Source organism: Thermobia domestica, chromosome 15, assembly GCF_964235325.1.
Source record: "Thermobia domestica chromosome 15, izTheDome1.hap1.1, whole genome shotgun sequence".
Classification (NCBI taxonomy): Eukaryota; Metazoa; Arthropoda; class Insecta; order Zygentoma; family Lepismatidae; genus Thermobia; species Thermobia domestica.
In genome coordinates, this window is record NC_137468.1 from 61,570,968 (window position 1) to 61,848,741 (window position 277,774).

At 35.8% G+C, this 277,774-nt stretch overlaps 5 protein-coding genes across 7 annotated transcripts; 4 read left to right on the plus strand and 1 right to left on the minus strand.

Annotated features, from left to right (window-relative positions):
* Nucleotides 1–18,981: 18,981 nt before the first annotated feature.
* On the minus strand, nucleotides 18,982–87,133 carry LOC145671046 (selenocysteine lyase-like). Of its 2 annotated transcripts, none has more exons than XM_081739728.1 (8): nucleotides 87,028–87,133; nucleotides 71,703–71,936; nucleotides 63,664–63,823; nucleotides 58,642–58,786; nucleotides 52,840–52,984; nucleotides 34,680–34,907; nucleotides 29,349–29,526; nucleotides 18,982–24,598 (listed from the first exon to the last, which is right to left on the minus strand). In XM_081739728.1, the coding sequence occupies exons 2-8, from the start codon at nucleotides 71,931–71,933 to the stop codon at nucleotides 24,444–24,446; spliced, it is 1,242 nt and encodes a 413-aa protein (XP_081595854.1). In that variant the 5' UTR covers nucleotides 71,934–71,936; nucleotides 87,028–87,133; the 3' UTR covers nucleotides 18,982–24,443. The 2 variants fall into 2 exon arrangements, with proteins under 2 accessions (XP_081595854.1, XP_081595853.1); XM_081739727.1 differs by having other exon boundaries at nucleotides 86,940–87,082.
* Nucleotides 87,134–87,215: 82 nt separating this feature from the next.
* Nucleotides 87,216–149,185, plus strand: Dd (CTD nuclear envelope phosphatase 1-like protein dullard). The gene is made up of 6 exons (XM_081739729.1): nucleotides 87,216–87,454; nucleotides 130,301–130,367; nucleotides 134,094–134,284; nucleotides 138,005–138,233; nucleotides 140,251–140,409; nucleotides 146,660–149,185. The coding sequence occupies exons 1-5, from the start codon at nucleotides 87,356–87,358 to the stop codon at nucleotides 140,394–140,396; spliced, it is 732 nt and encodes a 243-aa protein (XP_081595855.1). The 5' UTR covers nucleotides 87,216–87,355; the 3' UTR covers nucleotides 140,397–140,409; nucleotides 146,660–149,185.
* A 14,742-nt stretch (nucleotides 149,186–163,927) lies between these two features.
* Nucleotides 163,928–166,684, plus strand: LOC145671506 (uncharacterized). The gene has a single exon (XM_081740694.1). The coding sequence runs from the start codon at nucleotides 163,928–163,930 to the stop codon at nucleotides 166,682–166,684; it is 2,757 nt and encodes a 918-aa protein (XP_081596820.1).
* Nucleotides 166,685–167,074: 390 nt separating this feature from the next.
* On the plus strand, nucleotides 167,075–169,057 carry LOC145671507 (uncharacterized). Its single transcript, XM_081740695.1, has one exon. It carries the CDS (start codon nucleotides 167,075–167,077, stop codon nucleotides 169,055–169,057), a length of 1,983 nt encoding a protein of 660 aa, XP_081596821.1.
* A 10,293-nt stretch (nucleotides 169,058–179,350) lies between these two features.
* Pex14 (peroxisomal biogenesis factor 14) lies at nucleotides 179,351–221,942 on the plus strand. 2 transcript variants are annotated; one of them, XM_081739730.1, is made up of 6 exons: nucleotides 179,351–179,515; nucleotides 184,614–184,712; nucleotides 196,549–196,704; nucleotides 204,937–205,098; nucleotides 206,277–206,530; nucleotides 221,159–221,942. In XM_081739730.1, exons 2-6 carry the CDS (start codon nucleotides 184,656–184,658, stop codon nucleotides 221,427–221,429), a joined length of 900 nt encoding a protein of 299 aa, XP_081595856.1. In that variant the 5' UTR covers nucleotides 179,351–179,515; nucleotides 184,614–184,655; the 3' UTR covers nucleotides 221,430–221,942. The 2 variants fall into 2 exon arrangements, with proteins under 2 accessions (XP_081595856.1, XP_081595857.1); XM_081739731.1 differs by lacking the exon at nucleotides 179,351–179,515 and adding an exon at nucleotides 179,602–179,717.
* Nucleotides 221,943–277,774: the final 55,832 nt, after the last annotated feature.

Consider the following 277,774-nt stretch of genomic DNA (forward strand, 5'->3'; position numbering starts at 1 on the left):
GTACGAACAAAATTGCTTGACTCATTTTTGAGAAAACCGTGGAGGAAAAACACCCCAAAGAGTAAACTACCCCTCGCATATTTTTTCAGGACAAACGAGTTTTGCCATATTGTTCGGTTATTAACGAAATATTTATTTTTGAAATATGAATAAACTCTTTTGAGTCGTTTTTGAGAAAATCGCCCAGACAACACTCCACCAAGAATAAACTACCCCTCGCATTTTTTTTAGGACAAACGAGTTATGCCATATTGATAAGTTATTAATGAAATCTTTATTTATGAAATATGAACGAAAACATTTGAGTCCATTTTGAGAAAATCACTGAGAAAAAAAACACCCCCTTAGTATAAACTACCCCTTGTAGATTTTTCTCAGATAAATGCCTTATACCACAAAATAGGGTTGCTAATTAAATATTGATTTATAAAAAAAGAAAGAAAACAAGATCGTTAGAGCCAGTTATGAGAAAATATCTTTTTTTTTATTTTCATCGTACAGGAAACTACCCTTGTTTTGGGAGTAGGAGGGAAATAAAAAAACTATAGGAAATACTATGAAAATCTTAAACTAAAATTTGGTGCAGATAAGTTGAACATACCGTAAATTTTGCAACTAATTTACGGTATGTCCAAGTATGGCTTCTAGGCGAGGTATGGCTTCAGGTATGGCTTCTAGGCGAGTGCACAGAAAAGTGTAGCGAACGGACGGACGAACTGATGGACATGTATCGAAAAATAACTTTTTCGGTGTTAGGGGCTATAATACGTGTAAATTCGTTGAAATCTCAAATTTGATTTTTTTTTCGAACACCATACTTTCTTCTCTCATTTGTCACTTCAAAGTAAAAGGAACTCAGAACTACAGATAAAAGACACCTACTTTTACACATAGACATTTATTGATTTAAAACTGTTTTAGTTTGTGTCATTTCACTTCCAATTGAAAGGTTTTACAATGATTAACGGCATACCAAAGACGAGACGGAAGTTTTCAGGAAGTAAATGCATTCAGAAGTCTAGACTGCATTACAGCCTGTTTTTATTTCTGCAATTGTTAACAGCTGTAATTTCGTCCAAACGCTATATGAAATAATTTTTGGTTGACGTCATTGTATTACTATTTTAGTATTGTTCTCTTCAGACTTGGTTGAAGTTTTGTCTTAACGGCTATACATTTTTTCTTTCTTATTTCATCGTTACACATAAGAACAAAATGTTATGGTGAGTGGATAGATTCGAACCTACGAACATTGAGTTTATATTCTTCCAACACTTTACCAATGGACCAAGCTTTGTCTTCACGTTAACGCCCGGTTACAGGGTTTACTACGATTTAAATAAAATGGCTGGCTGTTAGAATTCCCTGCTCACATATTTCGATAAATAATTTTCATTGCTTCGAAGATACGTAGAGCAATGTTTAGATACACATTTTAGGAGAGTGAATTTTGGTGTATATAATAATTTCATGCCAGGTAAAAGCTAGATAAGTTTTGATAAAATGTTTCATATGTAGTTCTCAATAATAAGCTTGCTGTTCGGAGTGAAGTTCCAAGGTTCAGCATTGCCTAGCAGTTTTTGCTATTAATATCCCTTCTAACAATATTGGCAGTGGACAAAAGTTAGCCCGTGTTGAAGCTTTTTGCTCCTAATTTAGTTATTTTACTTATTTAAGGAATATATTAAAAATTGTCAGCAGGCACGTATGCAGTAATTTATTTCGGGAGAAGTCCGACTTCAATATTAGGATAAATTATAATAAAATTTAAAAGATAATCCTTAAATTTAGGCTAAATTTACAGAGAAATTGGGATTTCAGAGGGGAGTCCGGACCACCTGGACCCACCCCTAAATGCGTCCTTGTTTGTCAGTAACGTTTCCTCATTTTGAAACCCTCAAAAACTTCGGATATATAAAGGAAAACGAGTTATTTTCGATAAAATATCACTTCAGAAGACGCGATAGTTTTATTGCACATGGTGGTATCCCAAGTTCACAAGGGCAAGAATTCATTAATTTTGATTCTCTGTCATTGTGCTCTATCGAAAGGTTAGGTTTGTAACATATTACTCCTACGAACAAGCATGACTGGCAGATAGGAATACTGAACACAACTCCAGAGAAATGCATGCTGAATTTACGTTTATAGCTACGCTTTGGTGATTTGCCCTCAAGGTCAATCGAGTGGTAATTCAGTTCCGTCTCTGTTCTTAAGCCATGTTCGTATTACTTCGAACAGTTTTGCTTCGCGTAAGAAATCGAAACTCAGTTGGTCAGAGCAACTAGTCTGTAAGAATTAGGTTGTTAGTTAGTTAAAAGCCCAGTACGAGTAAGGGTTTTTATTACTATTGTTTTTATCTTTTTTATGTGAGGAAAAATCAAATTGTGACATCGCGATATCAAATGTATTTGATTAGGTAGCTTTGTCTTAGCTAAACTTTATAAACATCAGTAACCGTCGAAATTATTTCACCAACTGATCATTTACTGAAGATTTCAAACACGTCAAACCAGTGGCATAACATGAAGGTTAACCTCTCCTCCGCAATCCTTAGTTATGCGTCCGTACTTTCAAGGGCGGACTAAGGGCCGGGCGACTGCCCGGGGCGCCAGAGAAAGAGGGGCACCAAAACGAGCCTCAAAAAGTAAATTTTATAATGTGCTTTCTACTGACGTTTTTGGTTTATATTCTTGTAAAGTAGTGGCAATTATATGATCTTTTTCCATTTCACTATGGAAGAAGAGAGTTTCATAGTACTAAGGGGGCTGTATCGAAAAATTGAGAGATGGCATGTAGAATAAAGAGTGCCGGGAATTAAGTATTGTTTGTTTGTTTGCTTGAGTTTAGCGTTCCACGGTTATGCCTTAATGGGCAAGGGAGATGTGGATACTAATTATAGTGGAATCCGAACCACTTTTATCGTTCAACAGTAATCCACCGGGAATTGGACCCGGTACCACAGAAGGCAGGCGTGCTAGCCACTAGACCAGGGGGGGTGGAGTTGGTATTGTTTATAGCGGGCCATATTCTTTGTGAAGTTTTCCTAGGTAATGGATTTCTTTTTGAAAATGGGTTTAAAACAGGGGCGTCATTTAGGGAGGGCAGGGAGGGGCATTTGCCCCCCGTGAGTTTGAGATGTATATAGATTTTATCATTAGAATAGTAGTAAATCAGTGAAAAACGCGAAATTTTACTTATATCAAGAGGTCTTGCCCCCCCCCCCAAAGCAAAATCTGATATGACGCTCCTGGTTTAAACTATTAAAAACACTATGATAAAATGTAAAATATAGGCTACTACTAGGGGAAGGGCGCCAAAAAGTCACTTTGCCCGTGTGAAAATTTGGCCTGCTCCGCCCCTGCGTACTTTCTGTATATTTTTTGGCCTTGCAGCTTGTGCGGTCCCCACGCCACATTGTTGCGGGGGCGCTATTTACGCCTACCCTTCGAACGTAATTCAATAACTGTTTAAGAAATTCTACCATCAGCGTGAAAACGGGAATATATTTTTCTAATAGTCTCATAGAACTTTCACTCAGAATGCCAGATGCAATTTTTCAGAGTGGGCTCTGGCTAAGTAGAAGGAAGATCTGTTTCCTAAGTAAGTTCCTTTCAGAAAGTTTGCTATTTCTTTAACAGTGATGTAAATAAATATACTTATCGTTATTAGCTCGACACCAAACCATCCTGGACAAATCCCTCTAGAACAATGATCGGCAAAAGTTATTCTGCATAATTTTATAAGCGACTCAAGGGTGAAACACTTGTTAACGAAAGCAATGTTGTGTATATACTGCCTTGTTTCTGACAAAATATAAAGTCTTTTGTAATCTTTAGACACTTTTCCTATTCTTTTTGTCACCCTTGGTTGTGTAAGGAAGCCTCGAACAAATAAAGAAGAGGTAATATTACAGATAAGGGGCGCTATAAATATATTAGGTATTTCTTTTGTTATCTAACCATAACGGCCTAGGTCGTCTTCAGTAGAATAAAAAATGCTACGTGATATTACATTCACGAAGGAGGAAAGGATGCTCTAAATATATTTCTTATTCATTTTGTCTGCCCTGCTTCTCAGAAATTATATACCTTCTGTTGGAGGGTGCTGAAAAGAGAGGAGCGGAAATAAAACGTCGTGCCCCCTCATACATTTTAAATTTTGTGACGTGGTTGCTCAAATTATTACTAAAGAAAGCACTTTAAACTAAGATGTGTAAAGACAACATTATGTAAGGGTGGCATATTCATTAATAATAATAATAATAATAATAATAATAATAATAATAATAATAATAATAATAATAATAATAATAATAATAATAATAATAATAATAATAAATATGAATGTCTTTGGAGAGCCGAAATTATGTGAGACGAACAATGATATGTAGAGGTTTAAGATGGGTGGTCATAGAGGAGGAAAAACCAGGATTTTTCTCTCTCTGACTCTCTAACGTTAAGATTATGTGCTGAAGGTAAGAAGCATCATCATTCTACAATAGGTTGCTTTTACGTAGAATATCTATTACTTGAGCTCCCCTCCTTCGGGCAACTTTGCTTATGTAGTAAATTCAAAACAATTTCAATTTAAGACAAATATTTATAGAGAAAATTAAACATTTAATAGGGAAATCTGTTATCAAAATATCCAAACACGTAGATAGAAGACTATGTAGTGAGAAACATTGTGAAACTATAAAATTCTCCAAATTAGAATTAACATTTACTGGAAAACATTCGTTATGCATCAGTGAGCACAGGGGAAATAATTACGAATCTGTTTGCAAACAAAAATTAGAGACACTAATGCAAATGCGACGATATTTTCTCTCTCTCTTTTTTTTTTTTTTTTTTTTTTTTTTGGTATCGTCATGAGTTTTACACATATGTTACAATTTGATTCTTTCCCAAATAAAAAATAAATAAAATAACCTTAGTGATAAAATACTTCCACGGGATTCGAACCATCTACCTTCGGTATATAAACTCGTTGCTTTACCTAACTGAGCTATTTGCTCTCTTACGTAAGCTGAACCTGTTCTACAGTAAAGAGGATTTTTCATTACGATTGGGCTAACATTTCGTCTTTTTCCATAGGTAATTTCCACTATTTGCACTATCTATACGTTAATACTTAGCATAGATTCATATATTTGGAGTTCGCTGATAATGCATATAATAAGACATACTAGAAATATTTCGTTAAAATTTTCGTTTGTAGATCTAATCCACGCTTCTCTCAATGACATAGATGTCGCTGCTTCGTGTTGAACTGCAGAATTCCCTCGCGTTCTTGAAAATTTTCCACTTCAGCAGAGTTGGTAATTCTCGAGATTTCTGTCGATTTAATGTTTTTTGCTTCTAATTTCTTTATTTTAAGCTAATATCTAACACAAATATTAAAAACGGGTTTGTTATTAACCTGTCCTGCTGGGGAAACCTTCCGAAATTTCGAACATATAAAGAAAACGGAGATATTTTCAAAAAACTTCAAAATAAAGAGACGCGTCATTTATTTTGCTCATGGTAGTACATTGAAATTTCATTGCCAGAGGTGATTAGGTCAATCTTTAACTAGAGCTCCTTCGTGGCTAAGCGGTTAGTGTACGCGCTTTCACGTGAGAGACCCGGCGGGAACTCATGTGGTTTGGATTTCACGTTAAGCTGTAGGTCCACTTCTCATATAGCCTCGCTGCTGAAACGGACGCTAAATTGAAACTACTGTACTGTGAATCTTCAACAGGAAAAACTTGATATTACCGGCTTGCTTAACAGTTCTCGAATAACAAATTAACAATAGTTATTCAAAGTGGAAATATTCTTCCTTCCTTGCTAGGGGCCACGGTGGCTCAGTGGTAGAGCGTTCACCTCTGGTGCTTGGGGTCCCGGGTTCGATCCCAGCCCCCGCAAAGTGAACTTTGTGGTGGACAAACACCGTGTGCGTTGGTTTTCTCGGGGTTCTCCCGTTTCCTCCCACTTTCTTCATTCCACCATTTCATTCATTACTCATCATCACCGTCTCCTTTAGCCTAACCGGCATAACCGTGGGACGTAAAACTCAAAGATTTCATTTCATTTTTCTTCTTTCCTTGCTAATAACACATTAAAATATGTATTTGTAATTAAAATATTACGGAATTAAACATCGAGCAACCTACCAGAATTTGACACAAAATCACTTATTTTGATCATAGTTTTGCATTGTTATGAGCTATTTTAGGGAATAATTTTGTCAGATCTGGCTCGGAATGTGCATAAATTTCCCATGAATTAGAATAACAATAGAAGCACCTATTATGCATAAACAGTACAACAAAAACACTGAAACTGGAACTGGAAGATTAATAAAAATACAGAATAGAAAAAATAACATAAAATAAAGTAAAAGATTAGTAAAAATACAGTTCTGTACAATAAAAGGACTTTGCATCTATGGAAGAACGAAACACAAACAAAAAGGTAAAAATGAAATATGTCTGTATTTCTTTTAACATAACGATCTTTTCTTTAATATAGGATATTTTAAAGCACATTGCAAATTAAAATTTACTTTTGAAAAATACCTTTTAAGTAACTGTACAAAATAGGTAAGGATTGGCATGCAATTCAACCAATAGGAAATACAACTACAGCAACTAAAATCTTGTTATTCTCTGATCTCAAATATCTTAAAAGTATAGCTCTTTATCTAAAATATAGCATAGGCTTGGAAGCGGCTCCGGAACTCGTGGTTTTCGGGGAATAACCACGAGTAGAAAATCATTATGAACAAAACCCACGACAGGCAAAAGCCACACAGCGTTCTTGTACCTCGGCAGTTCAAAATGTCGCGCCCATTATCTATATCTATCTGTGTATTTACTCTCTCTCTCTCTCTTTCTTTTTATATTGTTAACCATCAAAATGAGAATGATTATTCTTATCTTCGATTTTAGTAAATGTAGCATGTGTGTGAATGAGATCATAGAGACTGATATTGCAACATTATGTAACAAAATTATTTCGTACATGTATGTATCATGTGGATAGTTCATACCTTTTCACAGAGTAGATTCTGTAACAAAACTCTGACATTAGATTATTGCACGAGATTAATTTCGTCTACTAACTGTTTCAAGATCTTAAAAGCTCAGTCAGTATTCAATTTCATATAAAATTTGGTGTGCTATTTTCAAAGTCAGAGAAAAAAATAGGGAAGTCAAAGCAATAAACATAGAAGAAGAATCGAAGGCTGTAAGTTCGATTCGAATCCTGATTTAGGTCGGATACAGTCAACAGTTAGCTGTCTTCAATCAAAAGGAAAGTGAAGTCCACTGTAAAACTCTTGAGGTCTATTATCTTTGAGATTGTTAATTCGAATCCATAAGCTAACATTTGACCGATATGGATTCCATTCAATTTACAAGTTTCAGTAGTATAATCATTCAACTACAAAGAAGTTAATGCTTTAATTTAGGACAAGAAGAAACTGATATGTAAAACCGGTTTTTGTAAAAACTGGAAACCGATTTCTAGAAAAACCGAAATCCGAAAACACCGACATTTCGGTTTTCTCCAAAAGCCGGTTCGGTTTTTCACCGAAACTGGTTTCGGTTTTCTCCAAAAACCGGTTCGGGTTTTTACCGAAACTGGTTTCGGTTTTCTCGAAAACCGGTTCCGTTTTCACCGAAACTGGTTTCGGTGAAAACTGTTTTGGAAAACACACAAAACACACAAAACACGTGGAAACTTAATCTGTGGCGAACAACGAAGCACTATTCTGTTCAGAAATAGAACCAGTTTCTGAAAAACTGAAACCAGTTTTGGAGAAAACCGGAATCAGTTTAGAAGAAAACCGAACCGGGTCCGGTGAAAAACTGAACCGCTTTTGGAGAAAACCGAAACCGATTTCGGTTTTCCTAAAAACCGGAAAACCGGTTTTTGTGCCCACCAGTACTCCTACCTACATATTCAGCCACGGCTAATCAAGTTCCATGATAACTTATACATGCACATGTCGAAAATTTAATTTAATACTAAATCCATGTTAAAACAGATTGAATAGAAGCTCATTTTTCCCAATCTAGCGGTTCCCATTTGTAATAGCAAACTTCAGTGATGCTATGTATTTTCATATTTCGTTTTTCCTATTCCTGTACAAGATATCTACGTAACTAACAACTTATAAATACAAGCTGATGACAATATGGATTTGAGAACTATTGAAGATTTGAGAATTGAATGGTGCATCTGAAATCGCAAAGAAGGTTTGATAAAAAGCACGTAGACATGAAAACAAGCGGAACGCACTTTCATTTACGCTCAAATTCACCCATATTTCGAGTTAAACTCAATTCACACTTACATTTTTTTAAAAGGAATTAGTTCATGATAAAACTCAAGAATAACAAGCGCGATCAAGTGAGTTACCTGATATATGCGCGCTCATTCGTAACTGGATAATGTTGTAAAGTAGGTTATTAATACCAATAAAGTACCTATTACATGAGCCAATACCAGGCCTGTAGGCAGCCCAAAAATGTAGGGGGGAGGCAAAAGTTAGGGGGGGCCGATCCAACCATATCATAGTTCATCACCGTATTATAGTTCATTTGCCAGCCTACCGTGAAAATGTTAGGGGCCAGCCAAAATTTACGGGGGCCCGGCTCCCCTAGACACGGGCCTGGCCAATACTTATTCCCAGGTTCTTTCTAATAGTACAGAAATTCATCTATCGTAATAAACTTCACATATAAAAAATCATTTAATCGTATTTCGTAAATATCTTAAGGCTTACTTTCTAAATTTGTTATGCTTCACTTTATTTAAATTACTGACTGAAATTCAAAAAATGTATGTGGGCTAGTGAAATGCTTTAATGAAAAAACAACAATTGCACAATCATGAGTAATTAACTAGTATGACAATTGAAATTTGCTTATCTTTCTGTTAGAATGATAACACTGTCATTAAAGTGATAACTAACAATTCAGAATAATCTTCGCACTGATTAAACAGAAAATATAATAATTAAAAAAAAAAGTGAAAATGAAATGGTTAAGGTAAAAGATATACATCATTTTTGTTTTTAAATATAAGTAACAACAGAATGTTAAATTGGTATTGAACGATCCTGGTGTTATAAGTATATGTCATACTAAAAATACGATACAATAATTTCTTAATGGTGTAATTTCTTGGTTTCTTTCTTTACTTTGTTTTACATGCTCTTTTACATTTCATGTTAATGTGTTATCGTATTTCACAGAACTACAACAAGCACGAAGCTCAATTACAATTAATTAGAGCAAAATATTTTTTCTACGAAACATACATGAATAGTAAATCAATTTTACATGTTAACGGTTTTTTCCAACTAGAAAATATTAATATATGAATTTTCTTAATTCATTATAGTTAACATTTATATGGGCTGGCTTTAAAGTAATGAGCCCAATTCAGGAAACACATAGGTCAGCAAGCCAAACATTATTTATAACGAACAATCTTCCCTTTTTAACAATACGAGTGAGGATTTCCGTTATTTATTTTATTTTAACACATCATGTGGAATAAATAAATATATATATATTTCTTTGATTTATATATACAATATTACCGAAGTAAATGGACTTTGGAAAGTCCATTAAGCTCCGCCCACTGAAAAGAGGTCCGCGCCACATTTCTGTGGAAATGATGTAATTAGTGGCCAAGAGTCTATCGGAAGTCTAACAAGTAAAGGGTCCAAATGGATTAATCGAGTTGTGGGATGAGACATAGTGTGCCTGATAGAGAATGTGAAAATATGTGCATGTGCAAAGTTATAGCAGCTGAGCGCCATAAGAAGCGGAGGCGAGGGGTCAAAGTTGGTGGGAGAAGGGCTATGCTGTGTTACAGAAAGACATCAAATAAACTGTTAAATCGTAAAAATAGTGAAAGATTGACAATGTAAACGGTGGTAGTTTCACACATTGGCAAAGAAAGAATGGGCAGAGTAAATCATGAACCCCCGCCGCCATCTTGAAATTCGTCATTTTGAAATCAGTGATACTTTTTGAAATGGAAATGTAGTCATGTGACATAGCAATTAGGGCCAACATTTCTCAAAAAGTCAAATATGAACTTTAATGATCGTTATCTGTACTTATTTGAAAGATTTAGGATCAACTTTATAGTTATTTACGAAAATCTAGGAGATTGATACTCGTATATTGAAAGTTTGGATTATACGAAAACAAATATAAGTTAAACATATCTACAAGCTAAGAAAACTAACAGTGAAATTTGATACCCAAGTTGTATATTAGTACATTATTATTTATGATATTTCTTCCAGTTTGCTTCATATAGTGCCAAAGAGAACTGTTCCGGTCTGGAAGAACCGCTTCCGCGGTTTTTCCCCGCTTTGGTCGAAAACAATGTGGAGTTTATATAGCCACCTTTTGTTAAATAACATACTTACTAATTTAGACCATAACACAATAAAATCTGATAGATTCAATTATTACGTACGGTACGTAGATCACTTTTTTTTCCACCACTTGCTATATTTTTCACTAGACTTTCTTTGTCCATCTTCGTAAGCAATAGCAACTTGGGAAGAGCGTATCATGTAATATCTGGATGAGAAGTGGACTACTGCAGTCGAGTGTGTTTTCGTGATAATCCAAGCTTTCAACATAGAGTATCAGTCTCCTAGATTTTCGTAAATAACTATAAAGTTGATCCTAAATCTTCCAAATAAGTACAGACAACGATTACTAAAGTTCATAATTGGCTCTTTGAGAACATGCTGACCCTAATTGATATATCACATGACTACCTTTCAATTTCCAAAAGTATCACTGATTTCAAAATGGCGGTGGAGGTTCGTGATCTACTCTACCCATTCTTTTGCCAATATGTGAAACTACCACCGTTTACATTGTCCATCTTTCACTATTTTTACGATTCAGTTTACTTGATGTATTTCTATAACATGGCATAGCCCTTCTCCCACCAACTTTGACCCCCCTGCCACGTGAACTTTGTGATGGACAAACACCGTGTGCGTGGGTTTCCTCGGGGTTCTTCCATTTCCTTCCACTTTCTTCATTCCTCATCATCACCGTCTTCTTTAGCCTAGCCGGCATAATAGTGGGACGTAAAACTCAAAAATTTCATTTCATTTCATTTTACCAACTTTGATCCCCTTCTCCTTCGTTTCTTATGGCGCTCAGCCGCTATAACTTTCCACATACACATATTTTCACATCCTCTATCAGGTGCACTATGTCTCATCTTTCAACTCGATGCATCCATTTGAACCCTTTACTTGTAAAGGGTTATTTGGATATAAAGTAAATAGAAGGAGTTGATTTATTATTTTTAATTTGAAAACATATTGTACTGTGCCACCAAGCGCTGACTCCCTTTCGCTGAAGTCGTTTGTGTCGCTATGTTTATATCATACAGGGCCGGCGCTAGCAGTTTTGCCGCCCTGGGCGGTACTTTCACATACACCCCTTTAATCCGCAAACCTTATTTTGACAGAAGACGTTCAAGTGTACGAAAAAGTAAGATACCCCATTTAAAAACATGTATGAAATGGAAAAATAAACAAAAAATTGAACTATCTCTCTCTAAATGGATGTTTTAAACGACTCCATACATGACAATATTCAGTAGGCTCGATTTCGCTGTATATCTGTGATATACAGCAGCACACAGAAAATAAAATGTAAAAAATATGCTTCAGTCACGACTAAGAATTTTAATTTTTAAACTTATTTTATATCAAAAGGTGTTTCCAATAGAGTATGGAGCATAATATAATGAATCAGATATTATGACAAAACTAAGTTATTAACCTAAACCTTATAATGTACTAAATCGCTATAGAGATACATAAATTTAACATAGCTTAATTAAAATAAACTTTTCTTGCTTTGATATAAGCAAAGCTTAATTAAAATAGACTTCTCTTGCTTTGATATAAGCAAATTCCTTTATCACATTCGCGTAGTCCAATGTTTCAGCCAATTCGTTTTTTTATTGATATCATCGCTAGACCATTCAAGCATGTTTCAGACATGGAAGAACGTAGCTAGTTTTTAATAATCTTAAGTTTCGAAAAACTTCTTTCTCCACTTTCCACTGTTACAGGTAAGGTTAATAAAATCCTAAGTGCAACACTGATATTGGGAGCAAAGTCATGTTCCTTAATTAATTTTCAAGTCTCTTTTGGTGAACTTTTAGGCTTAATTATAGCGGATAATACTTTCAGTTCGTCTTTCAAATCACTGGGGTTAATAGCTTTCGATTCTAAGTGTGTTAAAATGCTGGCAATTTAGTACATTTTTCAGAGAGAAGTTCAGATGGCACATCTTTGTGATTACTTATATCGTAAAGAAAATCTAAATACTCGCTGTGATGTTTAAGTTGCTCAAACCTTTCTCTTAAAGCTAACACAATCACGTCTAGAACTTTGTAATAAAAATTGATCTTGTATCTTGTTTGTGGATCTTCAATAGCTTCATCCTCTGCCTCGTACTGAAACTGTCTCTTCTTCTTTCAACTTGGAGCTTGCACTGTGTTACCTATCCGTGGATCATCCATATACAATGCTGATGTAAACTCCATCCTACCAACTAAGTAAGATTGAAACTTTGCATCATTTCTCCTCCTCTCAAAGTACTCAAATATATTTTCAAGAAACCCGACTGTATCCAACACATGAGAATCAATGCTTTGAAGACTTTGGCTTACTATGTTTGTGTGGAGTAGTAAGTCATACCAGATAACGAGTTAGCAAAGGAAAGTAAAGTCACGCAGCTGGTTTGCTATGCACAGAGCATAGTGGGCGACCATTCTATCTGTTCTATTGTCGTTACTTATTTGAAGTAAGGTATCGTAAACTTCCCCTATGTGATATCTAAGTGGAGTCAGAGCATCAATTTGGCGTTCCCACTTTGTTGTGCTTAATGGTTTTAAAGTGAGACTGCTAATATGTTCCTCTAGTATGGCCCTACGTGTAACTGATGCAGAAAAAAGTCAAACTTTTTTAACTATATAAAAAAAGAAAAAAAAGAAAAGAAAAAAAGAAAAAAGAAAGAAAGAAAGAAACGACGTACTGAGATGCTGTGGGTGCATCGTTAACGACAAGGTTTAGTGAATGACTTCCGCAAGGAACATAGAAAGCCCCAAAATTTATTCCTAAAATTCGCTTTTGAGTACCTGAATAGTTTGCATTTTATATTGGAACCATTGTCACATCCTTAACCCCCATGTCTTCAGAATCGTTTAGTGTCGGCGTAAGGGATTGCCCTACAGGAAGAGGAATTTCCGAGTATTCCGTTAGAAAATGTGGATTCGATTCATGACGTATGGAACAACGTCCCAGCAAGTAACAACATTTGTTGACAACATCGATATGTTGAGCTAAACCAAGATAGCAAAGGATTTTTGGTGTGTTGTGCGTGCTTGCATGACTAGAGCAGCAAATGGGTGTACTGGATAAAATGAAATTAAATAAAATATTCGGTTTAATGACCCATGATCATGCCTTGTGGCCTAAAGGAGACGTGTGGTTAATGATTTTGGAAGAATTGGTGTATTGAGGATGTGGGATGAAGTGGGAGTACCCTTCTCTTACGCGTAGTGAGCAAAAAATTGTCACGTTATCTTGTATAATAAAGTAGTAGTTGTCTTGAAAGTCAGCTAAGATTAAGGTTTCTTCCTCTTGTGCAAGCGACTGTTGTTAGTTTAAATTAAGCTTAATGCACACGACGAAATTAAGATAATTGGGAATTTTGGCTAACAGAACCGTTCTAGAATGTTGAAGTACTGAGATTAAACTTTGGTTGCTTTATGGAAAATCAACAATAACAAAGAGAAAAAAGACATTTACGGTAGATGGGCAAAAAGAAGAAAAGTAATGTAATAATCTTTAGATAGAATATAACTCAGGGCAAAAGAAACTTAGTATAGTATATTTGTGTTGCGCTGGTCTCTCCTTCCAGTAGCGTAAACTGACAACTGCTCTGGATGGCTCTGGCCCAATACACAGCCAAGGCTTCCCACATATGCTCACTGCACTCGTCACTCTCAGGACCAATCTAAAACGTAGAAATCCTCATAAACTTAACAGTACAATGCTTGGAAACTTTCTTTATCAATTCACAGATTAAAAGTAAATTTATCGTCGTCCTTATGTTCTTGTACTTGTCATAAATGAAATGTCTTGAGGAGCCATTCTGTCAGATATTCCTCTCTAGTCTTTTTGTATGAACGTCTATATCAACTGCAGCACGAAAGCACTCAGCTTTACAGCTTTACAGCTTTACAATTTCAATAAACCCAGAAGACCAGAATCGGATAGTGGAAATGACTGTACTAAGAGATAAAAGAACTTAATGCGATCTTAGGAATGTACAAGTGGAAGTAGATGTCTGTTGACTTTATTTTGAAAGAATAAGAAGTTAAATAAATGAAAAGTAAATCAAATATATATTCCTTCTCTGGAGCGTTGATCATCATCGGATGTTTCAAAATTAATTGTCAGTAATAGAGTTGACTGTCTGTTTCAGATATTTATATCATATTGATTTTTATAACTAACTAACTCTATGGCCTATGGAACACGAAGGTTCAATGCCGCGTTCACAAAAGCTCTCCATTGACTTCTATCCTTAGCCAACTGGATCCAGTTTCTACTTTGTATTCCTATTTCTGCGAGACCCATCTTAATATTGTCCCATCTGCGCCTAGGTCTTCCTAATGGTCATTTTCTGATTGGTCTTCCAGTCAAGACTTTGAAAGCGTTCCTACCTTCTTCTATTCTGGCTACGTGACCTGCCCACCTGAGCCTCCTAGATTTGATGACCCTAACAATGTTTGGTAAACCGTATAAATTATGTAGTTCCTCGTTATGAAGTTTCCACCATTCCCCATTCTCGTTCCTCTTGGGACCGAATATTCGTCTCAGGATCTTGTTCTCAAATACTTTCTGTTTACGTTCTTCCCTCAGAGTAAGTGACCATGTTTCGCAACCATACAGAACAACAGGCATGATTATCGTTTTATATATTTTAAGCTTCAAATTCCTTGACAGAATTCGCGACGGCAAGAGATTTTGAACTGAATAATAACACGAATTTCCTGCTGTTAGTCGACATTTAATTTCTTCGTGAGTATGGTTTTGGTCTGTTAATATGGATCCTAGATATTTGAAAGTAATATAATAAACATTGATTTTATATCAAATTGTAAATGTACTAACATGGAATCCTTATATACATAAACATAACATCCCTTCACACATCATATCTTTCTTTACACTCTGATTTCTTTGACTTCCAGTAAAAATGTATGTTATTGCTTTTGGCCATTAAGTTCAGTATAAGAATTTTAGGAATACTTTAAAAGAAATTGTATTTTTTTTTAACAGCTAAAGCACTATCAATAACTAAATTCGTTTCCAGGAGTGCTGCTGCTACTGATAGGAAATTATTTCTGTGGTTCCTGTAATGAGCTAGTTAAATCTTCCAACATGTCAGCCGGTCGTGAGCTTGGAATGAATTTGAATTTGTCTCAATGAATGTGTATTTATCAGGAACAGCTTGACCGATTTAGACCATAATTGGTATGAAAATATGGTTTCTGAAATTTGAGATTGGTTAAGTCCAAAACCGAAATATCTCAAAAGTAGTATTCTGATATGATCTTAGAAAGAACCTATGACGTGGACAAATACAATTGCATTTTTCTCACAGAGAATTATATCGGTATTTCTTTCCTTGATACTACACCTGCAAATATTAAAAAATGTTTTAAGGAACATTTTATATCAACATTTTACATTTATTTTCGGATTTAAATATGAAATCCATATTTTAGTGAAACTCCATAACAATGTTCATATTTCTAAGCCTTTTTCATTTTGGCAGGTCATTGAGGTCACCCAAATGTTGAAAATGGATGAATTGGCTGCTTAAGACGATTACCTGATATCGTGCCTCTGAATCGAGCTCTTCCACGACAAGTAGCAGTGTATCCCTTGCAAGTGATGCGTGCTGCCATTGACGACTGACCAACGCGTTTACGCGCCTGTGATTACCCACGGTTCTTTCTAAGATCATATCAGAATACTACTTTTGAGATATTTCGGTTTTGGACTTAACCAATCTCAAATTTCAGAAACCATATTTTCATACCAATTATGGTCTAAATCGGTCAAGCTGTTCCTGATAAATACAAATTCATTGAGACAAATACAAATTCATTCCAAGCTCACGACCGGATGACATGTTGGAAGATTTAACTAGCTCATTACATGAACCACAGAAATAATTTCCTATCAGTAGCAGCAGCACTCCTGGAAACGAATTTAGTTATTGATAGTGCTTTAGCTGTTAAAAAAAAAATACAATTTCTTTTAAAGTATTCCTAAAATTCTTATACTGAACTTAATGGCCAAAAGCAATAACATACATTTTTACTGGAAGTCAAAGAAATCAGAGTGTAAAGAAAGATATGATGTGTGAAGGGATGTTATGTTTATGTATATAAGGATTCCATGTTAGTACATTTACAATTTGATATAAAATCAATATTTATTATATTACTTTCAAATATCTAGGATCCATATTAACAGACCAAAACCATACTCACGAAGAAATTAAATGTCGACTAACAGCAGGGAATTCGTGTTATTATTCAGTTCAAAATCTCTTGCCGTCGCGAATTCTGTCGAGGAATTTGAAGCTTAAAATATATAAAACGATAATCATGCCTGTTGTTCTGTATGGTTGCGAAACATGGTCACTTACTCTGAGGGAAGAACGTAAACAGAAAGTATTTGAGAACAAGATCCTGAGACGAATATTCGGTCCCAAGAGGAACGAGAATGGGGAATGGTGGAAACTTCATAACGAGGATCTACATAATTTATACGGTTTACCAAACATTGTTAGGGTCATCAAATCTAGGAGGCTCAGGTGGGCAGGTCACGTAGCCAGAATAGAAGAAGGTAGGAACGCTTTCAAAGTCTTGACTGGAAGACCAATCAGAAAATGACCATTAGGAAGACCTAGGCGCAGATGGGACAATATTAAGATGGGTCTCGCAGAAATAGGAATACAAAGTAGAAACTGGATCCAGTTGGCTAAGGATAGAAGTCAATGGAGAGCTTTTGTGAACGCGGCATTGAACCTTCGTGTTCCATAGGCCATAGAGTTAGTTAGTTATAAAAATCAATATGATATAAATATCTGAAACAGACAGTCAACTCTATTACTGACAATTAATTTTGAAACATCCGATGATGATCAACGCTCCAGAGAAGGAATATATATTTGATTTACTTTTCATTTATTTAACTTCGTATTCTTTCAAAATAAAGTCAACAGACATCTACTTCCACTTGTACATTCCTAAGATCGCATTAAGTTCTTTTATCTCTTAGTACAGTCATTTCCACTATCCGATTCTGGTCTTCTGGGTTTATTGAAATTGTAAAGCTGAGTGCTTTCGTGCTGCAGTTGATATAGACGTTCATACAAAAAGACTAGAGAGGAATATCTGACAGAATGGCTCCTCAAGACATTTCATTTATGACAAGTACAAGAACGTAAGGACGACGATAAATTTACTTTTAATCTGTGAATTGATAAAGAAAGTTTCCAAGCATTGTACTGTTAAGTTTATGAGGATTTCTACGTTTTAGATTGGTCCTGAGAGTGACGAGTGCAGTGAGCATATGTGGGAAGCCTTGGCTGTGTATTGGGCCAAAGCCATCCAGAGCAGTTGTCAGTTTACGCTACTGGAAGGAGAGACCAGCGCAACACAAATATACTATACTAAGTTTCTTTTGCCCTGAGTTATATCCTATCTAAAGATTATTACATTACTTTTCTTCTTTTTGCCCATCTACCGTAAATGTCTTTTTTCTCTTTGTTATTGTTGATTTTCCATAAAGCAACCAAAGTTTAATCTCAGTACTTCAACATTCTAGAACGGTTCTGTTAGCCAAAATTCCCAATTATCTTAATTTCGTCGTGTGCATTAAGCTTAATTTAAACTAACAACAGTCGCTTGCACAAGAGGAAGAAACCTTAATCTTAGCTGACTTTCAAGACAACTACTACTTTATTATACAAGATAACGTGACAATTTTTTGCTCACTACGCGTAAGAGAAGGGTACTCCCACTTCATCCCACATCCTCAATACACCAATTCTTCCAAAATCATTAACCACACGTCTCCTTTAGGCTACAAGGCATGATCATGGGTCATTAAACCGAATATTTTATTTAATTTCATTTTATCCAGTACACCCATTTGCTGCTCTAGTCATGCAAGCACGCATAACACACCAAAAATCCTTTGCTATCTTGGTTTAGCTCAACATATCGATGTTGTCAACAAATGTTGTTACTTGCTGGGACGTTGTTCCATACATCATGAATTGAATCCACATTTTCTAATGGAATACTCAGAAGTTCTCTTCCTGTAGGGTAATCCCTTGCGCCGACACTAAACAATTCTGAATTACGCGGACAGATCAGATTACAAGTCTAAAATCACAATATGCCGCCTCAATTCAGTGGCTACTAGTTTTGGAGATCCATATGTAAAATTCCCCTTTCCATGCTTTCGGCTTTTCCACCAACTAAGCGATTTCTAAATGTTTACTGGAATTTTTTTCCTTGTTTCTATGAGTAGATTCATTTCCGAAGCGAGGTAAAGCACCTTATCTTAAATAACAATACAATACAACATAAATATAAAGACAGCAACATAAAACAATACAGATACAGATAGAACGTAAATACATATACATTCAAACTACGATAGACATATAAAATAGAAACAAATTGTAACGGTTCCATTTTGGGCCATTACAGGAATGAGGACATCCGATATGGGATCTCCACAAAAATCAACTAAAACCAATAAAAGCACACTTAAAAAGACTATCCTCCGATATCCTTGTCCTCGTAGATATATTATAGCTTGAGAAGAATAATATACGCACTCATTTTGTTCCAGTTCACTTTATTTTATCGTTACTACATTTTCATTTAATTATTTATTACTGTATTTCAACAACAGTTTATAGTAATGTTGAAAAATGTTGCTGTACAATATTTACGTATTGACGAAGTCATTATACACAAAATATTAAAAAATCAATTAGTCAATCATTCACATCGTCCCATAATCTTTGTCCATGGAGTTTGTGACCTCTTAATTTAAGTATTTACCTATCAAGATACTGGATCAACACCGGTAATTCAATGCCGAACTGAGGAACTGAACTATGAGTCGTGCTCATAAAAGGCACACGAGATGACTATTTGGATATACGAAAACATACTAATTTACCTACTACAACAGAATCTTAAGGAAACCAACTAGATTATCTTAACAATAATAATAATAAATAAAAGCAAGGTAGACCGTTAGATTTCATATTTGTCAAGTTATCATTCCACTCACATATTTTTCATAAAATTTAAAATTAGAAGTTGCAAACTAAACATTAAATGTTTCAGAATTATACTGTGGATTAAACGCCATAGTATGTTATGACTTAAAACAGAAATGAAATGAAAATGAAATGAAATCTTTAAGTTTTACGTCCCACGGTTATGCCGGTTAGGCTAAAGGAGACGGTGATGATGAGAGATGAGTGAAATGGTGGAATGAAGAAAGTGGGAGGAAACGGGAGAACCCCGAGAAAACCCACGAGCACGGTGTTTGTCCACCACAAAGTTCACTTGGCGGGGGCTGGGATCGAACCCGGGACCCCAAGCACCAGAGGTGAACGCTCTACCACTGAGCCACCGCGCCCCCGACTTAAAACAGAGAAAGAGTGGATACATTAATGGTTGGTTGAGGTTTAATGGGGGCGCCAGTATCAGGAGTGGATACATTTAGTATGAATTAAAAGAATGGATTTAACATAGGCCTAAACGCTTTTCAGTATATATATATATATATATATATATATATATATATATATATATATATATATATATATATATATATATATATATATATATATTCATGAATATATCCCGTGGAAATGCATCCTTACGGGTCAGGATAGAACAAAGAGTGCGTGAAGAGGTCGATCATTTCAAATATCTGGAAAGTATTTTGACGAAAGATGCGTACTGTACCAAAGAGACCAGGTCGAGAATTGTCATAGCCAAAGAAGCATTGAACAAGAAAAGGTCACTTTTAAACTAGCAGCCTTAATATTGGACTAAGGAAGAAACTGGTCAAGTGCTATAAATTCCATATGGAGTATTGGACTTTATGGTTCAGATTTGGACATTACGGAAGTTAGAGAAGAAATATTTAGAGAGCTTCGAAATGCGATGTTGGAGGAAGATGGAGAAGATAAAATGGACATAAAGAGAAAACGAAGATGTTCTAAAACGGATAGGAGAGAAGAGGACGCTTCTAATCGCCATCCTTCGTAGAAAAGCCAATTGGATTGGACTCAACTTGAGAAGAAATTGTTTTCTTCATACCGCCATAGAAGGAATCATGGAAGGAAAGCGAGGAATAGGAAAAAGAAGAACATAAGTGATCTATGATTTGAAAAATAGAAGAAAATATCGGGAGTTAAAAGTGGAGGCTGAAAATCGAGAAACATGGAAGAAACATTTCCATGCCCAAACAGAAAATTAAGAAGAAGAAAAAACCTCATTAGTCCCAGGATCCGCCAAAAGACAGAATACTTAATAATATATAAATAGGCATAATAATTCCATGTAAATGACAGACAAGTTAATGCAGCTAGCTGTACTGATAGAACCTTCATGAGCACATGAAAGTTGTAATTTACCATTGTAACGTCCTGCTTTCAGCATCGTTACAAACATTATCTGTTGTTAAATCAAGGCTTCATATGTTCATTTTGTGTTATATCTGTGTTCTTTCTATGTGTTCGAAACTAATTGCTGTTCCAGTATGGCGCAACATAGCTTTCTCAAACATGTTGTAACTTACCTTTTCTGTTAAATCCTTCTTAAATTTTCTTTTTCTTGCCCTCGTGTGACATAATTTGCTTACTAAAACGTTAAATGGAAGTAAACCTTACAAATTCAGTTATAATTGCTGTTTCAGATAAAAAGACTGTTTCAAATAATAATATTTGTGATTTTCGAAACGTTTACTTCTTACTATTAACTTATATCATAATCTTGTTTTGTAGTCGAAATATGATACATAACATGAATCTCACCTTCCGTTTTACGCGGTATCAACAAGATATACAATTAACCAACTAAATATGTAGATTCTAATAACCTCAACTAATATACCATAATATATATTAGCGTTCGGTAAAACAGTCAATTTTCAAATATTGGCCACTACCATCATTAATGCTAACCTCAATGTTGTTATTTCTAATTTCACTTTTGGAGAACGTTTAATTGAGGTCATGTTACTACATAAGGGTAGAAACATAGTCGCTTTCCCCAAAACAAGCAAGTAATGAAAAGAAATAAGCAAGATTTTTCTTAAATACTAGAACTAGCATTACCGTATCTCTTAGGTGCTGGGACTGATAACTATGCTTTCGTAGGTGTTTTGTTTAAGAGTTGCTTACTGAGTGAAGTTGTGCCGAGTAGTACAGGTCTTGAGATAGGAACAACGTAATTTTGTGCTAGAAGTTTGGTGGAAACACAAAAACATAAATGTGATAACAGTAGACTTCAGAAGATTTCCAGGTGTGGAACCAAGATTACGTTATATCATGAGAAATCTAAACCAACGATTCAAGGCTACAGATTCTGTGTATGATCTACCGTGAAGCTGACAACCAAGAAGTGTACGAAATGAAGGAAACATTGAACTCGTTGCTCAGAGTTGTTTATCTAGTCCGAGGAAGTCTACTAAAAGGCGCGCAGTGACCTGGGAATGACACGTACCTCTTTAAGGAACACGTTCAAGGATCTGGTGATGAAAATGCTTCTGCACGCGTTGCACGCATGTGATCCAGGGCGACGTATTGAGTTCTGTGAGTAGTTTCTCATTCGGAACGAAGCTGACACAGACTTTTGGAAACGAATTTTGTGGACAGATGAGGCCTCGTTCAAGATGAACGGTCGCGTAAACAGACAAAATTGTGTTTATTGGAGTGATACCAATCCACACAAAATTGTGACAGAAGAGTTAAACATTCCTGGTGTCACCGTTTGCGATAATATTTAGAGTGGTGTTATTATAAGATCATTCTTTCTTGAACTAACTGTTACCAGTAACACATACGTATTTTCAGATGTTGCAGGAATTTCTCATTACAAAACTTGAAAATAGTTCTCGTTATGAAAACAATCAGTTCACGTGGCAATACGATGAAGCACCGCCTCACTTAAGTGTTGTTGTGAGGATTTCTTGGATCAATATTTCGATTAATGGACTGGTCGTCGTGGTACGACAGATTGCCCACCTCGCTCATGTGACCTCACACCAAGCGACTTCTCCATGTAGGACTGTCGAAGACGAGGTGTATTCCTGGCAACCGCAGACTTTGGATCACCTTGAAACAACTTATGAAAAAATCATTCGAGAGATTGGATGCCAATCCTCGGTTATGTCATGATATTTGCGAATCAGTGCTGAAGAGATGTACCTTGTGCACTGAACATGGCGGGAGAAAGTTTGAATAGTATTTGCAAAACTGTCAATTCGCCTAATTCTTTTATTTTATTTACTCACATATTGGAAAAAAGCGACTTTGCGTTCATTCTGTACGCATACACGTATTGAATGAATGCTATCTGAAGGCAGCGTTGTGGAGATAAATATAATGATAAAGTTATGAACATAATATAATGTGTTTATTACATTGCGATGAAGCTAATATCGGCGATTCGACGAATTTCAAGTTTAAATAAGCTCCTAAGTACTTTATCCGAGGTTCGTTCAAGAGTACGTAGAACATCTTAAAAAGTGTAGACTGTGCTGCTAATATGTCTAATGTAAACAACGTAGCTGTCCCATGCTTGAACGACCTATTTCAACTGTTGTGTCTGTCATTACATGCACCGTATCTTAAGAAGATCGCAATAAGTGAATAAACGATATGATCTGGTGATTTACTAACGTCTATACCCTTTCTTAATCATATAATATAGTCAAGTCATTCATTGGTCATATCGTATTGTGTCGATAGGATCTTTATTGACTTATAAAAAAATATCAAAGGTACAATTGATTTAAGAGTCGATGACAACATTAGTTTAACCGTTAACGTAGTTTTTTTTTTTTTTAGTTTAACGTACCACGCTACGCGCTTTTGGCTAAAGGAAACGGATGATTAATAAAAGTTAATGACGATTAAATTAAATTTGTGTGCTCTTCCACCGGAATCGAACCCGGGACCATGTGTATCAAAGGCGCACCCGTTAGCCACTAGACTAGCGGGGAAAGCTAATGTTAAGGTAAAGGTTAACGATCATGAAAGGTGGACATTTGATTATATTACTGAAAACTCTATGAGAAAATCTATTAAGGTAATAAATTACAGCTTTAGTACGCTTATGAAGCTTCCATTGATACAACTGCATTAACTTATTCATTGTTTACATCGAACTACTGTTTTTTTAAGAACTTCATACACGTGATGAAAGTGTTTATGGCCTTATGTTAAATTGAAGCTCTTAATCTATACTAGATGTATCCATTCCAGCTCCTTCTTAAGTAAATTTTGCCTAGTAAAAGCAAGCAATTAAGAAAAATTAAAAGGTATCGCAGGGTACTGTTTTACACATAAGAAAATATACGCTAAAGAGCGATGCATTATTCTTATCATTCAGCAAAACTAATGCCTTTCTTAGACATTTTTCAGTGCATGTTTTTCTGCCAAGTTTTCGTATGAAACTTGCTCAAGAACTTATGAACGATTCAGATATTTTGTTCTCACTTTAAAATGAACTTCTTATCTTAGTGAACGTCTTTAATTTAAATACGCATCTCAGTATTAAACTAGATCGTCGACAATGTAAGCATAATGCACGGTTATTTATTTATAAATGTCTTGTTCTATGTGAAAAGTTACGATTCTGCAATCTCTTAAGCATCTTATTTATATTAACAGCTCTGATTTATCTTGCTTTTATCGTTTTTCTACTACTTTGAGAAAATTATAACGCTAATGACGTAACTTGAGATACAGCCCAACTATACTGTAGTGTTTATTTAAAACTACTTCAGTCTTAGCCAGGACACAGCTCAAAAGTCATAGTGTTTTTTTTATGATGGCCAACAATCTCAACAACATCACTTTAAATCGTGCTATACTGAATTATTTCATGCTTCAAGTTTAACCACATATTAACACAGATAGTGGCTTAAGTAGGATTTATGGTTTCCTTATTTTAAAGCTATACTTTGAAAACATTATCTTGCGTAGGAACGTACATTAAAATATGATCTTTCACTTCTATAAAGAACAAACGTCAACTACAAAAACCCTTAGAACTAAAAATGTCAACAGCTTGTTTTATATCAGCAACCGCATCATCTATATTTTGAAATGTAGTTTCTCTTCCCACGCTGAGACGAACAGCATTTCTAGCTAAATGAGTAGGGACTCCCGATGCTATTAGTACCCCTGTAACATAAAAGGAAAAAAGTATTTTTACTTTTAACTTTTTCACCCTGAATGATTACTGAATTTGCATATTTTTTAAATACATAATCGAATCATGCATAATTGCACAGCATAACTATCCGGATTAAAAATCGAAATTTTCCAATATTTCATAGGTATATGTGCACTATTTTTTTAAACACAAAATTGTCTAATTGGATCAAATTTAGAGATTATTCACCAAATTTAACAATAAACTTTTTCCATGTGTTCATTGGTTTAGGATAGTTTTCATTTATCCACTGAGAAAAAAAAGTAATCTTGACCTTCTTTTTGTTTTCTATTACATTAAATATTTTTTAAAAACTCGTGTCTTGTTAATTATAGCTTCGGATATATTACGGAAACGAACCTGACCAAAGTACCAAATATATATATAATAATACTTATTTAACAGTTTCAGCAATGTAACATCGACTATCACACACGTCACCTATACTGTTCATCCAAGGCGATGTTACACTACCGAAACTGTTATACAAATATTATCAATATATATGCCATGAAAGCAATGATTACGAAAGCAGCTGACGAGCACACAGGAGGAGAAGCGTGAACCCAATATAAGACCTGGATAACAGCAGAAATATTGGAAATGATGGAGCAAAGAAGACAGTTCAAGATAGCAAACAAAGAAGAGGAATGCAGAAGGTGCAGAAATCACATCAACAGAGAAGAAGGCCAGAGAAAACTGGATAAACAACTTGTGCAAAGAAATTGAGGAAAATATTGTCAAAGGCAATACAGAAACGGTATATAGAAAGGTTAGAAAACAATTCGGTGAAAAAAGGAACGCACAGACATTATCATAGGCAAGGACGGGACAGCGCTAATAGAAGAGGAGCAGACAGGGTGCGAATTACCGGGGGGGATGAGGGGGATTTTCCCCCTCAATCACATTTTGTTCCCCCCCAAAGAAGTCAGCTGAAGTATCCCCACCGGGGATGCTCGCTTTCCCCCTCAAACTATGCTTAGTATAACTCCAAATTTCCCTGATTTTTGTTATTTCTTGTAAATTTAATCTTCTAGCTGTATTTCGAAATGATCGATGTAAACTGTTCAGTTTTGGTCATTTCTACTTACCACCAAATTACCCACTATTTTCAACGTTGTTTAGTAGAACTATATTATTATGACTACGGTTGTTACTTGCAACTGTACCTTCGTACCCTTCAGTTCGTCATTATTTGTGAATTTGAATGTACTAATTGCGTATAACAAAGCCACATATAGATTTATAAATGTTCTTAGCGGTTGGCCAAAAAGAAGTAAACAAATAGCTTCTTCTACCATACTTGGTGAAGTTCGGATATGTCATATTCATCCTCTATATTTGTATCGATTATCATCTTATTTTAATTTTTGTTACAACATGTTATTTCATTTTCCAGCGTACTCTTTGTTAGCACATGGTCTTCATTCCCTAGTAGGTTGTGTGTATACAACTTAAAAGTTGCATTTAATTTGTGATAATTAGCATAGTAATCACTGCTTTTACAGTTTACGGAAATGAACTTTTGAAACTGTACTCAAAATCTGAGATATAGGTATTCTCTCGTAAGTATATGTTAACGTACACGCTGGGGGATACGCTCCTAGTGAGCAGACATGTTAATGAAAGTGATTTTTAGGTGAATAAGCGAATAATTCAAGATTTGTTTCAGCATTTGTTAATACGACTGGTTCTCCATGTCATTGTCCGTGTCTGTATAAGCATTTCAACTGGAGCGGGTTTTTTTAAAAGTTAACCCTTCATTTTTCCATCTTTTCGCTGTACAGTTTGCTGTCCACGCAATTAATGTTGTCTGAAAAACTTCAGTGTAATGTTTTACTTTATTTGAATAACGTAGCCCATAGTGAATCAACTCATCTTCAACCTAACAGTAAAGTAATTTTTAAGTGTTGACTTTCCGTGCCCATCACGGAATCGATATTTGGAGAAAAAAAAGTCGTGATGAGCGCAGCTTTAGCGGGAAGTAGAAGCACAAGCTCGAAAAATTTGAATTGAGAGATTTTAAATATTTGGCCTTCGATTTGACATTGATGTGAGAAATCAGGACCAGCAACAATCATTTATTATTTGATAGGCTAATATCTAGATTTTCTTAAAAAAAAAAAAAAAAAAAAAAAAGAATGTCCGGTTTAACTGATAATTTTAGTGGTTTTCACAAGACTGAAGTAGGTTTCTTTTCGCAACCTGTATGTATTATTCCAAAGTGGAAGCTTTCAATATGAGTGGAAAAATTAACATATGCTTGTGATCATGGCTATCGCTCAAGCCGAATTATTAACTAAATAAACCTTAGAGAGCTACAGGGACAAGAGTAGTACAACATTAAAACACGTTCAGAAAGGTTTAGTGGGGTGTGTGTATGTCAGACAATATATATGTGCATAGTTATTGTCGGTAGATTTATTAAATTAATAAATCTCTTATTTATTACAGATGTCACACACACACATACACACACACACATATTATATATATATATATATATATATATATATATATATATGGGGGTAAGGCATTTAGTGTCTCATTTTGAAGTTTGAACCTTCAGACTATGTCCTTTGGCCTAATTTTATCCCCCCCAATATAGATTATCTAATTCGCACACTGGGAGCAGATAACAAGAAGATGGAAGGAATACATTGAAGAATTCTATAAAGGAGACAGAGTCAACGAAGAGATAGAGAAGGAAGAAGCCGTCGATGAAAATGAATTAGGACCATTAATTTTACAGTGCGAATTGACAAAAAAATGAAATGAAATCTTTAAGTTTTACGTTCCACGGTTATGCCGGTTAGGCTAAAGGAGACGGTGATGATGAGTGATGAATGAAATAGTGGAATGAAGAAAGTGGGAGGAAAAGGGAAAACCCCGAGAAAACCCACGCACACGGTGTTTGTCCACCACAAAGTTCACTTGGCGGGGGCTGGGATCGAGGTGAACGCTCTACCACTGAACCACCGCGGCCCCGCGAATTGACAATGTTTTGGAGGGAAAAATGCAACATGGTAAAACCTCAGGAATATATCAAATACCAACGGAAGTGATTAAGAATCTCGGAATAGCAACAAAGAAGAAACTATTTAATCTTATTAATGAAATGTACATCTCGGAATAAATACCAAGAGACTTCGACAAAAGCGTATTGTCCCTATCCCGAAGAGAAAAAGCGCACGGAAATGCGAAGGACACAGAACGTTAAGTTTGCTTTCCCATGCATCAAAAATACTGTGCAAAATTATCGCACAACGAATAGAAGGGAAAACCGAAAAGCGGCTATCTGAGGACCAGTTTGGATTCAGGAGAAAAAGGGGAACAAGGGAAGCAATACTGAGCCTACGGTTGATCACGGAGTAGCACACCAGAATAAACAAACCAATCGTGGTAGCATTTGTAGATATAGAAAAAGCTTTTGATAATGTAGATTGGAATATCATGTTCAAAGCGTTGAAGAATTTGAAAGTGGATTACAGAGGAAGAAGAATAATATACCAACTTTACAGGAACCAGACAGCTGTTATAGAAAGAGATCAGAAGGAAGCAAGAATAAGTAAAGAAGTAAAGCAAGGATGTGGTCTTTCACTTCTTCTGTTCAACGTCTATATAGAAGAGGCTATGAAAGAATTCTTTGATGAAAACAAGAAATGCATAAAAGTAGATGGCCAGGTTTTCAGTACAATAAGGTTTGCTGATGACATAGCACTGATAGCGGAGAACGATAAGGACTTGCACGAAGCACTTTCAAATTTGAACGATCAACTGAAAAAAAAAAAAAAAAAATGCAAAATGAAGAAACCCAAGTGATGAAGTGCACAAGAACAGGACAGGAAGGAGCAAACGTATGTCTAGAGAGAGAGAGAGAGAGAGAGAGAGAGAGAGAGAGAGAGAGAGAGAGAGAGAGAGAGAGAGAAAGAGAGAGAGAAAATCGAAGACGTTAAGACGTTTCCCTATTTAGGAAGTCTAATATCCTTGGACGTAAGAAGTGAAAAAGACGTAAGTTCCAGAATAGCGCGGCTAAACAAGCATTCTATAGGAAAAGAGGACTACTAACATCAAGAAATGTGTCGTTGGACGTTCGTAAACGATTTATTAAGACCCAGGTATGGAGCGTAGCGCTTTACGGATCAGACACATGGACATTGAGGAAAGCTGAAATATGAAAGCTGGAAGCATTTGAAATGTAGTTTGGCGAAGAATGCTGCGCATATCATGGACCGAAAGGAAATGGGATGAAGACGTACTAAAGAAATCTAATCAAGGACGACAGATCACGAAGATAACAGGAAGAAGAAGCAACTGCATGCTTAGCCATCTTGTTTGGCACTGTGATTGGATCACCTATTGGCCTCTGAAATTCATGTTCCCATGCTTTCGACACTCTGTCACTTCTAAACGGGACGAAATTTCCCCCATGTTCACTAGGACTTTTTTGCTTCTTTCTAGATGTATTATCACCCGTCCAAGTTTTGCTTTTATCTCGAAAAGCATATATATATATGCATAAAGCATATATATCGTGCTTTGGTCAATTTTGTTATATTTTACTGTTTAAAACTCAATATTAATTTCTTAAAATGGTAACAAGATACTGATACTGACTAGAATTTTTTTCTAAAGTTTTACAATCATTTATTCTTTCAGAATTGCTACTAAGCTCTAAATTGACCAATAAAATGTTTTTTTTCTTTCTTTTGTTTTTACCTGAAGCCTTTCCTGACGAGTGGCAAGCAGCACCAACACTTGCTAAGACGCGCTTACAATGTGATAATATCAAAGACCCTGTAAGTCCATCCTCGACAAAGGATATATTGCATGTATTTGGTAATGTTTGTAGTGCTTCACTTCGACAATTAAATACTACTTTGTCACCAAACACTTCCTGTAAGAAATCGAAATAATAATATATCCATATACTATAAATAATTTTTTGTTTACCTGTAATCAACAATTAAAATAGCACGTAACAACAATGTAAACACACCAGATAAAAAAAAGTAATTATCCCTTCTACCTATACAGGAGACTGGTTTTAGTTATATATGACGTATGACCTATCACAGCTGATGCACGACCACTGCAGTTAACTGAAGTGAGTATGCCAATTGGTTGTATGGAAACAACAAGAATGACGTCACAAAATGGAAAGTGACTATTGTGTTTGGGCATGCCCGTGGACAGTAAATTAAGTTGCCCGATTCGTTGATATATAGAAGCGAACTGTCAAATGTGCCTATAATGAATGATTTAACAGGCGGCTTCCCGGAAAGCTCAGCAGGAACACAGTATTGGGAAGCTGAGGAGCTTACTTTTTCAGTGTTGTATCATCGATACAAAATTTCACAACCGGCGTATGGTCCATTTATTAATCACTCTTGATCAAAATAAATTTTTGACGTTTTTCGCGATTAGAAGTGCAAAAATGAAACGATATATTTCAGTTTAACATCCTACGATTATGCCCTTCAGGCTAAAAGAGACGGATGATTAATGGAAATGAATGGAAGTGAGATTAACTTTTTGATGCTATCCCACTATGAATCTTACCCGGGACAACCTGCTAGCCACTACACCGGCGAGAAGAGCGGTTAAGGAAAGTGAATGATTAAGAAAGAACTGGTGAAGTGAGTCGAGTATGTGGGAGGAAACGGAAAACCCCTGGTAAATTATATATCCATCACAAACTCAAATGGGCTGAAAGCGAGCCAGATTCCCTCGAACCAGACATAAGTGCTCTATCCCTGATTTACCGTGCCCATCTAGGTTTGTTGTTGCATTTAAGCGTCACTTTTCAGCACATAGGCCACACGGGACGTTGACCTACAGTTTAAGGTGTCCAAGCCACCATAAGGCGTTCAATGCTCTTCTATCGGGCATAGAATCCGAGAGAACGTGCATCAAAGGTATGCGCGGTAGCCACTATACCAGAATGAGTGCTAAGCCAACCATGACTTTCTTAAGAGGAGGAAGGGTGGATACAGTTAGCTTCGTATTAACACTTTTCGTCCTCCATTTAATTTTTCCAAGAAAAATCAAGGATACTATACATCGTACGACCGACCTTTCGTAATAACTTGGCATAGTGGTAGACTTTGATCCTCTTTAAAAGAGTCTGAAATACAATGTTGTGCAAGATTTCGGTTTTCGAGTTATGAGCGCTCAAATTATAAGTTATATCTTTGAAACAAAAAATAATACAAAAACTCATTTGATCGGGATCAAACTTGGCATGGTGGTAGACATCGATCAGTTTTATAACCGCACGAAATATGTTGTGCACGCTTTTGATTTTCGAGTTGTAGGTGGTCAAATTTAGATTCATAGTTTTGAAAACAAAAAGTGGTCAGATCTGGGTAAAACTTAGCACGGTGGTAGACTTCGATTTACTGCATAAGTGTATGAAATATGTTGTTATGCAGGCTTCTGTTTCCAAAGTTATGGCAGTAAAATGCTGGTCACATTATTGAAAAAAGAAAATCAACCAAACTCATCTGATCTGAATCAAAACTGGCATAGCACGACAAAAGAAACGGCAACTACTGTCCTCCTTGAACTGACGAATCTTCTTCTTGTAGATTCCACGTCCCTCCTTTGGTGTGTATAAAGCTGGTAGTAAATGTGGTAAATTATATATTGGCAAAATTAAAACAAATATAAAGATCAGTATTGAGGAACATGTCAGGGATGAAAAAGGAGATGAAGTGGTGTCTGAGTTACCAAAACACTTAACTCACAACACAGAATTAAAGATGTAAAATTCTACATAAAACTCTCATTTTGGAAAGAAACATGTTGAAATAATATTTTATTAGAATTAAGAATACGGGGTTAAATTTGGACAAAGGCATTTTAGTTAATATATATATATATATATATATATATATATATATATATATATATATATATATAAGGTGTTTCAAAACAACACCGACAATATTTGGGAGGTGATTCCTCACACCAAATTAAGGCGAGAAGTATAGACCAACCTGGGTGCACAAATGCTTCCTTTCGGAGTTATAGGCTGCCGAAAACATGAAAAAATGAACTTTAAAGGTCCATAGCTCCAAAACTATGGGTCCTACCGCAGTCGGGTCAAGACTTTACTTAGGAACTAATATGTGCTTTATCCAAAAATGTATGTTTCACAATCCTACAGTACTCACCAACTACCTCTATAAAAATTGTTGCGGAAGCATCGCAGGATTCTGAAACTTGGATATTTTGATAGGGCACATACTGGTTCCTACGTGAGGTCTTCACACGACTACGGTAGGTCCCATAGTATTGGAAATATGGATCCTTAAAGTTCATTTTTTCATGTTTTCGGGAGCCTATAACTCCGAAAGAAAGCATTTGTGCACTCAGACTGGCCTATACTTTTGGTCATATTTTGGTGTCAGGAATCACCTCCCGAACGGTGTCGGTGTTGTTTTGAAACATCTTATATATATATATTTGGTCTAGGAATTAATTCGTGCAGGTGGACAAGAGATGGCGCAACGAACGGAGCGTCCCACAGTTCCGTGTATCCACACATGTGTTGCAAACCCCTGTCATCGCGTATCGTTCGTAGTATAGGGCAGTGGATTAAAGCGTCAACAACACCAGTTTGTAGTTAAGTGAACATGGCGCAATTTGTGCCTGATAAAGTGTTTTTGCGGGGTGTCTTGCTGCATTACTTTAACATGCAGAAAAGTGCGACTGAAAGTCATCGTATTTTGGTGGAAGTGTATGGTGACCATGCTCTAGCTGAGCGAACGTGTCAGAAGTGGTTTGCACGGTTTAGAAGTGGTGATTTCGGCCTGGCAGACCAAGAGCGAGCTGGACAGCCAAAAAAAATTTCAAGACGAAGAATTGACAGTATTGCTCGAGCAGGATTCGTGTCAAACGCAGGAACAACTTGCAGCAGCATTAGGCGTTGATCAAACAACAGTCTCCAAAGCCATGGGAATGATTCAAAAGATGTCACATTGGGTTCCACATGAATTGAAAGACAGAGACGTTGAAAGACGAAAAACCATTTGCGAATTGCTGCTGGGTTTCTGCATCGAATTATTACGGGTGATGAGAAGTGGATCCATTACGAGAACCCTAAACGAAAAAAGGCCTGGGTGAAACCGGGTGAATCAGGGAACCAGGCTTCAATGTGTGCGTACCAACCGCACGAATTAATTCCTAGACCAAATATATATATATATATATATATATATATATATATATATATATATATATATATATATATGGAATACTATAATTAACAACTTTACAAATAAGAGGAGACAAAAATTGACATAGTTCTTAAAAATAAATTTTAATTATATAATAATACAAAATGTAACATTATAAATTGGGAATAGAATCTACAGGAAGTAATTAACAATTTTATACTGTAATAGTCAGCAGTATCCAGAATACCTTACACGGCAATTACATAAAGGACTTCACCACCAAGTTATCACTATAATTATGATCTGGCAACTCTGACAACCAAGACGCAGGAGTCATGTCAATTTCAACAAGTAAAACTTGTACACAGAAACTAGTATATACGGTAGTATTTTTAATTTCAAGTATCCGATACATATAGAGTTTGTATTGATAAGAACTTCGATTTCCACAGAAAATTTCAAATACGGGGAGCTAAAATAGGAGCTCCACCATAAAATTATTCTTTTCGTAAAGCGGTACTGCATAACAATTTGCGACATAATTTACAGAATTGCTATGCAGACGAACGAAAAATTGCATTGTAAAATGCGATGCATTCATGATCGTAATTTATTACCGAAATGTGCTAGCTCTAAAAGAAAGCAGAATAATATAGATTTTCTTTCATGATAGAAGGGTTCAGTTTTGATCTCATATAAATGGGATACATCTCTCCTCGAAAACACATTTCCCTCTAGGTGGAACTTTGGTTCTCAATAACATATACCAACCCACTACGGACTACACACCCTGTTACTGGCGACTGGCCGTAGAATTCACGACAAAGACCATGTGAACTTCAACATTTTATACCATATGGAAATGAAGCGCCTCTATAGGTTTTCAACATGCAAGACCATAGGTTACTCTCCGAAAATTAGAAAACTAGTGAAAACACTGGACTTTAGCAGTAATCCTCTTTCTGTCTGCTCTTCTTTCAAGCTGTGGGGTAAGAAGTTCATAAGGAATTCATAGATTGACCAAGCAATATTCTTTCGCTATTTCTTTTCTTATTTTCACTTAAATGATGAAAGAAAAGTAGGTTCGGTTTACAACTTTGAAAAAATGGAAGAACAAATTTGACCTGAGCATCATTTAGCTACAATATATGTTAGGAAATTACCACTTCTATGAAATTAAGTTATTGTTATAAAATTATATGTTCACTTCGTGGGCTGCGTAATACCAATTCCCGTTTCTTGACGGCATTATGGATTTAGTACCTAATAAAAAGCTATATGTGGACACATTCAAAACCAGATAGCATCTTAGGCAATCTGTAGGATGACAAAGTCAGTATTAAAAAAAGTAATTTTACAATTCGTTTTCATGTATGTTTCTTATATACAAAAATGGATATTTTTATCATTTTATGTCCACTTAAAACAGTAATGTACGTAAATAACTCTCATTTCCATTGCTGCCTAGAATGTACAAAAGTTACAAATTGCTATGCAATTTTTTTTTTCGCAATTTGATTCGCAAAATCAAAAAAAAAAAAAAAAAAACGCTTACATATATACACGCACAGACAAAATATAACTGACACCCAAAACAAATTTCTGCCCTTCCATTTGGCCCCATCCCTCCAAGAAATTAAAGCTGGCGTCGTCACTGGATGTAGGCTTCTTCCTTGAATCAACAAGCATGAAGATTCGTTGATACGAGTACGATAGAAGTTGTCGCTAAAATTTACAAATTACTTAGAAATGAGCTGTATCAGGTAAGCTTTTTCAACGTAATTGATATATCAATTCTGAATTCTAACTATACTGACCTATGCTTTGAAATGGAACATAGAAGTAATACAAATGTTGTTTCACTGACCTTTAACCTCTTTTCTAAATATTTTCTGGTTTCTAACATTTTCTCTTCATAGTGTAGAAGATTCTTACAAACAAGTTCGGCAGCTTTTCCAAGTCCTGCTATCATGGCTGTATTTTCAGTTCCTGATCGAAAACCTCTTTCCTGACCACCACCATACACAAGAGGATACACTGGTGTTTCAATTGCAGGATTCTTCACATAGAGACATCCAATTCTTGGACCGTAAAACTGGAAACAACGAGAATGACCAATAAGGAATTAGGAGAATAAGCAAATGTATAAGTTAAGTACAAGTACAAGTATGTGGGAAAAGTAAGGCAGAGATACAGAAAAGGAAACAAGCTGAACAATAAAACCTCATGTATAGTATCTGAGATGAGAATATACAGTATGTTTAGAAATTCGGTGACCAAATTCTGAGAGGTGATACCTTATATGAAATAAAGGAAACAAAAGTTCTAATAACCATGGGTCGACAAACGCCTCCTATTAGAGTTATAAAGCGCTGAAAATGCGAAGATATCACGTTTTAAAACGCCCTGGCTGAAATCTATGGTACCTAACGCAAGCGGTTCAAGGAATGCACTTTATCTAAATATTCGTTTCAGAATTCTGCGATACTGACTAAACAAATTCTTAGGTAGTACTTAAATGTGTATTCTCGTAACCCAACTTCCTTCATACAATATGTTAATTAGGTACCGAAAGACTGGAAAATATGGATAACACTAGTTAACAAATTTATACTTTTTGTTTGTTACATGAGAAAAATCACCTGATCTTAAAGGAACTTTTTGCGCTGAATTCGAATATTCACTCGGTTTCTCTCCATCACGTACAGTTTTCCCGTAAGAAAGATTTTCGGGAAATTCCCTCAAAAATTTCCCTTTTTGAGATATTTTATTCCCCTAGCTTTTGTCCCCTTACATATAGTAACATAGAAATTATACCTAAGTATACCTTGATTTATATTTAATAAGCCCTAAAAGTTTCGTAAAAATCGCTTTGTTCTTTCTAGAGAAATAAATATATTTGTATGTATACTGTGTGCACTGTTTATTGCACCTGATAGTAATGCTTTCAGATCTCCTGAGTTGGGGTAAAAACGATTTGCTTTATTACTACAAACACAGACATAAAAATGAATATTTACAATAGTCAACAACACACTTGTATTGCTCTCTGAAAATTAGAAACGTGTATAAAAATAGAATGTACTTTCAACGTTTATTTTTTTAAACGTACAGTATATGTATATCTTAATACATATATATATACGATTCTCCAAGTTTTTTCGTTTTGTTCATGAAATGGTTATCAATATTTGTTATCAAATGTAACAGAATGCAAAAGAACTTCCACTTCCCGAGCCCCCTACCAACTGGGAAGAGATATGGCCAAAAGACTCTGATGATGATCATGACCTTGATGAACCATCGACATCATCATGTACATCCAAGGATCCAACGTTCATCCCTGACTGTTCGCGAGCCACATTTCATCCGGCAATGTGAACTTAATGACCTAGTCCGTGATTTGCACCTGACAAAACAAGAGGCGGAACTTCTGGGATCAAGGCTCCAGCAGTGGAACTTATTGGATGCAGAAACGAACATATCAGTGTACAGGAAAAGGCATGTTCAATTTTCAAGCTATTTCTCAATGCAAGATAATGTGTGCGTATGTACGGATATAAATGGGTTGATGGCGGAGCTAGGAATTCCTTACGTTCCAGAAGAATGGAGGTTATTTATCGACGCGTCAAAGGTCAGCCTTAAAGCTGTCCTTTTACATAATGGAAATAAAAAACCTTCTATACCACTTGCGCACTCAGTGAAGATTAAGGAATCCTATGACACCATGTCAACTTTGCTAAATCTTATAAATTACAAGGACCATTGTTGGCAAATATGTTGTGATCTCAAGGTAGTTGGTATTTTATTAGGACTGCAGTGCGGTTACACGAAGTACCAATGTTTTTTATGTTTATGGGATAGCCGAGCTGATGACAAACATTATGAAGTGAAGGAATGGGAACCTAGAGTGAATTACGTACCTGGAGAATGCAACGTCAAATACGCTCCTTTGGTAGATCCTAATAAGATATTACTACCGCCACTTCATATCAAGTTAGGACTTATGAAAAACTTTGTCAAAGCCATGGACACATCTGGTGAAGGTTTCAAGTATTTGCGAGATAAGTTCCCTAACCTGAGTGATGCTAAGATTTCAGCGGGAGTGTTTATTGGTCCCCAAATTAGGAAATTAATACTTGATGATAGCTTTGACAGCAAGTTAAACAGTGCTGAGCTAGCTGCCTGGACAGCATTTAAGTGTGTTGTGCGCAACTTTCTGGGCAATAACAAAGCTGAGAGTTACACAGAAATCGTACAGGACATGATACAGAAATACAAACAGTTGGGTTGTAGGATGTCTTTAAATATCCACTTTTTGCACTCCCACCTCAGCTTCTTTCCTGCTAACTTAGGTGCTCTCAGCGACGAACAGGGGGAAAGATTCCACCAAGATATGATGGCAATGGAGAAAAGGTACCAGGGACGATGGGATCCTTCAATGATGGGGGACTATTGTTGGGGTCTTGTTAGAGAATGCAACATTTCTTACAAAAGAAGGAAGTAGTGTACGTTTTTGTAACCCAATGGAAGTTTCATATATTGTTATAGTTTTGATTGTCTTTTCATGACCTTTTGGTACATTTGTATTATTGTTTATTGTAAATTGTCACACTTGTAAATTATATTGTATTATATTTTATATATGTGTTTGTGGTAATAAAGCAAAACGTTTTTCCTCAACTTAAGAGATCTGAAAGCATTACTATAAGGTGCAATAAACAGTACACACAGTATACATACAAATTATTTCTCTAGAAAGAATACAGCGATTATTACGAAACTTGGAGGGTTTGTTAAATATGAATCAAAGTATACTTAGGTATAATTTCTATGTTAGTATATGCAAGGGGACAAGATCTTGGGGTGTAAAATAAACGAAAAGGGAAATTTTTGAGGAATTTTACCGAAAATCCCTTTGTTACGGGAAAATCGTACGTGATGGAGAAAAACCGAGTGCATATTCGAATTCAGCGCAAAAAGTTCCTTTAAGAACAGGTATTTCCTTTTATGTAACAAAACCTTTGTTAACTAGTGTAATTAGAGTGCCACCTCGATAAGCATCACTTTTTTGGGGGCCCGGGGCCCCCTATTGTAATTATGAATATACAATATTTGGCATAATTTGAATGCAATTTGTCTTAAAATCCTCATATATATATATACCTTCTGCATCTGAATGCCCCCCTCCCCCATTTACAGAGAAATCGGCGCCCTTGCTCTTACCAGTCTACCGTAGTTCAGAGAGAAGATTCGCTCATTATTCTGTCGTTCCAACCGTGTTCATTAACATGTCTATTGATCTATAGGACCGCTATGAAGAATGTGCGCAATGTAATGGTCAATATTTTGAACACATGACATGCAGGCACGAGTCTTCTTAAATTTACAATATGGGTTGAGTAACGTTTAGTTGACATCCATTTGATAACATTTCTTATGTTTCATTATGTTGTACAACAAATAAATAAATAAATGCTAACGATGTGATTTTAGTACTATTTGTTTTGACGCATACTGTAAAAATGAAAAGAACATTATACAGGGTTCCTACTGATCTGAAGAAATCTATTTTCCTGACTTCTCCCTGACTTTCCCTAATCTTTGGTAGGATATTCCCTGATTTTCATGACAGGTGTCGGATAATATTGATATATAAATAAGGAATAAATAACGGTGAATTTTTATATATAAGAACATTTATTCTATAGAGACAAATAGTACTGAATTTCCCATACGTACATTCCACTTATTTCCCATAAAATTAGGTATTATAATGGCTGGCTAAGCTGAAATTTGTGTACAATTAATGTTTAAAAAAATAGTTTGGAAAATTTCCCTGACTTTCCCTGATTTCCAGCCTTTTTCCTGGTTTTCCCTGATCTGCACCATTTTCCCTGACCCTTTTATAGATTATCACTCCATGTGCGTATAGTTTGTAAAAGTACCCTGCTATGAAAGATTTTCACAATATTCGTACTAATTCTGTTAGTGCTGAAGTTTCTTACGATACACAAACATTGAAAGCAAGCGTATTAAGAAAACAACTCCAATGATAAAAGTAAATTTGTGTGAATATCTATATTGAGTAAATAAATATGGATAATATACGTGGAAAAGTTCACTTTATGTAACACTGTAAAAGTCATGTTTAGAAACAACTAAGAATATCGTTGTTTTTAAGCATGGTGGTAATATTCATAATAACTGCGTTTCTCAGTGTATATTGTCGTATTAATTCAGGGTAAATATCACTCATAATTTATTATTATTAAAAAAGGTTTTTACTTATTTTATTTTACTATTACTATAATCAATTCTTTGCCAGTATTTTGGTATCATAAGGAATTTCAACACTAACAAAACTAGTTCGAATGCTTTAAGAAACATTGGTAGCAATGGGGTGATAACCTACAGTATTTCTTCATTTTTTCAATATTCGACGATTCACACGATTTCCAGCTAACATACTGTCTTCGTAGTTTAATAAGCACTTTGTCGCAAAACAACTTACGATACGCCTCATAGATAAAACACGCTTTAAATATAATGACCTATACATTACTTTCTGTGCAAAGTACTTTTGTAACAGCACATAATTCAATGTAAAGAATTCACTTCAAAGTAATTCGCTTTTGTATACTCTTCTGTAGTGCCCTTAGTAATTGTGTTATTTTATAATGGTAATATTTTTAAGTAGTATTGTTAACTCTCTTTTGTAAGATCTGGCAACATTGATACTTCCGCTTCTGTGGAGGGAAAACGAGCGGGTGACTTCCGCTGTACTACGAAGAAAGAGATTGTGTACCGCATGGCTTCTCGATATCTGTAAAAATGAAGCCTAAAATTATAGTTAATCTAGGCCTCTCGTAGCCATCCTCCTTTTATTAGTAATCAACAGTTTTGACAGAGCAACATTGAGTGTAAGTGAAGCTTTACGGTTACTTTTTCATCATAATTTTGGTGTGCAATTTCCAAGAGGAATTTATAAAGAAGAGCAAGTGGTCTCCCACGTGTTTTGTTACAGCTACAAGTTTTTGTCTGTCAGTGTGTTCCTCTCCATTAATTATATTTCAAGTTTCTGTGTTCGTCCTAGTGACATTCTCCATTTAATATGATAATGGCAATTTTCGTGAAGTTTTTCTTAGTTGTGATAATGTATGAAATCATAATGAAGCACTAAAAACTTCTGTGGGAACCCGCCCCATGCACGCTCTGTCCGGTATCATATCAGTGAAGGAAGCAATGTATTCAACCTCTAGCACAGAATCATCAAGAGTCCAGATCTTTACAAGGATTGTAACGAATCAGCAATGTACCTTCCCAGGAAGTAACTTAGTTTTCACGTACAAACGACTTAAATGCTGATTCCCATTCATATATTTGCTACAACACTACTTCCTTGAACTTAAACATGTACTTCAACAAAATGTGGCTTCTTTACATTCCAGTGTACTTGTTACTGTACCAAGTATTGGATTCTATAGCTACTTATGGCATTTTAGTAGCAAGTAGCATGTTTATTCCAAACCAATATCCTTTCATATGTGTTGTTGTGAACCAGTGCAGTTTCTTAAGTGAGCAGTATTAGTCTATTAACAAGCAGCTGGTAGAGTGGTGCAGGATTTATGCCAAACGCATATTCAGTTGGAATAATTTAGAGGCATTTTAGTGGCCCATAGCCCAGGTGAATGAGCAGCATGAAGAATCCACCCGTTATTTTCGCCGCCGCTCGCTCAGTGTTTAGTCGAGCGACAATGCAGTTCTGGGACATGTTATTTTACACCTCAATACATTTCTCTGGAGTTTTTCATACTTTTTTCCATTATTAAGGAGTTACCTTGGAGCCCCCTTTGGTTTAGCTCCGTCCAGCCTTGGCTCAGGATCAACTGGTAGTGAGATGAGATGCTGTTGTGTTAGTGTTTCTTATATGAAGATGGGCAGTTTAAAGGTGTTTTCCTGATAGAGGTTGCCTTCGTAGCAACCACATTCGTCATTTTTGATGAGTATGTTGTTTTTAGTTATGTTCAATTATGTTTGAGCATGTTTGTGCGTATTAAAGCTCATCTTTGATATAGCCTGTTAATTTATCAGGCCCAGTTAAGCTCTTCGAAAGCTTACTTTTTCTAAGCCCTCTTTAGTGTTTATAATGTTCAGTGCTCTCTGAGTTGAGTGAAAGTGGCATATTAGCCAGTGCTTTCTCATAATAATAGTGAATCCTCCAGCTATCTCTCCAAGCTCATTTCAATGGTGTTCTTTGAAGAACTGTGTTTACAAGTGTGGTGCACTACTTAATTATCTTGTTTTTATGTTGCTTCATAGCTGCAGTAAGCTGTATCCTCTACTATTTGTCAGTGCTACTTCACGAATAGCTGTTTTGTGTTCTCACTGGTGCTAGGTGTCCCTTATAATCTCCATATAATGTTGGCCACTCGCATTTTAGTGCAGTTGTGTTGTTTACACAAAAGTGTCTTTATCTTATCTTATCTTATTGAGCATCAATCCTGAATACATGCATCATTCATTAGTAAGTATGCTTTGTGCATATTCTCAGGTAAGAATCACAATGTTGAATAAACAAGCTTAACGCTACATGTGTTCATGGCAGCTTCACTCTCACCGGGGTGGAGCATAATGTTGCCAGTTCAATCAAGAAAAGGGCACAGAATGCCCATATGTGGAATGTAAATCTCATAGTAACAGGTAATCAGTCTCAATGGGTTATTAGATGAATGTGTATAATTTTATTGCATACCTTTTCTTAGTGGTAACAATTTTAATACTGAGTCTTGCACTTATGTTTGGATAGTGCACATGTAGGCGCGCACCCGATGGTGGGTATACACTGGCTAGTACCTTATAGCTATATTATTATCCTTGAAGTCTAGTTGCAGTGTACAACAATTAACAATTATGATACGATATTATCTTTTGCATGATAAATTTAAACTATTTCTTTCATCATCTTCAGAAGTGACAATTCTTCTGGAATTTGGTAAGAATCTAACTTGCATATTATTATGAAGTGTGTTAATGTTTCAATCATTATACAAGGGAGGTGAAGATGGTTGTCCCTCCTCAATTGTTTATAGCTGCAAGAATTTTGATATAATCATGCATCAGTAACTGAATATTTTCACGCATGACTTTTTTATTGTTTTTACAAATATACGAATATATGTTCTCGTGCATGATAGTATATGTACCTGTTATAAAGTACCTGTTCTATATCGAGCTTCCATGGCCCTAATACCAACTTTTGATCAAATAATAAATAATCTTTTCCGTTTTAAGTGTTGTTGTTCAAGTGCAAGTCCCTAGTAGCTAGATAAGTTTAATTTAAGGTTAGCTATTTCTAAATTATGGTATACGCAGGAGCAAGAAGAGGAAGGGGGGATTGTTCATGCCTTCTCGTAGAGCTGGTGTGGGCAAGCCTCGTGTTGTCGGACGTTGTCTGTGCGCCCTATACTTCATTGCCATATCATCTTTCACAGACTGGCGACCCCTTGATACTCAGTTTTCTGGATTTTCTTTAGTCTGCGTTCTAAGTACGTTAGACGCCTCCCGCTCTGTAGCACTCAGAAGTTCCGGGCCATCCTCTGGGGCGCTACAGGGTGTGTAGGTTTTTGGCGACCTTCACCCAGGATTTCAGCTGAAATCTTCTGATCCCTTTCTCATACCATTGCTCTGGCTCCCCTTAGCTAGGTTCTTTGCTGGATCGTTCTTTTTCATTGGTATTGACTATTTCGGTTCTTGTTAGTCATAACTTACGTTAAGGTGCCTGGAAGTCTTGATTCTTTTCTTGTGTTTATGAGTCAATTATCACGTGTTATTAGTTGGTTTATTTAGTTGTGTTGGCCATGGAAAGCAGGTAAACATTCTCTACGTCAGCGCGTCATACTTTATAGTTAAATATTCTTTGAGATTCTTTTGAATATCATTTCTGGTTTGATGTAGTAATGTGATTCCTAAAAAAAAAAAAAAAAAAAAAAAAAAAAAAAAAAAAAAAAAAAAAAAGCAAGGCTGCTAAATCGCTGTTGAGACGGAACAGGAGTGCAAGGGTTACGGGTTCCCCATCTTCATGAATTGGTGTTCATATATATATATATATATATAAAACAGTATTGTGTAGTGCTAATATAGTGAACTTTATTTCTTTCTTTTATTGTGTTGAACTATTAGTGTCACAATGAACAAGAATAAAAAGAAAACGCGACAATGTGGCCATGCCGGCACATTGTTAGAGTGTACCTCCTGTAACACTTGGTACTGTAGACATTGCACCGAGTTAACAGAAGAGGAATTTAGTGAGAGAAGTAAACCTGAAGTCCTCTGGGATTGTAATAAATGTGTAGCACAACCCAGTAGGTCAATAAATGATTCCACTGAGAATGGAGATTCAAATGTTATAGTCGTAGTTACTAGGAATCAGGATGATACCATTAGTGAAAAAGGTAGTGATACCTCCAACTTTGCTGAATTGATGTCTCAGCTTTCTAGTCAAATAGACTCAATAAAGGTGACCGTGACTGAAGAAGTCTCGCAGGTAAAAACAGTGGTCATTGGTGAAATGTCTGAGGTGGTAAATAAAGAGGTTTCCCAAGTAAAGGTAGCTATAAATAAAGAAGTGTCTAGTTTAAAAGAAACTGTTGATCGTCATCTCAAGGAACAGGATGACAGAATTACTTCTCTAAGTAATCGTTTGGAGAATAATACTGTAGAACTTACCCATCAAATTGAAGTTGTTAATGAAAATCTAGCCTCTCAAGAAGAAGCATTACTAAATGTCTTGAAGGACAACAGTGTTAGTAAGCGTCAATTAGATAGTTTGGCTAATCAGATGCAGGAAATTCAGCGTAATACTAATTCATGTCTTAATATGAGGGAAGACCTTGAGGTGTTGAAACAGAAATTGGATAGTTTATTTGAACAAGGTGAAGATGAAGAAGAAGAAAGTGGTGAACAGACTGGTTCAGTTATAAATGTGGAACCTAGGCATTTTGAAGATGTGGACCGTTTTCTGGGAATTTCTCATACTAGAAGTAACTCCTATGACACCATTCCAAAGGTCCCGGTGGTTGTTTCCACTCCATTAATGGGAACCACTTCATTTGTTACATCTTGTTTTCCATCCTCTTGTTTAGATGTCGTTACTGATACGTGCAGGATTAATAGTGGTAATAACACTCACACTTCATTCTCTCATGCTCCAAGCCACGCTTGTTGTACTCATTCATGCTTTTCGCAGAATAGAGGTCAGTTAGACAGTGGGGATAGGAACTTCTCTGGAGTTAGCAGTCGCATTTCTATAAATCCTGTAGTCTCCTCGTGCACAGTAGGTGTGAATAAGGTTCCTGGTGTGTCACTTGCTAATGCGAATAATGTTAATCCTGGTTGTTGTGGAATGTTGAGAGAGAACATGCCCAGTTCCTCTCTAGGGGCTGATAATTGTCCCATACTGGCTGTTTCCGATTCGTCCAATAAATGTCAAAAGTCATTAAAATTATCCGATCTTAGTCACTTTCCCGAATTTACAGGAAATGTGTTAGAAATTTCGCCTTTAGATTTCCTTCAGCAATTAGAGCAAAACTTTAAGTTAGCCAATTTGTCCCCTGAGTACCAGATTTTGGTTGCAGTTAGGTCTATGAAAGAGTCAGCTGCTTGCTGGATTTCTCAGGTTAAAGATCAAATCTTTTTATACAATGATTTCAAACGTTTGTTTCTTGCACAGTACCTTAATCCTAAGGTGTGTAGGGCCCAGTTGCGATATCTACTGTCTACAAAGTACAATCCTAATGTTCACGGTAAGGCTTCAGAGTTCGTGTGGAAGCTGTCCAAAGGTATTAGAATGCTTAAAGGGAATATTCCTCAAGAAGAGTTGGTAGACTACCTTATTGATACCTTACCTCAGGAATATCAGTTTACTCTGAGTCAAGTGGATATTCCCTCTGTGTCAGAACTAGCTGCACGGTTAATGAGACTTGAAATTCCTGACAAGTCCAAGTTATTGAATTGTCCACTGATTTCACTAGAATCTGTAGGTACCAAGCGTAAGGTTGGATTAGACTCAGATAATTATCCTAGCAAAAATAAGAAACGTAATGTTCATTTTGACGTAAACTTGGCTACAGTCGTAGACAAGGAACCGGTTGATGATCAGGTTAGTTCAGTTCAAGTTAATGATAAGCAAGGCAAGGCGCAAACCAAGGACAAATGGGTTCAAACTAGTTACCCTAGTGTTAAAGATTATATTGATAATAAGCAACCTAATGCCAATTACAATAGTAATAAGAAAAAGTTTTGGTTTAACAAACGAAGCAATAATAGTAATTTTAGGCCAAATACCAATAATTTTGCTAATAATAATAACAATCGCCCTAGGGGTAGGCCAAATAATGGTAATGTAAGACGAGCAAATGTAAGAAATCAGAATCAGAACAATGTTCACTCTGACCATACTGATAGCTCTGTGGCTCAATGTTTAGTTAATTCATGTGATCAATTTGAATCCAGAGTAGCACCTTGTGCTCGCGCTCATTGTCCTAACCTTAGAAGCAGCTATACTGAGGTTGGTGCAACCACTCCCACCTCTTCCGAGCCTTATGCTCAATGCAGCACTGCGTTAAACCAGTGAGGCAGGCTCCCGAATGGTCGCCTGGAGTCCGCCAAACTGAAACTCAGCGGCCAGAAGGTAATTTTTCCAATAGATGTAATGGCACTTGGTACACCCAAAAGCCCATGAATGTGTTTTTCATTTTGAAAGAGAGTGAATCTTTAGATAATGATGATGTTGGTTCTTTTATCAAATCCCCATTCTTATCAGGTAAAATAGCCGGTATCTTTCTTTCATGTATAATAGATAGTGGTTGTGAAGCTAATTTATTAAACTTTGGTGTTTGGAAAAGAATTGTAGAAACGTTGCCTAATGCTAATTTATCTCCGGCTAGAAATGTAACATTGCAATCTTTTGAAGGTGATAAAAAGTATAATGTCAAAGGACAGAAAATACTGTATTTAGAATTTTCAGATCATGTTTTAGAAATTCCTTTCTTTATTGTAGAAGGAATGAAGTCGGACGTCTTGTTAGGTACTCCTTTCCTAACCAAATATAATTGTGTAGTTGATTTTTCAAAGCAAATCTTAACGTTGGATGATTTGGATGGTAAACCTGTTAAATTAAATTTAAATTCTCTCTGGGTTAGTTCGGTAGAATCTGAACCTCTGATACAGGAAGTTAGTAAAGAGGAAGACTACTTAGTATCTGAAAGTGAAATTCGAAATACAATTTTCCAAAGAACAGATTTAACATCTGAAGTTAAGAGTAAATTAGTGGAACTACTTCTTCGCTATAGATTATTGTTTTCTGAACGCCCTAGGCCTGCTAAGGTTAAGCCTTTAAAGATAGAATTAACAGACAACGAACCTGTTGTATGTAAACCGTACCCCATACCATATGCTATGCGGGAACCTTTCAGAAAGCTCATTCAAAAATGGCTTGAGTGGGGAGTGATCGAAGAAAGGTTATCTCCTTATCTCAATCCAATTCATTGTGTTTATAAAGCTGACAAACAATCAGTAAGACCCACCTTAGATTTAAGACATCTAAATACTAAAGTGGTATCTTTTAATGTTAAGGTAGAGCCAATTCAAGACATATTAGCACGTCTCAAAGGTTCAGTAGTTTTCTCTTCTTTTGATTGCCGAGACGGTTATTACTGTTTGCCTTTAGAGGAAGATTCATATGAAAAAACAGCATTTTTATTCGAAGGTAGGCAATATTGTTTCAAATATTTAGTCATGGGACTTAAATCTGCCACTAGTCTATTTCAATTTGTAATGAATAGCATTTTCGATTTAAGCACTAAGCATTTTGTTTCTTGTTATCTAGATGACTTACTTTGTTTTTCCGATTCTATCAGTAAGCATTTTGAGCATTTGGAATTCGTGTTGTATACCTTGAATAACTTAAACTTTTCCTTAAATTTTCAGAAATGTAAGTTCATGTTTTCCGAATTGTTGTTCTTAGGTCACATTATATCAGGTAAAGAAGTTAAAGTTAATCCTAAACTTAATGAAACCATACAGAGATTTCCAATTCCCAAGAATCGTAAGCAATTGAGACAATTTTTAGGTCTAGCAAATTGGAGAAGGAAATTTATTCACAATTACGCAGACCTCACCGAAAGTTTGGTAACTTTATTGCGTAAGGGCGTAAAGTTTCACTTTGGTCCTGAACAGATGCATTCATTTGAACTGTTAAAGAAAGCGTTGGTTTCTCCGCCAGCTTTAGTGCTCCCAGACATGAATAAGGCATTTCATTTGTCCTCAGATTCCTCCATAATTGCCATTGGAGGCTATATAGGGCAGTATGAAGGAGATGATTTTCAGGTTATCTCGTATGCCAGCAGGCGCATTAAACCTACGGAAAGATCTCTGTCCATCTTTCAAACTGAACTATTAGCAGTAGTGTTTTTATGCGAGCGTTTTGCTGATTACATTCTAGGAAAAGAGGTAATTGTTCACACAGATAACAAAGCTATTACTCATCTGAAAACTATTAGAAATTTGGATGTTAGAACAACCAGACTATTAAAGTTGCAAGATTTTAACCTTAAGTTTGAACATCTCTCCTCAGCAGAGAACCGTATTGCAGACATTATTTCACGCAATCCTCCTGACGAGGAGAATACGATTAATTCTACTTTCATGGTAAACGCTGTATTTCGAAATTTAAGTCAATCTTCTTTTGTTAAGCTGTTATTGGAAGAACAAACCTCTGATGAGTTTGTAGCTAGATGTTCTGCTAAACTGGAAAAGGGTAATCCTAACTTTTGTAAGCATTTAGATTTAGTGTATATTAAGCAAGATGATACTTGGAAATTAATAATTCCTAAGAGTCTAGTAAACATTGTTATAGATGAAATTCACAAGGAAGCTCATTTCGGCTCACGCAAATGTTATCTACATTGTAAAAAGTTATTTCACTGGCCGAACATGAAACGAGATATAGCTAGGTTCATTAATGATTGTGAAACTTGTGCTAGAACTAAAAGTAAATCTCAAATCTTTGTACATCAAATTTGCCATGTGGATGCTGACAGCCCACATGGCAAGCTGAGTGTGGACCTCGTTGGCAGGTTACCAAAAAGTAATGGTTATTATTATATATTATCTATCTTAGATGTTTACAGTAAATTTCTTGTATTATACCCTGTTAGGAATGCTAGCACCAAGGAAATCACTTCTATAATCTCTAGGAGATACTTTTATCATTTTCCAATCCCTCAGGAAATCATAACTGACAGAGGCGCCCAGTTCCTCTCGTCCCTCTGGCGACGTTTTTGTCGCAGGAATGGTATACATCACTTACTTTTGAGTCCGTACAACCCCAAAGCTAATCCGGTGGAACGTTATCATTCAGAGATATCTAGGTTACTAAGGGTATTTATAAGTCATGATCACACTCAATGGAGTCAACACTTATCTGAGGTGCAGACGCTGTTGAACAACTCTGTGTCACTTACCACAGGGTACGCACCTTCAGAACTTTTTCTAAATCATTCAGCTTTGGAAAATTTTAAAAAGGAGCTAAATTGGCCTCATGAATTTGGTAATGTAGACCATGCCTTTCGGCATCAACATGTGTTATTGAATACTAAGAAAAGTCATAAGAAGAATGAAACCAAGGTAAAACAAACAGGCACTGAGATTAAAATCGGTGACCTCGTATTTGTTAAAAATCGTAAACATAGCTCATTGTTAGATAAAACCATCAGTAAGTTTTTTGTTAAATATCTTGGACCCTTTTTGGTAATTGGTGTGGAAAGCAATACCGTAGATTTAGTAAATTTAAATAATGAATGGGTTGGTACTCAAAACTTAGATAATGTAAAATTATTTAACTGTTCTTTACAGAAAAGACAGGAATTGCTGGTAAACATTTACCTGTAAAAAAAAAAAAAAACTTTGACAGCAAAGTTTCTTTTTTTTATTCAACTAGGGCGAGGATGTAGTGCCCTTAGTAATTGTGTTATTTTATAATGGTAATATTTTTAAGTAGTATTGTTAACTCTCTTTTGTAAGATCTGGCAACATTGATACTTCCGCTTCTGTGGAGGGAAGACGAGCGGGTGACTTCCGCTGTACTACGAAGAAAGAGATTGTGTACCGCATGGTTTCTCGATATCTGTAAAAATGAAGCCTAAAATTATAGTTAATCTAGGCCTCTCGTAGCCATCCTCCTTTTATTAGTAATCAACAGTTTTGACAGAGCAACATTGAGTGTAAGTGAAGCTTTACGGTTACTTTTTCATCATAATTTTGGTGTGCAATTTCCAAGAGGAATTTATAAAGAAGAGCAAGTGGTCTCCCACGTGTTTTGTTACAGCTACAAGTTTTTGTCTGTCAGTGTGTGCCTCTCCATTAATTATATTTCAAGTTTCTGTGTTCGTCCTAGTGACATTCTCCATTTAATATGATAATGGCAATTTTCGTGAAGTTTTTCTTAGTTGTGATAATGTATGAAATCATAATGAAGCACTAAAAACTTCTGTGGGAACCCGCCCCATGCACGCTCTGTCCGGTATCATATCAGTGAAGGAAGCAATGTATTCAACCTCTAGCACAGAATCATCAAGAGTCCAGATCTTTACAAGGATTGTAACGAATCAGCAATGTACCTTCCCAGGAAGTAACTTAGTTTTCACGTACAAACGACTTAAATGCTGATTCCCATTCATATATTTGCTACAACACTACTTCCTTGAACTTAAACATGTACTTCAACAAAATGTGGCTTCTTTACATTCCAGTGTACTTGTTACTGTACCAAGTATTGGATTCTATAGCTACTTATGGCATTTTAGTAGCAAGTAGCATGTTTATTCCAAACCAATATTCTTTCATATGTGTTGTTGTGAACCAGTGCAGTTTCTTAAGTGAGCAGTATTAGTCTATTAACAAGCAGCTGGTAGAGTGGTGCAGGATTTATGCCAAACGCATATTCAGTTGGAATAATTTAGAGGCATTTTAGTGGCCCATAGCCCAGGTGAATGAGCAGCATGAAGAATCCACCCGTTATTTTCGCCGCCGCTCGCTCAGTGTTTAGTCGAGCGACAATGCAGTTCTGGGACATGTTATTTTACACCTCAATACATTTCTCTGGAGTTTTTCATACTTTTTTCCATTATTAAGGAGTTACCTTGGAGCCCCCTTTGGTTTAGCTCCGTCCAGCCTTGGCTCAGGATCAACTGGTAGTGAGATGAGATGCTGTTGTGTTAGTGTTTCTTATATGAAGATGGGCAGTTTAAAGGTGTTTTCCTGATAGAGGTTGCCTTCGTAGCAACCACATTCGTCATTTTTGATGAGTATGTTGTTTTTAGTTATGTTCAATTATGTTTGAGCATGTTTGTGCGTATTAAAGCTCATCTTTGATATAGCCTGTTAATTTATCAGGCCCAGTTAAGCTCTTCGAAAGCTTACTTTTTCTAAGCCCTCTTTAGTGCTTATAATGTTCAGTGCTCTCTGAGTTGAGTGAAAGTGGCATATTAGCCAGTGCTTTCTCATAATAATAGTGAATCCTCCAGCTATCTCTCCAAGCTCATTTCAATGGTGTTCTTTGAAGAACTGTGTTTACAAGTGTGGTGCACTACTTAATTATCTTGTTTTTATGTTGCTTCATAGCTGCAGTAAGCTGTATCCTCTACTATTTGTCAGTGCTACTTCACGAATAGCTGTTTTGTGTTCTCACTGGTGCTAGGTGTCCCTTATAATCTCCATATAATGTTGGCCACTCGCATTTTAGTGCAGTTGTGTTGTTTACACAAAAGTGTCTTTATCTTATCTTATCTTATTGAGCATCAATCCTGAATACATGCATCATTCATTAGTAAGTATGCTTTGTGCATATTCTCAGGTAAGAATCACAATGTTGAATAAACAAGCTTAACGCTACATGTGTTCATGGCAGCTTCACTCTCACCGGGGTGGAGCATAATGTTGCCAGTTCAATCAAGAAAAGGGCACAGAATGCCCATATGTGGAATGTAAATCTCATAGTAACAGGTAATCAGTCTCAATGGGTTATTAGATGAATGTGTATAATTTTATTGCATACCTTTTCTTAGTGGTAACAATTTTAATACTGAGTCTTGCACTTATGTTTGGATAGTGCACATGTAGGCGCGCACCCGATGGTGGGTATACACTGGCTAGTACCTTATAGCTATATTATTATCCTTGAAGTCTAGTTGCAGTGTACAACAATTAACAATTATGATACGATATTATCTTTTGCATGATAAATTTAAACTATTTCTTTCATCATCTTCAGAAGTGACAATTCTTCTGGAATTTGGTAAGAATCTAACTTGCATATTATTATGAAGTGTGTTAATGTTTCAATCATTATACAAGGGAGGTGAAGATGGTTGTCCCTCCTCAATTGTTTATAGCTGCAAGAATTTTGATATAATCATGCATCAGTAACTGAATATTTTCACGCATGACTTTTTTATTGTTTTTACAAATATACGAATATATGTTCTCGTGCATGATAGTATATGTACCTGTTATAAAGTACCTGTTCTATATCGAGCTTCCATGGCCCTAATACCAACTTTTGATCAAATAATAAATAATCTTTTCCGTTTTAAGTGTTGTTGTTCAAGTGCAAGTCCCTAGTAGCTAGATAAGTTTAATTTAAGGTTAGCTATTTCTAAATTATGGTATACGCAGGAGCAAGAAGAGGAAGGGGGGTTTGTTCATGCCTTCTCGTAGAGCTGGTGTGGGCAAGCCTCGTGTTGTCGGACGTTGTCTGTGCGCCCTATACTTCATTGCCATATCATCTTTCACAGACTGGCGACCCCTTGATACTCAGTTTTCTGGATTTTCTTTAGTCTGCGTTCTAAGTACGTTAGACGCCTCCCGCTCTGTAGCACTCAGAAGTTCCGGGCCATCCTCTGGGGCGCTACACTTCCGCAGATGATGTAAAAGCTAACAAATTTCAAATTATTTTAGATACGATTTAATTAATGATAGTTTATGATAGCCTGCTGGTCTAGTGGCTAGCGCACGCGCCTTTGATGCATGGAGTTCTGGGTTCGATTCCCACTAGGAGAGTCTTTGAATGCCTTTGAACGTCGTTCGGATTACACCTTAAATTGTAGGTCCACGTCCCACATAGCTTTGGTGCTGAAGAGGAACGCCGAACTTCAATAACAAGCAAACAAAAGGTTATGAAACTAATAGTCTAGCATTAAATACTCAAATATAGTCTCTCAATAGAGGAGCAAGATTTTAATTGCTAATCATTTTACTCTGTTTAGGTAGTGTTGAAAACTTCTCACTTTAAAAAAAAAAAAAAAAAAAAAAGTTAATGTCCCATAATTATGCACCGAGGAAAAGGAAAATGGTGATATAAACGCAATGGCAGAATGATGAAATTGAGAGAAAACGATGAACGCCAAGAAGATCCACTTACACGGTGGCCGAAAGGTGAGATCGAACCAAGAACTTCACACCCAGAGAAAAGAGCTCTACCGCTGAACCACCGCGGATCTTTACAACTATCATGAAGCTATATTGCGATTAGTAGTTTTGGATCTCTATAAGAATAAACAACGTAATTGTGAGAATTTATTACAAATGTACGGACAGTTTTGCGGAAACAGTTCACAGAATTGGCCATACGCCAATAAAGCAACACTAATACCTCAACTGGAAGAGAAGATTACCTCATTGATGCCGTGCACCACTATGACACGCAATTATGCGAAAATGTAATTTTACAAAATAGTCAAAAAGCAAGGCTCTGCCAACACAATCGAGGAAGCATTGAAATTCCACATTTAATCGCAACGTGAGTACGTTATATTAATATCGATTATTTAAATTAAATTAAATTAAATTTTATTATTATTATTATTATTATTATTATTATTATTATTATTATTATTTGAATAACTTATTCCTTTTTATTGAAAATTTAAATCTTGAACTATTATGAGGGACACTCTTTAGTATCTTACCTTATGGCCCACAATCGTAAGATAATCAACAGATAATGTTTCTACATCAACGGAAAGTTTCCCAATTGCTTGTGCTGCATCAGTGTGAAAAAGAATTCGGATACTCTTCGAAGCTTTTCTCTCTCTGTTTATTTTTTTAATAGCACTGTGAAATAAATAAATAAAAATAGACATACAAAGTATTAAATATTTTGCAATATATTCTAAAATTTAAAATAGAATCTTAAACTTTGTTAAATCATGATTTGTCTATTAACCAGAAAAATAATGCACATTAACAACGCGATGGAAGAAAACATTTTTAATAGTACCGTAAACTGGGGTTACTTGATTTTTTTTTCCTTTTCCATACTACTACTTGTTATTTATTGCAATTAATTTTTCTTCTTCTTGTGATGTTTCTAGAGCTTAGTCCATGTTACCTTTTCCTGCAGTCATGACAAAATTTTACTGAGACTGAAGCCTCCCAGAAGCCAAAATGTGCTGTTTCCAAGTAGCCCCGCTTTTGGGGCTACTTGGAAAATATATGTCTTTTCATAGTAGTAAAAGCTGTGTGAAAGATGGGACTATTTGAAAAGAACCACTTGCAAGATCACGCTTTCCTGAGAAGATTGATATGCAACATGTCTATTTCCTTTCATAGTAATGTGTTCCTAGGCTGTTTTAAATAAAAAAGAGACCTTTTTGCACAACCATTTAGTTAAGCACAATAAATTGTTGAACCAACCTAAACTAATTACAGTGGTAAGCTTGTTTTCCTGAAGGCCTACAGAACCAGTAAAAAGAAATGTTTTTACAATATGCTTTTATACACGGTAATTTTTGAAACAATGCAAGGGGAAGTTTGGCAAATGTCAATACACGCATAAGCTCTTGAGACTTCTTTAAGATACTAAAACATGCCCTACATAATTTTATGAAATTTATGTATGTATCATATCAGTAATTGTCTTACAAAATTACCTGGTACAAAACTGCCTTACATTGGTTTACAAAATTACCTGGTACAATTTTTATAAGTGTACATTTATGTTAACCCTTTGCAAAAATGTCATATGGTACTGTTATTATAATAATAATAATAATGTAACACAGTACGATAAGGACAAAAATTCACATATTGAAATTCTTTGCTGCAAAGTCATACGGAAAAACAACGTGTTCTCTGCGGTTGTAGGTAGGTTCAGGCAAAACTTCAATAATGTCATCGTTGTCTATCCCCTGATCAGTATCATCATTTTTAGTAGAAAAACGGAAGGAAATAAAAAAAAAATGGTCACAGATTGTCCCAGAAAGGAAGTGGAAGTGTAAAACTAATTCGTCTCATTCGGAAACTTCTGAAAGCAATGATATTTAGCACAACCAGGTAAAAATCACTTTTCACCACGGAAAAAGAGAGATAATTTACAGGAAATTAAAAAAAAAAAAAAACTATCAATTGTTTGAAAATTTTTAGACCAGTCTATAAATAAGACAGAGTACTTATGTCCATCCATATTGTTCCTTTTAGGTGCCTACTTTTCATTGGTCTGGAAGAAAACGACGTATCTGTCATAAAAAAAAAAATGTCAGTTTTCCAAGTAACCCTAGTTTACGGCATTTAAGATATGCACCAAATCAAAAAAATAAGCAAACGATAAAAGACAAGAATGCTTTAACATTGTAATTTCATAATTTGCACATATACAAACTTTGACAAACAAAGGAGAAAGAGAAGAAATCTAGCTATTCAATAAACATCTCCAGTTCTTTATTTTAATATTAAATGAAAACCAATAAAAGTTAATATGTGTACTTTTACTACATAAAACTTCAAGCACTCCATGAATTATATGTGTAATATAAAATAACTAAGACACCGTACTAAACAAAGCAAACAATAGCGTGATTATCTCAACAACAGAGTTTGCGTTAATGTCCTTAAAATCAGTGTTCCTAAAGGTATGTCAACAGACAAATCGCAAAATAAGTGCAACGAATACAGCAAACCATACCATTTATTTTTTAACTCAAATGCTGCAACTGAAATACAAAGCGAACTTAGAGAAACATGGTGACTCAGAGTAAAATACTTAGCTCTGCTGTGTAGAATCTTAGCTTTGACTACGTATGTGAACTTTCCGATGGACAAACACTATATAAGTAAGCTTTTTAGCTTGTACCTCAAGTTTCTTCACTTAGACAGTTACCAGGTGATTCACCTAGACAGTTCCTTCACTCTGCCAATTTCTTCAGTAACATCATAAAATTTCTAAACTGGAGCCTCCTTCCTCTGAAACTATCCTAGAAAAATTACTAAAATTTTAATCTACAGAAACTGTAGAAACGACTTCTATGGAAACTCTGTTATATTGTTAACAAGTTTTTGTTCTTAATGCTTCCTGTGAGTTAAGAAAAAACGAATTTCCAGAAAACCATTGATCACTTTCTATATTTCAACAACACAAGCTTCTTCGAACCACAAATTGACAAAGTTTACAAACTCTGTGTCAGCATTTAATCGGTACATCATACTTTTCCTAACAAGCATGTTTTGTAGATGTGATCAACGGTTGTCAGGAATTTCATTGTTTCCTAACTCACAGAAAGGTTTAAGAAAAAAAAATAGTTATAATCCTTGTTAACAGTCCAACGCACGAGTTTCCATAAAACAAAACATTGTTTCTACAAATTTCAAGCATTTACAAATTTCAAGCATTCAAATTTTACAAATTTTCCTAGGATGGTTCCATAGTAACAAGGTAGCCAACAAAGCGTCTAGTTTAACAATTTTAATATGTTACTGAACATAGTGTCAGGGTACACTGAAACTGTCTAGTGAATTACCTAATTTAAGCCACAACGTAAAAAGCTCTACTTAAATCAATAATCCTATAGCATCTATAACCAAATATTTTATTAATGAATTTTCTTGGAGAATTTTTTTCTCCCATTTGATTGTCATTTCATCAATTGTTTCAAAGTTGTTTATCTATAATTTTTATTCATCTCTTTTAACGTATTCACACCACGGCTCAAGAAACACTAAGGTGACTAGCCGCTGAAACAAACTTCACCACTGGCTTCCGTTCTGTTTGTCAAGTCAAAGCATGATGTGCGCAAAGGGGAGTCGGAGGTTCGACCCGCCTTGAACAAGATGATATGTAAAAAATAAACATTTACTGTATTAAGATATACGTACAAAAATCACGCTTGTTCTACAAGGAATAAAATTCAGTGCTCGAACTCCCCTTTTGATGAAATTCTGCGTATACCAAATTAATCCAGTCTCGACTGTTGTTACCCTGCTTTGTATTATCTTTCATCTCTTTCTTGGTCTACCCAAAAGTTTTCACCGACCAGGACTTGACGCAATCCACGCATATTTCCGATGTCTATTTTAGAAGTCTCGACTTTCTTGGACCTGTAGTTCTTCTGCAATTCTGTATGTTTTCTAAATCGTTTACCGCTGTATTTATTTCTTAACCTGTGGAGTTGCGAGAGCCGCGAAGGGACGAAAAATGTAATTAAGATGTAGTAGTGGAAAAACGTATTTTTAAAGATTATTTTGAATTTCTTATTTTGATAGGTATATTTTTATTTCCATACTTACTGTCAAATACAGTAAGGAATATTATAAAATTCTGCCTTTTTACGGTAGAGCTAAACAGGGGTACATGGGAATTTCGACTTCTAATCACCCTTTATTATGAAAGGACCTCCTTATATACAGTAATAATAAATATTACAGATAAAATATAAGTTTCTCTAGTTATCTTGGTGATTTTCTGGTGAATTTGTGGGAGCCCAGTGACTAAGCGTCTTAGGACGACAGGAACCAAGGCTCTTGTGGCCAAGGTATACCTTAGGTAGGTACCTCTCAGAGACCAGGCGTCCTAGAGAGGGGAATAACACTCAAAGACCAGGCGTCCAGGGAGTGGTGAGATGTCTGCTGAGATCAGTAGTCCTAGCAAGACGGAAATCTCAGAGACCAGGCCTCCTAGAGAATGTAGGATTAAGAAGCTCTCAGAGGCCAGGCGTACTAGAGAAAGGGATAAGACCCAGAGACCAGGCGTTCTAGGGAGTAGTGAGGTGTTTGCAGAGACCAGGCGTCATAGAGAATGGGGGTGATGATCAATCGGTGGAGATAGATGTCTTCTGTGCTGTGCTGGCTCTTTTTATCCTGAAATGTAAGCTGATTCCGTTGATCTTCGTTAATTGGTGATTGTTAACAATGGCTGACGACGCCTTCTTCGTGGTTGTCATCTGAAGTGTGTTTACAGCCAGCACATGATGTTGGGAGCACATGTGGAACGTTACAATATTAATTTGTTTTTTCTAAATGAAGAGTTATTTAGAAAACAACTGTAATAAAGAGGAATAAAATTGGTGAAAAATTGCACATTGAAATACAATTCAAAATGAAAGTTAGTGTGAAACTTCAGCCTGTGTAATAGGTTTCACAAGCGATAAACAACAATAATCAGAAAGCTTATTACAAGCCAAAAATTTACTTATGAAATGAAAATGAAATCTTTGACTTTTACGTGCCACGGTTGTGCTGGCTAGGCTACAGGAGACGGTGATGATGAGAAATGAATAAAATGAAGAAAGTGGGAGGAAACGGGAGAAGCCCGGGGAACCCACACACACGGTGTTTGTCCACCACAGTTCACTTGGCGCGAGTTAGGATCGAACCAGGGACCCCATGCACCAGAGGTGAACGCTCTACCACTAAGCCAGTGTTGCCTCTCAAAAATTTACTTATGGGAGGTCGTTGGCAAAAGGATTAGACGAAAGAGGGTCATGATAAGAAATAACTTGAAAAAGCCTGCTTTAACGTATGTTCCTTTTTTTCAATCTGAAGTTTTGGTGCCTTACGAACAACGAAAACTAAATTAAATACAATAAAATAACAGTATCACAAAATTTTGGGAACCTCCGAATTAATTTGCTATAGTGAAATTTTATTATACTGAACAAGTCAACTCTCAAGAACTCACATGTTGTTATATCTACTGCAGGAACTACATTACTGTAACAAATTTACACAAAAATATGACTTAAGTTGGTTGGTTGGATTTAAGTTAAGTGTTCCTTTCAGCAACGAGGCTATATGAGACTTCGACCTAAAGCTAACGTAGGACCCGAACTACATGGACTCCGGACGAGAATCGAACTCGGGTCTTGCGCGTCAAAGGCGCGTACGTTAACCATATAGCTACGAGGAAGCTTGAACGTGTATAAATGTAACAGCATCAAATATAGTAGCTCACCTTTCATTCATTCATTCATTCATGAATTCATTATGCTACTGTTTCACATAAAGGTACGTGTTAAACAATTCTTAAGGAATAATGTTATGTTAAAATGAGCGTATACATAATTAAAACTAAACCTTAATAATTACAGTTAATTTTTAATATTTTATAATAAACGACTATCTATCTTGGCCACAACCCTAGTCCCCTACGTACTTCTTGCATTGTAAATGTGCGAAACTTATTTAATGGAATAACTTCCATTGTTTTCTTTCAAATTGTTATCCTGCTCGACTGATCGCGTACATATACGAAAAATGGCTACCATATCATCTGAATGATAAATACTGTAATAAGACAAGTCTTTATATTATAAAAGGGATGAATTTCAATAATATTTTGAAAAAAAGTAAAGTTAAATATAGGCAAAAAGGAAGAAATTTTCATTTGTTATTCTGAAAGTTCGAAATTCGCTAAAATTAAATGTTTAACACTATGATAGTGCACTTATCTTATTGATTCACACATACTTATTCTCTTCTATTCATCTTCAGAGATTTACCTGCCAATTTGTGACACAGGCATCAAAACTCCTGTTTCGTTATTTGCAAGCATTACTGTTACAAGACAGGTTGAAGGTCTGATTTCAGCTATAATGTCTTCCGGTACAACACACCCAGATGCGGCAACAGGAACTAACGTCAAATCTACACAAATAAAGCACGATTTTCATTATATATATATATATCGTACCTATTTCATTTTGTGAAGTAAATACAGTAAGTATATTTACGAGGGCTGTCCAGAAAGTAACACGTTTTAAAATAAATAAATAAATAAAAAGTAACAGAATGAACAAACCAAATTTTATTACATTATACATTTGAAAGATACACTTTTACGCTATTATTCCACATAATCGACGTGCAAATTAAGGCATTTATCATACCGTAGCACAAGTTTTTCAATACCAACGCAATACAAATCTGCCGCCTGGGTCAATCCATTTCAAATTACTCGGGCAATGTTGCCAACATTTTTTATTTTCCTGATTATTTTATCGTGAGTTCCCTATAGGTTGATAATCACAAAAGACTGAAAAAAAAAATAATATATATCTCATAGTTTTTTTTTTTTTTTTGGCAGCCATTTTTAAAATGGGGATTGGACAAATTTTAATAAAAAACGTAGTTTCCGAAAAGTTTAATTGCCAAGCTAGTTTTAAAGATATCAGAATAATTAAAAAAAAAAAAAAAAAAAAAAAAAAGTGTGTTCAGCAGGAAATGAACTTCAGATATACATTATTTTACATTTTCTATCATGGAAGAGAGTCAGTCAGACTCTTTACTGTAAAAACTCGGAAAAACTATCAATCGTTAATTTTGAAGACCATTCGTTTTATGAAGGAAAAGAGACTCACTAATCATACGTTATTTCTATGTTGAATACTTATATAACTACCTGCAGTATAAGTTTTAGTCCTGAGAATCCATTCCTTTTTTTCCTAGAGCTTTTCCAAAATGGCCGAAAGTATTTTAACGTCAATTTTCTCAGGTCAATATCTAAAAAAGGGACTGAATGAAAACAACTGAAAATTTTACAGAATGTTCTTTATACAAATAGGAATATCTCACAAAAAATTATGACTGATTAATGAGACTGAACCAGATTTAGAGTAATAGAGCAGTGAATTTCGGTGAAAACGTTACCTTTCTACACGCTCATGCAGTGCCAAGGTAGTCAACTTGGCTTGAAATTATTTCAACTGACATTGGTCGAATGATGTTTAAATTATTTCAGACAATAAATGATCAAATATTTCTACTTTTAAATAACAATGAGCAGTGCTAACAATAGGTGAAAGTTCTAATTCTTAAACGTAACTTACCGACACATTTTATTGTATTACACTTGCGTACAGTATACATACAATAATGTTTCTCTGTGTATTTATATTTGAAACTTTAACTTCTTACCAGCTGCAATTTTCATTAGAGAATTAAACACGATATTTCATTGCATATTTTATCAGTTCTACCAGCGAGTTCCAATAGAGTTAATTTTCTTACTATTTTCTTTACAGGCACCCAAGCAGTATCATTTTTGGAAAGTTGAAAGACAGTTCTTGGTCCAGAAAAATGAAAGAAATGCACCAAAACATCAATGGGATAAGCGCAACAACAAAACGAAAACTTACATGAACTTCCCTTCAAAGACCTTACACAGAACAGATCCTGGCTCCACAAGATATGTTCAAATATTGTCGAGAGAATATTACTGGAGTTAAATATTTATTTGTTTCTTTAGCTGAAATTGAATAAATGGAAACAAAACTGTTGAATGTTGTTTACCAGTGAAAGGAACAAGAAGCTATTACAGACATGTCCACATATGTAATGTTTTGTTACTTCCAAAAGCTCAAACTTTGATGATGATAAAACCTCAATACTTTTTACAAACATATCATCTCTTACAAATAATGACTTTGTTGCTTGTATGTATGATACGTCGTGGCTTGGAAAAATTGAAAATATAAGTGAAGATAACAATGATGCTTCAGTGCATTTCTTTCACCCTTCTGGACTGCCTTTCAACTTTCCAAAAATGATACTACTTGGGTACCTGCATAGGAAATAGTACGAAAAGTGACTCCATTGGAACTCACAACAGTATCTGGTAGAACACACAACATAACTGATAAAGTATGCATTGAAATATCATGTTTGTGTGTATATTGTACGCAAGTGTAGTATAGTAAAATGTATCTGTAAGTTACGTTTAAGAATTAGAACTCTCACCTATTGTTAGCACTGCTCATTGTTATTTAAAAGTAGAAATATTTCATCATTTATTGTCTGAAATAATTTAAACATCATTCGACCAATATCAGTTGTAATAATTTCAAGCCTAGTTGACTACCTTGGCACTGCATGAGCGTGTAGAAAGATAACATTTTTACCGAAAGTCACTGCTCTATTACTCTAAATGTAGTTGAGTCTCACTAATCAGTCATAATTTTTTGTGAGATATTCCTTTCTGTAAAATTTTCAGTTGTTTTCATTCATTCCCTTTTTATATTGACCTGAAAAGGCTTTCGGCCATTTTGGAAAAGCTCTAGGAAAAAAAAAGGAGTGCATTTCTTAGAACCAGAACTTATATTGCAGGTAGTTATATAAGTATTCAACACAGAAATAACATATCATTAGTAAGTCTCCTTTCCTTCATAAAACTAATGGTATTCAAAATTAACGACTGATACAGTTTTTCCGAATTTTTACAGTAAAGAGTTTGACTGATTTTCTTGCATGATAGAAAAATTAAAATAATGTATACCTGAAGTTCATTTCATGCTGAACACACCGGTTTTTGACTTATTCTGATATCTTTAAAAATGGCTGCCAGAAAAAAACTATGGTATATATTTTTTTTTCATACAGTGTTTTATAACTTTACCTATAGGGAACTCATGACAAAAAAAAAAAAAAATGTTGAGCAACAATTTTGTTTAAAATTGGGTGATTTGAAATGGATTGATCCGCCTGCGATTTGTGGTAACCATGCTTGTCCACCAGAATTTCATGCACCAAACTCCGTGAAATTTGGGGAAAATGTTTATCAAGTTCCGTAATCGTGAAACGACGATTTGCACGAATTTTGGCGACGATTTTGCCTCACCAGTTCATCAGACACAAGGCTAGGCCTACCACTGCGGTCCTCATTGTGAACATTGGAGCGACCATTTTTAAAATCAATGCACCATTACCTCACTCGGTCTTCAGTCATTATTCCATGTCCGTACACTTCACACAGTTAGTGATGGATTTCATTTGGTTTGTCGTTTTTAGCCAACAAAAACCTAATCACAGAACGCACCTCATAAAAGGTGGGATTTTCTATTGCAGCGTACATTGTAGTACGTCACAGAAAGCACAGTAAGAGCGTCACAGTTCTCACGCTACCACAGCTGAATGCGTACTGAGTGTGACAACGTTCTGACACCAAGATGGCGATTCTATTCCCGTCCACCGCCGCGACAGGCCTAAATGTCTGCTACTTTCTGGACAGCCCTCGTATATACATATATATATATATATATATATATATAAACTACAGGTACAGATAATAGTGGTCACTACTGTCAGAAGTATGATTACAATTATCCATATTTACTGAAAACCTACTTGTTCTTAAATGTGTGATATCAAGAATTACATTTTATAGTTGTGAGCATCGAAACTCACACTAAAACAGTCAATACAATAGCATACTGTCGCTTTTACTTTTCATACGAATATTATCTTGTTCAAAAAAATAACTTGGCTATCTACATATCTTTTAAATGTTTTCTACTCAGAACCATAGATATAAAATTTTAATAATGAGATTGGTAATAAAAATTTGAAAGACACGAAAAAAAAGGCTTTCTTTGGTATAATATGACTTCAGAGTTTCTTGTTATCTACGATTACTATATATAACCACAGAAAATATTACCTAGACTTTTGATTCTTCTTTTCTTACCAGGAAAAGCCATATACCATAACAACACATTTTCATATATTAATAATATCTTATATTCTCATTTATTAAAGTCTTAAATCACTGTCATTATACGAGAAGTAAACAAAAGTAATATCGGGAAAATTTCGAACACATGTTCGATAACCACCAAAACAAAATCATCTGGAGTTGAATTGATGATTCCTTATTTGGGTTGCCAACTCTTGCATATTATACAGGAGCTCTCATATTTGACTTAAAGGAAGTTATTTAAATTTCTGAATTTTGACAACAGTTGCAGAGAATTTGTGGATAATGTAAACAAAAATCCCGAAGTTCAGGCTACTGTCAAAAATGTAATTAAATACAGCTCTGTAATCATTTTATAGCTGTTTTGTGTAATAAATTGTTTTATCTAAGTATTTTTTATTCAAAATAATAGCCGTAAGTTTGTAACAAAGTAACTTTGTGAGTCTCTTTTAATTTTACATTTTTTTTAAAAGTTGGCAACCCTAACTCCTATATCCAATATGAAGCGTTATTTCATCAGTGCACAGTAACTCAAACATAACACAAACTTTTGAAGCTCTGGTATATTACTCAATTAAAGGATTTCTAGGCTGGGAAAATAATGTTTTAAATACGTAAAAGCATCAACTCTCCATAATTTGACAGGTTTTATGGCCCAGATAATTTGTAAATTCAACACATAAAATTAGTAAATGAAACTAAGCGTAAGGAACACATTATAATACTTAACGACTCATTTTAATAATGTTCTTTCATGTATTATTTTAGACTATATTTCAAGTGCCCATGAGAAGCACTTAAAATATAAGCTAAAAAAATACATGAAAAAAACATTTTAAGGTAAGTTATTAAATATTAACACAAAATTCATCTATATTAATTCGTTAGTGTAGAAACAAAGGCACCAAGAAACTTACAAATTAACAGACTTGAGGCACAACCCAAAAGTAAAACAAAACCAGATAATAATTGATAAAAAAAAAAATAATAAGTACCTCCACAAATTAGATATTATCTAGCATAATACGTTTCCATCATGCACTGAAAGACATACCTATTATCCCACTATTTTCCAATTGCTTCAGAGGCGAAATGACAGAATCATGCTCGACATTTGTTGAAATTATATGAGGTTTCAAATTCGCATGTATTGAGTTTTGAGTTCTATATTCACGAAAATAATGCACAATTCCATAAATCACCATATTATTAGCCTGAAATACAACACACATCGAAGTAATACGTTAAAGTATATTTATTAAATTAAAAATAAGAATATTACATATGCATGCATTCAACCATCATCCTACTGAGCCTCAGCCCTCTACGTAATATTAAAATTTTCCAATCCTCTACCGGTTTATTCATTGAAGAAGCTACTACAGAAATAGGAAAAGATTGACATTTAAGCATGCAAAGACAGTGTATTTATACAGGTTAAACTACACACACACACACACACACACATGTGCAGGCGAAATTACATTGACTCTATAGTGAAAATTAGATGGTGAAAAGGCAGATTATTACCTGAATTTCTCCAATATATAAGAGGATAAATTAATAAGTAACTGCAATAGTTTTTTCTATTTCTTCTCAGGTTGGCTCTACTACATTGTGTGATTATCAGACGCTAGAAGTCAGCGTTGGCTTCGCCTATGGTAAGTTGTAGTGTTATCACATTAGTCCACTTTGCGCTGTTGCGAAGTAAAGATGGCAGCGCCACTCTCTACGTGCACCAAAGAAGAACAGCGATCTGCCATCCGTTGTTTGTGGTTTGAGGCATACACGGAGCAAAAATTCATAGAAGGCTTTCTGCACAATATGAATCAATGTGTTGCCACAGCGAAGTGTTTACCAGGGAACTGAACACTTCAAAAGTCGAACGAGATTGAAGGATGAGGAAAGAGCAAGGCATCCCACTACAGCAACAATTGATAACATTATTGAACAAGTTTGTACCTTGATTCTGGATAACAGACGAGTGAATATTGATGAAATGGTAACCCATGTGTACATTAGTCATGGTTCTGCATATGACATCATGCATAACAGGCTTAACTTTCACAAAGTCTGTGTGAGATGGGTTCCGAAAAAATCTCGATGAAGAACACAAGTGAAACCGTGTGAGAATCTGTCAGCATTTACTGGACTGTTATGCTAATGAAGGTGAAGTGTGTCTCAGGCAAATCATCACGGGGGATGATATGTGTATTCATCACTTTGAATTAGAGAGTAAACGTCAGAGCACGGAATGGAAGCACACGGGATTTCCCGTTAAGAAGATATTCAAGAATCAATCTTCTGCAGAGAAAGTGATTTTCACGGTGTTTTGGGACTCACAAGGGCCAATCCTGGAACATTACCTCGGATTGAGGTCAATAATAAACAGTAAAAGATACAATGATATGCTGATAGGCAAGTAATAAACCTGCAAGTAAAACCTGCAATTCGTAATAAACCCAAAGGTCGATTATCGGAAGGCATTCCTGTGTTGTATAGTAATGCGCGTCCACATACCGCCCCCACATCGCTCAAACTCTTCAGACCCTGCGTTTCGAGGTGTTGGAGCATCTTGCATAGTCCCGATCTCGCCCCGTTGGAATATCATCTGCCTGGTCCACTTAAAAATGAAACCGTGAAAATCAGATTCAGAGACCGTCGATTTAAAGCTCCGATCAACGAGTAAAGGAAGCGGTGCATTTGTGGCTTGCTGTGCAACTAACCCCCCCTTTTTTTTCAGAAGGTATCGTAATGCTTGTGCAACGGTGAACTGGGTGCATTAAAAAGCAGGGTGACTATGTTGAAAAATGGTACAAATAAAACATTCTCTATTACGATAAATAATAAATATTGATTGCAGACATTTATTGATTTACCCTCGTACAAACATGTCCTACTTGATATCATTTTTAAGTAACTTGAACAAATAATGAAATAATATCTTTTTACCTTTATGTTGCGCTGATTCTTTAATTTATCCTATTCCTATTCATCTATTTTCCTGCAGACATTTTCAAAGATTTACTTCAATTCTAAAGGTATATACGTCTTCTAAGTTTTTTTTTGTTTTTTTTTAGCCTAAATTTGATCTTAAATTTTTGATTTGTTAAATATATTTCTGAAAGATATCTGATTCCAGAGGCACAAAGGAAATCTGTGCAATATTTAACAAAAGCCTATATACTTTATAATTGACAATTAAGCGTACGGAACACATTACAATAATAACAATTAAAACTGAATATTGTTTCTTTTTTCTCTTTTTTCCCTATATTTCGAGTGCTTCCCGCGGGCAATTTTCTTTAGGACTTAGGCTTAAGGCTAGTTTTAGACGGAAGCATTATCGTAGCATTTCTCGTAGCAGATGTGCTGCCAAAAATCTCATATAATACTCTATGGCATCGAAAGTAAATGGTGCTTTTACACGTAGCATTTTGATAAGCATCTTGTCGTGACGTAGCAAACAAATCACTGGAAAAGAGCGCGATTATGGCTCCAAAACTAAAGAGTGAAGTAGCTAAAATATAGTGGTTGTAACAATAGCTCTCGCCGTTTATATTAAAAAACGAAAACCACAAAGAAGTATGTGGGCAAAGAATTGGTTGCTGCGGAGGGATGATAATATTTCAGTTCTTGGTGCAGTTTTACTATATAGATCCACTGATTGTAAAATGTACAGAACAAAATTGGGCAAGTCTTTAATTTGCCAATTTTATGTTGAGAACAGAACCCGACCAATCGCTGCGGGACTTCTAACCCATTACTACTCTATTCTTACTCCTACTACTACTTATACTATGGATCCGTATAGTAAAAGTGCATGCAGTTCTTTCTATGATAGAGAAAAAACTGAAGCCTGAGGATCCTATTGCATTCAAGAACTTCCTGCGTATGGATAATGAAACCTTCGAAAAGTTCTTTGTACAAACAAGGATGCTCCTCATATTTTTCAATCAGTAAAATAACAGCATCCTTACTCCTTATTTTTCTTTGATACAATTCAACTTCCCCCACAAAACAAGAGCATGGATACTTGGCGCAAAATCTTTCGCTTCCTTTCAACACGCCACGGCGCTGCAATCGGACCAGAAATGCTGGAGAAAATACTACGAAATAGAACAGGTTCTATCGACAAGAAATGCCATAGAATATGCCGTGGCATGTGAAATGCTATACCATTTGCTACTTTACACGGTATGATATCGATGATGCGATTTTTGCTACGAGAAATGCTACGATAAATTCTTCCGTCTAAAACTAGCCTAAGATTCTATGCAGATATCAACATAGGTTTTGTAACAACAATAGTGTGTATATAAATAAAACATTTTCTATGTAGTATAATTTGGATAGGGTACAAACAACTAAATCAAACTTGTTTCTTGTATTTTTTAGGAATCTTATCCTGTAATGTTCAAACTTCTGTATGTATATTCAGCGACAAAAGTTCTCCCTGTTTGATGAAATTAGTTTCGTAAATAACTTCAGAATGGAAGGACATTTTAAGTACAGTTTTCAGCAAATTAAAAAGAATGTAAATTTCTGTACTTTCAGCCATACCACCATTACCGAAATATGTTTTACCAAACAGAAAAAAAAAAAACTTTTGTCGTTGACTGTATAATGTTGTAAAATCATGTTTAAATACAACTCTTAATCTGTAATTTTAATATGGTCTAAAGAATGTATAATAAATATTTGCAGACATAAGTTTTGTTGCTGCTGGTGATGATTATATCTTAATCCTTCTCAAGGTTTCCTTTTCAGACTTGTATAGAAGGAAGTTTTATGCCTAAGCCCTGATGGAAAGTGACTGGGGGAAGCACTTGAAATATGGATTTAAAAACGTAAAAGGAATATCATTCAGGCTAGTTTTAATTATTACTATAAACTTTATTTTGATGGGAACATAAAATCTAATACTTTTCAGTGATATAATTCAATAATCTGCTTTGAAATAAAATTCTATATTTTTGAGAACTTAACGGTATTTAGCATTTTAAAAATTTTAGGTACACTCCGCACTTCTTGCATAACTTTAAAAAAAAAGTTATAGGCTGGATATTGTACATTTTTTTTTCAGGTAATTGGAATTAGAGATCCTACAGAATACATTTGAAAAAAATTAAAAAGGCTAAGATCAGAAAACAAATAAAACTGAGCAAAAAATTATAAAGTTTAGTTTCAAAATTTTAAAGATGATGTAGAAGACGCGTCTGCAGAATTAAGCTAAATCTCTGAAGATGTATGCAGAAAAAAAGGTGGACGAAATATCAGAATCATTTAAATTAGCGCAACATAAAGGTAGAAAGGAAGTGTTTTATTTCATTACATGTTCTACGAATATAAAGACAGGGTGCCCCACATAAAACTAATAGTAATATGTGCCTGTCATGAACGGAAAATACAATGAGATGTCGATTTTTCACTGTAAAAACGAATTGATTCTGCTGAATTTTACATAAAGTGCGCTTCATAAAGGAGACTAAAAATGTTTGCAGCAGCCCGAAAATTTTGCATTATATAGATTCGCTTGCGACTCACGTATGGAAACGTGGGGCATAAGGTGGAATTTTATTAGCTTTCTGATAACATTTTCAAACTGAATATTGATTACTGTGTTTATATGTCGCACAGCGAATTTATTACAATAAAATACAGGGTGTTTCAAAACAACACCGACAACGTTTGGGAGGTGATTCCTGCGGTACTCACGCAACAATTTTTATAGACAATTTTCTCTAAGGACATATAATTTGAGGTACTCACCAACTACCTCTGTAAAAACTGTATTCTGAAACATGGATATTTGGATAGGGCACATACTAGTTCCTAAGTGAAGTCTTGACCCAACTACGATAGGTCACATAGTATTGGAGCTTTGGACCTTAAAATTCTTTTTTCTTTTAATGTTTTCGCCAACCTATTACTCCGATAGGAAGCATTTGTGCACCTATGTTGGTCTATACTTTTTGTCTTATCTTGGTGTCAGAAATCGTCTCCCAAACGTTGTCGGCGTTGTTTTGAAACACCCTGTATATTCTTTTATTCGGTTTTTATTTTGAAACGTGATCGTTCGTATTGTATAGTATAAAGCAAGTGTGATAACAAAAAAGATATATCGTATTCCATGCTCGTTCTACTGAAAATTAATCCAATTGCCACTTGTTATTGTTCTGTCCCGACCTCTGATCGTGTGAAAGTGTCTTCCTGTGTTTTCCAATGGCGACCATCTAAAGAATTTGTTCCGCCCTGACCAGGAACTTGCTCTGTAACCAATTAGAGCATTACCAGTAGACTTGTCTGTAAATGTGAGAATGAGCTGAACTGGAGAAATGATGAGTGATCAAGGGTAAAATTTAACCGTGTCAAGATAGACACGGACAAAGCCGTATTTTAAAATTTGGGACGTTTCACTGAAAATACTACCTTGGTCAAAAAACAAATGTCGCACAAAGAGCTGCGGAATGGTATTCGTTACGTTTCTGGTGAGAAACTCGTGGATAATGATAGCATTGGTTGACGCTCTGTTGTCATGGTGCAAAATCCATGAGTCGTGTTTCCTGAGATGTTTTCTTTTTAGGTGGATTGCTTCACGCAAACGCTTCATAAAGCCCAAATGAAACTTCTTGTTGATTGACTTTCTGGCAAAAATTCATGCTGTACAAAATTCATGAAAACCATGAGCATCACCATTTTCGACTGAAAACGATGGTTTTTTTTTTTCGTCTTGGCTCATTAGGTGCTCGCTACTGATACACCGCTGTTTTGTTTAGACCATCACTGCTGAATCACTTTTCCAACATTTCTAAGGCCTTTGCACCATTGAATCCGTTTTTAACGCAAAATTTAATACACACTCGTTGTTGCAAAAATTCACTCCATCGCAAAAATCGAAACATGCACTCAAACAGCTGTACTCAATACCGCGTCACTTATACAAATGGCAAAGTAGGATATTCAAATTGGGAAGAAATACCGCTGACAGTTGTGGCAATCAACAGAAAAAGAAAAGACCAAATCAGGTAACTGAGAGCGCCGCACGATGGTGATTCCGGGGAAGTTTTGATCAAGATAGTATGATCACATGAGCGCAGCGATGTCTGAATGTCAATGAAGAACTCTTCCTTTACGATTATAACAGTTCCACATTGGTACCTTGCGATGGTTCGGTTACTTTATTTTCTATGTATCCTTTAAAAGTGCATTTCATTCGGTACATGTATACCGATTTTATTGGGTTGTGGTATTATTAAGGTTACCGACATGTAAAATACGAGAACGAAAAATAACTTAGTTGGCAACACTGCAACTAGAACTGAACAAATAAGTTAGTTGGCAACACTGCAACCAGAACAACAAATACCTTAGTTGGCAACACTGCAACCAGAACTGAACACAATACCAAGGCACGCTGCGAAGGTTCTTCCGTTTGTCTTATAAATCATTATACGTATTGAATAAACGTGACTAAACTCAGAACAAAATTATGTATACGTTATATTGCGTTTCTGACTCGATAAAATTACGTCAGAACCAGAGAAATCACTTTATCAGGCATTTAACAGTCGTGTTTCAAAGGGAGAAAAAAAATTAGTAGTATGAACTTTTGACACGCTGATGAGAATACAATGAAGAAATATACAATGAGATTCATAATCACCGAAAACTGTCAAATAAGTCAAAGTACTAATTCATAAAGATAATCAGAATTCGTTATACAAGGTCAAACGATCACTGGGAACTGCTACGTGCGTGTTGAAGGGTCTGTAAAATTTGAAAAGTTTTGAAAGTGCCATGTAGAACTTGAGAAAGTGCTCTGTGTTTTAAACCATTCGAAAATTGAATTATGAACAAATTTTAATGTTGCATACCATACACGTTCGATCAAATTGCAGCAGTTCTGTCTAAAATAACTTGACAGCTATCACCAATTTGTTATTTACATAACCTGTCCATTTGTTCGTCACATTTTCTTTAGAATGAAAATGAAACTAATCTGCCAGTAAAGTTCTTCACAGAGAGATTGTGATTCTGCTGAAGTGCATAAAGAATGTACATTTTTAGAAAGTAGTCCAGAAATATACTAATTGTTTGGGAGAATAGCTCATTAAAAACTTCGTCCTAGATTGAAGGTAATCCAGTTCTGGGTTTGGGGTTTTCTTAATGTACTTCCGTATGTGTACAGTTATCGAATTTACGAGAATCGAAGTTGTGTCCTTTGTTTGTTTTAGTTATGTTTTATAAATTAATGCGGACTAAATTTCCACCAGACACTATTGCTCTGATTAGAAACATGACAGAAATTATTTTGCAACTGCTACTGTAATTACTCTACAGAAATACAAATACTGTATTGTTTTTAGTTAAAATTATCATAAACATCTGATACACATGATTACATTACACATTCATGTTATCACATTTTTAAGGTGATGCATCAGAACCAGAACCTTAAGTTTAGTCACCTCTACAAATGGCTAACTAATACAGGGTGTTCGAAAAGTTCCGCACCACAGGAAAAATTATATATATATATTGTTTTCGTTCTTTCGGTGCAGTGAATGAGTCTGTTGAGGGATGAACGTACGAAAATAGTGCTGCTGTGTGGACGTCAAGGTTATTCACGCCGAGATACAGTCAGTGAGTTCCTAAGACCAATATCCCATATCATCGTAGGACGATTGGATCATTTTCGTACAAGGAAAGATGTACGTGAAGCAATTGGTGCGGATTATGTTCCCTGTATGGTCAATAATTCGTGATTCTACCTATAAACATGCGTAGAATTCACACTGAGCAAATACTGTTATTTGCTTATGGTGCGGGACTTTTTCGAAAACTCTCTACAATTAGTAAACTCAGGCAAAAGTAATAATTATACATTTTCATACACATACAATGAAATAAAGCAATGATAACCAATAGGATTTGGAATTTATCAAAGTACAAGGTGTGGATTCCCCCTCTTCAAAACAAAACAACATAAAACAAAAAGAAAAAAGAAAGAAAGAGAGAGAGAGAAAGAAATAATCTTGAAAGATCATGTCAAATGAAAAACACGACAATATAGTATCAACATAGCATTACCTCCGTACCACCTGAAGTAAATATAATATTATCGGCATTTGTTCCAATCATAGATGCAACATTACGTCTTGCATTTTCTATAACAGACTTTGCTCTCGTTCCATAACTATATCCAGAGCTCGGGTTGCCCCATATGTTACGAATGACATCAGATATTGTGTCAGCTACCTCCTCAGCAACAGGAGTTGTTGCGTTGTAATCCAAGTAAATTAGACTGTTGTTCTCAGCCATTTTCTAAAACAATATAGACACTGTATTACTTATCTTAAGAAAAATGAAAACAGAATCCTTGCACTATAAGTAAGGCTAAAACACACACATTAGGATTAAGAGCATCTAATATTCATCTCTCTCTCTCTCTCTCTCCTGCAAAGAAAAACGACTTCGGTGAGCTCCCCTCATCTTCTTCGATCGGCAATTCGAAATGCATGTACAATGTAATTTCTGAATACACTGGTCTGCATGAAAATCGGCCTGACACCATTCCTGCTGATTCGTATGTGAAATGACCTCCTGAGTCATCTGAATATGACCTGTCCGTTTTCTCCCATCACCCGCTGTTTTCGGGGGAGGCTGCCACCTATTTTTATCACTTTTCGAAAGTTTGGAGGAACGAAAAGATTATTTTAGCCAGTACATTTTTTTGAGTGGTTAAGAGGTGAAAAGTTCTAAAACATGAACACTGTAGCAAGGAGGTAGATTTGGAGAGTATTTGTCCTTTAAATTGTAAAACATCAGTAAAAATGATCAATTTTTCAGATTTTCCCCCAAATTTTACAATTATTTTCGATATATTCCAGCTTCCAACCCTCATCCACCCAAAAGCACACCCAAATAATAATAATATACAGCAACAATAGATAAAAACAATAATAAAATATATAGCAACAATAATAAAAATATATAGCGACAGTTCAGAAGATTTATTGTACCATGTTGGTGTGCTCAATACCTCGCGCTTGCAAATAAAGTTTCATGTTTTGACAAGTTTAAATTTGCATTAGTCATGCACTGTCATTCTTATCTTCCTTCAGTACATCTCTAGCAATCGTAGAGTCAACTTGTATGCTACACGAGGATTCTGTGTTTGCAAGTTGTTGAAATTGTGTAAAACGGTAGATATTTGTTTACTCCGGCTTTGTCCAAGTGAATTACAGTACTTGAATGTGAGTTGTAATTAATATCGAGCATTGATTTATTTGTTTAATTATGCCACGCGAGTGTAAAAATCATCTCGATAACTTCTGCTATGTTTACGGTGAATTGACTTTAAAGGCGCAACGAAAATTCCTTTCTCCGCTTCCTAAAACTGCTTAGAAATTTTACTTTGATTGCCAAGTTGGTGATCAGGACAAGGACTGGACTTCAAAAGTTTGCTGCACTACTTGTTACTTAAGCTTTACCAAACTCAAAGGTACCAGTAAATGAATGTCATTTGCTATTTCCATGGTTTGGCGAGAACCTCGCTGTCATCTCACGAATTGTTACTTTTGTACGACTTCCACCGCCAGGTTCTCTAGCAAACGTAAGTATGCAATTCGGAATCCTAGTATCCCTTCAGCTCTAAGACTAGCTCCTCGCAACGAATCTTTGCCAATCTCAATGCCCCCAAAAACCTATACCTACAGCCAGAAACGGATTTGAAAGATTTTGAGCCATAGCCTGGACCATCAAATGATGATACACCCACCGATTTGAAGAGCGTTCAGCTGATTCAGCTCATCGACAACCTCACCTTATTACTCAGTCCGACTTGAATTATCTCATCAGGGATTTGGATTTACCTAAGAGTAAATCTCAACTTTTTGGGTCTCGACTTCAGTACTGAAATCTCTTAGAAAAGGGCGTAAAAGTCCCTTCTTGCAGGACCAAGCAGTCAACCCTGATATTACTTTTTGCGGAAGATGAAGGCTTAGTGTTCTGCCTTAATTCAAATGTATTGATGATAAAACTGAAGATCAGGGTGGATTGATTTAAATCAGTCTGATTTAAATCACTTGATTTTTTAAATAAAAATCGTTGTTTTAAATCAAATTCCGAAATAAATTAATTTAAACTGAAATTAAATAAAATCCCGTTTCTGTTTTGTTATTTCGATTATGGAAGACAATAATCACAATATAATGAGACTCAAATGTATGTACAGCACAGTATAAAAACGAGTGTCATCCAGAGTATGATTAGGGGTAAATCCCCATTTTGAACGGGTAGCGGGGAATCCTGCTGTCTTCTCTTCGTAACACAGGGTTTTTAAATTGTTAACTATTCCAACGGGGAAATCATCATTGACATTTAAGACGAAAATTCTTTTTTGTTTGCGTCTGTTTGTTTGTTCCCAGACAATAAGGGCATATTTAGAGGGGTCCGATTCCCTCTCCGAAACTTTTTTTTTTTTTTTTAAAATTTCATAACTTCACGCGAAATTTATGTATTTTATGTGTATTCCATGCCACAAGCTAGTTTCAATATTTTTAAAATATACCCCTTCCAAATATCAGTAACTTTTGTTAGAAAAAGTGTCATGTTGATATACGTTGGTGTCTCCTTGATTCTTAAGAAACATTGTTTGGGATTGAAATAGGTTAACAATTGGGGATTAATTCAAAATTAAACTACAATACTTTCACATAAATGGCATAATTAACATTTAATACTAATTCCTAATGTGTTTTCTTCAGTTCGCGACTTGTATTATACCAGGAAAAAGATTTAATTTAATTTTAAAAAATCGTAAAAAAAAATCAACATAAATTATTTTTTAAAAAAAAAAAATCATGATTTTTTCCCACCTTGCTGAAGATGGCATGTGACTCAGACAAATAGACTTTAATTTTTAAAAAAATATGGAGAAAACCGAAAAAAGTCTGATATTTTTACTGATATTTTTACAATTTAAGGTGGCAAATCGCCCCAAGTCTACCTCCTTGCTTGAATTATTCTTGTTTTAGAACTTTCACCTCTTAGCCCCTCAGAAGAAGAAATGTAAAATAACAACCCTTTCCATTATTCCGAACTTTCGAAAAGTGGTAAAAATAGGTGAGGGGGACCTCCCTAGAAATTGGTGGGGAATGGGTAAAAACGAAGGTCATATTCAGATTTGCGACGTCATTTTACATAAGAATAATAGGAATGGCGTCAGAGTTCGATTTTTTATTTATTTTTATTTATTTATTTATTTATTCTTTTTATTTTTTTTAAGACTAGTGATAGCGGACACCGATGGAACACGATTATTTGTCCGTAAATGAAAAACGTTCGTTACTGAGAGGTTACATAAATTTAGATTACTTACAGCTCATGTGGTAACTATAGGTAGGAATTGCCTCATGTATAACTGAACTACAAATTATCCCATCACTTTTATTCTACAAGATGGACAAGCAGAAAATTTCATACATCATGTCTTTAATGTGTCTTAAAATTTATTTCGGATCGTTGAGGAAGAGTGTCTCGAAACCGTTGGCAGATTTTGTGTCGGTTGGATGTTTTTAACGTATGAGAGCTTTTATTTACTATTAAATAGTTGTGGGTAATCAAGAGTGTTGTCGAATTGGAAAAAAAGAGAAAACAAGGATCTGTACAATGATAAATAAAAAAAATCCAGCACTAAAAGATATTCATGTTGGTATAATCATACATTCATTACTTTATGGTATAATGCAGGTAGTTAAAGACTCAATTCCCTTTTATGACCTAGGAAGAAAATAAGTGGAGAATTTAAATGTGAACGATACCCTTGTGATGATGTGCTTGAATGATGAGCTATCTGTAACTGTAACTAGCACAGAAATGACTACGTACTACAAAATCATTGTCATGTCAGACCAAAGTATCACTTGAGTCATGCAGCACACCCATGTGAAATTAAACCACGACTATATTATGTAATTATTGATAAACATATAAAAAACTTCTACACGTTGGGTCTTTAGTGTATAATGAAATCTCCCTTAACGGACAACCCTCAATAGCAGATAGTTTATTTTCACCTGGCAAATATATATATATATATATATATATATATATATATATATATATACAGTATATATATATATATATATATATATAATAATTCCGGGACAAAACCTTTTTACGGATGCTTTAATATACGCACATGGACTGTCTTCTTTTTCCTCCGAAGTTTTAATTACTCCTACATAACGGACAGGGAGTATTCTCAGTAGATATGTATATAACACAAAAAATACACCTGCATTTTGAAAATAAATTTCCGTACCCTACAGTAGAAACGGAAATGTCTTCAGCACTAAATTGTCATAAGGAAATGGTCTAGTGAACAATCCACGGAGTAGTTGCAATCTGAATTTGAAATTATTTTTTTCTGTCCACAATAAATTGACGGGAACCTTAGAAATGGTTCAATGAGTAAAAGCAATTGTGGAGAGTGTATTATGTCCACGAATTCTATGCTGAACTTCTTTCCTTTCCTGACAAATTTATTTCTCTTTCTCTCTCTCTCTCTTGGAGATCAAAGATAACGGAACAAACGTCGTTTCTTTTACGATAAAATTTCAAAGAGAAATATATCTTTTCTCATACAGTCTCGAAAATTCCTCCGGTAACTGAGTATAGCATTTCTATATTCACCTATATATTTGCATTTATATAAAGTATATACTGAATAAAGTTTATACTTTATAAGTTGTATAAAGTATATACTGAATAATGCACGCAATTACATGAGCTGTGATTAATCTAAATTGTTGTAACCTCTCCGTGACAGATACTTCTCATTTACGGACAAATAATAGTGTCCAGTTGGTCTCCATCATTCATAGGTTCTCTGATACCCAATCAAAAGAGAAAACCCTGTATGAATTAGTCAGAATCTGCTACATACGATAAAGCCTTAAAAACTATGCAGGTTAGTGACTACGAATAGAACATGGGTGTCACCACTTTAATCCTAGACGTGAAAAACTTTATTCTCTTTACCTCCAGAAATCTCCATTCATTAAAGATAAGGTGATGGCTTTGGAATTCGAAGGAATTATTCATTCATTGAATCAAATAAAAGACAATGTATTGTGCATTAGTTCGCGAATTTAATTGAAAAATTGTGCAATACCATAAAGGAACGAAAACAAAACTGATAAAGTGTCAGAAATATATTAATAACATTTGTGTAATAGTTTCGGCAATGTAACATCGTCATCAGACACGTTATCAGACGATAGATAAGGTGCCTGATGAAGGCGATATTACATTCCCGAAACAGTTACACAAGTGTTATTAATATATATATTTGGTGTTTTGGTCAGCTTTGTTTTATTAATAATGAGGAATATTTCCAAAGCTATGTTGAACAAGATACAAAAAGAAAGAAGCAACAATGACAAAGATTACTTGTCAGCGACGTGATTCTCTACTGCGATTATCCTACTAGTGAAGGAATTTTGTGAAAAAAACATTTAAAAAATCATACAAGTAAGGAACCTTGCAGTGTTGTAGTACTTCACCTCCTTATCAACATACTAAAAATCCCCTAAGATTGACCTTAAGCTTCGGTCGCCATATTAGAAAATGGCCGCCGATAACTCCATAACAAAATATATCAATCGAGAATCGAACTATTATCTGCTTTACTAGAGGTTAAAACACTAAAGCTGTCGCAAACATGATGAGCGGCACTGACAGACTCATAATCAACTCCCGAATAGGTCAGATAAGATCTGGGTACGTTTCATAATTTGACAAAGTACTTGATATAAGACTCTGATAAAAAGCTAATACAAGATAGTACAGAACTTACAAAGAATTAGTCTTATGATGTAGCATATCTTATCTCATGAAATAGTTGCATCAATCTAATGTTCTTGGTTGATCTATATATCTTAAAAGAATAGTCATCACTGCAACATTTCTATGAATGTTTTCAATTAGTTCTTTGTAGAATTTTAGGGTCTTCTAAAGTTTTCTATACATATATATATATAAGTAGATTTGGGTAATTGAAATCTTAGATTGAATTGAGTTTCACGTTCATTATCAGCTTCAAGCCTTCGACACGACGTCACTTCTCGGGTTTGTATCAAGGGCAAGCGAGAATCGAATCCGGTACCATATGAACAGGCGGTACGAGAGTTAACCACGAGGCACTTGATCACTTCCGAGTATTTTATTTTCTACTCTTTATTCTACCATTTGTTTCATTTTGTAATATAGACTGTAGTACGTTTAAAGGGTGCAGTTTTAAGAGATGTCGTTCAAAAAATGATCGTATAGTGGTATTTTTAAAATGAGTGACTGCACATGTAAGAAGGATATGTAACATATTAATTTCCATAGGAACCGTACCTACACACAAAGTAAGAGAGCTGTACTTTATGCTAACAAGATTAGAGTCACTGCAGTGAAACCATTACAAATGCTATAAGTGTCGTATCACTTTTGATAATTTTGAATAATTACATTAATATCTGCAATAGACAATTTGTTTCTATCATGAAAGTTATTTTCCAAATGCATACATATTACAGAGACAAATAAATACAACATACAACCACGATCAAAATGTATCCATATTGCTCGCCGAACACCATAATTACAATTACAATACACACAGTCAGAACTCTTAGTAATTCTATTGACATCTTACAAAACTTTCGTTTTGAATGTGAACACTGAAATACCTGTCAGGTGTAATGAATGTGACCACGAAATGACACTAATTTCGCAAAGCGAACACAGAAAAGGAAGGTTAATTGCTAGTTAAGGGATGTAGGATTTAGAATTCTGGGCTTTCGGCATCTATGGCCATTTAGCCCGTCACGTTTGAGAGATGATGTCCCTCGGCGAGCACACCATCCGGGGAAAGGGAAGGACGGAAATGGCCTGGGACCTATAAATTAGGTACCACCCTGGCATTTGCCTAGTGGAAATGAGAAAAACCCAGGAAAACCTCATTTAAGTGGCTGGCCTGGAAAAGCGTTTTACACTTTATCGACCGAGTGCCCCCACCGGGAATCGAACCCGGGACCGCTCGCACCGAAGACGAGAGCGTTAGCGACTACGCTACGCGGGGCCACTAATTCGGGACCCGGACAAATCCGCCAATTACCAAATACGCCAAACGCGAAAGTGCCCAAATGTGCCAATTGTGAAAATGGACAAATCTGCCAATTACCAAATCTGCCAAACGCGAAAATGACTAAATGCGCCAACCGCGAGAATGGACAAATCTGCCAATGGACAAATCTGCCAATTGACAAATCCGCCAATTACCAAACCTGCCAACTACCAAATCTGCCAAACGCGAAAATGACCAAATGCGCCAATAGTAAGAATGGACAAATCAGCCAATTACCAAATCTGCCAAACGGAAAACACCCAACTCTGTTTGTATTATCATCAAATAACTGGATAATGTAGTAAAAAGCATACAGAAAGAAAGTATTTATGAATATCAAGCAAGAAACAAAGAGTAATTAATAGAAAGTAATCAAATCATCGCCCAAATATTTGAGGATTTCAACGAGGTAACCATTTACAATAACATTAACGTTTACTTAGTGGGGGAGACCGGGGCTGGTTGACGAACTGCATATAACTCCTTCATTAATTAACATAATGAGCTGTTCTGCTGTCATAAAAGAGCAACCTATGGATGCATCTGCCACCTTCATATGGAATTTGTAACTTGCGGATTATGGCGTCTATTAGACAAAGAGTGTTTTTGCCAGTCTGAAGTATTTTTTTAGTTCTCCGTCACAACAGACAGAATCGTCACTACTTGGAGTACAGAGGTAAGTAATATAGCATTAGTTAGATCTGAACTTTGTTTTTATGGATATTCAAACAATAAAACGTAAATGCCAAACAGTTGCTGAGTAATTACGACTTTGTTGCACAACATGGGCTTGGGGTTAGTTGGCGTATAGCATTTGGGATTGGTTTGCAAGTGCGCCAAACAACCTCGTGTGAAATTTTATTTCATTTTACTTTTATAGTTACATTGTTTGTTTTATTGTTATGTAGTTTACAGTTCTACTAATATTTTACTTCAATGTTATAGAATAGCATGCACGTATTGGATTACTGTCAAAATTTAGAAATCGAGATAAGACTGTATGCCGGACTCTGATTTTCTGAATAGGCCTAATTCTCAGGATCAAGAATATTTTGTATGTGTTCTTTTGTTATAAAAATAGAGGCCTAGCTATTGCTGTTTCTTTCTTTGTGGAAAGTAGGAAATAAACTGCATTTCTCGATAATTCAGGTAAAACATATCTTAGTCTCTCTTAGCTACTTTGTGAACAGCGGGAAAGAAACTACCTTTCTTGATAGTTCAGTTATTTTAATTACATTTTGAAATAATATGAAGAATTAACCTACACCAAATCATATTAAAACTGATGTTGTTTGATAATCCTGTAGCTTTCAATGTCATGACAGCCAAGCTAGAATGAAAGAAAGAAGTTTTCATATTTCATAATGCTGATTCTTTTAAATGTTGTGAATAAAAGTCATTTCAAAGTTCAAATAGCCTACTTCATACATATATATATATATATATATATATATATATATATATATATATATATATATATAAAATAGAATTTAGAAAAATAATGATTAATTTCTAATAAATCCATTTTGTGTGTGTGTGTTTTGTTATATTTAAAAAGTATGCCAACAGTCCCACAATATCAGCTAACCAGCCCCTTAGTAGAGATCGGTTGGCATACTCCGTTTTAAAAGAAAGAAAAAATATTTCTCGAAAACTGTAAGCAACAAAACAAAAACAAAAATTGAATTTATTAGAGGAAACATTGGTCTGTCCGTACACATCCATTACATTGCAATACAGTGCACAATCTGCTTATAAAAAAGTAAAGAATGAAAAGTTCGCCAACCAGCCCCGGTCTCCCCTATGTGTTTAAAAAGTTGGTTATTTTGTGAAGTCAGGAGAGACATATTAGTCTATCAGATTCAACAAAATTTAATATCACTTAAAGGGAGTAGCTGCAACATACTTTAAATTGTTCCGTATAGTGCCAACAGTGAAAAAAGGCATGTTGCCCAGTCTGGAAGAGTAGCTTTCTTAAAATGGCGACCAAAAACAAAATGGCGGCTCAAATCCTTAAAACCGTCGTAAGTCTCCCAATTAACATCCATTTTATTTATTTTTTGTTCCTATTCCATTGATTTTTGGATCGAGGAATCTATTAGTGCATTGTAAAACATAGTTTAAATATGTGTTATGATCATTACATAGTAATTTGAAAGTGCAAATTAAAAATTGGTGCTATATTAACTGATTTCGAGAATTAAATTCCATGATAGTAACAGATTTTTCTCTCCAGATTTAAGATGGAAGCATGAGGGAAGTGCGTTATCTTTTAAGCATCTGCTACTGACCTCGCTGAACCAAAGAATGTGAAAGCTACCTGGGAAAGACTGAAAAATGTTGCAAAAACCCGAGGAAATCATCATATAGAATAAATGAGCTCAATTATGATTGTACCAGTATTGAAGACATTAGATACCACCGAAAATGCTACCAGGACTTTACACATAAGCAAAAACTTCAGAAAGTATAAGAAAAAATATTCAACCACAAGATGTGGGACCACGTCGCAAGACAAGTAGGATATATGTATCATCAGATATTCTGCCAAGAGTATGTGTATTCTGTGTGAGAACAAAGTATGTTAAAGGTGCAAAAACACGTAAACCACTCTCTGACAATTGTGAGCTGAGAGCTAATAACACAGTTCGTTCAGCAGCAAATGAACATTGGAGGTTAAAGACTTAACAAATAGAATTAACTATGAAAATATTAGGTGCTACTAAAGACTTAGTGTCAAGTGAAGCTAAGTATGTTACAGAAATTTTGTTAGAATAATGCACAAGCAGAATGACTCAGAGCTAAACATTGACAATTAGGAAATGAATTGTGAAAATGTTGCATTTGTTGAAGTTTTTTAAAAATAGAACACAGTCAAAAATCCTCGAATTATTCTTTTTAAACAATTTGTCAAAGTTATGGAAGAAGAAGAAGGAAAAATTAGGAGGTAAATTAAGTTTCCCAAGTAGAAGTAACCTTATGACTCAAATTTCATTGCACAACAAGAACTTGGTATTTGTTAGTACTGAACATAGAAGAACATTAGTGTACCCAGTTTCGTTAAGCATTTAGAAGTTAGTTACAGAAAATGATAAACTGCAACAGGAATTGCAGCATTTACTCAACATGGAAGCAGAAGATAGAACGATGCATCTTGCAGTTCTAACTCTAAGAAAAGACATTTCAAATGTTAATGAGAAGCTACCATGGCCACCAACATAAGACGACTTGCATCCTGAACGCATTTCTCTGTATGTATTACCAAGATTAGATACATTTGTTACATTTATACTCAGTAGCATATCTAATTCCACACAATGCAGTGCAAGGGTTTTGCGTTTAAAGAATTCTTTGGTCCAGGACTCGTGTAGAAAAATATAACGTTTCTCGAGGTGAAATTAAACCCCCTTAAAAGTGTTTTACTCTCATTTATAGTAAAAACTCTGTGTACCAACACAGTTGTACGGCCTGAAAAGTCATGGCAATGGTATTAACTATGATATCATTGAAAAACTACAAACAACAAACAGAATATGTACTAAATGTTATATCTAAACAAAACAAGGACAAGTGTCAATGATCCATAGAGAGATGTTACCTTACTGACTGAAGATAACATTAACAATTTAGAACAAACAATTAACAGGTGGTGTTACATCACACTGTGTAAATTCATAATCGCTATGCGACAAACTGGCGAATCACTGTTGAAGGCAAAAACAATAGTCTTGTCTTCAGAACCTGGAACTTCATCAACTTTTGCCACAGAACTACACAGCTACCCAACCCTTTTAAAAACGGCCAAAGAAATCATTACCTGAACATGTTCAAAATTTAGAGAATTCTACCAGATATAAAGCAGTTTCAGCTCTGCAGAGGGTACAGTACATGTTATGGATTACCAGCCGTTGACTCAAAACTAATCCAACTCTCCTGGTACCAGGCTGGGCATGCTTTTTCATCATATTACGGGATCTTGTATTTGTCATAAAAAACATAAATTGGTTATCTAGGCACTGTTGATTCGCCAGTACCTAGACACTGATATGAGAACAGCCTGTGATGTTTTGTGCAGAGGATGTGCAATAAAAGACCAGATGAAGTTATCTGTTGTGATTTGTGTTTTCGATTAAGTATGTTATGAAAAAGCATGTGGGGTGTACTGGAAGCACAAGGACCAGTTCAGGAATATATTGCTGATGATGGGAGGATTCCGCCTACTGATGATGTTGTTAGGCATAATTGGTCGTAGGTTTGGAGCTGCTGGTTTGAAAGATCTAATTGTCAACAGTGCAATTGTAGTGGAAGGGCCAGTTGACAATACACTAAGTGAGAAAAATTACAATCGAGCTATTCGAATGCATAAAACAGATTATGAGGCATTAGGTTCCTCGCTGATACAGGAATTCCAGGATTCAGAACTCATCTCATAACAGCCCTTATTACAGGAACAATTTATTACATTACTTGAAGGATTTCAAATGAACATCTGCCAGACTACATATGAATCGATGCAGCATAACAGAATCACAGTAGATTGGATGAAAACCCTACCAGAGTTCATTAAGAACTTAGAAGCAGCGATAGCAATTAAGCCAAGTTTTTGGATGAGTTACCCCAATCATGTGGAGTGTCATCTAACCTTATAAATTATTCATTGTGGCTTTGGAAAATTCAAGATCGCTAATAAAACTTTAACTGACCAAGCAGTATATACTTTAAGAGTATATATCTATGTTACATAGGCCGAAACTGTAAAACAAATATATATACTCTTAAAATATATATATATACTGTTTTGGTCAGTGGGAGTTTTATTAATCTTATATTTGCAAGTAGAACTGGAGATTAAGATTTATATTGGAAGATTAAGAGACATTTACACCAGACATAGCTTATCGCGTTAAAACTAAATTTAAGATGCTATTTTGCATTCGTGATTATACTAAAATAAAGGTGCTACTAATGCGGTACACATATTTGTAAAATACTATATTTAGATATTTCAGACTATATCTACGGCAAGCATATTAGCTATGTTAAGAACGTTATCTAATTTACACACAATTCCGCAATATGTAGAATAATTAAATAAACGTAGACTTTTGGAGTCAATTTATTATTTTATCCATTGTGTTTTGGTAAATATATGCACTTTACATACAATAAAGCAAGACAATGCTTTTGTAATCAAAATTCACATTGCTTAAACCCTAAAATTATGTCATCGAACCTCCAAACTTTCAAAACACATGTTATTTGAGAGAATTATGCTGGTTTTAAGAATTGATGCCATCATTTTGTTTTTAGCGGCCATATTGTGAAAGCTACCGATTCAGGGTGGGCAACATGCATTTTTTTACTGCTGGGACTATGTTGAACGATTTTATACTGGTTGCAGATCCTCCCTCTTTGTGATGTTATTTTCTCGTTTTTGATGGCCTAACTGACGGACTATATGATGTAAAAGTTCAATAAATCGTACATGCTCTAACGCAATGAGAGATAATTTGCTTGTAATTATGTGTTAATTTAGATGAATTTATAACTGTTAGAAATGAATGTTCTTGTTATTTGCTGAAGTGATTGCCCCCTTTCTGCACTGAGGTTATATTTTGGGGGCGCACTGGGGCCGCGGTGGCTCAGTAGTAGAGCGTTCACCTCTGGTGCTTGGGGTCCCGGGTTCGATCCCAGCCCCCGCCAAGTGAACTTTATGGTGGACAAACACCGTGGGCGTGGATTTCCTCAGGGTTCTCCCATTTCCTCCCACTTACTTCATTCCACCATTTCATTCATTACTCATCATCACCGTCTCCTTTAGCCTTACCGGCATAATCGCAGGACGTAAAACTCAAAGATTTCATTTCATTTCAAATAAATAATACTGTTCGGATTCATTTGAATTTATAGTTATCTCACTTTCTTCTTATATGAAATTTGGTATTGTCTAGCAGAACTGAGAAATATTTTTTCCGTCATAACTATTGTAGGTATTACAATGAAACTTGGCACATGTATTATTATAAACTACAGTAGTTTTTAAAGGTATGTTATATTTGGGTGCCTTTAGGCGGGATCGTACCAGGGGGTGCTACATTTGAAAAAAGGGACTTTTGGACGGTAAATTCCCAATTTTACCTTGAATTTCCTTCTTCTTATACATCATGTACACATGCGCATAGTACCATTTGCAAACTTGGTTTATTCTGAAGTGAATGGCATATGAACCAAGATAATCGGATGAACAGAATTGAAGGAATAGCTACTTAAGTGAAAGACCAAATAGAAAATTCAAGAATCTAAGTGTCAACACTAAATAATACACATTTCTATCGATTACACTTAAACTCGAACTAATTCATCATTTTAATTTTTATTTTCGTATTCAGCATCCTCATTTACATAAGAAAATGTACTTTAATTTTTCGAAGCATTAAAAAAGTTAAAATTTGTTATCCAGTGAAATTATTTGTTGGCTATTCAATGATTACAACAAACATTAGTCTTTTCGGGTTCGATTCCCAGTGAGAGGACATTAAAATTCAAATGTGTTACGTCACGTCTCATATAACCTAAGTACAGCAATGGGATACTAAACTCCAACAACCAACATCACTAAACATTCATTTTGAAACATAATTGCGAATTTATAAAAGTAACACACATTAAAATTAAAATACCCTTTTCCGCTTTCTTTCATAAATAATTCTTCTTTTTTGTAATACTGTGGGATGATGATTGAAGAATACATCTAAAATAAAATGATAGTTCGGTGACTTATCCATTGGCAAATTTCTCCATTGGCGGATTTGTCCATTGACAGATTTGGTAATTGGCGGATTTGTCAATTGGCAGATTTGTCCATTCTCACGATTGGCACATTTGGTCATTTTCGCGTTTGGCGCATTTGGTAATTGGCAGATTTGTCAATTGGCTGATTTGTCCATTTTCGCTATTGGCGCATTTGGCAATTGGCAGATTTGTCCATTTTCACAATTGGCGCATTTGGTAATTGGCAGATTTGTCCATTTTCACGATTGGCGCATTTGGTCATTGGCCGATTTGTCCTAGACCCACTAATTCCTACTTAAGTTCCAATAGTGACTGTAGTTTCAAAGATAATTGTGTACGCGCTTCGCGCCTATTTAATAAGGGCATCCCAAATCCGCGAGGGCCCAAGAGCTTCGCTCTGCCCTACAGGAGAATAAACCGATTGCTTGATTTTAGTGACCCCCTAACATAGGCTGGTGCATGCTTTCCACATTCATGATCATTTTTATGGAAAATTAGTTTGTATACTTATTAGAACTCTCTATTCGATTATGTGGACATGCGTCAGGAAAAGCCCTAGAATGTATTATTTGACTCAAGAAAAGTGATGCATTTTTATAAAATAGACGACAGCTCATAAAACTGCAAGGTTTAAAGTAATGTGTCTACTGAATTGGGGTTCGCTGGAGTAGACGGTGCTAATAGAGAATTTATAGGTAAAATACAATGTGAAAGATTTTTCGTGAAGGAATGAGAGTGTGAATATAACTAATTACTGTCAGTGCACAGCATACTAAAATGAATTTTGAGTGATAGTGAAAGTATTGTATGCGTAAGTATGCTCTTCCAGTACTCTCATTTATGAATATACTCCTCGTCGCTGAATGGAAATGGAATATACAAGTACTTAGGGACAATGTTTAGCAGAAGGGGTACAGTTATTATTTCTTAAAAAATTTACAATTTCGATAGTTTCTGTTTACATTAGATTAGTTTAGGCTAGTTTCGGTTAGTTTATGTTAGATTATATTAGTTTTCGAAAAATTATTGGACCCCTACACTATTATAATCTAACATAAACTAACCTACCCTAACCGAAACTAGCCTAAACTAACCTAATCTAATGTGAACAGGAAATATCAAAATTGTAATTTTTTAATAAAAAAAAACAGCAGGACCCCTTTTGCCCAACATTGTCCTAACCTAAACTAACCTAATGTGAACAGAAACTACCGAAATTGTAATATTTGATAGGAAAAATAGTTGGACCCCTTCTGTTAAACATTGTCCATAAAATTTACCATAAAGCAATTAAAAGAATTTTAATAATGACTTGCATGGAAATCTTAATATATTGCTCAAATTCTATGAAATACTTTAATGCTTAATCATAGTATCAGGCAGAATAAAAGGATTCGTTTTCAATGGCTACAAAATTGTGAAATACTTCTTTTTTGATAATACCTATTTGACGCAGTATAAGAGTCACACTATCTTCTGCAAATTTCTTTATTCCTTATTCCTTGATTCTACCGGTTACGGAACATATGTTTACAAAACGCCACTTGATATTCTTTTATTTATTTTTGCGCAAGTGCTGCCTCCTGCAAAGAGAACGACCTCCGTTGACATGCGCTTGTGGGTGCGCTTAGGAAATGGGTCGATCATGGCGGCTTGTAGTTTTTCGGCGGTTTAAGGAAAGAGTATTTTGATTGAGTTATAATAGATAGTTGGTAGTGTCGAAAGGTTATTTTTATAGGAAGTGGAAAGACGTTAATTAAAGACTGTACAAATGCTGAAGCAATTGCAAATGGGCCTTCGTGCGTTTTTATTGCTGGCTTCAAGAGTATGGACTTGTGTGTGTTACTTGTTGAAGAAGCAGATTAGAGCTGTAAGTATATCTTTTTTCTTGTCAGAAATGAATGTGAGGCGCAATTGTTTGATACTCGAACACTGGAGATAACGGTAACCAGAAAAGTTTGTAGACGCACCAGTTGTAAAGAACCGATGGGGAGTACTAATGAAGTAATATTGCAAATCGATGTGTACATTAGTAGCAATATAGAATGGTTATTGAACGGAAGTCCAATGAATCTTACATGCATGCTATATATGTATATATATCTTATTACATACGGTAGGTTAAAGCTTAAGCTCAAATAGTTTCGGCTTACGAAGTATTTTCGTAGCTTATGCAATGATAAAGGTAGGTCTTTAAGAGAAAATCGCACATGGTCATAGCTGCTGAAGGTTCCGCTGTCCAACGAAGCAAATGGGCTTTTAAACTTTAATGTAAATAAGGAGCAGATTGCTTTCTAAACTATAAGGCTTATTGATTTTTTTTTTTTACTCAAAGCTTTATACGTTTTAATTCAATCATCATCTGTTGTACCGTAGTAACTAGGGATTCTTTACTGTAGAGTAATAGTGCTGTGGTTTATAAAGCATGACTGCACAGAAGCCGACAAAAAGGAATATAAAAACGTGAGCACATTCACTGGTTTGTGTTTGTTTATTAAAGTTTAACCCATTATGAAACGTGGACCAGCAGTTTAGAATAGAATCCGAGCTACCACAACGTTTTCAAATTTCTTTATTCCCAGCGAGAAACTAACCCAGGACCACGTGCACTAAAGAAGCGCGCGCTAGCCGTTAGATAAGTGGAAAGGGCGAGAGCAGATTTGCGATGCTAGGGGAAGCCAAGTTTTACTTCCGAAGAGAAGTAAAATGCCTTGATACTTGTTATCTGTTACATCAAGAAATTCAAATTTGGGCATGGATATGTTAGATTAGCAGATTTTTTTTATATCAGAAGCAGTTACCCGGGGGAGAATCTTTGTTTCGTGCAGGTTAAGTTTTGGCATACCATTGGAAAGAATTGTTGAACAATTTAATTATTTCACTAATTTCCTTCTTATTGTACCCTAAAAAGATTCCCGCTGGTCAACATGAAAAAATCTCACATGGCGTAGATGATGTTCCAGGGTGCCACTAGAAACAGTTGTTCAAAAATGAGAATTTTCTTATCGTTCTCGAGAATATTTGAACTGAGCGACATAACAATATTCCACTTAACAAAAATGAAGTTCAAAGGGGCTCCAGAAATAATTGTTGAAAAGGTCAAACCCGTGCTAGTTGTCTACTAAAAAACATGAATGCTATCTAACCGAGTCAGGGCAAGGCGAAGCTGGTGTGTCTTAGGGAGTAGGCGCGTCATAGTGAGCATACACCAAAACTATTGTTCACGCGAAAAGCATACACTAACCTTCTCTAGGTCACCGCCACAACAGTTATGTACTTACAGTTATAGAACAAGTTATATTGTCACATTGTTAACATGACGCCAGGTAGGAATAAGTAGGTTAGGGTCGGGTTAGCTTAGGGTTATTGAAGTTTGGACCCAGCTTGTTAAAATTAATAGAGTGGAATTGCTCATATTGCTAGTTATTGCATCGGTTCCTGTGAATGTTCTGCACAAAGTGCACTTTTACCCTTACTTACACTTTGTGACTACTTCCCTTGGTGAATGTCAGCTTCTTTCTACCAGTCCTTGGATCGTATGATGTTGAGAAACTTGGATCATGATCTGTTCTTTTGGGGCTATCGCCTCACGTTTGATCATAAATTGAGCTAAGTATAGGGGAAAATCCTTCAGTCTATTGTGTTTCACCGTTGAAGATTTTGCTTTACAGTTCTCCAAGTACGGTTTGGCATTCCTTCTTTTCCAAAGTACTTGTTTTTCCTAATATTTACATTCCGTTCTCTTTTAATGTAACTTGATACTTCCAAAATTCCGGTTTTATGAGGAGAGAGGAAGGTGGAGAGACTATATTTTTTTTCTCTACATTGGCATAAATTTAATTTGATTTTAGAGTCCCTTTCAGCAGCGAGTCTATATGAGACACAAACCTACAGCTCAACGTGAGATTCGAACCATATGAGCTCCCTCCAGCTCAACGTGGGATTCGAACCACATGAGCTCCCTCCAGGACTCGAATGCAAGTCTCTCACTCCAACCACGTTGAAATAGACATTGTCTGTTTTGTGATTGCACCACCGAAAAAAAAAAAGTTACGTACAAGGAAGGTTGGCTGGTTTAAACCAAAAAGAACGAAAAATGCTTTAAATCGTGTGAGCTTCATGGTGACGTTTCCATATATCAAACCATCTGTATTGGTATTATCTCCTTTTCACCTTTTAATCAAGGCATCCCATGTTTAATTCTCAGTCGAACCACAACCGTTCCTTGAAGTGTAAACCAAATAGCTGTTTGGATGTCAGTTTAGGCGAAAGTCTTCTTGATAACCTTGATATTACACAAGAATATCAAGCCTAAACACACGAAACGAAACCAAATTGTTATTTCTGCTTGCCTGAATGGCTGTTGTTTTATAAAGACGCTAAGGTTGCTTAGATATACTGCGAGAAATTGAATTTTTCGACTGCCTGCAACACTAGCTTGGATTGGACTTTTAATTTTATTGAATGGTATCTACACACTAAATTTGTAATTTAATATTTGTTTTAGCGTACTAATTATGGTACGTTGACTGTAAAATTATAAATGCGAAACAATAACGGGATTTTCCCGTTATTGCTTTGCATTTAAAGTAATAACAGGATTTGCCCGATGGCTAAGGAGGGAGATTCCCGATTTATATATAATTTTGTATGATTTCACTTGTGCACTATTTATCTTTTTGTTCTTCTAAAGTGACTCTTGACAGTTACATTAACGAGTATGTAAAGATCGGTACAACGTTTTTTATCAGGAGTCCTTCGTGAGTGAGTCGGTAGACTCGTCGCGTTGTGACCAATTAATCCCAGTTACGAGTTCAAATGGAGGACAAATTCTCTAGAATGTAAGCCTAGATGCGGTTTGGATTCCGCTTTAAGCTTATGTGTCCCCTTCCAGCAAGACCTCGTTGTTGCATAATAACACCAAGGCGAAACGAACTTATTTTTGTTCCTATGTAATATAAATACATAGAGCAAATTATTTAAGACAAAAATCTTTTTCTTTCTTTTTTTTTTTTTTTTTTTTTTCAATAAAAGTCATGGTTTTTGCCAACCCTACGTACAAGGTAAGATGATTCTTATTGCAAGTAAATAACATTCAGTATCTTCATATGATAAATCGTACTGTTTCCTCTATCTAACGCAGTCACACAGTCGTACTTTTTCACTAACTTCTTGTTTGTGAAAGATGTCATCGTCCTCTACGTACCGGTAGAGGAGTGATGTCATTCTGTAATTCAGTCTCTTGGGAGGTCTGGATAATTTTATATCAGAAACTGTCACGATTTGTGAAATATAATGGTGACATACACTTGCGGAAACGCACGTAATTTCCACTTGCACACACACGAACACAGACGTAGGCTCTTTTATAATAGGAATTCTGTTCAGATGCTGGATTTAAAAACGCCATTTCTTCATTTAAAATAAGAATTATTCAAGATCTAACTGCACCTGCATTATCATTTTCAAAAGCAATTACAGTCAAAATTTCAAAACTAATCCACTTAGTGATTCTTTGCAGTATGCTAGATTTTGAAACGTGACCTTGTACATAGTCAAATCTTACTATCGAAGCATCAAATTCGTCTCTCCTGCTTGACCTGCTCTCCATTCTTGTCCCTTTTAGAACAAGAAACTGCACATTTCCATGCTGCATTGATCTTTTTTTCAATGCTTAGGACATTTTATGACAGAGTGACGAGATGTCATTTGCAGTAGGTTTGAGGTATTTGAAGGTCGAGATCCTTTTTGTACCAAAGTTTGAGAAGCATACTTCTAAACTATTCCTTCCGCCAGCTTCATACGGAAATCCAGCTAGTCATTCTTGCCCAGGTTTTTACACAGGGTGTCTACTGACACTGGAAATAATGGAATTTAATTTTGATACTGGAAATATACTGGCATCTTGATTCAAATACTGGAAAAATCATGAAACTACTAATTTGTCAACGATACTTTTTTTTGTAATTGTTTCAATAGTCTTAGGAACAATTTTGTATCCATTGAGATAGTAAATTTTTCCAAAGCAAGAGTTCTATACATTTTGTAATTAACATTTAAAACAATGAGTGGAGTGGAGGGCTGTGAGGGGAGTTGGGAGGCCCTTTAAAATATGTTTAAAAAATCATTGTATTTCAAAATAATCAACAAAAACTCAAGGTTAACTAAATTTATTAAAAATAAAATATTATTTTGATGGTAAAACAATCACAAACATCAAGAGTGTGATTATTCCTAAAGAACTTTAAAAAATCATTGTATTGGGTACAGAAATTTTGCTGATACTTACACTGAATATACTGGAATTTTGAAAATGAAACTCAGTAGACACCCTTTTATAATACATCTCAAGTGAGTTCCAAAATGTCACGACCATTAAGAATCTAAAAATTTTATTGTAATGCTTTTCCACAGTTTTCTAAATATCAGCGTGCTTGATAGACTGCAACGTATGCCATCTGTTCGTTCCGAGTATAAAGAAACATAAATCTCATAAACGTATGAGAGACATTCGTGCCGAAATTTTATCTGTCTAATTGTACGGTATACCGGTACATTCGTACCGGTTAAGTGGTTAAGCTCATTTATCCTCGTTAAAGGTTTACTCGTGTATGTAATTGAAATATTACAAAGTTTATTTTGCATTAAAGAATACTAATAAGTGAGTTTTTAGTCGTGATACCAATAGGTTTTCTCATAATTTTTCACCCTTTTCTTTAGCTTAAAGGTCATAATTGTGGTACGTTAAAGTAATAATTTAATTTCATTTTTATGAAGTTGAATTTATGGTATTTCATTTTATTTTTAGTTAAAGCATTCTTGGTACGGTGGCTCAATGTCAAGCATTCTCGCCCTTGGGGTCAGCAAGCACAGTTCCATGTATGGAAACAGTGAATTTCTGACCAGAATGCGGTCATTTTAATTTTTTTTGAACTTTGTTGCAACCATCCGTCGTTCTACGTACAGAAGCATTGTTGAAACCCTTTCACATCGTAAAGCAACTACTTTCCTTGAACAAGGTTGTATGATCTAAATACCATTCAGTTGAATTTATTTATATGAGGGTGCAGAATTTCAAAGTCAGACGCACTCGCCGATCCACAAATCATGGTCGCCAGTATCTTTTATGTACAAATTATGAGAGCCCCCCCTCCCCCCCGCCCACGGCCTTTGGTTGGACAAAGAAAGAGATTACATGAGGGCATATACATGTTAGAAAAAATATCTTACCTTAAGATTTCACGTTTGTGTAACGCTCTCTCTGCGCTGAAGTACCAGTTGTCGATTGCAGTTTACGGATCAAAGTCCTCTAAGTGAAGGGCCATTGATGGTAATTGTCAGCATATCATCCAGTAAAGAGGAGCGTATTACAACATTGTGAAGACTTCACTTTCCATGTCCGTTGTGAAGACTTCATATTCCGTGTTTTCTCCCACTCGGTGACAATTATTTTCGTGCGAAACAGAAACAGTTAGACAGAAACCATTCCTACTGAACACTATGGTCGCCACGGAAATTAACAAAGTCTACAGATGTCTATTATGAAAATAAGCTATAAACTTGTCTATTAGTATGACGCCGCCATATTTACAAAAGAAGATTGGGAGGCAACATTTCGGTATCAACCACTGTAAGTGGATCGAAGAATGTGTAAAGCAAAGTAATCGAAATATAGTATACTAAATATTAGATGCAGTAAATAAAATAGTATATTTAGAAATTATAAATAAATAAAAATCCACGTACCTAGCATATGTTCCTTTTATTTGAATCGTAATAATTTCGATGCCTGTATATCATCATCTGAATATTCAACCCTGAACTGTTTAAATCGAGATAAAGGCGTATAAAATTAATGCTTTAACATGTTATGTGTACGAATCCATTGAAGTGCGCGAACTTGATACAGAATTTGATACGGTTGTGCTTTACATTTAAATATTAGTCTTGATTTTTGTACTTCCTCGTGGCTATATGGATAGTATACGAGCCTTCTCCAGAAAGATTCGGATTTGATTTCCATTGGGAACTCATATGATTCGGAACCTTGGTGCAGAACGAATTGCTAAACTAAATTAATCTTAATTTCTTAAAACGTACAATGGTCATGTAAAAAACATTAACACATTTCAGCGACATCGGATCACAGATCTAAATTACCATAGGCATGCTGCAAGAGACAGGTGTTGGAATCTTCATACGAAGGAAAGTCGCAAAGTCTTTATGCTTACTCCCCCACCCCCCTCAATTTTCCCTCGGAAATGAGGATACTGTAAATATTTCATTATATATCAGGGCTCATAGCGAGTCACTGTTTTTAACTACAAGTTATTTTTTTCAAATTGGTCACTAAAAGTGACTTTTTCATGTGATTTATGTTTTGCATTGGCAGTTTTCTCAGAAAAATATAAAAATAAATGGAAAAAGGCAGAAACTTATAACTCTTCTGAAAGCTTCAGTACTTGCTGCCACATGTGAAACAGTCAGCTTTATTTCCACTCCAGCTTTTATTCTTTCTAAAGCACAGTGGATGGTTAGTGGGTGCTTAAGCTCTCAAGGTGGGGTTGAGAACCCTTCTGTGTCTATTCTTTCTTCTATCATAATAGTCTTTTAGTTTTTTCTCGAAATAGTTAACGCTCCGCTCAACGTTGTGTGTCTGTGTGTGTTTTTGTGTGGTTCATCATCTTCGTCTTGCGTTATGCTTCTTGTATGTTCTTCTTAAGAGGAGAATATTTCATGGCTTTGAGAACTGTCAATGCTAAGTTAAATATAATGTCTGGGATGAAGAAATTCGGTAATAGGCCAGAACTGGTTCCACTTACTCAGAAGCTTACATCTGCTAAGTCTGCTTACCGTAACTACAAAGCATACTTTGAAAACCTAAGAAAGGAGGAAGCTCAAAAAGAAGTAAAAAAGAAGAGAGAGAAATAAAACAACAAACAGAGAGGTGATGGAGAAGTTGACAAAGGAAGAAAGGAGCCTGATGGGATTTTGGGCACTTTTTCGTGTGCTTTTGGTCACTTTTCAACTATTTACAAGAGACCAGACCACTATGAGCCCTGATATATAATCTGTGATCAACAGCCAATATTTTCAAACACCTAATTTTTGTGTTTGCATCATGATTTTTTTTTTTTTTTTTTCAATCTAAACTTTTAATTTGTTTACCAAAAATTTCTTTTATCCCCCTTTGTCGATCCAAGTTTGTGGTGGACATCATAGTCTTGGGTTTTACGAAAATTCTCTCGTTTCCTTCCACATCCTCTTTTCGGCATTCCTTTCATAACCATTTACTTGATAAGTCTTCTGCCTCCTTTAGCCTAAACAACATAAGCGTGGGACTTCAAAGATATCGTTTCATTTCTTTTCAGTATCTTCAATATAATACAGAAATTGGAGGATCGACATAATAAATTGCGCATCCAGGTTTCTGGTATGGAAGCAGGTATTAATTCATACATGATGCATCTTGTACGTACTAGTTGGCACACTTCCAAAACTTCTGATATTCTTTATTGTGTTTAAGGAAGGAAGTCGATCACCCCACCAGTAAATTCAGTTTACTATATTAGTTTAGCTCGTTAACACTGGTTAGTTTAGCAAGCATTATACGAGCTTGCACATGTCACTATCTCACAAGAAAATGCAATTTCTAGGAGAGAATAGAAACATATCAGTTACGGATTGGAGTTCTACGTAGAACATGCATGTTAATTTCCATTGTCTAGCGCAGAATGGCTTTGTAGTTGGTAAATATCATGTGCTTAGGTCGATCTTCGACGAGATCGATCTTGTCCTCCCATCTGAGCCTAGATCTTCCTAATGAACGTTTGGATTTCCAGTTAAAACTTTGAAAGCGTTCCTGCTTTCTTCTATTCTAGCTACATGACCCTCTCAACTGAGCATCCTAGAATTGATGACCCAAAAAGAAATCTTGTTTACCGGCCTCTTTTTAATGGTCATATGCCGGCTGTTATTAGCAGGGTTGGCTGGTTTAAACCAGCTGGTTTTTTCAAAAAAAAACCAACTGGTTTAAACCAAAAAACAAAAAAATGTTCGTAAAAGTGTAAGTGTTTGTAAAATCTTGATGAACACACATTTGTAGGTTATCACGTTTCACTCCCGTATATTATTCGTATTATATTCAGACCTAAATTCCCCATTCATTACTCAAAAAGATTATACTACAAAAGCAACTTCTTTTTACAAGTTTATTTTGTGATTTTTTTGTAGTTGTTATTATTGTTATGTAATTGCAATCGAAGAAAAATTCTAAATATTGTTTCGTTTCAATGTTTACTATTGATAAAATACATCGAAAATGCGGTACTTTTGTGTGTGGGGGGAGGGGGGGTCATACAGACCCCACGAGAGGCATTTAGTGAAATAAGTATCTTTGGTATCTATTTATGTATAAATGAGTTTGAGCCAAAGTGGACTCAAATAATTCGTATCTTTATTCACTTTTCTTATTGATATGCAGATTAAGTCGGTGTATTTCCTTAATTTGGACCAATAAAAATCGTTGTTAACTAACTTGAACTAAATTGGTTCTTCTGTACTCCGTAGTACTTTGAAATTGTTCATATGTAATTCTGTGTAATGGTTTCACTTGTGCAACTGTTTATATTTTTGTCCTTCTGAAATGACTCTTGACAGCTATATTAAGAAGCATGTAAAGATCAGTATAACGTTTTTTTTAAAATCAGGATTCCTTCGTGAGTGAGTCGGCAGACGTATCGCATTTGTGGCCAATTAGTCCTGGTTCTGAGTTCAAATGGAGGACAATTTGTCTCGGATGTAACTCGAGAAGCGGTTTTTATTCCGCTTTAAGCTTATGTGACCCCTTCCAGCATAACCCGGTTGTTGCATAATAACATCAACACGAAACAAACTTATTTCTGTCCATATATGATATGAATATATAGAGCAAATAATTTAAACCATAAAAACCTGGTTTAAACCAAAAAACTTTTTTTTTTTTTTTTTTTTTTTATAAATAAAAACCATGGTTTTTGCCAACCCTGGTTATTAGTGTGTAATTGCAATACTTGAGCGCGTCAAGTAAAGATCTCAGTTGATACACCCATTAATAAAAGTAAAAATTGACCAAAGCAAACGTTACTAATTTATGTTGCAGTTTCGACAATATATCGTTACCTTCATCACACAAATGCGTCAGTGATAGACTGTCGACACTGCAACAGAAGTTAGTAAATATTTGCTGTCGTCAGATTTTATTCTTGTTTGTTACATGTAGTTCCAAAGCTTGAATGAACAGCATCTGGTTATGCCCCAAACAACAACCATTTAAGTGCTAAGTTGTGGTAGTCAATTATATGTAGTGTTGAAATCGAATCCTGTCTGTATTAATCAAGCTTTGTACTAGTCATATTTTCTGTCTTACTTGAAATTAGTGTTAACTTATTATACCTTCTCTTCTTGCATTCGTCTATGAAATTTATACGGTGTATGACAGGATCAAATTTGATCTACAAATCACGTATAAGCAACGATTCAAGTAGGTACAGTAAAAGTATTGAAGGTTGTCATTAGTTCTAAATATTACAAATACAAATATTTTTTTCGAAGTAAGTCGATCCTAAGTAAGGATTGATATCTGACTGGTCCTTCGAGAATAAATGTGTACGTTCAGCATTTTGTGATAACGATTAATTTATAGGATGTAATAGCATAAATTAACAATTACTTGAAAATCAGTTTTCACTCAATCTATGACATTGTGGACGCGCTGACAGTTAGTAGAAATAATACAAGTCTTCGAATTCGCATAATGTGCATTAAAAATTTGGGTTGCGCTGGCTTAATGACAGAACGTTCACATTTGGTGTGTGGAGTCCCTGCTTTGATCCCAGCTTACGCCAAGTTGGCTTAATGGTGGATAAATACCGTCTGCGTGGGTTTCCTCCAACTTTTTTTTAATCTACCATTTTGTTCATTATCACTGTTGCATAATCATGGGACTTAAACTAGTAGAAACTGTAAAAAAAAAATTCATTTCACAAAGTTAATAAAAGGATCATGATAATTTAATTCAAAAATCATCTAGAGCTCCCGAAGCTCTAGATGATGTAAGAATTATTTATGACTATGTTAGAATGTTTCTCACTGTAGGTTACCGCAAATAATTATTTCAGAGTTCAGTTTCGATATTCATTCATTGAATTAGATACGTAATTCATTATATAATTATAATTGTGACATGTGTCATTAACTTCTGACTTCATGTGTCATTAACTTCATCGTTCGTTTCCATTATTCATATATGCTGTCATTCTTATTTATTAATATATTCTGTCAGCAATCACATGGGATACCATACGTGAAATCAGATATCTTTAAGTTCTTCATAGTAATAAATTGTAAGTTATGTCGGATAAAATAAATATGAATCAAAGTTGCTAGAAGTAAGTGGTTTTCAATCTAAAGGATGGAATTTTTCCAATCACACCAGGCATTTAGGCTCCACACTGGTAATGTGTCGCATGTTAAATGAAAAAGCTATATGAATGAAACGAAGAGGCACGCAGAAATTACACGGAGAATGTGCACATGGCTATGTTAGGGAATCTAGAATATCACGAATCCGTTTTCCGACAATACTGCATTGATAGTATGGTAAAGGCTCAAGGGAACAAGCAGCCAAACTGGCTAGTGTGACCGGAAAGAGAGGGAAAAGCTAGATTTAAAAAATTCCACCACTTTAGATTGAAAACCACCTATTCGCAACAACTTTTCCCTCTCTTTCCATTTTACCGTATCTTTACTCCTAACGAAATTGGTTATGGCCCCGGACTTTTGATACGACCTGTATATTAAATAGTTAAAGAATAGCTATCATTACGTATTAATAAGACGATCGAACAGAGGCGTTACGGATAATAAGGGCAGAATTAACGAAATGCTACTACATGCTGTCTGAACGCCGTACTGTGTGGCATCCAGTTCTCATGCCTGTATGTATAGATTGCCGTTCGTCTTTCCCTTAACAAAGTAGGGTTCAAAATAAACTTACTGTTTCGAGCGTTCGAAGTGCACTAGTAAGAGGTATTTTCAGGAAGCATGTCTTGGTTGAGTTTTAAGAAACAAGTCCCTTACTACCATGAACACCTAAATTGTACCATTAGCTTATCAATTGGGAAATTTCCATATGCATGCCTAATTGTCATATTACGAAGCATCGTATTAGAGAATACCCTAAATGTCAGTGCCTTTCGAATTGCGTAATTTTTATATTCATGCCAAACATTTCATTCTGTATAAGAGAAATAAAAATTTGAACACAGATTTATTTAGTAGGCTCACCTACAACATATTTAACGTGCTATTTGACACCTTAGTAAATTGATATTCGTATCTTTTAGTTGTAAATTTTCGATTTGGTTTCTAGTCTTAATATTTCTAATGTATTAAAAAGATCTCATGATCCTTGCCTTTAAAGTTCATAGTCTTCGATAGGTTATATATACTTCAAGAGATAAGATAAATAAAAAAGTTGTATATTAATTCTTCTCGGAAGTTGTAAATATTGGAGTAATATTGCAAGTCACAGATTACGCATCATTAAGCATTTGTCGTTACAATAACAGTGCGATAACAAGATACTATGACTGATTAATTAAATTGGGAGCAGAATTACAACATAAAAAACTTAATTTTAGATAAAACAATTAAGAAAATATAATTTTATGTGTAAAATGGAATTCAGTTAAAAGTATGTTAGTATTAAACAATGGAAAACTAAACAAAACTTTAAATATGTATTTACAATTCAACAATTTAATTTTATGAGGAAAAGAAAATTACAAAAAGTTTAGCATAAGTAAATAAAATAAAATACATTTAGAAAAGAAAGTCCACGCTGAAAGAAAAGAGAAAAAATTGAAAAGGATTGAAGACAAATAAGTGAGTTTCGTTTCACAATGTAAAAGTACAGCAGACTTCCAGACTATGGGAAATGCTCAAACTTGAAGTGGTAGATTAATAGCTACTGGTTTCAATAGATTAAATAAGATCAAACATAGAACCTAGAACCTCGGACGCTAGCAATATCAAAAAGCCATTACTCGTTGTGCATTACTGCTTATGTTCTATAGGAATAGATGTTTTTGTTCTATGCAATTTTAACCACTTCCGGATTTAATGGAATCTCTTTGGAAGTTAAATTTATTCTGCAAAAGAAACTGCATCTCGATATCTTAACTGTTTTTGCTCTGTAGACGCAAGTCAATATGGAAACTGGAACTAGTAGTAAATTTCAAGGGCCGCGGTGGCTCAGTGGTAGAGCGTTCACCTCTGGTGCTTGGGTTTTTTGGTTCGATCCCAGCCCCCGCCAAGTGAACTTTGTGGTGGACAAACACGGTGTGCGTGGGTTTTCTCGGGTTCTCCCGTTTCCTCCCACTTTCTTCATTCCACCATTTCATTCATTACTCATCATCATCGTCTCCTTTAGCCTAACCGGCATAATCGTGGGACGTAAAACTCAAAGATTTTTAGTAAATTTCAACCACTTCCGGTTTTGGTATTTTTGCGGATTCTGATGGTACGTTCCCTTAACACCCTCAATCGATTGCAGAAACTGCTTGTTGATATATATTAGTATTTTTGTTATATGACGATAAATTTTAAACGGGAATTTGTTAATTTGAACTACTTCCGGTTTGAATAAAGGGTTAATGGAGAATGCAGAACCTATTTTTGGAAAACTGAATCAATTGTAAAAACCGCATCGTTATATCACTTTCGTTTTTGCTTTAAGGAAATCAGTATTGAAACCGGAAATGACTAATTTGAACCACTTCCGACTAGATAGTTAATGAAGATGATGGAACCTATTTCGGGGACATAAGTCGCCGGAATTAATAAGAAATTTGAACCACTTCCGTTTTTGGTAGTGTGTTCGGGATAGTCTAGTACGTTGCCTTCAGACGCTGGATCGTTTACAAATAAATAAATAAAACAGCTTCTCGCTATCTGCCGTTTTTGTTTTGTGGCAATAAACGTTGAAATAGGAAATGCTAATTTGAGCCACTTCCAGTTTAATAGAGCTAATTGAGGAAGTGGAACCTTTTTTGGGGACGCTGAATAGTTTCCAAAAGGAACCTCACCTCGATATCTCTTAATAGTTTTTGCTCTGATACCTGTCAACAGATGGATGGACAAAGCCGTTCTATAAGACTTCCGATACTTACCCATAGCATAATTTGGAAGTCTAAAAACTAAGATACAAATTTAAAAAAAATACAATAGCTCACCGGAAACTAGACCAAAAAAAAAAGTAACAAACACAAATTTGATGCAAATGGGACACACTTAAGTCTGGGCCAAAATAAAAGATGTTCCTTCTCAGGAACAGAGTTGAATTGAATGGAATGGAATGGAATGGAATGGAATGGAAATCGAATAAAATAAAATCAACAAAAAGTCGCACGTAAGATAATTATATGAAATTAATACAACTTCACTACATAATACACAATATGGAGAAAAATTGTTTCGATTTGTCTTGATTTCATTACATGTTCGGATGACGTGCCTCAGTTGGAGGGCACTTGCCTTTAGTATGAGGGGTCAATGGATTCTCTCATCGCTCTCCTGTTTCTTCCCACATTCTCATTCCATTACTTACTTCATAATCACTCTCTTCCATTCATCATTCATGCCCTGTAGCGCACAGGACATATTTGTGGGACTTGAAACTGCAAATTGAACTTAAAAGAAAAATGATGAAATTTAAACGTGTTTCAAGGCCTCACTGTGGCCTATGGAACCTAAATGTTCAATGTTACACTGTGTACTTACCCAAGTGGATTTCTGTGAGATCCGTCTTAATATTGTTCTTTTTACCTAGGTCTTCCTAATAGTTCTTTTTCCGACTAGATTTCCAGTTATAATTTTAAAAGCATTACTTCCCACCAAAGCCTTCGCCCTAACAGTGTTTGGTGAACGGTAGAAATTATACAGTTCCTCGTTAAATGAAGTTCCCACTCTTCCCGCCCCTTTTGGGTCCAAATATTCGCCTTAGGATTTTATTTTCAAATATTTTCAGTGTGCCTTCTTCCCTCAAAGTAAGCAGCATGTTTCGCAACCATACAGCACAGCAGACATAATTATTATTTTATGTATTTTGTTTGGAATTCTTCGACAGATTTCGCGAAGACAAAGTTTTGAAGTGAACATTAGTACGAATTCTCTGTTTTCAGTCGGCATTTAATTTATTTGTGGATATGGTTTTGGTCTGTTAATGTTGATTCTAAATATCGGAAAGTATCCACTTTGACATTTTAACGTATACATATTACTGTCACGGAAAACTTCCCCGTGTTTAGTTTTCTCTACATTTCTTTCTATTATCTCCACATCAACCCCCATCAGATTTAAATCATCAGCATAAACCCGTAATCTGGTGAGTGTCATTCAGCTCTGGACTCTGGTTGCCATCTTCATTTTTCCTCTTAGTGTATTCTAAAACAAAATTGAATGATAATATAGACAACGCATCTACTTGTTTCAGGTCATTCTCGATGTGAAAGCTCATAGACAAGTAAGTCCCTGCTCAAGTTTTCCTTTGAGATTCATTAAAATACATCTTTTTCGGTATTCCAAATTCGGTAAGAATGTTGTACAATGTCTCCCAACTAACAGAGTATAGATCTTTCCAAAAAATCAATAAATAGTTGATGTATCGGTATATTGTATTCCCATTTCTTTTCGAGTATTTATCGAATGGTAAATATCTGTTCCATACTTGGGCAATTTCGCTTAATTCTACACTGATAGTCTTCAATAATTTCATCTCTGTATGGGGTCAATCTTGCTAACAAAGTTGTTTGAGAGGATATTACAGAATATTGACGAAAGGAAGATGCTCTATAGTTCTTACAATAAGTTTTGTCCCCTTTGTTCTGAAATCGATTTGATTTGAGTTTAGCGTCCCTGTCAATTGCTTGACTAAATGAGACGTAAATATACAGCGTAACGTGAGATCTGAACCTCATGAACTCCCGCTGTGAATAGAACGTAGATCTTCCACGCCAAAGGCACGTACGCTAACCGCTTAGCCACAAGTGAATTGAAACAGTGATTGAATCAGATTCTGTCGTTCTGATTTCGTATCAATCTCAGTTTTGTCAGTTTTCTCTTTTCTGCAAGTTTAATGCATTCCTGGTCCAACCTTGGTTTATTCCTACGTGTTTTTTAGCTCGCTACGAATTTTTTCTTCACTGAAATGTTAATGCTATCCTCAATTCATCACTAATGCATTCTGAACTTTCTGAAACCGAAAATCTATTCGACGCTTCAATCTGGTATTTTCTCATCTGTGTCTCCTCTTATTTTTTTAAATTAAACCTCGTAGTTTTCATTCCCAAATTCTGAAAATTTCTTTTTTTCAGCGATAATGTCCTTCTTATTATCGGTGCTACAGTAGGATCAGTGTCACAGTCAGCTCCTTTAAATGACGAACATCAGTTTTGCTAGACTGTCTCCTTCTGTCTTCTAAAACGTTATTAATTTGATTATGTTTTTCCATTGAATAAGGTCCAAGTATATTTATGTATGTTGGGAAGATCATGAGTCTATCATCGTTATCATTACTTTTTATCGAGACTTTCTTTCCCTGTAAACGGTTTGGGAATATCTTCTCTTCCTACCTTCGCATTAAAGTTCCCTAATTGAATTTTCGTATGATGATGCTGGAGTCGGTCAGATATCCGCTTTGGGGACATGTACATTCAGAATAATAATATCGCACCAACGACCCTGAAGAATTATGAAAGAACGTCTTATTATTAACAAATTCAGCACGTTCAATTGCTGATGTTCTTCGTTGTGAACGAAAGCCTCTGTTCCTAGTTGGTGATTTGTATTTCCTTCCCATCTAACTTCCTGTTCTCCTATCAAGTCCGTCATATATTTCTGTAGCTCACTTGTTACTGATTTCAATGCGCCTTCCCTGTAAAGACTTCTTATATTCCATGTTCCAAATCTCATCTTCAGTTTATGTTGCTGAGATCGTGCCAAATTATCAATCCTGGTCCGAGGCTTCTGTTAATGTTTCTGTACGAGTGTCTTTTTAACAAGATTAGGTTGTTGCATTACGCTAAACCCCCAAGCTGGATGACTGCCCCTTATCTGTCCACGACTCGTATTCAATGCATTGGCAGCTAACCTCTATATCGAGAAGCCTTCTCGATATCCAATCTCAAAACGTTCATACTGTAGTGCAAGGCGCAAAATTTCAAACTCAGACGCACTCGCCAATCCTAAAATGATGGTCGCAAGTATTTCTCACGTACAAATTATGAGAAGTCCTCCTCCCCCAAGGGCCTTTGTTTTGACAAAGAAAGTATTCATATTTCGTGTTTTCTCTCATTCAGTGACAACTATTTTCGTGCGAAACAAACTGCGCAGCCCTGTGAGTTTAGGCAGACACCATTCCTATAGAACACTGGTCGCTAGTTCTAAATTTCTAATCGCCAGTGGCGGCCTGGCGACCGGAAATTTTGCGTCCTGCTGTAGTGACAGGAACCCACGTTACGTTACATGATTCAACGTTTAGGAAACAAAAGATCGAGGTTGCAATTAGTAAATGAGATGCCCATATCTTGGAATCCCTGAAAGTAGAGCCGTGAATTTAGTATTTACACTTATTTATAGTAGTTAAACATGTATTTCAGCATTTTTTTATACTTAACCTAGAATGTAAGAAATAAAAAGTGGGATTCACTAAGATGCCCGTACGAGGCGTTCGAATTGAAGTGAGACATCTTCAGATGAATTCTGTATGACAACGCAAAATATGGCCCGCAATAACATGTGTGAACATTTGCTAGTTCAGTAATATTTATGCCCTTTGTCAGCAGTAAGGTTATATAGAACAAAATCTACAGTGAAAGGTGGAATCGAAAACTTAGTCCTTGTGATACTCTCCCACTGGGAATCAAACTCGAGACTTCGTGCATGAAAGGTGCGCACGCTATCCATAAGAGTAGGGAGGGTGGCTCCTTTTTTTCTCTTTCTTGTTGATAGTTGTGCGACAATTTTAAGACTTCAAATGTGCATAAGCAAGAATATGTTTAAAAATCCGCACACTTGAATTATAATATGCTCTGTGCTTTTGACACTGCTTAAATGAGTTTTTATCTACAATTTCAATTGTCTTCTCATAACTGGCTTCTTTTTCGCATGCCATAAATAACATCGTGGTCCGCCTTAAACTCTAGCTTATTGCTAGATTATCTTTTCTCGCACGGTTATTAGTATTAGCCGGGCTACCATAAAGAAATATAGCATAATGTCCACGCTGGATTTCAACTCATTGTTCAACGTGTGTTCTACCATAAATACGGAATACGAACATTGTGAAAAAAAAATCAATTACTCAACGTTTTAATCACATCAAAGAAATGGATAATGATAGAGAAACAGAATTGAAGACTGTGACAGGTTTCTGAAGAGAATGTAGAAAGGATACACATTTGTGTGTGTGTGTGTGTGTGTGTGCAGTCAATAAAAATACACACAGCCATCTCTTTCTTAGAAGCGTTGTATCTTATCTCGAAGCAAGATTGCATTAAGTGAAGGACTCTTATTTGGTTTTTTATACACAGTACAAAATTCAGCTGAGACACAAAATTAAAATAGTACAGTGCTTTATGCGTGTGTGGCATTTGCTGATTACGTTCCAGAAGAGTGGTTTCCAACTTTTTATTTAAGCAATGCCTCACGTAGTCGGCTCAAATTATCTGTTCGACCTTACCTGTAACCCGTAATAAATCAAGTTACATGCAACTAAAGCACATTGATTTGCTATTTACCCAGCGTCTCTTCATACCATAAAGCTAACATCATACCAAATATACCCATTTATGGCTTTAATTTTGTAAACAGAACTGTCTGAAGCTCAGAATAAAATATTTCCCGAACGGGGAACCAGATGTAAGCAAGATTTTATACCAAAACAAAAGTGGATTAGTGTCTGTTTCTTGGTTTATGATACTTTTTTTTTTTTTGTCTGCTAGATTGAATTTAGGCAGCCAGTAAAACACATTAAAATTATAACTTCCAGGTACTTGAAACGTGTGGGTTGCATAACTTGCAATTGCCTGTAATAACTGCAATGTCAGTTTGAAAACCAATCAAAACAGCCAGCCCCAGACGGAACATAGGACTCACAAGTATTAGGTGTTGTACATCCACTTTCTTGATTATAGAATTTACCACATGAAAACGAAAGCGATGCTTGAACAAGGGAGTCTTAAAAAGTTAAAAAAAAAAAGAGTTGTTTTTTTAATAGGGAAATAAACCTCTGTCTCAAGCCAACTAGTTTGCATCTCTAATACCACTAGTTTTATGTTCGTTTATAGGTAAGCCGAAATATTGTAAAATGATGATGTCCACTGTGGAATTTTTCTTGAACTATTTATTTTATTGAAAGGGTTTGAGACTTAAATAAATATGTCAGAAAAACTCAGTACATAAACAAAACTTGAAAGAAAGAAAGTGCTAAAGTACAAAATCTGAAATGGCTAGAAATTAAAAAAAAAAAAAAAAAAGTAAATCGTATTTTTTGAAAACGTGGTAAAGTTCGTAACAAGATGTAGTTTTAAAACAACTGAAATATTACTACATTGGTCGTTAGGTTTTGTGACATCGCCTTTAACTTCTGATTTTACAACTGAATTATGTAAATTCAAAATCGTTTATATATTGTGTTACATTGCAAAATATTATGATCATTGCTTTAATTCATGTTATTTTAAATAATATGAAAAATTTCTAAGTAGGAACAAGTGAGTTTCGATTCACCAAACTTGAAGTAGTACATCGGTATATACTGGATGCAATAGAGTAATAAGATCAAAGATAGAACGTGTTTCGCGGACGCCGAATGCATAATGAAAAAGTCATTACTCGCTCTTTCTCTAAGTTGCATGGTGAAAAAGTTTATTCCAGAGCTAAAGAGGAGATAGAACCTTTTCTTGGGACACTGATTAATTGCAAAAGCCGTTTCTTGACATCTTTTACAGTTTTTGGTGTACAGAAATTAGTATTGAAACCGGAAATAGTAAATTTGAACCTCTTCCGGTTTTGCTAGTGAGTTGTGAATAGTCATTATATGTTATCTTGAGACACTGAATCGTTTGTAAACAAACGCTTCTCGCTATCAGCTACCTTCTTCGTTATGTGTCGATAAACGTGGAAATTGGAAATGGCTCATTTTAACCTCTCATGGTGTGGATAGAGCTTCAACAGAGATAAACCTATCCTTGGGATGCCGAAATGATTTTTAAAAAAACGCATCTTAATAGCATTTACTGTGAAATTGTTTAAAAGTCAATTAACTGTTGAAATCGATTAATTGCCGTCAATATACGTGAATTCACGTTGTTTCAAAATCTCGGAAAAAATCTATGTATATTAATTTTGGTTCAAATCCTGATCGTTTTACTCTGGTTCTTTAATTTCTAGCTTTTCTTAAGACCACCAAATCGGCTGGACTTACTTATTGGCTCCAGCTGTAGGTAAGTGGGCTAGAACGTGCCTTGAGGCCAGATACTCAAACAAGTGTTACAGAATTATGAAGCTAAATATAAAATGACTTCTGTTGAATCATTTTCCCATGACCTTGGAAGGGAATGATAATAGCAAACAGTTTAGTGTTCTTATCAGTGGAAGGCAAGAAAGAACAACTTAGGAGATAATCCCTCTGGTGCAAAAATGATAACTTCCCAGGTTAAAAAGTGCTGTAGTGTAATAAATGCTAGATCAAGGCCAGAGTTACTGAAGAATGCTGACACAACAATGCGTGGGAGTTTTATACAAAGTCTGTTCGGAAAGTAATGTCACTACAAGTGTGAAAAAAATGTTTAAATTATAATAATAATAATGTAGGATCGGAACCACACGTACTCCCACCAGGATTAGAACCTGAGTCTTCCATGCTGCTGACGTGCCATTATTCTAGAGATACAAGGGCTCGGAAAAACTTTTTTGGGGGGGAAAACTGTTTTTTTCTGCTTCGCCTTTTTGCGTGGGAGATTTTGGCCTTTTTTAATACTGCTTTAAATTGATAAAGCAAACTTTGTTTCGCTTCTCTACAACACAAAAGCTCGTTTAATTAGTGGGTGATACAGGTAATAATATAAAACCTCAAAAATAAACCACGAATTTCAGAAAGATATTTCAAACATATTTACATTACTTCCTGAACATTCAGTGCTTACGGAATGTATTTAAGTCAAGCACAACTGCACAACAAACATGATTGAATGGTTAGCAGTTGCCCTTCTATCGGGAAATCCGGGAATCAATCCCGCATTCATCCATTCTGACAAAAGTTTTTCTTAATTCCATCTGTGAATGTGGAGATTGTGCATGTACTGTTAGTCCTGGCTGACATCCTTTCGTATTGTTTTTAAATCGTTGTTATTACTAATTACCAGCAGTGACGGATTTGCGAAGGGGTTAGGGTGGGTGACGGTGTCTTTCAGACTGAAGACTATTCCCCGAAATTACATAATTCCTAAAACAAGCAAAATATTAGTTATGCCTTTACTCATAAGGTTAAATCCCTCCTCAAATAAAAATTGGGAATTCTGTAAAAACTAAACATTAATAAGAAATCTCTCTCCCAAAAATCCACCCCTGATTATCAGTTTAAAATGGTCTTCAAGGTTATATATCCTGAAGATCATTGCTGAATATACAAACAAAACTAAATATTAGTTATGCCTGTACTCGTTAACTTCAAGCTCCTCCCAAATAAAAATTAAGGATTTTTAGGGGGGGGGGGGAATCAGAGAAACTTCTCCCAGAATACTTTTCTAAATCCACTACTGATCATTTGTATAAAATGCTGTTAAAAATTGTATCCGGAATATTATTGTTAAATCATTGCACAGCTACAGTTTAACAGGAACGTGGAAGTACGCTCTGACAGCTATATTGATAAACTGACGGATATACTGAAAAACGGAAATTTAACTTACGTGCTGGAAGCTAGAGCACTAAGCTCTAAGAAATGAAACACGGATGACTGACAATGAAATGATCTAGAGGAGAAAAACAAAGGTCGATAACTCAGACGTTAAAATAAAGTTAAATAGCCTCTAAAATTGCCCTCAAATACTACATACTTTACGTTTACTTTAGGTCATGAAATCTTATTTAACTATAGAGTATACTATAAGAAAGCTATTTAGATAGAAAAAATCATGAAAATGAAAAAAATCCATATTTCCGTCCTCCCCCCCCCAAAAAAAAAACGGCTTTTTTGTATCTCTACATTATTCCCTCACTGAATCAATCAATCCTACGCCGAAAGCCCGTGAGATAATTATACAGAGTGGAAAGTAACTCCACCAAAAACTTTGGAAGGCCATTCCTTATATAAAATGAGAGAGAAAAGTTCTTATAAACATGGGTCGAAAAACTAAACCGCTGAAAATTGGAAAAATCACGTTTCAAAACGCTCTGGCTTGATAACTATAGTATCTATCCCCCGCGATTGAAGGAATTACATAGAAACTAAAATCCATTCTACTTAAAAGTGTATTCCCATACTCCAACTTCTTTTATAGGGTTCGTTTCGCCGATAAAATCTCGAATTTTCGGTAGCTTATTAGCTCTGAAAGGAAGCGTTTTTCGACCTATGTTTGTTAGATTTTTATTTCTTTAATTTCATATAAGGTATCACTGCCCGAAGGTTTTAGGCGAAGTTGCTTTCCAACGTGCGTAACCACAGGGATCATTTAATTTAGAGACGAACATAATCAAATGTATACTTGAATGCATCGTGAAAATAGTGTCTTTTAATTAGAAGTTTATAAATAAAATAGGCTCATAAGAGAAAAGAAGCTAGTTAACTTTACAAAATCGCTTAGCTTTTGGCACCCGTTTCAAATTATACTGTTAATAAGTATGTAAGTTAATGGGTATGTAACCAAGTAATTTTTAAAGAATCAATTGAGAAATCAGTATTAAGGTATAAGTTGAGTAGTGTTAGGAACATATATTATTTTCCACTTCTTGAATGTTTTGAATTCTTTGTGCTGAGTAAAGAATTTGAAATTGAATTCAGCGATTTTGTACGTAAGACATATACTAGATATATAAATATGCAATAGCAAATTCGTTGTCATTTTTCTTGTAATACAGGGTAGCCCAACAATAGGTATACAGTCTCGCATTAATTGGCCCGTTGCATTTTTTACCATTTGTTTATTGTTATGCATACAGGTTACTTTTTACTTATATACATTAAACTCGGAATAGGCGGAAGTACATAAGTTCATTATCTCAGTAAACTAAAATGTCATACTTCATCAATGCAGGGGTGTATACCTACTTTTGGGCCACACTGTACTTTTGCCTCACATCAAAATTTCAATAATGCCTTCAAAGTAAGAAATCACCGGAGACTTTAAAGGTGGAGAGGGAAAGCCGGTTTTTCCGCCACTGTCGATATGACTTCCGTCTTGCAGAACTCGGGAGCCGTCACTCTAACCCGCATAAGATTTCAACAAATTAGTTACCAGTACATACTGTACTCTTTAGCTTCAAGAGTTCTTTACCGTTACCATTTGCATCTAAGTTTACCAATTGGTGTTAAAGGATTGTTTTAATATTGCTGAGCTCCTGCTTAGCCGAATTCTAAGCGCATGTGACTTCTGTTTACTTAATTCCTTGTATTCCCAGTGGGGTACTGCATTTTTTTCGGAGTTAACCCAGCATCATGAGTCAATTGGAGAACTACCTAAATTAAGAGGTAGCGAATTCCTGTTCACAAAGCCAGAAATAAAGACACCTGAAAACCGATGCATTGACTACGCATCACCCTGTTGAACGTTTGCCATCTGGCCGATCATAGCCCTGTATTTGCTGTAGCACGGATATTTAGCACTAGATAAATTAGATAGTTAGCGGAAATGCGGAACCAACAGAAGGGACCGTTTTATGCTCTTCTTTGGTTTGAAGCTCTAGTATGTATCATCTCTACATAGTTACTTCATAGCATTGGCACAGTAATTAGCTTTGGGACGCCCTATATTTTTTATTCAAATGGTGAAAGGAAAATAATATTAGGTTTTTCACATTACAGTCTGTATACCTGCCAACTCTAAAATTCCGTGTTTTTTTTTTTTTTTTTTTTTTTTTTTTTTTTACTTAAGTACATTGTAAACTAAAGGTCACTTAGCGTAAGTTTCAGAATTTTCGCACTTCCCCACAAGAGAAATTCAGGTGCAAACATTGGCCAAATTCCATTCGTGGTCATACTCGATGCCTTATAAAATCATCATTCTTCATTTCTGCGATCTCCTATTTCGCCCAGTTGTAATTGTGTGAAGACAGATACGAAGTCCATATACAACATATTTGACTCAACTTCTTCCCAGAGTTTCAGGGCTTAAACATGGTGAATTGGCTGATGCTTACGTATGACTTTGTCCCATTATTTGAGGCATTTGAAATTTAGGTGGTAAAAAAGCTTTTTTAAGGACTGCAAAAAAGAGCACTTCATATTCTTTCCACTGGTGGGCGATTCTCTGGCAAGTGGTCCATTGTCAGTAAATTTTCAAAATTAATTTTAAACTATGATGTTTATGTTATTCTATTAAGAAAGAGTGTAACTATATATTGAGATATTTAAAATCTTTTTGTAAAATATATTTACTAGGTTTTGACCATATAAACTTTATCTGTTCTACACCATGCTCAATGCTGTTCACATATCCCAATTTTCAAATAATTTTTAAACTAAATTCTAAATCTGTAATTATATGAACAATAGCAAAAAGTATGAAGTGGACCTTTTTCAAAAATTTGATAATTTTGTTTTAATTAATGTTTGATTCTGGTAGGCAAAAATCGTAGTTTTCTCATGTCATGTTTTGCTGTCCCGTGCGTAACGGAAAACATGTATTTTTCGTGTTTCCTTTGTAATTATAGAAGATAAAGTATTGAAACTTTTGCTCCAAAGTAGAATTATTATTAGCTTGTTAGTGGTACTTATTAAATTTGTTTATTATTCTCCTTATTTATTTCATGAAGTATAGAAATGTTGTCCCGTGCGTAACGTTACGCACGGGACATTTACAGATTTATGCAAGGAAGTGAATAAAATTAAGTTTTTAAGATTTCAATACCTGTTTATTGTTATTGAGGTTAAACAATGAATAATAAACTCTTATATTAACTGAAAAAAACATAAATTTGCTGAGAGAAACTAAACGAAACATAACTAACAAAAACGTCTACGTTAAGTTACATAGAAACATTTACCACGAGGCTTAAAAACAAATTATCATGATAAATCACATTTTTTCTTTTCATTAGAAAGGTAGATATCTAAGTTGGTTTCACAGTCTTGTAGGGGGCAAATGGATTCGCTTCAAAACTCTTTAGTTCTTTACAAAAACGGCTATTGGTTCTGGAACTTATAGTATATTCTTTCACCCTTTATCAGCAAATTAGGTGCTTGAAGTATATTTAAAACTTGATCGAATGAGACATAAGATCTATTCTTTTCATCAAAACAAAACTTTGTACAACTGTTGTCCATGCATTTCAGATTTGTTACTCTATATGTCCGCATTTTCTTCTACATCACTTTCAGACACACATACATACCGATGTTTAATCCTATTTTTGGAATAATCGCAATCAAATTTCACTAGGAGAAAGACACCTGCTCTAATATTGCCCATTCTGAGCTCGACAGTTGGAGGGTTCGAATATCATTATGAACATCGTCTTCAAAGTTGTATTCTGAATTAATATCGCTCTCATCAGTTAATGAATATATCATTCTGTACACTGGCACTCTTTTCGTTTTTCTTGAACCAATCTAACGTGAATAACCTTGTTCTTCACATTTTAGTGTGTTTTCCTCTTCTAAATGGTCAACAACGAGTTTCGCAAAAGGAACGTGAGAGGAAAAGAGTTAATCCTTTAACTTGCCTATAAAGCTGCATCCTCACTTTATTTTTCAGTCTCACTTTGTTCCTATGTTTAAGTCTATATTTTCTAGTCCTTTCAGCGTCACTCATTGCTTTTGTTGATCGATTCAGTTCATTTCTGACAATATTACTTGGAACAGAGTTACTTGGCTGTGAGTCCATATTACTTACTTAAAAAACACACACTAAAGCAAATCTTCATTGTGAAGTTACAATCAATAATACCGGGACTGACTTCATCGAGGGAGTCGAGGGACTCGAGGGAGTCGAGGGAGTATAAAAATATTCACTCGAGGGAGTAAAAAAATTCACTCAAGGGAGTCCAGGGAGTAAAAATATTTACTCGAGGGAGTCAAAATATACACTCGAGGGAGTCGAGGGAGTAAAAATATTCACTCGAGTGTGTCGAGGGAGTAAAAATATTCAGTCGAGGGAGTAAAAATATTCACTCGAGGGAGTCAAAATATACACTCGAGGGAGTCGAAGGAGTAAAAATATTCACTCGAGGGAGTCGAGGGAGTAAAATATTCACTCGAGGGAGTAAAAATATACACTCGAAAGAGTTGAGGCAGTAAAAATATTCACTCGAGGGAGCCGAGGGAGTAAAAATATTCACTCGAGGGAGTCGAAGGAGTAAAAATATTCACTCGAGGGAGTCGAGGGAGTAAAAATATTCACTCGAGGGAGTAAAAATATTCACTCGAGGGACTCGCGGGAGTAAAAATATTCACTCGAGGGAGTCGAGGGAGTAAAAATATTCACTCGAGGGAGTAAAAATATTCACTCTAGGAAGTCGAGGGAGTAAAAATTTTCACTCGAGGGAGTAAAAATATTCACTCGAGGGAGTCAAAATATACACTCGAGGGAGTCGAGGGAGTAAAATATTCACTCGAGGGAGTAAAAATTTACACACGAAAGAGTCGAGGCAGTAAAAATATTCACTCGAGGGAGCCGAGGGAGTAAAAATATTCACTCGAGGGAGTAGAGGGAGAAAAAATTTTCACGCGAGGGAGTAAAAATATTCACTCGAGGGAGTAAAAATATTCACTCGAGGGAGTAAAAATATTCACTCGAGGGAGTCGAGGGAGTAAAAATATTCACTCGAGGGAGTCGAGGGAGTAAAAATACTTACTCGAGGGAGTCGAAGGAGTAAAAATATTCACTCGAAAGAGTAAAAATATTCACTCGAGGGAGTCGAGGGAGTAAAGATATTCACTCGAGGGAGTCGAGGGAGTAAAAATATTCACACGAGGGAGTCGAGGGAGTAAAAATATTCACTCGAGGGAATCGAGGGAGTAAAGATATTCACTCGAAGGAGTCAAGGGAGTAAAAATATTCACTCGAGGGAGTCGATGAAGTAAAAATATTCACTCAAACCACATGAAGCTTAATGAAAATTATAGTAATTTATTTGGATCTGTCGTACAAATATTCTAAAAGAAAGAAATGACACACCAATGATAAGTTTTATACGCTCGACTATGTGAACTAAATATTCCAATTTCCTAGACTCCCTGGAGTGAAAACATTTACATGTTCAAATTATTATTTTTACTACCTCGATTCACTCGAGCCAATATGTTTACACTCTCGACACACTTGAATGAAAAATTTAAATATGTTGACTCCCTCGAGTAATTATTTTTACTACCTCGATTCCCTCGAATGATAATTTTTACTCCCTCGACTCCCTCGAGTGAATATTTTTACCTCTTCGACTCCCTCGAGTGAATATTTTTACTCCTTCGACTCCCTCGAGTGAATATCTTTACTCCCTCGACTCCCTCGAGTGAATATCTTTACTCCCTCGAGTGAATATTTTTACTCCCTCGACTCCCTCGGGTGAATATTTTTACTCCCTCGACTCCCTCGGGTGAATATTTTTACTCCCTCGAGTGAATATTTTTACTCCCTCGACTCCCTCGAGTAAGTATTTTTACTCCCTCGACTCCCTCGAGTGAATATTTTTACTCCCTCGACTCCCTCGAGTGAATATCTTTACTCCCTCGACTCCCTCGAGTGAATATTTTTACTCCCTCGAGTTTATATTTTTACTCCCTCGACTCCTTCAAGTAAGTATTTTTACTCCCTCGACTCCCTCGAGTGAAAATTTTTACTCCCTCGAGTGATATTTTTACTCTTTCGAGTGAATATTTTTACTCCCTCGACTCCCTCGAGTAAGTATTTTTACTCCCTCGACTCCCTCGAGTGAATATTTTTACTCCCTCAACTCCCTCGAGTGAATATTTTTACTCCCTTGACTGCCTCGAGTGAATATCTTTACTCCCTCGACACCCTCGAGTGAATATTTTTACTCCCTCGACTCCCTCGAGTGAATATTTTTACTCCCTCGACTTGCTCGAGTAAGTATTTTTACTCCCTCGAGTTAATATTTTTACTCCCTCGACTCCCTCGAGTTAATATTTTTACTCCCTCGACTCCCTCGAGTGAGTATTTTTACTCCCTCGACTCCCTCGAGTGAATATTTTTACTCCCTCGACTCCCTCGAGTAAGTATTTTTACTCCCTCGACTCCCTCGAGTGAATATTTTTACTCCCTCGACTCCCTCGAGTTAATATTTTTACTCCCTCGACTCCCTCGAGTGAATATTTTTACTCCCTCGACTCCCTGGAGTGAATATTTTTACTCCCTCGAGTTAATATTTTTACTCCCTCGACTCCCTCGAGTGAATATTTTTACTCTTTCGAGTGAATATTTTTACTCCCTCGACCCCCTTGAGTTAATATTTTTACTCCCTCGACTCCCTCGAGTGAATATCTTTACGCCCTCGACTCCCTCGAGTGAATATTTTTACTCCCTCGAGTTAATATTTTTACTCCCTCGACTCCCTCGAGTGAATATTTTTTACTCCCTCGACTCCGTCGAGTTAATATTTTTACTCCCTCGACTCCGTCGAGTAAGTATTTTTACTCCCTCGACTCCCTCGAGTGAAAATTTTTACTCCCTCGACTCCCTCGAGTGAATATTTTTACTCCCTCGACTCCCTCTAGTAATTATTTTTACTCCCTCGACTCCCTCGAGTCCCTCGATGAAGTCAGTCCCATAATACCTAATAACCAAAAACCAACTGTCTCCGTTCAATTCACTTTCCTGTATTTCATCTGACAATGGCAGCGTTCAAATGACTCAACGTTTGGTAGGTACCACAGAGGATCGAGCAGCACAACAGTTGTACAACATTATGTGGTTTGAACGCCATCAATCAGCACTCAGACAAATACCCCGAAGACATGGTAATAACACTAAGCGAGTTGCCTAGCAAAGTTCGACTTTAATACTTTGGAATGTAATTTAATTCATTTAAATTAAATTATGGATGCAAACTTTTAATGCTTGTTGATGTCCAAATGTTACTCTTAAAATATCAATCTCTTTAATAAGGATATTGCATAATAACAATCTTAGAACAATCAAACAAATGCATGGTTACTTTTCTGTCCCGTGCGTAACGGTGAGTCGAAAAAGAAAACATAATGTGAAGCTAATTAAATTCTATTTTCAAATTTAAAAATATAATGGACAGTAAGGAGAATGAATGTAGAACACAAGTGATGGCATATAAAATGAAAATGCTGTCATAAATCGCAGAGAATATCCAATGAAACTGAGATTGTCAAAAGAGCTTTTTGTCTGAGTCCCGTGCGTAACGCTTAATTTTGGCTTATAACTCAAATTTGCAATTGTTTTGAGTGTTTCATTTTATTTAACTATGCACTAATAATTCCCCCCCTAATTTTGACATACTTTTTATTTTATTTGAAAATACATTTTTGCTTAAAAAAGCAGTTTTGTGTACAAATGTCCCATGCGTAACGCTGAGAATCGCCCTGGTGTTTGTGTCGTTGTACCTCTTTTTCATTTCTTAGATGTATTTTTCGCGTACATCCTAATTTTCTCATAATTTTCTACACGCCATATTAGAAATACAGCCACCGTGAGCATACGGAATGGAATCCGATATTTCTAATTGTACCATTGTGTTTACAAAGCATGTACCAATATGTGTGCAAATTATCAGAATTTTCAGAAGTGGTCATGCAACCACCATAGTGCGACTTTCGGTGAAATAACCCGTCACTGAAAGATAAATGAATAGTAAATTTATATGTGAACTACAGAAGCTTTTTTTTAAAACCACGATTACGTAAAATTTGAACTGAACATGACGATTTTATTATTCTATTTTAGATGTATTTAGCGATATTGACCAAAGGAAAGAGGAAAAATAATCCGATAGGTGCTGAGCACCCATGTAGTCGGCGCTTATGTCGTAGAGAGATCTAGAATCCACCCATATTTCTTATTGGATTAGATGAAGAAAGTACAGTTCAACTCAATAAAAGTGGAAAAGTAGATGAAGTTATTGGATCTATTGTCGTGCTCAAAGGGAAAAAAAAATCGATGCGTGAGGGTTCGTAGGTCAATAAAGAAAGAAAAAAAAGTTATTGATAAATTTAGAATGTCATAAGATTCCATTTTATCAAGCGTACACTTAAATTTTATATGAACCACTACCTCATATTTTTGTATATCTACTGTATTGCTGACGTTCAATTTAGTATGTACACTGTTCAGACTCTGGTAAGTACTCAAGCGTTTCTTCTAAACGTATTGAGAAAAGAAATTGTGAGATCGCTTTAAGCAACAATGTTCTGTTAGGTTAATCGTTGTGTATCTCATTCATTCCGCTAAATCCAGTTTCTGCACGAAGTCAAGGTTATGAAGTGGGCTGTGAATTCTTCAGATTGTTCCCAGTGGATCTTATCGAAACAGTGAAATCATTTTACAAATAGTAACAAGCCATACGATAAATAAATGTTGGGCATCATCGAAATCGCAGCGGAAGAGTTTGTATCATAGTCTTTAACATTTGGGGTTAACTACTCATTTTGCCTATACACTGGAATATTTCATAAGACAAAGGGTATCGAAAGAAAACTTAAATTCGGGCAAAGTGGAATAAAATACAAGGCAATATTTGTCTCGCTTACTTGGTTATACAGTCATGTTCCAAATAAATTAGCCACCTGCCTCTAGTGACAGCTCTTTAGGGAAGTTATCCGTAAAAATTTAAATTCTATCGCTAAAGGTAAGAGAGAATGATTTATACAGTATCAGAAAAGCCGTGTACAAGAATACGTACATTACGTAAGCTTGTTTGGTCAAATTAAAATTTGTACAGATGTGACTTGCCTCAAATAGCGCCACTACACCTCTTCTTTAAAAGGCGATGTTCTCAAGACGTGTTTAGGACAATTTACTTTTGAGACGAATTTAGACAACCAAGGAAGGATCACATTTGTGGGAGAATTTTTTTGAATAGTTCGTTTTTGGAAGTTTAGCATCCTTTTTCGGCTTTACTGGCTGAACCTGCGCTCTTTACACAGCGCATCATTCATATATGAGCATGAATCTCCTTGTCATTCCCTACAACGTCTGTACATGTCACTTTACAGACACAAGTGAAAGATGATAAAAATCGGCAAGGGATACCATAAAGGGGAGATTTTTTTCCGATTATTTTTTCAATATCTCACAGTTTGCAAGATTTGAGCCTACTTTCGGTTAGAGTTTCTAATTCATATATGGGCAGTGTTTTCTTTCTTCTTGCATGCAGCATGTAATAAGCAAATACGGCACATTACATACACAATTACGTTGTCAGTGATACATGCTGTTCATTGGGCAAAACACTCCAAACAAGAAAGATTCATCTTGTTAGACTGGAGAAATTGTTATCTTTCGTTTTTCATTATTATTTGACCATGAAACAAAACGCATGAGAGATATACAACTCCTGTATACAAATATGTGGTGTTGGAATGTATAACTCATAGGGTATGATGGTTTACTTTTTAAAAATTTCAACACTTCTAGTATACCCCTAAAAATGTAACAAAGAAATAACGGTCATTTTTTTTTTTATATTCAATTGGAGCTGGACAATCTACACAAAATTTGCAATCGATCAGTGAAAACGTCATCTTGATGAGCCTTTTTTCTGAAAAAGAATTGTCAAAAGAAAATGAATTTTTTTGTGATTTATGTCCCACAGTTATGCCGGCTAAACTAAAGGAGACGGTGATGATGATAAATGAATGAAATAGTGAAATGAAGAAAGTGGGAGGAAACGGGAGAACCCCGAGGAAACCCGCGACCCTATGCACCAGAGGTGAACTCTACCACTGAGCCACCGTGGCCCCGAATTGTCAAGATATTGGCCACAAATATATAAACGCCCACAAACATATAAACCTAGCATTTTAATATATAAATGAGACGTGAGAGTTCGAACCCTGGACCAGAGACACGCTAGCCACTAGACCAACTTCAGCATGGATTTTTGTTTCTTTGATTTAAAAAATGAAATGAAATCTTTAAGTTTTATGCCGGTTGGGCTAAAGGAGACGATCATGAGAAATGAATGAAATGGTGGAATGAAGAAAGTGGGAGGAAACGGAAGAACCCCGAGAAAACCCACGAGCACGATGTTCGTTCATCACAAAGTGTACACGGCGCGAGCTGTGATCAAACCAGGGACCCCAAGCACCGGAGGTGAACGCTCTACCACTGAGCCACCGCGCCCCCACTGTTTCTTCGATAATGAATTGTCTGGATTCTTAACTGACTGGTAGATTTGTTGGTGTACAATGTATGCTTGAAAGGTGATTAATTTGAAATGTATGTTTTTGTTTTTAGACCTTGTAAGCGATTCAGTGAATGTGAACTCATATTGAATATGAGCCTTTTATATAAGACTGAAGAATGATTCATTACTGTAATGATATCATTTTGTGACGCAGTTTGCTTCAGGATATTGTTTGTGTAGGGTGATTGAAGGTATGCTTACTAAGGAACTCGTTGAATTCCGCACTGGACAAAATCTTGTTACTTGCCAATGTTGCACAGTAGCTATTGCGCTATCTCTGATTTTCATATCATTTATGTATTTGCAGATGGCTTTATCGTCTAAACGCTATACTTCAATGTGAATATCATCAGAGTAAAAGAATGAAGCTTTGTTTACCAACATCCTCAGTTAAAGATAAGTGAATGAGGAGTTATCAGCAAAACAGAGCATTGTGTTTTCTAAAGGATTCTATGCTGCTTCAAAACAAGCTTCCAATAATGTGATTTTGTTATATAATATTTGATTTATGTGCACGTGATCCTCGGTTGGATTCCTTGGGGGTACTTGTCTCGGGTACAGTGTTAATTTGGGGGGGGAGTCTCTAAATCTAGGGGATTCGGCTTTCAAGATAGCTATCACAAAAAAAAAAAAAAAATCGTTGCTGATTTTAAAAGGATGGTTCAACGACTTGCTTACATATCTAGCTGCTTTTGTGCTGTAAATTTGTTCTGTTGTAGTAAAACAGTTTAAATATACGTTTTCCGTTCTTTCATTTTATTTATTTTAATAAGCTTAAGCCGCGACGAGTTTGGTAAATACATACACGTAACAACGGCGCCGACTTTCCAAAATTTATGTGGGTGCATATCAACAGCGGGACGTGTTAACCTATATCTTTTCAGGGAAGTCTCGATATTTGAATGATTTATTTATTTTTACGAATACTGTCATAAAAGGCTGTGTTGTGATAAAATAAATATGCCGGTTCTATAAGGATAAATTTGGGCTGCTCTAGCTCAGTCGGTAACATGGCTGACTTATACACAAGAGAAACAGGTTCAAACCCGAGTCCAAACTGAAAAATCTTGTGGGTGCCGGAGAACCCACGTAGTCGGCGCGCATGACACGTAACATGACCACTCCTCCACAGTCTCGCTTTGTTTTCTGTTACCCCTTGGCTTGTAATGGAAAATAATTCCAATCTTCAGTGTTCTTTAGTTTGCAGAGCTTTCGTTAAGTATATTTTGGGGTTTAACGTCTTACAGACAGGCTAAGGGTAGCTTCCCTTAACCCTAGGAACACCAAGGGGTTGGGGTCTCGGAAGCCCACAAATTATTTTTGTTACACTTCCAATTGCATAAAAAATCTGAAAAAAAAATATTGTAAAGCTTGACCCCATTCATCATAAAACGTACTTGCTTAGTTTTTGGTGTTTTTTTTCTATTTATAAATAAATTTACTGTGGGCCTCAGAGCCCCCCCCCCCGGTAGTACTAAGGGGCTATTCAACGCATACGCTGTTACATTCCAGTGTTTTGGCTATTTATTTCATTTTCTTTTGAAAAAAATTGGTATTACAACATGCAGGGACACTCTGAGCTATTACTCTGGTGCAGTATTGCTAATTTCACATTATAAAAATTTAGTATGTACATTTTTTTACTATTTTTCACCACCTAAATATTTTATTTTCTATTAGTTTATACCTTCAAATCTGCCAACACCTAAATATGTCATTTTATTTTACAATCACACACACACACACACACACACACACATATATATATATATATATATATATATATACCTAGTTATATCATAAATATTGTCACAAGTTTGAATGTGAATAACACAGAGTATTAACACCACGGCAATTTATTTTCGTCATGTTTTACATTGATATGTTGTACACCCGACACACCAATCATTTTTCGAAATGTCCCCCCTGGGTCTTGATGCAGGCACGAAGTCTGTCCGGCCACTGGTTAATAGCATTACGCACCAGGTCCATGGGAAAATTGTTCACTGCTCTGGTCAAGGATTGTTTCAGACTGTCGACAGATGGATGCCGTTTATGGCAGACCTTTGCCTGAAGGACTGCCCAAAGTTTGTAGTCCAACGGGTTAAGGTCCGGGCTGCTCGTCCGCAGTGGAAACTACCCCTCGTGTACTTTTACCTGTGAAATTACTTACGCTAGATTGTAGGGTTGTTATTGAAATATTTTTGTATAAAATGTGAATAAAATAGCGTCGTATTTGAGAGAATTGTACGAAAAAAATCTACCCCCCAAGAGTAAATTACTCTTTGCGGGCTTTTTCGTTAGAAATAACTTATACCACATTTTAGTGTTAGTAATTAAATATGTATTTATTAAATATAAACAATATTCCCTGGGTCATTTAAAAAAAAATCTTGCGCGCGGGAAAAAAACACCCGTTGTGGAAGAACACCCGTCCAGAAAGAACCAACTCCAAGATTATTCTACCCCTTCTGGATTTTTTCTTTAAAAAAAAAAAAAAAAAAAAGTTAATTATGGGATTGTTATTGGAATATTGAGTTATGAACAAAACCGTTAAAGCCGTTTTCGAGAAATCGCAAATTTTTATTATTTTTTCCCCTTCAGTAAACTATCCTTGTATTGGGGTGTAAGAAGAAAATTTGTAAAAATTTGGAATCTTATAAAAACCCTAATCACAAAATTTGGTCTCGATATTTTGAACGATATGACCTCTGAGTAAATGTACATTTATATCGAAACTGATGGACAGACATCTAAAAATCCCTTTTTTGGTGTATAAAGGCAATGTAACATGTAAATTGGTTGAAATCTCAAATTTGGTTTCGCCACTTCTATCGTCGCTCAAAAGTAAAAAGGAAAAAGCGAGAGAAAGTGGTGCCTTACTGAAACTAATGTGACCTGAGATCATATGTTAGAAATCTGCTGACCAGAGATGAGTGTTGAAAGCCACCGTGAACTCATCCCTACTTTCTGTATTTGGAACTCACTGAAAGTAAAGCTTTACATTTACTATGAAAAAAGTTAGAAAGATCTATTTAGCTGTCCCTTTTAATAGTCTTTAATTTTATTACATCAAATTGAATGTAAGAATTGTTGCAGAAAGAGTTCTTACTTCCAACCAAACTGTCAACAGCAGGTAGTTCATCTTCAATAGTTGTCATGCATTTAATTAACAGATCTTTGTTTCTGAGAGATTGTTGCAGGTCTTGTTTGCTGTCTTTTGAACTCCTAAAGGTAGGGGTGCTGTAAGAAACTGAAGATAGGGAGGAATAAATTTCGTTTTTGTATTCTATACCTATATCGTTGGTTATTTGGATAAAAAATAAAATCGCAGAATGCCCATCCATGTGTTTTCTTAATCATTCACAGGCACCCAATGGTTTACTTTCCGTCACAAATGACTATAACAATATTATGAGCATTATTTTTTTTACTTTTGTTGATAATCAAAAAAGTATTCCTAATGTACAATAGGCCCAGGGGCGGCGATTCGGCAGTTGCCCTCACTTTTTTCAAGTGACCCCGTAATATATATAGTTTCATTTGGAAATGTAAAGTTTTTGTTTACCGGTTCATAGAAAAAATGGTGCCATATAATATTTGTCGTTGCGTGAGTACACATTGGTTATTTGTCTTCCCGTAGAGTTAAGAAAGCTACAGGAACATATAATGCCTTGCCCCCACTTTTAACGCCCAATCGCCGCCACTGAATAGGCCGATATCTAATCAAATAAGCGTGTCGGCAAAATATTTTTTCTATTAATAGTTCATCTTCCTCGTAATCTTACCAGGAAATATTTGCGACAAATCAAGGCCTTATCTCCGTTATACTAATTCAGAGATAGTTTTATATAAATTATTCTATACAAAAGTTCTAATTTCCACTTAACCGTGACTACTAAGTTACCAATACATAGTGATCAGCATTTCTTCCTCGTAAGTAAATAACTTATTCTTGTTTCTCACTGTTTTTGGCCATATTGCATCGAAGCCTTTCCTTTTAGTACGTTTTTGTATTTTATGCTTTCGTTACATATATATTATTCCCACGGAAAACGTGAGTTGTCACGTTCATTCACACACAAAGGAAATACTGTTAAATCACCACCTTTCTGGAAGATCTAGAGTTTTAATATAAGCCTTTGACAGTTTAATGTGCATTTTCCACAGTTATATTACGTCTTAAATCGGAAGTTCTTTTGTATTGAGAATAAATATTGTGTAATAGGTAACATTGTCACGTGATTTTGAAGATCCGTTGATTTGTTGTACGAATTGTTAGTGGAATAAATGCTACCACTTTTGGGGTGGAATTCTGTGTGACCAAGTGATTGATCGATGTCTCCATTCTTACACCGTTTGTTATGTGAAAGTAAGTTATGTAATTTAGAGGGAAAATGAAGATGACGATGTCAAATGCCACAGAATATTTTTTTTTTCTTTCTTTCTTAATGTTGGCTTGTTGTACACGTTGGAAAATTGCCAGGGAAGCGACCCAAATGAGTAGGATTTTGGCAGAGATCGTTCGTCTCACTCAAGGTCTGGGAAGACCCTGAGAGTTTACTTTTCTCTTTGTTTTCGCTTCAAGAACTTTACAGTTGCGTAATATGCTACTAATACCTTCACTTAAAATGTTTAATATTTGAAATACTTTTTTTTTTTTTTTTTTTTTTAATAGATACTTACATTGATGTCCGTGTTGCTAACATTATGTTAGCACTTAGTACTGTATTGACTAAGGGAAATGTTACGTAATAACTTGGCTAATCTTTAGTCCATTAAGAGTCGTAAGTTAACTGTCAACAAACCGTTCGTAGTAGTGACGTTTTTCTTTAATGTGTTTATTTTGTGGTAATTCAAAAGGAAATGTAATCTATTAGAAAGTGATTATTTGAAATGCTACATCAACAGTTCCTTCATTTTAGTTTTCTTTCTCTTTTCGCACTTTCATACTTTTGAGAGAAAGAAAAGTATGTAGCCGTAGATTTAGTTGAAAGTAACATACCAGTATTCATTAGAGAGAGAATAATTGCAATAATAGTCAGTGCTGAGGATCGAACTCGACATCAAAAGAATAGGGGTCTACACTATCATCCTTTACATCCTGCCTACTCGCCGACCAAGCAACTAGCTTTCATGTCATAATACTACTTTAAAGTTAATATTCCATCGCGAAACGTAATTTAATACAGTAATCTAATTTTTGTTAAGATATGAAACTGTGAGGACGCAAAAGGAGGAAGAGCACCTTCCCTCGGTGGTTATGCGTGCGCCCTCCCCTATATATCCTTTTCGTGTACAGAAAATATCTGCCTCCCACCCCCTCCCAAAAAAAAAAAGTTATCTGCCCTTCTGGTTGCTTCCCTCCAAGAAATTGAAGTTGGCGTCGTCACTAGCACGAAATAAGGTAAAAATCCAATTGAAAAAGTATATATACGTGATAACAAGATGCGAGTGATTTGGAGTTGTATGAGTCAAAATCCTGCACTATGTACACTAGGGTGCAAGAACAATATTAATAGAAAACAGTTTCTGTGGAAATTAAAATCAATTCGACAGGAGAAAATTTTCAGGAAAATTTTATATCAATGGCGATCCGCAACAATGAGAAATCGACTCCATTGCAATTCAGTGGACATACTAACGATCAATTGGCTCAGTGGTAGAGCGTTCACCTCTGGTGCTAGGGGTCTCGGGTTCAAACCCTGCTCCCGCCAAGTGAACTTTGTGGTGGGCAAACACCGTGTGCGTGGGTTTTCTCGGGGTTCTCCCGTTTCCTCCCACTTTCTTCATTCCACCATTTCATTCATTACTCATTATCACCGTCTCCTTTAGCCTAACCGGCATAACCGTGGGACGTAAAACTCAAAATTTCATTTCATTTTCATTTCACTAACGATCAATTAACCTCAACTTGTGGATAGTTCTTCAATAAAGTGAAATGGTTAAGTTACGTTTCGATTCAAGTAATAACTACGTTCAAAAATTCATTTCAAACCATTTTACGTAAAGATAAATTAACACTGTTACAGATAAGTCTTGAAACTATTTTACTCTCGTATTAACCATAAGCGCCAACTCGAACAGAACATTGCGGATGCCCTAGGGGTGCTCACGAATTATAATTTTCGTGACAACCTATTATGAGACGAGCTCCTTCGAGGCTAAGCAGTTAGCGTACGCGCCTTTGGCATAGGAGACCCGGGTTCGATTCCCGGCGGAAGCTCATGTGGTTTGGATTCCACGTTAATCAGTAAGTTAACGTCTCATATAGCCTCACTGCTGAACGGGACGTTGAACTCACTCAACTCAACGACCTATTATGAGACGAGATAGAGAGCTCTGGGACATTCCATGTGAAATCAACAATTGAAATGACAAAATTTGACCTGACGATCGTAGATTTTTGTAAAAATTGGTATACGGCTTTATTACAGTGGGAGATGAAAAAAATCCCAAATATTTCCTTTCTCCTCCTGAAAGTGTCTCCATGCAGGGTGTTCAAAAATTTCAAAAAGGGCACTTTTCAATTAAGGTGATTATTAAAAATTGTCGTAAAATGGTTAATATGCGCACTAGAGACATGCAACAAACACCATTGGAAAGCTTAAAGATTGCTCTACAAGTTGTACTATTTTGAAAGAATCAGTACAATAAAAAATAACACTTCAAAAATTCAAATTTGAATTTTGAATTTCGCACAGAAATGTCCCTGTGAATTTGTTTAGAATTGTCCACACTGTGGTCTCATATGTGTACTAAAACACCGTAAAGTTGCATTTTGGGCACTTAATGGGATCCGATTCAAAATTCAACATAAACCAAACACTGCAAGATATTGGCCATGTGAATATCTGGGTTCAGATCGATAACCATTTGCCTGTAGCTATTTACCTGCAGCATCAAAGAAAGTTATATTCAACTTCGTTTGTTTCTTGTTGTATTAATTTGAATTTACAGAATTATCCATCTTTCAAGTTATATAGAGAGGTATTACGTTTCCGAACAGTACTCAATACAAGTCATTTATAAGAAAAGCCGCATTACTTAGCAGTACTTTTCCATAACTTGTCTATAATACTTCTGCTGAGAGATTTCTAATCTCTCTGAACGTGGACCTACAGTTTATAATAATATACGAAGTCATTATTCTTGTTAATCAGTATGAATGTTTCTAAATTTATATTGGCTACACTAGCTGAACCTGCGCTCTCTACACAGCGCATCCTTCACATATGAGCATGAATCTCCTTGTTATTCCTCACATTTGTACATGTCCCTTTATAAACACAGGTGAAAGACGTCTTCATAAAAATTGGCAAGAGGCACCATAAAGGGGAGATTTTTCCGATTACTTTTTCAATATCTCGCACCGTTTGCAAGATTTGAGCCTACTTCCTGTTGGTGCTTTTAATTCATGTATGATCAGTGTTTTCTTTCTTCTTGCATGCAGTATGTAATAAACAAATACATTACACACAAAATTAATTATAATATCAATGATAGATGGTGTTCATTGGACAATACACTCCAAAAATAAAGTTTCATCTTAGACTGCAGAAATGGTTATCCTTCCTTTTTCATTATTATTTGCCCATGAAACAAACGCCTAAGACATATGTAACCCATATATACAATGGTGTGCTGTTGGAATGTATAACGCGTAGGATATGATGCTTTAGTTTTTTTTTTTTTAATTTCAACGCTTCCAGTGTACCCTAAAAAATGTAATAAAGAAATAATGACCATGTTTTTTTAAGTATTCAGTTAGAACTGGACAATCTACGCAAAATTTCCAATCGAACAGTGAAAACGTCATCTTTCTAGAGATTGTAGTTTCCGAGATTCCATTGTCGAAAGGATTCAACACAAACGTCCACAACATATAGTTTAAAAGAACTCGGAAGATGGAAGCACAATTCACGTGCATTGATTTTAGAGAAGGCTTATTAAAATACAAAAGCTTTGAACAATAATTTTATATCATAAACTTTATGAAAAAGATCTAGTCAACTTATTTATTTAAAGTACACATAGTTTAAAATGTTTGTCTCTGTTAAACGTAAAATCATACATAATCGTAAATGAACGATTTGAAAACCAAAGTTATAGGTTGGAGCTCAGGCGCTTTTAATTGCTATTGTAGCATTTTAATAGGTAGATTGATACATGTTATTTTCATTCCTTTGTTTCAGAATTGCTGTTACAGAACTTATTATGAAGGGGAGGGATATATTTCCCTCTCTTTCACAATATTTGTTTCAAATGTGTTATGAAACACAGTGACGCTGTTCACAATCACTTCACACACTTTCAGCACAAACAAGTAGTTAATAAATTCTTTTTCCTATTTCAATGATGCACTTCCACATCTCTGTAACAGCAATCCTGGAACAAAGGAATGAAAATAACTTGTATCAATGTGGCCAGTATAAATTGAGAAACATCCATACTAACTAACAAGAATAATGACCTGTATTGAGTAATGTTCGAAAACGTAATACCTCTCTGTATAACTTGAAAGATGGATAATTGTGTAAATTCAAATGAATACATCAAGAAACAAATGAAGTTGAATATAAATTTCTTTGATGCTGCAGGTAAATAGCTACAGGCAAATGGTTATCAATCTGAACCGAGATATTCACATGGTCAATATCTTGCAGTGTTTGGTTTATGTTGAATTTTGAATCGGATCCCATTAAGTGCCCAAAATGCAACTTTACGGTGTTTTAGTACACATATGAGACCACAGTGTGGACAATTCTGAACAAATTCACAGGGACATTTCTGTGCGAAATTCAAAATTCAAATTTTAGTTTGAATTTTTGAAGTGTTATTTTTTATTGTACAGATTCTTTCAATATAGTACAACTTGTAGAGCTATCTTTAAACTTTTTAATGGTGTTTGTTGCATGTCTCTAGTATGCATATTAACCATTTTACGACAATTTTTAATAATCACCTTAATTGAAAAATGCCCTTTTTGAAATTTTTGAACACCCTGTATGGGGACAGTTTCAGGAGGAGAAAGGAAATATTTGGAATTTTTTTCATCTCCCATTGTAATAAAGCTGTGTACCATTTTTTTAAATATATATATATAAATCTGATTTGACATAAAATGTCCCCTCTTCCAATGCAAATAATTCCGAGATGAAACATCACTTTTACAACACCTTTTCAAGACTAGGCTGTCATCTCTTGTCTCGTAGGCAAACGTGGGAGCTCGTAGCCATTGGTGATTTCACATGATTCTCCCCGGGGTGAACTTTCAATACACGGTGGTGAAAGTAGCACTGCGAAGTTAAGGAATTTTCATTCAATTTTAAAATGCTTGCAAGAAAACAAGTTAATGCACACACATCAGGTATTAATCAATTCGGAAATCTTAAATTTCATTAAGGAAGCAAATTATTTTTTTCTTTTAATAATTTGTATATGAGGAGCGTCGGAAAGCAATACACAGTTCTTGATAACCTGCTACAGAGCTCTGTCGCCCTTGAAACAATGAGTCACGTATAGAGGATTAGGCAGAGCAAAATCTATCTTGTTGAGTCGCCCCCTTTCTTGTACGCAGCATGCGATCAGTACAGAGCTTAGAGGCTCCAGCCAATTTCCTCTTCTCTCGCACGCCACGAAGAGAGAGAAAACGATTTTTAAATATCACGCTAAAAAATGATTACATTGTACTTAGGCCAGGCGTTGAAAGGGCTGTTCTATGAGAGTATAGGATGCTAGAAAGAACCAGGCCAGAACACATGAACAGAGGGTTATCAAGCATAGCCTGCTTGAAAGTAATACCCTTACTAGTTGCGTGACGCACATAAAAGCACGATGATTTTCTGTCTCTTGTTGTATCACCAAAGTGGACATTCAGGCAGGAGTAGAAATCGTAGTAAGGAGTATACTTAGTGCTGCTATTCAAATCATTTAACAGCCGGCTGTATAATTAGTATTTAGCAGCTGTTTTATGCCAGCTGTGCTAAGACGGTGATGATTAGAAATGAATGAAATGGCGGAATGAAGAAAGTGTGAGGAAACGGGAGAACCCCGAAAAAGCAACGCACACGGTGTTTATCCACCACAAGTCTCACTTGGCGTGAGCTGGAACCGAACGAAGGGCCCCATACACCAGAGATAACGCTCTACCAGTGAGCCACCGTGGCCCTTGTAAGTTGATTAGTAGGCTATTAACGTTATTACTGTATGATTATATATTGTTGCTGTTATTTACTTATTCCAATAATACTAGTAACAGTGATTAGAATTAAGACATACACCATGCTGTACACTTTGTATATTTATTTATTCTCAGAAATAGTACTAGCGAATTATTACTTTTTCGAAAGTGCTGAATTTAAGAGGTTAGAAATAGCTTAAACAACTGGTTTTAGGAACCTAAAAATTTTTAACAACTTGTTCTGATAAGCCGAATAAATTACACCAGTGGCAGTAAATTCTAGGATGTATTGTGTAGATATAATACAGCCTTGTGAAAACAGATCGTTGCGTATAGTGTATTTGGAGATAGAACGAGAAACGTGTAATAGCAAACTGATCGGTCAGTTTTCTGAAGAGCATAATCATTTGGTATGGAAACAACATTACTAAAACAGTAGTAAAAATATCTGATCATACTTTGAAATAATAAGTTACGAAATCATGACAGCTGAATCGTGTTGGAGTAAAGGCGAACCTTCAGCGAGTATAGATGGATAGATAGATAGATATTATATATATTTTTGAAATCGATAAATTTTGAAAATCTTCGTTTCCTGAATTAACCTATAAAGTAAAGTAGTTGTTTGACACGAAGATAACAGAGAAAGAGCACTAAAATTCAAAAAATAGAAAACAACTTAGACGAATTTTTGTGATCAGTTGCAGTTTACCGGTATTTGATGAACTAAATTTCAACTTTGACTGTTATATCGCTGCAGTTTCCAAAAGTCGTAGTATTTTGTGTGTGTCAGTGCAAAAATATTATGGATAATAGTAGTGCTTTGGTGTTATTTTTCAAACAATTATGTGTAACATACATTATTATTATTTTTTTTTTCAGGTTATTCAACATCAACCTGTGAAATATGAGATCTTCCCCCTCTCACCGTTATCAACGCACAGACTAAGTAAGTGTTACATTGCAGTACAGTTTTAGAAGTTCAATTCATAGTAAGTCCTAAAAAGTGAGATTTTTAAATCAGGTACGCATCCTTGCAATGTCGGCGCATTTTACGCTTGTAAATTATAACTGTAAGTATAGGAAGTCGTATAGAACTGTAATATGATTTTAAACTATTGGATGTGTATTAAAAAAAAAATACTATGGTAAAAATAAGTTTAAGTAATACTTCCTGAAAAATAGGAAATTTTCACTTTCCAGGTAGCAAAGACTTGTAAGTACGATTGGACTTTCAAAGAAATTATTGAAAGTAAAAAACAAAAACAAATTCAAGAATAAACACAAGTGAAAGGCCAAACAAAATATTTAAACGGGTAGCAAAATAAACAGGGGGAGGCACAACTAATAGAGGCTTGTTCAAATTAAATTGTTGCTCAGTACTCATAATCATAGTAATATCACTATTCCAAAACGATGATGGATAAGGCTGTTTTACCTTCTCAATTTATTCCGTGAGTTAAACCTTGAATTTTGTTATAGAAAAAAAAAATAGATAATTCATATGCCAGGAGGTCTCCCTCCGTGCAGGTTATTTATTCATAATCAATATAAAAATGTTTACTAGTATTTCTTGTATATTTGTAAAAAGAAAATAAAGATGCATCTCACTTTTATTTCTACCGAAAGATACAATCTATTTAAGTTAATGGCAGTTATCTATTTCACTACTGTAATTATCTTGGTGTTAATTTATGTTTCAGAAATTAAGTAATTTAAATTCATAAAACATAACACACACTTTAAATTTTAAAATTACGAAACAGAACGACCATTATGTCCGTCTGTCTATCAACAGGTATTAGAACAAAAATTGTAAAAGATAGCGAGACACTGTTTCTGGAATCAATTCAGCGTCCCAAAAATAGGCATCATAGCCACAGTTAATCCTGTTTCTAAACTGAAAGTTTCAGAAATAAATCATTTTCGGTTTCAGCGTTGATCACGATGGATCAATGGTAATAATCAGCGAGACACCGTATTTTGGAGTCATTTCGGCGTCCCAAGAAGAAATTCTATCTCTAGTCTTATTGCACTAATAAAACCGGAAGTAGTAGAAATTTAATAAAAGTTTCCATATTTATATTGGTGATTGGAGATCTGTGTCCCTTTTCATCACCGAGGCTATATGAGACTGACACATTTTAAGGTGAAATCCGAACCACTATAAAACGTTGAAGTTTCAAGACTCGTTGGAAATCGAACCCAGGACTCCGTGCACCAAAGGCGCATGCCATTAAATAAGCGTGGAGAGCGAACTCTGTGGAGCAAAAACGATAAGAGATGGCGAGAAATGGCTTTTTGGTATAGATTCAGCATATATATATATATATAGTATGCCCATTTAATATGTATAAAGCAAAACTTGACTGAATATAAACTATTTTTTCACTGTTTAGGCAGTTTACAAGTCAAGTTTTTACTATGATTACTATTTAACTAGTTACTAATAACGTTGCTATCTTTGATTATTGAGTTTCGTACATCTTTGTTAGGGTCCAAATACGTGCCATACGCTGTTAGGGTCATCTGTATCCAAATTGAGATTAAAATTTTGATCAAAATATAAAACGATTTGTAAGAAATAGAAATATCACGAAAACTACATAAATGCGATAGTAAAATACAGTGCTTTTTTTTTCAGTCGAAGCTGAAAGAGATCGACCTATTATCGGCAGTTGTAGCTCTTGACGGTAAATAACAGAGCAGCTCTCTCGGTTAACCGTTAGTGGGAAAAAATGAGTTTAATTACGAGGTGCACACCAAAAAGTACATGACGTTTTGTTCTATAATCCACATTTTTGTCATTTGAAGAAAGCAATTGCGGCGTCAGAGACCTCCATCCTTCGTCTCTAAACAGTGCAGGTTTTGTTTATTAGGTGGCAGCAGTTGAGTCACAATGCCCGAATAAGATGTGTTTCTGATACTACCCGGGGACACGGAATTTTCGGTTGAAGAGCAACGGGTAATTGTGAAATTTCTCACCGCAGCTGGACGTTGTGCAGCCGATATTCATCACCAATTAGAGAATGTGGGTGTGAGAGTTCAAAGCAAGGCGAACGAGTGTGAAGGATTAGCAGAGCTCTGAACTTCCAAAAATATGACCTGTGTTGAAAATTGCATCGTGGAAGATAGGCGTGTCTCTATGAGAAGATTTATGTTGCACTGGGACTAACAATGGGAACAGTAGAATGAACAGTTACAAACGAACTGGACCTAAAGAAAGTTTCTTCTCGTTGGGTTTCAGATAAATGCTTAATGACGATCAAAATGAACCGAGGGTTCGATCAAGTGTTGCAGATTTGACACGCTTCAGAAGAGAGGGGCTCAGTTTCTTCGAATGTATTGACAATGGATGAATCAGAGATTCCAGTATTCAACGCAGAAACCAAAGGGCAGTCGCTGCAGTGGAAACACTCAGATTCCACATCTTAAGAAATGCCATCAAGTGAGATGCAATGAGAAGGTGCTGTACGCTGTCTTCTGGTATTTCCAGGAAGTGATGTTGTCCCACCCTGTTCCGAAAGATCATATAATTACGGGCAAGTATCTTTTGGATACAGCATTTTTACTAAAATTGACTGAAAAATGACTACAAATATCAAATAGGAATTTCCTCCTCCATATGAACAGTGCAACGCCACATCGTGTTAATGTTGTAATTTCATTCTTCGTTGACCACGGTACTGAACTTTGCCACACCGACTCTACTTATCAAATTTAGCCCCAAGTGACTTCTGGTTGTTTCCAAGCTTCAAGAATTCTCCTCGTAGATTCCATCTTACCAATAGATCATCCCTGGAAAATGCTATTTTCTAGTATCTGAAACATGCCCTGAAAGATGACTATGCCATATGCTACACAAAATGGACGGAGCGATGGGAACTGCGTATCAATAAAGAGGGATAATTTGTTGAGAAGTAGACACAAGTTAGTTATAAACAGACACTTGTATTTCCTTGTTCTTGGAAATTAGAATGAAACTATACGTACTTTTGGTGTGCACCTTGTCTCATATAAAGAATTTCAATTACATATTATTAGTATTTGTGTGTTCGAGTTCCAAAGAGAGATGATTTAAAATGTTATTAGATAAAGAAAAACAGGAATGCTACTACTTACTTTCAGCGGTACCGTACTACTTATGGATCCGAACTGCGTTGGTAGCCAACTGTCGATGCTTATACACCGTACTTTCGCCTTGAGTCGAAGAAAAAACGAAAAAACTTATAGTTCATAGAAATGACAAAAATATTAATTAGGATTTTGAATCTGTAAGGACTCAAAAAAGAAGTAAACTCTTTCGGACTTAGCAAAACATTTATTTCAAAGTAAATACAAAAGTAAATATTTCTCAAATCAGTTAATTTTTGTAATGGTTAGTAAGGATCTTCGAAGATATACCGCCATCCCGAATTAATACTAGTTATAATAAAAGAACTTCATAAAAATTTAAGAATAAATTTATAAAATTCTTTTAGTAGTTTCAATAATAAGTCGCAATAAATTTGCTTAAAAATTCATTTAGAGGATTTTTATAAAATTACTACCGTATTAATCAATAGTATAAATTTGTCTTAGTAGTAAGGTACTACGTATAAATGTAGTGGAATATATGTTCTTTTGTGGGTGTATATGTATCTGAAAATGTATTCCTTCTTTTTCCGTTTTTCAGATATTGTGAAACGAAAAGTATTGGTGCTTGACTTGGATGAGACACTTATACACTCTCATCACGATGGGGTTGTTCGCCAAACCGTCAAACCAGGAACGCCACCAGACTTCGTTCTTAAAGTTACAATAGACAGACATCCAGTGAGGTTTTTCGTTCATAAAAGGCCTCATGTTGATTTCTTCTTAGACATTGTAAGTTAAAAATTCAGTTCGTATTAAACCTTCGTTTTATGCATGTTTCTTGCATGGGACCTCCAGTTCTTAAATTATTTCCGTTTAAGGTTCAACATTGAAATGGTAATATCAAGATACCACCAATTCCTACACATGTATGCAATAAATTCTATAATAATATCGTTTAATGGGTAAAAAGTGTCCAAATATGAGAGACATACCAATCGGTACATGTCATAGAGATTCCCTTCTCGCTAGTTTAGTGGCTAGCTCGTGTGTTTTTAGTGTCCCAGGTTCGATCCCTAGTGAGAGAGCACAAAAGTTTTAATTTAGTAGTCATTCACTTGCACTAATCGTCTTTAGTCTAAAGGGCACAACCGTGGAACGTTAAATTACAAGATGGACCATAATTATGTGTATGATCTTTGACTGAATAGTTTTTTTGTAATTCTGGACAAAAGTTTCGATATGGCAACACTGCAGTAACCTGAGAATGGGGATAACGGTCACTGGACTTAGAACAGATAGAGCACTGCCACACTATGCCATGCTAGTGCGAGATTGGCTGAACGAAACTATTTCCGAACGCTGGATCGGTCGATATGGGTCTGTGGAGTGGCCAGCTCGATCTCCTGATATGAAACCACTTGGCTTTTTTGTATGAGATGTTTTAAAGGACAAAGTGTATCAACATCACATACGCAGTTTGGCTATACTACAGGAAGCTATTACAGAATAATTCCACTGAATACCAGTACGGGCATGTCAAGCTGCTTGTAACAACGTTGCTCTTTGTCTCCAGACTGGTATCGATTTGGGTGGTGCATTGTGGATCATACCATTGAGAACAGAGATTAAAATTCTTGAAAAAAAAGGTATGAAAGCAATGTGTTTATATTCAAGTTATGTTATTAGTTTCTTTACCGAGTTTTTGAAACATGATATATGTAATTATGGGCCATCCTGTAAAATATTTCATTTTATTTTTCTGATTCTGCTAACAACATAATACGAGTGTATATCCATAATGATTATCGAGAAAAGCGAATATTAATGACGTTAAAAAGTATATGGTTCGCTGCCAATAATAACTGATGGTTCTTAGTCTGCTGGTACAGATTTATTTGTGCAGTGTATATATATATATATATATATATATATATATATATATATAAAAGGTATAACACATTTATCTCTTATTGTATGTCTTCCTCTAACGGTGACACGCATTCCGAATAGTGAGTCCATATACTATTTGTAAAGTAAACAAGTGAAAATGGCGTATTACGTCATAACAGAAAAATTCGAATCGTGGAATATTTACGACAGATCGATCATTTCGTGCCTAAGTTGTCAATATATGCTGTTCCTGACGTGCGGCACGAGGGGCGATGTCACAATGAATGAACGATAATCTAAATGAGAGTTGGTATTTGTCTCATTAAAGTTATCTAACGAAAACGTAAATTAGCGTGGATCATGAACACCTCAAACATCGATAAAACAACTTAAAGAAATATAACTTCTAATAGTTTAAATGAAAAGAGGGAAAGAAATGCCGATTGAAACCCTCCTAGTATCCATTCTTAAGGCTCGAGTGACTTATACGGAGACACAACTGTCTACTTGGTTTGGCAAGGGTAGAGTCTTCCCAGTTGGTTTAGTGGTTAGTTCATGCACCTTTGGTACATAATGTCCTATGTTCGATTCCCGATGGGACAGCATTACACAATTTGAACGCATTACAATAGTTCGAATTCCACCTTAAACTTTAGTCTTACATCTCATATAGCCACGGTGTTGAAAGGGAACCTAAACTTCAACAAACAGATAGCACCCCTCATGAAACAACCTCGTTGATTTCCGTTTCGGATCCCTTGGGAAGAGTTGTCATTTCCTTTAAGTCTGATGCTTTTACCAGAAGCAGCACAATGTCACATCTGTTGTGATCAGTTTCTGTACGCCATAGTTGGAGGTGCTCACCTTGAAGAGTCATACTCTCATTGTCTTAACCTCTAAATAAAAATCTCAAGTTTAGACTTCGATACAGGAGACTTCGCTTCCTTTCCACAAGATTTTGGGAACGTGATACATTCAGTAGTCGTCTACGAAAACCTCAATTATATCTCGTATTAGTACAATTAAGTTTCTTGCAGCTAGTAATGACGTTCTTTCAGTTAATTACCCAGTGCGAAATTTTGTAGTACTGAATCATGGTTGGTTGGTTCGTTGGACTGGATTTCAGTGTCCCTTTCAGTACCGAGGCCATGTGAGACATGTACTTACAACTTAAAGCAGAATTCGAATCTTGAAGTACTTTTATCTTAAATAAAAGTAAAATCTGATCAAAGTGAATCACTTTTGATAAATAATAGTGTTACAGGTTCACTACCTTGATGTGTCTGATGAAGGCAACGATACATTGCCGAGACCGATACTGTTATGCAGTAAAAATGATTTACTTTGGGCAGACTTTACTTTTATTTAAGGCAACGCAATTTCAAAGCTAGAATGAACAGTATTAGTACGAAATTATGTTTCTGTTTGTGAAGCCGGCTTGACATACATGTACGTTTATTAATGTAGTATTTGAGGAAGCGACAATAAAGTTTTGTATTTGATAATAACCTGAAGGAGGCACAAAGGAAGACATGGAATGGAAAAAATATATATTACGGACAATTTGTCCTTGGTTGCATTGGTATTCCTTTGTGTAAAATCCATGAGCTTCAACTTTCCCGTTCCGCAGTTACATTGATGTGGCAACGTTGGGCAAAATTCTCTCCAGCAATCTCCACAATACTAGCAGGCGACTCGCCAAACCTGCACAGTATTTCAAAATAGACTTGGAATTGTACTAAGATTGTAGCTCTAGACCAGTGTTTTCCAGCTAATGCTCTATGACGCTACAGTTCGCTTAAATCTTGGATCCATAATTGCGTGTGCAATATCAGCAACACTTGCTCTTTTTCGTCATTCATCGGCCAGTTACAACGTTTTGTTTCATAAACATTAGCTTGACACATGTTCTGTAATTCTGTTTTCGTTTTTATTTTATTTATTTATTTTTACGAAATTTTATGAAAAACAAACAAATGGAAAATATTTAAATCAACATAAAATGGTAACATTAAATAAAAACATAATGGAATAAATATATTCTTACAGTAGGAATACTTCTTCTAGTTCTCTGCCTTTGGTATTGTACCCTGAATTGAGGTGACATTCCCTCTTAGAACTGCCATACTTATTATTTGTATGAGGAAGATGCTTGCTTTGTCATCGCCAGATAACTGCGTGATCCGTCTGCCTATTTCTTTTTTAAAGTTAATACCTTCGGTGCCCCACGTACCACTGGATTCAATAGCGATAGTTACAAAATGATATTTCTCCGCAAGATTACTGTATTTTCTCCCTTTTTCCGTTTCATTTCGGCTGGGTATATTTCCCGCCTGAATCGAAGAACATGGAAGATTGGAAGGAGCGAACGTATCTGAACATGTAAAGTCCCAAATTAGCGCTTTAACTTTTTTCCACGGTAACATTCATATCCCATCTGGTCTTTTTCCATCTGTTCTGCTACATCCAATGGGTTCTTTTATTGGAGGTATGCCGGTTGAGATTAGTGCTCTCATATTTTTTTTTTTTTTTAATGAATAAGAAATGAAAATATATTTTTAATTATTTTTTATACTTTTTTAAAAGTTTTTTACTGAATTTTGTTTCTTGTGATTTTAGGTTTCACAATGGTATGAGCTAGTGGTATTCACAGCGAGTATGGAAATCTATGGTGCGGCAGTTGCAGACAAATTAGACAACAATCGGGGAATCCTTAGGAGGCGATACTACAGACAACATTGTACCCCGGATTTAGGAAGCTATACGAAAGACTTGTCCGCCATAAATAATGACCTTGCAAGTATATTTATTTTGGATAATTCACCAGGTGCATACAGAGCTTATCCAGGTTAGTTGGTGTGTTGACGTGATTTGTTAAGTGTGAAATATGATTTGAACTAGATTTAACTCAGCAATGAATTTATTTCCAGTTGCATTAATTTGTAAGGTGGCACATAATTTAAAGAATACATTTGCATTTTAAACAAACATTCAAAAACTTGTTTAATTCATAATCTAAATAGGTACTGATATATGACACCACTTGTCATCAAATCATATTCATTATAAGTCCCAATATTTAAGACTACTAAAGGAACTAAAGATGAAATGTTGAAAATTGAATAGCATAGACAACGAACAAGATAATTAAGCATCAATATATTTTTTTCGTCAAAACGTGTTCAAAGACTTTTTTTTCTTCTTCTTTCTTCACGAATCAAACTGATGTTCAAATGAACCTGGGTTAAATTTTATTAGGTTCCAGCAAAAGTTCTACCCGTTTCTGTTGTGCAGATAAAGTAAAAACAACACGAATCAATTTTCACACTTCGTATCATCAAGAATTTTCTCAGCGAAGGAGTTCTACAATGCGCGGAAAAGAGTTGGTCTGTAGGGACCAAGTCGAGGGAGTAGTGAAGATGATGTCAAACCTCATAACTAAAGTCCATTCATGTCTGACGTGTCATGCCAGCCACATAAAGGCTATTGTTATGTCGGGTGATTACTTCCTGACGATTGACAAGGCATGGTACTTCGATCGCAGTCTGTCCGGCAGTTGACAGTGAGCTTCCCAGCGAATTATTCCCTTCACACCGCACCACACACTTAACACTTTCTTGGGACAAAGCTCAGGGAAAAGGTACTGGGTACCGGGAGTGTCAGGGAAAAGAAATCAGTTTCTGATGTGTTCTTTCTCGGTCTCCACTTCACCTACATTCCACTCTATCCCCATACAAGCTCATCGTCCATACTTAGTGCCCGTTGCTGCTGTAAGGTGTCCTCAGTTACGTGAGAATCATTTCTTATATCATCACTTCGTGTTAACAGCTGTTCCCTTGGAAAAATTTGAAGAAAGCAGGATTATCCGAAAACCAATTTAGTTTAAGTATCACTTGTTATTACCCACACTTAATCATTTTTGGATTTATTTATTTATTTATTTCCTGGTGTGGAAATTTCAATTATTAATGATGGCACTGTTTCGGTAGTACGTCTTTATGAAAATTGTTAAGAAATGGCCACATTTTTTATCTTTCTTAAAGAATTACTATTAAAAAAGAAAATAAAAACAGCAACATTCTTAATTGAAATTTCCACAGCCGAGAAAAAAAAAAAATACAGAATCGAATAAATCTGGGTAACAAGTATTACTGAAACCAAGGTGCTTTCCTTGTGGACCTGTTTCTTACAAATTTTGTAGTTTTCGTGGAAAACAACTCTTTAAAATAAATATAAAATGAAGCAATAAGAAGTGGTGGTTAAAATAATATAGAAATAACCGATATTGCGCACAAAATACAGAGGGGAGTTTACTGTTTGTGATACCTATCCTTCAAGTAAATCTTGGTCATAGTTAATTGCTATTTTAATCACCGTACAAGTTTATAAACTTTACATTAGCTTAGTGTTTAATGAAAGGAAGTTGGTTCTAAATTAAACTTACTAGAACCAGCCATACTAACTAGTACGTATTCGTAAGTTCGTATATTCGTACAGAGTAAGTGCTGTGTATATACTTACAAAGCAAGTATTGTTTTGGGAGAGCAGTCTCGGGAGAGTTAACGTCTAATAGTGAGAATGTGCGGCTGGGCTGGGAATAGAACCAAGTCTTTGGCTTGCATACTGGTACATTAACTAAGTAGTAACATATAGTAAAAATTGTGTTGAAAACATCAAATGTTACCTAAATTTGTGGGGCGTAAATAGACTTGAAATATCTAGAATGTCTGTTAAAATAATACAATTTCGCTTCTTTAAATAATAAAGTTTGTATAATCACTTGTAAGATGTCCAAATTTTTTGCCTTGTACATCTTTTGTCTTTCATTCGTTCTCTTTTAACTTCATTTCTTTTTATGCTTGCAGATAATGCAATACCTATAAAATCTTGGTTCAGTGACCCAATGGACACTGCACTACTTAATCTACTGCCCGTGTTGGATGCATTACGCTTCACTCAAGACGTGAGAAGTGTTCTCAGTCGTAACTTACATTTGCATCGGCTGTGGTAGCACAGCTTTATTGGTAAGTATTGTCTTTTATGTATGTATATAATATGTATGTATGTATATGTGTGTGTATGTATGTATGTATGTGGCTTCCAAATTCTTGATAACTAGCAGAATATCAATTTTTCGCATTGAAAGAATAAGATTTATGAAAAATATTTGAATGGTATATGTATAATTTGTCGTTTCATGTTTCATTTCATTAGAATTATGTAAACCCTTACGCAGTTGCTCCTACTGCTCTTACAGGGTAACTAAGAAAGTTGTTGACTGTTGGCGTCCAAAACAGATAGGTAGTCAGTATTAGGTCTCAAAGATCTCCATCAGCATCCAGCACCCTTTGCCAGCGTTCCTGCAGCTGCACAATGTTGTGATAAAATTTGGGAGTCGTGGACGCAAAGAAGTCCCTAATTAAATGCCGCAGATCTGCCTCATTGCCACATGTGGTCACGCATTAACCAACGTTGACTGCTCCTGCTGCAATGTATGTTACACCCGTTGCAACTGCTGCAAGTGTACATCCACTGCGATTGTGGTGCCTGGTGGTGAGAGTTGGCACCATCAAGCATAGGGCATGATCTTGCATGGGTGCAGAGGTTGTCTTGAGGTGTGAGGGACAGGGTCATGTGCTGACAATCAGTGTTTGGAACGCTTGGAATGGTCATACTGAGCCCACTTTTCGTCACTCAATGATGAAAATTCCAACTATAGTGCGGGTTAGGCTTAACTTGTACAATGGACAATTACTAAATTGTATATGTGTAATTACAACTCAATCTTTGATCATATCACACATTTAATTATTGCCAAATAACACTTCTACAAGCACTAAACTCTCTCTTAAATTGAGGATCACTTATTCCGTCATGTTATCATAAATTACTCAGCTCCTAACACCTAAACTTATTAGCTATTACATTCTTAATTATCCATAAACAACATGCTAACATAATTCTTCTTCTTCTTTTAAACATCACATACTTGGCGTTAAAAACTTAAGTTTCTCGTTGCCAACCATTTCATTTCCCTACACTCATGAGCACTCGTTCATGTAGGATATGTTACAATGCCGAGATTGCAACGAGAAACAGACTATTACTCGTCGCTGACAATGTGTGGGGTACCTACTTGTTCATCTTGTAGAGCTTGCCTATGCGATGTAGATGAAGTCACTTGTTAGAACGTTTAGGACTAACAGAGTGAATAGTGTATTAATTGGAAAAGTATCTTACAAAAGTTTTGAATTTACCGAAAACAAAGTAGGAAGGTAGTATTACGGAAGCTTTTGGAGGTACGTAATAAAAATCCACAGAATTGACCTAGTGTGAAATTTAACCAGCGGGTTCCGTAAGTCGTAGAATGAGTGAGTGGTTTTTCTTTGCTAAGTTAGCTTTCACTTCGATGATTGCACTCAAATGTGTGCGAACACCGTACGAAACTCGTTGGTAAAATGAAAACTAAAATATTATATTGTCCAGCTTTTCTGTCTCTCTTATTGTATGTTTATGTGCAAATAATTATTTATATTGAATATTAACAGTAACAATAAAGTTATAAAAATGAAAACCGATATCCTGGAAACGGATACGACAAAATCGTGCGTTCAAGAAAGAGAAACACCCACGTTTCGCGTAAGAAATAATGTGTTCTAGTTAGATTAACGTGATCTTTCAAGGTGTCTAATTCGTATTCAGAATACTGCGCCATACATTCTCTTTTACAACCTATATCAGTCAAGAAAACAGTGTATTTTGTGAGCAACCTGAACATAAAAATGTATTATTATTATTATTATTATTATTATTATTATTATTATTATTATTATTATTATTATTATTATTAAAGATGATGATGATGATTGCATCGTACAGGTAAATTTTGTAGATTTCAAGGGAATTACATATTTCATGGTATATATGGCGATCTCCAGTGTCTTTCAGGTTCCGTTGGTACAGAATATTCCATAACATGAGTCACACGCACACCATCACTTTTCTGGGAGCACCTGCAGATACACCGTATCAATGCAAATTAGTATCCGACCAGTATGGGATTTCTTGCGTGTTCATCTCATCTGGAGCATAAAAGTTTATTCCATCAGCGCATAGCGGCAGTTTTGCCGCATTTCCTCTTTGGGCAGCTCTACAAATTCTCTACGATAATCTCCAGAAAGGTATTGGTGGTAGGTGACTCAGTGGTAGAGCGTTCACCTCAGGTGCTGGGGGTCCCTGATTCGATCCTCGCTCGCGCCAAGTAAACTTTGTGCTGGACAAACACCGTGTGCGTGGGTTTCCTCGGGGTTCTCCCGCTTTCTTCATTCCACCATTTCATTCATTTCTCATCATCACTGTCTTCTGTAGCCTAGCCGGCATAATCGTAGGATGTAAAACTCATAGATACGTGCCACTTATTAAGGATAAATGCGCATAATGGACCAGTTTCATGGGCTTGTGCTGCGAATACTTCGCTTACGACCTTTTCTGAATCTGACAGGAAGTTGGAATTTGCCTCTCTCTCTCTCTCTCTCTCTCTCTCTCTCTCTATATATATATATATATATATATATATATATATATATATATATATATATATATATATTTAATATTGTGTGTTTGTATGTGTGTGTATGTATGTGTATATATAAAAGTACGAATATTGTGCAAGTTTTCGTGTGATATTTAGTTGCTAAATAAAATCCTTGGTGATTCTTGAAAAGAATGGTATGTAACTAATGAAATGTGGTCATAAGATTGATCGGTTTTACTTCATTGTATTTACATTGTAGTGAAGTTCTAAATCAATCTAAAAATAACGCCTTCCTCAAGCCAAAAATATACGGGTAATCTTGGTTTCGTATATTTTAGGATTCGCAGGAAGTACAGTGTGAAACCTAGCAACTTAAATGTCATTCGTCACATTGCTGAGGTGATAGAAATTTTCCTTATCTAAAGAGTACGTAACTTTAAAATGTATACTTAACCTATCACACACAGTGGGATGAGACATTTTCTGTGACTCAGGTATTCGGAAGTTGGTTCTACGTCTTCACAAACACATGAATAATGGTTTGCAAATCTCGTACTTTTTTAAACATTCGAACACCCCGCGTATCAATGAGCACACATGACAGAGAATAGAACACAGACTCAAGAGAAAAAATGTGTAAGTTGTTTGGACTAAGGTTGGGTATTACAGTAGACATTCGAGGTGAGTCGGAAATTCATGGTCTGATATTTTCTTTCGGTAGTTCATTGAGTACAGAAAATTATAGAAATTTTAATATAAAAGGAGTCAGTAAGTTTCTTCTCTCTCTTTTCATATTGTGAAACTGTGATATTTCCAAGTATAGAATATTTGGAAATGTGCATTAGTTGAGTATTTTTAAAATCAATATAACAAAAAGAAAGAAAAAGAAAATAAAAATCATTACATTAGTTCTTTTCGGACCGGAAAGCAGATTCCTAGCTAACAGTTTTGCTTTGCGTTTGTAATTTAAATTTTAAATAAACTTTTAACTCTCTTCTTACTTTAATTTTATCTTAACTTTGATGCTAAATACCATTGCGTTTTACCAATTCACTTCATTTTCTGGAATGCTGTAAGTCTGACATATATCCAGCAGATGTAATCCATAGATACCTAGTTATTTCATAAATATTTGTCAGAGTTTTTGACCGCTGTTTGACCATACTGGGTATGAGGTGAGTATTGCCATCTGAGTGTCGTATTCGAAGTGAACCACTGAGCTATTCATTTCACGGTGAGACTCGTGGCAGTGGAAACGTGTAACGATGAAGTGAGGCAATTACAAGAATTATGTTGCAGCCATAGTGCTGCATAAGGTGGGCGTGCCTCTACCACGGATTTTCGCCACCCTGAAACCCTTGCAGATCAGTGAACGATTTGTCTACAGCACCATTCAGCGTTACAGTGGAACGGGAAATGTGAATGACTGGCAGCGTAGTAGAATCAGATTGTAGAGTCAGTCATATGACTTGAAATTGTAGTCATATGACTTGAGCCTCTGTGATTTCTGGTTTTGAGATTGCTAAAAAGAGACTTGTATTCTATGAAACGTGGCACTACTAATAATCTCAGGGACTGTATATCACAATATTAATGGCTGCACTTTCAGAAATGAGTCAACGTGCTGCATGGGCTGTAAAGTAAAAGACTTCACATCTGCATTGAGGACCATAGATCGCAGATTGAAGAGCGCATTTATCTTATTTCTACTTTTGTGGTACTGATAATTTAGTTATTGAACCCATAACAGAATGATTCTGATCTTACATCAGAACTATTTTTTTTTTTTTTCAACTCCCTTGAGTTCTTGCAGGACTAGCAACTCAAGCTTTTGTTTCTTTGAGTACGTAACGTATAGGGTTTGTCAATAAGAACGTCAGAACTGTTCTGGCAACACTGGCAGGATTAGCGAGATTAAGTTGTGAAAATTGTGTCCAGTTGTCTGTGAAAAATTGGAATGAAGATACAATTCAACAACGCATACAAATTATTCTAATTTACCATCAAAATAATACCTAGGTAAGACAGAACTGGACGCGTTTTGTCGAGAAATGATGATGCGAACTGGCCCAGATCATGTGATGTCTTCCCCGTAAATTATATTCTATAAAGTTATCCTAGGTCTTTGAAAATATGCCACGAACAGTTTGTGAATTGAAGGAGAATATCAAACGCCTCATCGCAATACTTATCTAAATTGGATTGTCAAAATACATTCTACCCACCAAAGTAGAATGGGACATTTGAACGATGTTATCTTCAAAACATAATGTCATTTATTGCTTTTTAGAATAAAACAAAATTTAAGTATCACTTGCAGTTACCACTCTATCTTATTTTAATAAAGTTCTATATCTAAAGTTGAAACAAAGATGAACAAATTCGTAAGTTATAAATGAAGATGAATGGACACATGGAACTAAAATACAATAACGAAGCATGTAATAAATATCAGATTGTTTGATTGTGTAAATAACCGGGGTTCCCACCGACTGGAAAACTTAGAAGTCAGGAAATTCAATTTCCTCGTAAAAGGTCCTGGAAAGGTTAGGAATATTAAGTGCCCTAAATTGTTTTACTTCCCAGAACCATATCCCTGTTCACTTACTCGGCTGTTTGGTAGGGGATATTTTATAAAATAAATTAGTTCCTTTTTACAAAACTTCTCTATCTACACATACATTATATATGGTATTTGTGCATACTGTTTACCCATTCGGCTGAGACCTCTAGTTGGCAGAGTGCCAAGGAGAGTCTATCTTAATGAAAGGAATGGTCTGTAAAAGAAAAAGAAAAGGAAGGAAGGCGTTGGTTATTCGGGTCAGCGGTAAAGGTATTTTTTGCAGTGTTACCAACCCGGCGCAGTAAATCTATAGCTGATAAGATTTTATAAATTATGAGAATGAAATCAAAGTGGGCCTATGGCACTGAAAGCACGGTAACCGATTATTATTGTCCGTAGGGCATGACTGGGGATCTACGGTGCAAGATGAACAGAAAAATAGAGGAATCCAAAATTTGGAGGAGAGGATAAGCACAATACTTTGCCTTGACGGTATTGGCTTCATCATAATAAAATAACAAAACGACGCGCGTACACACACACGCACATGCAAGCATAACCACGAAACAGGTAAGAAAAATAACTAGAAAAATACAGTAAACTGCACACGCACAAGCGTATGTGTACTGTAGAGAAAGACAATAACTGAAGTTCTCCCGCGGGTTGTTGGCGCGATCAACCGAATGTCGAAGTCCCTAAAAAAAATCCTAGGCTGCATTTAAAATGCGCGCGCTCTGTTCACTGCGTGAAATCACCACCTGACCAGAATGTATTGCTGATCTGGGACCAATTTACGTAGGCTGGCAACTATGTTTAAACTTCCAACCTTCTTTCTCTCGCTTGCAGAGGAGAAAACGAACACATGTTGTCCGTACATACACATGTTGTCCCATTTTTCGTAATGGACTTTTCTACTTCAGTCATGCGCAGAAGTGTCGAGAGACCTAATGTCCGAGGGTAAACAGTACATTTAGATGAGAAATCCCCTGGTCGGGAAAAAGATAGATATTCTTTTACATTACATATAGATCTAGGAATTTGTAGATCGTGATCTGGAAAAGTCAGAGAATTCCTGCTCACCAAGTAAGTGGGAACCTTGATAACATATTTATGAAAATTTCATTAAATGTCATAAGTGAGATGCATTATTACAATGATTTTTCTTCTTTCATTCTAGGTTCACTTGTTGTGGACATCACTAGTTGGTCATTTAGACCCCATCCTCCAAGTATATTTTGTACAGTTTAAAAGAGAAATAAGCCATTGTACAGTTGCAGTTGTAGATGTAAGATAGAGTGATCGCTTAACAGTGCCCTAGGATAAAACTGTGACCCTTTTAGTTTACGGAGAGCAAGAAGCAGAACGATGTAAGAAAAGGAATTATGATTGATTCGTGTTAATGGACACGTCAGCTGTTGACCAGCTTTGTACGCAGAAAAAAAGATAAAAGTTGCACGTATATGTATGTTGATTTTCTTTCCGTCATACCTGTTGCTGAATAGGTGAAGAAGCTCTTCATTTTTTTAATTATTTTTTAAAATTTGTTTTCTGTATCAGAAAACAGCAGCAGTGAAAAACTGAAAGGTGAAATTGATCAAATCGAAGTTGCTGTTATGTCGTCATGTAAGCAGTCAAGTTTTAGTCCTTGTGCACTGTGCTGGTACCAGTATCAAAAACTTTGTATATATGGAAAGTGTTACTAAAAGAAAGAAAAAAAAACTGTGTATGACAAAAAAAAATGTCATGATCTGTGTGTGTAGATGGAAACACTTAGTATAATTTTTTGTTGTCATGTTTAAGAAAAAAAATGTAATTTGTGTGCTGTGTTAGTGAAGAACGTGCAGAGTAATTTTATCTCTGTAGTCTTCATTTATTAAAAAAAGAAAAAAAAAACTAGTCTTTTGTAAGAAAGGGCACTTGCTTTGAGTTTCGATTTGAGCAGTCTTATTTGCAGAATGTGAGTGGTTGTGATTGTGCATTTTTTTTTCAAACACTTATTTTTCAGTATCCCATCGTGATGATTCGAAATTTGCGAAATTGAACGTGAAAAGTAAGTAAACAGTACGAAATTTGTTTTATTTATTTTAATATTATAAGAAACCGCTATCAAATTGTGAAAACTTCTTTTTGAGTAAATTAAAAGCTGCTTAGAGAAATACTGTTTTAATTATCATAGTTTTGGTTGTTTTTAGAGCAATTGTTTTTGTGGATACCTCATTGCACGGTAATGTGATTTTTCTCTCAAAAAAATTGTTTCCTTGATAAACTCTTAGCATATTTTATTTCGGACTCGGATCGTATATTAAGAATGTATTTTTCTTTTAGTATGTATGTATCATAATATAAACCTTTAAGAAATATTGTTAGTTCATCGAAGAAGAAGAAAAAAAGAATTCTTCAAAGTTAATTCCTTAAGAGATGTTAATTTATCTATTTATTTATTTATGAAACAGTCAAATATTGTTAGTTTATTTTTTTTTAAATTTGTACAAGAGTAAATTACTCAAAAATATGATTGTGACAATAATATAAATATCGTACGTAAGAACAAGCACACATACACACACATATTATATATATATTTATATATCGTACATATTCTTCCATATGTATTTCATTTCTATTATTCTATAGGATTTTACAATGCTATAGTGTAGCTTCCGAAACTACACAGTTTTCCTTCCTTTGCTGGTCATTTACATAAAACTTAATTCTTTTTTTAATTAACGTAATGATCCAATGTGATATTGAGTTTTCTTGTACGGATCTCCAAAGGTACAAATTCAAGTTGCAAGAGATTTCTTCCCTATATTATTACAGAAAGAAGTAATATATTGCAAATAAGGTTTTCTCAACAGGATAGAAAATAGGATTTTTTTTTAGCTACTGAAAAAAATTGTGTGAATTGATACAAACTCCCATGATCTCATCATCCATGTATTTTATTTTATGCCTAAAATTGTATGATACGATGGGTATATATATTGTGTAGAAAAACATTTGTTGGAGGGTTTAAGAAAATAGTAAAAACTTCAGATCTAATTAAACTTTAACGAACCGAAAGAATTAGACTGTGGTATATAGGTGGGTTCAAAAGTAAATTTTTGCAAGAACATGACATTGTTTAGGTGCGTAAGAGTAAAAACGTAGTGTATTTACAAATAATTGTGCGGTTTTTTAAAACATTTTTTAAAAAGTAATAACAATAATGATTCAGGAAGTTCTGATCGATCTGTCCCGTTACGCAATCCATATCAATGTAAATAATGAAAAATTATAAGAAACTGTATTCAGGTACGTGATAATATAAAAACAAGTGATCAAGATTTCAAACAAGATCCATTTGCTGCTCTTTTAAGTATGAAAATGGAACGAATGTATTGAGATTGCTTTGTAAAACCATAGAATTATTGTTTTGTACATTTTGATGTACGTTATTACGTGTGCTCCATTGTGTTCATATACAAAATAATTTGTCAAGACATTTTGAAAGAGATTGAAAGAAACGCAAAAGAAATTTATTTCACAATGGAATTACATATGCCCGTGTACAAATATTGAGGCGCAAAATAAAGAAGTAAAGAAAAAGGAAGCACCAAAGATTGTGAAACCATTACATCATTGGAGTCATAATAGTACAAGTTTTATTATGAATGCATTGTATCACCTAATAATGTATAGAATAACATTGAAATTCATGAATTTTGTGTGATTTTATTTACTTCTAACAAATACACAGTATGTCTACTAAATTTCAAGACTCGCATTATCAGAAAATAATGCAGAAGAGAATTACCTTCATTGGCTTTTAATATATAACCCTTCTTGTTGTATACAGGCAATTGCATGGCTGTATAGTTTCTGGGTTCCTTTCTGGAAGTCCGACACTGTTGAATTCCTTTATCACAGCTCTTTGTATGTCCGGAATTGAGTCACAATGTTCGCCTTCCAACGTGGAAGAGTGATTCATCACCAGTTATGATTTTCTTAATCCACTCTAGGTCATTTTCAGCCAATGGATCCCACTTACACGACGATACCCTGTCTTCTGTTTGCACTGCTGTCAGGCTATGGGGCACAAATCCGGAAAAAGGTCATCCGTGACCGCCTCCCGACCCTTACGAAGATGACGATGCAACACAAAAATGTTTGCTCGAGAAAGAGCATCATTGTTGTAAGCTGTTTGAATCATGTCCATGATCTCTGTGGCTGTTTTTGCCAGTTTTACACAAAACTTGATGGCTACTCTCTTCTCCACTTTACTATCCATGACGAACAAAGGAAACACAGTTCACTGAAATCACTCACAAAATTTGGAACATAAATTCGTGAATCCTTCACACAGTACAGAACACACTTAGTACTAAAAGCTACACACAATAACCGCTTGGTGACTCCAGCAATTAGACTGTTGCCAGTCTTGAAATTTAGTAGACACACTGTGTATGTTTAGATACCTTGTTCCCTTATAACCTTTTAACTAACATTCTATCGTAACGGGAAATTTGAAATTAGTTATATGGTCTTACACGTTAATAATTCGTCTTCTTTAGTTTGCGCACAAAAAAAGTAACTTTTTACCTTTGAGGGTCAAGCCTTACTAATAACATAATTCAGAGGGACAGCAGGTTAGTCTTCCTTCGAAGTGACAATGACAGCTCTTTGTAAGTGAAGTAACATTTAACTGATGGACAGTCCACGCGATCCTGACAGCTCTCTTGACAGTTTTACTAGTAGTAGAAAAGTTAGTTTAGTTTGTAATTCTACGTATGGTTCGAAAACTGACTTCCAGCTAGAACTCTGTAAGGGCAGAAAATAAAACATTATGTAGACACTTCTTCACTTAAAAGGGACATCACCCAATTGTCCGGCTCCGATTTCAATGAAATTCTTTTACCTGATAGAGGACATATATGTATAATTTGTGATGACAGAAATTTTTGCCATGGTGCATGTTTTCTATTTATTTTATATAATTTTTTAAGAGTTGTAATGTGGTTATTAGAGATTACTGCAGAAGTCCTTTACTAACCTTTGTAAACGGAGCGTTAATGAAAACAACCATGCAGATACATATAAGGCCTAGGGGAAGTTGTATGGTAGGTATGACCTTGACGGTAGCCATCTTGAAATCCGCCATTTTGAATTAAGGTTAAGTTTTTTAAATGGGAATAGGGTAATATGATACATAATTTCGGGCTAGAATTTAATCAGGAACACAATGGCGAAGCTAGGTTTGAGATACACCCATTTGGGGAAAAGTTACAGGCATATTAATTGTTTATACTTACTATGTGCGTAAGTTCCTTACCTCCGCTTCTAACCCGCGTATTAATAATAACAAGTGGATAAAAGCTTCGGTAATACATATTATGCCTAGAGGGAAGTGATACGGTAAGAGTATCCTTCACGGTAGCCATCTTGAATTAAAGTGAACTTTGAAAAATGAAAACCATAGCATGTGACACCTCATTTTAACAGCAAATTTTCTCAAAAAGCCAGTGGTTAGCTTATTTTTGTTCCATAGTTAACCAGTATGAATTTAGGACTGCTTCTAATGTGCACCAAACGTCCATTATTCGATCTTTCAAAATGACAACACTCCTAATTTTCGTTGCATGTTTTAAGATTCCAACAGACACTTTGCAATTGTTGCCATGGCTCATGTTTTCTAAATTTATTACATTTTTTTTAAGAGTTGCGATTTGTCAGTTCGTGAATAGTGTTGGGATAAGCATCCAGCAATTTTCTGAATTTTGTAGACTTGTCATGTAATTATTTTGTTTCCTATACCTGCCCTTCAAAAACTCGTTTACTGACATGAAACATTACACAACGAAACAACTCCAACTTTGCATTCAGGTAATACCGAAGACGTAGCTTGTATAGTAGATGAGACGAAAAATCAAATGAAAATTCACTTCAAAAAGGAAAACGAAATATGATTGTTGTGTAAATCAATGGTCTTTTGTTTTGTTTTATATTTATTGCACCTAGGTATATTTATTTATTTTCTATGACATTTTTTAGCTAGTCAGACAAAAAGTCATTCGTTTTCTAGCGATTGTTACCGATGATTCATGTTTGTAAGATTTATAATCAGTATTGATCGGGAACTCAGTTAAGTTACACGTCTTTATAAACAAGTTAATTGTTTTCATATGTTCATGGTACAAACAATGTTTTTGGAACAGTCATATTATGGCTCTTTAATATTTTCTATCATTGCTGCTGTTCCTTTAAAGTTGTATTTATTAAAAATATTTTATTGTTTGTCGTTTGCATAACATGTAAGCAACATTTCCTGATAATTTTGTGTTCGTATAACACCAATTTGTTATAATTTCATATGTATTTCTTTGTTACATAGGTTCATAGGTTCTTCATGTGTTCTGGTTTAAAATAAATGATTACATGACAAGTCTTCAAAATTCAGAAAGATTGCTGGATGCTTATCCCAGCACTATTAACGAACTGACAAATCGCAACGCTTAAAAAATGTAATAAATTTAGAAAACATGAGCCATGGTAACAATTACAAAGTGCCAGTTGGAATCTTAAAACATGCGGTGAAAATTAGGAGTGTTGCCAATTTGAAAGATCGAATAATGGACGTTTGGTGCACATTAGAAGCAGTCCTAAATTCATACTGGTTAACTATGGAACAAAAATAAGCATACCATTGGCTTTTTGGGAAAATTTGCTATTAAAATGAAGTGTCACATGCTATGGTTTTCATTTTTCAAAACTTCACTTTAATTCAAAATGGCGGATTTCAAGATGGCTACCGTGAAGGATACTCTTACCGTATCACTTCCCTCTAGGCATAATATGTATTACCGAAGCTTCTATCTACTTGTTATTAATACGCGGGTTAGAAGCGGAGGTAGGAACTTACGCACATAGTAAGTATAAACAATTAATATTCTGTAACTTTTCCCCAAATGGGTGTATCTCAAACCTAGCTTCGCCATTGTCTTCCTGATTAAATTCTAGCCCGAAATTATGTATCATATTACCCTATTCCCATTTAAAAACTTGACCTTAATTCAAAATGGCGGATTTCAAGATGACTGCCGTCAAGGTCATACCTACCATACAACTTCCCCTAGGCCTTACATGTATCCAAATGGTTCTAGTTTCATTAACGCTCCGTTTACAGAGGTTAGTAAAGGACTTCTGCAGTGATCTCTAATAACCACATCACAACTCTTAAAAATTACTTAAAAAAAATAGAAAACATGCACCATGGCAAAAATGTCTGTCATCACAAATAATACATATATTTCCTCTATCAGGTAGAAAAATTTCATTGAAATCGGAGCCGGACAATTGGGTGATGTCCCTTGTTAGTAGCAAGACAAAAGGTTTGCTTAACATTTTAAAACAAAACCATATAGGTCTTGTTCACAAGCGTTCCTTCTCTTTATTCATCGTAGTGTAATAAATACGTAAAAGTGTGTTAAAATAAATAACCAGCATATAATGTGTCCATTTTCATCAAAATTGATAATGACATATGAATGGATGAAAACTGTTTATGTGCATGAATCTTCTTTCCGAGAAAAAGAGTTAAAAGTTGGCTGGTTGTGTAAGTTTCGTAAGAAACTTGCGATTATAAACAACTTCATCGCTGACAAATAACATTATTCTACTTAGATCTCGTTCCATATGAACTTTCTGACGTGTAGTTGTTATTAAAGAACTTACCTCAATTTTGACCAAAATGTTATAACATGGTTTTCAGTTATACATATGTAGGCGAACTTCCCAAAATTTTTGATATACTGTGTACTCTTGAAAGCAGGGAATCAAGTCCATTTTTGGCCGTTTTAAACATATTTTATCTTCAAGAACTCTATCTAAAATGCTCTTTTCAAGACTAAAGAAGATTTCCTGTAATTCAATATTCAGTACAAACGTTGTTCATGTAGCCTGATCCTCTTGTTCTTTGAACGCCCAAAATATTACTGACTTACTAGGAAATATTACAATAATAATGGTAGTTATATACCATTACTACGAAGAAGAATATAAATAACTTAAGAAACAACTGACGTGCGTTTACGAATTTTCACTTGGACTAATCTTGGCATGTCAGTCATTTAGTACTAAATGATATACGTAAACCAAGATTAATCCAAGAACAGAAATAGTTCAGTTGCTGCAATAGTACGTTTATGATAATTGCAGTGATAATGTTTAGAAGATGTAATTTCCATTGTTGAACGACTGTTTTGTTGAATAAAGTTGATTACATATTGGAATCAATGTTGCTCAAAAGCTAGACCGAATATATTACAAACTGTCTGTAATAATCAAGTCAAACTAATTTTTGCGCAGTGGTCATTCTAGAAACATATAATATTGTTTAATTTTGAGGAAATATATATCACGATCTTATTGAATAAATCAGTCTTTCATAATGAGCATTCTAAATATTATTATTATAGGTGCTAGTGAATTAACTTATTTGATCGAATTTTGGCAGAAGTGTGATTATAAATATTCTAAAATCCGTGTAGTTCTCTGGTGGTTCATCTCAACTGAATTAATATATTAAGAACAGGTAGTCGCAGAAATACTAGAAGTTCATTGTTATGCTACTGAAAGCATTTGAACAGTTCTATAGCAAACAGTCAGTATACGATACTATCAGTTTAGACGTTCTTTGCCATCCATCCATATATTTCTGGTGTGCAAATGAGCATTTATCACGACAATACACTGCTCCATTGTATTTTCTCATTTGGATTGTGCTTTTTCTGATAGTAAATTTCGATGTTGTAACCCTGCAGCCAACTTATACAAGAAAAGGATCTTAACAGCAATTACAAAAACAACGTTAAAAGATGTGTCTATAATTCCACTTACTGACTTCTTAAATGTATCCATTACATGACGTGATTTTTTATTAAGGTCTTACGTATTTTTATTGTACAGTATTTATGTAATATTGACTTACTGTAAAATTACCGAGGTCGTGAAAATATTTGTTTGATGCGCCTGTTCACAACTAATTTTTTTTTCTTCTGCAGCAAGGGTTGTTAATATGTTCTTATGTCCTTCATTCTTTTTGAGATTATTATTTTCTAAAATTTATTCTTCTAGAACCGGATCCAATTTAATGTTCTGGACATTCAAAGACTCACAAGTATTCTCGTGTTTGGTTCCTTTTTCTATAATTAAAGTTGTTGTTTTCTGTTAATTTTAACCTTTTTGTGTGTGTGCAGCAAATCATCCATATCCACTTACGAATCGAATTAAGTCTCTCCCTGGGTTAAAATTCGTAATTTTTATTCATTCTTTAACTGTCAAAAATTCGAGAGTTCCCATTTGGTAGATTAGTATCAGTTATTCTGCCAAAGACGTTTTAGACGATTTTCTGTCTTGTTCAGCACTTGGTTGTATTTTAATATTTCCGTTCGATGAATCGAATTCTTTCTTATAATATTAGCTAATTTTAAATTTTGTATATGCATTAGCTCCTCGCCACCTAAAATTTGCAACATTTCCACTTGATATTGTAGACAAAGCAGTCATGCGAATTAATGCCCGTTTTTGTTTCTCATTACTGTTTCTCTTATCGTTATATTTTCTAAGATTCTATGTCCCCACATTGACACAATATGCAATTGTAATTAACCCCTTGCATTGAAATGACGAGTCTAGTTCGTTATGGCCTTCCGGTGCTAATTCGCACAATGACGAGCTACACTCGTAAAATTTAAACCATTCTAGCATCATGTAGGGTTACTATATTGATATTTTGAAAGTTATATAATGGTAAACCATCTATAATACACTTTTATAACATACTTCAATTATCAGAATTCAGAAAATAAATCGTAGTGGAAGGGATTAATATGATCTTTTATTGCAAATTTGTTGTGTAAGAATATGTGGTAGTTTGTTAGGAATGGAAAACAGCTTATTGTGCAATTTTTTGAGCTTTCTCACAGATGTTAGTCTCGTGGCTAAATTAAATTTTTCATCCCTCAGCCAAATACAAGAGTATTTAATATCCGGTACGTGTTTTGTACTTTGGTTTTTGTTTCTTCTACCCTTAGACATTTTTATAGAGTTGGTTATTTTTTGCCTTTAGGCAAGGTGCAAATTAAGTTTTGTCAGGGCGAACACAATTCAGAAAGATGATAGGAGATCACAAGTTTTCTCTGGTGGTTCTCTTTCCTCCACCAACCCCTGCCCTGTACGGGAGGTAGAGAAAATATCTAAAGAATTAGTATAACTTCCGTAGATTTTAAAACAATTTATTACATTTATCATGTAATAAAGTATTTTATTACAAGTTGAGGTAAGTAGCACATCTTTTAGTATAATAGTAATGTCTTTTTTTTTTTTTTTTTAATCCGGGTAGTGAAATTTCAGGTATTGACAGGGTTGGAAATTGAATGAATACTTATTATATTCATATAATAACTTCATATTAGTGTGTAATTCAAGAGCAAAGACAATCTGCATAGGAAGAGTATCAGAACGCTGTCATAACGGCAGATCTTGAAATAATAAGAAAATCAACCCGTCTCTCTAACAAACAGATTCTATTACATCAAAATGAAAAAGAAAGAAAAAGTAGAATTTCAACAGAAATGATTTGATTCACAACCTCTTCTGATTCTTAAATGAAAGAATCATGGAAACAGCTATATAATAAATGAGTGCTTATTTCTGGAAATTCAATTTAAGAGATACGACTAAGTATAGTACATAATACTTCTTTTTAAGGATAAAAAATTAACAGTAAGCAGGGTTTGATAATGACTGAAAGGAACAGTAATGTCTTCTCAACAGCAGATGCAAGCGAATTGGAGTAAAACCTTAATTTTATACAATACTTTATATTAAAAATGTTTTCCGTCCTGTCAAGTTTAGCGACTTCTTTTCCCCTTCTAAAATAGAAGAACTGTGGAAAAGGGAGAGTTTAATTTGAATGCCGACAGCTTATCTGGAATGAATTATAGGTGCATTTTAATAAAATACCTTCCTAAGGCATTTATTTAAACTATTAGACGATGCCTTCGCGTGCAGTCTGCTCACATAAACTTGTAATTATCAACAATTTTATACATCAACATAATACGTCTTGTATAGGGGAAAGTAGGGCACAGTAAGACATTTTTTCCGTAAGTAATAACTCTTGTAATATAACTCTTGCAAGGGATTTTGAAATGAAACAAAAACTGCAACAGAAGGTTGGAGTTTAGGCTATCATACAATATTGGTTATTTCGGTTTAATGTTAATCACCTCTGGTTTACTTACTCATAAACAAAATATAACAATTTGTCTCACTGTACCCCACTATTGGGGTAGAGTGAGGCGCACACATACTTAAATGTTTCGTTCTCTATTACAAAATTCAACACATATCCAAAATATGGAAATCAGCAGAAAATGACGACATTTGACATTTAGTTTTACAATGTGTTAGCGGTTATGGCAACTTCAGTTTGATGTCATTTGCGTTTACAGTTGCAGTATCCTGAACAACTGGAAAAATTTTCCCACTTTTCCACAGAAAGCTAACTATATAGTTATTGTTATCACTACCCCGTTTCAGAACCTTTCCATTAAAATAAATGTCCTTTTTACAGTAAAATTCTACCAGAACTTAATCATCCTCATTTATGTTTCCATGGTAGTTTTTAAAATCATCTGGGCCAATTTCGAGTAGTAATACAATTTCTTCATCTGATAAGGACAATTCGACTAATTCTTCCTCTACATCTGGATCGACTTCATAGTCAAAACGGCGCCTTTTTAAATTTTGTACTCGTTTTCTCTTTGTTGTTTTCTTGACGTTTCTTTTTTCAGCCAATAATTTCTTCTCTTGACACATCTCTATTTTGTTTGAAGGAAGTGTCTCACTGTACCCCAATAGCATATTATAAATGTCAATCATATTTCCTCGGAACCACAAAAAAGTTTAACTATTAACAATATTGTGATAAATATCCATAAATAATAAAGCATCTCATACTTTGAAATTAATCTCCAATTATTTGATTTATTTTGATTTCTTCAGACATAAAGGAAATACAGACATTTTTGCTTAATTGAAAATCACTGAAAACTCTCACAACCTATATCCTTTGCGTCAGCCATTTGCTTACTAAGGTGACAGAGGAAGACCAACAGTCGCATGTCTGTACACGCCTCGTTTCCAATTTCATGCAACAAATAAGAAAAGCTCTTGTCTCACTTTCCCCTACAATCCAACAACTATTATAAACATCCTCCGATTACTCTTATCTGCTCTATCTAAAAGCACGCTTTAAATCTCTTGTCATTCCCGTAACGGTTTTTAATTTTTATCATATGATTTATTTGTATTTTTTTTAACAGTCAAACTACTGTTGAAGTTCTGTCATCATTTTATTCTGTTCCCTTGGTTCTTCTAGAGATGGTGCTAGTAACCACCAGAATGCAATACGCATTCCCAATACACTCGTAGTTTTTGTTGATTCATCTAGCACATAGTGCCTTGGTTAGATTTCGAATCCCACATGACTGATTCCTGGGTACGGATAAGTGTTTCACAGATATTGATATCACTGCAGAAACTTCCTGAAATATTACATAAATATTTTAGTCTAAATCCTTTATCTATTTTTCAAGATGGCAGGCCACTTATTCGCCACGACCGCGAATTTCCAAGATCGACACCTGTCTTATTTCATTTCAAATCTTGCATATGATCAGAGGCGGACTGGGGATACAAGGGCCCACCCGGAGAATGATGCCTAAGGACCTTGATGAATACCGAGTTGGTCTGGAATCTGGATTGTCCTTTTAGAATGGTAATGAACCCTTAACTGGAGACTTGGATGGCTAAACACCCGCCTTCACGAAATGTAAAGTTGTGTATGCGTATCTATAGCTAACCTTTCTCTATTTTCTAGTCTGAAAATCATGGCAATGAATCATACATGTGCCTTCAAAGCAGCGACTATTTATATTAAAAGTGATCTGAATATGATACGATTCCAACTTCAAAATTATAAGGAACTTAATTTTCATGGATGGTACATGCAAATTAGTGAATAAATTATTATAAACTCAATTTTATTGCGTAAAATAGTAGCCCATCTGTAGATTTGTTTACCTGATATATAATGAAGAACATTGAGTAACCATCCAATTATGGAGGTGAGAAAAAAAAAGTATCATTTTGAAAACCGGTCATTATGCAGAGTCGTTTCGACATCTGATTAACACCATACTACGAGGTTGACTAACGGATGGTTATCAAAATTGTATTCAAAGTCTCTGATTAAAACGTAGTAATCATCATTTGGGCTTCTATAAGTTAATCATACCCAAATCATCATTTTAGTTGTACTCAAAGTAGACTGAATACCAAAAAGGGCACCTTCCTTAGTAAAGAGTTAGTATGCTTACTAACTAGTATGTGACTAACCTTTGATTAACGAATTCTCTCTTAATACCGCCCAGAAAGTTTAGAAAACTGTTTTAAAACATTGCGGATAAAACACGCTGAGTTTGATAAGAAATAATTTCTCCTTGACTTCTTAAATACCAATTAAATTGGAATATTACTACAATATGTGCTTTTGTGTTATTCGTGTACCTTTCCTCGATTCCACCACTATCAAATTCTAAAGAAAACCAAATTCGCCAAATGAAACCCTTCGACGCTTAAAAGTATCGCATATAAAACATAATCCTTACTACAGCTTTGGCATCATGTGCATTGGATTGGAAAGGGTGACATTATGCTTTATTGTTAATCGCTGTGAAATGAAGTGTTAAAAAAATACCAGAAAGCTCATCGTTAATCGAGTTCCAAGTTACAACAATGATTAATTGTAATATCTTTTCCTAACCTGTTTGCTTCGGGGGGCCCTTCATATTGTTAAAGACACATGTGACCTATGTAATGCATACATTTTCCTACAATGAATTATTCCACATAACACACGCATAAATACAATTCAAATTATATTGGGTGGTATTCAGAGAGAATTCGTTAATCGAAGGTTAGTCACAGACTAGTTAGTAGGCATACTAACTCTTAACTAAGGAAGGTGCACTTTTTGGTATTCAGAGTCTACTTTGAGTACAACTAAAATGATGATTTGGGTATGATTAACTTATAAAACCCCAATGCATCGGCGAGTAAAATAAATGTGGCAACTACGGAAAAGTAGATGAGCGCATGAGTAGTCTATAAAAATGAATATACATGAATTACAAAATATGAAATGTTGTGTCGCACGCTAAACCGTGGGTAAAAGATTAGTCTGCTGTAGATTAATTAGTCACATGTGATTAACTTCGTCCAATACTACGTCCTAATCAGAGTCTCTGAATACAATTTTGATAACCATCCGTTAGTCAACCTCGTAGTATGATGTTAATCAGACGTCAAAACGACTCTGTATAAGGCCCATTATTTTTAATCTTACTATTAGTAGTGTAACTAAGATCGCTTGCCCCCAACCCCCGCAATATTCGCAAATAGACCCTGTCAATATTCGTGCACTATTGTTAGTTATACCGAATTAGAAACCCTATCTTGATATCCCCCTTCCTCTTTATCGACTCGAACTTAAGAAAAAAATTGATTGCATCAGCAGTGGAGACCTCCTTCGACCCGAGTTTTGAAAACAAAAAATTAAATAAAAATCATAAGTTAAAAAATAAAGATTTGCAAGAAAGAAGTGGTGCGTTTCAATTAGAGTTCACTATTTCCCGTGCACTTTATATATACGATAAAAAGAAGTTGTCCTAATCTAATGCCCTGTTAATTCCCACAGTTTTGTAATGTTTTTGTAACTCTTGGATAAGATCATGGAGAATATTCCATGAAAATCCTCCTACAGTAAGGAAACCGTGTTAGACGTGGAGTTGGAAAGAACCGGATTCCCTTAGCATAGCGGTGATGTTAGAAATCGGTCCCGTGGCCCGAAAGCCAAGAATTCGGCCCCACATGTTTGGGCTCAGGTATCTTCTATTCGATATTAAATATATTGCGCTGTCCCATATTGGCATACAGCATCACAGTATTGTCTTGTAATACTGGGTTGAATAACATTCAGCCAGGATAATAAGGAATCTTACTTTTGTGAGGAAAATGGATGGGGAGTATGGCATGAACATCCTTTGGGGCTCGATTTCTTGTGTTTCGGGCCCCGGGCCAGATACTGATGCGCACGAGACAAGATTTTAGGCTGTCTCGTCTCGAAAATGTCCATTAAAAGTAATGTCTCGACTCGAAAAGTGTATATCTCTCTATTGGAAGAGCTGTGTCTCGACTCGAATTTTGTCCGGAAAATTCTGTCTCGACTCGACTCGTGCGCATCCCTAGGGCCAGATTTAAGATTTACATCACTGGTGTGCCCAGAGGAAACCGACCCGTTCCAATGCAACCACTCAAGTCCAAAATTCTCATGTTTGGTTAATACAAGGAACCCGACTCGATTTGTGACATCACCGCTGTGCTCAGTGGACCACTACGTTTCCATCTCCCACGTCTAAGAACTACTTATTTTATTGGCGAATAGAAGAGAACCAAGCTCGAAACTTCGGGGCCCGATTTCTGGGGCTTCGGGCCTGTTTTCTGACATGAATGCCGTGCTCAGGGGACCATTATTTATCGCCACTACTCGGATCCAACCACTCAATATTTAACACGCTTTCCTTACCGTAGGGGAATCAACTCGATGCTCTTTATATCTTATCGATTGCACATCACATTATTGAATAGATAAATTATGTACATTTTATTTTCGAGTTAATAACTTAGATGTATTATTGTTTTTTGAGTCTTTTTTTTATTGTCTTATTGATTTTTCAACAAACAAGCTTACGGGTTGGGCAGGGGTCATCTTTCCCTAGTGTACTCCTTCGCTAGTACTGAGGGCCCGTTAGTTACGCCACTGATTATTATAAACGAGAACGGAGTTTTGAATTAGTTATAACTAATCGAGCAATAATAATAGATTTTGCAGAGGGCAGGGCCTAACCCCCGAGAAGTTAGCGACCAAAAGTTTAAAAAATCGATATATGTTTAGAGTTCTGAGTAGCACTCAAAGAGTTCTAGAGTTCCTGATAGGTTAGACCAATAGTTCTGGGTAAATAAAGATTTTATAGCGATTTTAAAGTTTCGGTGCAAACTTCACGCAAAACCAAAAATCTTAAAATGTCTATTTTCTTTTTTTAGAGTTCTGAGTAGTACTCAAAGAGTTCTAGAGTTCCTGATAGGTTAGACCAATAGTTCTGGGTAATAAAGATTTTATAGCGATTTTAAAGTTTCGGTGCTAACTTCACGCAAAACCAAAAATCTTAAAATGTGTATACTTTTTTAGAGTTCTGAGTAGCACTCGAAGAGTTCTAAAGTTCCTCATGAAAATTCAGAAGAGTTCTCGCAAAATAAGGGAGTAGACGGGAAATAAATGTTTCCTCACAATCTTCTGACCACACAGGCAATTGGTGCAAATTATTAAGAAATATATAACACGTGCCTAATAAAAATCAAGCAATGTTACACAAAACATTATAGAAATCGACAAGTGCTACTCAAAACTCTGATCGGACCTCTATTTTGTCAATTCCTAAAGCTTATTTTTTTTTAATTTAAAAAAAACATTAAAAAAATAAATTTATTCTAAACTTTATTAACCAAACCTCGTATATTCCAAACACTCTAAACACTCTTCTCTCATCACTTTGGTATGCCTCTTCGTTTGTGTTGGTAAGCCTCAATCAAATTTTGGCCAAATATAAACATACAACGCAGAAACAATGACTCCCTTTGTAAACGATTTCTTAAGTCCAAAAAAACAAAAAAGTTGCAATAACACCTCTGTCTTGTCATTAACTACTTCTGGTTAAATAATTCGAAATATCCGCACTTCCTCAACCAAAGAGTGTAAACTTAACATTATACGTCATCAGCAGGAAGCTTTAGCCTCGAGAGCATGTACACAATAACTAATTAAACAACACGAGCAGTGCGTCTGCATCCTTGAAACAGTCCTCGTGTCGTCATTTGTTCGCGCATTGCGCGCTTTGTAAAAGAAAGCAGCACTCATTGCTGCTAAAAACAATAAAGTGTGCATCTCTGATTATTTCCTTCAACGTATAATATGTTCCAAAGTAAAGTTAATTGAGAGGTTTTATCAGTAATCTATATTGACAGTTTAATTTTAAAATACAAATTAGTCTAAAAATTCAACTCAGTTTGTTTCATTATTACAAACGTTTCAACAAGTGAATTAATGGAGTAATATTTCACCTGCGGCTGCGTACATAAGGATTGCATCCTTGAAACTAATTCAGAACACTGATTCCAAAAGTGGTCCCTGTGAGTAAACCCAGGACACCGGTGGAATTACTCTGCGGGCTAGCCGAAGAATACGTGAATTGTTTTATTCCTAAGCCACGCCACCTTAATAACAATATTTAGTACAGTGTTACAAATTACAGTCATATTTTAAATTCAAGTACATGTAATGTTCATGTTTATCAAATAACATTATACATTTATTATTTAAGTTTAAGTCTATTATTTGTTGTAAAATTAATGTTTTATTTTATCATATTCGTAGCCTAACAAATCTATTTACGTTGTCTACATTTACGCCTGTTGTGCTTCCAGCCACCGCATGGCGAAGCTGTAGGCATGGGCATTGACCATAGTCGTCGTGAGATAGCTGAAAAAAAAGGGGGGCAAGGTATGAGACTAAAAGATTAATCCGAACTGTTGATTGTATTTTTTCCTTTTACAAAATATTTAGTCTGAACAGCTATTACGTAACAGAATACATGTCAGGCTATGGTCAGTGTCCTTGGCTCCCTTCGCTCTCAGAGGGTGGCCTTTTTCTCCCTCCTTTTTTTTTTTTTTTTTTTTTTTTTTTTTTTTTTGTAGAAAGTGAACATGAGCCGCCACGAAGGGCAGAGTGTGTGTGTTTTTTAGACAGTCGAAACGTGTGTGTGGATGTGTCTTGTGTCGAACTATTGTGGTGCAATAAAACTATTCAGTGAGAACTTCACATACAGTACATACCTGTGTCCACTAATGTATATTAAATAGTTGGTTAATTAAATTAGCTATATTTTAACCAGGTTCCGATTCATTCCTCTAAACAAACAACAAGTAGCGAGGCGCAGGGAAGGTTTAGTAAATAATGGGAAATGCTTTCGTGCATGCATCCCGAACATTTGGTCCTCCTAGTGAAGCCGGATTTTGCTGTTACAAAAAATCGTAAAGACTAAAAACAGAGCAATACTTTGAACTGTGTGTATATGTGTACTGTCTTTTTAGTGTGTTTCAAAGAAGAAAGATACGTGAAATTGTAAAGAACACCAGCGTAATTTGTGCAACCGCTGAACTGCCTGTGTCTCGTTCACCCCCCCCCCCTTGTTTGTTTAGCCGTGTAGTGAAAAGTGACTGACCAACTATGGAACAATTACTTGCTTCCAAAACTGTCACCAAACGCGAAATAACGCGCTTGGAGAATAAAATAAACAGTGAGTCCTTCAATAAAGCATTAGTTAATACGTACATAGAGAAGGCGAAACAACTAGCAGATGACTGTAAAAAACTTGTGTTAGATCTTACAAGAACTTGTGATCAACAGGCATTTGACACGTACGACAAAGAAATAGAAACAATGCAAGACAGAGTGGACGAATTAATTGATAAATTGGTGGTAATGAAACAATCAGAAAGTGTTTCATCAACATCAAATGAAAACGTAACCTGTTCAAAAGTGAGTGAAGTGCGATTACCGAAGTTGGAATTACCAACATTTGATGGTTCTTTAAAAGATTGGCTGTCATTTCGGGATCTTTTCGTGGCATCCGTGGACAGTAATGCATTATTGAGTGGGGCGCAAAAGCTTCAATATTTGAAGGCATCTTTGCGTGGCGAAGCGGCAATACTCGTACAATCATTGTCGGTGACCGATCAGAATTACACAGAGGCGTGGGAAATAATCAATGCTCGGTACCAGAATAAACGCGAACTCGTAAATGATACAATAAAAAGACTGATTCGTCAACCGTGTGCAGTAGCCGATTCACCAGCTTCTCTAAGACGGCTTGTGGATACAACTAATGAATGTGTGCGAGTTCTGAAAGTGTTCGACATTCCTGTGGAGCATTGGGATGCTATACTAGTGTACCATATAACTGAAAAACTGGATAGTGATTCACGAGAACAATGGGAGCTATCAATTAACTCGAACGAACTTCCAACCTTCGCGGACTTATCGCAGTTTCTCAACCAGAGATCGCGCGCACTCGCGGCTTCCGCGACAAGCAAATCAAATAAACCTCAGGCTCATAAATCGGCAAGTTCGTCCGGAAAAAGCAGGACAGTGGCGTATCATGCTTCGGCAGATGTGGCATGTGTGAAGTGTGGACTGCAGCACGCGCTGCATAAATGCAAGGATTTCATTCAAATGTCAGTAGACGACAGACATTCCTTTGTAAAGGGTAAGCTTTTGTGCTTCAATTGCCTAAAAGGAACACATAAACTTGCTCAGTGTACATCAGGTGGGTGTCATCGCTGTAGAAAGCTGCATCATACGTTACTACATTTTGACAGGAAGCCCGAAGGTGATCCTTCCTCTCAGTGCGCTCAAGATGTGTCTTCCCACGTAGCAGCTGATGGAAGAACAATGACAACTGTTCTTCCTCAAGTGTTGCTGTCCACAGCAGTGGTAAAGGTTAGAAACAACAGAAGGCAATTTCAATCTTTTCGAGCGTTACTTGACTGTGCATCAGAGGTAAGTTTTGTATCTGAACGGTGTGCTCAAGCGCTGGGACTCCCAAGACGTAGTGCAAATATAACTATTTCGGGAATAGCTTCCAGTAGTGCATGCAATTCACGTGCAGTTGTAGATCTTGCTTTTAAGTCAAGATACAATAACGATGAATATTCAACAACAGCAGTAGTAGTGAGAAAAGTGACCGGAGATATGCCCAGACAGGCTCTCACTAGGGTTAATGAGTGGGTTCATATCGAGGATTTAGATCTAGCTGATCCGGAGTTCTACAAAACAAGTGGTGTGGACATACTACTCGGTGCGGACGTGTTTCCATTACTCGTCCAAGGAGGCAAACGCATGGGCCCTCAACGTGCACCCATCGCATTGGAAACGGCACTGGGTTGGGTATTATCGGGGAAAGTGAATTGCAGTGGTTCATCGGCAGTGTCCGCATTTCATGTGTGCTGTGATCTAGATGTTTCTTTGAGGCGATTGTGGGAGATCGAAGAAATACCGTTTGTGCGTCCCTTAACAGTAGAAGAAAGGGAATGTGAAGAACATTTTGCAGTGACGCATCGAAGAGTTAATGGTCGATATGAAGTTAGCCTACCGTTTAAGACCAATCACTCTGACCTTGGCTATTCTCGTGATATAGCAGTAAAACGACTCCATCAACAAGAGAGAAAGTTTGTACGGTGGCCTGGCTATCAGGAACAATATTGCAGGTTTATGGCAGAATATTTAGAACTCGGTCACATGGAACCTATTTCACCAAGTGAAGACAATGTGTCCCCAACAACAAGTTGCTACCTTCCTCACCATGCCGTTTTAAAGGAGAGTAGCACAACTACTAAACTGCGTGTAGTGTTCGATGCTAGTGCAAAAACCACGACAGGTGTGTCACTGAATGAAACTCTCATGGTCGGTCCAAGATTGCAAGAGGATCTCACGTCTATTGTGCTGCGTTTCCGAACTCACTTGGTGGCCCTATGTGCAGACGCAAAAATGATGTTAAGGCAAATTCGCGTGAAGCAAGAAGACGCAAACTTTCAACGCATTGTGTGGAGATCAGATCCGAAACAGCCTATTCAAGACTACAGGCTGCTCACAGTCACATATGGAACCGCATGTGCACCATTCTTAGCAACAAAATGTCTCCAGCAGCTGGCCGTCGACGAAGGACACAACTTCCCGTTAGCATCACCAGTTGTGCTTAACGATTTCTTCATGGATGATTGTCTGACTGGGAGTAACTCGGTGACAGAAGCAATTCATCTGCATTCACAACTAGTAGAACTGTTAGAAAAGGGAGGGTTTGAATTGCGCAAGTGGGCGAGTAATGAACCAAGTGTTTTAGAGTCCATTCCAAGTCATTTAAGAGAAACAAACGCGATAGATCCTTGGGACGATAATGATGCTATCAAGGCATTAGGAGTGCAGTAGTGTCCGTCTCAAGATACATTCTGCTTCAAAATCACCGTACCAAAGACTCGTCATAGTGTTACGAAGAGACAGTTATTGTCTGACTTGGCCAAACTATTTGATCCATTGGGGTGGCTAGCGCCTACTACCATAAAGGCCAAACTCCTCAGGCAGAAGATCTGGAAGCTAGGAATTGGCTAGGATGACCCTCTTCCAAGCAACATCATCAAACAATGGCATGACTATTGCGATGAACTTCCACTGCTGCAGGAAGTGAGAATCCAAAGATGTGCCATTCCACACAATACAAAGGAAGTCCATCTCGTTGGGTTCTGTGACGCGTCAGAGGCTGCGTATGCTGCTGTAGTGTATGTGAGGTGTGTGCGTAATGACGGAAGCATTGCAGTGAACATGCGAAGTGTAAAAACAAAGGTGGCCCCTATCAAAAGACAAACACTACCACGTCTTGAACTATGTGCCGCAGTGCTCCTGGTGAAAGTATTGGACTTTGTGTCTCAATCCCTTAAAGTCAAAATAGTCAGCACGAGTGCCTATTCTGATTCGACGGTAGCCCTTGCTTGGATTGCGTCATGCCCAAGTAGATGGAAGACATTCGTGGCAAATCGAGTAAGTGAAGTGCAACAACGAAGTTACATCAAGTGGTATCACGTGAGCAGTGAGACCAATCCTGCTGACTGTGCCAGTCGTGGTGTTAGACCTTCCGAGCTGATCAATAATCGATTGTGGTGGACAGGTCCAGAGTGGTTAGCAGCAGAAACAGTGCCAGTTGTAGAGGTTAACGATGAGACCTCAGATGCAGTGATTGTTGAACAAAAGACGTCGGTTACTACAATGCACGCCAAGGCAGATATTAGCCTCCTCTCAAACTATTCTTCGGTAGCAAGATTAAATCGTGTGACAGCTTGGTGCAAACGATTCATAAATAATTCTAGGAGTAAACCTGATGCAAGGCTACAAGGACCCTTGACGGCGAGTGAGTTAGAGGAAGCATTGTTTTGCTGGATTCGGTTGGTACAAGAGGAGGAATTTTCTCTAGAGCTGAAATGTCTTAAGGAAAACGGTGACGTACCAGCACAAAGTAAATTATTTTGTCTGCATCCATTCATAGACAATAAAGGTCTGCTTAGGGTAGGAGGAAGGCTGCAAAGGGCACAATTAGACTTTGACGAGAAGCATCCTATTCTACTGCCACGGAAACATACTTTAACCGAACTCATTGTGCGTGACGAACATGTAAAAAATTTACATGCTGGTCCACAGCTACTTCTGTCAGTTATTCGACAGAAGTACTGGATACTAAGAGGAAGAGATGTAGTGCGCCAGATCGTGAGACAGTGTATAACCTGCCACAGATTCTCTCGAGCTAATACAACTCAGCTCATGGGGCAATTGCCCGCTGGACGTGTAACTCCAAGTAGGCCGTTTAACCAGTGTGGGGTAGATTACACTGGTCCAGTGTTGTTGAAGAACACAAAGGGGAGGTCAGCCAAGACATATAAGGGTTATATTGCATTGTTTGTATGCTTCAGTACAAAGGCCGTGCATATTGAACTAGTGACCGAAGCATCTACTTCAGCCTTTCTCGCTGCGCTTAAACGTTTCGTGGCGCGTAGAGGGAAGCCAAGTGACATATACAGTGACTGCGGAACAAACTTTGTAGGTGCAAACCGTGAGCTGAAGGATCTTTTGACAATAGTGACGCCGACAGGAGTTTCAAATTCAACAAGTGATTATTTGAGCTCACTTGGAATCCAGTGGCATTTCAACCCTCCAGCCTCACCCCATTTTGGGGGATTGTGGGAATCCAACATCAAGTCGATGAAGTATCATTTGAAACGCATTTTGAAGAATGCAGTGCTGACATATGAAGAGATGATAACTATGCTAGTTCAGGTGGAAGGATGTCTTAATTCGCGACCACTAACTCCCATGTCAGCTGATCCTAGTGATCTTAGGGCCCTCACACCCGGTCATTTTTTAACTGGCGACGCATTGTTAGCTCCACCACAAGCGGATTTCATAGGTACAAAGGTGAATCGTCTCACAAGATGGCAACTGACTCAACAACTAACGCAGCACTTTTGGAGACGGTGGTCTTCCGAATATTTGTCGCAACTTCAACGAAGACCAAAATGGTGCAAAGAAACTGTCAACTTCAAACCAAATGACATGGTGATCCTTTGCGAGACCAACCAACCCCCACAACTGTGGAAACTTGGCAGGATCGTTGAGACTCACCCAGGAAAAGATGGTCTCGTGCGTACGGTGACAGTGAAAACATCTGACGGACTCTACAAGAGGCCGATAGTGAAGTTGTCCCTATTGCCTTTCGACGAAAGGGAGTCATTAACAGTTCAATCTGAAGACAAGTAATTGATCATTTAGTATGTTTATTCTAACATTTATTTACGTAGTTTTGTAACTTTAGTATTTTATTTCATCAATTGTCAATATTAAGATCTTCGATAGTGAGATTTGTGTTGAAATATGGATATTTCAAGGTGGGCGGCGTATGTTGATTGTATTTTTTCCTTTTACAAAATATTTAGTCTGAACAGCTATAACGTAACAGAATACATGTCAGGCTATGGTCAGTGTCCTTAGCTCCCTTCGCTCTCAGAGGGTGGCCTTTTTCTCCCCCCTTTTTTTTGTAGAAAGTGAACATGAGCCGCCACGAAGGGCAGAGTGTGTGTGTTTTTTTAAGACAGTCGAAACGTGTGTGTGGATGTGTCTTGTGTCGAACTATTGTGGTGCAATAAAACTATTCAGTGAGAACTTCACATACAGTACATACCTGTGTCCACTAATGTATATTAAATAGTTGGTTAATTAAATTAGCTATATTTTAACCAGGTTCCGATTCATTCCTCTAAACAAACAACAAGTAGCGGGGCGCAGGGAAGGTTTAGTAAATAATGGGAAATGCTTTCGTGCATGCATCCCGAACACGAACCACGACGTACACAATGGTCACAATTTCATTACGAATTAAGATAGTTCTATCACCTTGTTTACAGTCGGTTCGCTAATAGCCCATAAATTGTTGATTTAAGTTGTTATAAATAAAGATTTAACAATTATAAATTGTTAACTTAAATTGTTATAAATAAAGATTTAAACATTCTACGAACAGACCTTTATAGAAATTGACGAGTGGTACACAGGACTCTATTTCATTGTGAAATGAAAGAATTCGATTACCTTGTTCACAGTCGGTTCGCGAGTGGCACATAAATTGTTAATTTAAATTGTTATAAATAAGATTAAAAACTCTACGAACAGAACTTTATAGACCTTGGCGAGTGCTTTTAGAACTGTTTTATTTCGCAATGAAATAGAGTTCTGATGAGACTTGTGGGTAGCATTCTTCAAGTTCTATTAAGTTCTGTTCGTAAAATGGTTAAATCTTTATTTATAACAATTTAAATTAACAATTTATCGACCATTTGCAATCCGCCTGTTAATAAGGTGAAATAGCTCTTTTATTGCGCAATGAAATAGACTTCTGATGAGAGTTCTGACTAGCACTCGTCAAGTTCTATAAAGTTCTGTTCGTAGAAATTTTAAACCTTTATTTATAACAATTTAAATTAACCATTTATGGGCTACTTGCCAACCGACTATGGACAAGATGATAAAACTCTTTTATTTCGCAATGAAATAGAGTTCTGATGGAAGTTCTGAGTAGCACTCGTTAAGTTCTATAAAGGTCTGTTCGTAGAATGGTTAAATCTTTATCTATAACAATTTATGGACGATTAGCGAACCGACTCTGAACAAGGTGATAGACCTCTTATTTCCCAATGAAATGGAGTTCTGATGAGAGTTTCGATTAGCAATCGCCAAGTTCTATATAGTTCTGTTCGTACGATGGATAAATCTTCACTTATAGAAATTTAAATTAACAATTTATGGACCACTTGCGATCCGACTGTCAACAAGTTAATAGAACTTTTATGTCGCAATGAAATGGAGTTCTGATGAGACTTCTGAGTAGGAATCGTCAAGTTCTATAAAGTTCTGTTCCCAGAATAGTTAAATCTTTATAACAATTTATGGACCATTTGCGATTCGACTGTGAACAAGGTGATAGAACTCTTTCATTTCGCAATGAAATCGGGTTCTGATGAGAGTTCTAATTAACACTCGCCAAGTTCTTTAATTTCCTGTTCGTAGAATGATATATTTTTTTTATTTATAACAATTTAAATCAACAATTTATGGGCTGCTCGCAAGCCGACTATGAAGAAGGTAATAGAACTCTTTTATTTCGTAATGAAAAAGAGTTTTGATCAGAATCCTTAATAATACTCTTCAAGTTCCTTCAAGTTCTGTTCGTAAAATGGTTAAATATTTATTTTTAACAATTTTAGTCAACAATTTATGGGCTATTCGCGAACCGTCTGTGAACAAGGTGATAGAACTCTTTCATTTCGTAGTGGAATAGAGTTCTGATGAGAGTTTTGAGTAGCACTTGTCGATTTCTATAATGTTTTGTGCAGTGTGCGAATTGAAAAATTTTCCCAGGGGGGGATGAATTTCACCCATATGCGCACCGTCCTCCCCCCATATATATATTAACAAAATACAAAACAGTTGAGATGTGAGATGTTTCATAAATTTTTACTCAGGCAAAGTAAGAATTGTTCCCTATTTCTATCTTCATATCCATTTAAAAATACTCCAGAGGGGGGAAAAGTTATCCCTGCCAGGGATAAAATTTTTCTTCTCCAGCGGGGGAAAAATTTTTGTCAGGGGGGGAATCCCTGGCATCCCTCCCACCAATTCGCACCCTGGTTTTGTGTAACATTGCTTGATTTTTATTAGGCACGTGTTATATATTTGTTAATAATTTGCACCGATTGCCTGTCTGGTCAGAAGATTGTGAGGAAACATTTATTTCCCGTCTACTCCCTTATTTTGCGAGAACTCTTCTGAATTTTCATGAGGAACTTTAGAACTCTTCGAGTGCTACTCAGAACTCTAAAAATGTATACACATTTTAAGATTTTTGGTTTTGCGTGAAGTTAGCACCGAAACTTTAAAATCGCGATAAAATCTTTATTTACCCAGAACTATTGGTCTAACCTATCAGGAACTCTAGAACTCTTTGAGTGCTACTCAGAACTCTAAAAAATATAGACATTTTAAGATTTTTGGTTTTGCGTGAAGTTAGCACCGAAACTTTAAAATCGCTATAAAATCTTTATTTATCCAGAACTATTTGTCTAACCTATCAGGAACTTTAGAACTCTTTGAGTGCTACTCAGAACTCTAGAAACTATAGACATTTTAAGACTTTTGGTTTTGCGTGAAGTTAGCACCGAAACTTTAAAATCGCTATAAAATCTTTATTTACCCAGAACTATTGGTCTAACCTATCAGAACTAACTCTAGAACTCTTTGAGTGTTACTCAGAATTCTAAAGATATATTGATTTTTTTAAACTGTTGGTCGCTAACATCACGGGAGTAGCCAATGGCTCACCTGAGCCGAGTCGGTGGCTCGTCCCAACTGAGCCGGCTCAAGCCATCGGTTCAGTTGATCCAAGCCGATGTTTCATCATAACCGAGCCAACTCGAACTGTTCACTCAGTTGAGCCGAGCCGAGCCGATAGACATTACTGCCTGGGTTTGGCTTCTGCCCTTGTGCTCAAAAATTTGTCCGAGCAGGTCTCAGTCTTAATGGTAAGAACTACAGTATATACTTACATAGGGGCCGACTTTGGGGGAAAAGACCCTTTGGGCCCCCCAATATTTATAGATGGGGTCCTCGCCTCTCCAATATAATCCAGTCGAGGAAGAATTAACAAAGAGGAGCAAGAATTTCTGTCGTAGATTTCATCGTGCTTTTAATTCAATATAGGAAGAACCTTTTTATTCGATAGAAAACGCCATTTTCAAAACTGTGTAGAATGGAACACTGAAGTCTCAACCAACACTCTGGCAGCACTAGTGTTGTAAAGGCCTGGAGAAAACCGGAAATTTTGGGTTTAAAAAGGTTTTTTTACCGTTTTTCCCGAGTTTGGATAAAAACGGAAAAATTGGGAAAAATTGAAATTTTCGAATATTTTACTACATTATGCTTTTCAAATGAAAACTATTTTATATTTACTAGTTTACAGTTAAGATCATTGAGTAGTTATGTTCCTTGTATTAGAATAGGGGAATTTTGTGGCAACAAATATATTTGTACCATTCCTTTGCACCATGATAGAATGAAGTCATGGCAACAAAAGATCCTAAAATATAATCCTAGTTAGAATAATTAATATAGATGTATTTAAATTATCGTAAGTAATCTTATAAAGTTGCCGTTTTATGGCAGGGAAGTGTTAAATAACAGTGCCAGAATCATTCTAGTTAATACCAGTATGTTAAAATCAAATATACAGGGTGTTTCAAAAGAACACGGAACACCGACGACGTTTGGGAGAGGATTCCTGACACCAAGATAAGACAAAAAGTATAGACCATCCTGGGTGCACAAATGCTTCCTTTCGGAGTTATAGGCCACCGAAAACATGAAAAAATGAACTTCGAAGCTCCATAGCTCCAAAACTGTCGAACCTACCGTAGTCGGGTCAAGACTTAACTTAGAAACTATGTGTCCTATCCAAAAATCTATGTTTCAGAATCCTAAGGTACTCACGAAGCAATTTTTATAGAGGGAGTTTGGATACGGACATATAATTTGAAGTACTCTCCAACTGCCTCTATAAAAATTGTTGCGGAAATACCGCAGGATTCTGAAACATGGATATTTGGATGGGGCACCTACTAGTTTCTAAGTGAAGTCCTGACTCGACTACGGTAGATCCCATATTTTTGGAGCTATGGACTTCATTTTCTCATGTTTTCGGCATCTTATAACTCCAAAAGGAAGCATTTGTGCACCCAGGATGGTCTATACTTTATTTTCTTATCTTGGTGTCAGGAATCACCTCCCAAACGTTGTCGGTGTTGTTTTGAAACACCCTGTATATTTTATGGAGATACGTATTGTCCTTGTGCTGTTTAAAATTTCCGGAAATTTTGAACCCATTAGAAAAAATCTTTTGTTCGGAAATATTGGCAAAACCCGGAAAATATTATGTAAAAACTATATCTTCGCCTGATACTAATCTTATTTTCTGTAATGTGTCTGCAGCATATATGTATACAACGTATCTCGCAAGCAGGAAATAGTTTTTTAAAGTAACAGCTTTTACTTTTACTTTTTAGTTTTATGATTTCTGATAAAAACCCCTCTGTACTATTTGTATTTATATTTTTTGAACAACTCAAAAAGATAGATGATCTTATTCACATATATGCACATACACCGCACAAGTGCGTAAATTTCAGCAGTGACAAATATATTAAAGAATTTAACATGTGAAATTTCCGTTCGTTATTATTAAAGACTAACAAAATACCCGTTCTTCGCACGGAGAGAATGCGTTTCATTTTGTGTATATTTCTAAAGATCACCAAAACTGTTACCAATGAACTTAGGAATCCCCAAAACTATGAATTCGATACTAGTATCAGTCATTTTCAGTTACTTTTACATGTTATTTTCCCCCTTTAAGAGTAACTAATGGGGGTTTAATTTGGATAAACGGCATCGGAAGTGTCACTGTTTATCTCAGTCACCCCGAAAACTATGGATTCGACACTAATATCGGCCATTTTCAATCATTTTTCTATGTCTCCCCTTCCCCTCCCCTAAGTTGCGGGCCTGAATTTTTATTTAAACAGCATCGGAAATGTTACTGTTCATCTCAGCAACCACGAAAACTATGGATTTGACACTAATATCGGTCATTTTTGACCATTTTATGTATCTCCCTCCCCTTCCCCCAAGTTGCAGTGTTGAATTTGAATTTAAGCTTCATCGGAAATATCACTGTTCATCTCAGCAACTCCGAAAACGATGAGTTCGACACTAAGATCGGTAATTTTCAGCATATATCCACACTTCCTTCCTCCAAGTTGCATTTTCAAAGTGAAATGGTAGAATCCATCCCAGGCCCGAACCTCATATATGTTGAAATTTTTTATCGAGATCAGTCTAGAGGTTCAAGAGTTGTTAAGTTACAAATATAGTCACTTTCATTTTTTATATCTAGATAATTTTTCGCATTAAAGAACAGGTATTTGTTTACATAGACAGTTTTGTACATAAAGTTTATATTAATGTCTGTATTTGAATATTAAATAATAGTAATTATATGTCTTAGTACATGAGTATTAGTGAAATTTGCCTACCGCTCTTTCTTTTAAGAAGGAATTTGCTTAAAATTAACAAAATTTCACCAGATCAAAGAGCACATTAAGAACTCAGTTTCATTCAAGAGCCCTATTTGTTGCAACAGAAACGCTTCATGATGGTAAATGTGTATGCAATTGTAAAAGTTCTGTAATTAATGCACAACCAGGAGTAAACGACTAAAAGGCACATAAAGGAAATAAGTGCATACTATTAATTTTCTAGAATAATTACAAGTTTTATTTTCGAATGCTTCTTTTTTTTTTTTTTAATATTCACAATATTGAAATTTCCCAATTTACATTTTTCACGCGTTCGAAAAATAACTTCCATTACTAGTAAAACTAACTTAATACAAAGATTTTTGTTATTTTCCCAATTTTTCCGGAAAGAAACCGGAAATAACGTTTTTTTTTTTACCAGCCGGTTCAAAATTTGGGACTGATATGACAAGTGAAGATCAATGTGAGCGCAACTTGCAGTGAAATTCCCAAATTTTGAACTTGAATTTGTTTTAAAGCCTTTAGGCAAATTTGCATTAGGTCGTGAATTTGGATGTAGCGGAGTAAGAAAATTTTGTCTTAAAGTGGGCCACACTCGATCCTCGAGGAGCTTCTCTGGGGGGGGGGGAGTTGTCCTCTGCACCACAAGTTACGACCCTGCATCTTCGTCTTTTTAGGCCTAGCCAGCACAATCGAGGGATGTAAAATTCAAAAATTGTTTTTTAAATGATTTTTTGTGGGTACATCTTCTATATTATAAAATCCTGGGAACTAAATATACCTAGGTATAGCTTGATACTTTTGTCAATTTTTGTTTGTTGATCAATTCACTAGTCTGTTACTTTCAATGATACTATACTGTAAATAATAGAATTTGTGTTCGATCTGACAGTATATATTTTCTCAAGAGTAGTACGATGCCGACTCCTTTTACTTTCTTTCAGTAAGGGAGAGAGGGAGAATACCGAGGACTTAAGAATTTCGACATTTTTCTGGAAGACCGTAAATCACGAACAAAAATTTTCTAGAGTAAATGAAAGAATAATGTTTTGTGCTTTAAACTGACATAATGTTTAATCATTATTCTAAATGGTAGAGAGTACATGAGCAGCTATATAAGACATTCCAAAATTCGGATTTACCCCACTAGTGGGGTAAGTCCGAACTACTTACTTACAGTAATGTAGTTTATTGAAAATGACATTGTATATTATACAATGATACTGTATAGAATATGACACTGACATAATATAATATGACTGACAATATGAATATGAATATGACTGACAAATGCATATATGAACTTAACATATGAATGAAAAACAGGTTACACCATGTCGCTTGCTACTAAATTATTTAATATACGTAAATCTGCTGTACTAATGTTTGTAACGCTTATAGATTATTATGTCATTTCATGTTTTGAAATAAGAACTCAATGTCGACTTTTGTAGTGGGGGAAATCTGAACGAGCTGCAAGCCTTCTTTTCGACTTTACCCAACCACTTCTCGCCTGAACAAAGCAGAGCAATATGGATATAATGTTACACATTAGTAACTCAATCTTCAGCAATACCAAACATAAAATATTATTGCCAACACAATAATGCTATTTGTGTTATATGGCTACAACTACTAACTTATCTTTATAACATGACGGTGTCTTTTTTTTTTTTTTTTTTTGTACACGTACAGAACTTCCTCATACTTAATTTCTCGTACAAATCCCTCAAATGAAGAAACAAATGAGCACTTCAGTCCACTTCACAGTGTTGCCAGTTCCTGGAAATTGCAATGTTCGGAATTACTCGCTGTTCGGTTTTACTCCTCACCCCCTTATAGTTATTGATTCTTATACTGTCTATAAAAGTTGAAAATCCTATTTGGGGGATCAAGATGGCGGCAGGACAGATAATTATAGCTGTGTTAAACTCTCATTTTTTTAATTTTTCATTTTTAAACAATTTTACTTTTAGACAGTGTTAATAGTTTGATACAATCTGCAAGATATTTAAAAAATATGCTTAAGATTTATTGTACGAATCCACAGATTTGTAAAATTTACAGAACAAATTTGTAATAATATTTTAATAGACTAGTGTCTAAATATGTTGTTTCTTATCTGTGAAATGCGTATCTACGTAAAAATACATTAATGAAAGACTAGCCTGTTATGCACGGATTCGCAAAGGGAACTTGTAACCACAGTACACAAAGTGAAGTGAAATATGTGAAGTTAATGTATTAAGTAGTACACAAATTGAAGTGAAATATGTGAAGTTAATGTATTAAGTCATGACACACAACTATAGAAATGTCCGAGAGTTAAGGGATCCATACGTTAGCAAGTCTCTGTTATCTTTGGAACACAACTATGCAAGCAATGAAATCGTATCAGTACAGACCTTATTACCTAACATCCTTAGGAACGTATAAATACATAATTCAACGTGCAATATAAGGATTTTTATGCCATATACAAAATTAGGGCTATCCTCGTTTATGTGCATACCTGCCTTCTTGACGCGCGTGTTTTCTACGGACGCAACTCCTCACTAAGGTTAGTTTCAGGCGGAAGCATTTATTGTAGCATTTCTCGTAGCAAAAATCGTATCATAAATATCCTTCCGTGTAAAGTAGCAAATGCTATAGCATTTCCCATGTCATGACATATCCTATGGCATTTCTTGTGGATAGAACCTGCCCTATTTCGTAGCATTTCCCCCAGCATTTCTGGTCTGATTGCAGCGCCGTAGTGTGTTAAAAGGAAGCGAAAGATTTTGTGCCAAGTATTCTTTGTTTTGTGCGAAAAATTGAATTGTAGTGAAGAAAAATGAGTTGGAGTAGGGATACTATCAGGACCGGATTAAGAGATTTGGAGTCCGGGGATAGAAAAATTATGAGCCCCTGCTGATTTCGCTTAATACTTTTCTGTGAAAGTACAGTAGGAAAGTTATGGGAATATGTTTTATATTTGTGGTCATATTTTATTTTATGATTATGAATGCATCTTTATGATTCTTTTTAGCTCAAATTTTGATCAGAGTAGAAACCCCTGTCCACCTGGAGGCCCAGGGTTATAGCCCCCCTAAGCCCCTTCCTTAATTCTGCCCTGGATACTATTATTATGCTGATTAAAAAATACGAGGAGCATCCTTGTTTGTAGCTAAAAGTCCATTGTATCATAAGCATATGCGACAAAGGGCTTTAGAAGAAATAGCGACTGAAATATGTTTATAGTTTCGGAGCCATAATAGCACTCTTCTCCAGTGATTTGTTTACTACATCATGAGGAGATGCTTATCAAAATCCTACCGTGTAAAAGAACCAAATACTTTTGATGCCATAGAATATTATACGAGATTTTTGGCAGTACATCTGCTACTAGAAATGCTTCCGTCTAAAACTAGCGTAATGTTCGGGCTCCTTGCCGCGCTCCTGCAATTACTCGGTTAAATAGCATTCGTGCTTTTAGTGGCCAGGTAACACAAGTTGCTTATTGTCTTTTGCACAATAGTTCTTGTTGTGTAGTATAGTACACTGAAGTGAATCTGTACAAAGAAATGCTAGTCTACATCCCAAAATGATTGAGATATGAAATGTAGATTTACTGAAAGAGATGTGTATATATACCGGTACAATGAATATATATATATGGTTCCGTACAATAAATCTGCACCAAAATTATATATGTATGTCGCCACTATCCCCGTTATTTCGTACCGGCTATTCGTTCACATTCACTTGTTATTTTGGTTACAGTTCATGCTGTAACTTTTAAATCGATTGCAATACTGAAACGATTTTAGTGATATGATTGATTTGGTTTGATTGCCACTACTAATCACCGAAATTTTATGTAATAATGCTAACAATTCGTTCTTAACTTTTAATATGCACTTGATATTATTATTATTATTATTATTATTATTATTATTATTATTATTATTATTATTATTATTATTATTATTATTATTATTGATACGAGGTTTCCCTAGTAGCAATGTCCTTTACTGCACTGAAAATTGTTTGAAGATTAGTGAATTTTGTTAATCATTGGAATTTTTTGCATTGATTAACTCGGTCGTGACGTGTCATAACCAAAATGCCGGAATGCAAGCCCGAATTCACCCGTATTAATAGAGATTGTTATAAAGAACCACTGTAGAAAAAGAACGACGCTGGGGATGCCATTCAGTATAAACAAATTAAACCAAGTAAAATAAACAACAGAACAACACTTGTATTTAACGAAATAAAATATGAAACTGGAGCTCAAGAAATCCTGTCCAATTCCAACGCCATAGGACCTCCTACAAAATCCTATTTTTGTCCTCAATGTCTTGTACTTAGGTAATCATGTGAAAGTTTTTTTTTTGCCTGTGTGTTGAATACTGACAACACTGAATTTGAGCTGATTCGCGAGTCATTTTAGTGCAAGTGTTATTAGTAGTTGGAGTATTACAGTTTTTGTGCTGTTTATGATGTATTGTGTAGGGTGTAAGCATTTGTTAGGCGTCCTGTAGGTTGTTTATTGTTGATGCTATAAATAAGACATTTAAAGGTTTTAGAGAAGGTGAGATCAAATCCAACAGACTTTTAGCTCATAATTTTTTTCTTGAGTGCGTATTTAGCATTATTTTTTCCTTGTTTCTATAAACGGTGATGATAAAACGAAACATTTCTTTTATCAGTAGCATATTGTGTTCTTCCGAGCTATCTCCTTTAAGCAATATAATATTCGTCATGACAGTTTATTATTATTAAGGAAGTGACAAGTAAGTATTATGATAACGTGCCCAACCAACTGAAATATTTAAAGCCTTCGTCATGGTCCTGCATTGGTCTGGACACATTTGGTTATCATCAAAATAAACGTGGTGACAACGATTTAATGTAGTTGCAGATAGACTGAGAACCTCTCAATGTCAAGGTTCTAGAATACAGGTTCCCCTTCCCATTTAGCTGTAATAAAGACAGAAAACAACGTGCCCTGCGGAGCTCTAACCCGCCTTCACTCGCTAACATTCGCTTGGCAATCGCAATACTATGTGGATTAAATATTAAGCTTTGGTACAGAAAGGAACCAACCTTGATATAGCTACTAATCTGTATAGGAGGACGTGTGTTCTAGGACCTTTCCCCTCTCAGTTCCATCATATTAGTGTGTATTGCATAAAATATAGGTATTTTCAATTTTAGTATTTATTCACAGATATTTAGTTTAAGACATGAAACAACTTTTAAGAAAAACGTAACATTCAAACATGGGATTTAATTTTTCCCAATACTTTTGCAAGGAAGGTTTTTCAGGTCTACAGTACAGTGAAATAATCTCTGGGACTACACAGAAGGTTATTATCTTCGGCCTTTACATATAATCACCGGACGTTGTGTAAAAAGGAAAGGAACTCTCCGTGACGGATAAATTCTAATTACGAGTGGCCAGAATTTTTTCCTAAGAATTTATACTTTTTAGTTAACTATAGCCAGTTGGTATTTTAATATCTCCCCCAACTCGTCTCATGGCTTCAGAACTGAGAACTGATTTCACTGTTAATATTAAACAAATTGCAAATAGTTCGGAAAATATACCGTCGAATATCGATGTCCATTTGCTGATACTCCCAAAAGTGGCCGATATCACCCGATACCGATGTATCGGTAGGGCCTACATCCCTATTTACATTACGTTGTATTTACCTTCATGGTTTGTATTGGCCCTTCGTGACTAACACGCATAGTCCCGATTCTATCCCCAAAGGGTGATTCCTTCAAATAAATTCCCGAACTTTGAATTTTGACCTGTGTAGATTGGTACAATATGTGGACATAGGTTGGTGCCTCATATATTTTGGACAAACTTTTCGACAAAAGTACAGTTACCCTCGTTTTTATTTATCTAACTTTTCCGATTTTAATTTTACCTCAAGCAGCACTTGTCTCATAAAGGGTTCTGTGTTGAAATGGAACGTGATATTTAATCTAATCACTGGAATGGAGGGATTTTCCTTATATAATTATATGCATTCAAAGTGATGTGATCCCTTATGGATATACGCATCCGGACGAATGCTATAAAAACTATTGTAAAAAACAAAGTGCTGTCGACCTCTTCACGACCTCCCAAATAGACTGCCATCTGTGGATTTGCCGATAAGAGTGCACTTTGTACAGAACATTCATAGGAACCGATACAATACATAGCAATACGAGTAATTACACTGTTAATTTTAACAAAATTGGTCCAAACTTCTCTAACCCGACCCTACCCTACTTATTTCTACCTTGCGTCAAAACATGGCAAAATCACTTGTTCTGCATAAAGTGCACTCTTGCCGACTTGCTTTTATTGTAAATACTAAGCTCCAAATGCCTGTTGAAGCACTGGAAAATTTCTTCGTAAAAGTTGTCTTTCATATCGTCATCCTTATCATCTGTTGGCGCGTACATTTAGAACAATAATATGACACTATTGATTCTTAAGAATGATAAAAGAGTCTCGTTAACAAATCCATCTCGTTTAATTGCTGATATTATTCGTTTGTGAACATAAAACCCTGTTCCTAGTTGGTGATTTTTATTTCCTTCACCGTACAAGAGCATAAAGTTTGCGGACAGCAATGCTCCCTTTCCTTCTCATCTAATTTTTTGCACTCACACCAGGTCCATCCTACATTTCTCTTACTTACTCCTTACGGATTTTAATGCGCTTCTCATATAAAGATTTCTTATATTCTGTGTTCCAAATATCATGGCCATATTACTTCGCTGAAGTCGTGCCAAGTTGTCAGTCCTGTGAATGTTTCTGAACAGTTTATCTGTTTTACAGAATGAAATTGTCAGCCTCACGCCAAACCCTCAAGCTGAAGAATCATCCTTTGTCTATCCACGACTGCTTATTTAATATATTTGCAGCTAATTTCTTTATCTAGAGGCCTTCTTCTCGATCCGCAACCTGAGGACGCATCATATCATGATGACAGGAACCCACGTTAAATTTAAAGTTTCTGTTAACATGGTATCAGGAAATGAGTTTTATCGCCAAAAAATCTGAGATTCTTCCTTCTTTTTTGTTTTATAATGAACATAAAAGTATGCCCGAAGATTCTTTGTCTTAAAAATTCTGGTTTTCCAGTACCAAATAACTTACAATTGCGTTATTAATGATCTGCTTAATAACGAGGCGCAGACCTGGGCACTCATTTGTAATTGGAATTGTTTGTTGAATTGGGATCAAATTGTGAATATTGGTAAGAGAAGCGGAGTGATAGGAGTGGGTGAACGTCTTAGCGGTTATCTTGAAAGCCGCAATTTTGGATTTCGTTTTAGAATTCTAAATCTTAAGTGGCTGGAGCGAGATATAGTTTTAAGCTGACTTGTTAAAAATCCAAATGTTTGGATATTTTTTACTAACGGTTATTTGTTTATGAAATATATCAGCTTTTATGAGAAAATGTTAGGCCAAATTCAGTACGGCAGATCTCAAGATCGCCGCCATGATCGTTTTGACCATCAATCCATTTAATGGCAGTCCTTGAAATAGCAAAACAAAATGAAATTTCTAATAAAATGCACCCTACTTTCATGTTTATTATTGCAGGCTTTTCAATGTTCCTATATTTTCCTATATATTTCCGTCTCTTTCTATAAACTCCTATATTTTGACGAAAGCTCCTATATTTTTGTAGCATTGCTACTTTCACTTGTGAAAATAACATAAGGAAATAAGGTGTGAGTGGTTGGAAGACCTTTTGTCTCCACAGTAGGGTGGTTGAATGGAGACTCTTCTGTTTCTTCCTTTCCTGCTCATTGCCTAAAGATAATTACACCAAACAATATACACTTAGCGCAAAAAGTATTCATACACCTACAAAATGGAACAACAAATAAATTAGTTTCGTCATATTAAAAAGTTCTATGGAATAGGGATTTTAAAGACTTATAAATAATTTATTTAGGTGTATCAATACTTTTTGCACTAACTGTACGCAAATAATTGCAGAATATGTTACACATTGTCAAATCTTACCTTAAAAACGTCAGCTGCAAAATCTTTACATTTTAGATTTTATTTTACATTTCATTTAGATCTTGGAGACGTAACACTGATTTTCTGATGCAGATCCTTTTAACAATTTCCTTATGTTCGTTGCTTATTACAGGTGAGCTACATACGAAAACACCAAGAAACTCGTATAAAATTTTGCAACGAGATAATTACCCATTTATTTATATTTAGAGTAGAATGTATGTTCATATAACAATTGGTGTAATTTCCAGGTGATTTTTTTTTTCTTTCTATCTGTTGGATAATTGAAATGTTCCTTTTTCACAGCTTCACGAAACCTCCTATATCTTTTCGTCGTGATTTCCCATATATATATGTTTTCATTAGTACTGGAAAGCCTATTATTGTCTCCTTAGTATTTTTAATAACTAATAATTTAATAATTATTTAATTATTAGTTTAAAGTCCGAAGTGCCACAGTTATGCTTCAAGGCTAATTGTGACCGTGATGATGATAATTAACACAATGATGGAATGAAGAAAGTGGAAGAAAACGGGAGAATCTAGAGAAAACCGAAGGAGACGGTATTTGTCCAGCATAAAATCCACTTGTCACGAGTAAAAAACATTCCAGGTGATAAAATGACCATCCTATCGTCAGCTCAAGGGGTCTCACATGGAGCACTAGAATGATAAGTGCATTCGGTGTCCAAAAGTGTAAACACAAAAATGGGAATGCAATTTTTCCAGTTCTACAAAGTGTTAACGAAGCCTGTATGAGAGAGAGTTGGAGAGCATTGTCTCAAGCTTGTGTATGATCTGGAGCACGATGTTGCCTTTATGTATGAAACAATCAAAATGATTACGCAATACATTCGAAGTACAGATTTATCCAAATAAACTACACAGTTTTCTACTGAGCTATCTTGTGGGTATATTAGCGTGCGTGTCTTCGGCGCAAGAGACCCAGGATCGATTCCGGGTAGGGGCTCATATTTGAATTCCACGTTAAACTATAGGTTCACGTCTCATATAGCCTCGGTACTGTGAAGGATGTTAAATTCTAAAACACTGAAACCAACATTTTTTCTCAGGTTGCTATTAAAGATGTTTGTTGCTTCATCTATTTCTCGTATGGTTTTAGGTACTTTATTCGTTGAACGTGAGTTTTTTTTTTTTTTTTTGTTTTGTTTTGTTTTTTCCAGCTAGCTTTCTTTGAAAATGATTGTCGACTTAAAACTCAATTCAAAGCATTTGACTAGTTCTATGTCCAGTGCTACATATGAACATATATATCTCTGCGATAAGTTACACATAACTGGTTTTTCTTAGTATTAAACAATGAAAGTTCGAATGCTTCGTTTTGTCATTTATTATAATTCACTAGTCAATGGTATCACTTACACTTTGCAAAATATGAAGAAACAATTTAAAGTTTGAAATATCGTAATTTTGCTAATGTCGTTGAACGTCCTTTCGTAAATAATCACTATCTTTAATGAACAAGTGAAATCTATTCCGATATACATTGTTTCCACGTCTCAACAAATATGACTAAATAAGCTAAGACTGAAGGTATTTAAATTTAATGAATTATGAATTGATGAAATATTGCATGAATTAAGTTGAAATAATCAGTTTATGCTCTCTCTTTCTTTGGCAGGTCGGAAAGTTATTTGGTATAGATCAAGTTGATACTGAATCTATGATGGCGGACGTTACGGAGGCAGACGCAAAACCGACGGAAACCAGACGCGAGTTAGTAAGTATATTAATCAAAATACTGATTTCGTCCTGACTGTATTGGTTATAACTTTGCCAACATTTGAAGATATGTATATTAAAAGCAGGGTTGAAAAAAATCACCATTAAAAAAAAAATATATTATTTAAATCACCTGTATTTGATCTTTCTAAAACTGAATATAATTTAAATGATTTTTCTAAACTGATCAACTACGAGGGTTACAGTTTTCTTTCACTATGTAATGTTAAAATAGCAACGAAATCGGGAGTGTCCTAATATATGTTATGTTTTTTTTTAATGTGTGTTTCTCACACGTAACAGTTACTCAGTAACAGTACATTATTGTTCTAATATGTACGAGGGGGTATCAAAAAGTTCGTGCAGTCACCTAGAGGGTGAGGAACTACGAATCCTCTGGAACATGTATTTTGTAGTTAGGTCCTTGTATGTTAATCATTCAAATTCTGGATTCGTTAGACTCTTTTTGTAAATTAATAAAAGTGTGATGACTGAGAGGCTTGAGGCATGAAGCGTCATTAAGTTCCTCCGTCTTCATCGAAAATTAGCAAAGCAGATTCCCGAAAAGATGTCTATGGAGATGAAAGCCCATCCTAAGAAATTGTACCCAAGTTTAAATGACATCTAAACTGGACACACGACCACCGCGGACGTCTCTAGATCTGGAAGACCATCTTTAACAGATGATGCCGCCTTGACGGAAAAAGTCGAGGAGATCATAATGGAAGACAGGAGGATAACCATTGAAAGGCTTGTGTGTGCAAGAGGTACGAGTTATAGGTGTGCCTAGAATATCATTCATAGCCAGTGTCAGCACGGTGGGTGCCACTACTTCTCACACCTTTCCTAAAGAGAATTCGCGAGGACTCTGTAGGAGAAATGTTGCATCGCTGTGAAGTGGATGAAGAGGACATTTTCGGCAGACTATGACAACAGATGAAAGTTGGGTGTATCTTTATAACCTAGAAACAAAGGAAATGAGCAAACTATGAAAAACCCCTCCTTCACCACCCCTAAAAAGGCACGAGTGCGGAAGTCTGTCGGCAAGATGATATTTTCTGTAACTGTGAAGGGGCTATAATGGCAGATTACTTACTACAGGGCCAAACTATTATTAGTACCTATTATTCCCATCTCCTGGCTAAGTTACGAGAGGAACTGAAGAAGGAAGGTCGTGAATTGTCACAAAAGGGGTGCTGCTGTTGGCAGACAACGCACCAACTCATTCCGCCAATGCATCCGTGATGAGGACAGGGGAAATACGGTACGAAATATTGCCTCACCTCCATCCTCACCTGACCTAGCACCAAGTGATTTCTTTCTCTCTCCAGAAATGAAGCGTTCAATCAGAGAACGCCATTCTGACAATGGAGATGACGTGATTTCTGTTAATTGTGGTTTCAAAGCCAAATTGCAGACTCTTACAAAACGAGCTTACAGAAAGTGAAGAACCACTGGCAAAAATGTGTCACTAGGCGCGGTAACTACGCAGAGAAGGACTAATACCATAATGGTATCAGAGATCTCCAGAGTGGATTTCTTCTCGGTGATTGCACGAACTTTTTGATACCTCCTCGTAAGAATGGTGGTCACAGTGATCCTTAGAATTCATACAATAATTAGATGAAAGAAAGAATATTAAGATAATCTTACAGTTCCGTGCCGTGCAAAATCAGCGCCCGGGGCGAGAGTATCCCCTACCGGCGACCATGGTTAGCGCGAACCGTAAGAAAATTTTCAAAAATAAACCCTGCTTTTCCTTGATTTTGAGCACTTTTTACTACTTTTTTCTTCTATTATATATATTCCTCCCAAAATTTTTGCCCTCTTTACTTTGGCGCCCGGGGCCTTCGCCCCGCTTGTCCCCTTCCCCCACAGCACGGTACTGTAGTCTTAGTGCAGTACACATTTCTTTTTAAGCATCTAAATCAGTAAAGGACCAAATTAAACTATACACGTGAAGAATGGGATATCATTTTGCAAATTGCAAGAATTTTGCATTGCGTTACACTACATGTATACATCCTTTTAAAAAGTTTTATTTTTATTTTGATTGAATACGAGTTCTTAACACGCCTTTCATCATAACTTTCTCAATGAATATCAGTATCTTTTGATTCAAAATGGTTAAATTATTAAAAGTAAACTTGGATATCAACATGAAATGAGTATGTATATAAATATTTGATTTCAAGTATCCACACTCAATTTGACAAACTTAATAATATATATGATATTTTAGTACTAAGCTGTTTCTAATCAAGAATAGCGTTTTGTTTTCAAATATATTTTTAGGTTTCTTCATGTTTACAGGATTGACAATAGCTGAAATGCTCGTTCTTAGTACGGGAAGAATAGTGTATGGCAAATATATGAAAAGTATATTCAACCCTCTTTTCTTCCTCGTAGATGTATATGATGAAATGAAATGATAGAAACCTAACTCGACCCAAGTCCTGTCTTCAATAGATCTTTTCAAACGGTGCGGTCGTTGTTTGGAAAAAAATTATCCCTCCCTTCCTTCTCAAAGTGTGCATTTTAAAGTGTAGAGCTAATGAAGAATATATAGGTCAACCCAAAGGTACGTCAAAAAAACTCATTTTAAACGGTTCAACCGTGTTCTCACTTTCGCCATATTATGAGCACAAAATAGGAAATTAAAATATTATAGAAATGCTCCCCTTTAGGTGCAGAGTTTTGGAAAACGTCTCAACTTATTTTCAATGAGAATTTTATATACTGAGTTCGTGAGATATATATTTGAACTCCTCGCCTCTTACGATATGCATTTTGGTCAAAGTAACAAGTTAGAAACCTGGCTCGAGGCAAATTCTAACTAGGCTTAGAAATGCATTCCAACCGATTCACCAATTTTCTCGCGATGATAAAAAAGATAATGTCGATGTTATTTTTATATACTGAGAATAACATAGAAATTTCCTCCTTCCTCCCCTAGAAACGGAATTTTTTAAAATGCTGGAGCATGTGGCCTCTTTTTTAGGCTCGTGAGATATTCTTATCTTTCGAATACATTTTAAACGCCCTCTTCCAGCTCCTTTAGAATACACATTTTAATGAAAATGACATTCTAGAAATAGGCTTGTTCCAAATACTAACTATGTTTATAAATTCATTTCAAGTGGTTATCCGTTTTTCCATGATAATGAGACAGACAATGCCGATTTGAATATGGAGGAAAAACTACAGAAATTGTATCCTTCCCCCGTAGAAACTGATTTTTGAAAACTCTGTGACACGAGACCAATTATTTTTAATGAGGAGTTTATATACCATTCTTCCAGGGGCAGATCCAAGGTGGGCTATAGGGGCTTAAGCCCTCCCCTTGACGCTCAGGTATACACTGGATAAAATGGGCTTCAATTGTGCTTTACACTGGATAAAGCTGCAAACTATGATCATATCTTGAATCCCCCACTGCCATCTTACAGCCCCTTTAGAATACACATTTTAATGAAAATGATATGCTAGAAATTGATTTGTTCCAAATGCTATGTTTAAAACTTCATTTCAAGCGGTTCAGCCGTTTTCCCGTGATAATGAGACAGACAATGTCCATTTGAATATGGATGAAAAAAACAATAGAAATTTCCTCCTTCCTCCGTAGAAACTGAATTTTTGAAAACACGGCAAGACGAGTCCAGTTATTTTGAATGAGGAGTTTATATACCAAGTTTCATTTTCTTAACTTAAGAAGCTCCTGAGAAACTATTTTTGGCATAAATTTTGATCCCCCTCCCCATTTAGGATAGCATTGTAATCAGAATAACATAATAGAAACCCAGTTTGACGTATATACTAATTATGTTCAAAAATTCATTTGAAACCCTTTAGCCCATTATATATATATATATATCACGTTCCATGTCCAATTTTTTTCGAAATTAATTTTTTTATATGTATAGATTTCGCATGACATAGTCTTTTACATGACGTTTAAAAAAGAAAAGCATGCGAATTGATTACGTGTTAACGAAAAGTAATAAATAAAAATTTTATTTTATGTTCTGTTCTAATTTTTTTTTTTAAAGCACAAAGCTTACATGTGTGGACGTAGAACTAGTTCTCTCATATTCTTTGTCAATTAGAACATAGAACCTTGTGCTCCAAATACTCCAGACCATACTGTCTTGCTGTAATATCCAAATTAGCACACTTTTTTTTTTCCGCAAAGAAACCATAATTCCAAACGTAATGAACAGAAACGAATACGTTGCAGCAGGACTTCTGCAGTTAATTGTCATCCAACCATAATTATTGACTTGAAGTTCATGAAGAAGAGTCAGGTTATCTAGAAGCCAGGGTGGAAAAAAATCATGATTTTTTTAAAAAAAATCATTTTTGTTGATTTTTTTGATTTAAATCGATTTTTTTGATTTAAATCAAATCTTTCTTCTCGTAAATTACAAGTCGCGAACTGAAGAAAAAGCATTAGGAATTAGTATTAAATGCTAATTATGCCATTTAAGTAAAAGTATTAGGATTGAATTTTGAATTAATCCCCAATTGTTAACCTCTGTTAATCCCAATCATTGTTTCTTAACCCTTTTAAATTATGGCTTTTTTAAAAGGAAAATTATAGACTTTCAGTCAAGCAGCTACATCATAATCCCTATTTATCCTAGGATCATGGTTCATACCTAATTCTCTTCAGAATAGAACAGCTTTTCAAACGGTAACATTCAGATTTCCCTATCATGCCCCTGAAGCGGGAAATTTTGAGAGAAAATGTTCTTTTTCTGACTTTTTTTTTTTTTTTTTTTTAATTTTGATCCCCTCTGGACTCCCTTGTGTTCACGCACATATCTCAAAATGAACTGGGAAATACTAAGAGGTGTACTAAATGTGTGTATAAAATTTCAAGCTATCTTGAATAGTAAGGACCTAGAAAATATTTAACAATGAGCTAAGAACATCCCCACAATGTCCCAGATAACACGCATGTAATATAGAAATTTTCTCAGACATCTCTATTTATCCTAGGGTCGTGATTTGTATATTATTCTCTTCAGAATAAAGAAGATTTTCAATCGTATCATTCAAATGTCTCCATGGTGTATCTGGGGCGGAAAAATCAAGGAAAAAGAGATTTTCTGTTAAAAAAATATCCTTTTTACCCCTCTGGACCAACCCCCTGTTTTAAGGTAGAGATCTGAAACACTGAAAAATACTAAGGGGTGCATTGAATAAATGTGCAAAATTTCAGTCTTCTAGGTGCAAATGTAAGCCCGCGAAAAATATCCCCCAAATCCCCAGATTCCCTTATGAAACAGGATCTCAGGCAACAGTTTCCTGAAACATCCCTATTTATCCTAGGATCATTGTTTGTACGTCATTCTCTTCAGAATAGAACAGCGTTTCAAACGGTACCATTCATATGTCTCCATCTGAATCGCGGAAAAAGCTTTTTTTATTTTATTATTATTATTATTATTATTATTATTATTATTTACATTTTCCCTCTGGACCTCCCTGTTTTCACGCAGAGATCTGAAAACATCTGAAAAATACTAAGGGATACACTGAACGAGTGTGCAAAATTTCAGTCTTTTGAATGCAAAATGTAAGCCTGCCGAAAAATAATAATAATAGGCATAAAAAAATATCTTTTTAAATTTATGATGTCATCACACACTATGTCTCGACGCAGAAAGGCGTGAAAGCATATGTAACATATTCTACAATGCCTTCAGTCTTGGGAAAAAAACGAAGTAAAAAGGTTCATTGGTACTTTTTTAATCGAATAATGAAGATTCGATTTTTAATAGGATAAAAATGGGTAATATAATTTAAAAGGTTAAGCATTAAGAAAAAAGTATAGCAACATTTATGAAAATGTCACTTTTTTTCATAAAAGTTACTGATATTTGGTAGGGGCATATTTTTTAAAAAATTGGAACTAGCTTGAGGCATGAAATACATAAATTTCACCTAAAATTATAAATCTTTAAAAAAATCGGAGAGGGGATAGGACCCCTCTATATACACCCTATTATCTGGGAACAAACAAGCAGACGCGCACGCGAAAGAATTTTCGTCTCAAATGTCGATGGTGATTTCCCCGTTGGAATAGTTAACGATTTAAAAACCCAAACCCATTGTTACGAAGAAAAGAAAGCAGTATTGCTCCGTTGCCCGTTCAAAACGGGATTTCCCCTAATCATCCTGTGCATGACACGTTTTCATACTATGCTGTACATACTGTACATTTGAGTCTCATTGTATTATAATTATTAACTTCCATAACCGAAATAATACAACAGAAACGGGATTTTTACTTATTTTAACTTTAAATTATTTTATTTCGGAATTTGATTTAAATCAGCGATTTTTATTTAAAAATCAAGTGATTTAAATCTTGATTTAAATCGTGATTTAAATCAGCCTGATTTAAATCAATCCACCCTGCTAGAAGCTGATTCCATTTATTCGTCAGCGGAAGAAGCAAGGTGGCATCAAAAGGTTTACACAACTCGTGAATAGGAAGTTGTCATTGTAGCTTTAAAAAAAAAAAAAAAAAAAAAAAAAAAAAAAAAGTTTGGAATCCAAACATTTTAAGGACTACAAAGAACTTGCTAGTATGTTGATGAAGGATACGATTAACAACAATGTAAATTGTATGCGGATTAAGTGGTTACGGTTCGAAAAGAGCAGGCTTTACGCAATTCAGTTCAAAGAAAGAATTTCAGACAACGGCTTCCGTGAAATTCATGTTCGTGGACATAGGGATTCTGGAAGAACAGTTCATCTTGAAGTCCTTAACTCTACAACAAACCAATTCTAATAGCAGCAGTCAAGAAGAATGACCTATTACCTATGTTAAAGATCAGAGTAATTCCTCAGTAATATTACTTCTTCAATAACTTGCCATCAAGTGGAAGATATTTTACCTTATGTGACAGAAGATGACAGTGACGAAGAGTTTTGAGCAATTCCTACAATTGGCTTAATTTTCAAATTAACAACATTACAATAATGTACAAGTACCATTACGAGATGCCCATTTCACAGAAGTGTTTTTCACTGTAAGTTTTGACTGTGGAAGAAGAATGAAACCGTTCTTGCTAGAACTTTACGTAATGTGTAGTATACCTCATGATAAAATCACTTAGTTCTCTCAAGGCAATCAAAAGTTACAGCCAAAAATATTTATGTGAAACGAATATTACTTTTGTTTTTGAGTGTACAGATATGACTGTTATTTGCTGTTATTCTTAACTTTTGGTGTAGTATTTTAACTGTGAAATATTACCACAGTCAAATAGAATAATAATTTATAATTTATTTCAACTAAAACAAATTATACCAGTTTCAGAAAGAGTTGAAGTACCGTTTTGCTCTACTGTAAAATTTGTAAAATTGGATATGGAATGTTTGTACCCTAAGAAATGTGTATATTCCAGTTACAGTAAAAATGCTATAATTTGTATTATTATGATATGTACAATTCTTAGCTAAAAATTTTGAACATTGAATGTTAAGTGGATTCAGATTTTCTCCTCAAGCCTTCCGTGCGATATGAAGTGATTAAATCAATATATTGGCAAACTTCTTGACCTATTAACTGTAATCTAAAGAAAACTATGTACTTGGTTCAAACTTGCATTATTAAGATCCTACCAGCATACAGGTTTCAGACTTACATTCGATTAATTCTCCAAAATGGTCAGAAATAACGCATTTTATTTCTGTTTTAAGCAAAATAAGTTTTTTAAGTCTCTCTCTCTCTCTCTCTCTCTCTCTCTCTCTCTCTCTCTATATATATATATATATATATATATATATATATATATATATATATATATATTTGAAAAAAATAATTCGATTTAAAACAGTCAACCTTAATTAAAAGTATAATTTAATTTAATGTTACATTTCAATTAATTATTATATTATTAAATTTCAGTTTTAACTAAAAACTTCATATTTCATCTACCGATTACAGGCTACCTGGAAAAATGCATTGACAAACTATACCTACTATGAATTGTTTTCCGGACAACGCTCGGAGAAAGCTTTTAATCGGTAGCCGAATATTTTTATTATTCTTCTCTTCGTTGCTTTCAAGGACTCCGAAAATTTGCTTCAAAACATTAATTTGTGTCCTCCCCTGTCCACTTCGTATCTACTTGAGCTGAGTTGGAAAATGTAGCTGATAGAAATTGATTAGCTCCTACGTAGTTTTTTTTTTTTTTTTAAATCTTTTTCACTGTAGGTTTTTTTCCCCTCCTCATCTGCTTGTAAACAAACTGAAATAAGGACAAGGGAATCTTGCTAAGGAAAATGCAAGGACAAGACGAACAGATATTATACTTTAGATGTCAAAAGAACAAAGAACATACAAATGATCAAATATAATTGTTTTAAAAAACAATCCAGTTGTCTTTTTGTATGCTGCGACCAAGCTATAAATTTACATATCCATTTTTAATGGAATTGGGCACACAAGATAACATGACATGAGACTCATTCAAAATGACAAATGTAGTGCATGCTTAAGGATTTAAATTGCCACTTATTTGTAAGAATATGTTCAGACACAGTGAGGAAAAGGAAAAGGGAATTATTTATTTTTATAAACTTTGACCAGTGTAAGTTTAAAAATTACTCTCAGGGCATCTATTGGCTTGATATAACGTGAATATTTCAACAGGCTAAATACAATGACTTTTTGCGTAAATAATCAATATATGCTTATACCGAACAATTCCATATATCTTCATGAATATTCACTTATCTAACACTTTACTGCACCATAATCAAGAGTATTGTTAAAATTCATGACCTCCTCACTAATACAGATAGTGCAAAATAGTAATCAAAATTGTCAATTATTTATATATTTATGGTTGTAGGATTACTTTTGATCTGTCATTCATTCAAAGTTTTCTTATTTGTATTTATTTTGATGATTTTTGTTCAAAACTGATAACTACTGAAACAGTAATGGGAAGTGGTTGATTTACCCTGTATAAATGTTATTAAAAATATCGTGTACACCTATGCAAAAAATATATAGTCAGTTTGGGAACTTATAACATAGACGTGACGTAGTTGAAGAAACAGAAGACTATGTTATGCTTAATCACTTTATTATTTAAAAGTTTTTATTAGAAAATCGATCAGTCATTTTTGGATGTGTCCATCTGCTGATAAAAATTCACTCTATCCAGTTTTCTGCTCGGCTTAGCTCATAGATAAATGGATTTAAAAATCCAAGTACAGCATATGCTTGTATGTACGCGTATTTTAGTTTTACGTTCCATGATAGACTAAAGGAAACTGGATTGCCACGCTGACCATGCGGCTACACAGGAGCGCAATCCAGATAACAGCTAACTAACTAACTCTATGGTCTGTGGAACTCGGAGGTACAATGCCGCCTTTACTGGCTTCTATTCTTAGCCAATTGGATCCAGTTTCTACTTTGTATTCCTATTTCTGCGAGATCTATCTTAATACTGTCCTCCCATCTGCGCCTTGGTCTTCCTAATGGTCGTTTTCTAGTTGGTCTTCCAGTTAAGATTTTGAAAGCGTTCCTGGTTTCTTCCATCCTAGCTACATGACCTGCCCACCTAAACCTCCTAGACTTGATGACCCTAACAATGTTGGGTAAACCGTATAAATTATGCATTTTCTCGTTATGAAGTTTCCGCCATTCTCCATTCCCGTTTCTCTTGGGTCCGAATATTTGTCTCAGAATCTTGTTCTCAGATACTTTCTATCTATGTTCTTCCTTCGGAGTAAGCGACCCTGTTTCGCAACCATACAGAACAACAGGCATGATTATCGTTTTATATATTTTAAGCTTCAAATTCCTCGATAGAATCCTCGGCGACAAGAGATTTTGAACTGAATAATAACACGAATTCCCTGCTTTTAGTCGACATTTAATTTCTTCATGAGTATGGTTTTCGTCTGTTAATATTGATCCAAGATATTTGAAAGTATCCACTTTATTAAAAGTATTATTCGATATTTTAACGCATCCATAATTTGCCGTATTACGATCCCGATGAACTTCCATTTATTTAGTTTTCTCTGCGTTTACTTTTAAACCCATGTTCCTGCAAGCGTTTAATAAGACCTCTGCATTTCTTTCTATTGTTCTCCTATCATTCCCTATTAAATTTACATCATCAGCATATGCCATAATCTGGTGAGCCCCATTCAGCTCAAAGCCCTGGTTGCTATCTTTGATTTTCCTTATAGCGTATTCCAGAAGAAAGTTGAATAATATTGGTGACAACGCATCTCCATGTTTCAGGCCATTCTAGACGTGAAAGCTCGTGGACAAAAATTTTCCTACCCGGTCTTTACTTTGGGATTCTTTTAAACATATGTTAATTAATCTAATTAGCTTTTTTGGTATTCCAAATTCTGTAAGAATGTTGTACAGTGCTTCTCTCCTAACCGAGTCGTAAGCCTTTCTGAAATCAATAAATAGTTGGTGTACCGGGGTATTGTATTCTCACTTCTTTTCGAGTATTTGTCGAATGATAAATATTTGGTCAATTCGATTTCGTCTATATCCGCACTGATAATCTCCAATAATATCATCTGCGTATGGGGTCAGAGGATTTTATGGGACGTTGGCAGAAGAGAAATGCCTCGATAAGTATATAGACTTAATAATTTCTGTCATCTATCCATACACAGAAAATACGTTCTACGATTTGAAAATAAATTTGCGAAATAGTACAGTAGACAGAAAATCCCTCCTTCATAATATGTCTCAGCTATAAGTCAGTGACGTACTGAATCACTCACAGAGAACCTTCATCCTTTTATATATATACAAACTGTTTCAAGACCTTTCTCTCCTCTTTCTCATTGAATGAAGTCTCTTTGGCTTCATTAAGCTGCACTGAAAAAGAGATACTTGAAACAGTTTTTGTTAAAAAAAAAAAAAAAATCTTCGAGAATGTAAGGTAAATGCGTCCTATAAGCATCCATCAGTAAATCAGTTTTACATATACACACAACGGTTTAACACTTTTGATTCTAAGCCCGAGCAGAACTTACTACTGCAACAGATAATGCCGAGTCTTACTAAATAATATTGTAGCAATTTCAGTAATTGTTGTATTCATCTTAAAATAGAATGTTTGAAGATTTATTTGATATGTATTTCACATGTCTACTTATTATCTACTACCTTTATATAGATATTGTAATGCACTAAACTGAAATGAAGCTGCAATTCGTTGTATTCGTATAGGAGCTAAAGTGTTAATTCACTTTAATTCGAAATATTACGCAACTATTTAAATTATTTTATTTGCACTTGGTACTGATAAGTATGGAACAATACTGAAGTTTAAGAGCTCCTCCGTGGCTAAGCGGTTAGCGTAAGCGCCTTTGGCGTGGGAGGCCCGGGTTCGATCCCCGGCGGGAGCTCATGTGGTTCGGATTCCACGTTAATCAGTAGGTCCACGTCTCATATAGCCTCGCTGCTGAACGGGACGTTAAACTCAAAATCAACTCAACTACTGAAGTTTAAAAAGTAATTTTAAAGACTATTGAAGAAAATATCTGATTGCTGGATAGATGAAGACTAGGAAATCCTGGTTTTCTGTTTGTCTGTGTATGCTCTGCCCGTTGAGCTATTAATTGCTAGCAGATGACTGGTTAGTTTGGACTTGAAGATTTAAGCATTAGGAAGCATGGCAAGCGGGATATTAGAAGCCGAGTCATCGGCAGTTCAGTGATCAGATTTTTTTCAGTTGTAAGAAACAAACAAACAAAAATTGGGATGCCCTTGTGTTTTTCTCCCAGAATATTATTGTAGTAATCAGTGTGTCCTTTTAATGTAGGTGACTACTGCGGTGAAATTTTTACAGAACCCTCAAGTGAGGCAAAGTTCGTTAGCTAAGAAACAATCATTTTTGAGGAAGAAAGGACTAACAGAAGAAGAAATCAAAATAGCATGTGAAGAGGCTGGCGCCCTAGTTGACGAAACAATGAGAATTGTAAGTATATAATACTTTTTAACTGTAGAATATTATGCCACTAATCAATTCATATCTTACAGTTAATTTACTTATAACACAAAACTATCCGTAGGGAGGGCATGTAGTTTTAACATTACGTTAATCTGTAGATTACATCCTATATATCGTCAGTGCTGAAATTATATATATTTATATATATAAATTACACTTTTTTTTTTCGAAAATTTAAAAGCTTGCAAGTTGTTCCCAAATCTTTCCTCTACTTTATCGTATTTTCCAAAATTTTCAAAGAACAATCTTTATATCCCTTCTGCATATTTTTATAAACTTCCAAATTAATAGGTTTACCGATAAGAGCGCCAGAACTTTAAATTCGATAGAATGAAAACTACAAATGATATTTATTATTATTAGCGAAATGCCTGTTCTTCGCACGGTAAGGATAAAGTTAACGGCAAATATTTGAAAGCTATGTACTCTCAAATGCAGATTTGGTTTCGCTGAAATTATGCTAAGGAAATTGCTCATAAATGACTTTTCACTTCGTAAAACTTGGTTTGGTGGTTTCCTCGCATCCGGAAATTGTGAATTCACTCAAATCCATAGAAATCAGAGGAATTTTCAATCAGTTTCCGTCATTACGAAATATATGTTCTTAAAGGGGTCTATTTTGTTAGTTATGTTGTAAAAAAATAGCTTTTTTACACCCGAAATCGGAAGATTTTCTCCATTTCGTGGAAATTATTGATATCCCTCAAATAGAATATTCCGAATATCAACCATAAGCGTTTCCCAGTGTGGATAATTAACCAAATTGTTTTTTGTATGAGATATTCATCTTGTGCATTTCAGAATATATAGTATAGAAATTTCATGAGTGAATACTGAACGTTTCAAATGAAATTCGTAATAATATAAAACTTTTCAATAAACTTACGTACAGTCCGAAGTAAAATCACTGAGATCATTGTCTTAGAAAATTTCAACTTCCTAGATCAAGAATAGATTTATCTCCCTTTTCCGCTCTCTTAAATCTTGAATTCTAAAAATTTCTATCTTATCCGTAGTCTAGCGTCTGAGGATAATATTGTTTTTTTTAGAAAGATTTTAGACGCCCGATAGTCCAAGCCCGCATTTCCTTCCTTAGATTCATTTTTCGTAAAACTCCATCACACCCTCAGCCTAGTATTCAAGGAGCAAATTTATACAGTTACGTTCTAGCAGAACTCGAAAAAGGGGTGTAAGACCCCCTTCTTTCCTGTTGCAGTGCCATGTCGTAATGCTCTGTATTCAAGGAGTACATTTGTTCAAAATTTTAAGTTCATTTGCTCGAGACTTAAAATCTGTTAAAAGTCGAAGAAAATGTTCAAAGTTTTCTTTTGACTTGTAAACCTTGTTTACTTCCTCAGTCTAAGGTACATAGGAAATATTTATGTACAAAATTCGAGGTTCTACATCGAGTAGTTTCTGAGAACTGTATAACGGCAAAAATATTAAGCCTGCTTTTTCCTTCCATATGAACGCATTTTAAAAACAAATGTCTTATTTACAGCCTAGAGTGTTAAGGAGAACATTTATACAAAAATTTCAAGACTCTATTCCTAATATTTCAAGACTCTGTTCCTGGCGAACAAGAACAACAAAATCATTCAGTCTCTCCATTTCCCCATAGAGGCCGTGTCGAAAAATACTGTCATATCTATAAGAACATTTACAAAAAAAGATTCAAGATATTACATATAATAGTTTCGTACATCTGGCGAACGGGGAAAAAAATCATTCAAGCACCCTTGGCCGCTCCCTCCCCCCTAGTAGCCATATTTTGCAAAATATTGTCTTATTGACAGCCTACAATGTAAGAAGAATACTTATATAAAATTTCAAGGTTCTTCGCCTAGTACTTTCGGAGATCTGGTGAACGACGAAAAAGATTCAAGCCCTCTTATCTCCCTTTGGAGTCACATTTCGAAAAATCCTGACTTATCTACAACTTAAATGTACAAAGAGAATGTCTTAGCGAAATTTCAAGGATATATTTATTACTAATCGTTTCGGAGAACTGACGAACGAAAAAAAAATCTCCTCTTCTCTACAGCTTAGAGTGCAAGGAGTTTTGAGGTGTTTGGAGATGTGGCGAATGACAGAAGATTATTCAAGCCCCTTATTCCACCTTAGGGGCTGTATTTCACAAAATACTGTCTTGTTTAAATCTTAAACTGCAAGGAAAACATTTGTACAAAATTTCAGGGTTGTGCGCCTAATCGTTTCGGAAGTCTGGTGAACGGCAAAAACTCATTCAAGCCCCGTTATCCCGTCTTAGGGGCTACATTAAGAAAGAAAAGAAAAAAAAATCTCCAGGCTAAACTACAAGGCTAACATTTATACAAAAGTCAAAGTTGTATGCCTAATAATTTTGGAGAGAATGTCGAAAGGCAAGAAATCACTCAAGCTTCGTTATTCCCCTCTTAGGGGCTGCACTTTGCAAAATCCCGTCTTACAACCTAGGACTCATGGGAAACATTTGTATATTTCAATGTTTTGCGACTAATAGTTTCGGCAGTCTGTTGATGAGGAATCAGTGAGTGGGTGAGTGGATTTACGCTTTTATATAGATATAGATTATTATGAAAAGCAATCAATATATCATGTTTTGAACAGAATGTCGTTCAGATGTTCTCTTCTTCAGTTGGTGTAATTTATCACTTAGGAGTCATTGCACGAAAAGTTTACTGGACGTGTTCTGTCTAGAAATGGTAATATAAACTGGTCGCCCATATCATGTGATCTCTTCCCCTAAATTATTTTTATGGGGTTATCTCAAGTCTCAGGTCTATGAGAATAAGCCATGAACGTTGACTGAAAGGGAAAACTGAACACAGCATTGCGAATTTGCCGTTCAAAATGCGTCGAAAAGTGGTGTAATATCCATTTCATCCACCGAAGCAGAGAAGAACAATTGAATAATATATCTTAAAAACAGTGTCACTCATAACTTTTCATTGTTAAAAAATAAATAAGATTATTACTTATTGTTTTCACTCTATCTCATTTTAAAGTTCTCTGACGTTCTTATTGATAAACCTTTTATTTTAATTTTGTCGAAGTAATTCTTTAAATCAGTTATTACGCTGTTCGCCATTACGTTCTGGTGGCAGATTGCCTAACAATAACGAGTACCTAGCAGAGATAGCCTATTTTAGTAAATAATATTTTTTTTTTTTTTTAAATATTAGAAAATTACGGAGAAATGTAGTAGTATTGCTATCAAATATTTTAATTATTATATTTGCACTTTATATCAGTAGATATGAGATAATGTTGGAGTAACAGAAAATCTTTCTGCTCGACTGGCGAGAACTCGGAACTCCGATTGCCGGGAAAATACTCTGCCAGTTGAATTATCAGCGACTGATAGTTCTCTATATAATCCTGTTTGTATTAAGTGTAAGTATAAGAATTATTTATATATTTGTATATTAAAGCTTTCTTAATCAAAAAATTCCTACTGTAGTAATTAAGATTATTTTTTCATCCATGCAGTGTTTTATAAACTGGGTAAGTGGTTGGAAATTACTCAACACATATACGTCAGTAGGTAGAATGAATACAATCTCAAGAATTTAAACAATGATTTTTCATGAGTGCAGTGTAACTCGTCATTCTGAGAATGATGCATCGTACTGAACTCGCCTGGTTAAACTGACAAACATTAATATGGCTTAGAAGCAATGCATCTTTTCTGGAAGAAAAAATCCGGTATTCACCATGAATGTATTATGATAGCGACATCCATACTTCTAACATATCATCTGACATACTCTCGTCTGCTCGAAATCGCTTCTCTAAATCTTTTGGTAGCAATCACAGAATGAAGAAATCGGAGCAACTATGAGTCCACCACTTAGTATTTGCTATGATTAAACTGTAAGAGAAGCGGTCCTACAATCCTAATAAACATTAGTTTAGAATTTGTCTATGCAAGCAGTGTGCTTTAGAGGCAATAGTATGTCCGGTGCTATTTTTCTAAAAATACTTAGAAACTACAAACTGCGTCTCTTTCATTAAAAGGAATTTTAGCAGTTGCTAAGGCAAGCGTTAAAGTCTAAACGAAAGAAATTAGCAGGTTCTGCAAAGAAAACCTTTCAAATGAATATGAAATACGTTGTTTCAAACATCAAATCGATTTAAGTTGTAAAATATGTTTTATAAATACAAAAATAAAAACTTGCCCTAAAAATCTCATTTAGAGAAAAGTACCGATACTCTACTACCATATTAAAAAAAGCACTGCTCATAAGGAACATTTATCTCTATTTCCTGAAGATAGATATTTGAATTACTGTCTACAAAATATAAGGTGAGTCAAAAATCTTCGGATACCCTTTTATTTTGAAACATGTTAATAGGAGATTATAATACAGGGGGTGGGATGGTCAAGGCAACTTGTAGGGTACATGGCGACCATGACCGCCATCTTGAATGCAAGTTCGAAATTTCAAATGAAAGAATGTATATCACATCTTAAGAACAGAAGCCGAATGAACAAGAAGAAAGCATACAGTAAATTTGGAGATGACCGCTGTTGTTTTTAAGTTTACTTTTTTAAATATCACAGTAACCAATTCATAAATGTAGTTTGTCGTATTTGGTGATTTTTATGTATAGTATGAGATAACTATTTTTTGTATGCATGTTATCATAATGAGGAATAAATGGTGCACGTAATTTAACATTGTTCTTTTTGAATGTAATTGGTAGTCACATCATCTCATTCCATATCCAAGTTCCCTTTCTCTGTGTTAAATTTTCTTGTTCTTATAAAATGTTCGAAACAGTCCTTTCTATGAGCAACGGAAAAGGGTGCAAAACTTTAATATTTTAAATATTATGATTGGAATCTATAGATGATTAGAAAGAGCAGATACTTTCGTAGTGTCTAAATATTCCTTGATCCTTGTTCCTGTGTTCTGTTTAACCAAGGATTTCTGTCATTTTTTTTCTTTCTCTCTCTCTTAAAGAAGAATAGAAATTAAATAGTATCCTATTCCGTAATTGTTACAAATTAGTTTTTAAAGCATTCCATATTTCCGTGATGCATTTCATTTTTCTCCATCACGTACTGTTTTCCCGCAACAGAGGGATTTTTTAGAAATTCCCTCAAAAATTTCCCTTTATTGCTTATTTCATAACTCTAGCTCTTGTCCCCTTACGAATAATAACACAAGAATTAAACCAAAGAAAACCTTGATTGATACTCAATAAACCGTCCAAGTTTCAGAACAATCACGTTATAATTTCTAGAGAAATAAATATACTTATATGTATACTGTGTGTATTGCTCATTGCACCATACTTCAGATCTCCTGATTTGGAGAAAAACGATTTGTTTCATTACCACAAGCACAGACATGAACATTCCTATTTACAATATTCAACAATACACTCACTTGTATTACTCTCTGTAGAATTAGAGGTTTACGTAAACTTTTAGAATGAATGAAAATGGAATTCAATATATGTATGTTAATACGTAGGCTTATGTATATCTCACTACATATATAAACAATCTTCTGACATCCTTCTGTTGTCTTCCTTAAATTGCTATCAAATATTCCTATCAAAGTGAACTACGTTCTTGGAGAATGCAACGTCAAATATACTCATTGGTTAATCCTAATAAGATACTACAGCCACCACTTCATATAAAGTTGGGACTTGTGAAGAACTTTGTCAATGCCATGGATGCAGCTGCTGAAGGTTTCAAGCATTTGCGACATAAGTTTCCTAACCTGAGATGATAAGATTTCAGCGAGGTATTTATTCGTCCCCAGATTAGGAAACTCATGCTTGATGATAGCTTTGACAGCAAGTTAAACAGTGTCGATCTAGCGGCTTGGACAGTTGTGCGTAACTTTCTGGGCTATAACAAAGCGGAGAATTGCACTCAAATCATACAGGACATGCTACAGAAATACAAAGAATTGGGTTGTAGGATGTCCTTAAAAATCCACTTTTTACACACTCACCTTAGCTTCTTTCTTGCTAATCTAGGTGCTGTCAGCGACGAACAGGAGGAAAGATTCCACCAAGACATAATAGCAACGGAGAAAAGGAGCAGGTACTATGGGATCCTTCAATGATAGGGGATTATTGTTGGGGCCTTGTTAGGAATGCAATACTTCTTACAAAAGAAGGGAGGAGTGTACATTTGTGTAACTCAATGGAAGTTTCATACATTCTGGTAGTTTTAATGGCTTTTTCATGACATTTTTGTACAGTTGTATGATTGTTTATTGTAAATTGTGAAACATATAACTTCTGTTATATTCTATTTTATGTCTGTGCTTGTGGTAATGAAGGAAATCGTTTTTTCCACCAAGTAAAGAGATCTGAAACCATAAACATATAAATATCTTTATTTTTCTAGAAATAGTAACGCGATTGTTCTGAAACTTGGAGGGTTTATTGAGTATCATTCAAGGCTTCTTTGGTTTAATTCTTGTGTTATTATTCGTAAATGGACAAGAGCTGGGGTTATGAAATACGCGAAAAAGAGACATTTTTTGAGGGAATTTCCCGAAAATCCCTCTGTCGCAAGAAAACTGTACATGATAGAGAAAAAGTGAATGCATATTCGAATTCAGCGCACACAGTTCCTTCAAGATCAGGTGTTTTACGTTACAAAAACCTTGTTAACTAGTGTTATAAACCAGAAAATTGCCTAGCTAAGTCCCCGTTTGAGAATCACTTGCTGAAGTATCTCTCGATTCTGAAAGGAGAGAGATTTAGATGAACTCTTTTAGTAGTTTTATATTCTTGTGCCACTCAGACATTGTCTCATAATTTTTGAGATAGAATACTTTAAAAACTAATTTATTTATTTTTCAGTTGCTTATAACTCTTGCGTAATTACATGTCTCTACTGTTAATAGAGCTTTCGTCATCGAATTAACAAGAAAGGGTTTCAGTTTAAATAGGGTAGTTTATAAACCTATTGTTAAATCAAAATTAATATATATATATATATATATATATATATAAAGTGAATTGCTTCTTAACACTTGTAATACGAGGTGGATTAATAAATAATCCACAATTATTTTTTTAGGCTATATTATATGTTCTGGAACGTGAAAATTGAAACAGAGATACTTTAACGTTCGAGTCGCCAGTTGTTGATCAGGTGTACCTCCAGCGGCAAAAGCGTGAACTACTAAAGGAAAGATGGAGCGTGTATTACAGTCTACTTGTGATGAGTGATAAGCAGAGAAGTGTAGTGTGTTTTTTGGGAGAGGAAAAGGACAAAATTGAGTAAAATCCACTGAGAAATGGGGTACATATACGGGGAAGACTATCGACCGTAGTAACATCTCCGGGTGGTCCAAATTTTTTGAAGAGTGCCGTGTGAATCTTACTGATTGGCCACGTGCCTGGCGTTCCAGTAATAGGATCAAGTGAACAGAATATTGCGGACGTTGAAGAAGCAATTCATAATGACCGGCGAATCCATCTTCGAATATTTTTGAGTATGTTCGACATTTCGTATGGTACAGTATATATGATATGATGTGATATGATGCATGACAAACTGAAATAAACGTACGGCGGATGGCAAAGAACCACAAAGACGTCCGTAAGGGGTGGGGTGGAATGAATGATGACATGCCTTGAGCACCTGGCATGGTACGCTGAAGGAGGACATGCTTCTCTGGAGGGAATTCTGATAGGTGAGGAGTCAGTCCTGGATGTACCACTAGAGGCCTGAAACAAAGCGCACATCCATGGAATGGAAAATTATCGATTTTCCATTAAAGAAGACTGAATCTGTAAAAAAAAGGTGCTAGTTACTATATTGGGATATGCAAGAGGTTGTACTGGTGGATTTTCTAACCTGCTATTACATTGTGAATGCTACATCGCACAACAGCATTGGCAGAGTTGCACCGTACGCTTCGTAACAAACACCTCAACATTAAAGTTGGAGATATCGGACTCCTTTATAACAATGCACACCACTCTCGTCAGGAACTCGAGAAGGTCGGGTGCGATGTGCTCGTGCATCCGTCATACAGTCTTGATCTGACACGTTCTTCCTTGGAACTACTTGGGATTCGTAGATTGACTATTGAGATTGATTTAAATCGAAGTTCTTGTGTATGTCCATGAAACCCAATAGAATAGAAAAAAAAATTAAGAAAGTAGTTGTGAATTTTCAGTTGTATGTGTATATTTTTTTTTCTTTCTTTCCAGAGCCAAAAACAAGAACAACAGCATGCTATAGTTCAAATGCCAATGCCTATGCCTGCACCGTACCCAGTAGCAGTGCCATCCAAATGGTCAAGATTCCGTGATTTTTTACATTCTATATTGGTCATCTCCGGGTCAGTGTATGGACTGTATGTTCTTTACAAGGTGAGATATTTATTTCAAATATATATGTAATATTTCAGAGTTGTCCCTTCAAGAAAAGAATAACTATAGTAAAAGTAAATTCTCCTCATAGTACTTGAACTATAGCTCTCGGTAGCTCAAACATAATTCATAAAAGCTATTTTTAGATGTAGATCGAATGAAAGGAAATATGCGTAGCTGGTAAGCTTCCAATATTAGAAATAACACATTCAGGAATCTTGTCCACTCTGTTAACGTAAAAAACAATTATAGATTTAAAAAGTTAGTAAAGGACATATTTAAGTGTAAAACAATGTGCTGCTGTTTTGATCTAATCGTGTTCCGTCGTGGATATATGGTTAGCACACATATCTTAGCGCGGGACTCCTAAAAGATATGCATGCGGTTCAGATCTTCGTTTCAGTTTGACTGGGTGCTGAAAGAGGTCGTTAAACTGTAAATCAACCAACCAACCATAATCTACATTGTAGAAATTTAATTCCAAATAGCTGATTTCCAAATAGCTTCGTAGCAAAATCAATATCAAAGACACATACAAAATCAACAGATTGTAGACTTGCTAACTCTATAGTAAGAGAAAGGAAGAGTCACGAAATTGTAAGTTTTATTTTTGGCACATATTATAGCTTTTTTAAAGTGCAATATTTTACCCTAGATGTATTTTCCATCCTCATGTTCCGAAAATAATAATACAACGTGACTTCGTACTACGTAGAAAATGTTTATAATTTAAAAACGCAAGCGTTTTGAAGGAGATCGCATAATTCACCAAAGTATGTGACTTTGTAATGGACATCAAATGACAGTGATGAATTTCGGGACACATTATAGAACCTCAGCGTCAATTCTTAACTTTGTAATATTTTGTAAAAAAAACGTAAATTCAGCCAATAGCCTTTAGTAAATTAAGAATTATTTTTTTTAATCGTGTTTCCATAAATTGCATCAAATTGTGATAAGTTGTACCATTGTGAAAAATAACTATTCTCACATATTGTTCATTCGGAAAATTAAAGTATGTTTCACTAATTCTTCTTAAGTCTCTTTTAAAGTTAAAAGGTCGTTCAATTTTGAAAAGTTATTTAATTTTCTTCATAACCAAAGTTGTGTGAGCAACATGAAAAGCTTAAATTTTGAATTCTTTTAATTAATGTTACATATTTTCTTTTCTTGTACAGAGGTACATAGAACCCTACTTCTTTAAACGTCCGAAGAAACCAAGTAAAAAGTCTTTGGAGGAAGCATTGGAAGTTCTAGATGCGCGATCAAAAGAACTAGCTGACAATTTGTTAGTGATCCAAAACACACTCGCTGAACAACAGAAGGAGATGAGCCGAATGCTGGAGCGAGACCATGAGTATAATGTTGCACCCAAGTACATTCAAGATATAAAGGCTGAAATCACATCACTTAAGGGTCTTCTCCTAAACAGGTAATTACAAGGTGTAGGCTTTGATGTTGACCGAATGTCGTAAAACATTGAATTAAGAAGTGTTAAGTTCTGTGTTAAATAGATAGAAATAATTCTGTTAATAATCGATATGCAGATGACGTAACACTCAGGTGAATATTCGCATTTCATCGGTCACAACACTTCATAGGCTGAAAATGCTTGTTTATTATATTATTTTTATTATTAATATTAATATAAGTGTTTCTGGAGATAAGTAGAAAAAATGTATCACTCTGAATCATATAAGTAAAAATCTGAAGATCGTCACAACGCCTGTTTTGTAACGTTGTAGATATGATAAAAAGGAAAGTGCGAAAGTTCATTTGAGTAGTTTTGCTTAATTTCATCAGAATTTATTTTTGCCTATTTCACTCTATATTGCCTATGTTACTACATAAATATCTAGCATTGCCTTTTTTGCATTTCCCTTAAAATGAGTACTTCATGGGGATAACTACATAGATCTCGTTGGACAAGGTTTCTTCCTGTTCGGCCTTATGTCTTAGGTCAGGGTCAAGCCTTCTTTAATTTAATCAAAATTTATTTCGCCTATTTCACTCTATTTACTTATATTATTGCTTAAATGCCTAACGTTGCTTATTCTTTAAATTTCTTCAAAATAAGTACTTCATGGACATAACTACATAGATCTCTTCGTTGAGAAAGGACTTCTTTCCGAAGAAACATGAAAGCGACAGAAATTTGAAAGGAACTTACGTCTAGTCAAGATAAAACTTTACCCTGATTCAATTTCAACAAAATTTATTTTGTCTTTTTCACTCTATACTGCCTACATTATTGCATAAATACCTAGCAATGCCTATTCTTTGTATTTATCTCAAAATCAGTACTTTTAGGGGATAATTACGTAGATCTTTTCGTTGGAGAAAGTGTTTCTCTGATCCAAGAAGTTTAAAAGATTGATTGAGTTAGATTTAATGGAAATGTTAGCATCAGAACTTACATTGCTTCAGTTTCATCAAAATCAGTTTTGCCTATTTCACTCAATATTGCCTATATTATTCCTTAAACACCTTTGTCGTCCCCCACCCCCTCTCAAAGTCAGTACTTCAAAAGGGTAACTACATATATATATATCTTCGTTGGATGTTTCTCCTGGTTCGGCCTTATGTCTAGGTCAGGATCAAACCTTCTTTAATTTAATCAAAATTTCTTTCGCCTATTTCACTCTATATTACCTATATTATTGCTTAAATGCCTAACATTGCTTATTCGTGGAATTCGTTGCTCTTCGTTGGGGAAAGGCTTCTTTCTGTTCCAGGAAATTTAAAGAATAACAAAGTATGTCTAGGTCAAGATCAAGCTCTACTCTGGAGACATGTGTGCAAGTTATTGAGAGAAATGACTAACAAGGATAAACTAAAGACGAACTAAAGAGCTCAAGGGTGAAAATAAACTAAGTAATTTGATGCGCATGTTCTTACATACCTTAAGTCTCAATTACATCTCGGGGAAATAAAAAGAGTGGTTGTAGATTAAAACAGAAATTATGATCCAAGACAATTGGAAATTTGAAAGAAAGAAATAAAGAAAAATATTATATGCAGTCGCAGTTAATAATTCCTTGTGATGTACTGCCAAAATATGTTAAATTAAAATACATTTAATTTTCATAGTATAACTCCAATTATCCGAACACCAGTCTTCTGAATCGATATTAGGAAAGAAGATATAATTTCAAAAGGAAAAAAAAGAAAAATGATATGCGAATTATATGTATTTGTTCGTAAAATAACGATTTTCGTGGAATCCGTGTTCATACATATGTTAAATTTTACATTTAATTGGAATTTCCTGTATTCTTGATAGTAAAAGTTATCTTATTACGCCTACGTTAACATACATTAAGCATATCTCTCTATTAGACAAAAGCAATTTTGCAGATTTTTTTTTTTTTATTATTATTAATATTATTTCACAACTTTTTTACAGTTTTCCTAGTTACCCGGATTAGTCAAGAACTCGGTTAATCCAGATAATTTGAGTTTCACTGTATATTCATACGAAAGTGAGCAATAACTTCCTTCGTCAAGCTTCTGGGTGTAAAGTGCTGAAAAACTAGATTACTTATGAAGTGATAAGATGTAAAAAATTTACACATATAAATATTTACACACACAATAATTTACATTCGAGGATAGCAAAATGTATTATGTACATTTGTAGAAGAGTAAATTACAGCCTTATAAATTAAATTTAAGATACTTCAAGTTTACTGGAAAAAACGAAATACATACTTCTAAATTGGGAATTTTTAATTAAGTCATTATCAACTTTTTCCTGCATATAGATCTAATTCTGACCAACTAGAAAAATCAGAGAATGGGCAAAAAGTGACATATCATGTTTTGGCATCCTCGTATAGATTTACATTTTAATATATTTATATTTCATCCGTTTTTCTTAAAGAGGAAATGTACCCAAGATAGGGGCATATAAAAAGAACATATCTCAGGTATTATTGCATTTATATCTTCGACATTTTTCTGTAACTATATGTAATTGCATAAACTGCGTCAGTTGAATGGCGTGTAGTTGCAGTGAAGATGTTTTATATCTTCAAGTTTCAGTCCCTCGTTTTCTTTCAGTAGATTTCTTAGTCTACCATCCATCCTTTTGTGCACATGACCAATATATTCTAGTTTTACTATTTCACACTCATCATCGTATCGTTTACTCTCATCCATTGACTTGAATGCACTGGAACCTCCATCACCAACATATTTTGTGAACCGTACACCAAATTTATTCTTTGAACGATTGAAAACCATCTTCACAACCGCAAGTTCCATACATCCACTCGATCCACTGTAATTCTTTGAACATGATAAATTATTTTTTCCTTCCTTTCTGCATCTTCATTATACACTTTTGGTTTAGTAGAACAAGCATAACAATATTTGGACATTCATTGGATATCTAAAACCTTCCCTGTATCTATGCTAATAAGAGATTACACTATATGAGGAAGTGTGGTGTTTTTACGTCCACGTACTATCTACAAGTACACAAATATCACTCCCACATTCCACATCGTCATTAAGTTCATATGCTTTTACAGCTTCATAACAAGCTCTTTTAGTGTTTTCTTTCACTACATGCTCAACAAGTGAAAGAAGAGATTTGTTTATTTTGTCGAATCTTTTTGCTAGTGGAGGCATATTCATCATAGCACAAAATATGAGAGCACCTTTCCCTTCTTTACCCAAGCAGTGCAATCCATATATCAATCTAATATTAGACTAGAAACCTGACTACCTAAAAGACTAGAAACCTGCTGTCTTTCTGAAGTGTATAAATCAGTCTTGACTCCACGAGCTTAACATTGTATTCCTAGGAGGAATATATTAGCACGTTTGTCCTTGAACTCCACTAAAGCCAGTTAACAAGATACGCCACAACAAACACACGAGCATGTACCTCAAATTGTCGCAGACAACATTTCAAAGTTAGTCATCCGAAAACTACGTACATCGACAGGACAATTAGAAATACCAGAACCATTTTCCGCAGGCGCCGTAACTTTCTTTCTTAAAGCACGTGTACGCTCAAAATCATACTGCATCTTCAAAGCTCCTCACGAGACTTGGTTTTATCTACCAAAGGCAGTGTATATCTGTTTCCACAGAACGTATGTTTTTTGAACACTCTTTCACTTCTAGCGGAAAGAAATAAAACAGTCACTATACCGAAAGTAGACTTGAACACAGAAAAGAATATCGTAGAATAAAGAACAGCAATGCTTATTGTCGACACATATGAAGTAGTCATGCACATGCGCTGACCGAGGCAAAAATGAAGATGTACCAGTTCATTGTATCAATAATCCCTGCGTGAAGGAAGAGAAATGCCAGTTTCGTGGAGGCTATTCTGTAGGAAAAGAACGAATTAAAAACTTCAACTACGTCCAAAGAGGAAATTAAATTTAATTATTTCTTTTAAAAAATCTCATATCTTCACGCATATAAATAAAGTTTCCGTGCCGTGGTTTTTTCATTCATTCATAAAGTTTGCTGGGTGTAACGAGGAAGTTATGTACTTCAGGAAAATACATATTCTGGAAAATCGTCATTTTGACCCCTCATCGCGTACATTCTTCCCTTAAAAGATGTCTAGAAACAATGATTAAGTGTTCCTGAATTATTTGAACAATATTCGTAATTTAATTCCAGTTTCTGTATGTCATTGGATGTTTATGTTTATTATTTCGAGTTACTGTAGATGTTAGTACGTATTTTCTTTGTTTTTAATGCCTAAACATTTAGACCCTAGTAATAAGCTACCAGTTTTGTTCTACGCACTAATAATATATTACAATAAAACTTATTACCTCATAGTGGATTATTATTTCGTTCCTTTTATTCCGATATTTCAAGCCCTGTTGGTCTTGAAGTCTTTCTTCAGATACATATTTTTCTATGAAGGAAAGCCTGAACTGTTGATGGTCACACAACTTTATTTTTCTTCTTAGTACTGGTAGATCAGAATAATGATATTTATCCTGAATGTATAGAAATTAAAATTTCGATAATTAAAACTGATAAATTAGTGCATACCATACTATTAACAATCAAGAATGTCCAGTATATCACTATATGAGATCTATTAAGTACTATCATCTGCTTTGTTTCAAGGAAAACTCGTTCCTTCTTATCGAAAAGTGACGATTACGTATTTGACAATTTCTTACTCGCACATTGTTTCCGTCCTAATCCTTTTGTATATATTATATCTATTTGATACACTTGAGAAATCCAGTCAATTCAAACAAAACTCGTGGAACACGTATTTACTGTAAGTATCATTCGTATTCAGATAAAAGCATTATATTTAATCAACGGGTTTTGTAGATGTATAATTGTTTTTACTATATTTCTGATAAATAAGCTAGCTTGTCTTGTTACAACGGACCTATGAGCTTGATTACTTTTTAGTTTCCTTTGCAAAATACGAGTTTCGTTTCCCTCAAGTTTGTTTGTATAAGAAAGAGAGACACTTATAGATTAGGAAATAAACAACATTAAATAAACTCCAGTAGACAACAAAAAGGATCACGCACTAGAAGTTTCAATTTCGTCCAGTAAATGTCAGCCCTGGAGGATATTTGCTGCTATCTAACTACATGATATATAACTTTTAATACCTTTGTTTCAATAGGAAGAAATGGGATAGAGATAACTGCCGTTAAAGTCACCGTTACCCGTGAAGATGTTAACGGATTGACTCCATTAACAAACTCAGCCGAGATAATCACTCTTAACTATGTATTAGAAAATATGAGTTTCAGATTTTTGCTTTTGCTCAATAGTTATCGTGTGGAATGGATGGATGGATGTACTACCATTACAAAAATTCCACGTGCGTGATCCCATAAATAGTAGGAACATGTAAAATATCCAATCGTCGCGGCCTGATAAAGACGAACGATTTTTTTTTTTATTGAAGGTATAATACACTTCGACAATTAGAGAAGTGGACTGATCTTTTTTTACTGCGAAGTTAATTTTAGCAGGGAAGTTTTTCATAGTAGTGAATTTTGCGTGTGACCTTGAGAACATGAGCAGAAAGTTCTTACTTGGCTGGTCGCCAGTGTCGCGCGTAACTCAACTTATTATAAGCTAGTATTATGATATCCTATCACCGTTTGAACAGTGGAACAAGGAGTGAATACTAAGTTCTATGTGCACTTGGGAAAACTCCAACGAAAACATTTGAAATGTTGTAAAAGGTTTATGAGGCCCATTACCTTTCTCGCTACCGTGGTTTCGAATGGCATAAGAGGTTGTGCTGAAGTAGTCTGTGGAAGATGACGAGCACCCAGGTCCAGAGAGAGCTGTCAGAACAACTGAGGTTATTGACGAAGTTCCGGATAGCATTTTTAAGTTACAGAAATACAAGTCTCAGAGTAATATCGGACCTCACGGTGGTAAATAAGAAAGTGTGCCAAATAACAACAGAGGATTGAAAAAAAAAAAGTGTGCATGTTTCGTGCCCCCTTCCTTAATGAAGAAACTAAGAATAGAGACCTGCATGGGCAGGGCTCGGGCGGGCCGACTCTTATTTCTTTGGGCCGGGCTGGGGCCGATTAATTGCAATTCTTTAATAAGTATTGACTTTCGTTAAACGATAATTGGAATAAAGCCAAACGTTGAAGTGTGCCCGTGAAAAATGTCACAAAGAATGCAATAGCTATTTACAGTTTGTGTTGCTTAGCGGCTCCACTTTCACTATAGAGGATTGCAGGCATTGCGCGGTAAATTGAGCTCTGACCTTGACCTTCACTGAACCCAAAATATGACAAGAAGGAGTGGGAAAGTTTTGCCAATCGCTAAACAATAATGCCATCTACACTTTATGCTAAAAATCAATTAAGTTAGATTTTGTTACAGGAAATGGAGTTTTTGTTCTCTCGATGACAGGCAAAGTTCTAGGAAGAGAGGAATAGAGGGATAGACGAAGTTCGAAGCAAGAGTAGAATTGTTATTTCCAATGTACTCAAATTTAAAGGAAGTTGAAGCAAAGTAATACACGCCTCACCTAGACTTAGATTCCGCTCAAACAAATGCAGAAGAAGGCTGCTGTAGCTTGCAACAAACCAAGAGATGAAACATGAGCTTATCAAGATTGGTGGTTAGTTCAGCTATCAATGCCAAGGAAAAGAAGAAAAAGGGCCATGAGGTAACGAGAAAAATGACCTCAAAGTTTGGACGGATATGTTTATCCATTCGATTCAGCATCCTGCAATTAGTATAAAACTCGCAATTACAAATTTATACAAACGTGGACACTTTTCGTCATTTGGCACGAGCAACGTTTTAAATGTCCCAATTTTTCTGCGTCCCCAAATTAGTACACAGAACAATTAGAAAATTATCGAACCGTGGTCACATTTCACCAATGGCATTAGCGTTAGTTCTTTTCTTAATTTTATTAAAGATATATTTACGGATTAATGCTATACCTGAAATATATATAGGATGTTGCGTCATGATTTAACGTAGAAGTCCTTACCTCAATTTACTTTACAGTAACGCTATTCGCTTGGTGTAGTTGAGGGCAATACGTTGCTTATGAATAGATATTCGTACGATATAAAAGTGTATTGATTCACATCTTTTCAGCAATGACCTAAATAATTCCTTTTTAAAAAAAGTACGGTTGCTTGTTGATAAGTATAAAAATATATCTAAAGCAGCTGAAGTAATACAAAACCAATTGTGTGTGTACAGTTATTATAGTGTCAGTTTGGCTTTATAAATAAATATTTATTAGATACGGAAAACGAAATAAACAACAAATCCTTACTCCAAAGCCCATGAAATGTAGTACAAAATAACACTTTTTAAAATAAAATAGATATTGCATGGTTGCCCGCGAAAGCACGCAAGAACAACTTGTTTTTAAATTTATTATCAAAGATTATAAATTATTATTATTATTATTATTGTTTATTTAAAAATGCATGTTAAAGTTGATAAGTTGGAAATACTTCTATTATGGTGGTGGGTAGGAGACAATATACTGTAGCTTGTTCCTGTGCAAAAGGGAGAAGTCTCAAGAAGCCGCCGCCGACTGCATGCCTTCCCTTCAGTAAACAGCAAAAGACAATATGCGCATTGAAGCTTCCTCTGATGATTCAAGTTCAATACCAAAATATGGTCAAACCAGCCACTGGATCCTAGGGGATGAATACTGTCAAAGTTGTTTGTAAAAATGAAAGGAAACCGCACTCTGTTCTCTACAGTTCACTGACCCACAGGAAATGGTGGATGAAGTCAGGGTTGCAGTCTAATACGATTTTAAATACCGTGCAAATGTAGATCTTTTCGGCGGGGTCAATTTCTGATCATTTGTTTTGCAAATAAAAGTTATACTTCGACTATTTCCTTGCTGGATTTAAGAAACCTCCGACTGCGACTAATCCTCCTGTTGTGAAAGCAAAAGGGTAAGAAATAAATTTAAACGGCAATCAAGTAGTGGAATAAAATTAAAACCACTAACAAGTCTAAGCGCATCATTCTGTTCAAACACTCACATAGGTATGTATGCATTATTATTATAATACCAGGTAGAAATATAAAAATGTTGCTGTGTATGTGACTACTCTCAATACTGAAAACTGTTTATTGATTGATTGCTGTCCTCGGTAGTCGAGGAACCGAGGTGTCTGAAAAGCCTGGCCATGTTTCACTGGGTTCCTGTTTCGAGTTCTGGATTTTACAACAATGGTAACAGGCTGAAAGCGTAATGGGGCGAAATCTTAGCGATTGGATTGACCTTTTTTTTTTACGGAAATCTAAACTGTGGGTCTGTAAGTCTTCACTAGAGATCCAATTCGGGACTTCACACGCTCCTTCCCACATGCTCTAATTTATTTATTTATTTATTTATTTATTTATTTATTGTTAAGTGGGAGATAAAATGTACTATTATCGCTCTACACCCAGCGGTAATTTATCTATCCTGGCAATCTTACTTAGACGCTTAGACCAAGAAACACTTGTTTTTCGACCGGTTTTGATCTTATATTCCCTACGAATTTGTATGGATTATTCTATTTTTTATCTTAAGTAGCCTGACTTCTTAACAGTAATAAGCATTCAGAACGCTTTGGCCTGTCACAAAACGAACCTTTGTTGATGTATGCATGGTTCAGTTTCCGCTCAAATTCTCTCTGAATTGCACGTGTTTTATATGCTCTTTGCACGGTAGTTCAGTGACAAGAAAATTAACGAGACGCCTTCTCCTGTGATTCAGTGGAGTTGATATTCTGTGTGCAAAGTTTTTTGGAAAAATTGCTCAGTGTATGTGTTAAGATTCCTTGAAAATGAGCAGTAACAGTGTGATTCGGAAATTACGAAGTGGACAATGTGTTGCAATTAGAAGAGAATCCGGGAAGATTGACGTGTGGAAAAAATTCAGTGTAATCATTGAAAAAGACACATCTAAAGAGACACGTTTCGCACAATGTAAGTCTTGTCAGAGGGTTTTCTCGTATTCACCAAAAGCAGGGACTTCCTATTTAAATCGTCACACTCTAGTCTGTAAACCATTACCACAACAATCAAAGATTACGCAACACCTAACGCAAAAAGTGCCGGCCAGTGTAAAAACAGAAGTTACCCAAGCTGCTGTAAAAATGTGTTGCAGTGATCTTCACCCGTTCGAACTTGTTGCTGGTGAAGGATTTACCCATTTTTGTCAAACCTTACTGCGATTGGGAGCGTCTTATGGAAACTTGCCTATTGCAGATCTTCTGCCACACCCTACCACTGTGTCACGAAATATTAAAATCGAAGCCGAGAAGCTGAGTTCCGTTGTGCCAGGACTTCAGGCAAAAATTGATCGACAAGAGTGTGCAGCAACAATGGACATGTGGACTGACAGCTATCGACACGTATCATATATTAGTGTTACTCTTCATACCTTCAATGCTGAGTGGGACTTAGTTAATCGTGTTTTGTTCACTTGCGAATTTCCTGACGTAGCTAAAACGGGAGAAGACATTAGGAAAGAACTCAAGATAAAGTTTACAGAAATTGGATTTACCGCGGATCCTCTAAGATAATATGGGTTACAGATCATGGATCAAACGTTGTGAACGCTTTGCTTACGTATCGTCGTCTGGATTGTTGTGCGCATGCCCTAAACACAGTTTTGCGTTACCCATTTCAGAAAAAGTTTTTAGTTGAAGGTGCTCCTGAAATTGATAAAGTATTTGTTGTAGTCAAGTCCCTCGTGTCATACTTAAAGTCCTCTGGAGAAATGAAGTACTTAAACAGAACTGTCCATCAAGAATACGAAAGTCGGTGGTACAGCAGAGTTGACATGTTGCAAAGCTTACGCATGTATGATGAAATAGGCTACTTCAGCGTGATAAAAAACACAGGCTAAGGGGAGTAGATCAAAGTCTTATGAAAGAACTAATTGAGCTTTTGGTTCCTTTCAAAGATGTCTTTCTTCAGTTCGAAGCCGAAAAGAAACCAACCTTGCCTTTAGTGCTTCCTGCAAAATTTAATTTAATGGAACATTTGAAACCTTGCACAGAAGATTCTTCTGTCTTGGCAGACATACGGGAACGGGTTAGAGAGCTACTCTTTCAGAAATTGCCGACAGTAAAGGAACACAAAATTGTAGTGTTTTTGTGGCCACAGTTTAGGCAGCTACAATGTTAAGCCAACACGAAAAGGGACAAACCTTTTCTGATATGCGTTCCTTGATAAAGGACATGGAAAGAGAACGTAATGGAGCAATATCGCAACAGAGCTCTACAATGTCTCTTTCCGGGAAGAACTCAACCGCCAGTACTTCTCAAGTAGGACTGGTTGACAATGAATCCTCACCAAAACGAAGTAAGATTTTGGATTTTAGTGCAGTGGCGGATACAGTAAGCATCGGGAGACCTGAGCCCCAAGACGAAGTTCAAAAATATTTAGATATGACTTTCAGCGAGTTCAATATTAACGTTGATTTGGAGGAGTTATCTACATTGTGGGGAAAACTTCAGCTCCACCTCCCCGCTCTAAGTAAGGCAGCAAAGAAAATGTTATGCATTAGCGCAACTAGCAGTCCGTGTGAACGAAATATTAATGCAGCTGGATATCGCATTGAAGAGCGATGTACAAATGTGGATCCTGAAAGTGTCGATTGTATGCTTTTCCTGCATAGCAATAGTGTTTAACAGATGTAACGAAATACAAAGGAAACAGACAGCGCTTTTAGAATTACTTCATAAACTTGTAATGTTTCCGTGAAAAAACTGCGATGAATGTGTTTTTATTTGTCTTTTGGTGATTGATTTAGTTGCTCAAGTACATAGCAGTGTGAAGTAGTGTGGTGGATATGTGCATTAATTTCATTAGTTTTTAATCAGTTGTGTAAATAATTTAATCTCTCTGACAAATTGCAAGTGTAGAAAGAATTGACATGTTGGACTTTTCTTTTGAGAAGTCAAGGCATAATTACATCAATGGTAAGTTGAAACTTTTCATTCACAAATTCTTGTATAGTATTTTGTTTTTGATAAAAACCAATATATGTTAGAACAAAATCAACGTTAAAATGCTCAAGACTAAGTTTTAAGCAGTATTTTGATTTATAATTGGTATGAGACAAGTAAAAATGACAAATCTGAGTACTTTTAATAAAAAGTATATCTGATATTTATAATTTTTACCCACCTTTGATGATCTTCATACCATTACAATGTTTGGTTTCATGTTTCACCGAATATTAGTTTCGTTATATAGGTTATATAAATCAGGATTCTAGGATATTGTAAATGATAAACAATTATTGTATGTATACATTCTAACAGAAAAGTAAAACTTATTAAATCGTAAAATTCAAATAATAATAATTCTTACTATTCACAGTTCTTTTAAATGTATTATTAACTTTAAATTAACGCATAATCTTCATGCTTAACGAAAGTATCTCATAAAGATCTTATTGTAACTGCAAAAATGAACGATTCTTAAATGAGTCTTTGCATAACATACTACGGAACACGTAAATTGGTTTCACGGATCCCTAGGGATCCGCAGGTGAGGACCGCAAATAGGGGGTGCAAGCGGAGCATGTGGCTCGGGCGCGTGGTTTGATGGGCGCTTACATTCCTAATATTTTCGGTACATAATATTTTTCATGCCGAAAGGGGGCGCCGAATTTTGTGTTTGCCCCGGGTGACACAAGAAGCAGGTGCGGGTCTGCCGCAAGGAGGCCACCAAATGGGAAACGCTTTATAAGACAAACACGCTTTCACAAAATGTTCAGCTTCCTTACATCAATTTTAATTATTCCAGTGAAATATCTGAGAATATGCCATATTAAACTTTATCCAAGACGCAGGTCTCAACAGGAATTTCACGTTACCTCTCTATAAGCAATATTTGCCAAATTATTTGAATTATTACATATCTTAATCATAATGACAATGCTGGAGTCCTTGGGCATTAACTTGCCAGATAAGATATTGGGAGATTATCATCCGACAACTGTAAGCCAATCTCACTGAAAAAAGAGTTCGATTTTCAGCTCGTCTATTTTAAAATATCAGCTTAAAGATAGTACACAGACGTAGGCGTGCCCACGGGGGGCAAGACAGGCGAATGACCCCTCTAATGTTCGGCATACCGATCCAGAACATTACTTTTCAACGAATTTTTTATATATGAAAAGTTATAAGTAGTGCACATTTTTCAATCGGTTTCTAAAATTGAAGTATATTTCACAGAAATGACCACTCGAAAAACCTTCAGCTACCCACAGCCACTCCCTTATTGATCGTCGGTAATCAAAGTATCCTTTGGTTGTAGTTTAACCATCTACATTTCTGGTTTTCACTTATATTTTGCTATCTTTCTTTCCGTTTCTTTTATCTCCCAACAATGAACTCCCTTCTCTGCTTTTACTTGACGTCACTCGGATTTCTGCTGGGGTCCGCGGTGGTTCAGTGGTAGACCGTTCACCTCTGGTGCACGGGGTCCCTGATTCGATCCCAGTTCACGCCAAGTGTTCTTTGTGGTAGATAAATACCGTATGCGTGGGTTTTCTCGGAGTTCTCCCGTTTCCTCCCACTTTCTTCATTCCACCATTTCAATTATTTCTCATCATCACCGTCTCCTTTAGCTTCGGTGCATAATCGTGAGACGTTAAACTAGATATTTCATGTCGGACTTCTGCTTGTTTGATGATTCTTTGACCAAAAAGGTGAAGTTGTCTTCTTAATGTTTTCATCCAGCGACTGGTATTCCGGTATATGATGGTGAGAATTAGACATGCAAAATTGTGCCGCTAGAAGCAGCTTCCGATGGGAGATGACTTTTTTTTTTTAATGCTATTTAATATAAGAAGACGCTGCCACTGCTTCCTGTTAAGATGCTACTGACCTTTCAATTTTTTGGTTGAAAGAAATACTACCTTTTGGCATCCAGTACTCATGTTACGGTTCACGGATGTCTGACTCAAATCATACAGGCGTCTGTCTTTTGTTGTCACTGTTTGCCCTTGACTGACCCCGTGATATATTGGAAGTGGAAACAAATATGCGGTATTTTCCTGGAATTTTCTAATACATATCGAAGTGTCATATATGTTGCTAAAGGCTTTCCCTTACATGGTAAGTAAATGGGTTCTTATAATTTATATAATTTAGTACATACGATACTGTTGGGAGTTGTCTCATGTTCGAAAAAAAAACTTAAAACTACTACATTGTTGAGAAATATTATACTGCATTTGCAGAACTGGAGTTGAGATATGAAAATACAGTATCTTCCTTGTCTCTGCTTCATTCAATATTATTTTTTCTTTGTTTTATATTATTACTTCTTACGAGTAAAGCAGATAAAGAAAAATGCAAATAAATAATAATGAATGAAGTTGATGGAATGAGGAAGTTAAATTGATTGTCAAAATTTAAAAGGTATCTCCAATTTGGGGTATTGACTTCCCCCTCCCTAATTTCAACTAAATTGTGATTGTCGGCTCTGGATCTGCCCCTGACAGCACAGTAACTTCCTTGGGGTGAGGTAAGGGAATAAAATAAAATAGGAAAGTGACGGAATGACAAGTTGGTTACATATTTTAAGAAGTAACACTACTAATTTGCCCCCTGCCCCTAATCCAAGGGTGTGCCTACGCCTATGTACACATACCAATATTTACGCAAGCCAGGAAAAGCTACTTGACGTTCTAAATAATCAAAATTTTTAATTTATCTTCTGGTAATTTTTATCAAATGATTAACTGAGGTTATAATTCTTATATACAAATTCATTGTGATCTGTCTCTATAATAGCAACTTGCAAATACAGATGGTACCATTCGGGAGGCAAGCGCCAGGTTGTGAACCAGAGTTTAGAATTAAAAAATTTATCGGGCCAAAAACTTTTAAAATTTATCGAGCTTGGCCGGGCTTGGGCCAAGAATCTTAAAAAAACTTATTGGGCTGGGCCGGGCTCGGGCCGAAAATCTTCAAAACTTTTCGGGGTCGGGCTGGATTGGGCTCGGGCCGAAAAATTCGGTCTGTGCAGATCTCTAACTGGGAAGACTGCATCATTACTCCAGCACACAATACAGTGATTGTTTGTTCATGAGATTTTGGTCGGTAAAAAAGCATTTATGTGTTAACAACACTCCGTACACGCCAGACTTGTCCCTATGTGATCACTTTATTTCCTCTTCTTTAAACTATAGTCATTCATTCATTCCGAGCTTAAAGCACAATGAAGGATTTTTCCTTTGACGATGTTGATGACTATCCAGAAAGTAATGAAGAACCTTGAACACCATCTATAGTATAACACTTCCAAAAGTCATTCTATGGCTTACTGGCTCATGCAAAGCTGTTTGTGGACAAAGAAGGTTCCTATTTTGAATAAAGCGAGATAAGTTAAATCACTTGTTATTCTTTTATTTCTTAGAGATAGTCTCGTTTCCTAATTACCGCACTGTATATGATAATTCATAATGAATAACATGTAGGAACATGTAAGTAGTTCAAAAAATCTAAAAGAATATGTTTTTTAAGTCCTGTAGCTATCTATTTGTTAACAATTGTGTAAATGAATTATTATTTTATAGGCGCCAATTTCCAGCCACACCAAATCCTAGTCCGTGTATACCAGCGTGGCAGCTTCCTCAAGAATCGACTGAAAATGGTGAAGTTAACTCGAAGCAACAGTCCAAAGAGCAGCTAAACTCTTCCAGTATGACAGCAAACGTTGATGAAATAGAAAGCCTAGCAAGTGCCAGCATCTCAAGCGAAAGTGTTTCCAAAAGTGTTTTACAGGAAAATGGGGACTTGAGTGGAAGTGGAAGCGAGAGCAGTCTAGAACATGTGGAAAGCCGATAATTGTAAATTGTTGACTCGATATATGTATATATTTAGAATATTTAAGCAGGGAGATTTAATTGAAGGATATTTGTTTATTAATTTTTTTCAGTGCTTTCTATAGAACATCAGTTTACTGAACAAATGGGTACACCATTTCTCTTACGGTTTTTCACTGTGATAACATTTTGTGTGCTGGGCATCTATTAAATATCATCTGATGCAAGTAATTAAGAGGCCAGTTGAACTTTACGCTTTTTTATATATCATTAAATGGGAACAATTTAATTCCATCGTTTTGCAGTTTTAATTGTACTTCTGAATACATAATTAGATGTTCTTGCCTTACATTCTCTCTATTTTTTTTTATGTAAATTCTGATGCAGTATAGTCCTTTTGTCTTTTGTTACTTTGTGTTGGACATGTACAAGATCCATTGTTTACATTATATTGTTTGTTGTTTTCATAAGTGTTTTTTTTATTTTGATTTTTTTTTATTCAAATGATGTGGTTTCAATAAAGGATGTGTTGAAAGTTGGATCGTTTGATTTCAGACTCTCAGTAATTGCTAGTTTTCACACATTGGTTCATTGTTTGCGAAGAAATTTACTCGATACGTCTGATGTCAGTTATTTACACTAAAATTTAGTGTTGTTGTATAACAAAACGTAAGCAGCGTCACGGATGATAATACATAGTGCAACGTTGCCACTATGAATGCAAATTTACTAACTTTTACCACTGATTATTCATTATTTTAAGAATTTTATACTAGATTTCTCATATATCGCATACTGGGACCAACAGCATAATATATGGTTCTGACTTGTGAGAGGCAAAAGAAACTAAGTAGTTTTTCCCACACTCAAGAACCTTCAAGAGAGCTGTTAGAAACGTACTAAGTTGCACTTACACACTGCAAGAAACAAAAAAACAGTTTTTGGGAGAGCAAAAGAGATAAATGAAAAGTAACAAAGAATTCATTCTTCTAAGGGCGTCTATGTTGTGGTTTCCTAGGGGGGCAAGAAAAGCGACATTTAAAATATAGTTTCAAATTTTGCAGTAACTACAGTCCGGTTCAAAAAAATATCCCCACTTGAATGTTTTGGTGAAAAACAAAAAAAATGAAATGAAATCTTTGAGTTTTACGTCCCACGGTTATGCCGATTGGGCTAAAGGAGACGGTGATGATGAGAGATGAATGAAATGGTGGAATGAAGAAAGTGGGAGGAAACGGGAGAACCCCGAGAAAACCCACGAGCACGGTGTTTGTCCACCACAAAGTTCACTTGGCGGGGGCTGGGATCGAACCCGGGACCCCAAGCACCAGAGGTGAACGCTCTACCACTGAGCCACCGCGCCCCCCTGGTGAAAAACAAGTTTTGCTACTATAATGAGAGACTATTTGAACATCATTGTGCATGATGTGTTTCGCAATTTATTTTACAACATATTTTCAAAATTTTTTACACATCTGACATCGATTTCAGTATTTTGTGATGACCTTTAGCTTGTTTTAGTGCCTGTACTCGTTTCGGCATTGACGCAACAAGATTGTCACAAGTGCCTGGCTCGATTTCATGATACCACACATGAACATTTTTTTCAGTTAGTTCCCTTTTATTTGTAATACAATATTTGCTTAGTTTAGACGACATAATGGCCCACAAATTTTCAATAGGATTTAGGTCCGGTGAATTTACAGGCCACCACACATTTGTTAGCAATCTTTGAGCGATGACACGCAGCATTATCGTCTTGGAAAATGAATGGTCCTTGGCTGTGTATGAGAGTTCCTTTTTTTAGTATCTCACAGTATTTCAAACCATCAATTGAACCAACGCACACTTTCAATCTTCCCACTCCCTTTGAACACATCGCTCCCCACAACATAACACTATCACTAAACTTTTTTTTTCTTTGATGCATTCTTTCTGCAACTTCTCTCCAGGCTCCATTCACAATTTCACACCGCTGTCGTTCCCAAAAACACTAAATTTCTTCTCATCTGAGAAAATTACTTTCTTCCAATCTTCGGCTGTCCAGTTTTCCAACATTTCTACGAATCGCTTTCTGTCCGTAATGTGTTTGCGTGACAAAAGTGGCTTCCTTACAGGAATTTTCTTCATAATGTTCATGTCAGACCTGTTTGATGTGAAACTGACTCCCCTACTTCCTCACTTATCTTAACAGCAATCTGCCTGGAACTTAATTTCCTATCTTGCTTAGCAATCCTTTTGATTATCCTACAGAGTCGGTCGTTTGTTTTCTTTTTACGCCCACATCTATACCTTAAACTTGACATTCCGGTTTCTGCCTGACGTTTCAAAACGTTGCCAACTGTTTTATGATCAATGAGTAGCCTTCTAGCAATTTCTCTGTTAGATATCCCTTCCGAATTCCATGCAAAAAATTTTCCTTGCTTCCGAGGAGACAGGTCTTTCGCATTTCCCATGATGTAAACACTGATAATTTCGAGTGAAATTAATATTAAATTACACAAATACACTTTTGCAGCACTGTGAAATTCAGAACCGAACAACACAGGGGCGTCATTTCAGACTTTGCTTGGGAGGGGCAAGAGCACCACCGACATAAGAATTTCACGTTTTGTGCTAGTTTATTAGTAGGCAGTCTATTAAAGTATAGGCATTCCTCAAACTCTTGGGGGGGGGCAATTGCCCCCTCCTGCCCTCCCTAAATGACGCCCCTGGAACAACAGTTCACTGAAAAGTCATCACTCGGCAACAACAGCTGACTGAGAATAGCGGGAAAGTGTTCAAGCGGGAAGTCGTGATTAGCGGAAAAGACCAGGAAATTGTGATGAGCAGAGACACCTATGGGATATTTTTGTAAACTAAAAAGACGCGAATGTAATCTCCGATTGTTGCATTAATTTTAAAATTTTGGAATGAAATCTTTCTGTAATTTTAACTTACTGCATATTAGCATATGTTAAACAAAACAGGCCAACCTGTTTCCTGACATCTATTTTCTAACAAAATCAATAAAATTAGAGGCAATATCAATAGAATTATTCCTAAGTATATTACGAATTATTTACAATACCCATTTAACCTAAAACCCGTGATAAATAAATTTGTTTGCAAATCTGAAATAAAATATACGTTTAAAGTAAATATTCACAGTGGGGATATTTTTTTGGACCTGACTGTATTTTAAAAATTCTATTGGTTTTTGTTATTCTGAAGTACAAGTTCCTCTAGGGGGCGTACGCCCCACCTTGTTCCCCCTGATGGGAGCCCTTGCATTCTTCTGGCATTAACCTGAGCTGAAAAAGAAGCGATGTGTGTGCCTGAAAAAGCAGTGCTTTTCTTCAGTAAAAAGGGAAGGTATATAAGGAAATATCTGACAAGTAAACCTTACGTTTGGGTGAATCGAGTTGCTGACGGGGACACATATGAGAAAGTAGTACTAAATGTGGTCAGTATTTCAGTGAAGTTATAGGTGCGAAGCTCCAGGGGTTTAGGAGATATAGCTACCAGAACATTACATGGAAGTACAGAATAGTCTTTATACAGTTGGAGGTAAAAGCTCTATAAGACCTCTTGTAACGACAAAAGATGAATAACAAATATATGGGTACATATTAGGACTAGGGGGAAGTCATATAGTAAGGGTATACCTGACGGCGGCCATCTTGAAATCCGCCATTTTGAATTAAGGTTAAGTTTTTAAAATAGGAATAGGGTCATGTGATACATGATTTAAGACTCGGATTTAATCAGAAGAACAATGGTGACGTTAATTTTGATTTACGGGCAATTGGTAAAAAGTTATAGGGAAATTAAATATTGTTGCAGCATATGTATTAGTCCTTTACCCCACCTTGTAATTTTTTTGTTAATGATAATAATTAAATAAAAAGCAGGTGGATAAATATTAGGTCTATGGTAAGAGTTGCGTTGATGGCGGCCATGTTCAAATCCGCCATTTTGAATCAGACAATAGTTTTAAACAAAACGCATAACAGTGACATCTTATTAATAGCAAATTTGCCATAAATCCAACGTATAACCATTTTTGCTTTATCATTATTCAGCACAAAATTAAATGGGAATAGAGTAATGCAATAGATGACTTCGGGCTAGAAGTTAATCAAAAATAGAATGTTGGCGTTACAATGTTAGTTGTTTGATGCTGTACTTGCACGCCATTTCGTTGTTTTTCTTGTATCCTGTTCACATCTATTTCTCGTTCGCTATTTAAAACTTTGTCTGATTCAAAATGGTGGATTTGAACATGGCCGCCATCAACGCAACTCTTACCATAGACCTAATATTTATCCACCTGCTTTTTATTTAATTATTATCATTAACAAAAAAATTACAAGGTGGGGTAAAGGACTAATACATATGCTGCAACAATATTTAATTTCCCTATAACTTTTTACCAATTGCCCGTAAATCAAAATTAACGTCACCATTGTTCTTCTGATTAAATCCGAGTCTTAAATCATGTATCACATGACCCTATTCCTATTTTAAAAACTTAACCTTAATTCAAAATGGCGGATTTCAAGATGGCCGCCGTCAGGTATACCCTTACTATATGACTTCCCCCTAGTCCTAATATGTACCCATATATTTGTTATTCATCTTTTGTCGTTACAAGAGGTCTTATAGAGCTTTTACCTCCAACTGTATAAAGACTATTCTGTACTTCCATGTAATGTTCTGGTAGCTATATCTCCTAAACCCCTGGAGCTTCGCACCTATAACTTCACTGAAATACTGACCACATTTAGTACTACTTTCTCATATGTGTCTCCGTCAGCAACTCGATTCACCCAAACGTAAGGTTTACTTGTGAGATAAAACATAGCAAATCAAAATATTCAGGCAGAAACCAATACAAGAGCTGGTACACACTATTATCATCCTGCATGTCACAATGGTGACACTGACGTTGGCGTAGAGCCTATAAAGTGATGTATTACATATTTTGAGAAGATAACCTCCCTTCCTCTATGTGGTTCTCCCTCATGGGGAAATCGCGGTCGAAAAGTGGGAGGGTCACAGCTGACGGTGGCGGGCCGCCGGTATGGATCATACACGACTATGTACAGAAAAAAAAAACATCTTTTTGCCGGCTTGGATCAGAGGCGGCAGGTAGCCGCCGATCCTTTGCCGACTATATGTCGGTAGAGCTAGTCATAGATCTGACTCTCTACCGAAAAAACTGAGAGAACTTGTGCCGCCGTCGGTTTCTAGACTATCTAGCCGCCGTTTTGTCGATCATAAATCAACCGTCGGAATATTGTGTTTTTATAATCAATGTCGGTTTGCTGCGTCTTAGCCTATCCAAAATCGACCTGTGGGAAGTTGTGCCGGCACGGCTATTTCATAGAATATTTTCCGCGAGTCGGACAGTCGCGGGGCCGCGGGTGGCCCTTTCGCTTCGGAGGCGGGCAATCGGCGGTAATTTCCCATGGGGTCCATGACCCTTTTATCCCTCTCTGCCGATTGTTCCCAGGTTGTTTCTCTTGGCTTATATAGGCAGCTGTAGATGATGCACTTTTTTCATGAAGCAAAAAATGCCAATCGAAGGTTAGGAAAATTATGGATGCATCGTTCATGCAAACAGATCTGTTCTTAATAGGCTGTACTAGTCGGTATTTGCTGTTCTCATGAAATTATTTCTTAGAATCAAATTAACCAAGATGCAAATGTTGGAAAGTAGAACTGGAACGTGTAGATGAGACCACATCAATAAACTAAAAGAAAATGCGACGCAACAAACATCGAGATTACATAAAAGATGCTATAACAGGGTTAAACGAGAAAGGACACAACGAAGATCTGGAGAAGAGTTAGGATACTTAAGTCTATCATTTCGAAAGCATGCTAAACAACAAAAGGAAACGTTTCAGTTGAAGAAAACCAGTTGGTGGATTGATGAAGTTAAAGGAGGAATTAAGAAAAAGAAAATACTCTGGAAATGACACCTCACAGACAAAACCATTGCTAAATATGAAAAATACAACCCAAAGACAAGCAGCCAAAAGTAGAGTAAATACAGAAAAGAATAAGAAATGGGTGGCATTTTTATGGAAGAAATCAGTCAAGGGAGTCAAAAACTATTTTATGAAATCTTGAAAAACATAAAGAAAAGAGAAAGAAATCCATTGAAATTTATCAAAGGACTGATAGAACGCTAACATCAGAAGAAGAAATTATGAACAGATAGAAAGGATACTTCTCAGACCTGTTAGGGAATGAAAACAATGGTGTAACTGAAGAGCAAGAAAGTAATCAAAGATATGCTAAAACAGCTGATAACATTGCAATAACTGAACTGAAAGAAATCATACGAAAGATAAAAATCGGGAAAGCATCAGGCTGTGACGGAATGACACTAAAGTTGATAAAGTATATGGGAGATTTTGGAAAGTCCTTGTTACATGTACTACAACTAACGTAGAAATTCAAATTAATATGCAAGGATTGGGAAATAGAAATAATTGTCCCTGTCTTCAAGAAAGGGGACAACCGAGAATGCTAAACCATAGTGTTGCTCAGCACTGCGTGTAAAGTATATTCTAAATTCCTAGAAATGAGACTCAGAAAGGAAATAGAAACCAAACTAGAAGTAGCACAATGCGATAACTGCTAAAAGAGAACCTAATTTTCTGTTTTATTAAAGAAACTAAAACGACAAGACCTAATTTTCGTGTTGAAAATACTAACATTGAAAATTATAGACTACAATCAAGCAGGTCACTTGTGCTTTTTCGATTTGGAAATAGCATTGAACAGAATTCCAAGAAAACGCATATGGGAAGGTCCTGGAGAAAAGAAAATTCATTAAAAACTTAATAGCGGAATTAGAAGTATGTTAAAGAGCTATCGAAATTACGTGAGAACATGCAACTCACGGCGTCAAGTATTCAAAACATTAAGGGAGATGAGTTGTCTCCATACCTGTTCATTATTATGCACTATGTAGTTAAATAATGAAATACAAGGACGAAATATATAAGAACTAATATGTGCATATGATATAATAATAGAGAAAAACGAAAATGCCTTACAACATAACCTAAACACTTGGAAAGATGAAAAGCGTAACGCGTAAAATGAATCAGCTTAACGAAAACAAAAGACAATGACAGTAAGAAATCAAAGCAACACTACATCCGTGGAGATCAACAGTTAGAATAAGTTCATCAATTTAAATATTCAAGATCAATAATAAATTAAAATAGTAAAAGGAAATAAAAAAAGAAGACTCGATAAAAAAAGTGAAATAAAATTTTGGAGTTTTACGTCCCACGATTATGCAGGTTAGACTAAAGGAGACGGTGATGAGAGATGAATGAAATGGTGGAATGAAGAAAGTGAGATGAAACGGGAGAACTCCGAGAAAACCCATGCACACGGTGTTTGTCCACCACAAAGTTCACTTGGCGGGAGCAGGCTTTGAAGAAGACTCGATAAAGAAATAGAATATGGTCAACAGGAAAATTCTACGGGACTTGAAACAGAATTCATTGGCATAAGAGAGAGAACCAAGGAAACAAAAATAGCTGTGTACAAATCTATCTATCCTAACATACAGCTCTAAAACATGGGTACTAAGTACAGTATAACAAAATCAGCTATAGACAATGAAAATGAGATACTTAAGAAGAGTAAAGAATAAACGTAGAATGAAAAGAATTAGAAAAACAACAATCAAATGATCACTACAAGTAATAGCTTTTTAAAAAGTACTTAGAAAGTACACATATGCAAGGTATTTGAAAACAACACCGACAATTTTTGGGGGTGATTCCTGACACCAAGATATGACAAAAAGTGTAGACCAACCGTACAGAAATCCGTCATTTCTGAGTTATAGGCTGCCGAAAACATAAAATAATGAACTTTAAAGGTCAATAGCTCCAGTACTGTGGGACTAACCGCAGTCGGGTCAAGATTTCACTGAGGAACTAGTATGTGCCCTATCCAAATATCTATGTTTCAGAACCCTGCGGTACTCATACAACAAGTTTTATAGAGGAAGTTTGGCGACGGTACGGTGACCAAATCGTCAACTAGAAAAAACGGGACACCTTTTAGTTTTGGATGGGTTTCTCCCCTAAACATATTTTTAGCCTCTGTTCTCTCTCTCTCTTTGTATCTCTCACAAAAAGGGACAAATTTACACTTTTTCGTTTTAAAACCTACTGAAAAGGTTGTGGAATTAATTAAATAACAAGTAACTATTTATTAATTATTAAAATGAAAAACATTAGGTATGTTCATGAGAATAATGTAATGTAAAACATGAGTTAATTTCATGAGCTAGATTCATGAGAATACCTAGCTGTTGTCCTAACCATCTTTAATACTTCCTTCTTTTCTAATACAAAATTATAAAAATTACAACAGTCCATTTTGAAATTGTATAGCACTTGAAGAATTGCACAAAGGGTTTCCACTTCCATTCTGTTTCTTTCGTCAGTTCATTGAATGTTTATGAGCGAAAATATTCTTTCAGTATTGCCATTATGAACAGGGATCGATAACGCATATTGACATATGTTTAGAGATTCAAAATGTTGTTCAGACCTAAAGCGTTTTTCACAGTCCTTTGCACCTTTCAAAAACAAACCGCGTAACTTGATGTTGTATCACTGCGCACACGACTATTTGCTGATTGGTGAAGAGGAAATTGTTTCGTCTGTTTCCCGCAATATATTTCTGCTGCAGCACGTGCATGTATTTCTGCTACTGTGATGTGCATTACTCGTCTCAATCTCACACCATTGCCGTGATATAGAGCAAAATACCCAATACTATATAATCCCCCCTCCTTTAAGAGCAACTGAGCATTGTTATTTTTCTCCAAACTGTAATTATAGATGAAATTACAATGACCTATGTCAAATTATTAACTGAACGATAAAGATTTGGCGCTGGTATGTAACAGCAAGCATATTTATCATTATGGGAGATTATTTCTGCTTCATCTATTACCTAAATCATTAAGCATATCCATGAAAAACAGATGGTACTTTTCCCCCTTTAGTTCAATTTATTAATGTGCTTTCTTAGCATACGAATGTACAAATACTAACTTCAGTACTACAAAGTAAGTAAATATATATTCTATGAGAACATGAAAATTAGCTATTATAGGTCTTAATTTTCTTCAAGTGAATTGAACAACGTTCATATCGTTTGATAAAGTATTTGCTTTTCTTCTGCACTTACGGGTTTGCCTTGTTTATGTTTAGCAGAATAACTCGAAGCAGCAGGTAACCTGCTGGCTTCCTTGGGCGACATCTTTAAATTGTGGCGCGCACTTCTTGTGTTTTGTCATTTGTTGTTACAGTTTTCCCTTACAAATTCAATTTTGGTTCAATATTTCGATCCCATATAGATACATACTTTGAGTCGAAACCTAAATGTTCTTACTGTGCCTTAACAATACATGAATTACCATAATACATTGCATTTGTTGTGTACTATTTGCTCATGGAAGAATAAACTGTTATTAGTCTCATCTTCAATATTGCTAACTCATAGTTATTTTTCAGTTTTTCACAAAGAATGGTTGTCAAACAGTTGTGTCATTTCATGAAAATGGGCTAAGAAAATGAAAAAGAGAAATCAAGTGAACTCGCTGTTCTTATTGAAGATAATAAGTTCCTTATAGTATTTCAGATCTTTGTTTGACCTTTCATTATAGATGAGTCAATTAAAAAAGAGAGAGAGAGAGTGAGGGGGATAGAGAGAAGTTAAAAAGAAAAAAACCTGTTTTAGTGATTAACTACGAAGTAATATGAGGCTAATTTTTTCAGTTATAATTTGTATATCGCCTTTTTAAAATGCGATCAGAATAAATGACCATTTAAAAGATGCAAAAACCGAATATTCGGTGCCAGAAATGAAATAATGTACAAAGGAATCTTCAACATTTAAGAATTTTTATAATATTGGGTAGGAATGTTCATAACTTTTGAGTCTTTTTTTTTCTGGCTGCAGTGAAATTAAGAGGAGTTACTATGTGCATGTTAAATAATGTGTCTTTATTCCTATGTAGAATTTAAAAAGTTTCTTGGAATTTGTTGAATAAGATGTCGATAGAGTTTTCATACTCTCATGACTGATATTAATTTAAGGCGTAACTTTTCTGTTAGATATCAAATGAAGGGATAAGACACAAGGATTCAAAATATACTTTATAGCTATTTTATTACATATACCAAAGGAAATAAAATAATAAATTATCTATTCAATAAATAAGTAAACTCAGTAGTTTTCAAGTTCTTGCAGAATGAACAATTGCTTGTTCCAAACACTCGCTCACCTATAATGGAAACGTACAAGGAGCTCAATTTTGAAATGAAATGAAATGAAATTTTTCGAGTTTTACGTCCAACGATTATGCAGGCTAGGCTAACGGTGATGATGAAAACATGAATGAAATGTTGGAATGAAGAAAGTGGGAGGAAACTGAAGGACCCAGAGGAAACCCACGCACACGGTGTCTGTCTACCACAAGGTTCACTTGGCTCGAACTGGGATCGAACCAGGAACCCCATGTGCACCAGGTGAACGCTCTACCACTGAGCCACTGCGGCGCCCAAGAGCTCAATTTTGAGTTGAGTTGAGTTGATTTTGAGTTTAACGTCCCGTTCAGCAGCGAGGCTATATGAGACGTGGACCTACTGATTAACGTGCAATCCAAACCACATGAGCTTCCGCCGGGAATCGAACCAGGGCCTCTCACGCCAAAGACGCGTACGCTAACCGCTTAGCAACGGAGGAGCTCGAGCTCAATTTTGAATAGAAGTCGTGAGTACAACTGCACATGTTTCTAGATCTGATAATTAACTCCTTTGTGGCTATATGATCCGCGTACTCGTCGTCGGGCGGGAAACCCGCGTTCGATTTCCGGAGGAAATTCATGTAGTTCGGATCACTCGTTCGGCTGTAGGTCCAAATCTTATAGAACCTTGTTGTTGAAGGGGACTATAAACTTTAATCCATCCATCCAACCATAGGTCTGCTAGTAGGAACACTAAGTCATCATGTAATAGTGGCTCTGAATCCTAACATTTTAGGTAGATTCTCAGTTAGGCGTGCTATACACTATAGGATAGATCCTAGGAAATCTCTTACGATTTGTCCTAGGGTCAAAATCTCAACGTGTATGGCATCAGATCGCATGTCATTTCCTGTGTTCTGAACGATCCTATGAGATTTCTCTTGTTTAGAGCACGCTCTATTTCGGAAAGAAAATTCGTAAGATTTCGATTTAAGCGACATCAGGTGAGGGAAAGTGAAAACAAAACAAGTGAAAACACAACTGATGAGGTATCATCTGATCATTCAGGTTAACTTTAGGTGTACCACTCGAAATAATTGTTGAAAAATTATATTTTATCACTGTTTCCTAAATAATTTACGTTAACCGACATGAAAATTATTCACATAGCATAAATAGAATCCCTCAAGAAAACCATCAAAAGCAATTGATGATAAACTACAATTGTTTTACGATTTGCGTACAAATACGGGGTCCGGATATATAGCATAAAAACTATAGTGCAAAAAACGCAAACCAAGGTATGCTAGGTGGACTCTGAAAAGTACGAATGCTATCAAACAGGGCAGGGCGAAGCTGGGGCCCGAGCGTTAGTCAGGGGGTGCAAGCGAAGGAAGCAGGCGCGTCAGTTAATGTAGTGAAAACGTGTGGGTTTCGGCAATGATACGAGTTTGAATAGCAATTGTCATGGTATCGTGGTGGTAGCGCTCCACTTGTAAACATGAACTACTGTATAGCTTCTGTAAACTATACAGAAATAAATCGGCGGTGGAAAATAGTATCACCGGTCATTTTTCATATGCATTCACTTAGGTAAATGTTTCGCAGAAGGGGTCCAAAAGTAGGCAAAACATACAAAATTTACAGCAGAAATGGAAGATGCAAGTACTTAGACCTCACTAAATCTAACCTAATGAAATTAACGGAGTATGTTTAGTTCAAGGGGTCCAGAAGCACGTAAAAAACACAAATGAATGATACAAGTACTTAGACGTAACATAACGTAACCAAATTTAACCTAAGCTAACCTAAACTAACCTAATATTAGTAGAAATAACCGAAATTCTATATTTTTTGGGAAAATTATGCGGGACTCCTACACTAATATAACATAAACTAAACTCACCTAACCTATCCTAAAGTAACCTAACCTACCCTAAACTAATTGAATGTGAACAGAAAATACCAAAATTGTAACATTTTTTAGAGAAAAGAGGTGGACCCCTTCTGCTAAACATAGGCCAAATTAACTAACTTAAACTAACCTAATATTAATAGAAGTAAGCGAAATTCTATCACTTTTTGAAAATTAGCTGGAGCCATATATTAATATAATCTAACGTAACATAACCGTAACTAACCTGAACCAGCCTAAACTAATGTAAATAGAAACTACCGAAATTGTAACATTTCTTAGAAAAAATAGCTGGACCCTTTCTGCTGAACATTGTCTCTCACCTATTTTATCCGTCGTTAAAACATTTATAATAATTTTACACTAGTAAATACAATTGTAAATATAAAATACAGCCGTATTACTTTATTTAATTCTGTTGTTTGCAGAAATTTGATCCTTATAAATATATCTTTTTATGCAAAGTATTAAATTTTATTTGTAAATCTTCTAACAAGTGGTACACCAAAAATATACCAGCACCCTTCTGACATTTATGTCCTTTTTTAGAGGTATCCAATTTAACAATATAACGCCTGTTATTAATATCAGGGGATGCGCAGTATGGTTAGCATAGTAATTCTTCAATTTTGTACTTTTATTAAATAGAACTATTTCACAATGTTGATAAACGTCATTCGGTCAGACAGGAAAACTCTTCACGTGTATGGCACAAAAAGGGTAGGATTTCCTACAAGATATGTCATAACATTTTTCCGAAGATAAATCCTAAGATATTTCCTAGGATTGATCTCGTGGTGTATAGCACGCCTTAGAGGAAACGTTAGGAGTGGGGATAGTAAGTTTTAGTTGTAATTTACACTGGTAGAAGAAATTCAACGTTCTGCCCTTCTTCCTCCTGATTCGTGTATGCGTTTATATAGTAGTTCAAAGATTCAGGAGAGCAGCGCGTACGCCACTGCAAACGAGAGAAAATGGTTCCTGATTCTCTTATCACAAGCCCATGCCATTTTATTTTTAATCTCATTGTCCCCCCCCCTTCAGTTTGTTTATTCATTTCTTAGCACAAAATTGCATATAACATTTTTTGTTTACTTAGTTGGCAACATTTGTGCACTGCAGTCTGCATTGTTTACAAGGAGTGCGAAGCTTCGTGAAAATCAGATTAGTATGGTTTTGAAAAAACAAACCCACTTCTAGTGGCCCTGGGGTGTATTTATTGAATCTTTTCTGCTCCACTCCTTTCTATTATTGTTAACAAAATTCTTCAATGAAGGCATTTTATCGAAAAAACATAAAATCATTTTTTTCAATGCCTTTCTCCTTGAAGTAAGCAACACTATCTTCAACCTGTCCACACTAGGGATGTGCTTCAACAACATCCACTTGCATATTGAAAAAGTAGAGAACGATACACTCCATTTCCTAAGATATTAAATTCAGGTTTCATAAAACTCATTAACTTCACTTTTGAAGTTGATTTTGTCTTGTTCCGTAATTTCATTCCTTTTAAGAACTGATTTTACATTAAATGATAAAAACTGTTCCTTTTTTTTTTTTTTTTTTTTTTTTTAGACATGGCTTTAAGCATTCCTTCCAATACATCATTGACCTCCATAACACTTGTTTTTGCACTTCCTTTCAATTTTCTTATTCCATGGTTGAAGATAAAGCTTAGTTCACGAATCTCTGCCGCGATTGACGCCTACAAAGAATTAGAATCGCGGCAGAGATTCGTGAGCTAAATTCTACTAAGCTGGTTATGGATACACTATAGGTATGCTTCACTTAAAGGATTATTGTCAATTATTGTCTAGTCAAATCACGCAAACACTGGACTATACTGATGACAGCGTCTTAATCTTCCACCGTCCAAAACAGATCAAAATCAGTTGAGTTGAGTTAATTTTGAGTTTAACGTTCCTTTCAGCAGCGAGGCTATATGAGACGGGACCTACTGACTAACGTGGAACCCGAACCACATGAGCTCCCGCCGGGAATCAAACCTGGGTCTTCCACCCCAAAGGCGCGTACGCTAATCGTTTAGGACGAAAGAACTCGAGAGCAAAAACAGGTTACATTTGTTCTTCATAAGGCTTTCAGACCCTTGCACCGTCATCTGCGGAGTGGAAATCTTGGAGTGGGGAGGCCTGGAAGGGGAAACAGTGCTGTCACCATATTCAACATTGCAAACATCGTAATGATGTTGCTCAGTAATTAGACATATTCAAATATAATCACATAGCTTAGAAAATAATATAAATTAGGAATTTTAGAGACTGGAAAGTTTTTTGTACCCAATGTAAATACGGGACATTTCGGAGTCCCGGAAGATTTTCTCGCGACACTGGGAATGGTAGTGAAAAAACGGGACAATCCCGTATTTACGGGACGGTTGGTCACCCTAGGCTACGGGCATATAGTTTGAAGTACTTACCAACTACCTATATTAAAATTGTTGCGTGAGTAGCGCAGGATTCTGAAACAGATATTTCGATACTAGTTCCCAGTAGCGGCTCGTAGTCTGTACAAGTACCGGTTGCAATGTTGCAATATCAAAGGTATGTAGGTACGCGCAAGTGTTCCCCTCCCCCAGCATTCTTGAGTCCTATCCAAGAAATATTCAGGAAATATGAAGAGGAAAGTCTTTTAAGCTCTATTTGTATATTATTGATTAAATTATTTCTCGAATATTAATCTTATATATAAAAGAGAACGTACAAATCCTTTGTTCCCTCATCACGCTAATACGGCTGAACCAATTTCTTTCATTTTTGGGGGGTTATTAGGATTTGGACCCTAGATGGTTTTTATCATATCACTTTAATTTTTAATTACCAGTGTCTTGAGATAATTGACCATTCAAGTGTCCATAACGTACAAATCCTTTGTTAGTTCATCATAGGTAAAAATAAACGTATTTATATGCAACCCGCATGACCGTGTCACTCGGCGGGTTAACATAAATGACAGGCGATATAATGTTAACATTAGTGCAATCTACTATGGTTTTTATCATATCACTTGAAAGCGAAAAAGTAAAAATTATCTAAGTAACAAAGTTTATTGCGTTCCGGGGTGACCGCAGCGAAGCGGGGCGGGTTAACATAAATGACAGGCGATATAATGTTAACATTTACTGCAATCTTCTATGGTTTTTATCATATCACTTGAAAGCGAAAAAGTAAAAATTATCTAAGTAACAAAGTTTATTGCGTTCCGGGGTGACCGCAGCGAAGCGGGGTGAACGCTGCTAGTTTAATATATAAGCTATTTCCTTTTTTTCAAACAACCACTATCAATGTACGTTTATACACTATTTATATACAAAACCTCTACACTCATGTTATTGGACACGAGATAAATCGAATATATAGTATGTGTTGTAAGCCATGATTGATGGCGTTAATCCGAAAAGAAGAAAAAAAAGCAAGAAAATTGCATGCACGCAGTTAAACAAAATTATTTAATTATATAAACTATGCATTATTTTAGAATGGAAGGTCTTTCTTCGATCTTTCGGGCTTCAAATTTTTCTATGACTTTATTGAAATCTGAAATGCTGCTCGCCAAGTTTCTCTGAACAGAAAGCATCGCTACCGCAAATATTTTCCGCTTTATTTTCTTTAGGGTCCAGAAACACCTCTCTCCTCCCACAATACGCATTTTGTTAGCATTTCTTTGTATAAATATACGGAACAAAAAGTCCATTTTCAGGAACCACGTATTTTTTTGTCTGTAAAGAAGCATGAAATCTAAGATGTTTTCCTTTGAAAATTAAAAAAAAAAAAAAAGTTTAACATTCCAGCAAATTAGGCTAAAGAAGACAGATGAGTATTGGAAGTGAATGATTTGATATTAATTTATGCTCTCCGCCGGAAATCGAACACGGAATCATGTGCACGAAGGACACAGAGCTAGGAATTAGACCCGTAGTAAGACATTTTCTTCTTGGAGACTCGATTGACCCCCCTTCCCCCCAAGAATAGGATTTTTTTTTTTTTTTAATAAATCTTATCCCAAGAATTTTCACCTTTGTATTATAAATGTTAAATAAAATCTATTGACTTCGAACGACTGCCCCCCAAACTTTCAGCCTGGATCCGTCCCTGCTACCACCAGACTTATATTTGTTCTTTGCGAGTTTATGTTTTGTGAATAACTCCTTTCTTCCACGCGTCTGTATCTTCCTCACCCTATCAACTGAGTCAAGCGCTGCTAAGCGGAGGAATTCGTAACTATTACAGAAGCTGACCAGTTGCGGAAAAAATGCAACCGTAAGGGACCAATACGGGAAGATAGGAGCGTTGCAAGAATAAATCCACTTCCCCATGTTAAGAGATAGGAGCTCGCTACCATATGCTCAATGTTACTGCTTCCAGTGGCAACGTTCGCTGCCACTGGAAAGGTAAATCTCTCTCTCTTTCTTTCCGTTTTTTAATTGACTTTTTTCAGAAATGCATCAATACTGTTTTGCGCTCAAGAGCAAAGGTTTATTTTTTACTGATACACTACTTTAACACTTAAAAATATTTTTAGTATTTAAAAAAATATCCGGTTGCACAACCATGCAACATATAGTACCAGCCGCCACTGCTAGTTCCTAAGTGAAGTCACATAGTATTGAAGCTAAAGTTCACCTTTAAAGTTCATTTTTTCATGTTTTCGGCAGAATATAACTCCTAAATGACGGATGTCTGTACCCAGGTGCTTGGTCTATACTTTTTATCTTATCTTGGTGTTACGAATCACCTCCCACACGTTGTCGGTTTTGTTTTGAAACACCTTGTATAATAGCTAGGACATGTGGTAACAATGGAGAACAACAGGATATCGTGATAACTATGGGAGACGAAGCCTACTGATAGAGAACCAAGGGAAAGCCAAGGATAAAGAAATGGGATGGGATGAAAACGTAAGAGAAATCCTTGAGGAAAGGTAGACTAAATAGAAAAACATCAGAAACCTAGTCTGGAGATCTCTTCAGAAAACTACAAGAGGAGAACGACTAATAAGTAAATATTTATCGTACCACATGCCGTTCCATAATTCCGGGTCTATTGAATTTGAGATTAGCTGGACCCTAAAGGTAAGAATAGTATATACGAATGCTTTATAGGTGTTGGTGAACAATTTCTAATTCAGTGTCATGAGTCTGCAAAGCAGATATAACACATTTTTAACTTCAAGTACTAGTTTCTGCATATGAACCGTCTATTATTATATATAATTTTGTTATATATTTACGTCATTCCTAAATATACTTGTATAACTACTTTAGGTTGCTCTAATTTGCGTGTTCCAGCAGAAATATCAATTAGGATTGCAGAGAACTTTTAGTGTGCAGTTTTTCTTTGTCCCGTTTTTTTTAGAATATTTCCCCCGTTTTAAGGTAAGGGATAAGGTTTGTGTAGTTTCTTTAATCGTCATTTTGTTTATTTCATCATACTGGAATTCATATCAAAATCACCTCACTTCAGAAATTAGATGTTTACGCCCTTTCTTTGTCAAAGGTTTCAATACATTTTGATTATGTCAATACATATACAATAGGTTGTCTAAGTGCAAAACAAGAAAAAACAAGAAATTGAGAGAAAGCAACAAGTTATGTAAAGATTACTTACGACAAAAGAAAACAACAATGCAGTGGAAGGAATCATACTAATGGTGCAAATATACAAATATCTATAATTAAAGAGTAAGTTCTTTAGGTTAAAGAATAAGTTATTTAGATATATATAATCAGGTATGATAATTATATGAAGTGCATTGACGTCACAATTACATTGGGAACATTGGTTGGGACACATGACGGTTAGATCTTCTGTCTGGGGGCGACTCGAGACATATAAGACGTAATGATAGCCCAATGTTAGTGATGAGTGAAGAACATGTGCTAAAACGGGAAAATATAAAGTAGAAGACCTCTGACGATATAAATGTCAAATATGACTGGCGTCTAGATTTATTGTGTAAACATAGAGCGTGGTGAGCATATTTAGCGGGGAGTGCTGGTAGCAAGAAAGCATCTGTAAGGGCATCAACTCCTAAAGTGTAAAGATAGAGTGGGTGAGCATTTATAATGCGGGATTGAATGCATCTTGTCCGGCGTGTAACAAGATGGTCGAAAATGGCTCGAAAGTCTGTGTTCGTAGGATAGGTAATTTGAATATGGTAAGCGAATCTGATATGCTAGACAAATATGATGGCGTTCCATAACTGCTAGTTTAGTTTCGTAGGGCATTATGCAGAGTCGTTTTGACGTCTGATTAACGCCATACTACGGGATTGACTAACGGATGGTTATCAAAATTGTATTAGAGTCTCTTGTTAGGACGTAGTATTTGACGAAGTTAATCACATGGGACTAATTAATCTAGAGCAGAGGCTAGTAATTTACCCACGGTATTTTCATTTTTATAGAGTAGGCATGCGCTTATCTTAATTTTCCGTAGTTGCCACATTTATTTTTCTCACCCGATGCATTCGGTTTATATTAGTTAATCAAACCCAAATAAACGTTTTAGTTGTACTCAAAGTAGACTCTGAATACCAAAATGTGCACCTTCCTTAGTAAAGAGCTAGTATGGCAGTAACTAGTCTGTGACTAACCAGCGATTAACGAATTCTCTCTGAATACCACCCGTGGAGTTTAGGATAAGCGTGGCACCAAATAATGGGACCAAAAGTGAAAAGAGGGAGAATTTTGTATGTCTAGTAAGGCACACGCACTCAGTACCCAAATCATGGCTATAAGGTGGCGTAGAGTGTAGTTAATCTTTTTAAAACAAGTTTCTGGAAGTGAGGTTTCCAAATGAGTTGCGTATCAAATATTTCATGAATATAGATAGCAAACGCAGTTGGTCAGAGAAAATGCTCGTCAACTGATAGGTAAAAATTAGCAGGATTACGTCGTACTTTAGTTCTATATTTAGCTGGAAGGAAAACAAGGGCTTGTGTTTCCTTATAAATTGACAGTTAATTTCTACTTTCTGCATCAGATAAGAAAATTTCGGGTGTCAGTTGTAAGTTTCTGTTGATCTGAAGGATAGTTTTCCCAAGTGATAAAAATGCAGTATCGTTAGCATATTGAAAAGATATAGACATTAGGTGGTAGTTTGAGCATATTTGAAATATATAAGATATATAATGGACTAAAGGAGGAACCCTGAGGTAATCAGTAGTCCAGACTAGATTTTTCAACATCAAAGCAAAATCTGTTAGTTTTAAAGGTTTCATCATGATTTACAAGGTAAAGAAAGTGTCCTGTTGTTAATTGCTACATGAGAAGAAACTAGGTCTTGATTTCTAAAATGTGAATGACATTTTGGGGGATGTTATTGACCTTTGATGTGGCAGCAGGACCATGGTCCATGGCTTGAGAATGGTTCCTGGGTACCCAGGGACCTCCTATATTCTTGAAGAGTGCCCCTGAGCCCTCAAAAACATGTTCCTGAACACTGTGTGAACGTAATAAAAACCTCGTTCCCTGACTTTCCAGGTTTGATACTAGGTAGTGTATAAAAACTAGTTGTTAAAACTTGATTCTTATTATCCCTGTAGCCCTGGGTCCCCAGGGACCCTCAAAATAGCCTTCCCAGGACCCAATGTGTGAAAGGCGTGCACAGTACGTGCTTAGCCATTGCATTAGGGATTGTTTCGTAAGAATGGGAATCGAACCCGGGACTTCTATGCGAAAGGCGTGCGCAGTAAGCGATAGTGGAGAAAATGTGGAGGAAAAGAACCCAAGATAGGGTAGGAACATTTCTTTATTCATTCAATTCATTTGTACATATGCTTGATGCTGGTTTATATGCTGTATACAGAACATGATCTTCATACGTCCTTCTCAGCTGAAGTCAGGAGACTGAGATTTTCGTGGGCTTTTGGAACCCGGATGCATGTACGAGTGAAAGTTGGTGGCGTAGGGTAATGAACTTACGTGACATCACAGAATCCTACGATGCATTAACAAAGAAGTTTGGCGCTGCGGTGGGTAGACATCACAGAATGCCGATAACTAATAGAAAAGAAGTCTGGCACCGCGGGTAGGCATGAGAGAATAATGGCGAGGAATAAAAAGAAGTTTAACATCACAGAATACCGACAACGTAATAGAAAAGAACTTTGGCACCACGCTTGGTAGACATCAGAGAATACTGGTGAGAAATAAAAAAAAAACAAGTTTAACACCAAAGAATACCGACGTGATAGTAGGAAAGAAATTTGGCACCGCGATGAGTAGACGTCAGAGAATAGTGGCGGGGAATAAAAAAATAGTTTAACGTCACAGAATACCAATGGAGAATAGAAAAGAAATTTGACGGCTTGTTGGATAGACATCAGAGAATATTGGGCTAGAATAGAAAATGTGTTTTATATTGTAAATAACTTATTTGTACTTGAACAACATCAATGTTGGAATACAATAACATAGATTTCCTTTTGAAAATATGTAAACCATTTATTTGCAAATGGATGACATCTGAATGATCAGGTGAATAACATTATTGATGAAATGTTGTTGAAAGTAGATGTGAATGAATGACATATATGATTACCTGAATTACATTAATGAAGGAATGTTCTTGTAATAGAATAACATGAATTTCTCTTTGAGAAGATCTGAATGACCAGAACATGATATAAATAATATTATTGATGCTATGTTGTTGTTTTAAGAGAATAAGTGAATGCCCTTGGTCACGTAAATAACATATGGTGACATGATATATGATCTTCCTTATACAACATAGTTATGAAAATTATATAGAAAATTGGGAAAGTGAAAGTTGTTTGTGTTGAAAAATATTTTAAATGTAGTAATAGGGAAGTGTTTGATCCCGGTCCCCCCAACTAATTCATTTAAACAGTAGCACAATTTTATTTGTATTTGTTCAAGTTTAGACAATCTTTGGTGCGTAAAGTCCTTGGTACGATCCTTGGTAAGGTAGGCTTGTAGTGGACAGCATTGTGTCCGTGTGTTTTCTCAGGACACTCCCGTTTCCTCTCACTTTCTCATTCCGCCAAACCTTCCATTTTCATTGATATGCTTAGTCATCGTCTTCCTTAGCCTAAACGGTATATCATGGGGTGTTAAACTGAAAGATTTCTTTCCTTAAAGTACGAGGGGGAGTCAAATGAAAACCATAATTATTTTTTAAAAATATTATTTATTGGTCACACAGGGTACAGAAGTAAATCACTTTTCAACATAGTCCCCTCCTCGTTGAATGCAAGTCCGCCAGCGCTTCGGAAGAGCCTGAATACCTGCAGAAAAAAGTCTTTTGGGCGACGGCGCAACCACTCGTGCACCGCGTTGCGTATCTCTTCATCGGAGTGGAACGTCCTGCCGCCATTCCTTGCTCGCTCGCTTTGTTTCAGGCTGATGGTAATGCACACATGTTTCGTCACCAGTGACGATTCGTGACAGGAAGGCATTACCGTCACGTTCAGCACGCCACAATAGGTCTTCGCACGCATCAACACGTCGCTGTTTCAGTTCAGGCGTCAGTTGTCGGGGCACCCATCTTGCAGACACCTTATGGAACTGGAGAACATCATTCACAATATGATGTGCCGATCCATGACTCATGTGTACACATACTGCAATTTCGTCTATTGTCACACGGTGGTTTTCCAAAACGATGGCTTCAACGGTGCATGTGGCTAGTGGGGCTGCCATTTTGGAACTGTTGTTGCGCCGGTGTTTGTGCATCTGCCGGCTGCTGCCACCTAGGAAATATCCGGCATACTATCGTAAACAGGCATGCCAACTTACAGCTCACTGGCGCCATATGCGGATTTTTATTTCTACTTTTATGGTTTTCAGTTGACTTACCCTCGTATATTATATTTGACACCAGTTCTCCACATATACTAATAGTAGGTACACTAAACAACCAGCATTAAGTTAAATTCTTATCAATAATTGAAAACTGAACAGTTTACTACTACTACAAGAGAAAAAGAAATAATTAGCATTCGAAAATGTCACTTTGATTTTTTATTAAAGTAATGTGTAGTTTGAATTTCCGACATCCAGCGTTCATATAAAAAGTTTATTTTAAAGCTGTAAAACAACAAAATAGAAAAAATATTCCATTTCAAAAGTATTTCAGAGCTGGTTTATGGCTAAGTGTTCAGTGCAAGTATCTTTGCAATGGAATTTTTTATTGCTACGAAACTTTTTTTTGATACGTTCACACTTTCTTAGTATTTTTAGGAACTTTTTTTTATCTATTCATACAGTGTTCGAATAATTATTTTACTACTTTCGAAACAGTTTCTCTGAGTTTCGTATCGAAGCGAAATAACCATTAGTACGATCAAACTCATTGAGTGTTTGAGTAAGTTATGAGTGAATAAAAGATATGAAAAAACACAAAAGCACAGCTTCCAGAAAGGAAGCGAATCTGTAAATAATACAAGTCAAATAAGATGGTTCAATTCCCGGTGGAAATTGATGTGGACCAAGTTAAGCTGTAGGGCAACGTCTTGTGTAACCACTACGTACAGTCTTGTGAGGCTACAAATATATAGCCTTAGTGTTAAAAGGAGCGATAAACTCAAAATTCATCTATCCATCCATTGTTCCGTCCATAAAAAAATACCATGATTTGAAGTAACACTACACTTTGCAGTCTATGAAAGAAAAAAGTCTCATGCGTAGAATGAATTTTCATCACACATTATTTGAGACTATTATCAGAATACCTCAGTACTGATAAGTAACTCAATCATTGTAATAACGCTGAATAAGAGTATTACGATAGGTTTTAAAAGAGGATAGAAATTAAGAAAAGAAAAACACAAATTTTCCCTTGTCCAAAACAACACCAATACACAATTTATTTACAAAATATTTTCACAGATATTTTAGAATTTTTCTCTCACTTTTCTTCTTAATATTTCTATTTTGTTCAGCCTTTCATATTTTTCATAGGCTTTCACTAACAGTTTGTCCTCCCAATCATTTAAAAAAACACCCACTTCTTCAATATTTCCCCCAACCCCTACCATTTGCACAGGTGCTGCTACCACTTCTACTTCTCCCACTGGTACTGGTACCACTTCTTCCTCTCCCACTGGTACTGCTACCAGTTCTTTTCCCACTGGCACTGGTACCACTACTTTTTCTACAAGTATTGGTACTGGTGCTGCTGAAGGTACTATTTTTCTTTTGCTACCGGTCTTATTACTTTCACAACCTGTAGGTATCGTTTTCTTTAACTCATTTCGATCCTCCTCCCTTCTCCCTCTCTGCCCTTCCACCGCGACTAGTAAATCATCCATTTTATTAAACTACTCCTCACTCATATGAGGTGGAAGCTTGTGCTTGCGACTCCATCTTTCTAAAATAAAAAAAATAAAAAGTGTTATTAGTACAACATATTTTTCTACAATAATATTAAAAAATTATAATTACTATCTTGATGTGTACAATATACACCTAATACCAATAAATTACTACACTAACACTTCTAAACATTAATCTTCCATAAACCATTTTTATTTTTTAAATATTGTACGATCTTAAATTATCAGTTTTCTCCTTGCTTTCTTTATAATCACCATACATATCTTTCTACCGTGGAAGACCGCTGTTTATTTTTTGGTAAAACCTGCATAAAAATCTTTCGATGATATGTGAGACCTAAGACTGATTCATGATGATACTTTATGTGGTCTAAATTGTGGATCCAAACAAAATTTCGACCTTGTGAAAAAGTTATGTTCGATTTCCTTGGAAGTTCATATGGTTTGGATTATCGATAAAATAGCAAGAACAGTATGCAATATATAGCGTTACTGGTGTGAAACCTAAACCTAATTCCCAGTGATAGTTCAATTGGATCGGATTGTATCGCCAGGAACAATGTTTTATAAGGATCTACAAGATATAGTCTCGCTGCTGAATGAGACATTAAACTCAAAATCAACTCTACTTAGTCCCAACAAAAAAGTTTCGATAATATGTGTATGACCTATGCCTAATTACCAGCGCTACTTCAATTAATTTATATCGTCAATAAGACATCCCCAAACAGTTTCGTTGTTTTGCGAAAACCTATGGCCGAATCTCAATAAATGCTCTTATAATTCGATTTTCCCGTTATGAACAATATTTTTCTGAGAATCTACAAGAAATATCGCTGTTGAACATTACGTTAAACTGAAAATCAAATCAAGTCAATCTTAGCTAAAACTTATATTCCTGGTGGGACCATGTTTCATATGCCCTCCTTGTTAAACATTATGTTAAACTTAAATCCAATTTAACTTGCTCCCAACAAAAAAGTTTCGCGGTTGCAAAAAAACTCTTATAATTCAAATCTAGTGAAAACTCAACAAAGTATTGTACCAACAAAGTATTGATATAAGAATCCCAAAAGCTCAATTTCCAACGGAAACTAGGTTGTTTATGATATGCTTTGATATAAAATTACCTAATAACAACTGGTGTAGTAATAAAACATTCACTTCATATGATTGTGGTTCTTAGTTCGATCCCAGCTTCCAACAATTATTTTAACATTTTTTCATAAAACATGTCTCGGATTTGTATAAATTGTTATGGTCAAGCATCGTATGCTTGATTTTTCAAGGGTTTTCATAAAACCAAACCTTCAAAAACCGTCAGTCTCCTTCAGCCTTATTGTGGGACGTAAAATTCAGATTTTATTTTGGTTAACATCTAGGAAAATAGTTACTTTGAACAATCTTATTTTGTTTACCAACAAGACTATTTCGTACTTTTTCTTTGTATGCCCGAGACATCCCTTTGTTTTTTACGAAACTATCAGTGTCAATACTTTAACAATAATAATTAATTAATTAATTAATTAAACTATCATATATAACAATACAGCTGTCAGTAACGACACCTGGTGTCAAATTTTTAAACTGCTGTTAAGTTTAGTGTTAAGTACTGTTTAGGTCGGATGTCCGTACGTGTAATTCCCATGTTAAGGTAAATAAACTACTTCTATAGCTAATGACCATTTTTAAAATTATTGTAAATAAATGACAATTTAAAAGAAATACAGGGATTTAATAATAATGGCCCTTGCGTGCCGTACCACCACCAGTCCCGGTGCTCCCCCTCTAATCGAATACAACATCTATTATATATACAGTTTCAATGGTAGTGGTAACATTTTCATAGGATCACACTTATTAAGTGTTCTGTTAAAAGAAATAATCTGAGATTCGTATCCAAGTAGTCCGTAAAAGACTCAAGGTGTTTAATGTACGCGTCTTCTGTCATAAAAGATATAAGATTGAACCCCTGCAAAAGCGTCTACCCATCGAATCTTTGGCGTTGAAAACCCAAGTTCGAATCCCGGTGGATGCATCTATGCCGTAAATCGGCTCTGGTGGGGACGGGGCGCGTTTGGCGTTAAAACCCCCGCAATACCATGTATCGCTTCCGCCTCTACGTTAAGAAACCAAACTCAAGCCTGGGCAAAAGCGACTTTGCTGTAAAGTCCCGACTTCTAAACCCGAATCAGGCCCGGGCGCTGTACCGCAAGCAGTTTACGGCTTCAACTCTAAAAACCACTTTTGGCCACGTGCAGTAAATCATAGTTCACACCTCTTGTGAAATGACCCTTGTTCAAATCTTAAACAGCAGAATTATCTGGTTCGGATTTTTGGTAAAATTGCTACGAACAAAGTGTGAGAATATACAAAAATATACCTTTTGCTTTTTTTGACAATGTAGTTAGCTATTAACAAATTAAAAAAATGTCCGGTAAAAAGTGCAGGTCCACGTCTGGTATATGCATGGTGTTGAACAAAAAACTACATATAACAATAATTCTACCCTTAGTTACTGAATATACCGTTCAACTTATAAAAATGCATTTTTAAAACACAAGAAATTCTCTATGATCATGAGTTTTCCCGGGGTTCCTCCCATTTCCTTCTGTATTTACATTCCATCATTTTTCAAAGATAGTAACTTATTACTACAACTTTTCACTATGTAAATGTACATTAGTTCGCTTCCCACCATGTATTTTCATAATTTGTTTGTCCCTTTGGTTTTTCCGGGACTTCTGCAATTTTCTCCCGCTTCCCTCAGTCTTTCATTTTTTCAAACACTGTAAACTCCCTCTTATCGCCTTTTCATAGGAAAGAAGAAAATGAAATAATTCTCAACAGTTTTATACCATACAATGTGTTTCTCCCTATGGTTTTTCCTGGACTTATCCCGTTTCCTCCCGTTTTTTCAGTCCATATCAATTTTTCAAGCACTGTAAGTTATTTTTTATTACATCGAAACAAGTTTCTCTAAATGCCTTTTCATAGAAAAGAAGAAAATAAAATAATTCTTAACAAGCTAGCTTTATAGTACACAATGTGTTTGTTCCTGTGCTTTTTCCGGAGATTTCCCGTTTACTCCAAATTTATCATTCTATTTTTTCAAAGTTTATAGCTTATTATTGCATAAGTTCATGCTGTTGGTTTTCAACAAGCTAGGTTTTTACTAGGGATGGCCAAAATTTTCCGGAATCCGGATTCCGGAAATTTTGTTTTCCGGAATCGGAAAATTTACTTTCCGGAATTCGGAAAAATTCCGGATTTCGGAAAAATTCCGGAATTCGGAAAAATTCCGGAATTCAGAAAAATTCCGGATTTCGGAAAAATTCCGGAATTCGGAAAAATTCCGGATTTCGGAAAAATTCCGACATTCGGAAAAAATCCGGAATTTAGAAAAATTCCGGAATTCGGAAAAATTCCGGAATTCAGAAAAATTCCGGATTTCGGAAAAATTCCGGAATTCGGAAAAATTCCGGATTTCGGAAAAATTCCGACATTCGGAAAAAATCCGGAATTTAGAAAAATTCCGGAATTTTTCCGATTTTACTTTCCGGATTCCGGAAAGTAAAAATTCTGGAATTGGCCATCCTTAGCTGTTAAAAGAGAAACACAATAATGAATAGGCTATATATACTGTATTAATTTCTTGTAGTTGGATATGTCTATCATTTACGTAGACAATTGCTACTGCAGTTATTTACTACTTTATGAGAAAGATCTTATTTTCACACACAAAAAAGTCGCCGGTATGTCTCAAACATTATCGCGTTCCCACCTGCAGCTGCTCCAAAGCACTGCAAACTACTTTTTAATCAGGCGAAAGGCAGTGAAGGAAAATAAATCTCAACAAATATTCTAATAACATTCGCTTATTGTCAACATACCTACAGTGAGCGCAGAAAGTGTTCGTACACCGTGCATAGTTTATATTGAAAACAGCTAGCATGAGAACGGGAGGTGGAAAAATATATATATAACCAGAATTAAGACTACACATTCATACATTTTATTTCTATATACAAGAGAAAGGCCAAACAAACACAATCACTGTTTTGTTCAGAAGAAAAGAGAGAATTCCTTTTTTGTAAACGCAAAAAGTCACCGTACACTTATGCTTGAATTAATGCTTATAAAGTATATTACGTTATTTAATATTTTGTGGGATTACCCTGTGCGTTAATGATTGTCTGTAATCTTCGTGGCATTGATTTCACCTGTAGTAGTTCGTAGTTCTGTAGCTTCGGGACTGATTATGTCCCATTCTTCTTGAATAGCTTTTCTTAGGCCTTCTTTAGTAGACAAGCTGTGCCTTCTGATTCTTGTCTCCAGAACAGATCATAGATGTTCTATGGGGTTCATGTCTGGGGATTGGGGAGGTGTGCGAAGCTGTTTCAAGGTATTATAGAGTCAGGGGCGGGTCCAGAGGGGGCAATTGCCCCCCCCCCACAAGAGGAAACTCTTATTTTATACATAAATAAACCCATCCATAACAAGTTTGGAGCTCTTAAAAGTAGCAGTATTACCGCCGACCGCCCCCCCCAGAAGTCCGTCCTGGATCCGCCCCTGGCAAACCTTGCAGACAGGCCTTGTTCAACAGTACAAACAATAATTGCGATGTATAATGTTTCTATCACTGTGCGAAACCATAAAAAAAATAATAAAAAAAGAACTCGAAGACCAAGAGTGTTGAGTGAACAAGTTAAACGTTACATTATTAGGGAAAGAAAAAAGGTTCCAAAAAGTAGTGCTGTGCAATTGGCAACGGATCTGGAAACACGCGGTGTTAAAGTATCAGCCAGTACAGTGCGGAATATTTGCAGGGTATCATGGTCGGATAGCCAGGAAAATGTTCTGGGTGAACAAGACAAATCGTATAAAGAGACTAAAGTTTGAAAAAGAGTATAAAGATAAGGGGTCAGGCTTCTTTCTGGAATAGGGTCATATTTTCGGACGAAAATAAATTTAATTTTATCGAGTCCAATGGGAGGCGTATGGTATGGCGCAAGGTGAATACAGAGATGAATCCTCAAAATCTCGTCTCTAAAGTAAGACACGGAGGAGGGTCCGTGCTCGTCTGGGGTTGTATGAGTGCCTCAGGAGTGGGTCGTCTCCACCTTATCGATGGAGTGATGATCCACAAAGTGTATATTAACATATTAAAGGAATATCTCCATACTAGTGCGCAGAAGATGGTTCTTGAAAACAATTTATTGTTCAGCAAGACAACGACTCCAAACATACAGCGGAAAATACTCGATTGTGGCTACTCTATACAGGGGCGGATCCAGGACAAACTTCTGGGGAAGGGGCGGTCGGCAGTAATACTGCTACTCTTAAGAGCTCCAAACTTGTTATGGATGGGTTTATTTATATATAAAATAAGAAAGTTTCCTCATGTGGGGGGGGGCGATGGCCCCGATCGCCCCCCTCTGGATCTGCCCCTGAGGTTTGCTATCTTTCTCAAAGACTTACCCTTCTTATGCACTTTAATAATTACTTTTCTTGTCTCCTCATTTGTTTCTGTTCGGTTGCTTCCCATTTCGACAGCCCACCGTGCAGTTTTTTCACTCCTATTGACAACTAAACTCATTCTGTTACTCGTCATGCTATACAGAGGTGTATACTCAGGTGAATACTAGTGAACCCCAGTTGTGGTATCTTTGTTTCGTATTCGTACGTCAGGTGTACGATCACTTTTTGCGTCTACTCTATATATTTTCTACGGAATTTATTTACTTTCTGACCATTAAACTTGTCTTTGTGGTTCTTTATTGATATATTCATAAAGCTTAGTTTTCATTATTCATATTGTGTGTGTTATTACACTTCTTAAATTTTCTGTTTCTTTTTCGCAGGCATTCTCGTTTCAATAGCATAGGTGTACGAACACTTTCTGCGCTCACTGTATGTACAGTAAATACAAATTTATAATTTTTGACTTTACGAAGTATACAATGTAATTGTTCAATAATTAACATAAGCAGGCATTCATTAATTTATATTAATATAATAGTTAACAAAACTAATAAGCGGGTGATTGATGACTCAGTGGTAGAGTTTTCATCTATGGTATTCTAACCCAGGACATGTGGGTTTTCGATGGCTAATTTTGTGTTCGAAAATTTTCCCGGTGGTACTCTTGGTTCCCTTTCTTATATTTGTTCCATCACCACTCATTAACGAATTTAGTTTATCAAAACTCTATAGCCATATATTCATTCTGTCCGTCAGTGAAACAAACAGTCTCAAGAACTATCTGATGGATTACCAATCAATTTTGGCCATGATGTACAGAGTCAATAGTTAAGAATCGAGTTCCCTGATGAATGTAATATTCAAACCGGAAGCGGTACAAATCAACCATTTCCGGTTTTAACGTTAATCATTATATAGTAAATATGGTAATAGATAGCGAGAAGCGGTTTCCAGTAATCGACATATATAACATTCATGTAGATAGCATGTTACCCAGTTTGTGCATCTGCTGAAAATAATGAGCTTAGGTATTTAGAGAGCATTTTCCGCTTTAGAAAATGTGTGCTTGGTAAAGAATATAGAGATTTAGCTGAGTCAGGCACGTAGCTAGAATATGGTAATAGGAAGGGGGGGAGGGGTCTGTCACGAAATACTATGGTTATTTACCAGGGGCTCAATCATTCTAAACTATTTTATTGGCAACATATATTGATTCGTTTAGCCAAGATTTCTAATGGGGGCATGATATGAAATACTGTGGTTACACACCAGAGGCTCGATCAATCTAAATATTTTACTGACAACATACCCATATTGATTGGTTAGGACAATAAAATGAGGATATATTAGTAAGTATTTTAATAAGAAGCTATGAAGAAATCTCGAGTAAAAGAATATAAAAAAAGTATTGAAAAAGATATCGTCTTCCGAGGTCATTCGAACGGTGTCGAGAATTTTGCGTCTGGGAAATTTGCGCCCTACCTCAAGAACAGGGAAAATTGCGCCTGCGATGTACCTCCACCGGGAAGTTTGAGACCTGCGAAATAAAAGAACCTATTGGAGCTTACGCATTTCCTCGGAGGGGCTGACATTACAGCATAAACAATCCTCCCCCCACATCCATGCCATTTGTGATTTATTTTCATTGTGGCTATATAAGGGGAGAATAAACTTCAATATAAACCAAAAGAACACAACGGATCAACGCAATCACTGCTTCTTCCAGAGATGATTTTGGGGGAACACTGGCCTCCCCAGAGCTCTCAGAGTGCCCCCTCGGAGGAGACCAAAATAATACGTCTATAATATAATAATAAATAGAATAGTACCAGCAGTGACCCCCCCTCCGGAATACTAAATGTGCCCCCCGGAACATTTTTCCTGAAAGAACGACTGAACGCAATTGTGTGTTTGAAGTGTAATTCCAGCAAGTAAACACACTGTACATAGTTTTCTTGATAATATTACTGAACTGATTTTACATTCACTTTACATTTTCTTTTCTATATTTTGTGTCCTGAAAAGCCAAACAACTCTCAAGGATTGTGAACAGAGATATCTGGGTAGAGCCAAACAGCCTTTTGTAGATTAAATTATACTCTTTGATTATATTAATAAATAATTATATATCAGTCATTTATACGTTTATTGTAAATTTTGTAGTATAATGAAAAATTGTATTTGTATGGATTGCCCTTTAGTGAACTAAAATTGTATTTTTTTTTTCATTTGTTCGGAATATTATAACGGATGGAGTAACTCACTGAGACGATGAGAGGCAAGCCTAGTTCAAGTGCGAGTGGAAGTTACTTTACACAATACAATAATAAGTTGAATTGTAGGGCGCTAACATCCCAGTGCAAATATATAGCCGGCGCATTTTCCCCTCTTTTTGGGGTAGGGCGCAAACATTCCAGTGCAAATATATTGCGAGTGCATTTTTTCCTATTTTTGTGGTAGGGCGCAAAATTCTCGCATTCAAGGAAAATATAATGTCCGTGAAGTTGACAAGCCACTTATGTCAGACTCCAATTTCAACTTTAAACGTCGCTAGTGCTACGTTAGTGTTCGATAGTGACGCAAATCGTTAGTACTCCAACTGCATGCCAACACGCCCACTTCTAAGAATCATCTCAAAAGTGAGGTTAACCATTAGAGCAAGTAAGTGCTCATTGGTGCCATTAACATTAACGTTAAAGCCTCCATCGTACGGCCCTTTGAGTAATAATAACACCACGTTTTTTGCTAGTCTCAATGCGTCCCTATATTCTCGCAAATATTCTGACGTGCCCAAGTTAGTTACTTTTTTTTGGGACTATTGTTTATGTTATTGTTTATTGTTTATTGCTAGTCTGCAGAGTAGTCCTTACATTAATATGCCATTGTCCTTGATAATCATTGCGTATTTACAAGCAATTTGTTATTACTGTTAGAAGATATCAAAAAACAACAGATAAAATCTACTACTTAACGGTTCATATTTTTCTTTTACAGTACATAAACGATTAATAATAATAATAATAATAATAATAATAATAATAATAATAATAATAATAATAATAAAGACTATTCCAGCATAAAAGTTATCAATTGCATCACACTGGCAACAAGCGACGCATATTTTAACTTCATAAAAAATCGTTTCTCACGATTTTCTGGAAAACTACGTATGATAACATCTTCATTATGTCAAGTTGTTTATCTCAGTGTGATATGTCTTACATCTGGACAATATCACAGTAAAACGAAAATTAAATATTAGGAGTACATCGTACTTTTGGACTACATCTCATTAACCATGGGAAGATTGAGTAGTGTATACTTTAGGATGTAAGTTTCAGCTTAACTTGCATCATACATTCTTAGGATTACAAAAAGGAAATTTGTTCGTTTGCATTTGAACAAAATTCTTAGGATTACAAAAAGAAAAAATAATTTTTCCGAATTCCGGAATTTTTCCGAAATCCGGATTTTTTCCGAAATCCGGAATTTTTCCGAATTCCGGATTTTTTCCGAAATCCGGAATTTTTCCGAATTCCGGAATTTTTCCGAAATCCGGATTTTTTCCGAATTCCGGAATTTTTCCGAAATCCGGATTTTTTCCGAATTCCGGAATTTTTCCGAATTTCGGATTTTTTCTGAATTCCGGAATTTTTCCGAATTCCGGAATTTTTCCGAAATCCGGATTTTTTCCGAAATCCGGAATTTCTCCGAATTCCGGAATTTTTCCGAAATACGGATTTTTTCCGAATTCCGGAATTTTTCCGAATTCCGGAATTTTTCCGAATTCCGGATTTTTTCTGAATTCCGGAATTTTTCCGAATTCCGGAATTTTTCCGAAATCCGGAATTTTTCCGAATTCCGGAATTTTTCTGAATTCCGGATTTTTTCCGAATTCCGGATTTTTTCCGAAATCCGGAATTTTTCCGAATTCCGGAATTTTTCCGAAATCCGGAATTTTCCGATTTTACTTTCCGGATTCCGGAAAGTAAAAATTCCGGAATTGGCCATCCCTAGTTTTTACCATATAATGGGTTTAACCCTGTGGTTTTTCCCGAAGCTTTGCCTTTTCTCCCACATTATCATTCTACTATTGTTTCAAAGATTATAGCTTATTACTGCATAAGCTCATGATATGTTGGTTTTCAAAAAGCTTTGTACCATACAATAAATTTGTCCGTGGATTTTCTCGGAGTTCTACCGTTTCCTTCTACATTCACATCCAACCATTATCAAACACTGTAAACTCCCTCTTAACCCCTTTTCATAGAAAAAGAAGACAATAAAATAACAAGTTACAAAAAAGAGAAGAACGTACATGTATCTTCTAAGGTGAAGAATAAATCAAAAACTGAACTTCAAAGAATAAATCAAAAATCGTTAACACACACGGTATAGCACAGCTTAATATTAGAATATAAGGAAAAAGGAAGGAGGAGGTTTTATAAAACTTTATTAGCGACATGAGGTCATTCATCCAGCTTCAATTAACATTTTCTCCAAAAATTCATTCACGACATCAGACTTTTCACATATCACAAATTTTTAGTGCAAAAAGAGATTGCATATACATATTGTCTGGATAATAATTTCAAACTGACATTTACACTTGCAGACATTTGCATGTACCTAGACTTCATGTTCATTCTAATACATGACCATTAAATTGTGCTGATTAAAAATGGTGATACTATCAATTTTCTTAATGCTTTACAAGTATTGTCTTCTCAAATTCATTTATGTTCATCTACTTTTCAAGAACAATTTCCAATCATCTCTCTCTCTCAATACCAAGACGAAAGTTGGTTGCAAGAAGGAACCAAAGTATGTGAGCCCAGGTCATTGACAAAGAATCAGTGTTCACAAGTACAGAGAGGGGGACGGAGAAGGCTGTCAGCATGTACGCATCATACAGTATGCAAAAGGATGGAGAGGGAAGCTGCGTGCATACTATTGCGAACAACACTTTCTCCTCACACGTACAACACAGAGTCGCTTCCTCCCCTTACCCCTTCACTCTAAGCTCGCATCATACTGGTAGGTCACTCACATACAGTGTGCAGAAGAGGAAAAATGAAAATGAAATAAAATCTTTGAGCTTTACATCCCACAGTTATGCCGGTTAGGCTAAAGGAGATGGTGATGATGAGTAATGAATGAAATGATGGAATGAAGAAAGTGGGAGGAAACGGGAAAACCCCGAGAAAACCCACGTACACGTTGTTTGTCCACCACAAAGTTCACTTGGCAGGGGCTGGGATCGAACTCGAGCCCCCAAGTACCAGAGGTGAACGCTCTACCACTGAGCCACCGCAGCCGCCTGGAGAAGAAGAGAGAGGGATTATTGAAATACAAGAGGCCAGAGCCAACGGAACGAATTATCATACTCATTTTCCTTTAACGGACAATGCAGTCCGGTCGTTGGCAATGTGATTTTGAGAATGCTTGACCTCACGCAAAAAAAAAAAAAAAAAAAAAAACACTGTCACTTCCCAGAACAGCAAGCTTTCATCTTAGTTTTCAGTTAGTCTCTTTCAGTTTCAAGAAGGACGTATGAAGACAATGTTCTGTATATAGCATATAAACCAGCATCAAGCATATGAAAGAATGAATGAATAAAGAAATAAATATTTCCACCTCACAAGTTCGCGACGCCTTTTCGATTATTACCAAGAAGTAATATTTTACATATTACGAATAATAAAAAAATGTTCCATATTTCTCCCTTCCTCCACATTTTCTCCACCATGGCTTACCGTGCACGCCTTTCACATAAAAGTTCCGGATTCGATTTCCATTCTTTTTTATTCGTACAGAACAATTTCTAATGCTTTGGATAAGTATTTACTGTACACGCCTTTCACATAGGATTCCTGGGTTCGATTCCCATTCTTTTTATTCGTACAAAACAATGTTATTAATGCCATGGCTAAGCGCATACTGTGCACGCCTTTCACATATGGAGTCCTGGGAAGGATATTTTATGAGTCCCTGGAGACCCAGGACTACAGGATTATAAGAATCAAGTTTTAACAACTAGTTTTTATACACTACCTAGTATAAAACCTTTAAAGTCAGGGAACAACGAGGTTTCTATTACGTACACACATATAGTGTTCAGGGGCACTCTTCAAGACAATAGGAGGTTCGTGGGGACCCTGGGCTACAGAGATCATGTTTTAACAACTAATTTTTATACTGTGCTTAGTGTCGAACCTGGAAAGTCAGAGAACAACAAGGTTTTTATTACGTTCACATATAGCCTTCAGGGGCATATTTTTGAGGGCTCAGGGGCACTCTTCAGGAATATAGGCGGTCCCTGGGGAGCCAGGTGCCATTCTCAAACCATGGACCATGGTCCTGCCACATCAAAGGCCAATAAGATCCCTCAAAATATTCACATCCCAAATGTCATTCACATTTTTGAAATCTAGACCTAATTTCTTCTCATGTAGCTATTAATAACAGGATACTTTCTATACCTTGTAAAACATGATAAAACCTTTAAAACTAACAGAATCTGCAATAGGCGGTTTTTGCTTTGATGTTGAAAAATGTAGACTGGACTACTGTATTCCTGTATCAGGTTGCTTTCTATTGAAACATATGCAATTCGATTACTTAAAAAGGAATAATTGATACGGCGATACCAAATGGCTAGTCGAAGTGACTGTAGTTTACGTAGCAAGGTATAGTGACATATTTTATCAAAAGCTTTTACTAAGTCCATAATTAATAGATATGATGGAGGAGCTTTATCTTACAGATTGATGGGAACGGTAGTTAGGCGTAGCAATTGGTTGTTCATAGAAAAATATATTGAGGAAATCTGCTCGATATATTGGTGAAAGATCATGTTTTCTAAAATAAACATATCTGTTGACGAGAATCTTTTTATATAATTTACTGAAGGCAGAAATTCACTGAATGGCCCCCTATGAACTTACATTATGAATGAGCTTGGTTGGTTTATGAAACATGCACACCATAGTAAACTTTCCAGTTTACTGGATAATAGCTAGTGTTGAGAATCAAATTATTAATAGATACTAGTAAAAAACAGGAGGAAATCGGAGATCCTTTCAGCATCCTATAACAAATACCATCTGTTCCTGGTGCTGTATCACGTTTCCGTTGGAGGTCGAGATGCAGTTCGGGAGCAGTGATTTGTCTAGCAAGATAATGATTTATGTCGATTTAGTGATATAGAGGATTGTAGAGAATGTACACTGAATATGTCAACGCGTTAGCTCTGGCATGGAGACTCAGTTGGAGTGAATACTGCTTGTAGTTGGTCTGCGAAAGCTGCTTCGCTCTTTTCTGTGTCTGAAAAAGTGAAAAATGACATGGAGTGGATATGTTGTAACAGTAGTTTTCCTGTTAATTGATTAAATTTCTTTCAGTAGCAGTTAGATATGCTTCGTCTCGGAATTTATTGCAAGCACCAACCTAGTGCCTTCGTTTATATGTAATGAGGTAGTTTTTAGTTTCCGTTGCCAGGCACGTACCCAGGACTTCTTAAAGGGAGGTTCATGACATGAAATACTGTGATCATGACACCAGGGGCTTGAATATTCTAAACTATTTTATTGGCAACATTTATTGGTTCGTATAGCCAGTATTTCGTAATGGGGGACGTGACATGAAATATTGTGGTTATCAATCTAAACTATTTTACTGGAAACATATATTGGTTTGTTAGGACAATAAAATGAGGATATGTTGGTAAGTATTTTAATAACAAACTGTGAAGAAATTTCGAGTAAAAGAATAAAAAAAGTATTGAAAAAGATTTTACAATATTCACGTTCCTTCCTTTGTTCATTCAAATATAACAATTTTCTTTTCGTTATGACCTCAACTATTATAAAAAGTATATATCCACTATTATAAAAAGTACATATTTAATAATGTCTTGTAAATATTTTACAATGTCTGCGTTCCTTTCTCTGTTGAATCAAATGTTAACACAATTTTCTTTCCACATTACTTTTTTTTCTTCATTATTCCATCAACTATTGTCTGTTCCAAATGACAGGTTAAAGGAACAATAGTTAATTATTTCTGAAATAACATGTTTGATACTGCCGAGAAGTGATGACAAAAAAGTATGATAAAAAATGTCCATACTGTTACAGTACGGCATTATGCTTTCGAAAGCCTGAAATTTCCATGACTAGTAGCAGAATTTCTGAGAATTCCGTAGCTTTTCTAGAAATTTCATATTCCGTGACTTTTCCAGGATCCCGCTCATTCGTCACCATGTATTGCAAGTAATACAAAACTCCTTATAAGGAAGAGTTATCAAAAGTTTGTTGTAGCTTTTATTTTTAACACCGAGTCTTCTTTTTCTCGTTTTTTGGTACATCTTTCTTTAAATTTTTCATTTCTTGTTTCGAAGAGGGTTCAGACCCCCTTGACTACGTTCCTGTCCGGTGCCATTGTCTATGACGACGAAGTGCCTCGTTCCTAGGACGATGATATTAGCGAATGTGCTACCGTGGAAGTTTCACAATTGTCAGATATTAAGACGGTAACTTTGGTCTGTGTGGACAGATATTGTCCATAGGAATTGTTATTTGAGCATCAGTGGTTAAGGTATCTGTAAGACGGGAAAGAATTGTATATAATTAGATTCAGTAGTTGGTACTGTGGGATCTGTAATGTCTCTTTCAATGGTTGTCGTGTATGTATTCTAATCGGCTATGTCATAGAGTTGAACACTACGAAACACTGGAATGGTGTTGCAGAAACAGCCCTTATTGAACGTTAGTTTCACTAGGCAGTGATCGCTATATATTGTAGCGATGGTACAGTTACCGACCAGATTAAATTAAGTAATTACGACATCTTGTGGGTTTTACTGCTTGGTCGAATATGATTAGGTAAGCCATGTATACGTAAATGTAGCTGTTGAGTTATGCAGTTTAGAAAGCATTGTTTCTCTCGGGTGCTGTTACTATCAATATTGATATCAGCCATAATAATAATATTTCGAGTCTCCGTTGGATATAGGTTGTAGCAACGTTCAGAACAATTGAAGGATAGTAAACGGACAACAAAAGAGGTTTCGGATGACTGAAAAAAGCTTATTGATAATATTGTCGGAATGGTAATTTTGAAAGCTCTACTACAACTCCATCTGGAACTCTGGCTGCAGATCCTATGTAGTCATGTCAATTGAAGCACATAACTTGGATGAGTGCTGTGATATCAGGTTTGGGAGCAAATCAACATATTCGTCGAGTAAGAAATGTTCTAAGAGAAATTTGTGCTACTGGAAAGATTAAATTTTATAAGCATTAAATTCGTAAATATGATTAGAAATGACATGGATTTAAACAATGATTTCAACAGGTGGGATTTGAAAATGAGCATATTGGCTTGAATATATATCATGCATATTGATGTTAAAGCAAGATTTTGCAGAGTCATATTGGTGTGAAGTGCATGATCGCATTGAATAGGCAGCCCGTTCTGAAGTAATGAAGAAAATCTTCCATACTGAGCGGATGCAGATTAGATTGAGCTGGAGGTGTAATTTTATCTGAACTTCGATTGGGTGCAGTAAACTTCGGGCAGGTGAGTTCTGCCGAGAGCTTCGCCTTGCAGCAGTAGCTGTAGGTGGAGTGCGTCTCTCCGCATGTGGAGCATTTTGGGACAACCTAATTTCATGCTGGTTGCTACCAGGGATAAAAGTTGATCTGAAAAGGTAGGTGGGGACGCATGACGTCTCACAGTTCCCCGTGCCTATCTTTGCCCATTGTATTTTTTAGAAAGTAAGGGGACGCAACGAATATTTTCCGGAAGCGAGGGGACGACGTCCCCCCTCATTTTAACCCCTGGTTGCCACTATATCTGCATCGCTTTTGATTAGTATAATTGTTCGTGAAATGAGAATTGTAGGACTGACACCTCTCGTACCGAAGAGGCATCAATCCATGAGTTTTAGAAGGCTCGAAGGATTTACTTATAAATAGTTACACCATGTGCCAGTAGATAATCGAAAGCCTGTTGGTTTTCTGAGAAAACGAACCATATACAGTATTTTGGCTCATTATTGTTTTTTTCAATGTTGATGCCCTCTTGAACAAGCTCTTCGTGTGCTTCGTCGTCCGTGAACTCTGGGAGAACATACAAATAACATTGGTGATTTTTAGGAGGTAGTGGTTGTTTTGAATCAGACTTTTTGTTGCTAGAATCTGACTTTTTTTGTTGTTAATTCTGCATTTTCCCCGAAAATTTCAAATGATGCTTTATTCCGCAAATAGGTTCCAAAATTAGGATCTTTTGTAGTTTGGTGTTCACCATGAACACTTGGAATGTATTTAATGGTCTGAAGAAAAGTCAGCTTTGAATGTGTTTTATTTCATGTCAAAAACTTTGAGGAGAAAATTGTAAACTGGGTCTACAGTTATGCCAAGAATTGCGGATGATTGTGAAGGTGATGATCCAGTGTCCATGTTGTTGTCGACATGGATTAGCATATTGTGATCCATCGCGAAATATCTTCTGACTGGGTTGAACCAGTGGAGAAATGTCGTTCTCTAGACAATAGGATGGTTTCCCTTTGAAAAATTTCTGGCGCGACTAGGTTAGCTACTCCCGTTCTTATCCATCACAAAGGGTTCGAAGACAGGAGGACCGATTTACGCATTTGGTCAGTTACAAGGACCAGTGCAATCTTGAAAGACCAACGTCTAGGATTGTGAAAGATAAGGAGGTAAAGATGACCCGTTGGAGGTATACGGATGCGTTCGAGTCGAGTCGAGACAGAATTTTCCTGACAAAATTCGAGTCGTGACACAGCTCTTCCAATAGACAAATATATATTTTTCGAGTCGAGACATCACTTTTACAGCATATTTTCGAGTCGAGACAGTCTCAAATCTTGTCTCGTGTGCATCCCTAGAGGTAAAGATGACCCGTTTGCATAAGCGACTGAGTGCTTACGTAATCAATCAAGAGCTCTATTTACAATAACACCGTTGTTCTAGATGAGACACACTGCTATTGCAAAGCTTTCTTTTTGTCCACACGAGAAGATAGGGGATGCCCGAATAAATCGGGCGGAATAAGTTGTATATTACCCTTTCTTAGGAATTAGTGTGCACATTACCTAATACGAATATCATTTTAAAATTTATATTAGTTTTCATTTTGATCTTTCAACAAAGGTTTACACGTCAATTTTGACATTTGTGTCAGTAACAAACAAGGTATTATATTTTCTGCAAGCTCTTGAAAAAATTCTGACGAGCGTATGAATTTCCCGATTAAATCTACATTAACAGAAGTGTTGTCATTTGTTTTCGATGTTCTTAAACTTGTACTTAGTGTTCAATTCTTCAAAATGGCTCTAAGCCAAGAACAATTGAACCGCGATTGCTTATTTTGCTATTTATTTCCCCATTCCCTTCTTTCATTCAGGAAGTATGATCGTCAAATTACAACATTAAAATCCACGATGTTCTTCCGAAGCTTCTGTGAATGTTTCTGAACAAGTGGCTCTTTTTACAGGATAAGATTGCTAGCTTTTATAGGTTTTTTTTTTTTTTTTACCGGAAATTCAATTGCGAAACGTCCATTAGGAAGGTCTACGGATGGGAAGATAATATTAAGATGGGTCTCGCAGAAATAAGAGTACAAAGTAGAAACTAGATCCAATTTGTTAAGGACAGAAGTCAATGGAGAAGTTTTGTGAATGCGATATTGAACCTCCGGGTTTCATCGGCCATAGCGTTAGTTAGTTAGTTAGATAGATATTCTTCCTGGCTGGCTATATTTCGATCGTTATAAATCCTTATAAATATTTATGGCACGTACCTATTAATTGTTGTAGTAATTTTCGTTTAATCAGAAAGAAAATGTTTTTTGTAAACGTGGTTGCTTTGCTACTGTACACAAAAAATGTTTGTTATTAAAATTACACCATAGTACAAGACATCGTATCACATAATCGATTTAATCATTGCCATTGTAGAAATTTATTCCAAAATCCTATGGAGTTGAAAAAACAGCAGGCATGTGGAAAAGATACCGTCCTTGAACGTTTGGTTCTGTCGGTCAGTGAATAACAAACTTATCCATACTATCTTGAAAAGACGTCTGCAAGGAATACCACCACTTTAAACTCACGATATTTTTTTCTCGTAATGACATCCACATATTAGGTGAACAATATAAACAGCAACATAAAATATCTTGAAAATTTGAAAGAATTAGGAGGAGATGGGGTAACAAGGGACAAGGGTAATAAGAGAGAATGGTTGGTAGTTTGATTTGTCATCAGAAAATCCGAAAAAAGTTCCATAGCTCACTGTATCATTCTGTCTACAAGCCTTTAAAAATCATTGCTCTTAGGTAATTTCTTTACTTTATTTTCTGCCTTTCAAAAAGTGTCTACCAAAAACTTTAGGTGCCTAAAGTCAGTCTTTTTCGTGAAGAATTTTTTACAACTTAGTTATAAATGTTTCAATGGTTGCATACATTTGTACAGCATTAGTGATACTTCAAAGAGGAATTGTTCCAGTTTTTCTCTGATAATTGATCTTGCCAGAAAATGCGTCTCTCTTATTACCCCCCCTTTTTTTCTTTGTCGGGGTAATAAGAGACAGTCGTTTGGTTTTGTCAGGTTCACTAACTGAAGATTAATTCCACTGACCTCTTCATAATGATATTCAGGAAGTAAATAAAGTGTTTATCTTTTATGGTCCTGTAATTTTATTAGGAAATGATCCTTTCATTGTTAAAAGAGCGGAACTTGTAAATACTAGAGGCTTCATTCTGTTGAAAAGAGAAAATGTTTGGTTTAAAAAGTTTTGGACTAGGCCTATTTTCTCGTTTATGGCTTAATGTTTCATTCCATTATTGTTGAAAGTATTCACGCAGGCTATTTTTCATTTTGGTATAGCCTTTTTAATTTTGTATAGCCTACTGTGTAAGAAATCACTGTAGCATAGAGTTGTTTTTATGATGTAGGCCCTACCTTTTTAATAAAAAAACGTTTGTATGATTACAATATATAATTTTGTCATTCCAAAATGTTCAGAAAGAGTAAAAAACTTTATAAATTATGAAAAAGTGTAATTTGTATGGTCTGTAATTAAAAGCATTGAACTTTCAAGTGCGACTTTCACTAACTTGAATTTTCACATGGCAATTGACAGAAAAAATATTCAGAATAAAAACCCAAAAAAGATAGGACAATAGAATACACTAGTAATCCTACCAGTGGCGTATTTACGATTTTGTTTCGGGAGGGGCTTTGCTAACTTTCGGGGGGGAGCTTTGCCTGGAAATGTGAAAATTCTACAAGATATTTCATTTACTTCACTATACTAAGTAAGATTTCGGGGGGGCTTAAGCCCGGAAACCACCCCCCTAAATACACCACTGAATCCTACATTTGTAAACATAAAATTCAGATGTGACGCTCCAAAAATAAGAAACAGTGAGAGTTAATTGTCATCAGTGTTATGTGGCTTTCGTGAAATTTTAGAGAACAGTTCTACAATACAAAAATTCCGGGTGTAGTGCGTGAGATGGATTCCCGGCGCGGTATAAGTTTACTTTATGGGCTATGTGGGCATTTTTGTGGATACTGAGCTGAGCGGATGCACTCAGTACTTATACTAGAAAATTGCTCTTTCTTCTTTATTTTAGCTTTCCGCGCCTGATAACTGCCTTCATTTACATATTTCAACAAGTCATTTGATTTTCAGTTCTTCAATCTGATGGATCCAAGGATCAACAGACCATTTTTCAGCTGATACAGACTCCCCCATGTTCGTATCTCGCTACTGAATTTTCGGAGTTATTAATTTCAAAGCGTATGGAATTCTGAATAATCCATTCTGTAGATTTTTTTTTTTTTTTTTTTGTAGGAACGAAGATCATTATTCACCATTGAATAATGTAAGTAGTTCATTATTCACCATTGAAAATACGGTGCTTTCCTGTGCATTATTTCGGCGAAGAATTCACTCCCTAATCCACCAGCTTTTCTTTACTCTTTCTCTCTCTCACTCGTTTTTTTTTTCGGAGGAGGGGATGGCGGATTTTTTGTCAACAACAGAGTTGGTATCGCTGTTACTTCATCTTCGGATGAACTCATATTGGGAAATAGAAAAACAATAATATTTACAATTACGACAGTTGATTGCTCTTTGCGTAACACATTCTTCAAGTGTTTTTCGTTTGTTTAATACAGCGACCACGAAAGGCTCTGCTGGTAAAACCTACCTAGTTTTAAGGGTCGTCTGAGACCCCTACATCACTTCAGGATAAAAGAAATTACATGGAAGTTTGAGTTAAGCAACACTGTTAAGTTGTAGCCTTGGTTAAGGCCTTAGTTCAGATCCGTGTGAGACGGGCTTACGGAATAAGTACGTCATAGCTATAAATATGCCACATTGATTTGATCCCTAGTCTTCCTTTGCAAGCGCTGCTATCGGCTGAAGGATTTCCACTCGCTTTCTCTCGCTTAGCAACAGCTGAACCATTATTGGCTCAACGCGTGGGTGTGAGGGTGTCAGCGTTTGTTCGCACTTTTGCCACGGCTCAAGACATTTTGGCAGCACAATACTGAGTTAAGTAATAGTTTCGGTCTGGCTACACTGTATAGTTCTCCAGATATAACGGGGGATTCTCGATTCAGCTTTTCTGCTCTCATTTTTCCCAGTATACTTTGTGGCCGGTTACGTCACTTGGAGGTATCGCGGTATTTTCAACAGAACAAGTGAAACAATTACGCTACTGTTTCAAGATTGGCAAAAGCAGTAGCTCATTGTAATAACAGAGGATGCAATACGAATAAAATAATGTTCCATCAATTCCCTAAAAATGATGAACTTCGAAGAAGATGGATTTCCCGCTATAAGCGAAAGGACACTTTTAATGTGGATAACGCACGAATATGTTTTGCACACTTTTCACCACAGGAGTTTCAAAGGGACTTGAAAAATGAGCTTCTAGGTTTGCCACAAAAGAATTGTTTAAGATCTAACGCTGTTCCTTCATTATTGATACCAAACTGGCATAGGGAAAAATAAACTATACACTAGTCAAGTTGAAAAACAGGTGTGTAACAAAGTAAGTTATTTTATATACCTTGAGATATAAGGCGTACAAGAAAATTTGATTGAAATATGTTGGATCTTTTGATCCAAAAATATGAATTTCTTAAGTTTTGAAATGAAAATGAATGAAATCTTTGTATGTCTCAACTAATACTCGTGTCGTGCCTCGGGATGTAGATGCTTTTATGACACGAATAAAGTTGCTTTTGTCTATTGTCTGAAATAGACAGGAATAACAGAATTGACATGTTATTGCGAGAGGTTGTTCATTGAATGATAAACTGACCATATACTATTAAAATTATGAATTTATTGTAAAAGATTTTATGAAGTGTAAAGTTGTGTGTGTGAGTGAATAAGTTTGTTAATAACATCAGATCACACAAAGTAGACTCTTGGCTATTTACTCAATTGAGAGCAACCGAGATGAAACACCACATACCTGTAGATAGTAGATTAGAACTCATGGACTCTGAGTTTTTTTCTTTGGGTTGTTGGTTTGACTCTGGATGAGGTACTTCGCTGATTAACAGTGGAAGGGTTTCCACTGCTTACGGATTCGCTGCTACTGATCCAACTTGACTGCTCCGATAGAACTGATCTTCATCGACTGACCATCCGGAACTCACCTTCCGAGACTGATCCCAATTCTCTCCGACATAACCTTTTTACTCGACTACGACTACGATGTTGTGGTTTCATCTCTTACTTCATTTTGGTGTTGTTTCACCTCATTGCTGAAACCATTGGTTTCTTTATTGTCTCTCAATGATTAAATTTCCAAATAGTCTAGGTCTGCGATTTCAACAGTTTTGACAAACTTCTAAAATGTGTTCATGTTAACAAAATGTTATAAAAGTTTTACAATTAATCTTTTCTCAATGTTTGTTGACATAATGACGACACGTGCAAACTCGTGTCTGTATCGTTACTTCACATATGAAAACAAAACAAACATAAACATAACGAAATCTTATTTAGTAATTATTCTGTCTGCATCATTTCTTAATTTTGAAGTACAATGCCAATTCAAAATGTAATTTACTTTTAATCTTTAACTTCTGATAAGCAAATAAAATGAATTTACAATACAAAACTATCTTCAAACTTAACGTTCCTTGACATATGTACCGTCCCACGGTTTTACCTGTTCGGCTACGGGAGACGATGACTAAAGCAAGTGAATGATGATGGAAGAATTGATGGAATTAGAAAGTGGGAGGAAACAGTAGTACTTCGAGAAAACCCACGAGCATGATTTCTTAAGTTTTGTTTGAATCCAAAGTTTAATTTATTTGTGCCATAAGATTGTCTAATGAACTTATTTAGTATATGATGTTAATCGCATTATCTTTGTGTAAGAACAAATATCGAGTATTAATTTAAAAATGAAAGAAAAATATCATTATTCTAAGCATGAATAAAAGTATGATTTTGATGTGATTCGGTTTGATTTTGAGTATAACGCCCTGTTAAGCAGCGAGATTATATAAAACCCCTGCTTAACATGGGGTCCGTGGGACCATATGAGCTCCTGCCGGGAATCGAAACCGGATCTCCCACTCCAAAGACCTAGTATGGTTTTAAGAGTGGTTGTGAAACGCTATATTTTGTTTATTGGTATGATCGCTCTCACCATAAATGCTTTACATGTTCAATGTAACGCAATGAGATTCGAAAGGACAACTGAACAATATATACGATAATTAAATTCAGAATATATACTGTTCTAATGTAATACATCACAAAATTTATTCTTAAAGCTTTTGTCAGTCAAACCACGCCTAGTGTAACTATCAGTGAATAATATTGAGATTAGGTTAAAAGTCCTTATTTAGGTTTTGGTCCCTTTCTGTCCCCCACTTTCTCCGTTACTTCAATCTTTGCCCTATTTGAACCCTGAAATAACGAAATATAGCCATGATTGAGGAATGATATTTCTAAACCATTAAACCTTATATAAAACATATGAAACACTTTGTAATGATCTTTCAATTGCGAATAACGACTAAATTTTTGAGAGTCTCGGCTCTCATGTCCCCCCCCCCCGTAGCTATCAGTATGCCTCAGACACGTTCTATTGTAATATAGAGTAAGTACAAAAAATTAGCTACTACCAAACATGTCTGCCTTTCCGCTTGTTCCCAGAGAAATTAAAGCTGACGTCAGCACTAAAGTAGTAATCGCGTCACTTTGCCTAACTTTTTGGCCCCTGGGTCCCTGCCTCAGGACCCATGGTCCCTGGCCGGGGTCAATGACCTAGGGGTACCTAGGACCACCCCCTAAAATTTGGCAGGGTACATAGGACCACCCCCCAGGACCCATGGTCCCTGGCCCGTGTCAATGACCTAGGGGTACTTAGGACCACCCCTCTAGATTTTGGCAGGGGTACATAGGACCACCCCTTAAATTTTGGAAATTGCCAAATCTAAAAATTTGGTATGGTAGCCTAGGACCATAGTATGTACCTCTATCAGTATTGGGTGTCTATGTCGTTCCCTTTCATGAGTAAAAAATTGCCAAAAATTCAAATTTCGGGGTTTTTTGACCTAATTTATCCCCTTTGATGAGGTATTATTACCCTATATGGTTATATGTGCATATACAGGGGTTCATTACCTTTCATAAGACATGGGTATATTGCTGCACCCCTTGAAAATTTTGGGAGGTGTACCTTGGCCCACCCCATCAATTTTGGAAATTGCCCAATTTAAACATTTTGGTACAATAGTATGTATTACTGTAAATTTGGGTGGACCACTTCGTTCCCTTTTAGGGGTACAAAATTGCCAAATTTTTAGTACAACCACATGTTTGTTTTTTTTTTTTTGGCTTATTTTATTCCCTTGGATGAGGTCCTATTACCTTATATAGTTATATGGGTGTATACAGGTGTTCATTTCCTATTGTAAGACATAGATACATTTGTGCACCCTTTAAAAATTTGGCAGGAGTGCCTTGGCCCACCCCTTAAATTTTGGAAATTGCCCAATTTAAACATTTGGTATCATAGTACTGGACCCTAATATAGATCACTATAAATTTGGGTGGTCTATCTCGTTCCCTTTTAGGGGTATAAAATTGCTAAAATATAAACGTAAGCATTACGTTGTACCACGTGTTTGGTTTTTGACCTAATTCATTTCCTTGGATGAGATCCTATTACCTTATATGGTTATATGGCCATGTATAGGAGTCCATTCCCTATTATGAAACATAAGTACATATGTGCACCCCCGGGAATGGTACCTTGGCCCGCCCCTTAAGTTTTAGAAATTGCCAAATTTAAACATTTGGTATCATAGTACTGGACCCTAATATATATTACTACAAAATTTGGGTGGTCCACCTCGTTCCCTTTTAGGGGCATTTTGTTCCGCTTTAGGAGTGAACATGGATACCTTGGAATCGTCCCGAGTTTGATTCTTGGAAATGTTGAGTTTAACGTCCCCGCGAAAACGGTGAGAAATGATAGGACGAAACATGAACTTACTTGACTGAGGATTGAAGCAGGGACCTCATACACTAGAGACAAGCACTGATCCATCGTACACGTGTGTTGATTACTATGCAATGGTCCCGAGTTTGATTCTTGGTGCTAGTGTTAGAAAAATTTAACGTTCCCTTGAAACGATGATGAGAAATGAGAAAACATCATAAACTTACTTGCTTGCGGATTGAAGCAGAGACCTCACACATCAGAAAAAAAACGCTGAGGCACCATGCCAACTTCAGTGCAAGCAATTTTGCGTATGAAAAAAGAACATGAACAGATTATGTTACATTACTACACATTTCTGCTCGTTGTTACGCATAGAAGCTTGTTATTGTGAAATTGCAGAATCTGCTTATACTACATCAGCATTTTTTTCTCAGCTGACGGACTTTTAAAGCTCAACTTTACATTTATGTCAAAGACAGTTTCGTAACATATCGATGAGTGTTACATTTTTCAATCAAGTTTAAGAAAAATGAATCACATTTTAGATGTGGTAATTTGAATGTCGTAAGAAACTAACGAGTCAACGGTATGATGTCATTATCAAAATTGCGATACTAGATGTCGTAACGATTGATGTGTAAGGAGAAAAACGTGAATAATGTCACAACCAATCAGATTGCTTCTTACATCACGTTTCGGCTCATGATACATGATGAAAGCTGTGTTTTCATTGGTTCTCCGTGATGTCATTGATTCATTTTCCTCGTTTCTGATTGGCTGATAGTGTTGTCACTTTATAGTTGAACCGTTTCAGACCTAAATAAATTTCTTAATTTCATTTTCAAATCCTACATCCACGAAGATCGTGAATGAACGTAGATGTACCTCTAGTGACAGCGTGACTTTACTCCGTTCCTTGAATTTGAGGTAAGTATCGACTGCGTTTTCTTAACATCAATGGAGTGCTTTTGCATGAGGATAACATTGTTATCACTGTTTTTATTTTAACACGAAATATTTAGCAAATGGAAGAATAACCCTCACTTACTTGACCGGGGATCGAATTAGGAATCCCACACATTAGAAGTAAGCACGAGAAAATTGTTGATTTTGGTTTAGCGTCCCTTCAGTAGTGGGGTGCTAGGAATACAGCTTAATGTTGAATTTGAGCGCATACTGGGTGTTGAACCCGGGCCACATCCCACACATTAGAAGTAGGCACGAGAAAATTGTTGATTTTGGTTTTAGCGTCCCTTCAGTAGTGGGGCTAGGAATACAGCTTAATGTTGAATCTGATCGCATACTGGGTGTTGAACCCGTGCCAGAGGAACGTAACGCTCAGTTTCTGAAAGTTACCATTAACGTAAACAAAGAAACTACGCACGATTTTGTTCCCTACAACGTGAGACGTGGACCTACAGTTTAATGTGGGATCTGATCTCCCGCCGAGAAACGAATTCGAGTCTTTCTTGTCTTAGCTCGAAAAAAAAAAAAGCAAGCGCATGAGATTTTGTTTTCGTTTCATGTTCGTCATACGTTTTAAAGTTCAGTGTCAGAGGAAAAATGCTTACTACTACAATGATTCTTTCAGCACAGTTAGAAAAACAATTTCATTCATTCTTTTTATCACTACAGAAACTTAGGTCATTTACATGTTGGTCCCGGGTTTGATTTCCAGTATGACGACAATAAAACGTTTCAGTAGTAGAACTATTTGAGATATGATAATTCTTTTAGGATTGATCGTGTAGTCATTTTGATACAGTTAAACATGTTAGCGATTTTCTGAATTCAATTTTAATTCGTGCTTTTTTTCTTCTCGTTTTAGATATTTGTTTTCTTTGCCTATTCCTTTTTTGCTTACCTTACCTTTTTTCCTATTTGAATATGGCTACTTCTGGCTTTACTGTCTTGCGAGAAATCAATAGACATTATCGGCGTTTAATCTCGAAGGACGAATGCTGGAAATTCAAATTAATGCTCCGACTAGTGACACAGATATTGTTGAATGGGTTCAGGCCTCCTTTCAACAGATGTTGGATTACTTATTGGAAAATGTCGACGAATTATCGATGGTTGGATTATCTATTTTATCTCATGATGAGAAGAACAAACCGTTTTATTTATCTTTTCGGCGTGCAAGTAATTTGACACTGGAGACTTTATGGGCATCCTTTGATCGCATCCTTCAAAGTAACGATAGTTTTCTCATGAACGAACCGTTCATTGTCCATTTTCATCATGTGGATGTGCCCCGTGGATTTGGAAGAATGCGTCGAGGTCTTTTATCAAACGACGAATTATTAAAGTGCAAGAAAGGCATTCTACGAGTAAAAAACACCGACAAGAAATGTTTAGCGTATGCAATTGTGATTGCTATTGGCCTAAAGAAATATAAGGATACGAACAAGAAACTGTACAGACAATATCACAACCAGAGCAAGTGTGTTGTTATTCCAGCCGTACATGAACTTTTGTCCAGATCATCAGTGAATTTAGACCATGGGGGATCCGTGGAAGAATTACGACAATTGCAACGCTACTTAACCGATTATAAACTTACCGTATACACTAGCTTTTCCGGAGAAGATATTCTGTATGAAGGGCCTGGTGGCGAAGACAAAATTCCAATCAATTTAATGTGCATCAATTCTCATTATGACATCATCACGTCATTAACGGCCGTTTTCTCTACTGTGTATTATTGTGCTGCATGCCACAAAAAATATGATCATCGTACTGCACACGTCAAGAACTGTTCGGCCATGTGTGAAAAATGTTTGCAGAAACCGCCATGTAGTAAGACCAATACGGAGAAGCAGTGCCCAGAGTGCAATCGTGAATTTTATGGTGAAACATGTTATACAAATCATCTGACTGTACCATATCATAAGGGACAGCCAATATGCAAGATGGTGAAACAGTGTGCCAAATGTCTACGCATTTATTCGTTTGTCCATACAGGGGAAAGAAAACATGATTGTACAGATTATTTTTGTAATGTGTGCCATAAACACGTTACGTCTACCCACCAATGCTACATGAAGCCTGATACGACTCAATTAAAACCTGGAGTTCCATCAGTGTTACATGCCAAGAAAGCTATGATTGTCTTCTATGATATCGAAGCCACACAGGATACTTTCTTCGATGAAGACACGTTCATTCATAAGCCCAATTTACTGGTGGCCCAACAAGTATGTTACAACTGTGTTCAAGATGAAGATATACATCATCCATGTGAAGTTTGTGGACAGCGAGAACATATTTTTCAAGATGATCCGATCAATGCCTTTCTTGCGTATTTACGTCAACCACGACCCAACATCAAACTTATTGTATCTTTGGCACATAACTGTAAGGGATATGATGGTCATTTTATTCTTAAATCTTTAGTGGAAGAACATGAATTGAAACCTACTTTGATCTTGAACGGAGCAAAAATTTTAAGCATGAAAGTGAATCACTTATCGTTTATTGACTCTTTAAATTTCATGCCAATGGCTTTAAGTAAATTATCCAAGGCATTTCATTTACCCGCGACCAAAGGATATTTTCCACACTTTTTTAATACTGCTGCAAATCAAACGTATGTGGGAAAATTACCGGACATCCATTATTATGGTGCAGATGAAATGAAAGTGGATGAACGAGAGAAATTCATGACATGGTACAACGAACACCAGAACGATACGTTTATTTTCCAAGAAGAATTGGTAAACTATTGTGTCCAGGACGTCAACGTACTTCGAATGGCTTGTATATCTTTCATGACCACTTTTGAACAAGAAACTCACGTCAATCCTTTCCTGGAGGCTATCACTTTGGCGAGTGCGTGCAATTTAGTATTTCGACGAAATTTCTTAAAACCCAATACTATTAGCATTCTTCCTGCACGAGGATATCGTCACAGAAACAATCAGTCACGGATTGCTTTGCAGTGGCTTGCCTACATGGAAGAAAAAGAGGGTCATTCAATTCTACATGCGGCCAAAGGCAAAGAAGTTTATGTTGCTGGTTTTCATTTGGACGGCTACTACAAAGATCCCGACACTAAAGAGGAACACGTGTATGAATTTGAAGGGTGCAGATTCCATGGATGTCCTCTATGTGTCCCTACAGGCCGTGATCAACCCATTTATGAGAACTCCGAAGAAACGATGAACTATCGCTACGAGAGAACACAGCGTAAAATGAAATTATTACGATCCATGGGATATAAAATACATGAAATGTGGGAATGTGAATTTCGTCAAGTGTTAAAATCCAATCCAGCATTGGCCTCTTCTTTAAGCACACATCCTTATACTAATAAGGCACCATTAAATCCAAGAGACAGCTTCTATGGTGGCCGTGTTAATGCCATTAAATTGTATCACGTCGCAAATGAAAATGAAGGCGAAGAAATAAAATTCTTGGATATCGTTTCCCTGTATCCTTATGTGAATAAATGTGGACGGTATCCAATAGGGCATCCACGAATATATCTACAGGGAGATCCAGAAATGCCCGACATTCAAGATGTCAACGGATTGGTCAAGTTGAAGATTTTGCCTAGCAGAAATGTGTTTCATCCAGTGCTGCCATTTCGTTCAAATAAGAAGTTGTTGTTTCCACTTTGTGCTGCCTGTGCCACAGCATTAAATCAAGATTCTGAATGTACACATTCGGACAGTGAACGAAGTCTAACAGGAACGTGGGTGTCCTATGAAATTCAAAAAGCCATTGAACTTGGGTATCAAGTCATTGAAATTTACGAAATTTGGGATTACGACATCACCGTATATGATCCAGAAACCAAGACTGGCGGATTATTCAGCGAATACATTAACACATTTTTGAAATCTAAGCTGGAAGCTTCTGGTTGGCCTGCCAATTGCGTCACCGAAGAAGAAAAGCAGCAGTATATTCAAGTGGTACAACAACGGGAAGGCATAACTTTAGATGCAGCAAATATAATGACAAATTCAGCACGTCGTAGTCTTGCAAAGCTCTGTTTGAATGCCTTCTGGGGACGACTCGCTATAAGAGACAATTTCAGCCAAACGACCATCATTAACGACCCCAAAGAACTGTATCAAAAATTAACTGCTCCAGACATAAAAGTCAACCAAATTTTACCTGTTAACGATTCGATGTTATGCCTTTATTGGCAGTATGAAGATGATGTTCCAGTACAAAATAACAATGCTAATGTTGTCCTTGGAGCATTTACAACGTGTCAAGCTCGTCTGGAACTCTACAAATATTTAGAACTGCTGCAAGAAAGAGTATTATATTTCGATACAGATTCCGTGATATTCACGCAGCGACCATCAGAGACCACAATAGAACCAGAAGTATTTCTTGGTTCAATGTCAAATGAACTTGAATCAATTGGACCAAAAGCATACATTAAAAAATTCGTGTCTGGTGGCCCAAAACAGTACGCCTTGGAAATCTACAACCCCGACACGAAATCAACCAGTTATGTATGCAAAATTCGTGGATTCACACTCAATTATACTGCAAGTCAAAAGTTAAATTTTAATAGTCTGGAGCAAATGATCATAAATCAATCGAGTGAAAAAATCTCCATTAGCACGCCGCACAAAATTTACAGAACCCACGATCATCATCTTGTCACAAAACCTGAAGAAAAGAAGTACAGTTTCAACTATAAAAAACGCCGATTAATACCAGACACATACGAGACATTGCCCTATGGGTATAAAAATGCCAGAACAGAATAACAGCCATATTTTTCCCTAATCCCACCAACATCACCTCCCAAAGACGGGGCAAAGAATCAACGCAACACGGGACATGCTTCAACGATGCACGAGCGAAGACAAAAACTCAGATGACATCACCTTGCAGAAACCCGTGGAGAAAAAAAAAAGGAATTCAGGTACGTCACATTTGCGTTTCTTTTCTCACCTCACTCTCTCTTGATCAGTTAGTTCGATGTTAATAATCTGTTTTTCTTCTTTCACAGGAAACAAAATAAATATTACCATGTATATTCATATGTTTTATTTTCTCTTTACAGAATTTGTACCCGTCACGGACACGTCTTCCTTTGAAGAAAAAAGAAATTCTGTATTCATTTTCACATGCTAAAAATAAATGTACAAAAACATGATTCTGTGTTTTTATTTCCTGTACTGCGATTTCAATTTCTTTTTTCTGAATCAGTTTACCGGTAAAATAAATCAATGTTTTACGAAAAAAAAATCAAACTAAATTTTTGTTTCAGAAAATTTTTAGTGTACGAAAAAAAAACTGATTCAGAAAATTTTTGTGTACGAAAAAAAAATGTTTTCAGAAAAATTTTTTGCGTACGAAAACAAAATTCTGTTTCAGAAATTTTTTTGTGTGTACAAAACAAAAACTGTTTCAGAAAAATTTTTATGTACAAACAAAATTCTGTTTCAGAAAAAAATTTTATGTACAAACAAAATTCTGTTTCAGAAAAAATTTTTGTGTGCAAACAAAAATCAGTTTTCGTCACGAAACTGCTCCGACTAAATGAATCGATTCATTCTGATAGTGTTGGCAACACTGGAAAAATTTCGGTAAGTATCGCTCAGACCCTGAGTTACAGCGAACACAACTAGATTCGAACCAGCAACCTTAAATGTCTGATTCATCTCTAAATACAGCCAACTAAACAATAAGATTATGTGTATACGTCAATGCTTTGCACTGAGTCAACAAGGTTTTCTTCAAGGTCAAAGTCGTACACGAAATAAAAAGATGACAACGCAGATCTTCTATCTTTCTATATGAAACATAAACCTAGTATAAACTGCTCGCACTGAAATGTGTAATGTAACATAATCTGCTCGTCTTCTTTTCATACGCGAAACTGTTCGCACTGAATGGAGTACGGCGGCTCAGCGCTTCAATCCACAACGAAGTAAGTTCATGTTTCCTCCTATCATTTTTCATCATCGTTTCAAGGGGACGTTAAACTCAACATTTCTTAAACTAACACACAAAAAAAAAAAATCGAACTCGGGACCATGACATAGTAATCAACAAACTGAACTTCTCAATGGGCCATGGTGACTCAGCTCTTATTTCTGATGTGTGAGATCTCTGCTTCAATCCGCAAGCAAGTAAGTTTATGATGTTTTCTCATTTCTCATCATCGTTTCAAGGGGACGTTAAATTTTTCTAACACTAGCACCAAGAATCAAACTCGGGACCATTGCATAGTAATCAACACACGTGTACGATGGCTCAGTGCTTGTCTCTAGTGTATGAGGTCCCTGCTTCAATCCTCAGTCAAGTAAGTTCATGTTTCGTCCTATCATTTCTCACCGTTTTCGCGGGGACGTTAAACTCAACATTTCCAAGAATCAAACTCGGGACGATTCCAAGGTATCCATGTTCACTCCTAAAGCGGAACAAAATGCCCCTAAAAGGGAACGAGGTGGACCACCCAAATTTTGTAGTAATATATATTAGGGTCCAGTACTATGATACCAAATGTTTAAATTTGGCAATTTCTAAAACTTAAGGGGCGGGCCAAGGTACCATTCCCGGGGGTGCACATATGTACTTATGTTTCATAATAGGGAATGGACTCCTATACATGGCCATATAACCATATAAGGTAATAGGATCTCATCCAAGGAAATGAATTAGGTCAAAAACCAAACACGTGGTACAACGTAATGCTTACGTTTATATTTTAGCAATTTTATACCCCTAAAAGGGAACGAGATAGACCACCCAAATTTATAGTGATCTATATTAGGGTCCAGTACTATGATACCAAATGTTTAAATTGGGCAATTTCCAAAATTTAAGGGGTGGGCCAAGGCACTCCTGCCAAATTTTTAAAGGGGTGCACAAATGTACCTATGTCTTACAATAGGAAATAAACACCTGTATACACCCATATAACTATATAAGGTAATAGGACCTCATCCAAGGGAATAAAATGAGCCAAAAAAACCAAACATGTGGTTGTACTAAAATTTGTCAATTTTGTACCCCTAAAAAGGGAACGAAGTGGACCACCCAAATTTATAGTAATACATACTAGGGTTCTATACTATTGTACCAAAATGTTTAAATTGGGCAATTTCCAAAATTGAAGGGGTGGGCCAAGGTACACCTCCCAAAATTTAAAGGGGTGCACCAATATACCCATGTCTTATGAAAGGTAATGAACTCCTGTATATGCACATATAACCATATAGGGTAATAACACCTCATCAAAGGGGATAAATTAGGTCAAAAAACCCCGAAATTTGAATTTTTGGCAATTTTTTACCCATGAAAGGGAACGACATAGACACCCAATACTAATAGAGGTACATACTATGGTCCTAGGCTACCATACCAAATTTTTAGATTTGGTAATTTCCAAAATTTAAGGGGGAGGTCCTATGTACCCCTGCCAAATTCTAGAGGGGTGGTCCTAAGTACCCCTAGGTCATTGACACAGGCCAGGGACCATGGGTCCTGGGGGTGGTCCTATGTACCCCTGCCAAATTTTAGGGGGTGGGCCATGGTAACCCTAGGTCATTGACCCCGGGCCAGGGACCATGGGTCCTGAGGCAGGGACCCAGGGGCCAAAAAGTTTCCTAAAGTGACGCGATTACTACTACTAATTACGTTTTCATTCCGCAATTAATAAGAATAGGTGTACCGATACATTTGTCGGTGTTTCCTTACTGTATTAATGAGCTAAATTCAGTTTCTTCAGATGATTCCATAATTTAAACGTATAGCCTATATATCAGACAGTCAGAGAGTTTTGTGAGGAACTCTTTACAAAATTTGCGGGTCCCAAATACAATAAGCACTAAAAATACAATAAGCAAAGTAAATGCGATGCCGATTATCG

What these genes read in the sequence shown, in the direction of transcription:
- Dd (XM_081739729.1), top strand. Translation starts at nt 87,356, where the DNA reads ATGCTGAAGCAATTGCAAATGGGCCTTCGTGCGTTTTTATTGCTGGCT. An exon ending in GTTATCAACGCACAGACTAA is followed by an intron (nt 130,368 to 134,093) that starts GTAAGTGTTACA and finishes TCCGTTTTTCAG; the next exon opens with ATATTGTGAAACGAAAAGTA. An exon ending in TTGATTTCTTCTTAGACATT is followed by an intron (nt 134,285 to 138,004) that starts GTAAGTTAAAAA and finishes TTGTGATTTTAG; the next exon opens with GTTTCACAATGGTATGAGCT.
- LOC145671506 (XM_081740694.1), top strand. Translation starts at nt 163,928, where the DNA reads ATGGAACAATTACTTGCTTCCAAAACTGTCACCAAACGCGAAATAACG.
- LOC145671046 (XM_081739728.1), bottom strand. Translation starts at nt 71,933, where the DNA reads ATGGCTGAGAACAACAGTCTAATTTACTTGGATTACAACGCAACAACT. An exon ending in GGAAAATAGTGGGATAATAG is followed by an intron (nt 58,787 to 63,663) that starts GTATGTCTTTCA and finishes TTATTTGTGTAG; the next exon opens with ATTTGACGTTAGTTCCTGTT. An exon ending in TTACGATTGTGGGCCATAAG is followed by an intron (nt 34,908 to 52,839) that starts GTAAGATACTAA and finishes CGTTGTTTCCAG; the next exon opens with TTTTACGGTCCAAGAATTGG.
- LOC145671507 (XM_081740695.1), top strand. Translation starts at nt 167,075, where the DNA reads ATGCGAAGTGTAAAAACAAAGGTGGCCCCTATCAAAAGACAAACACTA.
- Pex14 (XM_081739730.1), top strand. Translation starts at nt 184,656, where the DNA reads ATGATGGCGGACGTTACGGAGGCAGACGCAAAACCGACGGAAACCAGA. An exon ending in TTGACGAAACAATGAGAATT is followed by an intron (nt 196,705 to 204,936) that starts GTAAGTATATAA and finishes CTTTCTTTCCAG; the next exon opens with AGCCAAAAACAAGAACAACA. An exon ending in GACTGTATGTTCTTTACAAG is followed by an intron (nt 205,099 to 206,276) that starts GTGAGATATTTA and finishes TTTCTTGTACAG; the next exon opens with AGGTACATAGAACCCTACTT.